General features: G+C 43.8%; 7 protein-coding genes across 9 annotated transcripts in view; 4 read left to right on the plus strand and 3 right to left on the minus strand.

Annotated features, from left to right (window-relative positions):
- The first annotated feature begins 6,578 nt into the window (after positions 1-6,578).
- Positions 6,579-18,190, plus strand: chodl (chondrolectin). Its single transcript, XM_065007729.1, has 8 exons — positions 6,579-6,989; positions 13,096-13,271; positions 13,442-13,635; positions 13,738-13,913; positions 14,427-14,477; positions 14,609-14,695; positions 14,883-14,979; positions 17,481-18,190. The coding sequence occupies exons 1-8, from the start codon at positions 6,890-6,892 to the stop codon at positions 17,563-17,565; spliced, it is 966 nt and encodes a 321-aa protein (XP_064863801.1). The 5' UTR covers positions 6,579-6,889; the 3' UTR covers positions 17,566-18,190.
- Positions 18,191-21,349: 3,159 nt separating this feature from the next.
- On the minus strand, positions 21,350-39,918 carry abcc13 (ATP-binding cassette, sub-family C (CFTR/MRP), member 13). Its single transcript, XM_065006802.1, has 20 exons — positions 39,771-39,918; positions 38,403-38,418; positions 37,476-37,790; positions 37,078-37,255; positions 36,666-36,920; positions 36,515-36,580; positions 36,226-36,363; positions 35,331-35,477; positions 35,158-35,218; positions 34,713-34,773; positions 33,808-33,868; positions 33,437-33,656; positions 33,168-33,322; positions 32,905-33,065; positions 31,160-31,261; positions 30,838-31,060; positions 24,196-24,327; positions 23,763-24,088; positions 21,896-22,090; positions 21,350-21,748 (listed from the first exon to the last, which is right to left on the minus strand). Exons 1-20 carry the CDS (start codon positions 39,916-39,918, stop codon positions 21,622-21,624), a joined length of 3,087 nt encoding a protein of 1,028 aa, XP_064862874.1. The 3' UTR covers positions 21,350-21,621.
- Positions 39,919-55,934: 16,016 nt separating this feature from the next.
- Positions 55,935-66,268, plus strand: plcxd2 (phosphatidylinositol-specific phospholipase C, X domain containing 2). The gene is made up of 7 exons (XM_029625942.2): positions 55,935-56,268; positions 58,141-58,277; positions 58,369-58,488; positions 58,602-58,811; positions 63,594-63,704; positions 63,932-64,062; positions 64,831-66,268. The coding sequence occupies exons 1-7, from the start codon at positions 56,166-56,168 to the stop codon at positions 64,967-64,969; spliced, it is 951 nt and encodes a 316-aa protein (XP_029481802.1). The 5' UTR covers positions 55,935-56,165; the 3' UTR covers positions 64,970-66,268.
- A 5,064-nt stretch (positions 66,269-71,332) lies between these two features.
- LOC115105021 (pleckstrin homology-like domain family B member 2) lies at positions 71,333-127,846 on the plus strand. The gene is given in 24 exon segments (XM_029626540.2): positions 71,333-71,761; positions 85,384-85,440; positions 85,711-85,831; positions 86,656-86,838; positions 104,003-104,122; positions 106,869-107,053; positions 107,153-107,939; positions 107,942-108,453; positions 114,177-114,548; positions 115,669-115,806; positions 115,947-116,084; positions 117,200-117,328; positions 117,758-117,913; positions 117,998-118,108; positions 118,209-118,298; positions 119,482-119,634; positions 121,033-121,176; positions 121,258-121,360; positions 122,326-122,479; positions 123,970-124,060; positions 124,158-124,304; positions 124,390-124,609; positions 124,719-124,804; positions 124,916-127,846. Coding segments are annotated over 24 exon segments (4,371 nt in total). The 5' UTR covers positions 71,333-71,728; the 3' UTR covers positions 125,057-127,846.
- Positions 127,847-131,826: 3,980 nt separating this feature from the next.
- Positions 131,827-136,839, minus strand: cct5 (chaperonin containing TCP1, subunit 5 (epsilon)). Its single transcript, XM_029626545.2, has 11 exons — positions 136,607-136,839; positions 135,898-135,958; positions 135,362-135,526; positions 134,827-135,025; positions 134,364-134,556; positions 133,787-133,936; positions 133,417-133,536; positions 133,105-133,290; positions 132,779-132,916; positions 132,438-132,618; positions 131,827-132,254 (listed from the first exon to the last, which is right to left on the minus strand). The coding sequence occupies exons 1-11, from the start codon at positions 136,709-136,711 to the stop codon at positions 132,127-132,129; spliced, it is 1,626 nt and encodes a 541-aa protein (XP_029482405.1). The 5' UTR covers positions 136,712-136,839; the 3' UTR covers positions 131,827-132,126.
- Positions 136,840-139,594: 2,755 nt separating this feature from the next.
- On the plus strand, positions 139,595-176,469 carry mtrr (5-methyltetrahydrofolate-homocysteine methyltransferase reductase). Of its 2 annotated transcripts, XM_029626546.2 has the most exons (14): positions 139,595-140,148; positions 140,398-140,551; positions 141,054-141,171; positions 141,536-142,073; positions 142,182-142,295; positions 142,960-143,113; positions 148,610-148,698; positions 149,150-149,330; positions 155,719-155,761; positions 157,422-157,602; positions 157,675-157,793; positions 169,550-169,642; positions 175,222-175,407; positions 175,525-176,469. In XM_029626546.2, the coding sequence occupies exons 1-14, from the start codon at positions 140,005-140,007 to the stop codon at positions 175,667-175,669; spliced, it is 2,259 nt and encodes a 752-aa protein (XP_029482406.1). In that variant the 5' UTR covers positions 139,595-140,004; the 3' UTR covers positions 175,670-176,469. The 2 variants fall into 2 exon arrangements, with proteins under 2 accessions (XP_029482406.1, XP_064863149.1); XM_065007077.1 differs by lacking the exon at positions 175,525-176,469 and having other exon boundaries at positions 175,151-175,353.
- A 75,986-nt stretch (positions 176,470-252,455) lies between these two features.
- The window catches only part of sema5a (sema domain, seven thrombospondin repeats (type 1 and type 1-like), transmembrane domain (TM) and short cytoplasmic domain, (semaphorin) 5A), a 209,006-nt gene continuing 190,729 nt past the window's right edge, over positions 252,456-270,732 (minus strand). For both annotated transcript variants that reach the window (XM_029626548.2, XM_029626547.2), the window contains 6 exons: positions 270,572-270,732; positions 261,380-261,550; positions 261,088-261,243; positions 259,967-260,011; positions 259,265-259,476; positions 252,456-256,248 (listed from right to left, as the gene is read on the minus strand). The exon at positions 270,572-270,732 is cut by the window's right edge and continues 49 nt beyond it. In XM_029626548.2, the coding sequence (XP_029482408.1) occupies positions 256,129-256,248; positions 259,265-259,476; positions 259,967-260,011; positions 261,088-261,243; positions 261,380-261,550; positions 270,572-270,732 (865 nt within the window). In that variant the 3' untranslated portion in view covers positions 252,456-256,128. The remainder of the gene's footprint in view (positions 256,249-259,264; positions 259,477-259,966; positions 260,012-261,087; positions 261,244-261,379; positions 261,551-270,571) is intronic.

Consider the following 270,732-nt stretch of genomic DNA (forward strand, 5'->3'; position numbering starts at 1 on the left):
CATTAACTAAAGACTCTCTCTCTCTGTTTCTCTCTCGCTCTCTCTGTTTCTCGCTCTCTCTGTCTCTCTCTATCTGTTTCTCTCTCTCTGTTTCTCTCTCTGTTTGTCTCTCTCTTCTATTTGTCTATTTAGTGGTTATTTATACTCTAACTGTTCATGTTCTCTGTCCTGTTAGCTCACTGGACTCTTTCTGACTGGCGCCTTCACTTATTTATACAAAAGCTTGCAATGTGCGATATATCCTAATTCACTCCTTTTAACCCAGTGTCAGGTTTAATCTAACTCTTTGTGTGTCTTTGTGTGTGTGTGTATTGTAAACACCCAGTCATCCCTCACTGCTACCGCCCTGTTCACTCCTACAGTCCATCCATCCTTACTACCATGTGTGAAACTTTGATTATGGAACACTTAAAGCTGTTATCACATTCTCTTATGAAACACTATATGAACTTGCAGTAACAACACCTCAGTAAGTAGGTTATGACGTGAACACGATACGGGTCACAACCATCACAGGAGTACCGATAATGAGAGAGAGAGAGAGAATAGAGTGTTGATGTAACCCATTGATCAGAGGGGGTGAGCTGTAGTCTGATGTCTGTCTAATGGGATGTCTGTTACTTCCTCCTAATGCTCCTTCCATCTTGTATCACCACGACGACCAGTCTCTAATCCAATCAGCAGAGAGGCAGCGCTCACTCACCCACCCCAAGGTGGGCAACATTTATCTTTAGAGGGAGTGAGGGGGTGAGGTGGGGGGTTATGCAGTGGAAGAGGTTGGAGAGAAGAGAACAAGGGGAGGAGGAGTAGGGGTCAAGGGAGTGAGAGGAGGGTCCAGTTAAGGTTTGAGAAGCATGGGGGTGGAGAAGGAGGAGGTTTTGAGGAGGAGGTGTAGGGGTCAAGGGTGGGAGAGAAGGGTTCAGTTAAGGGTTGTGGAGAATGGGAGAAGGTTTTGAGGAGGAGATGTATGGGTCAAGGGAGGTAGAGGAGGGTTCAGTCAAGGATTAAGGAAGAAATACAAAAACGTATGAAAGATTTGATCTTTTATCTCTCGGTGTTTCATCATTTTCCTTCAATTCGCAAAAGGATGAATGTGTCTCAATGGCGAAAGCATCCGAGCTAGCGAAAACAGCGGCCCTCGGTTTCTGTATGTGTAGGCCATCGATCTGATGCTGTCTGGTCAAAATAGTATGACATTTTTGCTGCCAGTAGCTTTGAATGCGAATGAAGCCAGCAAGGCATTTGACCTTCCTTAATAATTATACATTTAAAAAAAAAATATCCAATCAGCATTGAGCTGAGTTAGGTCAATTGTGAATGGTCCTGGCGCAGCAAAAAAAATAGTGTCAAGGGAAGCCAGTTTGGATTTGGCTTCGCTCCAATCACATCTCATTGAAAGCAATACGTCACTGACAGAAACAACTTGAATTGTTTCATCTCTTTGTGTTGTTGTCCTCCGGTAGGTAGCTAGCTAGCTAAAATTGTCAATTTCCTAAATTACCCATGGATGGAGATAAGGATTTGGACATGTGGTTTTACTTAATTATCCGTACTGGCCAATGACTATAACGACTATTCTGATCCAACCATAAATGCATACACATTTTGCAGACAGATGTATAAGGCTAATGTTAACTAGCTAACGTTGCCCATGAATGGAAGTTAGGCTAGCGAGGATGGCATTGGTGTTTCTCAACAAGTACGGTGAGTCAACATGTTTTTTATACTTGCACGAACGCACGCGTACACACAGACACACACACACCCATACACAAAATTAGAACCATAGACAGCCAAATCAAATTTAGCTTATGTTGATTGGACTAAATTGTTTTTGCTATATTTTAGTTGTCACTGTATTAGATGAAGCAGATGTGATTTGATGATGTTGAAATGTTGAAGTTGAAATGGTGCTGGAATAGCGGCGGCAGCTCCTGTTTTCTTTGCAACTTGTGGTAACTCTCCGTGGTTCTAAATCATTCGATGTTAAGTAGTCATGAACTTGCTTGACGATGCTGTAGGTCATGTAACTGTTTGTTCCATGCAATATGCTCTGTGGACTTCACCGGACAGATGTTGCTCTCCGGTTTTGTGAGGAAACAAAGGTGTGATTGAATTTATTCTGACACTTTGTATTCTTATTGTCTCGGCCTTAGGCCTATACAGTGCATTCGGAAAGTATTCAGACCCCTTGACTTTTTGCACATTTTGTTAGGTTACAGCCTTATTCTAAAATGGATTAAATATAAAAATGTCCTAAACAATCTACACACAATACCCCATAATGACAAAGCAAAACAGGTTTTAGAAATGTTTGCAAATGTATTAAAACAGAAATACCTTATTTACATAAGTATTCAGAACCTTTGCTATGAAACTAGAAATTTAGCTCAGGTGCATCTTGTTTCCATTGATCATCCTGGAGATATTTCTACAACTTGATTGGAGTCCATCTGTGGTGAATTCAATTGATTGGACATGATTTGGAAAGGCACACACCTGTCGATATAAGGTCCCACAGTTGACAATGCATGTCAGAGCAAAAACCAAGCCATGACGTCGAAGGAATTGTCTGTAGAGAGCCAAGACAGGATTGTGTCAAGGCACAGATCTAGGGAATGGTACCAAAAAATGTCTGCAGCATTGAAGGTCCCCAAGAACACAATGGCCTCCATCATTCTGAAATGGAAGAAGTTTGGTACCACCAAGACTCTTCCTAGAGCTGGCCGCCTTCCAACAGGATAAAGACCCTAAGCACACAGCTAAGACAACGCAGGAGTGGCTTTGGGACATGTCCTTGAGTGGCCCAGCCAGAGCCCGGACTTGAACCCGATCGAACATCTCTGGAGAGACCTGAAAATATCTGTGCAGCGACTCTCCTCATCCAACCTGACAGAGCTTGAGAAGATCTGCAGAGAAGAATGGGATAAACTCCCCAAATACAGGTGTGCCAAGTTTGTAGCGTCATACCCAAGAAGACATGAGGCTGTAATCGCTGCCAAAGGTGCTTCAAAAAAGTACTGAGTAAAGGGTCTGAATACTTATCTGAATGTGATGTTATATGCAAAAAAAATATATAATGTTTTGCTTTGTCATTATGTGGTAATGATAAGAGAGAAAAACGATTTAATCCATTTTAGAATAAGGCTGTAACGTAACAAGATGTGGAAAAAGTGAAGGGTTCTGACTACTTTCCAAATGCACTGTAGTTTTTTTTGCTTGGGTTCCCCAGTGACTTTACCCACGTTGCTCTCTTCTTTCTCCCACCCTGTTACTTTTCTCAGACAGAATTGCAGGCCATTCTGGATGATTCCCTCGTGAGTGCTTAGAGGCTTCCTTTGCTTCCGTTCTCGGGGGAAAAAAGAGATGGATGGATGGATGGAGGGAGTGGGTAAATAGAGGAGGTAACACCTATTCATCTTGAGAAGCCACTTGTCAATAAAGACAAAGTAGTGTAGAGCAGACACATTTACAGTAGGGCCCTGTTCAATCAAATAGGTGTTTCGTGATAAGTCAAACTATAAGAGGTGAAGGCTCACCCTTTTTTTTTACAATCTAAAGTGCTTTGTAAATGCAACAATTATATGGAGTCTTGGCCACTGCCTGAAATACAATAGTAAGGCAAGAATGGAATATTTTTCCTTTTCTACCCTCAACATGACAGCCATGGAAATCAATACATTTCACTCAATAGAATTCCAGTCAAAAAGAACTGAGCTGGAGTACATTTTTGTATTGATTTCCAATTTCATACATTGATTCTTGTGCAATTCTTTGATTGCTCGTCACCGAGACACAGTGTATAGGCATCAACTATTGCTAAATGGACCCCCATACCAGTTGAACAATACCATATATAATCTTCGAAGATATTGTATCCTATTCATCCCAAGTGCCTTATAGAAGCGCTAGTTTTCTTTCTATACAGTAATATCCCATTTAGTAAATCTGTCTCAAATTGATCTCCTCCAGGTCGTGGTGTGTGTGTGTGTGTACATTCTGTTTTCAAGAGGTCAATACCAACGGTTATTAGTTCAGACCGCCCTCAGGTGGTCGAGGCCTCTGTGTACCCCAAAGGGGGCTCTTTAGAAGGGGTGCAGCCTACCCCCAGATGTTACCCCTCTTACCTAACGAGATTTGGTGGATCCGTCACAGTCTCTGAGTGGAGTTTAGGGGCAATAAAACTGTCCTAACAGAGAGTGACACTTTTTAAACACAATTACTTAAAAAGTCTTGAAATGGTACATTTAAATACTATCTCTTTATGGCCTGGTGAAGGGGGCCTTGAAACACAATATTTTTAAGGCTAAATGAGAGAGAGAGAGAGAGAGAGAGAGAGAGAGAGAGAGAGAGAGAGAGAGAGCGAGAGAGAGAGAAAGAGAGAGAGAGAGACAGAAAGATGGGTGAAAATGGAGAGAGAGAAAGCAGCCAAGACAAACGCCTTTTCTGACCCATGTACTGTGTGTCCACACATGCTTTCACAGCAGAATGACTACTATGATGAAGAGGAAGATGACGAAGCGCAGCTGGACAGTGATGACATTAGTGATGATGATGTTCTGGGATTGGCCCCTGCCCGTGTCCATTCAGACTGCCGCCTCAGCAGGACCCGATTCAGCTGCCCCAGTTACTGCCCTACTCACTTTTCTGCAAGCTGGCCTTTTCCTCTGCCCGATGGCACTCAAACTCAGCTCCATCCTCCGTCTTTTTTTATGATTACCCCACATTTCCTTTCTTCTCTATCCCTCACTCTTTTTCTCGCTCTGTCCTTTTCTCTTTCTCTCTCTCTCTGTTTCCCTCTCTCGCTTTCTTTCTTTTTTTCTTATCTATTCTCATTTCCTGACAGTTCATGTTTAATCTGGCCTCTTGATGATGATGATGGCAGCAGCAGCTGTAATAATGCTCTGGCCACTTTATTGATAATGTGTCAGAGAATATCTTAGTGTCGTTATTGAACACCTCCCGTCCGACCAGAAAACCCCAATTGCATTTACACATTTACCGAAGAGGAGGGTGGAGAGGAAGGAGGGATGAATAGAGAGAGGAGGAGAGTAGGGAGGGGGGCATAAGCGATCAATATCTAACAGTGAATTAAGTAATAGCATATTTTGTGTCAATGCATATTACAGCGTGTTTAACAGCAGAGGACCATAACAGCCTGGCTCCATATCGCTATAGCGACCAGATCAATACAACACAGAGAGAGAGGGCCTGTCTGCCAGACAATGTCATTGGCTATCATCATAACTATATGAAATTGTGGGAGAACAATATGAAAATCATTTCGATATTTGGGTCGTTCTACCAATTTGATGCCTTTTAAGAAGTGTGACTTGGTCCCAACATTTTTTAGATTTCACCCAATTTGAACATTGTCATAAAGAGCACGTTTAACATAATAAAAACATGTTTCCCATCTCAAGGTTATCAATAAAAAATGAAAGTATAGTAAGTTCCTATTAAGAGCCAAATAAAGTAACAGAGTTGACTGTAACAGGGTTGATGATTTCTTGTTAAATCAGCCATAAATCACCTTGTGACAGAGGGAATGGAAGCTTGTTGTGCGCAACAGGGAGTGGCAGTTGAATGCAAGCGTCACCAAAAATGTTTTATTGCTAAAACATTTCTAATCAGTCTATCTATGGGTAACAGGGTTGGTGTGTTATGCTTGACCCCTCAGTTCTCCACCACAAAACACCAGAAAATGGTCAAGAAGAGTAGAACCAGCTCACCTGCTTTTACACCATGACTTGACTATTAGATGTTCAATGTTTCTTTAAAAATATATATTTTACATGCAATAGTTTCACTATATTAAATCCCTTAACAGAGTTCACCTTAAAATGATGGATACATGTAAATAAATCACTAATCACATGAAATGAATAGTAATCTTCAGAAATGACTTTGTCAAAGCAACAAAATAACTAGGGCTTTACAATGATGGTGTAAACCTGGAGACAGTTGGGTTGAAATCTTCCTAGAAGTGACAGGAATGACTGAGGGACATGTCAAAATGCTGAATTTATTCATATAAAAACAAAATCTGATTTATATAATTACCCATGTGGTCTATATTAAAGCATCATTCATTTAATATGCAGGTGCACAATTTTCATGCAATATTGGTGCACAATTTCTAATTAAAGGGACAGAAAAGGCACTAATTTAACAGAACAACCCATTACCTCTGGTCTCAGGCCTGGCATGCTCTGGTCTCTGGCCTGGCATATTAGTATGCGTTTTTATTTTATTACTCTCCCAAGGCTCTGGTGTTCAGAGATAGTTTCCATCTATTTTGATTGGATTTAATATTTCAAAGGGGGGGGGCTTAATCCTAATATTAGTTTATAGTTTGACGCATTTGCTTAAAGTGTTCATGCAATTATATTCCATCTAATCTCAAGCATGCTATCAATGGATTTCGCACATATAGATTGGGGAGGGGTGCGAGGCACGTGTCACGAGGCTAATTAAAAAGTCGGTGGGGCGCGAGGTGACAGCTGTGTGTGGTCGATCAGTTGCAGAGGGACTCAGAAACGAGAGAAGGAGAGGGAGGGGGATCAATAAACACGCCTGTGGGAGCCACTTTCGCTGTTTCACTGTCTCTGGTGGGCTGTCTGCACGAGGCGAGCCCCCGTTCTTAGAACATTTTCCGGTCCTCGAGCGCGTGAGGGTGCCGGTACGAATCCCATTAGAGCATCTTGCTCACTGAAAAGTAAAAACCGGAAATTTGGGTGGAAACCATGACAACAGCAGAGACCGGAGACTGAGAGCAGAGTCGCAGTCAACAAACTGGCAGTAGACCGGTGAACTCTGATGTGAGAGAAGGAGCTTTTTTATTTTTACAATACCATTTTTATTTCAAAGCTCTTTTTCTCTGTCAAGTATGAAACCATCGAAGAAGAGCGCGGAGCAGAATATCCTGAGAGTTCTATGCGGAGTGATGGTCATGGCCTCCAGCGGTCACGGCGCAAGAGTTGTCAGTGGTAAGTTGATGATGTGATAACTTTTACGGTCAGTTTTTCACATATTGGTCTACTTTCAATGATCGTATAAAACAAATAAGCGTTATATAATAATAACATTTGAATATTGGTTGTATTTCTGTTATCTTCAAGATAAGAATAATCAAATAATAATTCCTTAACCATTCTCATCAAACAATAATCTCAACCATAAACTACCAGTAAAATGTTACCTTTTGTGACTAAGTTATAGGCCTATGGCTCATCATCATCATCATAACCACCACCACCATCATCATCATTAAAATTAGATGGCCATTTGTGAATTTGGTTAGGATTGGGAAATATAAATCAATCTATACGATTAGGTTATCTGAGACAAAAAACATTTTCTCCACATGGAATCATGTTTTCTATTCCTTCATGTCAAAAATGTAATTACATGTTAACTGCTTCAGTTTAGCTTTTATTGCATTGCTACAGTTACAGATGATGAGGTGTGTCACATGTGTGCATGTGCTTGCTTTCATACATGTGTATGAATGTGTGTGAGCCTGTTAGTTTGTTTACCCTGGAAACTGGATTTATTGGTTTTATTGACTGTAAAGATTGAGTCTATTTACTGTTCCTTCCCTCTGTGACTAAATGTAGGAATATCTGTGATTTACATCAGACTGCTATTCTACATGTGTCAGGGCCGTCGGTGTCATAGGGCAGGCAGCTGACTTAATATGTTTGCATTAAAATCTGTTACATACTGTAGAGAGAGAGCGAAGAGAGAGAGAGTCTTATAGTCAGACAGATGACAGATGGAGAGAGTGAGGGGAGAGTGGACAACTTTTATTTCATTAGTGGTGAGATATGCCCCTCTTTAACCTAAAATGTCCTTACTATGTGATTTAGTCTAAATAAACTGAAAAAGTGGCACAGAGGAGGGAGAAGACAAAGTGACAGAGGGAGAATCAGTGAGAGAGAGGGGTCGATGTTTCAAGATAGGGAAAGTGCAGAGGATGAAAAGGGGATGGGGAATGAAGGAGAGAAACAGAGGAAGAGGTGAAGGCAGGTGAAGGAAGAGGTGAAGGAGGAGGTGAAGGAAGAGGTGAAGTAAGAGGTGAAGGAGGAGGTGAAGGACGAGGTGAAGGAAGAGGTGAAGGAGGAGGTGAAGGAAGAGGTGAAGGAAGGGGTGAAGGAGGAGGTGAAGGAAGAGGTGAAGGAGGAGGTGAAGGATGAGGTGAAGGAAGAGGTGAAGGAGGAGGTGAAGGAAGAGGTGAAGGAGGAGGTGAAGGGAGGGGTGAAGGAGGAGGTGAAGAAGGAGGTGAAGGAAAATGTGAAAGAGGAGGTGAAGGAAGAGGTGAAGGAGGAGGTGAAGGAAGAGGTGAAGGAGGATGTGAAGAAGGAGGTGAAGGAAGAGGAGGCTGTTAGAGGAAAAGAAAGGGAAGAACTGATGAAAATGTGGATCTGAGGAATCAGAGCAGAGGAGGCCGGATAGAGGGAACAAATGCATAAAGGAGAGAGAGCGAGAGAGGAAGAAAGAAAGGGAGAAAGGAAAATGATGACGCTTTGGGTTGAGAAGAAGAATTTTGAGGTATCAGAACAGGAAGATGAGGCAGGATGGATGGAGGGAATGAACGAAGAGAGGAAGAAAGAGAGAAAGGAGGTGAAAATGCTGAGTCTGTTGGTCGTCTGTGCGCCCCGGTACCATTACTGGGTTCCAAAGTGATGATAGTGCAGATCTGATCTAGACCAGGCAGCCAATCATTTAAAGTACCTCCTGGCCACACTGCTAATGTTATTATTAGGCCTTTTTAACTGCCTGTGTATTAATCACTGGTATTATTCACTGATGCACGCATGCATGCATGCATCACACACACACACACACACACACACACACACACACACACACACACACACACACACACACACACACACACACACACACACACACACACACATGGTTTTTATGAGTCAGTCCAGAATCTTGGCCAGATCCTCCACTTTTCACCTACTTAACTGCCATCTTAGAGCACAGCTTTATAATGCTGGATATTGTGTGCTGCATGTGTGAGATTATATTTGTGTGTATGTGTGTACCTGTGTGCGTGCATACTTGTGAAAGTACACGTGTCTACTCTGTGTTTGTGGGTGTGTCTACTCTGTGTTTGTGTATGAGTACAGCATGACTGCTGCTTACTGTACATGTCAGTGTGTGAACACATCCAGTAAAAGTCTGTTTGTGAGCGGTAACAAGGCTGTTCTAGAAGTGGGCCTCCAGCCTACAGTGTGATCAGCAGCCCTGTTACTACAGTCAGTTAGCTAGAGTCACTTCCTGATTGACAGAGGATATTGACCACACTAGGAAAGTTTGACGGTAAATTCTAAGGGACTGAGAGGATGCGAATGCGATGACCACATCCTTTTGGCGGGAAGCCAAGAGTCGTTAAGGGTGTGTGTGTGGGAGGGGGTCGAGGGATTGTGTACAACTGATAAGTTCAATGGAGATGTTTGCATTCACTGAAGACCTTCAAACCACTTCTTAAGATCAACAGAGAGTCACTGAGGTGTAGTTATCACTAATATGAACTGATTTATAGATTGATAAATCAGTTGTTTGGTGAGGTGGTTGATTGACAGGTGGGTTGGTTAATTTGTGGACTGGATTAGATGATGGATGGTTTGTCAGATAGATGGAGGGAGGAAAAGACAAACACAGCCACGGCCACAGGAATGAGAAGAGAGTTCAAGGAAGTAACTTGATTTTGAAACGGTGGTGGAACCATTACTTGATGGCGTTGGCTGTATTACTGGCATACTGAACTGAAAATCTCATGTAAATTACTACCATATATGTTACGTAGTCTGTCCACATTAGATTACCGGCATACAGTAGATGCCTAAATTGACTCCTATTGCATACAACTGACATAGATAGATTTGACATAATTGTTCATTGTTTAATTAATCATCCTTATGTAAATTGTCTACTTACAATTAGGGCTGTGACGGTGATGGAATTTAGTATGATGGTAATTGGCCAGCCAAGTGACCGCAGTCACTGAAATAATCGTTTGAATATACTTCTTTTTTGAAGACGCACATTTTCGGCTCTCCTCCAACTCCTGACTGCATGTGCTGCCATAGGAATAGAAGGAACGGAACGGGCGTCCCCATTCGAGTCAGTGATAGCATAGTGAGTGGACTGGTGGCCATTGCGTTGAGCAGAGTAGGAAGTCAAAGCAGGAAGTCAAAGCAGGAAGTGTACCCATCAATATGTGCTGTGATTTGTTGATTCCACTCAAGTAGCATTACAAAAAATACATTCCGTGGCCTGTGCCACATACGTTAACATCATCTGAATAAACATTCTAGGGCTGTTGCGGTGACAGTATTACCACCACACCGGCGGTCATGAGTCATGACGGCAGTCAAATTCCATGTGACCGTTTAGTCACGGTAATTTGGCTTCTCCAAGCTCTGATGCTGCTGAAGGTCTTTTATAGCCTATCAAACTTGCTAACTGCCTGGTACTCAGCACTCTATTATCCTTCTAATCACTCTGGCATATACCTGGCTGAAATGAAAATAAACCACGGAAAAAGCATCCTCCATTCACTATTTAAATGCCTAGATGCCATGTATTTTTCCCCCTTCCCGTTTTGAGACAGGTGCATGATAATGGTCCATTCTAAATCAAAACTAATTTCACACATATATTATTTAATATATGTGTATATAGTATATTATATTGTTTAGTATATATTAAAACAAGAATAGTCTGATGGATGACAATATTAGCCTATCACTTGTGAATGATGCCCAGTTTGTGTGCAGTAAGGCAAAAAACAGTGCATCACTCCCCCCGACTTTTTCAAATCATAGTCGCACACCTCAGTCCATAGGCCTATATGTTTTGTTTGTGAATTTAAAATGTTTTACCCCCTTTTTCTCCCCAATTTCGTGGCATCCAATTGTTAGTAGTTACTGTCTTGTCTCATCGCTACAACTCCCGTACGGGCTCGGGAGAGACGAAGGTTGAGAGTCATGCGTCCTCCAAAACACAACCCAACCAAGCCGCACTGCTTCTTAACACCGTGTGCATCCAACCCGGAAGCCAGCCGCACCAATGTGTCGGAGGAAACACCGTACACCTGGCGAACTGGTCAGCGTGCACTGCCCCCGGCCTGCCACAGGAGTCGCTAGTGCGCAATGAGACAAGGATATCCCTACCGGCCAAACCCTCCCTAACCCTTGACGACGCTAGGCCAATTTTGCGTCGCCCCATGGAACTCCCGGTTGCGGCCGGCTGCGACAGAGCCTGGGCTCGAATCCAGAGTCTCTGGTGGCTCAGCTAGCACTGAGATGCATTGCCTTAGAACGGGCGTCACCCAGGAGGCCAGGCCTATATGTTTTGAAAAGGTTTGTAATCACAACTAAAGTGGCCAAACAACTTCTTAAAATTAAGCACATTAATCCGCGTTACAAGGGGCGTGAGTTTCAAGTTTGGGGAAGATCATTTTCACCATAAAAATACACCTTTATAATAAAAGCCTTACATGCATAATCGCATTTGCGGTCACTTTTGAGATTTGTGTTTTCCCGCTAATTGATTGCATTTTGGAACATTTGAGCTTTCCTGTATGCGCATTGCTGCACTTATAATGTGAAGAAATAGCCTCATAGTTTATGAACATTTTAAGCTAATAGTTCTGATCCGTTGCATCAGCCTCATTGCTTTTAAAATGTTTTTTTGATGCTAGTGATTGTATTAATTTGGGATCTATCCCATCCCACAACTGTCCCAGACTATGCTTGGAATATTTATTTCTCGCACAGAATAGAATAGGTCAACTCTTTGTACTACGGTGGATAGTAGATTGACATAGGCTAGTGCTTTTGCTGTCTGTTAGGCCTACTCATCTTGTTGGCTGACAAAGGAAATGTGGACAATATCCTCAATATGCGCCTCGGAATTGGCCAAAAACGCACACATGTGCGTCTTCACTTGTAGCCCGTGAGAAGGACCCTATCATGGGATGGGCATTGGCTAATAAGAATTGAGATATCTCAGACAGCCATGTGAGTGAGAGCTGCTTCAGAGCACACAGCCGGGAGAAGGGAATTATAATTATTAGATTTGGCCCAAGGGCACAATGGCCACTGGCCGCAAAAGGCATATATATTTTTAGGGGGCATTACGGCCAAGCAAAGGGGATGCCGCCGGGAAATTCAAGGCATTATCAAGTGTTTGTCTAAATGTGAATGAGAGACTGATGAAGTGTGTACAGGCTGCACAAAAAAAACAAAGCAAAACTCATGCCTTTCATGCAACTTTTTTCAAATCATCATTAGAATGTATTAAAATCGAAACATATAGCCCAGCGTACCTCTAAATTAAGCAGATAGGAGTACCTGTTTCTTTTTTAACTGCTCCACAAAGAATAGCCGCATGTGTGCACTCCCTCAAATCCTTTGGAGAAAATATTATTTTTATTTTATTCAGCTATTGTATTCTTCGTACTATAAAATAATATAAAATAATGCCACGGAATTCTAAGCAAATCTTGTTTACTAAATGAACTAGTGTAGCACACAGCCATATGGCATAGCCAGATCAGGGCCTCACATAAGGACAACTCACAGTATGCTATTCTGTTAATCTGAAATAGACTAAAATAAGTCATGGATTTATTGTGATGGTGTAGGCTATTTTAAATTGATTTATTATACTTTTAAAAAATGTAGATGTTCCAAAGGTCTGCATCAGTGGCTTGTAGGCTTGTAGGCATGGAAGTAAGGAGATGCTAAATGTATTTATGTCAATTACCTTGAGACCGGCAGTTATTTGCTTGACAATCACCGGATAACAAAGTTCCATGACCGTCACAGCCCTATAACATTCCCATGAACATTTTTGCATCACAATACCAGGCAGCAATTTCGAGTGTACCCATGATTTTACCAGTCAATTAGCCAGAGGTTCCAAGACCCTTCTATTCATTCTATTTCTATATGTGCTGCTGATGCGGGGGTGGGGGCATTCCGATCTTCATCCATAACCGTCGGTTACATGGTTAGAAGGTAATTGTGCGAGCCCTACATGCAATCAATGGATAGATTTTGCCTCCAGGTCAGACGGTGTGTCAGGGAGGGGAGGAGCATCCATGCTATAAGATCGCCTACTTCCGGGAAATGACCAGCCGGATTGCATTCAGCGAGGCCAGAAAGGCATGTGAGATGGACGGAGGGTCATTGCTGAGTGTAGAGAGCGCTGCGGAGCAGAGACACATAGAACACCTGCTACAGGTCAGTGTGTGTGTGTGTGTGTGTGTGCGCGTTTGCGTTTGCACTAGTGTGTGTGACAGTACAAACAACAACACCAAAAACATCTCCTTAAAGTGCTCCAATCATGAACTTGTTAATATATTTCTTATTTACTTATAATATAGTTACAATATATATATTATTTCTTACAGGAGCTTCGGACCTCCTCAACAGGAGCAGGGACAGAAACGGGGGAAGGAGCAGGTACCGGTAATGGAGGAATAGCAGACGGTGATTTCTGGATCGGGCTGATGAGGACAGAAGGAGAACACACACAGGAAAACGGCGGCTTCGCCTCCTGTCCTGACCTCTACCTCTGGACCGATGGGAGTGTGTCCCAATTCAGGTGTGTATGTTTCACACAGCAACTGTTACTTTGGGAGGCTTTTGTGTATGTCTGTGTTTTAATTTGAATATGTGTATTATTGTGTGTGATTGTGTGTGTTAGGAACTGGTATTTTGACGAGCCGTCGTGCGGAGGGGAGGCGTGTGTAGTGATGTACCACCAGCCTACAGCGCTCCACGGGCTGGGCGGGGCCTACATGTACCAGTGGAATGATGACAGGTGCAACATGAAGCACAACTTCATCTGCAAGTACGAACCAGGTACGCAGCATCACACAGGTACACAGCATCACACAGGTACGCAGCATCACACAGGTAGGCAGCATCACACAGGTACGCAGCATCACACAGGTACGCAGAATCACACAGGTACTCAGCATCACACAGGTACTCAGCATCACACAGGTACGCAGCATCACACAGGTAGGCAGCATCACACAGGTACGCAGCATCACACAGGTAGGCAGCATCACACAGGTAGGCAGCATCACACAGGTATGCAGCATCACACAGGTACGCAGCATCACAGTACGCAGCATCACACAGGTACGCAAATGTCACGGCAGATGAGATGAGTTCTGTGTGTTTTGTGGAGTGTTCTATACGTTTCCCTTTTAAAAGGTTGTTATATATATATTTTTAAATTATTATTATTATGTATTTATTTATTTCTCCCAATTTTGTGATATCCAATTGCGATCCAATTGTTTTAGCCTGGTAAAACATTACACTAACAGAAATGCATATCAGTTTTCTTTAATCAATTTTTTTCTGATTCTGATGTTGATCCAGAGAGCCGTCTGGGGAAGGAGCAGGGGGACAGGCCTGGAGCTCGTGACCCAGGTGAGGAGGCACACACTGGGGCATAGCCTGGCCACATCAGCCCCACTCCTGGAGGTCAGCATGGTTGACTGCATAAGGGTATCAGTTAGTATATCTCTTTTTGATTTAGTATCTTTGTGTGTCCGTCCCAGATGTGGCGGTGGTGCAGGCAGATGAGGTCAAACAATCCGGACCAAGTGAGGACGACGCCCCACACGTAGTCATAGCAGGATCCTCAGGTGAGAGGTGGAGGTGAGACAGGTGGAGGTGAGGCAGGGAGTTGAGACAATTAAATGGTATGGCAGGACACCAGAAAGTGAGACGTGGTGTAGCGATGATATGGAATGTAAGACAGTGTTTAAATAGAGTGTAATTACTGAAATAGCCTCTCTGGAGCTCCATCTCTGCTCTTTCCTCCTTCTGCAGGTATGCTGCTGGTTTATGTAATCATCCCCACCATCCCTCTGCTGCTGCTCATCCTGGTGGCTTCTGGGACTTGCTGTTTCCAGATGTTTAGTAAGAGGTGAGACACGACATACCACTGCAACACCAAAAACTACAACTCCCTATGGTACAACACAACTGAACACACTAAGTCCCCGGAGTCCCCAGTATTGCCTTACAAACCAATCGTATAATATTCTCTTATACTGTATACTCCTCTTTCTCTCATTTTCAATCACACTTACACTCCCATCAACTCTCTTTTTTAAATTCCTTGAATTGGCATACTCAAAATTAATCAGAGAAACAGCTCAATCTCTGAACCCTACCCCCCCTGTTCATCCACTAATGGATGGGTCCAGTCCCCCCGTCCCTGTGCTGTGATGGATGGGTCTGGGCTGTAATTGTTTGGTAAGAACAGTGCTTACTCAGTCATAATCACTGGCATAACACAAGGACACCTTGTTAGCAAAGAGTCATTTAGCATAACAGCCCTGGCCACTGGCTCAGCCCTCTGTCATTAATTATTATTGTGATTGTGTGTAGGCGATATCTGTGTGTGTGTGTGTGTGTGTGTGTGTTACCCTACTCTGGCAACAGATAGGGTAACAAAGTCTATGATTTCTGGGTCGATAGCTGGGCCCGTCGATGGTGTTCCTACAATAACCAAAGTGCAACTCCAGCACATTGTATAATGCCAACCAACCTCCCTACCCCGCTACTGTGACTTTACATCCCCTATATAGACACTCCCAGCTCTCCTCTGCCTTGATTGGGCAGCAACTTAGTTTTTTATTATTTATCCAGTTTAGTATCGCTGTCCGTCTGATTTGATGTGTATTTAAAAGTGGTGTAAAGTACTTGAAGTAAAAGTACTTGAAAGAACTACTTCAGTCATTTTTGGGGGTATCTGTACTTTACTATTTATATTTTTGCCAACTTTATTTTTTACTTCACTACATCCAAATGTTTAATTTTTTTTACACCCAAAAGTACTTGTTACATTTTGAATGCTTAGAAGGACAGGACAATTGTCTAATTCGCACACTTATCAAGAGAACTTCCTTGGTCATCCCTACTGCCACTGATCTGGCGGACTCATTAAACACAAACGCTCATTAAACACAATTCTTCATTTGTAAATTAATGTCTCAGTGTTGGAGTGTGCCTCTGGCTATCCGTAAATTAATGTCTCAGTGTTGGAGCCTCTGGCTATCCGTAAATTAATGTCTCAGTGTTGGAGCCTCTGGCTATCCGTAAATTAATGTCTCAGTGTTGGAGCCTCTGGCTATCCATAAATTAATGTCTCAGTGTTGGAGTGTGCCTCTGGCTATCCGTAAATTAATGTCTCAGTGTTGGAGTGTGCCTCTGGCTATCCGTAAATTAATGTCTCAGTGTTGGAGCCTCTGGCTATCCGTAAATTAATGTCTCAGTGTTGGAGTGTGCCTCTGGCTATCCGTAAATTAATGTCTCAGTGTTGGAGTGTGCCTCTGGCTATCCGTAAATTAAAACAAGAATTGTGCTGTCTGGTTTGCTTAATATAAGGAATTTGAATTGATTTATACTTTTACTTTTGATACTTATGTATATTTTAGCAATAACATTTACATTTGATACTTAAGTATATTTAAACCAAATATTTTTAGAATTTTATTCAAGTAGTATTTTACTGGGTGTCTTTCACTTTTACTTGAGTCATTTTCTTTTAAGGTATCTTTACTCTTACTCAAATATGACAATTGGGTACTTTTTCCACCACTGGTTTTTAACATATTTCCGATAGCTGGGGAACTGAGAGGGAATCTACAGACAGAGACCAGTTAATCACGCCTCTGACTCCTGCCCGCCGCCGTAAAATTATTCCTGAAACGCTCCCAAAGCCCCAACGCGGCTAGAAGAGATCAAGTCAAAAGTTGAAATGTTTTGCATTTAACCTAATTCTCCTAACCTGCTACGTTAATTCTCCTAACCTGCTACGTTAATTCTCCTAACCTGCTACGTTAATTCTCCTAACCTGCTACATTAATTCTCCTAACCTGCTACGTTAATTCTCCTAACCTGCTACGTTAATTCTCCTAACCTGCTACGTTAATTCTCCTAACCTGCTACGTTAATTCTCCTAACCTGCTACATTAATTCTCCTAACCTGCTATGTTAATTATTCTAACCTGCTTCATTAGTTATTCTAACCTGCTCCGTAAATGTTTCTAACCTGCTACAAAAAGTCAAATCTGATGTTAATCTGATTTGACGCTAGGGTCATGGCCCTTCTTGCCATGACCCTAGCACGTGCGAGGTCTCTCCTTTACAACAGGCGGCACACTTGAACTTACACGACAAACGCGATCTGAGGAAATCTGAGTTATGAGGAGTTATGAGTAGGCAAGGATCCAGAGTTTTATCGCTGGGTATGGCTGGCACAGAAGTGTTTGTGTGAGCAACAGCTCTCATGTTTAACACACACAATCACACACACATACACACAGTTTTGTTTTCCGATTCATCTGTGGTTCTACTGTTCTAATTTAGTTTTGTTCTACTAATTGTTCATTCTGTTTCCATTGTTTTTATTTCATAAAGCAAACCACGGACCAAAACCAGTGTTAACCACCAATCAACGCTCTGGATCTCCAAGACACCCAAGACAGACAGCATGGAAGTATGAATGGCAGGTTACATCACAAACAAGATAAACAGATTAGGCAGAAGTAACTGAATGTTACCTCTCTTTCCCTCATACTATCCTTGTTCCAAATACATCTTACTATCCACCTCAACCAATGACCTGCTCTCCTCTTCTGCATTTCCTTTGTTCAATTTGTTCATGTCTCCACCGCTCTGTTGAGTTTTTCCTTATTTCCTTCCTCCTCCCCTCCACCCCTCCTGTCCTGTCCTCCTGTTAATGTGTTCCTGCAAACAAAAATGAAACGACTTAATGGATAATTTGGCAATCCTCGTACCTATCTGATATCAAGGTAAACCTACTGCTGCTGATATCAAGGTATACCTGCTGCTGTTGCCAGGGAGTTTCTGCTGGAATCCCAGTGTCTGTACGCATGTGTGAGTGTGAGCATGCTACCTTGTGTGTACACTAATGTGTGTGTGTGTGTGTTACACTAATTGGTTCCAAACAGAGGAAGTAATTAACTATCAGTAATTAAGGGTGGTGCCAGGGGAGCCCTGATAAAACAAGGAATTGAACCATCCCCTGTGACCAGGAATAGGGTCAGAGCCACTTAACACATCACACAGATTGACTCCTGAAGAGCAGCACACAGCGAGGTGTAAGAGAGGAGGGAGAGCGGGGAGAGGAGGGAGTGGAGGGAGAGGAGGTAGTGGGGGAGAGGAGGGAGAGGGGGAGAGGAGGGAGACTGGGGAGAGGAGGGAGTGGAGGGAGAGGGGGGAGAGGAGGGAGAGGGGGAGAGCGGGGGAGAGGAGGGAGAGCGGGGAGAGGAGGGAGTGGAGGGAGAGCGGGGAGAGGAGGGAGTGGAGGGAGAGCGGGGAGAGGAGGGAGTGGGGGGAGGGAGGGAGTGGGGGAGAGGAGGGAGTGGGGGAGAGGAGGGAGAGGGGGAGAGGAGGGAGTGGGGGGAGAGGAGGGAGAGGAGGGAGTGGAGGGAGAGGAGGGAGAGGAGGGAGAGGAGGGAGTGGAGGGAGAGGGGGAGAGGAGGGAGAGCGGGGAGAGGAGGGAGAGGAGGGAGAGCGGGGAGAGGAGGGAGAGGGGGAGAGGAGGGAGAGGAGGGAGTGGGGGAGAGGAGGGGAGCGGGGAGAGGAGGGAGAGCGGGGAGAGGAGGGAGTGGAGGGAGAGGAGGGAGAGGGGGAGAGGAGGGAGTGGGGGAGAGGAGGGAGTGGAGGGAGAGCGGGGAGAGGAGGGAGTGGAGGGAGAGGAGGGAGAGGAGGGAGAGCGGGGAGAGGAGGGAGTGGAGGGAGAGGAGGGAGAGGAGGGAGAGCGGGGAGAGGAGGGAGTGGGGAGAGGAGGGAGGGAGGGAGAGCGGGGGAGAGGAGGGAGAGGGGGAGAGGAGGGAGTGGAGGGAGAGCGGGGAGAGGAGGGAGAGCGGGGAGAGGAGGGAGTGGGGGGGGAGAGGAGGGAGTGGGGGAGAGGAGGGAGAGGGGGAGAGGAGGGAGAGGGGGGAGGAGGGAGGGAGGGAGAGGAAGAGCGGGGAGAGGAGGGAGAGCGGGGAGAGGAGGGAGAGCGGGGAGAGGAGGGAGTGGAGGGAGAGGAGGGAGAGCGGGGGGAGAGGAGGGAGAGGGGGGAGAGGAGGGAGAGCGGGAGAGGAGGGAGAGGGGGAGAGGAGGGAGAGGGGGAGAGGAGGGAGAGGAGGGAGAGTGGGGGAGAGGAGGGAGAGCGGGGAGAGGAGGAAGTGGGGGAGAGGAGGGAGAGCGGGGAGAGGAGGGAGTGGGGGGAGAGGAGGGAGTGGGGAGAGAGAGTGGGGGAAAAGAAGAACATTTAAGGGAAAGTGAATAAAAGATAAAAAGAGAGAGGGAAAGAGGCAGGGAGGGGAAAATAGGGAAATAGGACTTTAAAATGGAAATTGAAGTGTGTTGTTTGATCTGCTTGCCGTTGTTCAGGGTTTAGTACTAGCTTAACTCTCTGTTCCCTCACCGGGGAGCTATGTCTCAGACAGATCAGTCAGCTAAATGACTTTCCTAAATGTCCTGAAAAAAAAAAAAAGATTTTCATGATCCAATCTAATTGAATGCATAATGCCAGTAAATATCTCATGGATGAAACAGTCAGTATTTATCCAATATTTATCACCGCCTGATATGAATACTGTAAGTGCAGTTTTGTGCATGTTACATGGTCTACAATGTTATATTTTATATTCCGTATAAGCATTGTCTCATGTGAGAGATTATCCACCTGGCTAAATATTGATACATGCCGTACATCTCAACTTATCCTCCGATGTCCTATGTTATTGCTTTTATATGATGGAATATATGAGAGTACTACATGTGTTTTCTTTCAAAGGTAAACACACGTGTAGCACGCTCAACCATTGAACAAGGTTTTAATAAGGGATTTGTGTATATTTCAGTGTGTATGTGTTGGATGGAGTGTTGTACATACATTAGGTTCTATAGTTTCTAGAAACACATACAGTAGATCAGTGGTACATATATGAGACTAGGTTCTGGTGATGGTGTGGTACGTTTTGGAGCCTGTGTGTGAATGTGTTGTTAAGTGGCGTGTTTTGTACTCAGCGTTGTGATGCAGTCACTGTCCTGCTAGCATGTCTACCCACAGCCAGAGATGAAAACAGAGTTTATAAAGAGCCTTGTAGAAACTGAAAGATACCTTTTTCACCCATAACTTGTTTTGTGACGAGATAACTCAATAAAAAGCTTTATGTGATTCATTGACGTCGTGTTTAATTGTGCATTTTCGATGATGAGACATGACACGCACGCACACACTGAAGAGTGTGTGTGGGTTACCCCAGTCAGCTATTAGTCGTACTTTGTTAAAGTGATTAGCCTGCCAATTAAACTTATCAGTCCTGTGCTTCAACAAGAGCACACACACTCGGAGGTTCTGGTAATTATAGATATGAGTAATCACTGCATTTTAAAGCTCAGGGTAGAATTAAGAAAATAGAACCTTCAAACATTTGATGTTCACTAGAAACACACACAACACACACACACACACACACACACAGCGATGATCAGTTACAATTGATCATGCATCGTCAGAATGAGTTCAAAAGGACACAATGCATTTTTGTATACATTGTACAGATTTTGTATAAACAGTACTGGCCAAGCCTGAATGTACCCGTAACAGTAGATACAGAGCTGGACGGATAATCCTGGTCAATAAAAGCCCTCTTCAATCAGAACAGATTTATGCCTAACCGGGAGCGAGAGAGCGAGAGATCAAACAAATTAAGAGAAGAGAGAGAGAGAGAGAGAGAGAGAGAGAGAGAGAGAGAGAGAGAGAGAGAGAGAGAGAGAGAGAGAGAAATGAAAGATAAATTAAGAGAAGGGCAGTTGGGAGGGAGAGAGAGAGAGAGAGAAATAAAAGATAAATTAAGAGAAGGGGGATGGGAGAGAGACACAGAGAGAGAGTCTGTAGTCCAGGCAGTAGTTTGTTGTGCTGGTGTCAGTCATTAAGATAAACTTGCTGTATGTATTGAGTGCTGTGCTTACTGTGCTGTATTTGTTGTACTTTTAGTATTGATCCTGTATCACCACATAGTCTGAGTACACTGGCCACAGTCCATGCGGTTCCTCTATAACTCAGTTTCACATTGACCATATTGCAAAAGCATCACAGTCACGGCAACCAGATAGCCCCATTGAGCCAAGATGGACGCTGCTGGTAGAGGATGAGTAACCTCATCACAATGTATAGCCCTTTAGGATCCTCTTACGAGGGGCACTTAACACATGGTAATATAATAATATGGTCATTTAGCAGATGCTTTTATCCAAAGTGTCCCACAACTCTGGTGTTATTATTCTGGTGTTGAAACCCACAACTCTGGTGTTATTATTCTGGTGTTATTACTCTGGTGTTGAAACCCACAACTCTGGTGTTATTACTCTGGTGTTGAAACCCACAACTCTGGTGTTATTACTCTGGTGTTATTACTCTGGTGTTGAAACCCCATGCTTCAAACAACTGAGCAAACTCAAACAGCTAGTCCAGCATCATTATGATCATGGGTAAAATTATCCTAGTTCTGTTCCTAATACCAACTTCCACCCTCATTCTTCACTCTTCTTCTGTGTCTTGGTTTCTATGTGTCTCAGAGAGCAGCTGGGAGAACAGTGCCCCCCTCTGGAGGAGAGCAGAGGCGCAGTCAAATTCAGCCACACGTCCCCCATCTAACACCAACACCCTGGAGAGGCAGGGAGAGAAGGAGGGGGAAAGAGAGATACAACTGGTCAAGCATATGGAAAAAAGTGAGCAACATTAATCTCTTCTTATAAGATGAAATGACAGAACACAAATCCCACAGAGGAACACAGATCTCAGTAACCCTCACCTGTCAGTGTGTGTGACGTTCCCAGGGTTCTGTGTTAGATACAGCCCGGTGCAGTGGGAGAAGTGTGTGTGTATGATGCTCTGGAGCAGCCTCTCAGTGTGGACGTCTACAGGGGGAACAGGGTCCTCCACTACCAGGACAACACAGCCCTTCAACAGGGCACGACACACACACAGCAGCCTCCTCTCACTGGAGCTGGAGAGGGAGTTGCAGACTGAGGTTTACGGTTGAGGTTGATTTTAGTCAGAGGAGGCTGGTGGGAGGAGCTATAGGAGGACAGGCACATTGTAATGGCTGGAATGGATTAAATGGAACTTATCAAACACATCAGACATATGGAAACCACATTTGATTCCATTCCAGCCATCACAATGAGCCTGTCCTCCTATAACTCATCCCACCAGCCTCCTCTGATTTTAGTCTACACACTTGTCAATCTGCCACATACGTTTCACATGCACACCTGTCTCTCTCTCCCACCTGTACCTATCTCTCTCTCACACCTGTACCTGTCTCTCTCTCTCTCACACCTGCACCTGTCTCTCTCTCTCACACCTGCACCTGTCTCTCTCTCACACACCTGCACCTGTCTCTCTCTCACACACCTGTACCTGTCTCTCTCTCTCTCACACCTGCATCTGTCTCTCTCTCTCCCACCTGTACCTATCTCTCTCTCACACCTGTACCTGTCTCTCTCTCTCACACACCTGTACCTGTCTCTCTCTCTCACACCTGTACCTGTCTCTCTCTCTCACACCTGTACCTGTCTCTCTCTCTCACACCTGCACCTGTCTCTCTCTCACACACCTGTACCTGTCTCTTTCTCTTTCTCTCACACCTGCACCTGTCTCTCTCTCTCACACCTGCACCGGTCTCTCTCTCACACCTGTACCTGTCTCTCTCTCTCTCTCACACACCTGTACCTGTCTCTTTCTCTTTCTCTCACACCTGTACCTGTCTCTCTCTCTCACACCTGCACCTGTCTCTCTCTCACACACCTGTACCTGTCTCTTTCTCTTTCTCTCACACCTGCACCTGTCTCTCTCTCTCACACCTGCACCGGTCTCTCTCTCACACCTGTACCTGTCTCTCTCTCTCTCTCACACACCTGCACCTGTCTCTCACACACCTGCACCTGCCTCTCTCTCTCACACCTGCACCTGTCTCTCTCTCTCACACCTGCACCTGTCTCTCACTCTCACACCTGCACCAGTCTCTCACTCTCACACCTGCACCAGTCTCTCACACACCTGCACCTGTCTCTCACTCTCACACCTGCACCTGTCTCTCTCTCACACACCTGCACCTGTCTCTCACACACCTGCACCTGCCTCTCACACACCTGCACCTGCCTCTCTCTCTCACACCTGCACCTGTCTCTCACTCTCACACCTGCACCTGTCTCTCACTCTCACACCTGCACCAGTCTCTCACTCTCACACCTGCACCAGTCTCTCTCTCATACACCTGCACCTGCCTCTCTCTCACACCTGTACCTGTCTCTCTCACACACCTGCCTCTCTCTCTCACACCTGCACCTGTCTCTCTCTCACACCTGCCTCTCTCTCACACCTGTACCTGTCTCTCTCTCACACACCTGCCTCTCTCTCACACACCTGTACCTGTCTCTCTCACACACCTGTACCTGTCTCTCTCACACACCTGCACCTCTCTCTCTCACACCTGCACCTCTCTCTCTCACACCTGCACCTCTCTCTCTCACACCTGCACCTCTCTCACTCTCACACCTGCACCTGTATCTCTCTCACACCTGCACCTGTCTCTCTCACACACCTGTACCTGTCTCTCTCACACCTGTACCTGTCTCTCTCACACCTGTACCCGTATACAGCTGTCTGATACCTACCTGAGCCCGGCCCCTCCGTGTTGTAGTGGGTAGAGGAGCTGTCCTGGCAGCAAGCTGACCCTTTCCTTCAGGTGGCATCTCTCCAGTGCCTGCCACACCTGGGCATCCCCATGGCAACCCCAGGGGTCCAGGTTGGAGCGCAGTGAACAGGAGAACAGAGTTGGAACCCGAGCTATGACCGCCAACCGGCTGCGAAGGTCATGGAGTCCCACACTAGAGATGTCCACCCCGTCAATCATCAACACGCCCCTTCGGCCCTCCACCAATCGGAAGAGAGAACTGGTTATGGCGTCCAGCTCTGCTCCCGATCTGCTCACCACACCAACCTGTAGAGTAACATAAACCTAGTAGTATATACATGTACACATTCACACACCTACAGCAAAGTACACACAAACACACACAGAGAATCAAGGCTCGCTCACACACAAACCTTCTCTCTGGTCCTGGTGCAAAAAGACAGTTCAGCGGGTGATGGGTTAAGCTCCGTCTCATAGCTCCTGAACTCCACCACTCCCTCCTTTGGCCAGCTAGGGGGTGCTCTACAGGGCACAGACCAGGGGGGCTGAGAGAAGAAGAGAAGAGAGGGAGTGATATACAGTACTTGTCAAAAGTTTGGACACACCTACTCATTCAAGGGTTTTTCTTTGTTTGTACTATTTTCTACATTGTAGAATAACAGTTAAGACATCAACTATGAAATAACACATGGAATCATGTATAACCACAAAAAGTGTTAATCAAAATATATTTTATATTTGAGATTCTTCAAAGCAGCCACCCTTTGCCTTGATGACAGCTTTGCACACTCTTGGCATTCTCTCAACCAGCTTCATGAGGTATTCACCTGGAATGCATTTCAATTCAAAGTTAATTTGTGGAATTTCTTTCCTTCGTAATGCATTTGAGCCAATCAGTTGTGTTGTGACAAGGTAGGGGTGGTATACAGAAGATAGCCCTGTTTGGTAAAAGACCAATTCCATATTATGCCAAGAACAGCTCAAATAAGCAAAGAGGAATGACAGTTCATCATTACTTTAAGACATGTAGGTCAGTAAATGCGAAAAATGTCAAGAACTTTGAACATTTCTTCAAGTGCAGTCGCAAAAACCATCAAGCGTTTATGATGAAACTGTCTCTCACGAGGACCAACACAGGAAAGGAAGACCCAGAGTTACCTCTGCTGCAGGTAGAGGATATGTCCATTAGAGCATTATGCAGCGATACACCATCCCATCTGGTTTGCGCTTAGTGGTACTATCATTTGTTTTTCAAGACGACAATGACCCAACACACTTCCAGGCTGTGTAAGGGCTATTTGACCAATACATAGAGTGATGGAGTGCTGCATCAGATGACCTGGCCTCCACAATCACCAGACCTCAACCCAGTTGAGATGGTTTGGGATGAGTTGGACCGCAGAGTGAAGGAAAAAGCAGCCAACAAGTGCTCAGCATATGTGGGAACTCCTTCAAGACTGTTGCATTTCAGGTGAAGCTGTTTGAGAGAATGCCAAGAGTATGCAAAGCTGCCATCAAGGCAAAGGGTGGCTACTTTGAAGAATCTCAAATATATTTTGATTTGTTTAACACTTTTTTGGTTACTACATGATTCCAATGTAGAAAATAGTAAAAATAAAGAAAAACCTTTGAATGAGTAGGTGTGTCCAAACTCTTGACTGGTATTGTATATCTGTATCTGTATCCTCTCTCTACTCCGTTTAATACCATAACAGTGCTGTATCTGTGTCCTCTCTACTCCGTTTAATACCATAACAGTGCTGTATCTGTGTCCTCTCTCTACTCCGTTTAATACCATAACAGTGCTGTATCTGTGTCCTCTCTCTACTCCGTTTAATACCATAACAGTGCTGTATCTGTGTCCTCTCTCTACTCCGTTTAATACCATAACAGTGCTGTATCTGTGTCCTCTCTCTACTCCGTTTAATACCATAACAGTGCTGTATCTGTGTCCTCTCTCTACTCCGTTTAATACCATAACAGTGCTGTATCTGTGTCCTCTCTCTACTCCGTTTAATACCATAACAGTGCTGTATCTGTGTCCTCTCTCTACTCCGTTTAATACCATAACAGTGCTGTATCTGTGTCCTCTCTCTACTCCGTTTAATACCATAACAGTGCTGTATCTGTGTCCTCTCTCTACTCCGTTTAATACCATAACAGTGCTGTATCTGTGTCCTCTCTCTACTCCGTTTAATACCATAACAGTGCTGTATCTGTGTCCTCTCTACTCCGTTTAATACCATAACAGTGCTGTATATGTGTCCTCTCTCTACTCCGTTTAATACCATAACAGTGATGTATCTGTGTCCTCTCTCTACTCCGTTTAATACCATAACAGTGCTGTATCTGTGTCCTCTCTCTACTCCGTTTAATACCATAACAGTGCTGTATATGTGTCCTCTCTACTCCGTTTAATACCATAACAGTGCTGTATCTGTGTCCTCTCTCTACTCCGTTTAATACCATAACAGTGCTGTATCTGTGTCCTCTCTACTCCGTTTAATACCATAACAGTGCTGTATCTGTGTCCTCTCTCTACTCCGTTTAATACCATAACAGTGCTGTATCTGTGTCCTCTCTCTACTCTGTTTAATACCACAACAGTGCTGTATCTGTGTCCTCTCTCTACTCCGTTTAATACCATAACAGTGCTGTATCTGTGTCCTCTCTCTACTCCGTTTAATACCATAACAGTGCTGTATCTGTGTCCTCTCTCTACTCCGTTTAATACCATAACAGTGCTGTATCTGTGTCCTCTCTCTACTCTGTTTAATACCATAACAGTGCTGTATCTGTGTCCTCTCTCTACTCCGTTTAATACCATAACAGTGCTGTATCTGTGTCCTCTCTACTCCGTTTAATACCATAACAGTGCTGTATCTGTGTCCCTCTCTCTACTCCGTTTAATACCATAACAGTGCTGTATCTGTGTCCTCTCTACTCCGTTTAATACCATAACAGTGCTGTATCTGTGTCCTCTCTCTACTCCGTTTAATACCATAACAGTGCTGTATCTGTGTCCTCTCTCTACTCCGTTTAATACCATAACAGTGCTGTATCTGTGTCCTCTCTCTACTCTGTTTAATACCATAACAGTGCTGTATCTGTGTCCTCTCTCTACTCCGTTTAATACCATAACAGTGCTGTATCTGTGTCTCTCTCTACTCCGTTTAATACCATAACAGTGCTGTATCTGTGTCCTCTCTACTCCGTTTAATACCATAACAGTGCTGTATCTGTGTCCTCTCTCTACTCCGTTTAATACCATAACAGTGCTGTATCTGTGTCCTCTCTCTACTCCGTTTAATACCATAACAGTGCTGTATCTGTGTCCTCTCTCTACTCCGTTTAATACCATAACAGTGCTGTATCTGTGTCCTCTCTACTCCGTTTAATACCATAACAGTGCTGTATCTGTGTCCTCTCTCTACTCCGTTTAATACCATAACAGTGCTGTATCTGTGTCCTCTCTACTCCGTTTAATACCATAACAGTGCTGTATCTGTGTCCTCTCTACTCCGTTTAATACCATAACAGTGCTGTATCTGTGTCCTCTCTCTACTCCGTTTAATACCATAACAGTGCTGTATCTGTGTCCTCTCTCTACTCCGTTTAATACCATAACAGTGCTGTATCTGTGTCCTCTCTCTACTCCGTTTAATACCATAACAGTGCTGTATCTGTGTCCTCTCTCTACTCCGTTTAATACCATAACAGTGCTGTATCTGTGTCCTCTCTCTACTCCGTTTAATACCATAACAGTGCTGTATCTGTGTCCTCTCTCTACTCCGTTTAATACCATAACAGTGCTGTATCTGTGTCCTCTCTCTACTCCGTTTAATACCATAACAGTGCTGTATCTGTGTCCTCTCTCTACTCCGTTTAATACCATAACAGTGCTGTATCTGTGTCCTCTCTACTCCGTTTAATACCATAACAGTGCTGTATCTGTGTCCTCTCTCTACTCCGTTTAATACCATAACAGTGCTGTATCTGTGTCCTCTCTCTACTCCGTTTAATACCATAACAGTGCTGTATCTGTGTCCTCTCTCTACTCCGTTTAATACCATAACAGTGCTGTATCTGTGTCCTCTCTCTACTCCGTTTAATACCATAACAGTGCTGTATCTGTGTCCTCTCTCTACTCCGTTTAATACCATAACAGTGCTGTATCTGTGTCCTCTCTCTACTCCGTTTAATACCATAACAGTGCTGTATCTGTGTCCTCTCTACTCCGTTTAATACCATAACAGTGCTGTATATGTGTCCTCTCTCTACTCCGTTTAATACCATAACAGTGATGTATCTGTGTCCTCTCTCTACTCCGTTTAATACCATAACAGTGCTGTATCTGTGTCCTCTCTCTACTCCGTTTAATACCATAACAGTGCTGTATATGTGTCCTCTCTACTCCGTTTAATACCATAACAGTGCTGTATCTGTGTCCTCTCTCTACTCCGTTTAATACCATAACAGTGCTGTATCTGTGTCCTCTCTACTCCGTTTAATACCATAACAGTGCTGTATCTGTGTCCTCTCTCTACTCCGTTTAATACCATAACAGTGCTGTATCTGTGTCCTCTCTCTACTCTGTTTAATACCACAACAGTGCTGTATCTGTGTCCTCTCTCTACTCCGTTTAATACCATAACAGTGCTGTATCTGTGTCCTCTCTCTACTCCGTTTAATACCATAACAGTGCTGTATCTGTGTCCTCTCTCTACTCCGTTTAATACCATAACAGTGCTGTATCTGTGTCCTCTCTCTACTCTGTTTAATACCATAACAGTGCTGTATCTGTGTCCTCTCTCTACTCCGTTTAATACCATAACAGTGCTGTATCTGTGTCCTCTCTACTCCGTTTAATACCATAACAGTGCTGTATCTGTGTCCTCTCTCTACTCCGTTTAATACCATAACAGTGCTGTATCTGTGTCCTCTCTACTCCGTTTAATACCATAACAGTGCTGTATCTGTGTCCTCTCTCTACTCCGTTTAATACCATAACAGTGCTGTATCTGTGTCCTCTCTACTCTGTTTAATACCATAACAGTGCTGTATCTGTGACAGTAACTGCAGCCTACCTCTTTCTCTCTCTCTACCCTGTAGCCTACCTCTTTCTCTCTCTCTACTCGGTAGCCTACCTCTTTCTCTCTCTCTACTCTGTAGCCTACCTCTCTCTCTACTCTGTAGCCTACCTCTCTCTCTACTCTGTAGCCTACCTCTCTCTCTACTCTGTAGCCTACCTCTCTCTCTACTCTGTAGCCTACCTCTCTCTCTACACTCTGTAGCCTACCTCTCTCTACACTCTGTAGCCTACCTCTCTCTCTACTCTGTAGCCTACCTCTCTCTCTACTCTGTAGCCTACCTCTCTCTCTACTCTGTAGCCTACCTCTCTCTCTACTCTGTAGCCTACCTCTCTCTCTACTCTGTAGCCTACCTCTCTCTCTCTACTCTGTAGCCTACCTCTCTCTACTCTGTAGCCTACCTCTCTCTCTACTCTGTAGCCTACTCTGTAGCCTCTCTCTACTCTGTAGCCTACCTCTCTCTCTACTCTGTAGCCTACCTCTCTCTCTACTCTGTAGCCTACCTCTCTCTCTACTCTGTAGCCTACCCTCTCTCTACTCTGTAGCCTACTCTCTCTCTACTCTGTAGCCTACCTCTCTCTCTACTCTGTAGCCTACCTCTCTCTCTACTCTGTAGCCTACCTCTCTCTCTCTACTCTGTAGCCTACCTCTCTCTCTCTACTCTGTAGCCTACCTCTCTCTACTCTGTAGCCTACCTCTCTCTCTACTCTGTAGCCTACCTCTCTCTACTCTGTAGCCTACCTCTCTCTCTACTCTGTAGCCTACCTCTCTCTACTCTGTAGCCTACCTCTCTCTCTACTCTGTAGCCTACCTCTCTCTCTACTCTGTAGCCTACCTCTCTCTCTACTCTGTAGCCTACCTCTCTCTCTACTCTGTAGCCTACCTCTCTCTCTCTACTCTGTAGCCTACCTCTCTCTCTACTCTGTAGCCTACCTCTCTCTCTACTCTGTAGCCTACCTCTCTCTCTACTCTGTAGCCTACCTCTCTCTCTACTCTGTAGCCTACCTCTCTCTCTACTCTGTAGCCTACCTCTCTCTCTACTCTGTAGCCTACCTCTCTCTCTCTACTCTGTAGCCTACCTCTCTCTCTACTCTGTAGCCTACCTCTCTCTCTCTACTCTGTAGCCTACCTCTCTCTACACTCTGCAGCCTACCTCTTTCTCTCTCTCTACCCTGTAGCCTACCTCTTTCTCTCTCTCTACTCGGTAGCCTACCTCTTTCTCTCTCTCTACTCTGTAGCCTACCTCTCTCTCTACTCTGTAGCCTACCTCTCTCTCTACTCTGTAGCCTACCTCTCTCTCTACTCTGTAGCCTACCTCTCTCTCTCTACTCTGTAGCCTACCTCTCTATCTCTACTCTGTAGCCTACCTCTCTCTACTCTGTAGCCTACCTCTCTCTCTACTCTGTAGCCTACCTCTCTCTCTACTCTGTAGCCTACCTCTCTCTCTACTCTGTAGCCTACCTCTCTCTCTCTACTCTGTAGCCTACCTCTCTCTCTACTCTGTAGCCTACCTCTCTCTACTCTGTAGCCTACCTCTCTCTCTACTCTGTAGCCTACCTCTCTCTCTACTCTGTAGCCTACCTCTCTCTCTACTCTGTAGCCTACCTCTCTCTCTACTCTGTAGCCTACCTCTCTCTCTCTACTCTGTAGCCTACCTCTCTCTCTACTCTGTAGCCTACCTCTCTCTCTACTCTGTAGCCTACCTCTCTCTCTACTCTGTAGCCTACCTCTCTCTCTACTCTGTAGCCTACCTCTCTCTCTACTCTGTAGCCTACCTCTCTCTCTACTCTGTAGCCTACCTCTCTCTCTACTCTGTAGCTTACCTCTCTCTCTACTCTGTAGCCTACCTCTCTCTCTACTCTGTAGCCTACCTCTCTCTACTCTGTAGGCTACCTCTCTCTCTACTCTGTAGCCTACCTCTCTCTCTACTCTGTAGCCTACCTCTCTCTCTACTCTGTAGCCTACCTCTCTCTCCATGTGTGCATGTTGGTCCATCTTCTGGATGGCACCAGCACTGCTCTCTACGCCACAGCTTGCTTGGACCAGGAGATGAAGAACCTCTCTCAGGCTGAGGGTGTAAGTCAGGACCAGTCCTACAGCACTGGGGTCTACCTCAGAGTCCAGTAGAGTCACAGAGACCAGGAACAGAACCAGTCCTGCAAAGGCATCCAACCACACTGATACCCACCTAGAGAGAGAGATATAACATTTTATTAACACACACTATTTCTGTGTTTGTAATATGTATGAGTTATGTGTTTGTGTGTAAAGGGTCCTGTCCTCTAACCTGTCCAATAAAATGCAGTTGTAGCGACACACCAGGTGCTCGTTGAGGGCACCATAGCAACGGGTCAAGGGGTCGTCATGACTACCACTGGTGACCTCATCCCTGTGTGACTCAGAAAGGAGGGATGAGAGAGAGGAGGCAGAGTCTGAAACCATCCTCCTCACCTGACCCGAGACTGACCTGTAGTATGACTGAGAGAGAGAGAGAGAGGATAGATAGATGGAGGAGAGAAATGGAAGAACAGAAGGTGAGTATAAGAGAAAAATGCAGTTTGCCGAGTAACATAACTCTGTCTCCATGTGTTTCTTACAGAAACTAAAGCAGATCAGTGAGTCAGTGATGTGATTCCTCCATCTAGTGGACAGGAATGTACTTACAGCATATAGACAGACGAAAGGCATCAAAAACATGTTATACCATTACATGTTATACCATACAATTACATGTAATACCATACAATTACATGTAATACCATACAATTACATGTTATACCATACAATTACATGTTATACCATTACATGTTATATCATACCATTACATTTTATATCATACCATTACATTTTATATCATACCGTTACATTTTATATCATACCGTTACATGTAATACCATACCATTACTGTAACGGCGTTCTTCGTTTGTAGAAAGAGAGTCGGACCGAAATGCAGCGTGGTGGTTACTCATGTTCTTTAATGAAGAAAACGTGATACATGAAATAACTATACAATACAACAAAACGTGAAACTTATTACAGCCTATCTGGTGAATACACAAAGACAGGAATAATCACCCACGAATTACAAAGTGAACTCAGGCTACCTAAATACGGTTCCCAATCCGAGACAACGAGAATCACCTGACTCCAATTGAGAACGGCCTCAGGCAGCCAAGCCTAACTAGACACACCCCTAATCATACACAATCCCAATGCTAAACAAACCCCAATACGAACCCAACACATAAACCCATGTCACACCCTGGCCTGACCAAAATATATAACGAAAACACAAAACATATTGACCAAGGTGTGACAATTACATGTTATACCATTACATGTTATTTTTATTTTTTATTTCACCTTTATTTAACCAGGTAGGCTAGTTGAGAACAAGTTCTCATTTGCAACTGCGACCTGGCCAAGATAAAGCGTAGCAAATCGACACATAACAACAACACGGAGTTACACATGGAATAAACAAAACATACAGTCAATAATACAGTAGAACAAATTCTACCATTACATGTTATAAATTATACCATTACATACCATTACAAATGATACCATTACATGTTATATCATACCATTACATGTTATATCATACCATTACATGTAATACCATTACATGTTATATCATACCATTACATGTTATATCATACCATTACATGTAATACCATTACATGTTATATCATACCATTACATGTTATATCATACCATTACATGTTATGTAATACCATTACATGTAATACCATTACATGTTATATCATACCATTACTTTTTATATCATACCATTACTTTTTATATCATACCATTACATTTTATACCATACCATTACATGTTATACCATACCATTACTTTTTATATCATACCATTACATGTTATACCATTACATGTTATACCATTACATGTTATACCATACCATTACATGGTATATCATTACATGTTATACCATACCATTACTTTTTACATCATACCATTACATTTTATATCATACCATTACATTTTATATCATACCATTACATGCTATACTGTACCTGTATTGTGAGGAAGAGGTAAGTCAGCACCGGAACTATCAGGATGAAGAGAGGGGAGATGTAGACAATCAGCAGCACTGTCACAAACACCTGCAGCCAACAGGAGAGCCAGGAGAGGAGGTTGGCGGGGACTAGCTCGTCAATCACGTACATCTCCTACAGAGAGAGAGACAGACAGAGATACATTTTAACCTACTTTCTATACATTTTTATTAAAAATTAGGGCAATAATGTCATTGCTTACAGATCCTCTCTCACCTGTGATAGGCTGCGCAGGACCAGAGAAGAGGGCGTGATCTGGTAGAATCTGAGAGGAAGGCGGAGCCGAGCAAAGAGCAGCTCAGAGTGGAGACTGGCAGACGCCTTCAGAGAACCACCAGTTACTGCTAATGCTACACAGCACACGGACAGAGCTGAAATACACACGCTCACGAATTAGACAGTAGGCACGCAAAACACACACACACACACACACACACACACACACACACACACACACACACACACACACACACACACACACACACCTTGCAGCAGCCCCAGTACAGCGTAGACAGATAGTCGTGAGTCTCGTAGTTCTCTCCACTCCTCCAGCCCCTGTAGTTCTTTAGCCTGTCTGGTCCACACGGCTAACAGACCGGTCTGACACACACCCACCACACAAACACACACCTGGGATAATACAGTCAACAACACCCAGCCCAAGCCACACACATGCAGATACAGCCGAATACACACACTGCTCACCTGCAGGGAGAATACACACACGATTATTCTGTCACTTTGTAAACTGCAAGGTTGGGATTAGAAGAGGAAAATACTGTGTTATAACAGCTGACCTCGGGACAGATTATATTTGTAGTCTATGTGTAGATTGATCCTAGATCTGTGTACTCACACCATGTTTGGGCAGATGTACAGTGTTTGCTTCTGTCTCTCTCAAGGTCTCATTACTGCACCTGTTAATGAGAGGGGACATTTTATGTATTTGTGTGTGTGTGTGTGTGTGTGTGTGTGTGTGTGTGTGTGTGTGTGTGTGTGTGTGTGTGTGTGTGTGTGTGTGTGTGTGTGTGTGTATGTGTGTGTGTGTGTGAGAGAGAGAGAGAGATGGATTGGGGGAAGGGTTAGTGAAGGAAAAGATGTATGTGTGTATGTCTATGTCTCAGCATGCATGACCACAGATCAGATATGATGAGAGGGAAGTAATACAGGGAGGACCAAGTCAGGGCTCTGCTCTGTGTGTCTAATGCTCTTATCTCTGTGAGGGGGTTAATGTTGTGGATTAGAAAGCTTTGTAATTTAGCCTTTCTAACCCCCTCAAACACGCCATGACTCGCGTGCACACACGCACACGCACACACACACACACACACACACACACACGCCTCTCATCTATCTTAGCCTCTGCACAAACCTCCACTCCCTTTCCACTCTCTCACACACACCAACCTCAACCCATCTCACCCTCATCTTTGTACTCACCTCAACCCGACCTTGCTGGCATAATCTAACATTTTCCCCTGCATAAACCCACCCCTACCCCTATCTGACCAATCAGACCAGCACAGATGAGAGACCCTTGTCCAATCAGAGGGCAGAGATTAGTTTGGGGATGAGCCTCGGTCAGTCCCTTGATGTCGCATGGCCAGAGAAACAGAGTCATCTGTGTGTGTGTGTGTGTGTGTGTAATCCAAGCCTTCTCATTATTGTGTAAGCAGGTTAGGTAATAACATAACACACAATAGCTTAGGGATGACAGGGGACATGCTTTCTAGTTAATAAACAGAAAAAACACACACACACCGATCTGAGTGCTCCTCGAGACAGCTTTTCTTGACCCCATTTTCTGAAAGAGTGCCATTCTCTGAAAAAGAGATTCATAAAGATTTAGAAAAAGGATTCCGGTACACACACAGAGGGTAGAGGGTTGGATCAGGTCAGATTTGTACAGTATCATGCTAATGCTAGGTAAGTGTGTGTGTGTGTGTGTTACACACTACACAGGTATGCTCCCGAGTGGCGCGGGAACTGCATCTCAGTGCTAGAGGCGTCACTACAGAACCTGGTTCGATTCCGGGCTGTATCACAATCGGCCGTGATTGAGAGTCCTATAGAGCAGCCACAATTTGCCCAGCGTCATCCGGGTATGGGTTTGGCTGGGGTAGGCCGTCATTGTAAATAAGAATTTATTCTTAACTGACTTGCCTAGTTAAATAAATGTTCAAAATAAATACCTGTAGTTAGTTACCTGTGTGAGAGACTTCCTGTGAGAAGAGGAAGTGGTCCAGATGACAGAGGGAGTGCCAGGTCTGTCAATCAAAAAGAAAGAGAGCGGGGTTAGGCAGAAGCCTTTACTGTGTGTGTGTGTGTGTGTGTGTGTGTGTGTGTGTGTGTGTGTGTGTGTGTGTGTGTGTGTGCTACCTGTGTGAGGTGCAGTGCCAGGGAGGGCAGTAGGTTAAAAGGTGAGCGTAGCAGTGTGAACAGACACACACATGTGAACACCTGAGACGCTGTCAGAACGTTACCATCATCCACCAGCACATACACACCCAAACTGGACACACACACCTGTAGAGACACAGAAAGGGGAGTGTGTGTGTGTTAGTACATGTTAATCATCCATCACCATCTATCAGTCCTCATATACAGTATCCATCAGTCCACAATAACAATCACAGACCAAACTATCCGATCCCAGATCCATTCATCGATAATCACTGATCCTCATCTGTGATCCGGTCAGATTAGGGTTGATCTCTGCACATTATTGAAACATCTAATATCCTTTCCAGTGCTGTATGTGCGTGTTAGGTTTGTCTCTCCAGGGCTCAGGTAGGCGGACACCAGTCTGGACAGAAAGCTGTGATTGGATGCTGATTGGATCCCTCAGATTGCATATCAGCTTCTGGGTCAGAGAGGTGGTAGGAAGATTACGACCGAAAAATGAAACGCACGCAATGTCCCAGACTGTCCACAACGCTGAGTCTGTATTAGTGATCAGCTTAGGACAGGGCTAAGCAACTACCCTCTCTATCTGGCCAGAGGGACCATGGGACTCACTAAAGTAGGGGGCTTTTTAAACACAAATCCCAATTCATTAACAAGGCTTATGTAGGTCTACTTTCTCATCAGTGTTGATGATATTGACACTTTTGTACTGTTTAGTGACTGAACTAGGCAGCCTTGGTCCTGGAGAGCTACAGAGTCTCAGCTGGTGTCCCAGTCCAACACTGACCTTCAAACTCTACTGCACCTGTCTGTTAGGGTATTTCTGAGGGAGAGAGATGTCAAGAGAGGTCAGCGGTCAAAGACGGACCAGGAAAGGCACGCAGACGCGGTCCAATAGGGAGAAGGCCGTCAGGAATCCCAGAATCCTCAGCGTCTCCAGCTCCTTCTCTCTGGCAATGCCCACTCTGCACTGGAACCACGCCTCCAAGACCAACAACTTCACCGTCTAGAAGGATAGAGGGAGGAAGATAGAGAGGAAGTAGGAATAGAGAGAGTTGAGTACAACAGGTATTAGATCACTTAGAAAAAGAGAAAGAGACAGGAGCCAAGGAGTCTTGAGGTTACTAAGAAATTGAAAAAGAGTGTGAGAAACAGACTTTGATTCCGTTCAGCATCTCCTGCACGAGCTGCTGTCTTTCTCCCCTCACGCTCTCCTGGCTTCTCTGAGGGGGAAAAGACATTGTTATACACATACACAGGTCTGCGCCACGCAGCCACACACACCCACAAACACACTCTCTCTGTTACCTGTAATAGTCTTGCCCTGCGTTGTACAGCAGAGGTGAGCGGTACCAGCAGTAACAATACAGCCAGTCCCGCCAGAGAAGAGGGACCCAGCTCTCTCCACAGCAGACACACACACACTGTCCCCTGCACCCAGGAAGACCACAGGGCAGACAGGGAGACTGGGAGCTCTGCTAACCGTCCAACGTCAGCCCGGAGTGGGGTTAACGATGGGGCAGGGGAGGGTAGACACCCAGGAATACTGCACCGGGACAGGGCCTACAGTAGAAAAGGGAGAGGAAAGAGAGAGGAAGGGTGGAGAGGTGAAGGGAAGGAGGGGGGGGGGTGTAAGGACAAGGAAGGCAAGCATTTAACAGTGTTCTTTTATTTTCTTGAATGTATGTTCACTGAGAGAGAGAGGGGGATGTCTCTGTACCTGTTTATACAAGGCTCCAGTCAGTGCTGTCTGAACTCTGACCTCAGTCATCCTGCTGTGACGCTCACACACCTGCTGGACCAGGGCGTGGCACACTACAGTAGCCAATAGTGCCAGGGCATGGGTAAGCCCAGACCAATCAAAGACAGGCTGGTTCTCACAGTAGAGAATACCACACCTGGGGGACAGGTGAGGCAGTGCAGTGTAAGGAAGAGGGTATCTATCACCTGTGTATATTCTTGCTGAATCTAGACGTTCTGTGCTCTTACACTTTTATAAATGCTTTATTACATTTTTGACAGATTCCTTCAGCAATATGGGAACAATATGCATTTGAAGATAATGCCACAGGAAAAGCGTACTTGGGTGTGTCAATGAGTGTGTTTATGTGTGTGTACCTGAGGGCCTGAGGGGGCAGGAGGGCCAGTAGGTCAGAGGTCATCCTCAGCAGGGTCACCTGGAGCAGGGAGGGGCGGAGCCACCCATACAGATGACACAGCAGGGCGGGGCCAGACAGGTGAACACCTGGGTGGGAGGTGTTTCCACCCAGTGACTCCTCCTCTCCTGACTCTTGGCTATGACTCCGTCCCTCTGTCGTCCGGTGCTGCTGCTGCTGCTGGAGGGCTGAGCATAAACTCTGGGCTGAGTCCTCATCGCCAAGGCAACACAGGTCCGACAGCTGTAGCCCCCTCCTATGGCCCGCTGACACGACTCTGACAGCAACCACAGCACAAAGGACATCATCAATCAAAAAATCTGCCAGTTATGTAACATACATCAGATACATTATGTTCAATGATAATGATGCATCTAATGTGAAAATGTTAATATTGTTACCTGTAAATCCACCAGTAGGACAAACGGCTGAGAAAGGAAACATCCCTCTCCAGAGGCTTCTGTCCCATGCAGAGAGGGAGGAGAGGAAAAAAGAGAGTGGCAAACTCATTCAACTTTAACATGACCTACTCTTCTTTTGTTTTCTTTCATTTTGGGTAAAGGGAATAAACAATGAGTCTTTAATACATTGTATTATTATAGGCTATAGCTTCTGCTTTTATTGATTGCTGTATACATCAAATGTATCATAATTAACACATTGTTTCATTTCTGCGGAGATCAGCTGTGGACAGTCTGTCAGTCTTTAAAAAAAAAATGTTTATGAACCATCCTTTTAAAAGCTGTGACCTCTTAATTAAAGCTTAGGCTACTTGTATATGGCCTCCCTCGTCGGTAGCGAAAACTCCGAACAGACACTATAAACTCCACAGAAACAAGAAAAGAACAAGAAAAGAAAGAACATAAAAATAGAAAAAAATGGAACTCACCTGTTTTCCGCCCCATCTGGCGGAGAGACGGAGAGACATACCCGGGGAGGGACGCACACGCCAGTTTGGCCCCGAGAGAGGGAATGGAGTGGAAGAGGATGGAGGGGACAATAGCTCGCGGGGTGAATGGCCTAATGTACTAGTATGTCCACATCTGCACGCGGCCACAGCAGCAGACTGACAGCAGCACGCGACATTAGGCTATGATCTGGTCCATTTCATAACAGAAAACAACCTGAAAGCACGATATAAGCCCCAATTTGTCAATTTACGCCTGGTGACCTCTTTTCTTTGTTGTTTGCCTTTGCAGTTTTTAAATATCCGTTCCCATTGTCGTTGCATGGCTATGACTGAGTGAATGAATTGATGGATGTTGAAGGAGCGTAAAGCGTGTTGTAGAATCCCGCTGATGGCCTGCGGGAGAGGTGCGCGGCTAGGGGCGTGTTTTATGGCTGTCAAAATTCTGACGGAGTTCATGGGCTGCGTTTACTTAGGCAACCCAATTCTGATATTTTTACCAATTACATCAGAAATGTTTCAGTGCTGATCTGATTGGTCAAAATACTAATTAGTGGGAAAAAATATCAGAATTGTGCTGCCTATTAAGACCGAGCTCATAAAAACGGTTTCCATTAGACAACACAGCCACAAAGACAGATTCCACAGCCACAAAGTAAAAATTGGCACACACAAAAAGGGCTTAATTTAATGCAGGGCTGCCAACCTTTGAAGGATGGTGGGAGTGAGATTTTGCCCAGATGGGGTCTGGGGGTCCTCCCCCAAGAACATTTTACTGTTTTAAACCAAATGTCCTGTAATTCAATGTATTTTGGCATGGCTTCTGACCAGGGTGAAAAACACACAGGTCAGGTGTATTCAGAAGGCTTTGAACATTAAATGAACACTCAAATTTGACGACATTGTTGTTTTGAGATTTTTGGTGGGTAAACATTTTTGTAACATATTTTCTCAGTGATGACATCACAGCTATCACAAGCTGACAGAGTGTTTAGTTCATTACCATGTGCAGCTCGCCACATCTATCTTGTAAAGATAAATTGACAGTTAATTGGATAATCACGGCTGAATGAGATGGCACAGAATCGCAAACATTGTTAATCTCCAATCAACATTAAAGAACCCTAAACTGAAGAAGTGTCTCTCTCACCGTCTCTCTAATAAGAGTACAAACTCCATAACTTCACCTACTTAATCAGTGTATAAATTCCAGAGTCATCAACCTCTAATTCATGGTCTTTCAGAGTCGGATTGAGTAAAACATCCGAAGATATTGATCCAACACATACGGACGCACCTGGCCCATCCGTGCGGCCCCGTTTACAGAGAGAAAGATATCCCCAAGCTCACCTGGGTGATTATGCTGTTGAATATCTCCCTCACCAGGAACAACGCCTATCCACAACTCAGGCACCTCCATCATTAGGATGAAGGCGTAGTCGAGCGGACATTCGATCAGAGAGGAGTGATACCAGCTCCAGATATAGTGCCCACTCATCGGTGAGCTGCTTCCCAGATCTATCCCACTTCCAAGCAGCTATGTGGAGGAAGGAATGAAGCTCATAGAGTTTAATGACCTACAATGTCAGCTAGAGCAAGATCACAACGCCGACGTAGAGTGTTGATGCATAGCAGCCCGAAGCCAGTGAAGCTCAGCGACAACAGGAAGAAGCTCAGCATCGACAGCAGGAAGCTCCCCGGGCCCGAGGAGCATCTACAGAAGGTATCTAATGAGCTAGATCTAGCCAAGCTTGTCACGTCTTTTCTTAAAGAAAGAGATGAAGGTGTTGATGCAGCCAGAACCCAGGTGACTCAGTCAGAGGAGAGGAGCCCCTCGCCAGCGCCGTCTGATGAATTATGTGACAGCTTTGAGTCTATCCCACTGACACAACCACACCACGCCAACCTAGGAGAAAGAGGCGGAGCCTCACATCATCTCAATCTCTGCGTTGCGCCAAAGAAGCAGCTGTCGATGCCACGCTTGGAGCTGTGTACTGCACTCACTGGGGCTGAGCTGGCCAGTGTCCCTCAAGGAGAAACTCATCCTGCCTATCGGACAAGTCATCCTCTGGGCCGATTCCACCACAGTTCTTCATTGGCTCAAGTCAGAATCTTGTTTTTGTAGGAACTCATGTTACATAGATTCAGTACCTTACAGATGTAGTCAACTGGAGGTATGTGGATACCGTGAACAAGCCGGCAGATGACATCACTCTGGGCATGACCTTGAAAGAGCTGGCCCAACCACATCGATGGCACCAAGTCCATGAGGTCTTCCAACACTCAGAAGATTAGTGGCCTTCAATGCCTTCTGCTGACCCGGAGCATGATGACAGCGAACTAGAGAAATTAGCCTTCTGCGGACATGTGTCTGTCAGTTCCAGTCCTCAGTTCCCAGATATCAGCAGTTCTGATCATGAAGGCAGCAACTAGATCCTTACACAGGGCGGCCGATCCACGCTCCAGTTCACCCAGCGATGCAGTTGACTACATAGCCGCAGCGAACCAAGCAGGCTCAGATGGAATCATTTCCTGAAGAGGTCAACGCTATCATGTCAAACCAGTCTATACCTTCTAACAGTCATCTGGGTCCCTTGTCTCCTGAGTATGATAAGGATTCAGGACTCCCTAGAGTTGGCGGTAGACTGCGAAGAGCACAGCACCTGGAGATGAATGCTATGCACCCCATCGTATTGCAGTTGCATCTACTGCTGACCAAGCTACTCATTCAAGATTTTGATGAGACTCTCCTCCATCCCGGCCCAGAGAGGGTTCTGGTGGAACTGCGCTGTAGATATTGGATTCTGTGGGAAAGTGAAGCCATCCGAAAGTTTCAGCACACCTGTTTGCAATGCCAAAGATGGTGCGCCAAACCTGAAGTTCCAAAGATGACCTACCTCCTGCTCTTCTGTGACTGTACAAGCCACCTTTGTCGCAGACCCAGATCCCGGCACACCGAGCCGCCTACTTATGGGATGCTATGACTCTTCTCTTCCTCAGGTTTTCTATGACTCCAGTAACATGAAAGAGAAACACCGCTGGAGGCATAGCCAAGTCCTTGCCGATCACTTTTGGTCGGAGTTCATTACTTGCCAAGTCTACAGGAAAGACAGAAGTGGAGGAAGGATGGAAGAGAAATTACTATGGATCAAGTGTTTCTCATCATGGACCCTCAGCTCCCTTGAGCTCTCTGGTCTGTTGGGATAACGACTCATGCTTACCCCGGAGCTGATGGACATATTAGGACTGCTGCTATCCTGAGTAAGTGTCTCTCTCACCATCTCTCTAATAGGAGTACAATATCCATAACTGTACGGAATGATGCTTGAGAAGAGAAGCAGGTACGGGGAGTTGACATTTAATTTGGAACGGACATGCAACAGGACAGGAACAGCGTCAGAACTGGGAAACACAAAGAGAGACGACAATCAATCCCGAAGCAGGGAACAGAGCTAGGAAACAGACAGATATAGGGAAGGAAATTACACAAGTAATTGAGTCCACGTGAGTCCAATGAGCGCTGATGCGCGTGACAGGGAAAGGCAGGTGTGCGTACTGAAGGTGGCTTGAGTGTGTAATGTTGGGGAGTCTGGCGCCCTCGAGTGCCAGAGGGAGGAAGAGCGAGAGCAGGTGTGACAATAACTTCACCTACTCAATCACTGTATACATTCCAGAGGCATCATCCTCTAATTCAGTTTGACACTTTATTCAGACAGCAATGGAATTGGATGGGCAGACAGGCAAATGGGAGAAACAGTGGGAAGGTCAGTGGGAATGCTCTGCACAGGAAATACTAATATTAATGGCTGATGGCAGTGGGTCTCATTGTCCATAGACAGCTTTCAAGGTAAGGACTCAAATGTGTTGTATTTTGTCATTTTTGTCAACTATCTCTTTCAAACAGGTCTGGAAGAAAATTCTGCTAGCTCTCCAGGAGGGTTGGCCAAACCTGATCTGTGTTTCCCAAGTGCTGGGTGTTTGAAAATGTTCTTGTTATAACAATTAATTTCTCAAAATCATTCAACGTTCAAGGGCGGCAGGGTAGCCTAGTGGTTAGAGCGTTGGACCAACCCTCCTGCAACTGGAAGGTTGCAGGAGGGTTGGCCAAACCTGATCTGTGTTTCCCAAGTGCTGGGTGTTTGAAAATGTTCTTGTTATAACAATTAATTTATCAAAATCACTCAACGTTCAAGGGCGGCAGGGTAGCCTAGTGGTTAGAGCGTTGGACTAGTAACTGGAAGGTTGCAAGTTCAAACCCCCGAGCTGACAAGGTACAGGTCTGGAAGAAAATTCTGCTAGCTCTCCAGGAGGGTTGGCCAAACCTGATCTGTGTTTCCCAAGTGCTGGGTGTTTGAAAATGTTCTTGTTATAACAATTAATTTCTCAAAATCAATCAACGTTCAATGGGAAGCAGGGTAGCCTAGTGGTTAGAGCGTTGGACTAGTAACTGGAAGGTTGCTAGTTCAAACCCCCGAGCTGTCGTTCTGCCCCTGTTCCTAGGCTGTCATTGAAAATAAGAATTTGTTCTTAACTGACTTGCCTAGTTAAATGAAGGTCAAATAAAAAAAAAACACTCCTGTGGTTTATGCCTACTAGTGGCCACATAGAAAAAATATGATGTGTTTATGAGTTGTGAGTCCCTCTACCATCATGTGCACAGTACTTAAATCTCAAAAATTACATTCTAGCCCTGGAGCATTTAATAGCCATTGCTCATTTGTAGGACTTATTTAAAACCGTCCACGAATGGCTGCAAAACTACATAGCCTTATATAATTCATTTTCAAAGACACAAGTAGGCATATCAGACACTGGGTAAATTGGAGAGAAGTGGAATAATAAAATACTGTAAATGTGGGGAATAACGGTAGGGTTCTTGCTGGCAAGCACGAAAATTTCCCTTTATTTGAACCCTTTGTTAATAATGAGAATTGTACAACTGATCAGACTTAATAAAGTAAATTGATAATACAATCTCCTGAAGACAAGATTACATAAATCTTCCCCTACACCTAACCAAATGATTTGTATATTTATTGTCCCACTTCTAGAATGAAATTTAGACTTTTGGGTTCACAATATGTTTGACAAATTATTTCCATAGTCACAAATAAGGTCATCCTACCAAACTTCGCTGCTGTCTGCTGCCTTTTCATTGTCACAGCCTAAAAACCAATCTCGAAACGAGGGGACTAATGCGAGCGTGGATTAAATCGACTTTTGTACATGCTGTCAAAAGGCTGCATTCTGCAATAGGGACGGGAGTAACAGCAACCTAATTTTGTTGACAACATTGTACATAAAACAACGCTACCGTGCTGCTCTTTTTACGGTCTTATAAACTCTCTCTCCATTCAGTTCCACTCTAATCTTGAGGGGCCTTTCTTTAAAATGTGCATCCAATTTCCTTGATCCCTTACATAACTACACCAATCACAGTGTTGTGGCAAGACAGGACAATAATAGAGGTTTCGTGCGTGATGTTAAATTGCTGTTGCAGATGCTCCGAATTGAAAACGATTTGGAGCACAGTTCAAAGGTTACCGCACTATATGCAATGGACTAATTAGAAAAATAAAAGCAGTAATTTCCAACGCGTCAGATATAAGAGGTGTGGCGTGTGAGCGTGAGAAGAGGGTCAAATGCGTGTGCTTCATGGACAATGCGTGAGAGTTGGCAGCTCTGTTAAGGTTTAGGCATCAGGTTAGCAGTGTGGTTAAGGTTAGGTTTAGTTTTCAAATCAGATTTTATGAAGATAAATTGTATAAATGGGTAGGTTTAGCCATAATTATGACGTTGTGGCTGTGTTAACAAGTGACAACCCATTGAGACCGTGGCTAGCCAGCTGTGCATACTGGTGGGATGGGGGTGGGGGAGAGAGATAAACTGAATAAAGTAGGTTAGTAATCAAAATTTACATTGAAAGTCCGTTTTCTTTTTGGTCAGTTGGATAAAAAAAAACATGGTATCTCTTTTGAAGTCAAGAGACATTTTTATGGGGCAGTGTCTCTGCTTCTTTGTGAATTTCCCAAATGACCATATGGACAAAATGCAGTCAGTGCCCAATGAAAATAACTGTCAATTTAATTAATCCTACGCATGGGTGATTTTCAACAATCAAGTAAGAATAGCCTAAATGGGACTTTATGTAAACAGTTTCTCAGAATTGAGATGAGGTTAATCAATGTTGTTAAAAAGCTGCAGGAAAAACAACAACTTGTATCTAAAGCATGCAAAACTTTTGATATGCCAAGAGGTCTGGACCATTATGGCACAGGCTGTTGAGCACTTGGCCTGTAGGTTCATTATCTGCAGGCTCCTTATGAAATAGATCTACCTGCAGATTCACTTTTCTCTCTATGGCAGTGGTTCCCAAACTAGGGGTCGTGACACCTTGTGGGTCACCTGATATGAAAATGGGGTCGCTTGAGAATTTCCAAAATACTGAGAAAAAAATATGTATATACAAAAAAATATAATATCGTTTCTGTATTCCAAATAGATTGTAATGTGGTTAACCTTAAAAATCTAAAAGAAAATTATTGAAATTGAAAAGAAAAAAAGTCAACCAGAGAGCGCCCTTAGATCATGTTAAAAGGTAGCACTTGACCATTGCAATTGAATAATTCCCATGGTGAATGGCTAGGCCTGCTATCCTATGGAACCACACACTATTGCAGAGACTTTGATATAGCCTACCGGCCGCAATTGATATGGTGAAAACAATGTGTTGGGAGGCAGAGGCACAGAAACTCGCATTAATACCTTTGTCAGATAACACTGTTAACTGAAGAATTCATGCTAGCAATCAAGAGTAAATTCTGACTGAATGACTCAAAAACTCCCCAGCTTATGCTCTCCCAATGGACGTTAGCTGTGAGGGCCGAGATGCCCATGCATTGACTTTTGTTCACTATACATGTCGGTGGGATGCTATTCACGAGGACATATTGTTCTGTCTCACGATCCCCGAGCATCAAACGGCACAGGGGATGTTCATTGTGCTGCATGACTATATTGACGAAAAACTGATGTGTCACTGCGGAGGAGTTTTGGTTCCTGACTCAAAGGGAATAATACCCTTCTGCATTCAAAACAACTAGGAACTCGAACTGGGAACTCAGAAATCTCTGACTTCCGACTTCAGTTTATTCAAGACAACTGGGAACTCTGAACAAAACGAGCTATGATAGGGCAAAAATAGTTTTGAACGGTCATCCAACAAGGAATTCCAATTCCCAGAACTCTGACCTCTTTCCAGCGCTCTGACTTTCTGACCTGATGTCATGATTTGACCTAGTATTTTTCAGAGTTCCCAGTTGTCTTAGGAAGAGCACCATCAGTTCTCTCGTCTGCATTAAAACAAAATATCGATCCAGGTTGAATGTTGGTGGAGTGGAAGGGTGTGAAAGATGGCGGAAGTGTATGCTGAGTTCTAATGAAGCAGCGCTTCAAGTAAATTCAATTGTGTAATTCATTCAATTGTGTGATTGCCAATATACCATAGAAGAAGAAGAAGAAAATTGTATGTGACAGCAGAGATGAGGCGCGCTCTGTCCACCACTCCTCCCATCTCATTAGTGTTAGTGAGATAAGACACATTATGTCAAACTAATTTGCAATTGACTGTCATAGACGAGGGATGCAATGTCGGAAGCATTGTGCGATTCTCTTGGCGCGGGTACAGTTGGTGAGAATGAGTGGACGATGGTGAAGAAGAGTGGAGTAAAGTTGAAAATGAAGAGCAGTTTATGGTTGGAGTGAGATTCACGATTCACGTTTTTTGGGGGTGACCCGTTTGCGGTCTCGAAGATGGTGAAAGACGAATTGGGTAAAGTGGAATCGGTCAGAGTGACCAGGATCGGTATGATATTGATTTTGTGTGTGCCAAAAGAGCAAAAGGAGAAAGATCTGTGTCTTTACAAGTGGCGACGTATGATGATCTTTTCTGTGGCGACGTATGATGTGGAAAGCTATGATTTTCAGAGTAGAGCACTGGTCAAAGATGTCATCTCTGGTGCCTCGTTGGACAAAGAGTGTGTGGTTTAGGGATGACATTCCAGGAGTGGTAGACGCACGTCACTTGAATCAAATGATAGATCGGAAAGAAGGAGCTAAGCCTATCGGTTTTACTGTCGTTTGATGAAGTGGTTCTCCCAACTTATGTAAAACTTGGGTATGTGAGATATGTGTTGAGACCGTTTGTACAGTGTTACAATTGTAAAAAGTTTGGACATGTGGCAAGGGTTTTTCGAATGAATAAATATGTCGTAGTTGAAGAGTCAGATGAAACACGTTGTTGTAATTGTGATGGGAATCACAAATCCAAATTCCCTGATTTCCCTGTAAGGATGAAGGAGGTCGCAGTTGTTAGGGTTAGGGCCATCCAGCAAGTCTGCTATGTGGAGGCAGTGAAAATAGCTGAAGGAGTGAGTAGAGAGGAGATGGTAGTGGATGTCCCACAGTCTGCAGTGAATGCCAAGCAGGAGAAGGATCCCGACACACTAACAGTGAAGAAGGTGGACTTTATCAATTGCACGAGTCAAACTAATACAAAATCAAAGAAGCTAGATGTCATTGTGAAGGCAATAGATTTCTGGATCTCCAGGACTTTACAGCCGAAACGTTACAGGGAGTACTGAGTGGAGAGGTTCCCCCCTCCCACGTTCCCAAGCCTGTGTAGGGATCTGATTTCAATCCTGCTGAAGGAGTACAGCTTTTTTTTATTCAGGGTATTAGTGTGAATTTTGTGAATTTGGTTAGTGTTTTTGGTAATTAGTATGAATTTGTTCATCCAAAACATATTTCGTTTTTGGGGTATTTTTTACTACCCCGTACAGTAGGTGGCGGCAATACACCTTATGAGTGTAGTCTGCCAATAAGACTCAAAGAAGAAAAAGACAGTCATAGCCCCACATTAAAAGTATGTGATGGTGAGTTGAGAAATCAATCAGAAATACTGTTAGAATGTTTTTCAATCGACTGCTACAGCCCCAAATAAAAACGTTAACATTGGCCTTTAATTATATATATTTTTTCACAAGGTTGGAGTCAAGAGAATTTTCAGATATCAAAATTGGGTTGTGGGCCAAAAAAGTTAGGGAACCCCTGCTCTGATATTGTGATTTGATAGTAGAGGCGAGCTGAGTCATCGTGTCTAGAATTAGGATCCAAAAGAAATATACATTGATAATAAACAAGAGGTTATTCAAGAGTTTGAAAGCAGTTTCATCATAGAAGAGAGACAATGACAGTCACACACAGTATTTTCCGCCAGTCCACCTATTATGCCATCATTCATTGACTTGGATGATGCCTGTTCTATTCATTCTATTTCTATGGCAGCACATGCAGAGGAGAGGAGAAAAGGTGAGTCTTCATTTTTTGATTATACATTTTTTGGGCTATTCAAATGGTTATTACGGTGACCGCGGTCATTTGGCTGGTCTCTAACTGTCATTCAAAATTCCATGACCATCACAACCCTACGAGGCAGCATGGTTGTTTTTCTTTCAACAGTCTTTTAATATTCTCATAGAAGTAATACTCACCGCACGCTCCGGATAAATGGATGGGACAGCGTCTGTCTTCAGCTTCAGCCATCGGTGATGACCCAGCGTAACTTGTAATGCATTTGAAAAGCTGTCGCTGTCAAAGTGAGCAGTGCAAATTCTGGGATTTGACGGTTATCCGGGGCTGTGAAGCTACACTCTTACTGTCCACAGAAAGGGGCTGAGGGGCAGTTTGTTGTAGTTGCACACCTTTCTTGGTGCCCACTGATAACTCTGCCATGGTTTAATTTTCCTCAAGTCTCTCCTCAGCGAGCACACTGTATGGCTGCCTTTAGCAGCTTTTCATCAGGGGGAGGTAGTCTGGTGTTTGTCCAGGTCCTTGAACTGCCTCTGTGGAGGACAAGGTGCTGGGAGGACAGCGGTCACCAAGAAGACACACCAGCGTATGTACTACTTGCGGCAGCTTAAAAAACTCAATCTCCCAGTCAACCCTGATCCCGTTTTATGCATCAATCGTTGAGTCCATCCTCACCTCCTCCATCACCGTTTGGGTCTGTGTCTGCTAACTGCAAGGGCAAACTGCAGTGCATTTTCCATCAGCTGCCTCATGGCCTCCATCGAGGTCCTGCACGACTCTAGGGCAAGGAACCGTGTAAGAAAGATCATCGCTGACCCCTCCCCTCCCAGTCACCCTCAGTGGTGTAAAGTACTAAAGTAAAAATACTTTAAAGTACTACTTAAGTCATTTTTGGGGGGTATCTGTACTTTACTTTACTATTTATATTTTTGACTACTTTTACATTTACTTCACTACATTCCTAAAGAAAATAATGTACTTTTTTACTTCATACATTTTCCCAGACAGCCAAAAGTACATGTTGACAGGAAAATAGTAAAATTCACGCACTTATCAAGAGAACATCCCTGGTCATCCCTACTGCCTCTGATCTTTGCGGACTACCTAAACACAAATTCTTCATTTGTAAATGAATGTCTGAGTGTGTCCCTGGCTATCCGTAAATAAAAAAATATATACAAATTGTGCCGTCTGGTTTGCATAATATAAGGAATTTGAAATTATTAATACTTTTACTTTTGATACTTAAGTATATTTTAGCAATTCAATTTACTTTTGATACTTAAGTATATTTAAAACCAAATACTTTTAGACTTTTACTCAAGTAGTATTTTACTGTGTGACTTTCACTTTTACTTGAGTCATTTTCTATTAAGGTATCTTTACTTTTACTCAAGTATAAAAATTGGGTACTTTTTCCACCACTGGTCACCTCCTCCTCCAAAAATTCACTTCTTGCAGGTGGTTCATGTCACTCATGACCAAAACGTCCCACCACCTGAAAAGTTTATTTCCCCGGGCTGTGGCCCTCACCAACCGGCCATCTGGCACATAGAGCTATTAGCCTTCACAACAACAACAAATTAAGAAAAACCTCCACCCCTTTCCACAATTGAACCTTATCTAATCCTACTCCAGGCCAACAGAACACTACCACTCAACACCCCGTGCAAATCTTCTGCAGTAAAGCCTTGCAAGCCCAAGAACTTCACTGCAGCTGCCACCATAACCTCTATTTCCTATGACTTATGTTCTATTGTTGCAGTACAGTTGACAACCATGTCTATGAATGCTAAGACGGCCACCTTACTGAAGCACATATAATTCCCATTCCTCTTTATTGGTCTCTGCCTAGTTACAGGAATCCTCTCAGGATCCGTCACCTGTACCCATCTTCCTCATCTGTACCCATCTTCCAACCACTCTGTCGTCCGCCTTCAAAGTCAAACCACACTCGGGAAATCAATCAGTGTTTTCTCCTATCACAGCCATTAAACACGGTAACTGTTTTAAAGTCACCATTGGCCTCATGATGAAATGCCTGAGTGGTTTCCTTTCTTTCTGGCAAATGAGTTAGGAAGGACGCCTGTGTCTTTGTAGTGACTAGGTGTACTGATACACCATCCTAAGTGTCATTAAGAACTTCACCATGCTCAAAAGTACAGTACCAGTCAAAAGTTTGGGCACACCGACTCATTCAAGGGTTTTTCTTTATTTTTACTAGTTTCTACATTGTAGAATAATAGTGAAGACATGAAAACTATGAAATAACACATATGGAATCATGTATAACCAAAAAGGTGTTAAACAAATCAAAATATATTTTATATTTGACATTCTTCAAAGTAGCCACCCTTTGCCTTGATGACAGCTTTGCACACTCTTGGTTTTCTCAAAAGGACCCACCTGCCCTGAATGACTGGTTGCCACTGATCACTAGCAGCACCATATAACCATGTCAAATTCGGAGTATGTGTAAATGTACTTGGCGAATAGGTCATTATCAAAAACGTCATGAAGACAATATTATATATTTTTTGCTGGTGGGCAGCTTCAAACTACATTTCAATGGAAGCTAATGTTGCTAGATATGGTAGAGATGGCGGTGTCAGAATACTTAAAAAGGGCTCAATACGAGGAAAGAGACAGGTACTTGTACAAAATCCAGCTGTGCGATGAGTGTGATCCTTTTACGATAAATCCGGGGGTGTTATCAAACAACAGATTTGCCCAGCCTCCAGTTTCCAGCAATTATTTAACTAACTATTTAGCTAATCCCCTGGATTGATTGAAAAATGATCATGCCCCTCCCACAGTTTGACTTGATCTATGTATATATTTCTCACGTCGTTATCCTTTTTGTTTTGGTCAGGTGAACCAATAGCAGCAAATGTCAGGCCCTGCTTTGAGGACCTGGGTGATGGTGAAGGGAGATGGAGAGGTGATATGGCAGGGTAAGAGCAGTGAATCGGATGAAAGCCTCACAGGCTGATTGTAACAAACTCATGCTTTCAATTTAAGAAATATAAACAATTTATAGATTTAAGTGATGCAGGTTGGCAGAGTCATGTTCCCATGTTGGAGCCCTGTTATAGGCAGTGGAGGAAGGTGACCCCATGCGAGAATCGGTCACATGCACGATGGAACGGAGCAGCTGGCTGATACTTGCACATGTAAAAAAATGTAGAAATATTAATAATAATTTTCCCTCAACATTCAGCCACAGTGTATCACAATTACAATTCCCACCAAGTGAGTTAACCCTATTGGAACAATGCATAGGGTGTCTAACTTTCACACCAGCGACCTGGGCTCGCTCCCTACCTTGCCGTTTACTATATTGAACTTCTATCCTATCCACAGATACGAGCAGCCCCTGTAGCCAACATCGATTTCTTATCTGCAAGGGCTAAGAAGAGGAGGATGGACCAGGCAGGTTGTACAATGGAGCAGGCAACATCATCCCTGACTTGGCCTCCCATTGTGAGTGGATCGACAATACCAGGAATACAAAAAAGAAACGAAACCAAAATGCTCCAAAAAGCGTTGCTCTGATGTTATGCAGGTGTATTATTCTTTTTGATTCTTTCTATTATTTTGAATTTAACTTTGTCGGCAGGGGACATATTTTCCCATTCTAATTGTCAAAAACGCCATATACCAGGCATTTGATATCTTTTTCTTTGAGGCCAGAATTTACGGATTATATAACAAAATGTACATTACACAGGCTTTGTGCTCAAGTCAACAACAAAAGCACTGCCACCCTCCATCATGGGCTGTGCAGTTGACTCCACGACTGTGGACGACCTATGCACAATGACTGAAAGCCAAATAGAGGCAGTGGAGGAGGAGACAAGAAGCCAGTCTAAATCCAAGATCTGGTTCAGACAGCGAGCCGGACAAATCATTACCTCCTGCACACTGATCCTAACAACCCATCCAATAGTCTTTCAAAGAGCATCTGCTACCCACAGAAAATTAGGTGGGAAGTATCAATTGATAGATTTATCTCCTGAATGTACTGATTTGAAATTAAATAAATCCCCATATCAATTGCATTCGTTACAATATGTCCCTGGAAGTCCCTTTATAAAAGTGAATGAATTAGAAAAGATAGCTTTTTATGTTGTGGAGACCTTTATAATATCTGTGTTGTGTTTGTTGTAGTCATGGTTACAGGTTACAGACATGAAGCTGATGCCAGACAGTATGCAGAGTTCATGTCTCTTGAACATGAGAACTTTGTGGTCCATGGCAGTGGCCTTCAGCTGATGGCAATTAGTCATACATAGGTTCCACACCTGATGGGCTCCCTCATTGTTACTCCTGGTGCAGGAGTCTGTGAGATTAAGGTAAGGACGTATACCATACTCAAGGTATGGTAGTGAACCACACTTAAATGGGCAATCAGAAGATGAAACTATAACAAATAGTTATCCAACCCACAAAAGTTTAACTATGCTCATGAGGCGTTTATAAGTTGCAGTATATTCTTCAATGAGCAATGGTTACTAGGGTTGAGTATTTCCCAGGCATTTTACAAATGTTCCACCCCGAGAATAAATCACTTTTAAAAACCAGAAGTGTCATTCAAAAGCATTATAAAGCATACAAATATATCTGGATTTGATTAGAGATTTGATCAGCATGAACATTCAAATCTGATGCTATCAGAGCCTGATGAGACCTGTATTAAATACATTTTATGAGCCCTATATTAATGATATTTAATGAGTCCAAGACCAAAAAAGCCCAAATGATTGTACCGTTATCCATTGCATAGGCTACATGATATACTGTAGGCTACTGCACATTACGCATGACAGAAAAACATAAAAGCCCATAGATGTGGCTAGCTAAATGCTCTCTTGGGTAACTAAATGAAACTAGCTCAAGTAGGCTAATCTTTTGGAGTGTGAACTGTATTACTGTACTGTATTGTGTTATATAGACTGGAATTATACACATCTTTCAAAACATGATAAATCAGAAGAGAACATGCGATTTTGGTGCATCACATGCTGCCTACAAAGTTACAAGTATAGGCTAACAAATTTGATTTTAATTTTGAAATATAACAAGGCCTATTTGTATAATTAGTAGGCATATATATATATATATATATATATATATATATAGTGCATTTAGAAAGTATTCAAACCCCTTGACTTTTCCCACATTTTGTTCCATTACAGCTTTGTTCTAAAATGTATTAAATCAAGTTACCATGATGTGATGATACTATAGGTCTACATGCATTGTGAACTGCGCTCCATGCTGAGATGGGCTGTATGTCCCCACTCTGAGCGTTGATTCATCATGCAGAGGCTGTAGAGAAGACAGATTTAGACATCACATATCATTTAACAGTTCTATTTCGTGGCATGCTGTTCATATAAATAATGTATTATAATTTACCGGTTTGTCGCAATTATTTATCCCGGGGAAAAGGGAGTGATTTTTGGCGGTAAATCCCGGTAAATGTCGGTAACTGGTTTCCTGCAATTCAACCCTAAGGGGTACATAATATGAATTTATATTTGTCAAAAAATGTATGTAGCAACTGTAGATTGGCATTTTAAGAGAATAGCTTAAATCAGTCAATCAACCAACAAATCAACTGTTCAATCAATAAAACAATCATTCAATCGATAGATCAATACTGTTTAATCATTGTTGGTTCAATCAGTCATTGTAATGTACAGGGTCTATTTTGTATACAGTAGTAATGTGTCTAAGATTTTTTGTTCTCCCTCTGGGACTTTTAAAGTCCATCCTATCCTAACTTCTAGTCATCCATCGAATGCACCATATTGTATTTAATAATCAATTACCCAATTATATTCAATCAATCATTCCACCAACCAAACAATCAATAACTCAACCAACAATAAAGCAATCAATTCATCTAATTATCTCAAAATCGACATCTTATTCCAGTGTCCTTACTGCCACCAGGAGGACATCTTTGTTCAGAGAGTTGGAAAGAAAGAGTTCTGTCTCATAGAATCGGAGAGCTCCAGCTGCGTAGAGACCATGCCTACTACTATCAAGTTCAGGAGCAGCTTAATATTACAGACATTACACACATTACTGCAATTTTGTTGTTTGGAATAAAAAATACATTTTGAGAGAGGCAGTTGCAAAAGCCAAGATTTTTTTAAGCAATACATTCTGACAAAAATGTTGACCGGGAACAATTAAATTGAGCTCTGGTCAATCTATGGAGCCCGGTATGCTATGCTGACAGATTCACCTACTGACAACAATGAACCACAACTTAATACATACAATTTGTCATTGAATCACAAACATGAAATTGATTCATCAAATTATGAATGAATTAACTACGTTCTCAAGTTTCAATGTGTGATTTAGTGTGTGTGTGTGTGTGGGGGGATCAATGTGTTGCTCCTGTATGAGCTACAATAAACCATTGTATTTGAGAACTATAACAGTGTTCTGGACATTGTCATTTCTTGAATAGCTGTCTTTTTCTGGGGGAAGGGGGTGGGGGGGCAAAGGGACAATGGAGTCTGAGAGATTATTGAGCGCACAACACATGACCCCAGTTTTTTCAATCACTACAACTGATTCTCCAGGTTTCTTGGTTAGGTACTCATGGCTTCATGGTGAGGTACATTGCTCCGTAGCACCTGATATTTTAACATTTGACTAACTCTTTCTAGCGTTTTCTAAAGCAGACAAGTGTTTCTTGCCCAGTGTAAATGAAGTGCACAGAGCTTTATGGCGGCACAGTAGAACCCTACACTGTCCTCTATATTAAACCTGCAGTCTGCCATAACAACGTCCCCTGACTCGAGATTGTCAAGTAAGCCACTCAGTCTGTTCTGTCAGCTGTTTGTCACTTACTCTGCCACCTCATGCTACAGAAATAAGTTGTTCCTCCATTTCAGTAATGGCAGTGTTGGTCAGGTCCGTCTGGCATGCGGTGCTGACAGATGTACCTATGGACAACAATATGATATATACCAATGTCTTAATATAACCTTCCAATATCTTTCAAGTTTATTACATTAGGCCTAATGTGCAGTAGAACTCTGGCTGCCTGTTCCTCATGCACATCCACATCTAAATGTACCTAAATTTACCAAGTTCACAACTGAGCCCAAAATGAGATTGTTATTTTCAAATACACAATCATTTCATACCTTGATTACATTGAGACACAATCACATCCCACCGGGCAAAAACTGGGTGAATTAACGTTGTTTCCGATTCATTGATGACATTGAATCAACATGGAACACTGATTCAATTTGAAAAAAGTCATCAATGTAAGGGAATCTTTTTTCACCCAACTTTGAACCTAAATCCAATGACATGGTGACAGTGGTTGTTGATTTCAAATTGAATTCACATTAGTTGACAACATACCCAAATGTAAATAAAAACTAGACTTTGAACTGACGTCTGTTCCCAGTGGGATATGTCTCTTGTTTTGTTGTTGGTGGGAATACTTGGGAACAGATTTCCAAAATTATTTTGTTTAGCTGTTTCCTGGTTATTTTTTTATTTAATACTTTTTTTTCTCCAAAAACGAACATCCCTTTTCTAAAAATTTTTTTAACTTGGGGGACAAAGAAAATATAACTCGCGGGCTGTTCAGTAGTCCGCCTGTTGCTGACCCCTGTTCTATGCTCAAATATTTAGCAGTGATACATGAAACTTCATAGTAGACTATGTGCACTATGCTGTGGACCATTTGTACAGGCAGGCCTTTGTGCTTGCCATGGAACCACAAGGTCACTTGTGTAGGTGATTAGGCCCACTCCTAGTGCCACCTCTCTCCTACTCTCTCCAGTCACATACAGTATATTCTGCAGTGACATTTTGTCACTTTAATGATGGATGGTCACTCAAGCATTTTTATGGCCATTTAAGATTTTGCCCCCGGGATGGATAGAGACCCCCGAACAAGCCGTTGTCCATCTGTCACTGTTTCCGGTGGTGAGTAGGGTGAGCCTGAGTAGGCTAATGCACAGCACGCATCGAGGGAAACCCTGCTGGTTTAAACCTGCACGCAGGGAGTGAGGGAAGAAGGGAGGGGGGATAACGAGTGTAATTTCAGTCTAAGAAGATTAGTCAACGTCATTAGCCCGTTGGAGGCACTTCGGCTGCCCTGGTGGGCTCCGCACCACTGGTAAAGAGCAGGGAGACAGGTAGATACACAGGTGGCTCGAGGAGGCATGAAAGGCGCTCTTGCTCCTCACCTCAGGATGATTTATTTTACTGTGAGTCTCATGTGGGTGGCGAGGATACTGGCATTACACCGGCAGCAGGTATACCAGATTTGACGGTTAACGTTTTTAAGGGGGGGAGGGGGGGGGGGGGTGAGATCAGAGAGGAGCCATGAAGACGCGGCCCACGGGTATCGGTGCCTCGAATGCCAACTGGATGAGCTCACTCTCCCCCGAGCTCACAGCTATGCCCCTGAAGCACCTTGCAGTGCCCGGTAAGCGCGTGTTAACCACATCTGTTATTTACAGGGCCTTCAGAAAGTATTCACCCCTTGACTTGTTCCACAATTTGTTGTGTTACATAGTGGAATTAAAATGGATGTAATTGTCATTTTTTGTCGATGATCTACACAAAATACTGGAAGAAAATTCTAACATTTGTAAAAATAAAAAAATAAAAAAAATATCTTGATTGGGTTTATTCAACCTCCTGAGTCAATACATGTTAGAATCACCTTTGGCAGTGATTACAGCTGTGAGTCTTTCTGGGTAAATCTCTAAGAGCTTTGCACACCTGGATTGTACAGTATTTTATTATTTTTAAAAATCTTCAAGCTCTGTCAAGTTGGTTGTTAATCAGTGCTAGATAGTCTTGCCATAGATTTTCTAAACTGTAACTAGGCCGTTCAGGAACATTCAATGTCGTCTTGGTAAGCAACTCCAGTGTAACATAACCTTATGTTTTAGGTTATTGTCCTGCTGAAAGGTGAATTTGTCTCCCAGTGTCTGTTGGAAAGTAGACTGAACCAGGTTTTCCTCGAGGATTTTGGCTGGTCTTTGTGGTATAATCTATGTTTAAAATTCACTACTTGACTGAGGGACCTTGAAAATCATGTTAAACACTATTATTGCACACAGAGTGAGTGAGTTCATGCAATTTTATTATGCATATTGTTCAGCACCTTTTTACTCCTGAACCTATTTAGGCTTGCCAATAACAAAGGTGTTGAATACTTATTGACTCAAAACATTAAAGTTTTTCATTTTTTATTAATTTGTAAAAATAAAAAAACATAATTCCACTTTGACATTATGGGGTATTGTGCGTAGGCCAGAGACACACACCTCTCAATTTTATCAATTTTATTTCAGGATGTAACACATAAAAATGTAGAAAAAGTAATGGGGTGTGAATCATTTCTGACGGCACTTTACATGTGTGTGTGTGTGTGTGTTGTAGGGGTGTCTAATGTCGGTCGACATGAGGCGTATAATGATGACTGTTGGCTCTGACTTGGTTTATGACCTCTCACTGGTAAAGTCTATCTGGGGTTATATGGTTTTAACAGCAAAGCCACACTTTAGCTAAATTAAGTTTAGCACCTTCTCTGTCTGAGAACAGCGTAGGCTACTGTTGGGCTAGAGAGAAAAACAGTGACCTGTGGGTCTGGGGAACTGGGGTGTGACTGATTTTCTGTGTGACGTGTATGTGAGACGGATGTGGCATGCATGTATTTGTTTTGTTTACAATGTAGTGAGGCTAGCCTAATGGATTCAGAGAGGGTTCTTGGTGTTAATCTGTACTACCTGCATGAGACCTGAGTTTGTGTGTTTGATGGAGAGAGAAACAGAGAGAGAGAGAGGGAGAGAGAATGCACAAAAGTAGATGGTTAGCCCACTCATAATATCGGCAGAAGGACCTTCACTTCCTTTTCCAGACTGAAAAGGCATATCTTTCTCTATATCACGTGATCTGTCTCTTCCCCTCTTCCTCCCTCTCTCCCCTCCTCCTCCATCTCTCCCCTCCTCATCCTTCTCTCCCATCTTCCTCCCTCTCTCCCTCCCTCCCCCTCCTCCCTCTCCTCCCTCTCTCCACTCCTCTTCCCTCTCTCCCATCTTCCTCCCTCTCTCCCCTCCTCCTCCCTCTCTCCCCTCCTCATCCATCTTCCTCCCTCTCCCCCTCCTCCCTCTCCTCCCTCTCTCCACTCCTTCTCCCATCTTCCTCCCTCTCTCCCCTCCTCGTCCCTCTCTCCCATCTTCCTCCCTCTCTCCCCTCCTCGTCCCTCTCTCCCCTCCTCATCCCTCTCAACCCTCCTCATTCCTCTCTCCCCTCCTTCTCCCAATCTCCCCTCATCCCTCTCTCTCAGGGTCCCATGACTCGTTTAGTTTCTGGGTAGATGTGAAGGCCCCAGTGGGCCCTGACCAGAAGGCCATAGTCAAATACCTGGCCACAGCCTTCCGTTTCGTTTCCAAGAAAGTCATGAAGAAGTGGTCCATGACACAGGTGAGGGTTCAACTGGTTCAGATGATTAACCAATACTCTATTGAAAAGATGGGATCCTCAGTCTTTGTCAGCATATGACTTTTATCACCAGAACCTGACGTTTAAGGAGCAGCTGGATGCAGGGATTCGTTACTTTGACCTGCGTGTGTCATCCAAACCTGGAGAGTCTGGTACTGAGATCTACTTCATCCATGGCCTGTTTGGACACAAGGTGGATGTACTGACCCCATAGCCAGACACCTAGAAGATCAATAAACATGTTATTATACGAAAACCTAGAGTAAACGTCTCCTCCTACTATTGACTTCTCTCACTCTCTCTCAGGTGCGTGACGGTCTGTCGGACATTAACTCTTTCCTGGACGCCCATGGTAAGGAGATGGTGTTCCTGGACTTTAACCATCACTACGCCATGGGGATGGAGCATCACACCTACCTCATCAACATGCTCCAGGAAGTGTTCGGACCTAAACTCTGCAAGATCGGCGTTGTTGAGGAGATCACTCTGGACTATCTCTGGGAGAACAAGTACCAGGTGAGACAGACAGGGTGAGGTCAGAAAGTGTGAACACTCCTCCACGTCCTCCACTTACAGATATAGTTGAACCTCTGATAGTAAGACCCAGTCATCTATAAGTTGAGTGTGTGTGACACCTTAGAGTAATAGTGGAGTCAGGATTTCAGTGGAAGCTAAAGTGGATTGCTTACTAAATGCTGCTGCAGCTATTTCAACCTGTCAATCAGGGATATCATCTCACAGACATTGATTCTCTCTTTGTCTCTCTCGCTCTCTTTCTCACACACACACACAGCTATTTCGGTCTGTAAGCGGCCAGTAAGTCTTAATGGATGACAGAAGATTAAGTCAGGAGGCAGTTGGTGTGTGTGTTTGCACTTGTGTTTGAGAGTGCTTGGGAAAGAATAGTGTTGGTATTTGTATCGTGTGTGTGCGTGGGGGGGTAGGAGCAGTGGTGGCTATTCAGCATGATAAATGTGACTTGTTTCAGGAAACTAGGTGTATGTCACACGTCACTACTTCTTCTGGAACACGTGAACTTCATGTGCTTTAATAACAAAATTGTATGCCATCTGTAAATTACAATACAATTGTTAAATATTGAGCCGAGTTGGTTTAGCCACAGAAAAAGACAGGAACCTTCCCGCTAGCCATGATTGGCTGAGATAATGGATGGGGTGGACATGCCGAGAGAGGAGTTCGGATTAGTCTGCCATGTAGCACACTTTTGTCTACAACAATAGCTGCAGTATGTGGAGGTAATCTTTTCTAACTTGGCATTTTTGAACGATATCACGAAGAACTGCAAAAGTGTTGCTAAGGCTCTCCACTTTCTTGAGGATCGAGTTTTGAAGTTAGTGGAATGCCCAGTGGAAGCCGAGTATGATAGCTAAGGAGACTGAGAAAATTCAGGCGTGATTGCAAGTGAGAATTGAGAACAAATAAGGCTAATATACAAAACACCTGTCTCCAGATTCCATCTTCAAACTATGGGCAACCATGGCATCTGTGACAGAGGGAGAAGCATTCATCCTTGTATACGGGTAAGAGAGTGTAGCTAGCTACATTTGCAGATATTAACCATTTCATATTTTGTCAGAAAGTTGTTTTTATTGCAAGTTAAAGTGTACTTTTAGCTAGCTAGCTAACATTGAGCCTATTCTGAACAAAATATAAATGCAACAATTTCAAAGATTTTGCGGAGTTAGTTCATATAAGGAAATCTGTCAATTGAAATAAATTAGGCCCTAATTCATGGATTTCACATGACTGGGAGGGGTGCAGCCATGGTTTACCCACTGTAGAGCCAGGCCCAGCCTGTCACGTTCGCTGTATGGAGGAGACCAAGGCGCAGCGTTGTACACGTACATACTTCTTTTAATGAAGAAAGAACACTGAACAAACTAACAAAATAACAAAATGAATGTGAAGCTATATACACGAGTGCTGATAGGCAACTACACATAGACAAGAACCCACAAAATACCCAAGGGAATATGGCTACCTAAATATGGTCCCCAATCAGAGACAACGATAAACAGCTGCCTCTGATTGGGAACCAATTCAGGCCACCATAGACATACAAATACCTAGACTTACAAAAAACCTAGATATACAAAAACCCCTAGACAATACAAAAACTAACATACCCACCCTAGTCACACCCTGACCTAACCAAAATAATAAAGAAAACAAAGATAACTAAGGTCAGGGCGTGACACCAGCCAATCAGAATTAGTTTTCCCCACAAAAGGGAAAACAGTGAAGAAACCAGATGTGGAGGTCCTGAGCTGACGCGGTCTGCGGTTGGACGTACTGCCAAATTCTCTAAAACGACGTTGGAGGCAGCTTATGGTCGAGAAATTAACATACAATTATCTGGCAACAGCTCTGGTGGACATTCCTGCAGTCAGCATGCCAATTGCACGCTCCCTCAAAACTTGAGACATCTGTGGCATTGTGTTGCGTGACAAAACAACACATTTTAAAGTGGCCTTTTACTGTCCCCATCACAAGGTGCACCTGTATAATAATCATGCTGTTTAATAAGCTTCTTGATATGCCACACCTATCAGGTGGATGGATTATCTTGACAAAGGATAAAATGTTCACTAACGGTGATGTAAACAAATTTGTGCACAAAAATTGAGAGAAATACGCTTTTTATGAGTATGGAACATTTCTGAGATCTTTTAATGCAGCTCTTTACATTTTGTGTTTATATTTTTGTTCAGTGTAGTTGGTTAGCTTTAGCTACCTGTAGATTCATGCAGTGTAGTTACGTTATGAGTTGGGATTATGGTTAGTTGTTTAGCTAGCTAGCTACATGTCTAAACAAAGGACTCCACTATTCAGGTAACCATTTCACTGTACTGTTTACATCTTCTGTATCCTGTGCATGTGACAAATAAACATAGACTTTGTTTGATATAGTGTGTGTTTACCAGAGATGATAATGTGAAGAACAACATGACCTGCACCAAAGTCAAATTAGGATATAAAGTTAGGCCAATGAGACAGTGTCCAAGTTCAAAAATTCTCTGGTAGAATGCCTGCTTTTATTTCATCACACTCACAACCGTAAGCTATTTTCTGTAATTAGCTTTCCATTAACTTGTAAATAATGATCTTGTTGTAAGTTTATTTTCCTGTAATAATGAATACAAATGAGCTAAAGTTAAGGAGTTGTCAGCTATATGATATGGTCATTATTTGAACTGGCTGGCCAGCTAACTTAACGTTATCTAGCTAGCTAGCAAACTAGAAACTAACCAAAACATTGTTTAGAAAGTTGCTTTTAGTTGCCTGGTTCGCGAGATTGACATATTTGTAAATGGGTGGGTTTATTGCTGTTAAAATACACCAGTTATGCTATTTTGGACCACCAGGCTGCTGTCGTTTTTGGGTTTATAATTGTTCATAACGACAACCACAAGTTTGATGTTGGATGACAATAGAATGTTCATGATGTCACTGCGACAACTGTATACAGACATGTCGATAGACGTAATATAAACCAGCCTTTAGTCTTGGGTTGTTTAAAACACTACCGTACTCACTGTTTAGCACATGGCTGCACATGTGAATCCTTAAAGAGATGGGTGGGGCTAAGCTTAAGGGGGTGTGAACGATGCTGAATGGATGTAGACAAAGAAGAGCTCTTCAGTAGGTGTACCAAAACATTCAAGGGACATTTTCTCAAAATAATTACTATCCCATTGTTCCTCAACTGTAGTGTATGATATGCAATGATAGTGTATGATAACATGATATCCAATGTTAAAAACACAACGTTTTCTACATAAGACCGAATTGAGCCAATCGGTCACAAATTTCCATTGGGGTGGGGCCAGGGTAGATGTCTGTTGAGGGGGTGGGGAGGATATCACATAATTTTATGAATCCGGTGACTGGGTCTGCTTATTCATTGATGTTATCGCCAGAAATAACCCAGAACATATTCCAGTCCACGTGATCAAAACAGTTGGAACCTGGATTCTGATGGGTCAGACCAGCATGTACAGACCTGACCACTGGAACTTTCCTTGAGTCTTTGTTTATAGGCGGGAAGGAGCAAAATGGAGTCATGGTCAGATTTGCCGAAAGGAGGACGGGAGATGGCCTTATACCCGTGTCGAAAAGGTGTGTAGCAGTGGTCCAGCGTTGAATCTCTATGAGTTGGAAAGTCAATGTGTTTATGTTAATTTGGGAGCACGGTTCTCAAATTACTTTTGCTAAAGTCCCCTGCAACAATGAACGCTGCAGATACTCGGTCTCCAGCTTGTCCAGGGTCCAATAAAGATCTTTGAGTGCATTTTTGGTGTCGGCTTGGGGCTGGATGTACACGGCCGTGTGTCGGCTTGGGGCGGGATGTACACAGCCTTGTGTCGGCTTGGGGGCGGGATGTACACAGCCTTGTGTCGGCTTGGGGGCGGGATGTACACAGCCTACACAGCCGTGTGTCGGCTTGGGGTGGGATGTACACAGCCGTGTGTCGGCTTTGGAGCGGGATGTACACAGCCTTGTGTCGGCTTGGGGCGGGATGTACACAGCCTTGTGTCGGCTTGGGGAAGGATGTACACAGCCGTGTGTCGGCTTGGGGGCGGGATGTACACAGCCGTGTGTCGGCTTGGGGGCGGGATGTACACAGCCGTGTGTCGGCTTGGGGAAGGATGTACACAGCCGTGTGTCGGCTTGGGGGCGGGATGTACACAGCCGTGTGTCGGCTTGGGGAAGGATGTACACAGCCGTGTGTCGGCTTGGGGGCGGGATGTACACAGCCGTGTGTCGGCTTGGGGAAGGATGTACACAGCCGTGTGTCGGCTTGGGGAAGGATGTACACAGCCGTGTGTCGGCTTGGGGAAGGATGTACACAGCCATGGTGATAATCCCTAAGAACTCTCTCGGAAGGTAAAAAGGGCAACATTTGATGACCAAGTATTCCAAGTTGGGTGAGCAAAAGCTTGTAAATTCCTGTACGTTTCCCCATCGCACCACTTGTTATTGGTCATCAACCAGAACTCTCCGCCTTTGTTTTTGTGTGTGTGTGTGTGTGTGTGTGTGTGTTTATCAGAAACATCTCATTTAGAGATGTGGTCAGGTGAGTTTCTATGTTCTGTGACCCTAATCTCGATTCTAGAGCCAGATTACCTGGCAGGTGACAGGTGTGTAGTAATCAGACAGGCGACGAGACCGGTACAATAGGTGAGTCATAATTATGAATGAACAGATAGACAGATTAAGGGTTAAGGTGTGAAAACGAAATGTACTGAGAGTGAGTCTGAGTCTTGTGTGTCCCAGGTCATAGTATTCTACCACCACCCGTCAGCTGAGAGCTGTCCATTGATATGGCCGGGCAACAAGTGTCCAGCTCCTTGGGCTAACACTACAGACACCACCAAACTCTTTCAGGTCAGTGTGTGTGCGTGTGTGTGTGTGTGTGTGTGTGTGTGTGTGTGTGTGTGTGTGTGTGTGTGTGTGTGTGTGTGTGTGTGTGTGTGTGTGTGTGTGTGTGTGTGTGTGTGTGTGTGTGTGTGTGTGTGTGTATTTCATAGTGGATGAGATAAGGGGATAAATCTCATATAAAAATTCTATATAAATCCAACTGATGTTGATAATGATTACGATTATGATTCTAGTTCCTGGAGACAACACTAGGTGAGAGGGCTAAGATGGGGTCCTTCCACGTGACTCAGGCCATCCTCACCCCCAGAGTCAAGACCATTGTCAAGGGCCTGGTCAAGGGGCTACGCAACTACCTAGTTGAGAGGTGTGTGTTATTAGTGTTTCTGTGTGTACTGAGCGTATAGTATGTATTCTGATAGCAGCCAGCAGAGAGCGGTATACACAGTCAGTTTTGTCAGTTTATCAGTCGGTCAGACTCCCAGTAGGGTGAAGACCCTAAACACGGACTAATCTAAGGTCAGTTTGGCGTCTCCCCCTAATGCTTAAAGGTAGGACTTGGGGAAGGTAAACTGTAAGGGTAATTGTTAGTTAGACTCTCCAGGTAGTTGCCCTTAGGTACAGATCTAGGCTCGGGTTGCTCTCCATAAATTCTCACATTAACCATTAAGAGTTGACAACAGAAATCTGACCATAGATGAGTGTCTAGAAGCGACTCTGAAGCGGATATTTAGTGGAGACGGCAGGCTGGGAGGAAATGGCCTAATTTTGCGTATCCACGGAAACAAGATGGCTTATTATCACAGGATAAACATTCCCACTTCCTGGTTTTGTCCTGACGGCTGCAGGGGCTTAGTGGAAGGTTAAGGGCTCTATCACTGATACGACCCTGGCCGTTGTGTGTGTGTGTGTGTGTGTGTGTGTGTGTGTGTGTGTGTGTGTGTGTGTGTGTGTGTTTGCTGAAATGCACCCATAACTAAAACAGCAAGAGCTCCAAACTTAAAAAATGCTTTGGATACAATAACTATAGTCTGACTCAGACACAACAGCTCTTACACTCCTTATTTTCTCTCTTCCACTCCCCCTTCCTCCCCTTATCATCTCCCCCCTCTTCCCGTCCTTCTCCCCTTCTCAGGAACCTTCCCATCATATTAACGTGGGTCGAGACCCAGAAACCCGGTGTTGACGGGATTAACATCATCACCTCTGACTTTGTGGAACTGACTGACTTCGCCAACACAGTCATCAACCTCAACAACCTCCTGCTCAACTAACAGGACCGCAAGAAAACCTGACTAACGCCACCATAGAGTCAGAATGAGTAGACTGGATATGAGTCGAAAAGAAACCCACTTGGATCTTTTCACGGTCCCGTTCTACCCATCATGGCAGCTGCATCACTGATCACATGACCAGACACCCGGGGACACGTGATAATGGGACACTCAGACATACATCACGTGACTATCTCATGCACTTACAGCTCACATGACCGGTATTGACTGATCATGGTCAAGAAAATGACCACAGAGATTCACATATTGCGCTTAGAAGTATAGCAATGTACAAGGGCTGAGACTGCTTAAACACACACACACACACACAGATTTAACACTATTTCAATGGTAGCAGTTGACAGCTGTGTGTGACATGTAGTTATTAACACATTCAAGATAGATCATAGCAAAGTTATCTTGATTTATAACTAGCAATGAAAGTCTGGCTACAGCCACTCACACACAGCTGTCTGGATGTGCGTGTGCGTGTGCGTGTGTGTGTGTGTGGCTTGTGGCAGTCCACTGATTATCACACTGACACAGAGAAAAACTCCCAGACTAACTGTACATTTCTGTGGTCCTCCTGGAGGGGAATGATGGGAAGGAGAGAGGAGGAGAAGAGAGGTGGAGACCCAGACAAGGGCAGACAGAATGGGGAAGAGCGATAGAGAGGCACTAAAAGAAAGAATAAGAATCAAGGAGGAAAGAAAATGTGTGTATGAGAGAAAAAGAGAGAGAGAGAGAAATAGAGAGAGAGATTGTATCAGCACAGCTGCTGTCTGCAGGCAGTGAGGATCTCGTTTTATTCTCCCTTATTGGGAAAGATGTTTTCATTTTAGCTCCCTCCCTTTTTCAAATCAAATCAAATTGTATTAGTCACATGCGCCGAATACAACAATACACCTTACAGTGAAATGCTTACTTACAAGCCTCTAACCAGCAGTGCAGTTTAAAAAATTACAGATAAGAATAAGAGATAAAAGTAACAAATAATTGAAGAGCAGCAGTAAAAATAACAATGTATACAGGGGGGTGCCGGTAAGAGTCAATGTGCGGGGGCACCGGTTAGTTGAGGTAGTATGTACATGTAGGTAGAGTTAATTAAAGTGACTATGCATAGATGACAACAGAAAGTGGCAGTGGTGTGGAGGGGGAGAGGGGGGGGGGGCAATGCAAATAGTCTGGGTAGCCATTTGACTAGATGTTCCTTCCCTTTTTCTCAACTGGTATGTGTGTGTGTGTGTGTGTGTGTGTGTGTGTGTGTGTGTGTGTGTGTGTGTGTGTGTGTGTGTGTGTGTGTGGTGTGTGTGTGTGTGTGTGTCTCTCAGTCCAAACCGCATTGTTGACGCTCTTGCTCTCAGTATCACACACACACACACACACACACACACACACACACACACACACACACACACACACACACACACACACACACACACACACACACACACACTAATTGTAGAGTCATTACACATACCACAGAGGCTTGTGGGAGTGGAGCGTCTCAAATGGACGAAGAAAGAGACGCGTTCCTCTGTTATTTGTTTGTTCTGGTTTCTCTCTCTCTCTCTCTCTCTCTCTCTCTCTCTCTCTCTCTCTCTCTTCCTCTCTCTCTCTCTCTTCTTCTCTCTCTCTCTCTCTCTGGTCCCGATGATCCCAGTCAGTTCCCCAGGTCTCCAGGGAGAGTCAGGGTTTCTCGACCCCAAAGGGACCCTCGCTTCAGTGGGTACAAGAGCATTCTGACATAGGGCCTTGGTAGTAGGTTATGGATGTCAGGGCAGGCGATGATAATCACATCCCGATCAGGGGACTCCGGGCCTAACTCTGTGTGTCAGTATTTATTTAAATCATTATGAGAGGTGTCAAATGTAATGGCCTAGTATGATGCTGTGACTGTGTGTAGAGAAGAGATAATGGAGGGAGGGAGAGATATTGAGATGGAACTGGTTAAATGCAGCTTGGAATCACACCAAACCACACAGAACCTACCCAAACCACTCTGGATTGTACACACTCTAACCCTCTGGAGCAGTATGCAGTTGTCCCAGACACTGATCTGTGGTGAGTTGAACTGTTTCCCCTCTAATAGATCAAGTTGGAGTTAGGAGAGGATAAGCTGATTCTAGGTCTTTGCCTAAGGGTAACTACTGCAGAGCCCTCTCATTGGGCTTCTCTCTGACTGACAGTTTGTTACAGACTTCACTCAACAATCTTTAGCCGAAATGTGTTTCCTAACCTAAACACTGAGATTTGTCTGAATAACGTGTTTTTCTGGAATTACAAGGCAACGAGCGGCATCCCCTGTCATAACAGCTATGTTGTGGAGTGCCCACCCTCCCTGCCCCTCCACGGAATCACTTGGGAATTGTGAAATTCACTGTAGAATGCTGTCCAACATTCCATGGCCATCTCTCTGCCGCCAGGGTCTGTGTTTCCCTACGATGATGTCATTGTGAAAGTTCAGTTCCTCCAGATGGGAGGAGGCCCCCATGGAGAACTCAAACACTGGCCAATCTTTGCTATACCTACCAAAGAATGGACAATAATTATTAAGCAACATATTTTATAGAGCTATTTGTTTTTTTACTTTACGCAGCAGTTATCAAAAAGCCACCTGGACTACAGGAACTCAATTGTATGTTTATCGTTCAATGACAAGTAGGATGACTTGGTAGTTAAGGCTGGACAACTAGGTTATGCAAAGTCTGTTGATTTCTGGTAGAGTATACCTAAATCAGGGCTGGCTCTAGGCATATGCGGTCGCTTAGGGCTCCTGGTTGATAGGGTGCACCCGGCCCCCCTTAATATATATATATATGTACAAAAGTATGTGGACACCCCTTCAAATCAGTGGATTTGTTGCTGACAGGTGTATAAAATCGAGCACACAGACATTAAATCTCCATAGACAAGCACTGGCAGTAGAATGGCCTTACTGAAGAGCTCAGTGACTTTCAATGTGGCACCGTCATAGGATGCCACCTTTCAAACAAGTCAGTTCGTCAAATTTCTGCCCTGTTAGAGCTGCCCCGGTCAACTGTAAGTGTGCTATTATGAAGTGGAAATGTCTAAGAGCAACAATGGCTCAGCCGCGAAGTGATAGGCAACATAAGCTCACAGAACAGGACCACTGAGTGTTGAAGCGCGTAGCGCATAAAAATCGTCTGTCCTCGGTTGCAACACTCACCACGAGTTCCAAACTGCCTCTGGAAGCAACGTCAACACAATAACTGTTAGTCGGGGTGCTTCATGAAATGGGTTTCCATGGCCGAGCAGCCGCACACAAGCCTAAGATCACCATGCGCAAAGCCAGCTGTCGGCTGGAGTGGTGTAAAGCTCGCCACCATTGGACTCTGGAGCAGCATTCTCTGGAGGGAGGAATCACGCTTCACCATCTGGCAGTCCACGGACAAATCTGGGTTTGGCGGATGCCAGGGGAATGTTACCTGCCCCAATGCATAGTGACAACTGTAACGTTTGGTGGAGGAGGAATAATGGTCTGGGGCTGTTTTTCATGGTCCGGTCTAGGCCTCTTAGTTCCAATGAAGGGAAATCTTAACGCTACACCATACAATGACATTCTAGACGATTCTGTGCTTCTAACTTTGTGGCAACATTTTCTGCAAGGCCCTTTCCTGTTTTAGCATAACAATGCCCCTGTGAACAAAGCGAGGTCCATACAGAAATAGGATGTCGAGATCGGTGTGGAAAAACTTGACTGGCCTGCACAGAGCCCTGACCTCAACCCATCAAACACCTTTGGGATGAATTGGAACGCCGACTGTGAGCCAGGCCTAATAGCCCAACATCAGTGCCCAACCTCACTACTGCTCTTGTGGCTGAATGGAAGCAAGTCCCCGCAGCAATGTTCCAACATCTAGTGGAAAGCCTTCTCAGAAGAGTGGAGGCTGTTATAGCAGCAAAGGGGGAACCAACTCCATATTAATGACCATGATTTTGGAATGAGATGTTCGACGATCAGGTGTCCACATACTTTAGTTATGTACAGTATATACACATACACTGAGTATACAAAACATTAAGAACACCTTGCTCTTTCAATGACAGACTGACTAGGGGAATCCAGGTGAAAGATATGATCCCTTATTGATGTCACTTGTTAAATCCACTTAAATCAGTGTAGATGAAGAGGAGGAGACAGGTTAAAAATATATATTTTTAGGCCTTGAGACATGGATTGTGTATGTGAGCCATTCAGAGGGTGAATGGGCAAGACAAAACATGTAAGTGCCTTTGAACAGGGTATGGTAGTAGGTGCGAGGCGCACCGGTTTGTGTCAAGAACAGCAACGTTGCTGGGCTTTTCATGCTCAACAGTTTCCCGTGTGTATCAAGAATGGTTCACCACCGAAAGGACATCTAGCCAACTTGACACAACTGTGGGAAGCATTGGAGTTAACTCAATATTAGGAAGGTGTTCCTAATGTTTGGTATACTCAGTGTAATATATTAGGAACAGAGTTGGGGTCTCAACTTACTGTTAAGAGTTAGAATAGTAGAATACACAAGGTCCAATTTCGACAATTGGTTGTGCATCAGGAATGTTTATCTTATGTCAGTCACTGACACTCACTCGATTAGCATATGTCAGCTAACATTTTATAGGTTGGTAAGTTAGTCTAGCCAGCTATCTAAACTTGTAGTAATCAAGGGGAGACCCATTCATTTCGTTAGTCGTTCTCACTCAGATATCATATTAACATGGCATAAGTCATGCCAGAATGTGTAGAATTGCAGGAAATAACCTGTAAAACTGGACCTTTTTCATGGCAAAAATGTTTGAATTGCATGAATTTAGCTTTTTTTTTGCAATATCTTCTCTGCGCCCCTTGGCAAAATGTGTTGAATTGCAGGAAATTAACTCTAAAAGGCTTCTTGACCTACATTGAGAATCACTTCACATTGAGAATATTTTGTAGGAGTAGGATACATGGTGACCTGTGACATTGCCAAAATAAAACCATTTGTCCATTACAAACAAGACGGGACCTTTCATTCAATGACCTTTAAATATATTGGGTGATTGGTTACAAATGTACATTCATGCCATTGTGTGGGACAGTTGGATTTTCCTGTTTATGCTGAGTCCTCTCTGTGTCAGATAGCCCCCTCTGATCCTGGGTAGCCTCTCCTGCCACACAGAGAGGAAGAGGTGAAGCAAGAGGTTTTACCCCGCCCAAAATCAGTCCACGAAAATAAGCCCACGAAGTGAGGAGTTTTTGTATGGAGATCAATGACAGTGTCAAATCTGGTTAAAAAAAAATGGAATTGCTAATTTGATACATTAGTTTATTTGATTGAATTAGACGTTTCCTAATGGTTATGTTGCTGCAAATGCACTGATATAATTGGATGCACATGGCATTTCAGCAACTTTGGAGAAGAAAAAAAACGTTATATCAGAGTTGTGCCTGTTGTCATAGAAATAGATAGAGGACTCATCATGGATAGCCTATAGCCCATTTTAGCATGGACATTGCCATCGAGGGCTTGCACCATTTTAAAGTAGTCAACTGGGTGTGGATTCCTATGAGTTCTGTCAATGCAGAATAAGAAAATGTACTACTTTAAAATGGAGATAGCCTCAATGGCTCTGTCCCATGCTGTCACATAGCTATAATGGCACAGATACAAAGATGAGTTCTCTATCCCTATGGCATGTTGGTCACACTCGTATCTGCCCACTCATATGCTAGAATTGTCCCAACTGATCTCTCCTCCTCCCGCCTGCCTTCCATCTCTGAGAACATGTATTTCCATTGTTAGAGCGGTCACTCAAATATCTTGTCAATATAATAGACAATCTTTGCGCCACACCACCGCGAGCCACCTGGGAAACTGGATGCGCGTGCGTAAATTGAGCGGGTCTTGTACAGACTATTGACAAAAAAACACCAGAGATTCGCGTGCTGTCGGCGTACTCCAGTGCATAGCAGGGCAAATTCCGTTTCGCACCTGCGGACGGCAGGTATGCGATGAAACGATTAGCCTTTACCAACCGCTCTCTTGAGGCTTCCGTTACATAGAAGATGGATTTTTTTTATGGGAATGAAAATCATTTAGCTGTATAGGCTAAGGGATTTCAACGTTCTAACCATAGCTCTAACTGAGTTAGGATACATTAGGAACTATATTGTCATTATATTTTATTTCCCCCTGAAATAGACTAGTCACCGTGCAATGAAATACATAACTGAAGTAATTAGGTTTGCTAAACGTTGTTGCAGTCAGGGCAGCTCTAAGGGAATTGATTTAAATTAATTAAAGCTACATGCGTAAAGGGGACTTTGTCTCAATCCGAAGAGGAGGTCACAATGTAGATATCTTTCTCAGAGGAGGAGATGAGGAGTTGGAAGAGGTCAAGCAGAGGTGTCTGTTAACACCTACCCATTATGACTGTACATTTGAGCACGCGCACACACACGCGCGCCCCCTGTCCAGTCCCTGTTCTTCCCAGGTCCCGTTCCAGCTGTTGTGCATTCCTGTGCGCTACACGGCCAGCCTCTCAGTGTGTATGTGTATGTATGTATATTTTGTTTGTGGGTGAGGACGGCGCATCAAGTCTCTCCTGAAGAACCGCGAGTGCCGTTGAACTTCTCCGTCCAGCGGTGGAATGCGCCGGTGATGCGTCCTGGACAAGGTTTCAGAGGAAAGTGACAGCAGCAGAACCGCTTGGATTTTTTATTAAAGAGAAAGTTTGGGGACTTTTGTGTTTGTGTTGGAATCTTCTCTCGTCATGACCGAGCTTCTCAGCACCGTTTCAACAACGGTAACCTTGATATTCTATTCGTTATACGTTTATTTCGGTGTATTATTTACACGTGACAAGGTCTATATGTTATTTATAGCCTACCTCGTTTTCATAACATGTTATTCTGTTATATTAGCCTAAATGTTTTTTTTTTACCGGTAGGCTAGTCCTATACTACCGGTTCCGTTGTTCTTTTAGAGGTTAATTTCCTGAGTGAGACATTTAGCAGCACAATGACAGATTATAGCTCAGTAATCCGTATTTAATTGCAGATTTTGTTATTTTTGAACACACAAAGAACACGGTTGTTGATTTTATATTGCTGTGCACCCTGCATGCCAATATTGGCTATGGCTTTGAATACAAGTCTTGCGCAGGCAAGCCTGTACCTGACGCATGAATGTTGTGTACAGTATACAGAATATGATCACGTGAATTATCCAAGATCTGTATACTGTATGGTACACCACGCCCTCTCGGTTCACAGGTATTCTGATAGTGTTGGTGACATGTGCAGAAGATAAAGCTCCCTCTCTCAACAGGTAACTGGGTCAGTCTATATGGGAAGGTGGAGTTTAATGTAACATGAACCTGGTACACAACATACAGCATTACCATATAACCCCAGTGTGTATCAGACCATACCCCCTGACCCTATAACCTTTGACCCAGCCTTATCTTTTCAAGCCAGAGTGAATGTAGAATTTGACCTGAGCTTCACGAGCTACACACCCTAGCCATGTTCTCATAGTAGCACGAAGGTGAGACGGGCAGACAGGCCAGCGGCACATTGTCCGTGTGATGAGACGATCAATCACAACAGTGGAAGGAAGAGAAACCTAATTTAGCGGTTTGTCTCTACACAGACTGTGGAGAAAGTGTTGCAATGTTTCCTGAAATAGTTCGTGTTTCCATATTTTTCTCAGATTGAAGGTAAAGACGGGGTTCTTCTAGTTTGAGACAAACATTTGTTTACTTGGTGGTGCAGAAGATAGTGTTAGGTGGGTCTAAGCAGAGTACCATTTAGGAACCACAGGCATAGCCAAGTGGGGAGATACTATTGTAGAGTGGTATCTCACTCTAGTCTGTTTCTACTTAGAACCAGAGGGGAGTTTCAGAGTCTGGTCAGATATGAGGGAATAGATCCTCGTGAGAAACAGATACAGACTACCTCTTACTACCCTATTTTTCATCCAAACAACCACCATCCCTTTTCATGCTTTATATATTTTCTTGCTTTCTCTCTGTTTGAGGGACTGTCGTTTTTTTTTCTCTCCCCTGATGACTCTCCCTTTTGTGCTCCTCCTCTCCCCTCTCCCTAATCTCCACCCTGCAATCTCACTCCATTCCTCCTCACATTTCCCTCTCCTTTCATCTCTCACTCTTTCCCTCCTCTAATGTCTGATCTATCCCAGAGTGATTTGGCATCTAAACCGTATAGGTCAGCTGACTATCTTTCTGATATCCATCCTTCTACAAGTCAAAGCACTAGCTGATCCACCGCATAGAGTATATACTGTAGGTAATCTTGGGTTTCCTAATGCATACCTTCATATTAAATATCAGATTAGCTTCAGTGACTTTCAGCTGTACCAATATTAGTCATCCTGTCATATGTTGATTTGGATTCATTATTCATTTTTTATTTGCTTAAGGGTGATGCCTGCATTATCACAATGAAAACAAGAGCTTCCTGGTCTACATGTATGTGTTTGAGGAGGGGTTCAGGCTAGGATTTATTAAGCAACTCTTCAGCTCTGCTCCTACACTTATTAAAACACACACACACACACACACACACACACACACACACACACACACACACACACACACAGGTTAGAAAGGCCATGCGGAGGATGAATCCAGAGACAGAGTGGGGTTTCTTTCTAAAGGTCACTCTCGCCCAAGTGTGTGTGTGTGTGACTCTCTAAAGTGTGTGTGTGTGTGTGACTCTCTAAAGTGTGTGTAGGTTTCTCTCTCCAGTGTTGGAGACAGCTTTCTCCTCTCCCGGGTACTTAACTGATCAATTTAAGCCATTGATTAGCCAGAGAGTGATTGGAGTAAGACAGGGAGGGAGGGAAGGGTGGCCACACTCGACCCTCATGTATAAGTGTTTCTGTGTGTGTGTGTGTGTGTGTCACCCAGAGGGGATTAGGCAGAAGCAGGGACACAATAAGAGCTTTGTCAGCGTAAGGAGACCTCACATGGAATGTAGGGAGGGACCGGCCAGAGAAAGAAAGACAGAAGAGAGAGTGGAAGAGAGAGATATTAAATTAGTGAGCTTGCGTACAGTTTCCTCTTTTTTTACACCCCCACCCCTAAGGCCCACACCACAGACCGTACGGGAGTGAATGTTATTTATAATAAGGGTTACATGGAGAAAATCGGACCTCTCTGAAAAGAAAATGGATGGCCCTCCCTTCAGCAAAATATATTTGACCTAAACCCTCACTGAACACATGACAAAAAACAAGTGACCCTCCCCTGTACCCCAAATGATCATTAAAACATGAGGTGTCTACCCTTTATCCCCACTTCTTGGACAGACCAGAGCCTTAGATATGCAGTTTTATAAACTATGCTTTGTCCTGAAAGCATTACATGTCAACGCAGGAATTTTGATCATGCACAGGGCTTTGGGCCAGAAGGTTGTGGGTTCACAGACCACCGTGGACAAGAGTAGGAATGGAAAGATCTCCTTTATAGTAAAAGCAAAAGCATTGCATGAATCTATCATTGTATTTGCAGGTCATAAAAAAAGTCATTTTATAACCATTTCATGAAATTCAACGTAATTTTACATATTATCAAAATATGTTTTAATACCACACAAATTACCAAAATTACAGGCTAAGAATAGACAGAGAGATAGGCCTATGTGTTCCTTTTATCATATTTCTTCAATGTCAAATCAGTGTGTCTTGTTTGCAACTAAACTGTCCCTGTTTGCAAATAATTAAATCTGAGACGTCATTGTACTTTCAAAACGTAGGCCTACCTTTCCACCCCACACAGAGTAGGCCTACCTTTCCACCCCACACAGAGTAGGCCTACCTTTCCACCCCACACAGAGTAGGCCTACCTTTCCACCCCACACAGAGTAGGCCTACCTTTCCACCCCACACAGAGTAGGCCTACCTTTCCACCCCACACAGAGTAGGCCTACTGACGCATAAAAACTGCTGGCTACTCTTCTTCCGTGGCTTAACCCAACGAGAGAAGGTCACTTCTATTGCACAGAAAGTGAATAGCTTAATCAATTGATAGTGACAGAATTTGATTACTTCCCAAGTAAGTCCATGTTTGGTCTCCTTGGTAATAGAAGGTTGTAGCTCAGCCTCTGAATGTCATAGAAACAGCTGTTTCTAGCATAAAGCATCGCAGACCCAAGCGCTGTTATAGATCACTATATAATCGGATCCGTTTTATTTTCCCAAAAAATCTTAAGCTAACATGGGGTAAGCCTGTGTTTTTTCTATAATAAAAAGTAGGCCCCTTATACCCCCTCAATTTGAGTCTTGGTTTTAACTTAGCAGCTCTTCACTGACATCGAGAAGGCTATTTAAAGAGTACATGGAAGGTCGAGGAAATTACCTAAAAATCTATGGATATAGCAGCCTATAGAATAATTTAGTCTGTCAAACAGGTAGGCCTACTTCTTATTTCTTAAATAGGAAGCAATAGGCTCCAACACAAAGCCCTCGTTAGTAAATTCAAATGAAAACGGTTTAAATGAATTATGCTGCTTACTCAAATTTGCCTATTTTCAGTACCATGTCCATTGCCGATTAATTGTGCCGCAGCTGCTGCTTGAAGTTTCAGCTCCACAATGTCATTTTCTCAAATCTGGCTTATTGTGAAGTGAATAATTCTGCTAAAGAAGCCTACATCATGGGAAAGAAACATTATTTTTTAATAAAATTAATTATAGTAGTAGCAAGCTGTCAAAGTTTACCTCTAGTCCTCCTTCACATCTTCGTGCTCTCCTTCTCAAACTGAGCAAAGCATATCCTATAGGTTAGTCCAAGCGCAAGATAGTGCATTTTTTTGGATTAGGCCTAATCAACAACTAAAATCGGAAGAAGCCTTTGACTCCTGAACTGCCACTGTAGGCCTACAAAGCACAGCCATTGGTTAGGCAGCACACAAACAAGTTTTTGATCAGCAAGAGCAGAGCAGATCTACTGCCATTTCGACCTAAGCAGTAGACCTCTGTTATGAAAACGCATTAATCTCTGGGTTAGAACTCCTTAAGGAGCGACATGGACCGGGATCCGATCCCCATCACCAGAGCCTATAGACGTATAGGAATGTGACACACATGCACGGACGGACGCACACACACACACACACACACACACACACACACACACACAAACAACCCAAGAATGTGGTTGCTGAGGGTAGTTCAGAATTCTGTATCCCGGGGCGACACACCTGAGTGCTCCGCTAAAGCTTAACGAGGCCAAACACCTGCCCTGACTTGCCTGCTCACCTGGGTGCGTGTTGTTTTGGGATGGGGGCTGTGTAGAAGTGGGAGGCGTGAAGATGGATAAGGGTGATCGTAAAGCAGCTCCTGTCATTATGAAGAGCACTTCTACTTCAACTGCTGTTGACCTCCATCTACATCTGCTCATCTCAAACACATACCCCATTTATCAGTTGTCGATTATCCGTTGTGTGTGTGTAAGAGTGTGTGTGAGTGATTGCTGGGAATAGACCTGCATGAAGGTAACACCCCTTTCTCTGAAGCGTGGAGTAGGATGTGTGTGTTAACATGATTGTGTTTGAGTGTTTGTGTGTGTTCTCTCGTGATGTGACGTCGGGAAGCAAATGTGATAAAGACAAGAGCTGATTTGAGACGTTGGCTGTGTGTGTGTGTGTGCGTGCGTGTGTGTGTGTGTGGGCATGTGTGTGAGAGAGAATGTGTCTGTAGATGGGCAATGGTGCTTTTGCACCGTAAAGGAAGTGAGCTCAGACAGGAAGAGAGTTCTGAATTAGAGGAAGTGCTCTGGAGCGGCTGGTGATTTGTGTTTCCTCTGCAGAGGAAAGGAGGAGAGGAGGAGAGAGATGATAATAAAGGAATGAAGAGGAGGAGAGGAGAAGGGAGGACCATGGAGAGGAGAAAGGAGTAGAGGAACATGGAGGAGGGGAGAGGAGATGAGAGGAGAGAATAGAAGAAAGAGGAGTAAAGAAGATGAGAGGAGAAACAAATGAGGGGACAGAGGACGGCTGAGAAGAGACAAATGAAAGGAGAGAAAGAGGATGGAGGGGAATGATAGGAGGATAAGGAGCAGGAGGACGATAGAGAGGGAGAGAAAGGAAGGAAGGAGGGGTGATTGAAGGGAAGGAGGTGCGGTTGATGGGGTTTTAACAAGGCTCTAATCATCTCAGCTGTGCTGATTCACTCGTCTCTGTGTGTGTGTGTGCATGTGGTAGGGGTAAACATACTTCCATCACTCGCCAAGGCCAACCCACCCAGAACCTCAACAAACATAGACACACCTCCCCATCATGTCATTCTGGTGCTCTTACTGTTTGTATACATATCTATATGAATATTTTCTCTGTGTGTAATCCCTCCCCTTGCTGCTATTGGCCTTCACTTTAATTCTTACACAGAGCTCTGAAATAAACCCCACTCCAATCAACAGTTGACAATTCACAATCTCTGTCCCATCTCATTCCATGGCCTTTAGGGTGGAATTGTCATTACCACTGCCAAAAACTAAGGTCGTGGTCTTCTGTGGTGAACTTGGTCCCTCAGGGCAGTTTGACCAGAGACAACCACTCATGGTCACAGTCATGGTTGTAGAGTGCCACTGTGGTGTGTGTGCGTGTCTGTGTGTGTATGTGTGTCCCCCAATGTGGGCATGGGCATGCCAAACACTCCCATACACTCGTGGGAAAACGGCATGGAACATTCCAACCCATTCCTCCCACTGGAGTGTGTGTGTGAGTGTGTGTGTCCTTCCAGCCTGTGCCCTGCTGAAGTGATTTTTCCCTTCTGGAACACTTTCACACAGGCATTCTCTCACATGTGGCAGCTGTGCTTGGAGAGAGGTTTCTGTGAGTGTGTGTGTGTGTGTGTGTGTGTGTGTGTGTGTGTGTGTGTGTGGGGGGGGGGGTATTTTTTTGTAATATATATATTTATAAAAAACAATTGTTTAGGGGGTAGTTCAGCTTTAATAGTGCAGGTAGATTGTAGATTCCATCAATGTAATTTTCTGCATCATTTCCAACCCCCCATATACGTATGTATATATATATGTATATATAAACTCAGCAAAAAAAGAAACATCCCTTCTTCAGGTCCCTGTCTTTCAAAGATAATTTGTAAAAATCCAAATAACTTCACAGATCTTCATTGTTAAGGGTTTAAAACACTGTTTCCTATGCTTGTTCAATTAAGCATAAACAATTAATGAACATGCACCTGTGGAACGGTCGTTAAGACACTAACAGCTTACAGACGGTAGGCAATTAAAAAGTCACAGTTATGAAAACTACTGACTCTGAAAAACACCAAAAGAAAGATGCCCAGGGTCCCTGCTCATCTGCGTGAATGTGCCTTAGGCATGCTGCAAGGAGGCATGAGGACTGCAGATGTGGCCAGGGCAATAAATTGCAATGTCTGTACTGTGAGACACCAAAGACAGCGTTACAGGGAGACAGGACGGACAGCTGAACGTCCTCGCAGTGGCAGACCACGTGTAACAACACCTGCACAGGATCGGTACATCCGAACATCACACCTGCGGGACAGGTACAGGATAGCAACAACAATAGCCCGATTTACACCTGGAATGCACAATCCCTCCATTAGTGCGCAGACTGTCCGCAATAGGCTGAGAGAGGCTGGACTGGGGGCTTGTAGGCCTGTTGTCAGGCAGGTCCTCAACAACATCACCTATGGGCACAAACCCACCGTCGCTGGACCAGACAGGACTGGCAAAAAGTGCTTTTCACTGACGAGTTGCGGTTTTGTCTCACCAGGGGTGATGGTCAGATTCGCGTTTATCATTGAAGGAATGAGCGTTACACCGAGGCCTGTACTCTGGAGCGGTATCGATTTGGAGGTAGAGGGTCTGTCATGGTCTGGGGCGGTGTGTCACTGCATCATCGGACTGAGCTTGTTGTCATTGCAGGTAGTCTCAATGCTGTGCGTTACAGGGAAGACACCCCCCTTCCTCATGCAGTGCCCTTCCTGCAGGCTCATTCTGACATGACCCTCCAGCATGACAATGCCACCACCCATACTGCTCATTCTGTGTGTGATTTCCTGCAAGACAGGAATGTCAGTGTTCTGCCATGGCCAGCGAAGAGCTCGGATCTCAATCCCATTGAGCACATCTGGAACCTGTTGGATCGGAGGGTGAGGGCTAGGGCCATTCCCCACAGAAATGTCCGGAACTTGCAGGTGCCTTGAGGGATGAGTGGGGTAACATCTCACAGCAAGAACTGGCAAATCTGGTGCAGTCCATGAGGAGGAGATGCACTTCAGTACTTAATGCAGCTGGTGGCCACACCAGACACTGACTGTTACTTTTGATTTTGACCCCCACCCCTTTTTTCAGGGACACGTTATTCCATTTCTGTTAGTCACATGTCTGTGGACCTTGTACAGTTTATGTCTCAGTTGTTGAATCTTGTTATGTTCATACAAATATTTGCACATGTTAAGTTTGCTGAAAATAAACGCAGTTGACAGTGAGAGGACGTTTCTTTTTTAAAGTCAAAAGTTTGGACAAATCTACTCATTCAAGGGTTTTTCTTTATTTTTACTATTTTCTACATTGCAGAATAATAGTGAAGACATCAAAACTATGAAATTACAGACATGGAACCATGTAGTAACCAAATAAGTGTTCAACAATTTTCGATTTTCGATTCCTCAAAGTAGCCACCCTTTGCCTTGATGACAGCTTTGCACACATTTATCAGGTTTCAGGTATGACCCAGATGCAGACAGTGTCGAAGAAACAAAAGCTTATTTCTAGTACGGGGCAGGCGAACGACAGTTCAAAGGCAGGCAGAGGTCAGTAATCCAGAGAGGGTGCAAAAGGTCCAGAACGGCAGGCAGTCTCAAGGTCAGGGCAGGCAGAACGGTTAAAACTGGGAAGGACTAGAAAACAGGAGCAAGAACAGACAGGAGCAGGGAAAGAAACTCTTGTAGGTTTCACGAAACAAAACGAACTGGCAACAGACAAACAGAGAACACAGGTGTAAATACACAGGGGATAATGGGTGAAATGGGTGACACCTGGAGGGGGGTAGAGACAAGCACAAAGACAGGTGAAACAGATCAGGGTGTGACACTCTTGGCATTCTCTCAACCAGCTTGTTGGAATGCCAACAATCTTGAAGGAGTTTCCACATATGCTGAGCACTTGTTGGCTGCTTTTCCTTCACTCTGCGGTCCAACTCATCCCAAACCATTTCAATTGGGTTGAGGTTGGGTGACTGTGGAGGCCAGGTCATCTGATGCAGCACTCCATCACTCTCCTTCTTTGTCAAAAAGCCTTTACACAGCCTGGAGGTGTATTGTGTCATTTTACTGTTGAAAAACAAATGATAGTCCCACTAAGCGCAAACCACATGGGATGGCGTATCGGTGCAGAATGCTGTAGTAACCATGCTGGTTAAAACTTCATTGGGATACGGGGCAGTTTTTTCACATCCGGATGAAAAGCATGCCCAAAGTAAACTGCCTGTTTCTCAGGCCCAGAAGCTAGGATATGCATATAATTGGTAGATTTTTTTTCTTCTAAAGTTTCTAAAACTGTTAAAATGATGTCTGTGAGTATAACAGAACTGATATGGCAGGCGAAACCCAGAGGACAAACCATACCCCCCCCCAAAAGAAAAATTATTATATATATTATCATTATAAGCCCAAGTCCTCCCAAATTACAGTTCCTAGGGCTTCCACTAGATTTCAACAGTCTTTAGAAAGAGTTTCAGGCTGGTTTTTGGAAAAATGACCCAGAAATTGTAGTTTTTCTAGGTGGCTCCCATTTTGGCTGTAGTGTTTCCAGGCGCGTGGAGGAAAGCGCTTTCTTTCTTAAATATCTCCGGTAATGAACATACTATTCTCCGTCTTAAATTTGATAATTTATTTGCATGTTAGGATACCTAAGGTTTGATTATAAACATTGTTTGACTTGTTTGGAAAAATGTATTAGTAACGTTTGGGATTCATTTTGTATGCAAGGCATTTTTAATATGGCTATTTCGGACTTTCTGGTTGAAATATGTTTTTCATGTGTTGGTATGTGGGGCGCTGTCCTCAGATAATCGCATGATTTGCTTTCGCCGTGAAGCCTTTTTGAAATCTGACATGGCGGCTAGATTAACAACAAGTTAAGCTTTATTTTGATGTGTTGCACTTGTGATTTTATGAAAGTTAAATATTTATATTATCAATTTCACTGGATGTTGTCGCGGAGTCCCGCTAGCGGCACGCCTATCCCAATGAACGCTTTAAGTGTGCCTTGAATTCTAAATAAATCACTGACAGTGTCAACAGCAAAGCACCCTCACACCATTACTCCTCCACGCTTCACGGTGGGAACCACACATGCTGAGATCACCTACTCTGCGTCTCACAAAAACACAGCGGTTGGAACCAAAAATCTTAAATTTGGACTCATCAGACAAAAGGACAGATTTCCACAGGTCTAATGTCCATTGCTCATGTTTCTTGGTCCAAGCAAGTCTCTTCTTATTATTGGTGTCCTTTAGTAGTGGTTTCTTTGCAGTAATTTGACCATGAAGGCCTGATTCACGCAGTCTCCTCTGAACAGTTGAAATGTGTCTGTTACATGCGAAGCATTTATTTGGCTGCAATTTCTGAGACTGGTAACTCTAATGAATTTATCCTCTGCGGCAGAGGTAACTCTGGGTCTTCCTTTCCTATGGCTATCCTCATGAGAGCCAGTTTCATCATAGAGCTTGATGGTTTTTGCGACTGCACTTGAAGAAACTTTCTAAGTTCTTGAAATGTTCCGGATTGACTGACCTTCAGATCAAATCAAATCAAAGTTTATTTGTCACTTGCGCCAAATACAACAGGTGAAATACACCTTAGAGTGAAATGCTTACTTACAGGCTCTAACCAATAGTGCAAAAAAAAGTATTAGGTGAACAATAGGTAAGTAAAGAGATAAAAACAACAGTAAAAAGACAGTGAAAACAGTAGTGAGGGTATATACAGTAGCGAGGCTATATACAGTAGCGAGGGTATAAGAGTAGCGAGGCTATAAAAGTAGTGAGGCTACATACAGACACCGGTTAGTACGCACTACCCTCTGTAGTTGCGGTCGGAGGCCGAGCAATTGCCGTACCATGCAGTGATGCAACCAGGATGCTCTCGATGTTGCAGCTGTAGAACCTTTTGAGGATCTCAGGACCCATGCCAAATCTTTTTAGTCTCCTGAGGGGGAATAGTTTTTGTCGTGCCCTCTTCATGACTGTCTTGGTGTGTTTGAACCATTCTAGTTTGTTGTTGATGTGGACACCAAGGAACTTGAAGCTCTCAACCTGCTCCACTACAGCCCCGTCGATGAGAATGGGGGCGTGCTCGGGCCTGCTTTTCATGTAGTCCACAATCATCTCCTTAGTCTTGGTTACGTTGAGGGATAGGTTGTTATTCTGGCACCACCCGGCCAGGTCTCTGACCTCCTCCCTATAGGCTGTCTTGTCGTTGTCGGTGATGAGGCCTACCACTGTTGTGTCGTCTGCAAACTTAATGATGGTGTTGGAGTCATGCCTGGCCATGCAGTCGTGGGGGAACAGGGAGATCAGGAGAGGACTGAGCACGCACCACTGGGGGGCTCCAGTGTTGAGGATCAGTGTGGCAGATGTGTTGCTACCTACCCTCACCACCTGGGGGCGGCCCGTCAGGAAGTCCAGGATCCAGTTGCAGAGGGAGGTGTTTAGTCCCAGGATCCTTAGCTTAGTGATGAGCTTTGAGGGGACTATGGTGTTGAACGCCATATAGCATTCTCACGTAAGTGTTCCTTTTGTCCAGGTGTGAAAGGGCAGTGTGGAGTGCAATAGAGATTGCATCATCTGTGGATCTGTTTGGGCGGTATACAAATTGGAGTGGGTCTAGAGTTTATGGGATAATGGTGTTGATGTGAGCCATTACCAGCCTTTCAAAGCACTTCATGGCTACGGACGTGAGTGCTACGGGTCTGTAGTCATTTAGGCAGGTTGCCTTTGTGTTCTTGGGCACAGGGACTATGGGGGTCTGCTTGAAACATGTTGGTATTACAGACTCAACCAGGGACATGTTGAAAATGTCGGTGAAGACACCTGCCAGTTGGTCAGCACATGCCCAGAGCACACGTCCTGGTAATCCGTCTGGCCCCGCAGCCTTGTGACTGTTGACCTGTTTAAAGGTCTTACTCAAGTCGGCTACGGAGAGCTTGATCACACAGTCGTCCGGAACAGCTGATGCTCTCATGCATGCCTCAGTGTTGCTTGCCTCGAAGCGAGCATAGAAGTGATTTAGCTCGTCTGGTAGGCTCATGTCACTGGACAGCTCACGTCTGTGCTTCCCTTTGTAGTCTGTAATAGTTTGCTAGCCCTGCCACATAAGACGAGCGTCGGAGCCGGTGTAGTATGATTCAATCTTAGCCCTGTATTGACGCCTTGCCTGTTTGATGGTTCCTTGCAGGTCATAGCAGGATTTCTTGTAAGCTTCCAGGTTAGTACCGCACCTTGAAAGCGGCAGCTCTGCCCTTTAGCTCAGTGCGAATGTTGCCTGTAATCCATGGCTTCTGGTTGGGGTATGTACGTACAGTCACTGTGGGGATGACGTCTTCGATGCACTTATTGCAGGGGTGGCAGGGTAGCCTAGTGGATAAAGCGTTGGACTAGTACCAAAAGGTTTCAAGTTCAAATCCCCCAGCTGACAAGGTACAAATCTGTCGATCTACACCTGAACAAGGCAGTTAACCCACTGTTCCTAGGCCATCATTGAAAATAAGAATTTGTTCTTAACTGACTTGCCTAGTTAAATTTAAAAATGTATTGATAAAGCCAGGGACTGATGTTCCAGTCTGTAATAGCAAAACTGTCCTGTAGTTTAGCATCTGACCACTTTTTTATAGACCGAGTCACTGGTGCTTCCTGCTTTAATTTTTGCTTGTAAGTAAGAATCAGGACGATAGAGTTGTGGTCAGATTTACCAAATGGAGGGCGAGGGAGAGCTTTGTGCGCGTCTCTGTGTGTGGAGTACAGGTAGGTGATCTAGAATTTTGTCCCGTCTGGTTGCACATTTAACATGTTGATAGAAATTTGGTCGTGCCAATGGCATGCGTACTGGGAGCGGAGTCAAGTGCAGGAGAGCAGAGAGTTGTGAACAGGTGCACACTTTATTTAGGCAGGAGAAACCAACAGACGAATGCCACTGCATCGAAACCTCCAGCCAATGCAAAAGTGCAAACGAGCAAACAGTCACAGTGTATAAACACAATAACATACCTCGTGAAATAAAACACCAAATAAACGCATACCAGTAAAGCGTGTCAACATAGACACGTAACACAAAACAATCTCACAAAAATACATGAGGGGGAACAGAGGACTAAATACATGTAGTGTGATTGGGGAATGAAAACCAGATGGAGCGGCGATGGCTAGAAAGCCGGTGACTTCGACTGCCGAACTCCGAACGAACAAGGAGAGGGGCTGACTTCGGCGGAAGTCGTGACAGGTCGAACTGATTTAAGTTTCCCTGCATTAAAGTCTCCGGCCACTAGAAGCGCCACCTCTGGGTGAGTGGCTTCCTGTTTGCTTATTTCCTTATACAGCTGACTAAGTGCGGTCTTAGTGCCAGCATCTGTCTGTGGTGGTAAATAAACAGCCATGTCTTAAGGTAATGATGAACTGTCATTTCTCTTTGCTTATTTGAGCTGTTCTTGCCATAATATGGACCAAATAGGGCTATCTTCTGTATACCACCCCTACCTTGTCACAACACAACTGATTGGCTCAAACGCATTAAGAATGAAAGAAATTGCACAAATGAACTTTTAACAAGGCACACCTGTTAATTGAAATGCATTCCAGGTGACTACCTCATGAGGCTGGTTGAGTGAATGCCAAGATTGTGCAAAGCTGTCATCAAGACAAAGGGTGGCTAATTTGAAGATTCTCAAATATGAAATATATTTTGATTTGTTTTATACTTTTTTAGTTACTACATGATTCCATATGTGTTATTTCAGAGTTTTGATGTCTTCACTATGTCGTAAAAAGTCCTTTATAAATTTGTCTGTCCTAGTTAAAAACAAGTTATCATCCAATAGGCTTTGATTACATTTCCAATATCCTCGGCCCACATGGAAATTCTATAAGAGTAATATAATTGCCAATTATTTGATGGTCTGACCTCGTTCTGTCCCCTATCAACACTTTTTTTTGTGCCTGCATGTGTTTACGTTTCTGTGTTTGTTCTAAATATGCAATCAGCCGGCTGTGGGCATCCCCGCTTCTCACACGGGTTCCCGGGTTTTACAGCTGTTGGGGTGTGTGTGTGTGTGTGTGTTTAGCTTTCTGGGCCTCTCTGTGTCTTTACAGTATATGTGTGTTTGACCGAGTCTAACCTCACTCTCCTTTCTCTCCTGTAGGACCCAGAGACACTCTGTCAGCCAGAGTCAGACCAGATGAGTCCAGACGAGCCACAGGTGACAATAGATATCTCACTCAGCTACATCACAATGTACTGGTACTAGAATAGGTGCTAGAGTAATATCTTTATAGTTTGGACCAGCAGCACTATGGAAAGCTGCTTTCAGTTTATTTTCAAAATAAGTTGTTAGAGTTTACATGCTCAATTTTTCCTTACTTTAAAATAAAAATGGGTTGTTCATGAAAAGAAAGAACACAAGCATACTTTTAAGATGTAATATTAATAACTATTTGACTATATGAAATGTGTGGATGTTTCTTCCCAGTCTCCCTTGGACCTGATAGACACAGGGAAATGCCTGAAGGTCCAAACAGCCACACCACATCTGGTCAGCCTGGGTAGTGGGAGACTGAGTGTGGCTATCACCCTACTGCCCCTTAAAGAAGGTAACACACACACACACACATACTTGATTGGGCCATACATGCCATGTCCCTTTTATCTGTTTCCCTAGAACCCCCTGTAACCATGGTGACTGCTACTGGGGAGAGGGAGTGTGAGGGAGAGAGGGGGAGAGAGAGAAAGGGAGAGAGGGGAAGAGAGAGAAAGGGAGAAGGGGAGAGAGATGAGGGAGAGGGAGAGAGAGGGGGGTGATAGAGAGATATGGGCACACAGAGAGATGGGGAGAGGGAAGAGAGAGGGAGAGAGAGAAAGAGAGTTTGGGTGAGAGAGAGGGAGAAATGGGGAGAGAGAGAAAGGGAGATGGGGGGATGTGATACTCTGGGAGGAAATCAGGTCACAATAGAGCCAGGACAGGGAGCCAAGCTGACTTCCTCCCTCAGGGAACACTAAAGACACACACACACGCATGCACGCAAATGCAATCGCACACACACTGTAACAAGTGCACACACATACATGCAAGCACACATGCACACAGTCACGGTATTTTTACTGTATAATGACATAATTACAGTGTATTTATAGCCCTTTCAGCCATTGACACCACAGGTGTCTCTGGTTCATCAGTATTCCAAACAGATATCTTGTTAACAAGCCAACAGGGTGTAGATGGTAGCAGAGATAACAGAGATCTACACACAGAATCAGACTGACTGGTAGGGAGACTTAAACACTCTCTTAAAAAGATGTGCTAAGCTTAGCTGACTATATAACTCTCTAGCCTAACAATGCAACACTCACCCCCCAAAAATCGGATCTAAAGTCAACTCAACTTTCACCCACAACGACATAACATACATTTTTCCAGGAGTGACCCGTATCGGGCGTGAGGACGCAGCGGTACCCCAAGACATCACCATCCAGGGTGTAGGTATCGAGGCGGAACACTGCATCATCATCAACACATCAGGGGTCATCATCCTCGACCCTTGTGGGAACCTCTGCTCCTTGGACGGCGTCCCTGTGACATCACCTGTCCCGCTCACACAAGGTGAGATATACAGAGGAATGCACACACAGGACCGCAAACAAACACACTTTGTCGCCACCTACTGGTAGTACTTGTTTAAGTGCAGTGTTGTTTGCCTTGCCTGTGTGCCTTGACTGCATTGGTTACAAATCAAATCAAATGTTATTCGTCACATGCTTCGTAAACAACAGGTGTGGACTAACAGTAAAATGCTTACTTACAGGCCCTTCTCAACAATGTAGAGAGAAAGAAAGTAGAGAAATGATACATTTACATTTACATTTAAGTCATTTAGCAGACGCTCTTATCCAGAGCGACTTACAAATTGGTGCATTCACCTTATGACATCCAGTGGAACAGCCACTTTACAATAGTGCATCTAAATCTTTTAAGGGGGTGAGAAGGATTACTTTATCCTATCCTAGGTATTCCTTAAAGAGGTGGGGTTTCAGGTGTCTCCGGAAGGTGGTGATTGACTCCGCTGTCCTGGCGTCGTGTGATCAGACAGTGTGGATCAGAAGGCGCAACAGCGCCTCTTCTACCTCAAGAGGCACCTAAAACCCTCAAACTTTCAAACGAACGCACAATTGAGAGCATTATCACCTTCTGGTATGGCAACTGCACAGCCCACAACCACTGGGCTCTCCAGAGGGTGGTGCGGTCTACCCAACGCATCATCGGGGGCAAACTACCTGCCCTCCAGGACACCTAAAGCACACAATGTCACAGGAAGGCCAAAAAGAAAATCAAAGACAACAACCACCCGACCCACTGTCTGTTCACCTGGCAAGGTCAGTATAGGTGCATCAAAGCTGAGACTGAGCGACTGAAAAACAGCTTCTATGTCAAGGCCATCAGACTGTTAAATAGCCATCACTAGGCGGCTTCCAACCAGTTACGTAACCCTGCACCTTAGAGGCTACTTCCCCATATAAACTCAGCGAACAAAAGAAATGTCCTCTCACTGTCAACTGCGTTTATTTTCAGCAAACTTAACATGTGTACAAATTTGTATGAACGTAAGATTCAACAACTGAGACATTCCACAGACATGTGACTAACATAAATTGAATTATGTGTCCCTGAACAAAGGGGGGTTAAAATAAAAAGTAACAGTCAGTATCTGTGTGAGTACTATAGTGCGTCACCTCCTCATGGACTGCACCAGATTTGCCAGTTCTTGCTGTGAGATGTTACCCCACTCTTCCACCAAGGCACCTTCAAGTTCCCAGACATTTCTGGGGTAATGGCCCTAATCCTCACCCTCCGATCCAACAGGTCCCAGACGTGCTCAATGGGATTGAGATCCGGGCTCTTCGCTGGCCATGGCAGAACACTGGCATTCCTGTCTTGCAGGAAATCACGCACAGAACGAGCAGTATGGCTGGTGGCATTGTCATGCTGGAGGGTCATGTCAGGACGAGCCTGCAGGAAGGGTACCACATGAGGGAGAATGTCTTCCCTGTAACGCACAGCATTGAGATTGCCTGCAATGACAGCAAGCTCAGTCCGATGATGCTGTGACACACCACCCCAGACCATGATGGACCCTCCACGTCCAAATCGATCACGCTCCAGAGTACAGGCCTTGGTGTAACGCTCATTCCTTCGACAATAAACACAAATCCGACCATCACCCCTGGTGAGACAAAACCGCGACTCGTCTGTGAAGAGCACTTTTTGCCAGTCCTGCCTGTTCCAGTGACGGTGGGTTTGTGCCCACAGGCAATGTTTTTGCCGGGGATGTCTGGTGAGAACCTGCCTTACAACAGGCCTACAAGCCCTCAATCCAGCCTCTCAGCCTATTGCGGACAGTCTGAGCACTGATGGAGGGATTGTGCGTTCCTGGTGTAACTCGGGCAGTTGTTGTTGCCATCCTGTACCTGTCCCACAGGTGTGATGTTCAGATGTACCGATCCTGTGCAGGTGTTGTTACACGTGGTCTGCCACTGCAAGGACAATCAGTTGTCTGTCCTGTCTCCCTGTATTGCTGTCTTAGGCATCTCACAGTATGGACATTGCAATTTATTGCCCTCACCACATCTGCAGTCCTCATGTCTCCTTGCAGCATGCCTAAGGCACATTCACACAGATGAGTAGGGACCCTGGGCATCTTTCTTTTGGTGTTTTTCCAAAGTTAGTAGAAAGGCCTCTTTAGTGTCCTACATTTTCGTAACTGTAACCTTAATTACCTACCGTCTATAAACTGTTAGTGTCTTAACGACCGTTCCACAGGTGCATGTTCATTAATTGTTTATGGTTCATTGAACAAGCATGGGAAACAGTGTTTAAACCCATTACAATAAGCATGGGAAACAGTGTTTAAACCCATTACAATAAGCATGGGAAATAGTGTTTAAACCCATTACAATGAAGATCTGTGAAGTTATTTGGATGTTTACGTATTATCTTTGAAAGACAGGGTCCTGAAAAAGGGACGTTTCTTTTTTTGCTGAGTTTACATAGACTTAAAATCACTGGCCACGTTCATATTGGAACACTAGTCACTTAATAATGATAACATATTTTTGCTTTACTCATCTCATATGTATATATTGAATTCTACTGTATTTAGTATTTTAATACCACTCCGACATTGGTCGTCTTAATATTTATATATTTCTTAATTACATTATTTTACTTTTAGCTTGTGTGTATTGATGTCAATTATTAGATATTACTGCACTGTTGGAGCTAGAAACACAAGCATTTCGCGACACCCGCAATAACATTTGCTAAATGTGTGTGTTACAACTTAAATTTGATTTGAGATAGGCTTTGCAACAGCTCTACTAAGGGGTTAATGTGTGGCAGTATTATCCCTTGAATTGGGGGTGGCCATTTTTATATACATATACAGTTGAAGTTGGATGTTTACATACACCTTAACCAAATACATTTAAACTCAGTTTTTCACAATTCCTGACATTTAATCCTAATAAAAATTTCCTGTCTTTGGTCAGTTAGGATCACCACTTTATTTTAAGAATGTGAAATGTCAAAATAATAGTATAGAGAACGATTTATTTAGGCTTTTATTTCTTTCATCACATTCCCAGTGGGTCAGAAGTTTACATACACTCAATTAGTATTTGGAAGCATTGCCTTTAAATTGTTTAACTTGGGTCAAACGTTTCAGGTAGCCTTCCACAAGCTTCCCACAATAAATTAGGTGAATTTTGGCCCATTCCTCCTGACAAAGCTGGTGTAACCGAGTCAGGTTTGTAGGCCTCCATGCTCACACACGCTTTCTCAGTTCTGCCCACAAATTTTCTATAGGATTGAGGTCAGGGCTTTATGATGGCCAGTCCAATACCTGTACTTTGTTGTCCTTAAGCCATAACTTTGGAAGTATGCTTGGGGCCATTGTCCCTTTGGAAGACCCATTTGCGACCAAGCTTTAACTTCCTGACTGATGTCTTGAGATGTTGCTTCAATATATCCACATCATTTTCCTGCCTCATGATGTCATCTATTTTGTGAAGTGCACCAGTCCCACCTGCAGCAAAGTACCCTCACAACATGATGCTGCCATCACCCATGCTTCATGGTTGGGATGGGGTTTTTCGGCTTGCAAGCCTCCCCCTTTTACCTCCAAACATAACGATGGTCATTATGGCCAAACAGTTATCAGACCAGAGAACATTTCTCCAAAAAGTACGATCTTTGTCCCCATGTCTAGTCGCAAAACGTTGTCTGGCTTTTTTATGGTGGTTGTGGAGCAGTGGATTCTTCCTTGCTGAGCGGCCTTTCAGGTTACGTCAATATAGGATTAGTTTTACTGTGGATATAGATACTTTTGTACCTGTTTCCTCCAACATCTTCACAAGGTCCTTTGCAGCTGTTCTGGGATTGATTTGCACTTTCGCACCAAAGTACGTTCATCTCTAGGAGACAGAACGCGTCTCCTTCCTGAGCGGTATGCGTACTATTGTTTGTACAGATGAACGTGGTACCATCAGGTCGTTTGGAAATTGCTCCCAAGGATGAACCAGACTAGTGGAGGTCTACACTATATTTTTTCTGAGGTCTTGGCTGATTTCTTTTGATTTTCCCATGATGTCAAGCAAAGTGGCACTCAGTGTGAAGGTAGACCTTGAAATAGATCCACAGGTACAACTCCAATTGACTCAAATTATGTCAATTAGCCTATCAGAAGCTTCTAAAGCCATGACATAATTTTCTGGAATTTTCCAAGCTGTTTAAAGGCACAGTCAACTTAGTGTAAGTAAACTTCTGACCCACTGGAATTGTGATACAGTGAATTATAAGTTAAATATTCTGTCTGTAAACAATTGTTGGAAAAAGAACTTTTGTCATGCACAAAGTAGATGTCCTAACCGACTTGCCAAAACTATATTTTGTTAACAAGAAATATGTGGAGTGGTTGAAAAATGAGTTTTAATGACTCCAACCTAAGTGTATGTAAACTTCCGACTTCAACTGCACACACACACACGATGGGGAAACCCTGTTGTGTGGGATCCACTACACAGTTGTCCTGTGTGGCCCAGTTGGTAGAGCATGGAGCTTGCAACAAACAGGAGTGTGGGTTCGTTCCCACAGTAGACAAGTACAAAAATGCATGCACTCACTACTGTAAGTCGCTCTGGATAAGAGTATCTGCTAAACAACAAACATTTAAATGACTCTCCTAGTGAGGGAAGTCAGCTAGTTATTGCTTTTCCATGGGCTTTGACTTATTCTAATCAAGCCTTTCACTGGAACAGGCCCAGTCCACACCTTTTGCGTGAAGACGACGCCGGAAAAGGGGACGCAGATCGGGGATCCTTCTGGTGCGCAATATTATAATATTAAAGAAGTCTCGAGGTACCTTACGAAAAGCGGAGGTCAAGTACCTTATGAAAGTCTGATCAACAGCTTATCTATATTATTCGTAGCTGTCTATTTACCGCCACAGAATGAAGCTGGCACTAAGACCGCTCTCAACCAACTCTAAGGCCATAAGCAAAGAAGAAAATGCTCACCCAGAAGCGGCGCTCCTAGTGGCCGGGAACTTAAATGCAGGCAAACAAATCAGTTTTACCAAATTTTTACCTGCATGTCACATGTGCAAACAAGGGGGGAAAAAAAATCCTAGACCACCTTTACTCCACACACAGAGATGCATGCAAAGCTGACCACAATTATATCCTCCTGATTCCTGCTTACAACCAAAAACTAAAGCAGGAAGTACCAGTGACGCGCTCAATACAGAAGTGGGTAGATGACGCGGATGCTACACTTTAGGACTGTTTTGCTAGCACAGATTGGAATATGTTCCGGGATTCTTCCAATGGCATTGAGAAATACACCACCTCAGTCATCAGCTTCATCAATAAGTGCATCGAGGACATCGTCCCCACAGTGACTGTACGTACATATCCCAACCAGAAGCCATAGATTACAGGCAACATCCGCATCGAGCTAAGGGCTAGAGCTGCCGCTTTCAAAGAGTGGGAGACTAATCCGGACACATATAAGAAATCCCGCTATGCCCTCAGACGAACCATCAAAAAAGCAAACTTAAACCTGTATTGACGCTTTGAATCGTACTACACCGACTCTGATGCTCGTCGGATGTGGCAGGGATTGAAAAATATTAGGACACCCAGACGCGAGCTGCCCAGTGACGCGAGCCTACCAGACAAGCTAAATGCCTTTTATGCTCGCTTCGAGGCAAGCAACACTGAAGCATGCGCGAGAGCACCAGCTGTTCTGGATGACTGTGTGATAACGCTCTCGGTAGCTCATGTGAACAAAACCTTTAAAACAGGTCAACATTCACAAAGCCGCTGGACCAGACGGATTACCAGGACGTGTACTCAAAGCATGCGCAGACCAACTGGCAAGTGTCTTCACCGACATTTTCAACCTCTGCCTGACTGAGTCTGAAATACCTACATGTTTCAAGCAGCCCACCATAGTCTCTGTGCCCAAGGAAGCGAAGGTAACCTGCCTAAATAATTACAGACCGTGGAACTCATGTCGGTAGCCATGAAGTGCTTTGACCCTAGACCCACTCAAATTCACATACCCACTCAAATTCACATCCTCAAAAAGGTTCTACAGCTACACCATGGAGAGCATCGTGACCGGTTGCATCACCGCCTGGTATGACAACTGCTCGGCATGGCGCTACAGAGGGTAATGCGAATGGCCCTCACTGGGGCCAAGCTTACTGCCATCCAGGACCTATAGAATAGGTGGTGTCAGAGGAAAGCCCATAAAAGAGACTCCAGTCATCCAAGTTATAGACTTTTCTCTGCTACCGCACGGCAAGCGGTACCGGAGCGCCAAGTCTAGGACCAAAAGGCTCCTCAACAGCTTCTACCCCCAAGCCATTAGACTACAGAACAACTCATAAAAATCACCACAGGACAATTTACATTGACACCCCCCCCTCTTGTACACTGCTGCTACTCACTGTTTGTTACCTATGCATAGTCACTTCGCCCCAACCTACATGTACAGATTACCTCAACTAGCCTGTACACCTGCACACTGATATTGCCTCATTATTCGTTTTGCTTATTTTGTTACTTTTTACTTTAGTCTACTTGGTAAATATTTTCTTCTTCTTGAACTGCACTGTTGGTTAAGGGCTTGTAAGTAAGCATTTCACGGTGAAGTCTACACTTGTTGTATTCGGTGCATGTGGCAAATACAGTTTGATTTGACTAGATAACCATTCTGGTAATACTAATGTGTAATCTCTGGTCTAGTGAGGACTTCGTTCCTTTCCAGCTGTTTCAGGGGGGGAAATATTTCAGAGAGGAAGGATTAAAGATATTGGAGAAATAGAATAGGTTAGGCCAAAAGGATCCAAACCAGAGGAGTAACCTAGGCTGTATGTATCTGACCGAGGGTAGAGGGTAGTGCGTACGGCCCAGTACATCACTGGGGCCAAGCTTCCTGCCATCCAGGACCTATATACTAGGCGGTGTCAGAGGAAGTCCAAAACCTGGTCAAAGACTCCAGTCACCCAAGTCATAGACTGTTCTCTCTGCTACCGCACGGCAAGCGGTACCGGAGCGCCAAGTCTAGGTCCAAAAGACTTCTGAACCGCTTCTACCCCCCAAGCAATAAGACTGCTGAACCGCTTCTACCCCCCAAGCAATAAGACTGCTGAACCGCTTCTACCCCCCAAGCAATAAGACTGCTGAACCGCTTCTACCCCCCAAGCAATAAGACTGCTGAACCGCTTCTACCCCCCAAGCAATAAGACTGCTGAACCGCTTCTACCCCCAAGCAATAAGACTGCTGAACCGCTTCTACCCCCAAGCAATAAGACTTCTGAACCGCTTCTACCCCCAAGCAATAAGACTGCTGAACCGCTTCTACCCCCAAGCAATAAGACTGCTGAACCGCTTCTACCCCCAAGCAATAAGACTTCTGATCCGCTTCTACCCCCAAGCAATAAGACTGCTGAACCGCTTCTACCCCCAAGCAATAAGACTGCTGAACCGCTTCTACCCCCAAGCAATAAGACTTCTGAACCGCTTCTACCCCCAAGCAATAAGACTGCTGAACCGCTTCTACCCCCAAGCAATAAGACTGCTGAACCGCTTCTACCCCCAAGCAATAAGACTGCTGAACCGCTTCTACCCCCAAGCAATAAGACTGCTGAACCGCTTCTACCCCCAAGCAATAAGACTTCTGAACCGCTTCTACCCCCAAGCAATAAGACTTCTGAACCGCTTCTACCCCCAAGCAATAAGACTGCTGAACCGCTTCTACCCCCAAGCAATAAGACTGCTGAACCGCTTCTACCCCCAAGCAATAAGACTTCTGAACCGCTTCTACCCCCAAGCAATAAGACTGCTGAACCGCTTCTACCCCCAAGCAATAAGACTGCTGAACCGCTTATACCCCCAAGTAATAAGACTGCTGAACCGCTTCTACCCCCAAGCAATAAGACTTCTGAACCGCTTCTACCCCCAAGCAATAAGACTGCTGAACAACTAATCAAATGGCACAGGGACTATTTACATTGACCCCCCCCTTCGTTTTTACACTGCTGCTACTCGCTGTATATTATCTATGCATAGTCACTTTACAAATTACCCCAACTAACCTGTAGCCCCGCACATTGACTCGGTACTGGTACCCCCTGTATATAATCTCGCTATTGTGTAATTTTCTTCAATTTCTTCAATTTCAATTTTCTTTCAATTTTCTGATAGAAAAGTAAAACACGTAATAATACTGTAGATACACAATGAGTAATGATAACATAGTTATATACAAGGGGTACCAGTACCGAGTCGATGTGCAGGGGTATGAGGTAATTGAGGTAGATATGTACATATAGGAAGGGAAAAAGTTACTAGGCAACAGGATCGATTATAAACAGTAACAGCAGCGTATGTGATGAGTCAAAAACGTTAGTGCCAAAAGGGTCAATGCAAATAGTTAAATAGTTACCTAGCTACCCAGACTAACTATTTAGGAGTCTTGTGGATTGGTGGTAGAAGCTCTTCAGGGTCCTGTTGGTTCCAGACTTGGTGCATCAGTGCCGCTTGGTGTGCGATAGCAGAGAGAACAGTCTATAACTTGGGTGGCTGGAGTCTGCCAATTTTTAGGTCCTTCCTCTGACACCACCTGGTATAGAGGTCATGGATGGCAGGGAGCTCGGCCCCAGTGATGTACTGGGCCATACGCACTACCTCTGTAGCACCTTGCGGTCGGATGCCAAGCAGGTGCCGTACCAGGCAGTGATGCAACCAGTCAGAATGCTCTCAATGGTGCAGCTGTAGAACTTTTTGAGGTTCGGAGAGCCCATGCTAAATATATTCAGCCTATGAGTGTGTGTGTGTGTGTGTGTGCGCGCGCATGTGTGGTTAGCTTTTTCCTTCCTGTATACAATGAGTATACAAACATTAGGAACACCTTCCTAAAATGAGTTACTCCCACTTTTGCCCTCAGAACAGCCTCAATTCGTCGGGGCATGGACTCTACAAGGTGTCGAAAACGTTCCACAGGGATGCTGGCGCATGTTGACTCCAATGCTTCCCATAGTTGTGTCAAGTTGGCTGGATGTCCTTTGTGTGGTGGACCATTCTTGATACACACTGGAAAACCATGAAGGCATGAAAAACAACAGCGTTGCAGTCTTGACACACTCAAACTGGTGCGCCTGGCACTTACTACAATACCATGTTCAAAGGCACTTAAATATTTTGTCTTGTCCATTCACCCTCTGAATGGCACACATACACAATCTATGTCTCAATTGTCTCAAGGCTACACTGATTGAAGTGGATTTAACAACTGACCTCAATAAGGGATCATAGATTTCAATTGGTTAGTATATGTGACGGAAAGAGTAGGTGTTCCTAATGTTTTGTACACTCAGTGTATATGTGTATGAATCATGTGGGTAAAGTTTACGACCTGGGTTCTTCATGGTGTTGTGAAGCTGTGTGTGTGGTGTTTGTGTGTGGTTGAGCCATTAGCCTTTTAGCTTAATTATCCTTGGTTTGGAATGGATAGCTCCTGTTGTTTACAATGCCATGACTCACAACTTCCAACTGCAGAGAACACACTCGTATTTTTCCATTCCTCTCTTTCTCTCTCTCTCTCTCTCTCTCTCTCTCTCTCTTTCTCCTTTTCAGTCTTTCTTTTATCCTATTTCTCATCTTTAAATCCTTGATCCATTCTCCTTTTCATTCGTTTTCTTCCCCTTCATTACCCAACATTCCTTTCTCTTTTTCCTTCTTTGGGTTTTTGGAAGGTGTAAACAAGAACGCAAACACATTCCTCTATTTTCACATTCTCTCACCTTTTTCCCTCCCTCTCTCCCCATTAATCTCCCTCTCTCTTTCCACACCTCTTCCCCAGCTCTCTGTCGTGGTCTGGTCTGACCACTGTCAGTTAAATATTGACTGACCTGTTTGTTTTCTCACTGTGGCTAGCTGACTCAAATATTGACAACATCTTGGTGTGTATACGTACTGGAGACCAATGTGTTGTCTCTATACTGCGCTCACATTAGAATTACGGTATTTTGCCTGTAAAAAAAGAAGTAAATGTTTACATGACCCCCTTTCAAACAGGCCCATTTTTACCACATTCTTGCCTGCATATAAAGGTTCAATAAAAAAGTATGCCTTTTATACCTCCAGTGCCCATGCTGGCATGCCATTGACAAGTGGTAGTAGTGGTGTGCAAATGTGGGTGGGCGTCTATTTGAATAAATCCATTGACTATACAGCATCAAAAAGGAATTCATTGTGAATTTGTTTAGGCAGGTCCAAAACAACAGAATGGCATATTTTGAGTTGAATCATTTTACGTCTAAATGAATGAGATCAATAGTTCATTATTTTGTTCATTAAACAGACAAGCCACACTTACCAAGATCACAGTCAACACACATACATTTTGTAGTAATAATATACTGGAATATAACAGAATAAAATACAAATGGACTCTAGACACAAAATAGGGGGGTTCGGAAGGCAAGAAAATGGCCTTGCCAAAGTCCCCCCCTTCTAATTCCCTTAATTGTGTCACTAGAGTCAAATACTTTCTGTGGCACACATCGGAGTCAAATACTTTCTATAGAACACACTTCACGTCAAGATAGGCAACCAACGTGAATATGTATGGATGTTATATTAAACATAGAGGAGGGAGTAAAATGTAGGCACGCAATAAACATTTCAGAACAACTACTAGTCGAATAAGAAATGGGAGAGATGACAAGTTTTGGCAAAGAGATGTATTTATAGACCAATACACTTGAAACAAATAGCCAAACCGAAAACTGCAGACATTACTAACTTGATCATTGACAGCTGCCTTGAAGGACACAAATAAAAAATGCTGCTACTAAGATCAGTGAAATGTAGGCTAAACTGACATTGGAGTGAAGAAATCTCAACTAGCAAGCAAGTCTTAGCAATGAAGAATTGAGTGTGTGCGCGTTTACGCAAAGGGGCGGGGGGCTCTGGCAGGGGGGAGATTTTTGGCACAACACCTGCAATACCTTTCAGATACAAAGAAAAGGCGGAAAAACGTCTTAGTGTGAAAAGAGAGAGATGATAAGAAGACAAAAAGGCCAGGGCAGAGGGCAAGAGGTCGAGAGAATGGGAGAGTTCATGGTAAGGACAGAGAAGAAGGAACAGAGAGCGAGAGAATGGGAGAGTTCATGGTAAGGACAGAGAAGAAGGAACAGAGAGCGAGAGAACCTTGTGGGATTTAGAGAAAGAGAGCGTGAAATGGAAACATCCTCTAGGATAATCTCTCAGGCTACAGACGTTAGCACACACACACACACACACACACACACACACAAAGTGATGTAACTGGACTGTTTTGTTGGAAAGGCATATTGTGTTTGCTCAGTATTGCCAATAACAGAGATTATAAACCATACTGCTGACTTATATCAATATGATGATGTGGAGGCACCAGACAGACACACACACACACACACACACACACACACACATAAACACTATCCCTGAACATGTGTCTGCCAGGAGCAGAGTGATTCCTCACGAAACCAGGACAAAAAAATCCCATGATTTGAGTGAATTTTACTCAGTTTAACCCATAGAATGTCCCTTTGGAGGAAGGATTGTTTACATATATTTGACATTTGTTTCTAAAAGCATCATTGAGAAATAATTGATCAAATATGGGATATTTATGGAATTCTGGCCTTACCCATGCCACCTTTTTTTTGTTTAAAAAAAATGTAAGCCGTATTTTACCAGGTAAGTTGAGTGAGAACACATTCTCATTTACAGCAACGACCCAGGTAATAGTTACAGGGGAGAGGAGGGTGGATGAATGAGCCAATTGTAAGCCAGGGATGATTAGGTGACCATGATGGGATGAGGGACAAATTGGGAATTTAGCCAGGACACCAGAGTTAGCACCCCTACTCTTACGATAAGTGCCATGGGATTTTTAGTGACCACAGAGAGTCAGGTCACCCGTTTAACATCCCATCCAGAAGACAGCACCCGACACAGGGCAATGTCCCCAATCACTGCCCTGGGATATATTTTTTGGGACCTGAGAAAAGTGTGCCTCCTACTGGCCCTCCAACACCACTTCCAGCAGCACCTGGTCTCCCATCCAGGACCAACCCTGCTTAGCTTCAGAAGCAAGCCAGCAGTGGGATGCAAGGTGGTATTTCAAGACACTATACAATTTGATCTTTAGGTGCTACTAAGCAGAAATGGTCATTTGAAGTGTCACCACTTGTTTTATAATATGGGTAGTATTTTGATTTCAATAAAAAATGTCTTACATTAATTTATGAATAAAAAAACACATGAATTAGCAAATATACACATTTTGATTAGTCAAATGTCTATATATTATTGAACATAATAGCCTATATACTCTACGTGGGAATATCAATGTTCCAGAGTTACATTTCGTGAAAATCCCCAAAATCATGGTCTTTTTTTGTCCTGGTTTTGTGAGGAATCACTCTCTGAAAATATCAGAGTGGATGTTTTTCTCCTTTTCTCTCCACCCTATACCATGCAGTCTCTCTCTCTCATCACAGTTCTCTACCTCATTCCATTCTGTCCAAGGCTTTCACTTATTTTCTAGTCCACTGTCTCTCTTTCCTTCCCCTTCTCTATTGAGTAGTTTTCCGAAGCTGTTCTCCTGTGCTTCAGATCAAAGTTGTTATCTAATTAAACATTTAGGCTGAATTTGGAAAAATATGGCTTTGATAAAAAATCACATCTATTTAAGTTTGAGTTGTTCTTTTCTCCCTCTAAGCTGTTGAGCTCTATAGATGTGAGGTTGGTAACATTCCTCTCAAGGTGTTTCCACAGAGAAGGGAAAAGTAGGCTAGGTAGACAAAGAAATAGAGTAAGGGGGCGGGGACCAAATACCTCTGGCTTTTAAACCACTGTGTTCCAACCAACAGAGAACGGGGTCCGAGACTGTTTTAGCTGAACTGAAATGCATTTTTAATCAAATACATTAGTTTTGGGTTTTACAAGCGGCTGCTTTTGATCTCATTCAGAACTCGTAAACTGTCTTAGGGGAGGGTTTTTCTTTTTACCCCAGTCTATTCGCGTCAAGCAGGCGTCACCACCCCTTTTTTTGGAGAGTTGGTGCGCTCCTTACCTCAATCCCATCTGGATGGAAATCTGTTGAACCCCGAAGTCCCAAGTCATTTCTGGAGCTTTGGACTGGGTTGAAGGAGGATAGGAACGCGATGGTAATTGTTCAGACATAGAGAAATAACCGAAAATACCGCAGTTGTATTCGCTGAATGGGACTCTGTAAAAAGGTTAGTAAAGAGCCTCATTTCAGAAATTCCCTGAATTGGAAGACCCCTGTGAGTGCGCGTGCATGTGTACATCAATTTGGTTTTGTAGCCTTTTGTGACTAGAAAACGACAATAAGGTCTGACCATCCATGATATAAAAAGTATAGTTTTAACCATGTTGAGGCTATATAGTGTTTGTTTACAAACATTGGAGTGAAACAATCTTATATTTTGGGTTCTGATGCGGTACGACCGTTGAACTAAACTAAGAATAAGTTATATTTTTCAAGAATCAATGGGTTCGTTTAATTCAGAACTCCCAAAATAGATGAAGCAACTGCAGATTGCTCCTTGAAGGAAACGTTTAATTTTTATGATACAGCTGTTTTCATTGTTTGGCGAATTGTTGTTTGTCAGCTGCTATTGATTAGGCTAAATGTTTTAGGAATATGGCAAGGGTAGGCAACAGCAAACCATTTGCGTCACGCTTGCTCTGTTGCAACCATAAATTGTATAATTGAGATAAGAACCTCCTGCTTAAATGCTTTCCAGATAGTCTTTTATATTGTCTACGTTTGCAGGGGGAAATTAACTGCATGACCTACGATCACATTTGAAAAGGCTACCTTGACGTCAACAAGGTAAGCAGCACCGTACGCGTCCCCTTTGTGAAGAATGGTATTATCGCTCGCACCTCGGGGGTTGTAGTTCACAGACAACCAATCACGTCGTTGTCTTTCACTTGACAAGAAAAAACAGCCTGCAGTCATAGAAAGTAGAACTGAAGTGACGCCAAAGGAAATCTTTATCTGCCTTCCTGGGACTCGGTTATTGAGGGACTCGGTTATTGAGTGCCTTTGATTTAAGATGTCAAGATTAGTCTCGTTACTTTATTTGTTTTATAAAGGAGAGAGGACATGTAATTGAAAGCGGCAGCATCTGTCAGGTGACATGACAACGCTACACATGTACACCAGCTGCGTCCCCTGTTCAAATGCATCCTCCCTCCCTTACTTTCTTTCTTCCTCCCATCCTACTTTAGGCTATAGTAGGCCTATTTTTAAAAGGGACAGTAATCGTGTCAGTTATCACACTGAGGAAGGAATGATGCATTGACTTTTGCAGTGTTTTTTTAGGGCCCTGCAAAACCGCTGTGATCCACTCAACACATCCAAGCAGCAGACCAGAAGATTGAGCCGCCCCCCCAAATCCAATTACCTAGATTGGAAGATCATATTTGGTAGTTATAGGGGCCATTACCTACCCTCCTCTTCCCCTCCAGCAGCCAGGGTGACATATAGTCTGTGGGATTAAGGTCTAATTGTTTAATATTATAACCTAATGGTCCACATTTGGCAATTAATAGACACATATTCTACTCTTATTCCTAAATATAGACCGGTTTCCCTCCCATAACATTGTGGTTCCGTGTTAGGTTAATTTAGATTAACCAGAAGAAATTGGTACCAGATGTCTTCTTCACTGGCATCTGTGAGATCAAAGTGTGTGAGGTTATCTTTGTAGCTGGGGATATCTGTAAAAAAACAAGATTGTGTGTTTGTTGTTTGGAGTGGTTGTTGTTTTTGGGAGAAAGGAAATTAGAATGTAGTGTAATGAACAAATAAGGGCAACAGTCCTATAAAACTGGCAGACAGTTGAGTCAAGGAATTTGAGTTTATGAAGAAAGACTGCTGTTACACACACACACAGATGTTCTCTCTCTCTCCTTTCCTCTGTTTGCTGTCATGCTAAACACCATATGGTACTGTGAGTGATTAAACAGAGACTGTAAACAGTCTTTATACACACCCATGGTCACACATGGCATATACAGCTTCGTTATCCTATGATTCTACACTACCTGACTAAAAGTATGTGGACACGTGCTCGCCGAACATCTCCTTCCAACATCATGGTCATTAATATGGAGTTGGTTCCCATCCTTTGCTGCTACAACAGCCTCCACTCTTCTGGGAAGGCGTTCCACTAGGTCATTGAAAATAAGAATTTGTTTTTAACTGACTTTCCTAGTTAAATAAAGGAAGAGAAAAAAAGATGTTGGAACATTGCTGCGGGGACTTGCTTCCATTCAGAGCATTAGTGAGGTCGGGCTCTGATGTTGGGCGATTAGGCCTGACTCGCATTCGGCGTTCCAATTCATCCCAAAGGTGTTCGATGGGATTGAGGTCAGGGCTCTGTGCAGGCCAGTCAACTTCTTCCACACCTATCCGGTGTATGTGACAATACAACATATTTGTTTATTTTTGATTAAGTCGCATGCATGGACACCTTTGGGATGCATGTCTGTGATCTTTGATGTGTGTGAAGATACGGGCCAAATCAACACAATGTGTCTCATCCTACTTTGTTTACTGTGTAGTGCCTAGTCCAGCTGCATAGACTAAACAGTCCTGCGTGAAAACATTCTCAATTAAATGGAAAAGGTCAAAACCAGAATTTCACATTTATGTCTTGAGTATTATTTCCTGTGGTAAGTGTGTGTGGGTAATAAGTCACACTCAGCAGTGTGGTATGAGAAGTTTTGGTCTTAGTCCTGTCCTTGGCTTATTCTCTAGAAATACTACAGCGAGCCCAGAAAAGTACCCTCAGCTAAAAACACACACTCACACACTTGCAGTTTTTCAGGAAGGGGGAAGCATGTCAGACATATTTCTTTACATGACCAGACACACACACACACTATTCACACACACACACACATTACTCACACATTAGTTACACTCACACATTACTCACACATTAGTTACACTCACACATTACTCACACATTAGTTACACTCACACATTACTCACACATTAGTTACACACACACATTACTCACACATTAGTTACACACACACATTACTCACAAATTAGTTACACACACACATTACTCACACACTAGTTACACACACACATTACTCACACATTAGTTGCATACATCAGCTACATGTTAAAACCACACACACACACCAGATCAGACTCTGAGCCCTGTAAGGGAGTCACGTCATCCCTATTACCATTACCCCCTCTCCTAACATTGGGGTTTTGGGACAGAGAGGAGAGTGAGAGAGAGAATTAGCCCAGACATTTTTTCCATGCTGTATTTTTCCATTCTTTCTTTCGCTCGCTCTCTCTCTTTCCTCTCCCCGGTTTGGTTTACTCTCTGGTATCTGTCTGGGTGTAGGTATCTCTGGTATCTGTCTGAGTGTAGGTATCTCTGGTATCTGTCTGGGTGTAGGTATCTCTGGTATCTGTCTGGGTGTAGGTATCTCTGGTATCTGTCTGGGTGTAGGTATCTCTGGTATCTGTCTGGGTGTAGGTATCTCTGGTATCAGACAGATAGATGGAACAGTTCTGTCATTTTGACATTGTTTTTCTCCATATTTAAGCTGCTTGGGAGGGATCCCTGAAACATCAATCCTACAAGCATCAGCATTGTTTAATACAGAGATAAGCGGCCGAATTGTTTATCTGGATCATGTGGAAGGGTCAGTTTGAGGCTGGCAGAGAGATGGCCAAGATGGTGTTCTTTTTCTGTCCTTCACTCAGGGATCTTCTTACCACTGCATTCAAGAGAGAAATAGAGTGATAAGGGGTTCCCCCCCTCGTTCTTTATCTCCCTCTTTCTGTGAGGTATTTGGACAGCTGTGGATGACTGCTGTGTGTGTGTGTGTGTGGGTGTGAGAGGGAGAGAGTTATCAGGTTGTGACCCCGATGTCTTGTTTAATACCTGACTCTGTGATCCTAATTGATGGCCAAACACTGTGGTCTGGAATGACCCAGACTGTGTGTGTGAGTGTGGTGCAGATGGATTGTCTGTTATACAGAGAACCTGGAGGTCTAACACATGTACTGTGTTGAATTATTTCTTCTGTCTTCTGTTATTTCTTCTGTCATTTAGTGTGTGTTTATCTGACTGTTTTCTCTCCAGGTTACTCTCTGTGTCTGGGTCAATCCTACTTCTTCCGTTTCAACCATCCAGAAGAGGCCAGCCGTATGAAGAGCATGCTGCCCCAGAAGAGCCCTGTCTCTCCTCTGGCCTACAGCACAGGTAGCACACACATGTGGCCCTACCCTCTTTCACCTCTCTTCTCCTTTGTCCCCCCCTCTATAGATCCCATATCAGCCCCTAGTCCCACAGTTCTCATATCACTTCCTCTCTCCCAGTGTTAGGGTATAGTTACAGGTGGAGCCCGCCACGACAGGTGTACGTGATTGAGACGCGGTCATGTGTAACTGCTTTATTGAGGAAAAATGTACTTGCTTTGACTCTGTGGTTGTCTCACCCAGCTATCTTAAGATGTCTGAACTAACTGTAAGTCCTTCTGTATAGAGGAGACTTAGCATCTGCCAAATGACTAAAATGTAAACTAAAGCATTCTTAGGTCCTTAATATGTATGTGGATATCTTCATACATATGTTTTTGCTGAGGCAGAGGGTCTTTGACAAGTCACAGGGTTAGAAACACACACACACACACACACACCTAAAACACACTTCTCAAGACGGGTGGAATGTTTTTCACATCTGGCAATAGCTGTCGTCGTGGTGATGCAGCTGTGTTCTGCTGTAACCGTGGTGATTGATCTCTGCATTTGAACATGGTGTGTGTCTGCGTATATCATCGCTGCTCGCTCACTGTCTCGGCAGCTAGACAGCAGGAATGTACACACACAAATATACATCTGTATAGGGGTCACACACACTGAACTCAATTGTATAGCGAGGAGCCATGGATCATTTTTAGTGTTAATAGTTTTAAAAAGATTAGAGTGAGCTGATATTAACCAGACCTTAAAGGAAAATCTGTCTATTAATGGAGTCTACTGTGATTGTGTGTGTGTGTTTGTGTTTCTGACAGCGTCTCGAGACCAGATGTCTTCTGCTTTCTGCCCCATTTATCCCCCTCTTTATAAGGCTGAGGTTAAACCTTTACACACTAGGACCCCTCGCTCACACAATCTTACCTACACACACTCATGTGTGCACACACAGGACATGCACAATGAAAGATTAGTGGAATCTGTGTGGGTAGCTGGACAGGTAGGATGACTGACAGTGAAGGTGAACAGGTGGTCAGGTGACAGAGGAATGGATGAGACTGATGCAGGATATCCTTTAACCATAAAGTGGTATATTTACTGAGTAGTCTGTGCTGCATCACAAAGGAAACAAATAACATGTATCCGATCAAATTCCTCATCCCAAAGATCAAGTCATAACAATCATTCATGATTAACATAATTAGGGAAGTCAACAAGCCAGTTCATTAATAAGTCAATAGTAATCATCCGTGAGTCATTTTGGCTCGTAACTATTTATCATAAATCATGAAAGAATACCAACAGTGAATGGTAATTCAATTTATAATCCCCATTAGTTTGGTATCAAAGTCGATCAGTTAGCAAACAATGACGTTTCTCATTTCACCCTTTCAATTGTCTTCATGTGTACATGTAACTAATTTCATTACATATTAACCATATCGATTGCATAATTGGCCTATGAGGATCCGTAGGGCCGTGATCATTGACAATTCACATTACATAATAGATTTGAAGTGTGCGCTCCAAGCCGCGCTCCACGGTAATAACTATTAACAATAACTGATGGCCCACTCCCCTGATCACAACAGATAGTTCAGATGAAAAGGTAACAGAGTCGGTGGATTCATGGACGCACAGAACTTCTGGATCAGACAGAGTTAAGGAAGAGAGAGCAGCGAGATCAGGCGATGGCAATTTCCTCCTTTTATGGAGTTGAGATCTGTCGGACATTTCCACCTGACCTAATTAAAGCGCCCCTGGCCCAGCTGAGTAAGTGGCAATGAATTAAAGGATTATTCCAACAACTTCATGGGCCTTTTCTGCACACAGTATACATACGGTCATGCACACATTTAGTACATGTATACACACACTTCTAGGTAAACACACTTCGGACATGTGTACACACAAGGCACACGTCCGTCTATATTTAGTGATTCTATGTGTGTTTTGGAGGTCATGTGTGCGTTACTGTCTTGACGGTATGTAAAGAGTAGTCCCATTACTCAGGGTGAAATGGCTAACCTTCTTGTCTCCTTTTTGGTTAGCTCTTTGATGAGTAAAATGACTAGGTTTCCTCTCCTTTGGATTTTCAAGGGGTGATTGAAGAAATTCCTGACCACTGAGAGGTTTTCTATTTCCCCAGGAAGTCGGTTGCCCTGCTACTTTTAGAGACCTGAACTACCGTGCGTGTTAGTTTTAAATCTGAGAATAGGTGGGAGCGTGTGAGTTCTTCTGTGTGTGTGTTGTCTGTATGTGTTGGCTCTTGGGCCCTCAGTGTTATAGGCCATTTACTGGCAGCTCTCTGCTGTTTGGGTTATGAGTATCCTGCCAAGTCCAGCTATGAATAGACTTAGCTGCAGGTACAACCACCATATAACTTTCTCCTTTACTCTCAGACCAAAACCACACAGAAGGAGGCACACATTGACGCACCTATAATAATAAGAACACCCTCAGACCTATAGGCTTCAACAGACGAAACAGATGATGGACAGAGAGCTCGTGTAGAGGATGGTTTTTAACTGTTCACTTAGTGGTGAAGATAAGGCACTTTCAAATAACATGTCTTTATGTGTATTATTTTCTGCTTTCTCCTCCTGTATCTACTGTTGCATTGTCAAGAAGGAACCTGCAAGGAGGCATTTTGTTGGATGGTGCATACCATGTGTATCCTGTACATGCAACTTCTACAACTTAAAGTTGAACTCTTCTCCCTCCCCATCTCCTCTCTCTCCCTCCCTCCCCAGACTATCTGAAGTTCAGTAGTGACTACAGCCATGGGGTGGTGGGAGGGGCCGGCAGTGCAAGGGGGATGCGTTCTGCCTCAGAGCTCCGTGATTTGATGGACACCTTACAACGAAAGAAGATCGCCCTGGAGACCAGCCTGAGAGCCAATGGGGACTCTAGCCCCTCCTACTTCAGTATGACACAGGTATGACAGCTGTAGCTCTCAACGAACCCCAGCAGAACTGAGGCATGCACTAGATTGACATGGTTTTACACTTCTAATGTCTTTTCCCCTCTCTCCCAGTCTCCACCCACCACGCCTGTGACCTCACCCACCTCGATGTCGTCAGCCTATCAAGAGCAGGCTAGGCGTTTCTATGGCTCTGATCGCCCGCCCCTCTCAGTCAAAGCTGCGGTCCCTCCCTCCCCCTCTCGGCGCTCTGACCCCCCTTCCTCCCGATCCTCCATGACCCGGAACCAATCCTACCAATCACAAGACAGCCTGCTGGCCTCCCCTGGCGACGGGCGACGACAACTAAACCCAAACTCCTCCCCCCTGTTGTCGATGTGGAACGGTGGAGGTTCCTCTAACTCAGTGGCCGGTGGTGAGAGCCTCTCCTCTCCTCCTCCACGTTCATCCCTCTCTCCAACCAGTGGAGCAGCCAGCGTGCCCTCCAGCCCCCGCCTGGGACGCCGAAGTCACGGCAACCATGAGCCGACACCTAGCAACCGAACCAGGAAGTACTCTGCAGGGTCGATAGGCGGCATGATAGGAAGTCACAGCCTCTCTCTGCCCCGCCTCTGCCTGTCATCGTCGCCACGTTCCCATGATAATGGAGCCTTGGTGCTCTCTACCCTCCCCCCGACCTCGCGGCGCTCTGAACCTCTACGTAACTCTTCTCACAACAATAGCCAAAACCACACCACAAACAGTAACTACAACCATAACCAAACCACTAACTTTAACTACAGCCAGGCCCAAAACATGAACCACAAGGGAAACCAAGATGAGGGGGTGGTATCCATCTCCCTCTCCTCCCCAAAGTCTCCCACCCAGGCCCCTCCAGACGTGACTGTCCCGTTCCGATCAGGGGCTCCTCCAGTCCCCGCGTGGCCAAGAAACTCAGCCTCACCTCCACCAGCTCCACATCCAGCCTCCAGGAACCAGAGTGGCCAGCCAGCTGCGGTGTCCCCCCTGGACCAGAGCTTTTTTTCGGGGAGAGGGAGCACAGAGGTGGCAGCCTGGAGCCTGGTCTAGGGTTAGGGGAACGGAGACAGTCTTTTGGGAAGGGTGGGCTTGAACCAGGGTTCGGTCTTGGGGAGAGAAGACAGTCCTTTGGAAAGGGAGGGGTAGAACCTAGTTTGGGATTAGGGGAACGGAGACAGTCTTTTGGGAAGGGAGGTTTAGAGCCAGGTTTAGGGTTAGGGGAACGAAGGCAGTCATTTGGGAAGGGAGGAGTGGGGCTGGGGGCAGGGGTGACCCCACCGGGGGGGTTCAGGGCGAGGAGTGGCAGTATCAGCTCCCTGAGTGGGAAGGAAGAACTGACTGACTACCACCATCGCCAGAGAGATGAGAGACTACGAGAACAGGAGGTGGAGAGACTGGTGAGTAGTGTGTGTGTGTGTGTGTATTTAAAAAAAAAAAGATCTGAATGAAATGGCAAGGCTATGAGGTGGAATCAGATATCTTCCCTCTGACCTCTCGACCTCCTAACACACTCTTCGGGAGCTACACTGTTGGGGCATATACACACAGATGAATATGCACGCACACAAACATATGTTCCCTCAGGGAAGTACTGCCTCTGGCTGCTAGCTTATGTTAACATGCTCAGCTATTCTTACTCCTCCGCTGGGTTGGGTCCGGTTTAGAGGAAAACACTGGCTTTTTTGGGCCCTCTGTGGTTTTGTGTGTGTGTGTGTGTGTGTGGTTCCGTAAGTGGGGCCATCTGCAGTTCAGCACAGTTAGGTTGGTTTGGATCGTTAGGAACCCATAAAAGAACTGTCAGATGTGGGCAAGAACCAGATTGTATTAGGAGAACAGAAATATAGGGCAGGTGGATACACGCACTCTTTTTCTGACACACACACAAAGTAAACAGGGCTAACTCCAAAATAAAGACGTGCAGCCACAACTGAGGTGTGCTGAATATTCCCAAAGGATCATTCCTCAAAGTATTTTCCCTGGCGATGTAAAGGCTGCCTTCATGGGAGAACAGACAAACATGTTGGAAACACACATCTATGCACCAATCACTCAACAGAATTAGGATTTATCTCAATAGTCTAAAATAGCTTCCTCTCCTAGTCTCCTCCTTCATCTTCACTATTGTAGACTATTGAGATGCGTCTCCTCTGAATGCTAACTCTGGATCTACGCTGCCCTCTAGAGGCGAGACAGGAGAACTTTCACTACTACTCTGTCCCTGATTTCACTATTGGGAATTTTTCTCCACCAGCTGCTCCTATGCTGGGTGAGGGAGAGAGGGAGATCTCAGTAAAACAAAAATAATGCTGTTCCAAAAAAGGCCCAGTTGCCAGGACCACAAATACAAATTCCATCTAGACACCGTTGCACTAGAGCAGTGGTTCCCAAACCTTTATAGTCCCGTACCCCTTCAAACATTCAACCTCCAGCTGTACCCCCTCTAGCACCAGGGTCAGCGCACTCTCAAATGTTGTTTTTTGTCATCATTGTAAGTCTGCCACACACACTATATGATACATTTATTAAACAAGAATGAGTGGGAGTGTTTGTCACAACCTGGCTCTTGGGAAGTGACAAAGAGCTCTTTTTGGACCAGGGCATAAATAATAATAATCAATCATTTTGCTCTTTATTAAGCCATCTTCCCAATAAAACCTTATTTGTTCATCAACAATTGTGAATGACTCAACACAGGTTAATGTGAAGGATGTGCTTCAAAGGATTCACATAACTCTGTAATGTTGGGTTGTATTGGAGAGTCCGTCTTAAATAATTTTCCACACACAGTCTGTACCTGTATGTAGTTTTCATGCTAGTGAGGGCTAGATGTTGACTGATTATGATCTTTCAACGCCGATACAGATTATTGGAGGACCAAAAAAAGCCAATACTGATTAATCGGCCGATTTAAATAAAATATATATATTTTATTTATTTGTAATAATGACAATTACAACAATACTGAATGACATTTTAACTTAATATAATACATCAATAAAATCAATTTAGCCTCAAATAAATAATGAAACATGTTCAATTTGGTTTAAATAATGCAGTGTGTTGGAGAAGAAAGTAAAAGTGCAATATGTGCCATGTAAGATAGCTTACGTTTAAGTTCCCCTTGCCTCAGAACATGAGAACATATGAAAGCTGGTGGTTCGTTTTAACATGAGTCTACAATATTCCCAGGTAAGAAGTTTTAGGTTGTAGTTATTATAGGAATTATAGGACTATTTCTCTCTATACGATTTGTATTTCATATACCTTTGACTATTGGATGTTCTTATAGGCACTTTAGTTACAGTGTAACAGTATAGCTTCCGTCCCTCTCCTCGCTCCTACCTGGGCTCGAACCAGCAACACATCGACAACAGCCACCCTCGAAGCAGCATTACCCATGCAGAGCAAGGGGAACAACTACTCCAAGTCTCAGAGCGAGTGACGTTTGAAAAGCTATTAGCGCGCACCCCGCTAACTAGCTAGCCATTTCACATCGGTTACACCAGCCTAATCTTGGGAGTTGATAGACTTGAAGTCATAAACAGCACAATGCTTGAAGCACAGCAAAGAGCTGCTGGCAAAACGCACAAAAGTGCTGTTTGAATGCTTACGAGCCTGCTGCTGCCTACCATCTCTCAGTCAGACTGCTCTATCTAATCATAACTTAATTATAATATAATAAAACACAGAAATACGAGCCTTAGGTCATTATTATGGTCGAATTCGGAAACTATCATTTCGAAAACGAAACGTTTATTCTTCAGTGAAATACGGAACCGCTCCGTATTTTATCTAACGGGTGGCATCCCTAAGTCTAAATATTGCTGTTACATTGTACAACCTTCAATGTTATGTCATAATTACGTAAAATTCTGGCAAATTAGTTCGCAATGAGCCAGGCGGCCCAAACTGCGCAAGAGAAGTGACACAATTTCACCTGGTTAATATTGCCTGTTAACCTGGATTTATTTTAGCTAAATATGCAGGTTTAAAAATATATACTTCTGTGTATTGATTTTAAAAAAGGCATTGATGTTTATGGTTGGGTACAGTCGTGCAACGATTGTGATTGTTTTCGCAAATGGCTTTTGTTAAATCATCCCCCGTTTGGCGAAGTTGGCTGTCTTTTTTTAGGAAGAAATAGTCTTCACACAGTTCACAACGAGCCAGGCGGCTCAAACTGCTGCATATACCCCGATTCCGCTTGCACAGAACGCAAGAGAAGTGACACAATTTCCCTAGTTAAAAGAAATTCATGTTAGCAGGCAATATTAACTAAATATGCAGTTTTAAAAATATATACTTGTGTATTGATTTTAAGAAAGGCATTGATGTTTATGGTTAGGTACACGTTGGAGCAACGATGGTCCTTTTTTCACGAATGCACACCACATCGATTATATGCAACGCAGGACACGCTAGATAAACTAGTAATATCATCAACCATGTGTAGTTCACTAGTGATTATGATTGATTGATTGTTTTTTATAAGATAAGTTTAATGCTACCTAGCAACTTACCTTGGCTTCTTTACTGCATTCGCGTAACAGGCAGGCTCCTCGTGGAGTGCAATGTAATCAGGTGGTTAGAGCGTTGGACTAGTTAACCTTAAGATTGAATCCCCGAGCTGACAAGGTAAAAATCTGTTAACCCACCGTTCCTAGGCCGTCATTGAAAATAAGAATGTGTTCTTAACTGACTTGCCTAGTTAAATAAAATTGTTTAAACTTTTTTTTTAAATGGCCAAATCCGTGTCCAAAAATAGCGATTTCCGATTGTTATGAAAACTTGAAATCGGCCCTAATTAATCGGTCGACCTCTAGTGAGGGCCAAGAATCCACTCTCACAAGTGCGTGGTTGCAAAGGGCATCCGTGTCTTAACAGCGCGATTTGCCAAGGCAAGAAACTCCTGAGCGTAGCCCTGTCCAGAAATCTGACAGTGGCTTCTGATTCAATTACATTTTCACAGAACCGCTTGTTGCAATTTTGATGAGGCTCTCTTGTTCTCACGTGTGTTACCACTCCACTATGTCTCCCTGTCATGGCTTTTGTGCCATCAGTACAGATACCAACACATCTTGACCCCAACACATCTTGACCACCAAAGTCCATTTGATGTCACAAAGCTGTCCAGTACTTTAAAAATATTCTCTCATGTTGTCCTTGTTTCCAGTGGTTTGCAGAAGAGGATATGTTCCTTAATATACCCCCCATAAATGTAACGGATATATACCAGGAGCTGTGCGAGGCCTGCCATGTCTTTTGACTCATCCAGCTGTAAACGCATAGAATTCACTGGCTTGTATGCGAAGCAGTAATTGTTTCCAAACATCTCCTGCCATGTCACTGATGTGTCGTGAAACAGTGTTGTTTGATGAAGGCAATTGTCTGTATAGTTTTTTGGGCCTTTTCCCCCAGCATTGTCTCAGCCATATCTGCGGCAGCAGGAAGAATTAAGTCCTCCACAATAGTATGTGGCTTGCCTGTCCTAGCCACTCGGTAGCTCAGCCTATAAGACGCTTCTAGCCCCTTCTTATTAATGGTATCTGTTGCTTTGATACATGTCTTACTACTCTAAAGTCATCTTTATTCTCGCTCCAAAAACTCTGGTGGCTTATTTTTCAAATGGTCATGTTTCTAAAAGTCCTCGCAAGAGTGAAGGTTTCCCGCGAGAGAGTATCGGTTAATGTGATTGGATGTTAATTATTTGACTAGGCTACCTGTATTTGATATTGTGTGGTTATTTCACTGAACACTGGATGGTTTAATTGTTTTTTTGGCAGTGAAATGAGGCTACTCAGGCGAGAGAGAAAAAAACTCACCCAAATGTATAGCCCCGTTGGAAAATATAAATGTCGTGTTTGAAAATGTGAAGAAAAAAAGTTACAAAAACCCTCGACGGCATTGTGTGTACCCCTAACTATTTGATGACATTTGAAATGTCTTTACACTCTCAAAAGTTTCAAAAGAATGTTTCCTGTAAACATTTGTTATTGTTTATTTCACTTTTGTTGATCTATTTCCCAATAAAGCCCTTAAATGGAATTGAAATTGAATTGAGTGGTGGGTAGAGACAGGAAAGGAGAGAGAGAAAATGGAGGTGGGCAGAGGGCGAGATTGTGAATAGGGATGGATGGAGGGCGGGAGGGAGAGCAAGACTGAGAGAGTGTAGATCAGGAGAGAGAGCTGGTGAGAGAAGAGGAAGGATTGCATTTCTATATCAGTATATCCTCTCCTGTGGGAGCCAGGGCTGTTTGTGATCAGATCAGGTTACACCCAGAGCCAGTTGCTGTTATTAACTGTACTGCTTCACCTCCTTTTGTGTAGTAGGTCTACAGCGGTTTGTCTCCATTAGTACTGAATCAGGAGTCAAATTGACAGAGTATTGCTTTACTCTGCTACTTGTTGACTGACCGTTGTTATTAGTGGCCTCTGTTTGTGTGTGTAGATGTGTATGCATGTGGGATGTATTTCTAGTCCCTCTCCTGTCTGTTTGGGATATATTTCCAATGTTGTATGTAGTACGTTGGGCTTTTCCGGTTGGAGAGTCTGACTCCGAGCCAATAACATTCGCAAGAAAGCCCCCTGCTGCCTCTTCTCTCTCACACATACAGACACACACATACATGAATTCTCTCTCTCACTCTCACTCTCACTCTCACTCACTGTATCTGCTAGCAGCCACTCAGTTCTCAGGGCGATGTGGTTTCTAATTTCTCTCACCTGCAGCAGTGCATTGCAGATAGCAGCCCACTGTCTTTGTGAATTTCTATATCTAGTTCAGTAGCACAGCGCTAGTAGTTAGTTAGTTAGCTATAGGTTTAGTTTTTGTTATTGTGGGCTTTCGTTATTCTCTGAGAGAAATATAAGGGCTATGAGAAAATTCTGTTTGCCCTGTGGAGTGTCTGTGAGGAGAAATGCTCCTAATGGCAGCCATGCTTCCACAGGTAATATCTGTGTATTTGGCTTTCAGTTGGATACAGATAAGAATCCATGTGTTTGCTGTGTGTGTGTGTGTCTCTCTCTCTCTCTCTCTCTGTACATGTATATCTAAGTATGTCTGTGTGTGTAACTCTGTATGTATTTGTGTGGGCTTCTAACTGTGTGTGCTGTGTTGTAGGAACGCCAGCGGCTGGAAACCATTCTGTCTCTGTGTTCAGAGCTGGGTCGATCGGAGCAGGACAGGGAGAGGAGTGTTGGTTCTAGTGTCGATACCGGTGCTGGTCTAGCCGACCTTCAGATGATCAACCGGGAACTAGAGAAACTCCAGGTCTCTGACGACGATGAGTCAGAATCCGTCTTCTCTGACTCAACTGTGAACGGAAATGGGGCCGGTAGCGGCTCGGAGAATGGTTACTACGGTAACGACGAGGAGCGTCCAGTCCGACAGCGACGGAGCAGCGGCCACCGGGACCACATGGCAGAATCGCCAGCCATCATCCTACGAAGCTCCGCCACCTCGCTCACCGCGCACCTGCCTAGGACTAATCGGGTGAGAGTTTTTCACTTTCTCGCTCGCTTTTGCTTTCTCTCTCTCTCTTCCATTTATATTTGATCTCTTGTTTCCTTTCTCCTGTACTTCTTTCAGCCAACCTCCCTGCCTCTCACTCACACACACACACACACACACACACACACACACACACACACACACACACACACAGATACATAAGGTGCTACTGCTGTCCTTCCTCTGAGTAAAGCTTAATTAAGCCTTGTTAAATGATTGACAGGAGGCAGAGTGTTTATCACCTGGCAACCTGTTAATGAGACCTCTGGTCAGGCTATCCTTACACAGGCCTAATCAAGCTTAATAACAGCCTATGAAGCTATATGCAGCTTAATGTAGCTTCTCATGACTAAATGAGAGTTAAAGGAGTGAGAGGAGAGTGGTAGAGAGAAAGAGAGCTCCCCTCTCACTGTAAACAGAAGAGAACACACACTAGCCATGGTCACGGCTCAACCCCTCCTTGTACATTCCTTAGTTCTGATGTGGAAACTCCTCTGGAATCTGACTTTCCTTACCATTTAAGGTCCACATACTGTATTTATATTTTCCCTACTCTCAAACATGTATTTTCTTCTTAGACCTCCACAGCAACCTATTGTTTTCGAGGTCAGAGTTGTTTGTTGTTGTGAATTAGTCTTCTATTTAACTGTGAGAACCCGGAGGTGCTGGACACTGTAAAAGTGGTTGCTGTAAGAGGTCACACACACATGAGATATTTACAGTCTGGTTATTAGATTAGAGAGTGCTAAGGATAGCAACCTAAGGTGGGCAGTGTGTGTGTGTGTGTTCCGTATGAACAGCTGCATAGTTTCTGGTGAGTAATTGAATAACAGAAATGTACTCTACAGAGTATCATGTTAATACCTATAACTTTTCTATGAACCATAGTGTTATTCACCCCTCATTCAGGACAACCTGTAGCTTTTGTTCCAGCCCTGCACTAACACACACGATTCAACTAATCATCAAGAGCTAGATAAACGGAATCAGGTTTGTTAGTTCTTGGCTGGAAACAAATGTATTCACTCCCTGTAGCTCTCCAGGACCAGTGAATAAAGAACATAGCATAGATTCCATTGTGAGAGTGTGACGTCATCTTTAGGCGCTGGTGGAGGAGGGCCAGCGGAGGCAGGAAGTGACTCGTGTGGAGGAGGAGAGGATCCAGGTGCTGAACAACATGGAGGAGCTGGAACAGAAGATCAAAGAACTGGACAACCAGATGGACGAGTCTCTCAGAGAGGTAGAAGGATGGAGGGAGAGGGATGTGCTAGAGAGGGGGATGGAGGGAAGTAGAAATGGTGGAGAGAGATGTAGGGAGGAAGAAGGAGGTAATAGAGGTAGAGCTGGATAGAGACTCACTCCCTCTTTCTCTCCATCCAGGTGGAGGTGGAGCGTGCCCTGGTGGAGGCAGAGCAGCAGGCGGAGCTAGCGGCCTTGCAGCAGGAGAGAGATGCTCTGGAGACACTCAACACCAAGATGTCTGACACGGAACAACAGGCACAGAACCAGAAGACTCCGGTAATACCACTGTGTGATAACACTGGGGCAACTGGGATCAATGCAACATGAGGGAGGGAGAGAGAAAGAGTGTGTGTCTGTGTGTGTACTGCTATATGGAGTTTCTAAGAGTTTGTGGTGTCATAAGCACTGTGTGCATATGTAATGAGCATGCTGCAGTATGTATTCTCTAGCCACACCCAATGATACATTGATTGACATGTGACTAGCTGACTTGGTATGTGTAAATCCCTGTCATGCAGTCTCCGGTCCAAATATACAGCTGTTAATACACAACAGGGTATAGTGGTCACTACCCTAGTGTGTGTATGTGTGTGTGTGTGTGTTGACACCCTCTTCTCCTCTGGGTCGTGTTCAGGCCTGCTTCCGGAGAGTTCCATTAACCCTACAGCTGGCAGATACATGAGAGAGGAACCACATACCATATGGGGGGGGCAGAGACAGACAGAGTCTTCCCCTTACACATTTTGGTGATTACAGATCTGATGAGAGGAAGATGGATAACGAGCAGTTGAGAGAAAGACAAAAATAAAGTTGACTTGTTTGACACATACTGTGTCTGGTCAGTTAGCCTGTTTCTCCTGTGTCTGGTCAGTTAGTCTGGTTTCTCCTGTGTCTGGCCAGTTAGTCTGGTTTCTCCTGTGTCTGGCCAGTTAGTCTGGTTTCTCCTGTGTCTGGCCAGTTAGTCTGGTTTCTCCTGTGTCTGGCCAGTTAGCCTGGTTTCTCCTGTGTCTGGCCAGTTAGCCTGGTTTCTCCTGTGTCTGGTCAGTTAGCCTGGTTTCTCCTGTGTCTGGTCAGCCTGAACGTCTTGGACTGTTGGGGGTCTGTGTTGAAGACCCCTTTCCCTCTCATAATAACCCTCATCATCCCCAACCCACAGCTGTATCAGTCCTTCTCTCTCTCTCTCCTCTAGTCCATTCTGCTTTCCTGACCACTGTAACACTGTAGTAACTAACTCTGCCTCCCGACTCCCACTAATGCTACCATCCTCTCTCCCTCTGTCCTGTGTCTGCTTGTCATTCCTGTGTGTGTGTGTGTGTGTACTGTACCTCTGCGTACATATGCACATTTGAGCGTGCTTGTATGCTTGTCGTGTGTGTGTGTGTGTGTGTCAGGCGTGTGTGTCGCTGCAGGCTGAGAGGGCTAGGGTAGAGCAGCTGTCTCAGAGTGTGTGTGAGCTGCGCTCCCAGCTCCACTGCTGTCCTGAGGCCATGAAGGAGCCCCTACAGGAGCAGCTCACCAGGGTCAGTACACACACACACACACTTCCTGCTAAAAACGTCCTGTGACACACCTTCCCCACCTGTTCACCCATCCTTATCCTCTTGTTCCTTCCCCCTATCATTTATCTACAGGAGGGTCTCTCTTCCTGTCTCGCTCTTCCTCTTCACCTCTCCTCCTGTTTGCCAGTTTTAATGTCATATTATGTCCGTCAGGAAAGCTCCACACAGTCAGCCTGCTCATGGGGGATAGTAGCACTTTTTTGATAGGATGAGGAAGCATGATTGTGCAGCAGGTTTGGCGAGAGCATGCCTTGGTGTGGTTGTGTGAGTGTGTTTGTGCTTGTGTGACTGAATGCTCTCTCCCTCATGCAGAAACTAGTAATTGAACACTTGCGGACAGCCAAAATGTTATAACACAATCTGAGAAAAACGTGTGTGTGCGTGTGTCAGAACTCTGAGGTGCTGGAAGCTGAGACGAAGCGTTTTGAGGACCTGGAGTTTCAGCAGCTGGAGAGAGAGAGTCGTCATGATGAGGAGAAGGAGGAAAGCACACAACAACTCCTCAGAGAGATAGCTGACTACCAACGGAGCACCGTCACACGCAAGGTACGGTGTGTGTGTGTGTGTGTGTGTGTGTGTGTGTGTGTGTGTGTGTGCGCGTGTTAAACTACTGTATGTGTGTGTTCCAAGGTGAGGCTGGTGGCGCTAAATAAGCAGGCGGGACAGATTACCCAGCAGGCTCAGCGAGAGAAGGACAGCTTCCTGAAGGAGCGGACCAACCTGCAGCTGATGGTGCAGAGGGTATGTACGCTCAGTGTGTGTGTGTCTGTTTGTGTGTTTTGCAACAGACTATTGATTTCAGTCCTAATTGCATGTTAGTCTCTCTCTCTCTCTCTCTCAGGAGAAAGATAACCTTGCTTCTGTGGAAAAGAAGTATGCTGACCTCACAGGTGGGCGGGGCTTCCCTCTCAGCCCTATCAGTCTCAAGGAGGTATGTTTGACTATTGCCTAGCAACCTTCTCCATTCCCACCCATGGTCCCCCTCGTCTCACTGTCTTCCTCCTCCTTTCCTCCTTTCCTGTTTCCTAGGATACGGCATCGTTGGCTGACGTGTGTCAATCTCCTAGTGGCCAGTCCCGTGACCACGCCTCTTCCTCTCTTTCTTCTCTTATCCTTCCTGCTGACCTGCTGGTCCTATCCTCCCTCCTTTCTTCTCTTTCCATAAAGAGCGCTGAGGTACTATGTCCTCCCTCTATCTATCTTTCCAGATTTCTATGAAATATGACCTATAATTAATGACAAATAATGGAGTCAAATAGTTTTTCTTCCAAAAATGGTAATTAAGTATGTTAAAAAGCAGCTTTTCTGTTTTGGAATTATGTGGGCGTAGCCCAACAACATGACCGGCGTATACTGGTCATAAAAAATATTAATGTGAGTAGACTGCTGATTGGCCAGCTCATCCTCCTCAGAAGGATGACATCATCCTCTATGATGAAATGGCAAGCGTTTTTTAAACGGTCTGTTTGAGATACAAGTTTGAGGCGGGGTTTTTGAAGTGTTTTTTTTTCTTTCCAATTTATACACTTGGCCACAAATACGAGTATAGGACAACAACAACATTATTTGTGTACGCGTTAACAGAATTTAAAAAGTGAGAGTTTCACTGGACAGTTACTTTAAGCTAGTGTTTCTTAGAATCTTGGTCCCTTGTATCAAAAAGGTTATGGTCAAAACGATAACATGAGAACTATGGAATGAGTTGTGTGATGGATAGTTTCTTGTAGATCCAGGAATCTTGAGGTTGAGAAGCACTTTTTACAGCCCGTTTTAGAAACACCTCGTCTTCCATTTCTATAATGATAATAACACATTGCACTGGTAACAAACTGGCCTTTAAAGATATTCATATTGTTTATGTTTAACCTTCTCTCTTCATTCATTGTCTATGTGAAAGTAATGGAACAGTACAGCTCTGTCTCTGTTGCTGCAGTTTAACTGACCAAGCTAACAATGTTTTAACATGGCTGAATCTCTATCTCTCAACCCCCCTCTTTATTTAATCTCTCTCACTTTTAATCTCCCTCTCTTTCACCATTGTTTATCCCTCTCTCTGTCCACTTCATCTCTAGCCACTTCTTCTCTCCCCCCTTTTCCCTCATGGTATGTTCCAGGGCTATGTAACAGTCAGTGAGATCAATGAAATTTACTCCCAGCTGGGGGGGAACCCTAGTCCCGCCCCTGCCCCTGTTCTGGCCAATCCCTCCCCTGATTCTGAGCCTAGTCCCCCCACTGACGACAGCGCCCCAAAACCAGCGGAGGACGAGGTGTGTGTGTGTAAGGGCGTGTTTGTTGGTCAGTAGGTGTGTTTGTGTGGAGGAGGATAACATTATTTACAGTGCATTCAGAATGTATTCAGATCCTTTGACTTTCCAGTCTTATTCTAAATGACAAAGCGAAATCTGATTTGTAGGAATGTTTGCACATTTATTAAAAATAAAAAACAGAAATACCTTATTGACATAAGTATTCAGACCCGTTGCTATGTGACTCGAAATTGAGCTCAGGTGCATCATGTTTCCATTGATCATTCTTGAGATGTTTCTACAACTTGATTGGAGTCCACCTGTGGTAAGTTCAATTGATTGAACATGATTTGGAAAGGCACACACATGTCTTTATAAGGTCCCACAGTTGACAGTGTATGTTTTACCCAATAATTTACTGGGAGGTTATACATATGGAGTGTTCTTTGTTTTTATAGCTTAGAGCAAAAACCAAGCCACAAGGTCGAAGGAAGACAGGATTGTGTCGAGCCACAGATCTGGGAAAGGGTACCAAAACATTTCTGCAGCATCGAAGGTCCCCAAGAATACAGTGGCCTCCATCGTTCTTAAATAGAAGAAGTTTAGATCCACCAAGACTCTTCCTAGACCTGGCTGCCTGGCCAAACTGAGCAATCGGGGGAGAAGGGCCTTGGTCAAGGAGGTGACCAAGAACCCAATGGTCACTCTGACAGAGCTCCAGAATTCCTCTGTGGAGATGGGAGAATCTTTCAGAAGAACAACCATCTCTGCAGCACTCCACCAATCAGGTCTTTATAGTAGAGTGGCCACTCCTCAGTAAAAGGCACATGACAGCCCACTTGGAGTTTGCCAAAGTATTCTCAGACCATGAGAAACAAGATTCTCTGGTTTGATGAAACCAAGATTGGATTATTTGGCCTGATTGCCAAGCATCTCACCTGGAGGAAACCTGGCACCATCCCTATGGTGGTGTCTGAAAACTTTCCGAATGCACTGTATGCCTTCCTCAGTTCTCCATGCATTTGCCTTTCAATTTTTCTAGATTTTATATTTTGTCTGCTGTACTCTCTCTTTCTTTGATGGTGTTCTTCTCTTCCTCTTTAAGCTCTGTCGCTCCTCCTCTCCTGTCGATTGTCCTTCCTCCTTTTCCTCCCATCCTCTATTGCCCCGCCGCCCCCCTCTCACCAAAACCCCCTCGGTTCATTGGCCGGAGGACATGGTGACCTATCGTGACCCCTCTCCCCTCCCTGACTCTCCTCCTCCTCCTCTGCCTGTCAAAAAACACAGCCACAACAGGCAGGTAAAGGCTGTGTGTTTGTGTCCTGTGCTGTTGTGTGTTTGTGTCCTGTGCTGTTGTGTGTTTGTGTCCTGTGCTGTTGTGTGTGTGTGTGTGATTCTGACTATTGTGTGTGTGTTCAGCACTTCCGTTCACTGGAGGAGAGAAAGAGGTTAGTGAAAGAAGGTGGGGCCCACCTGAGTGACACATTACCCAGGAAGAAGACCACGTCCATCGTCACCCCTCAGTTCAACTGTGCTACACTAGGACGCAGCATGCCTAACAAGGTACACACACACACACACATTCACTCTCTCACACACACACACAATCACCTTTAATCTCTCTCTCTTTCTGGTCCTCCACAGTCCCATCAGCCCCTGGTCCAGAGTTCTAGCTGTGGCAGTATTTTACCCCGGGCCATGTCTGTCTCCTCCAATAGAGACACAGATAAACGGCGCCTGCACAAGGGTGAGGACACACCTCACGCATGTGTAAACTGAACGCGAAACTGAAGTAGTGAGAGGGGAGGGAAGAGGAGTTTGTCTAGGAGAGTTGTCTGTCACACCACCAGTGACCCTCGGGACAAGTTAGTCACACAGCTTACCTTATAAGGCAAGGGTTTCAACCGATAAAAAAAATGGATCATCCGATGTGTGTGATGGGTGGACAGAAGCATGGTTTGTTTATTTGTTTGTAGAGAGATTTGAGGAGAGGCAGGAAATACTCTGCTGTTGTGAAGCATCCGTTAATAGGTCCTAGTAACCCATGGATAACGTGTGTGTGTGTGTGTGTGTGTGTGTGTGTGTGTGTGTGTGTGTGTGTGTGTGTGTGTGTGTGTGTGTGTGTGTTGTGGTGAGATTGAAGCCTGTCCCTTGGGGCGGGTCATCAGAGGGGTGTGGTGTGTCTTTGACCCTCTCAGGCTTCCTGTGTGTGTGTCTTTGTTGTACCCTACTGTAGTGTTACATTACTCCCTTCGTAGTGACAGTCAGGTTGGAGGTCCACTGCTTGTGGTTGTTCATTTTGTTCTGGGATCTATTTTTTGGACTATACGGGTTTGGACATTGTTATTTGGACCTTTTGGTTGTGGTAACTTTTTGCACCTTTAGTTTGCTGTATGTGTTTTAACCGTGGCTGGTCAGTGTGATCAGAGGGAGGGCCAACAGTCTGTACCGTACGGTCAGACTGTGGTCCCTGAGGTGGTGGGTGGTCAGGGAGAACAGGGCTCAGTGCAGGGAGGGGTACAGACAGGTAACTCGATGGTATACACACATCAAATATGCACAGCTTTTCTCTCGCGCTGTTTTAAAGTATACGCCGGTTTCTGGTCTTTGTTCTCTCTCTCTCGGACCCTGTGTGCTTTGGTAGTAGTCTCTCTCTTTCTGACTGTGTGATTTGTTGTTGTTTCTGTGTGTCTGTGTGTGGTCTTGGTCTAGGTCAGCCGAGCTCTCGCGCCGCCTCCCAGTCCAACGTGTACCTGGACACCTACGGTCACTGTGATAACGGCCAGGCATACGACACCATGAGCGTGGACAGCTCTGACTCAATGGAGACCAGCATCTCTGCCTGCTCCCCGGACAACGTCTCCTGGTAGGTGGGGGTGTGTGTGTTGGGGAGAGTGAGAGAGGAGAGGTCAAGGAAAAGGGGGATATGTGTGCTACGTGTGTTCAGAGGCTGAATGATCATATGAAGTCAGTTTCTCATTTTCTATAATGTGAAACATGGAGGGAGAAGGGTGAATGTTCATGCATGTTGAAACATTTGTGTGTGTTTGTGTAGAGCTAATGTAAAAAGTATGTTTGCAAATGGATCTGTAGCTCTCCCGCCATTTAGGCTCCCTCATCGTGGGGGTTGAAGGTTAGGGGAGTCAGGTTACAAGCGGGGATGGCTATTGAGCGGTGGTAGATTTGGGCTTCAGCCTCACTGGGGTGAAATCATGTGTTCTGCATGCAGAGTGCTCTCTCTCTCTCTCGCTGACTCTGTATCTCTCTCTCTCTGTACCTCTCTCTCTCTGTCTGTCTGTCTGTCTGTCTGTCTGTCGGTCTGTCGGTCTGTCGGTCTGTCGGTCGGTCGAGGGTTCAGGCCAGCTCTACACCCCTGGGTTTTAGATGGGTTAGTCTGTTTCTGTGGTCCAGAGATTGGAGCTGTTTGCTTGTTTCTGTGCACCGTGGAGCTTTCAGTGACACAGCAAAGCACAATTAGGGTTTGTGGTTTCATTTCGGATTGGACTGAAGGTAAAATGGGATTTGTTCTGTGAACTCACTGCACAGATTCTGTATTCTGTGGGTCTTGACTCTGGTTGGTTATTTTTGGGTTAAATTGGACTGGACTAGCTTGGAGCATCTGAATGGGCCACAGGTTCCATTCCCTCTCGTTTATGCAGGTAAGCAGGAGGGAGTGAGTCTGAGCTTCAGGTTGCTTATATTTCTTGGCTAGTGTTCCTGTTGGATTACCTCTCTGATCCGCATGGTGCTGTAATCACACATACAAACACACACACAGTGCTCCAATCAGGATAATTCCAAAAGGAGTATCCACGTAGCCTCGGGAATGGAACACCAAAAGGAATACTGCATCTCTGTAACGCCGTGTGTGTGTGTACTAGTTATGTAAGAGAGAGGCCTCTTTCTGACAGGAACAGGAAAGAGAAGCCCCGTGTGGCTCCGTTGGTAGAGCATGGTGCTTGCAACGCCGTAGTACAAAAAAACGATGAGAATGCATGCACTCACTACTGTCGCCCTAAATAAAAACGTCTGCTAAATGATTCAAATGTAAGCGAAGAGATGTCGAGAGGACAGAGAGGGAAGAGGGTTGAGAGAAGGAAGGAAGGATTATGGTAGAGATGAAGCAGAAATGGATAGAGGAGGAGTTAGTGGGAGGGGGGTCAGACTTATTCCAGGTGTTTCTTTTGAAGTGGAAATGAAAAGCAGCAGACTTTGCTGTGACACACACACACACACCTCCAGGCTGGTTCTAATGTGTTCCAGCAGGGCCCATTCTTAATGACTGTGTGTTCCATGGGAAGAATAAGTCCTGTGCTGCGTCATTCCCAGCCTGTAGAATGTCTGTGTGTGTTGCAGTGCCAGTACGTCTAACGTGACCAAACTGGAGGAAATGGAGCGTCTGCTGAGACAGGCTCAGGCAGAGAAGAATCGCCTCATAGAACACAAGGTAACATACACACGTGCACAGATAAACAAACAAACAAACACACACACACACACACACACTGAAATCTAAAGTAAAGCATGTGTTGTGTCTGGTGCAGGAGCAAGAGATGGAGTCACGCAAACAGGCTCTGGAGGAGGAGAGGAGGAGGAGGGAGGATCTGGAGAAACGACTGCAGGAGGAGACCAACAGACGACAGAAACTCATCGAAAGGGAGGTGAAACTACGGGAGAAACAGAGAGCACAGGTGAAACAATAGGCATACGAAACAGTATCTCTCCAGGACTAAGATTGCTGACCACTAGAGTAACCTTTAACCCCTGTCCCCACAGTCCCGTCCTCTGACGCGCTACCTGCCAGTTCGAAAGGATGACTTTGACCTAAAAGCCCATATAGAGTCAGCGGGCCACAGTGCTGACACCTGTTTCCACCTGTCTCTCACGGAGAAGACATGCCGAGGATTCCTGGTCAAGATGGGGGGAAAGATCAAGACCTGGAAGAAACGCTGGTTCGTCTTTGACCGCAACCGACGAACGCTCTCCTACTTCTCAGGTAAAGAACGGACAGGTACCATGGAGTGTGAGTAACACACACCTCTAAGTCCTAATCTTGTGGTCTGATTGTGTGTTTCTAACTGTTGTGTGTTTTGTCTCTGCTGCAGACAAGCATGAGGCCAAGCTGAAAGGGGTCATCTACTTCCAAGCAATAGAGGAAGTTTACTACGACCACTTAAAGAACGCACACAAGGTACCTACTCCTTTGTTGTGTGTGTGTGAGACACGGTCTTTCTCTTATTAAATGCTGAATCCTTGTAGCCTTGCTGTATCTGATCCCTATTCTTCTCCCCCCTTCCCCCAGAGTCCTAACCCGTGTCTGACGTTCAGTGTGAAGACTCATGACAGGGTCTATTACATGGTGGCCCCCTCTCCTGAGGCCATGAGGATCTGGATGGATGTCATTGTCACTGGGGCCGAGGGATACACTCAGTTCATGGTGTAGAAGGAGCGATATGGTCATGGCGGAGGGATACACCCACTTTATGGTGTAGGAGACTTGATCTGTACACGTCGGAGGGATACACTCAGTTCATGGTGTAAAGAGGGGTGCTTCGGAGTGGAAGGATACAGCCAGCGTGTGGTTACGACGACAGGACTAGCTCCTCTCTTTTCTCTGACACAGATGGACTGTTGTTTTTATTTCTGTGTTTTATTATTATAGAAATGTCCAAGGACGTGTTCTCCAACAGTGTGCCTTAACTCTCACAGTAGCTCCGCTGGGATTGGCCAGTGTTTTTATGCATCATTAGTAAACAAGCAAACAGAACGGTCATTTCAATTCCAGGTTGTGTAGGGTCAAATGATCAGGCGGCACATTACTGATATTTACTCATCCCCAAAGACCTCAGGTCTGTGTGTGTGTGTGTGTGTGTGTGTGTGTGTGTGTGTGTTTTTGCTACGTTGTGATCACATAACCCAGAGGTGCTAATCTTTTTGTATGATGTCTTTTCTCATGAGGCCAATGTCCTCCATTGCATCTTCTAGTGTAGCCAAAGGTCAAGTCATCTGTGGTAAAATACAATACCCAAGGTTGCTACTTGGGGAATAGGTTGTCATTGAGATACAGCCTTATACATGTCAGTGGTAGAATAAATACAGGATCATATAGGTTAACCCTCACAGATTATAATCATGCTGGTCGAGCTTTCGCTGCGTATTTTATCGTTGACTAACCAGATAGCTATATGGTAGCTGTGAGTTGTATTTATCAAATGCCTTGTTTCATGTTTAATGGTGAGCAGCCTTGGCATATAGGCTTACTGTATGTTAGTGCTCAGTCACGATGCTTTTCCTTCCCACCATCGTATACATCTAGTTATTCCCTCTCATCAGTAGAGGATGACAGCTGAACAGTCTGAGGGACAGAGGATGACCCCTAAACCATCCCAACTCAACCCTACCACCTTCTGCAGTGAGTGTAGAACTGAAAGGACAGATGGAAGCAAATCCAATCCATTTTTGTCACTTGCTTCATAAACAACAGGTGGAGACTAACAGTGAAATGCTTACTTAAATGACTCAATTCCACCCTGCCCATTATTTCTGCTGTATCCTTTCAGATATGAAGCACCCGGGGTCGGGCTAGCCAGGCGTTTGATTCATTATCGGGCATTAATGTGCTTTTTAACCATTATACAGTGGGGCAAAAAAGTATTTAGTCAGCCACCAATTGTGCAAGTTCTCCCACTTAAAAAGATGAGGCCTGTAATTTTCATCATAGGTACACTTCAACTATGACTATCAACTTAAAAAAAATCCAGAAAATCACATTGTAGGATTTTTTAATGAATTTATTTGCAAGTTATGGTGGAAAATAAGTATTTGGTCAATAACAAAAGTTTATCTCAATACTTTGTTATATACCCTTTGTTGGCAATGACAGAGGTCAAACGTGTTCTGTAAGTCTTCACAAGGTTTTCACACACTTGCTGATATTTTGGCCCATTCCTCCATGCAGATCTCCTCTAGAGCAGTGATGTTTTGGGGCTGTTGCTGGGCAACACAGACTTTCAACTCCCTCCAAAGAGTTTCTATGGGATTGAGATCTGGAGACTGGCTAGGCCACTCCAGGACCTTGAAATGCTTCTTATGAAGCCACTCCTTCGTTGCCCGGGCGGTGTGTTTGGGATCATTGTCATGCTGAAAGACCCAGCCACGTTTCATCTTCAATGCCCTTGCTGATGGAAGGAGGTTTTCACCCAAAATCTCACGATACATGGCCCCATTAATTCTTTCCTTTACACTGATCAGTCGTCCTGGTCCCTTTGCAGAAAAAGGTATGGTGTTCTTTGGATGCAACTCAGCATTATTTGTCCTCCAAACATGACGAGTTGAGTTTTTACCAAAAAGTTCTATTATGGTTTCATCTGACCATATGACATTCTCCCAATCTTCAAGATCTTAAGCCATTCTTGTGATTATTGTGACTTTGCCATTGTAATTGTTTGTAAACTTGTGTAGTCAAATTAATCTATGATCGTATGCTATCCATTTGTTTGTATGCTGTTCTTTGTATGACATTTTAATATTTAATTATTAACCAATGATATTAGGCCACTCTTGGCCATGATTACAGACACCTGTGTCTTTTGACACTATATAAACAAGTCATCCCGCAGTGTTTGTGATTATACCCTGATGAAGACAGCTTGGCTGTCGAAACGTTGGTATTACATTTTTGCATCTGAGCTCCTAGAATGTGCGGCTCTCTTTTATTTTCAAGTTTCTATTCCGCTAGCCAACACCTCGTCTTAATAGGTGTGCGTTTCTTTTTCTTCTAGATCGTCTTTTATACTGATAACAAGTTCAAACAGGTGCTATTAATACAGGTAACGAGTGGAGGACAGAGGAGCCTCTTAAAGAAGTTACAGGTCTGTGAGAGCCAGAAGTCTTGTTTGTAGGTGACCAAATACTTGTTTTCCACCATAATTTGCAAATAAATGCATAAAAAATCCTACAATGTGATTTTCTGGATTTTTTTCTCCCTAATTTTGTCTGTCATAGTTTAAGTGTACCTATGATGAAAATTACAGGCCTCATCTTTTTAAGTGGGAGAACTTGCACAATTGGTGGCTGACAATACTTTTTTGCCCCACTGTATATATTTTTTAAATGGCAGTTTTATTTTTATCATGCTGTATTTATGCTATTGATTATCAATGCATGTATCTTTATTTCTGCATACAGAAAAAACAAGAACATATATTAAAGTAAGAACATATTGTCACTTAAATGTGTTTGGTCATTTTTCTTGAAAATATAACATGTTTTCATGAGACATTGATTTGATGGAAGGGTCTATGATCCATGTAAAGATTCTGTTTATGCTTTACGTCACTGGGAAACTGTGATCAGAAGCAGCAGTGTTGTATCAGAACCGCTAGAGGGGTGATTTGGTCCTGTATTCAGACTGGCTCTCAGTCCTCTTGGCACATAGTATACACACAGGGGTTACATGAGGAGAGACCTTCAACCAAAGAACAGGGTCACTTCTCCCACGGTCTTAAATAGTTTTCTGTTCAATCAGCGAGTTCTTCATGTTCTTGTTTTTCTGTCAGAAACACATGTTAAATTCTCATGTGGTGGCTCCCTCACTTGTGCATGTATATAAGGAAGGGGATTGTGCCTATAGAATACATCATGTCTAAAAGATGTATCATTTCAGAATAAGTGGTGCTGTTGTAGGTCTGCTGATGTTGCTGGTCTGTCTGTCTGGAGCATGGAGTCAGGGAGAGAGTGGAGGGGTCAGAGAGAATGACATCACTCAACAGGGTCACAGGGAAGGGCAAGAGACCACCACCACCCCTGACATCTGGACCGAACTGAGGTGCACTGAGTGATGTGGTGTAACAGAGAGTGGATGTTAGATCAACATATTCATATTGTTTCCCTTTCATTCCAGTCAAAGTAGCTGAATTGTTATCCATGGGGGGCAGAGTGACAGTCAGTGAGAAGGAGGTGAAGGAGCTGGAGAGAGAGAATGCAGGTACTACACAAGTATAGACATGAACTGGCACGTTTATTTATCTTACTACAAATGCATCTTTCTAAATATAAAATGCAATGTAAATCATCCTAAACATGTATACAGCACCTTCAAAAAGTATTCAGACCCCTTTACTTTTTTCCATATTTTATTATGTTACAGCCTTATTTTAAAATGGATTAAATAAAACAAAATCCTCAGAAATCTACACACAATACCCCATAATGACCAAGCGAAAACATGGTTTTCAAAGTTTTTGCAAATTTTATAATAACATTTAAAAAGGGATACCTTATTTACATAAGTATTCAGACCCATTAATGTGAGAGTCTAAATTGAGCTCCGGTGCATCCTGTTTCCCTTGATCATCCTTGAGATGTTTCTACAACTTGTTTTGAATCCACATGTGGTAAATTAAATTAATTGGACATGATTTGAAAAGGCACATACCTGTCTATATTAGGTCCCACAGTTGACAGTGCATGTCTGAGCAAAAACCAAGCCATGAGGTTGAAGGAATTGTCTGTAGAGCTCCGAGACAGGATTATGTCAAGGCACAGTTCTGGGGAAGGGTACCAAAACATGTCTGCAGCATTGAAGGTTCCCTAGAGACACAGTGGCCTCCATCATTCTTAAATGGAAGAAGTTTGGAACCACCAAGACTCTTCCTAGAGCTAGCCGCCCAGCCAAACTGAGGAATCGGGGGTTAAGGGCCTTGGTCAGGGAGGTGACCAAGAACCTAATGGTCAATATGACAGAGCTCTAGAGTTCCTCTGTGGAGATGAGAGAACCTTGGATAAGGACAACTATCTCTGCAGCACTGCACCAATCAGGCCTTTATGGTAGAATGGCCAGATGGAAGCCACTCCTCAGTGGAATTTGCCAAAAGGCACCTAAAGGACTCTCAGACCATGAGAAACCAGATTCTCTGGTCTGATGAAACCAAGATTGAACTATTTGGCCTTGATACATTTACTGTATTTGAGTAATGTTTGATATTATGGTTTAACTTTGTTCAGTAATCATATTTTCTTTCATGTTATGTCAGCCCTGGTGGCCAGTGACAGCCAGTGAGTGTGAAAACACAAGTACTAGGAGGACTTTGACATAATGAAACCATCACCTTAAAAATGGTCAGGATAACTAAATGCAAGTTCGCTTTTTCATGTTTTCTGTTAAACAACAGCCTTGGAGGCCAGAGTACCAGTGAGAGGGAGGTGGAAGAGCTTAAGAGACAGAATGCAGGTAACAGATGCAGACAAACCTTTCCTTGGGTTTATTCATCCACATTTGGATTTTAAAGTTATAGTTTGCTTTTAGGATTTGGATAAAATGCATAAAAGACAGCCAGATAAAAACAGGATCTTATTTGACGTTGATTACACATAAGTAAATGATAATGTAACTGTATTTTTTTCACTCTCCCGTGTTTACAGACAGACCAAAGCTGGCCTTCTCTGTTGATTTAGGTGATGGACTGTTGGGACCCTTCTTCAGTACTGAAATCCCGCTCATCTACAGTAAAGTCATCACCAACACCGGCACAGCCTAGAACTCAGTTACTGGTATAGTAGTGCATACTACTACTACTTCAAAAATTATTAGTTGTGCCATTACAGTGCCATCAGATTGTAAAGAATAAGTATAGGTATACACACAGAAAACAAGAACAATGACTTGTGACCTAGGAGTCAGGAGTCGTGATTTTAGCATGTAAATCTTGGTGGGGCAAACTCAACAATAGCAAACATTATGCATGCCAGCAAAGCTACTACAAAACACAACACTAAAACAATACATTAATTGCACTATAACGGTGACAAACGGTGCCCACAAACTGTTAGGGCCTACATAAAGCTGTCCCAATAGCAGAGCTTTCTTTTCAGCACAATGGAGTGAATCCTTACCACCGCTACACCTGGCTATCAGCGGAGCCTTGTCTAGCAGTGAAACAGTTCATTCAGCCTCGTTTACTGCCTTTTAAAAAACATAGCTGATATGGCTGACTTGCTTAACAAGAAATTTGTGGAGTGGTTGAAAAACAAGTTTTAATGACTCCAACCTAAGTGTATGTACAATTCTGACTGTATATCTAATGCATTGTCTCTAGAGCTGGAAGTGGTCTACATGTGTCTCCCCAAAGAGCATGTGCTGGCTGGTTCTTCTTGGTTGCGCAACGCCTTCAGTGGCTTCCTGCTCTTCCCTGTGTGAGATGTTATATTGAGCTCAACTTAAAGAGTCAGGTTAGAGCTTCCTAGACCAGGGGTGGGGCAACTGGCTGCTCCCCTTTGTGTTTAGGAGATTAGCTTTAAAACTGCAACATTTTCTCTACGCTTAATGGCACAATGTTTAGAATTGCAGGAAATTTACTCTAAAACTTCTCTCCACTGTCAAGAGGGGGCTGACAAAATGTTTAGGTCGCAAGGTGGGGGGATCCCTCATCAGAATGTTGCTTAAGACCCCCAAAAGATTAGGGGCTCTGACTGCATATGTGGGTATGGATGTGAGCGTAAGCAGACCCACAGCAACCCTCATGGTGAGTTCAGAATGTTTGTGGCCCCCAACCCATCCAAGATCAATTGTTCTCATAACCATGAATAAGAGCATTAAAAGTATTTTTCCCTCTCACGGTTGAGAGTATTGTATCCTGATGCCATCATAAACATTTCAAAACTAGACCAACTGAATACCCATTATGGCATCAATGTTTACATATGTTTTTTTCTTAATTTGTTTACTGTGAAACAAAGCACTGGCCTTGCAGTAATTAATTAGGTGAACTGTGCCTGTGAAAAATTGTAGTTAGATTCTCTGGTAATTTCGTCAATTTTTTTGCCAGTAGTTCCGGCAAGCCAACTATGGTCCCAAAAATCACTGATATGTCCACTGAGCTGTTGGGCAGGCCCCTTGCTAGCTGTCACTTAAATGGGAGGGGCTGAAGATCATTGTCTCAACTTAATTTGCTAGTGGGCTGGTCCACCTGTGATGAAATGTAGGGAACATGGCACAGCTTTAAGGAAAATTGCTTTTAAATTAAATACTCAAATGTACAAGAGCATGTCTTTAAGAGCAAAGCTTCAATGTGCCTACCATCTCATATGAATTAAATGTTTGACAGTGCAGATAATTATTACCTGCAATAGTGACAAGTGTACTCAAATTAATCAATGAACAGTATTGCACAAGCATATTTGTATCATATTGGGTGAAAACCCACACAGAAGAGATTTCACAGACCAACATTTTATTGATGACTTCAGCTTGAAGGGGGGGCGGTTTCAGGATCAAATGATAAATAACAGTATGCAGGGTTGGACACTGTGCTGGACAAGTGCCTAAAGACCTAGGACACTTAACATTCTAGAACAGACAACTTCTAGAACTTTGCAGACTAGAGTTCTAGAACATTCTAAAAGAGTAATTCTAGAACACCTCATTCTAGAATATTCTAGATTAGAAGTCTGCTGAGTCCTAGAAAACTGGGACTGGCACGCGCTCAGTGGGGGTAGGTGGCTAGGTGGGGGTCCTTAATCTTCAGACTCTCCCGGGCTTCTGATGTCATCGATCTTCAAGATCATCTTAACCACCTGGGTGGCCAGAGAGATCTGCTGCTTTTTCCCATGCAGAGTCTCAATTACATGTTGCTGCTTCATGTCTAGGACAGAGAAAATAATCCACATCAATAACAATTACAGCTATATTAAAGATATAACGCTTCATATTAAGTGTTTACATGTAGCCGGTGAATGAAAACATTTAACATTGTGAATATTGGATATACAAAAGACTGGTATAAACACAAAAATGTACAGTTGACAAGTTGTGAGTCTGTCCTTACCATTGGTGTTGAGGTGCAGACAGTCGATGCCCAGGGCGGGGTTGTTCTCTGTGACCTGCCTGGCGCGGACCTCTGTCATGGTCTGGATGGAGTTGAGCCCGCTGTTCTCTGCCAGGGCCATGGGGATCACCTCCAGGGCATCAGCAAATGCACGCATGGCATACTGCTCCAGGGACGGGCACTGCAGAGAGAGATGGCGGTATGAGCACATTGCTTTGTTTCAGAATCATCATCAGGCTATTACTGTTACTCCGGGGCACACTCTTGATGCAAGTCAAATACAAAGTTTTAGTCTTTCACCTGATACTGTGTGTGTGTGTGTGTGTGTGTGTACACACTACCTTGTCAGCAGCCTGGTTGACAGCGAGGGCACAGGAAATCTCAGAGGCTCCGCCCCCATACACAACACGGTTGTCTCTGACCAGGTTACGGATGACACACAGTGCATCATGCAGTGCACGCTTAGCCTCCTCAATGATCTGACAGGGAAATTAAACAGTTAGTTCTGGGCTGCAATGAAAGCCTGTACACTTAGGTACAGGAAGTGTCCATCCGTGATCTAAAGATACAGCTGATGAGGAATCACAGCTGTCTACATTAACTGATTATCAGTTGCCTCAGCATAATCTCTTAACAGTCAACATTAGCAGACTACCAGTACACCCACCATCTTGTTTCCTCCACGGATGAAGATGGTGACTGCCCTGGAGTTCTTGCACTCCTCGATGACCAGCATGCGGTCCTTGGTTGTGCCAAAGCAAATCTCCTTTACGACGCCGGCTGAGCCCAGCTTCTCAGCGCTCAGCTCAGAGAACCGAGGCACGATGCGGCCCCCTGTCGCTATGGCAATCAGCTGAGGGAGGAGAAAACTGAGGTTAGCGATGCAGAAATACTTTAGTGAACACCCCTCCCCCGATAACTTTTTGTAGGTAGATTACAAGATGTCTGTATGTAGTTTGTGTGACGGTGCGCGTATCACCTCGATCTCAGGCCCTCCGACCCAGCGGATGGCAGGCAGTTCATTCTGCAGCAGCAGATGGTTGGCCTCGTCATCAAAGCCCCACTGGCAGATGGCCAGGTTAGCGCCGGTATCCTTGATCTGATAAAAAAAAAAGTAAATAGTTCAAATATTACATTTGACACATTCATGTTATTTCACCAAACTCCACTATCTGGTCTAAAAAAGAAAGAAAAAGTGTCTTTTAGTTTAGATCATATTCAATTAGATTCAAGGAGATGAGGGGAACTTTATATACACATATTTAAGTTGTCCAGACTGAGTGGCTGGAATGAACTGTATGCAGCTGTGCTATAGAGAAATATGAAGTCCTAAAGTTTCTGTGACTGACCTGTTTGATCATCTCCAGGAACTTGTCCTTCTCATACTTCTGCAGGGCCTTGTATTCCTCCACACAGGTCACGTCCAGCTTGTGCTTGGTCTTGGGCTTAGGGGGCTCAAACGGGCAGGTCAGGATGGCCATCTTTGTGTCTTTCAGGAGCTGAGGGGAAAAGAGCACAGGCAATTACTGTACAATATCATTTATCTGGCTAAATACAAAAAGTGCTTCAGACTTAGATGGACAAAAAAAATAATACCCCTAAATCTACAGAAACCGTCAGCTCTCTCACAAGCCTAATTTATGGTGAATGTCTTAAATGAGAGGCGAGACAGCCGTGGTGCTGTATCCAGTCAATGTCAGACCACTCTACTGGGGACAGAGTGACTGGAGTAAGGGAGGGGAAGAGTTACTGATCCAGTCGGTCCTAGTTTACACTGGGTTGGATCTGAGGTGTGCTAACATGACCCTTGTTTGTATCAACTGTATGACTGGGTTTGGAACTTGGATAAGGTACCACTACCTTCTGATGAAGGTCATCTAGCCTAAACGTCAATGCTATTACATTAAACTATCCTGAGCTGTGTACCTTGGGCATCTGAGGGTGGCTGAACTCCTTGTCTATGATGACTCCCTTGATGAGCTGGGTATCCTCCAGCTTGCCTCCCACCTTGCCCTCCATCTTGATCAGCTCAAAGTCCACGTCCTTACGGTTCATGTCCGCCACAGTCAGGACGGCGTTCACTGCAATCTCCGCCATCTGTCTGTGGCAGCGGTTGATCCTGAGAAAGGGAAGATGGGGGAGAGAAATCTGTATGAGACCTTATGAAACCAATGACCAGGTTCACAAATAATAACTTAATCCTACTTTCCATACAGACCAAATCAATTTGTGTATCATTCATCTTTGTGCAAAGACTGCATGGTTCCATTAAAATAAAAAATACAAGTAGACGTGCAAACAAAAAGGCATCTGCTAGCTGGACCATTAATGAAATTCTTGAAAGTTGCCATGACGACCACAAAACATAGTAACAGCCAGTGAGACTCACACTTTGGATCCCAGTGTGGTCATGGCAGTCTGGATGAGTGGCTCCGTGTTGCTGGGGTCGTATGGGTAGGTCTCGCTGATCTTGTCCAACTGCGCGATGGCGATCTTGGCGGCCTGGTCGTAACCGTCAGAGATACGGATGGGGTGGATGCCCCTGTCCAGCAGCTGTTCTGCCTCCTCTAGGAGAGCACCAGCCAGCACTGGAGGGGAGATAAGTTAGGATGAGTGTACCAATATGATTCTGCATTGATGAACACAATCTTATCATAGAAAGAATTGAGCATGGCTTTTAGAAATGATCAGATGTCTCATAAGCCCCATGTAAGATTAAGTTCCTAGATGGGAGAAGTGAGAAAGCCATGCTGCTTATCCCCTGTCAATGCAGCATTAATCCAGATTAGCACCAAAAAAAGGAACCAGAAGAAGAGTACAATCCAATTTTCATAATAGGATAGCGATGCAAGAGATGACATTTGTTTATTTAGTAAGCTAATGAGTCAGACCAATCACAGACTCAAATCTGTAGGGTCCCGTACCAACGACTCCGGTGGTCCCGTCTCCGATCTCGTCGTCCTGAGACTTGGAGAGCTCCACCATGAGCTTGGCGATCTGGTGGTCCACATCCATCATGCTGAGGATGGTAGCTCCGTCATTGGTGACGGTCACCTCTCCATCCCGGTCAACCATCATCTTGTCCAGACCTGTAGGAAGAGGAAGGGTGGAAAATCAAAGGTACTACACGATGAATGTGTAGCCGTTACTGTGTTGAGTAATGAATGATTGGGCACACACCAATACTAGAAGTTCCTTTATTGCTCTGTTTACAAATGTTGCTCCTGAGTGGCACAGCAGGCTAAGTCACTGCATCTCAGTGCTAGAGGCGTCACGACAGACCCTGGTTCGATTCCAGGCTGTATCACAACCGGCCGTGATTGGGAGTCCCATAGGGCAGCGGACAATTGGCCCAGTGTCGTTAAGGTTTGGCCATCATTGTAAATAAGGATATTAACTGACGTGCTTAAATATAATCTAATAAATAAGCTTCAGTGTGGCTGTGTTTGTTCGGGCTTACCGTTTGGTCCTAGAGAGGTCCTCAGCGTCGAGGCAACTGCCTTTGCTGCCATGATGTGAGACTGCACAACACAAAAGGACATTCGTGAATTTCTTCAGAGGCTGGGATTCTGCAGGAGTCAAACTATAACCAAATAAAATCAATATATCTCTGGGACCCACTAGCTAGATGGCCATGTCCGTGAAAATTACATTGACGATCAAGAGTCCTCGTTAATTGCCAAGAAGCAACTGCCAAATATTGTCAGCTGAGTTAGGCTATCCAACTAACTGTGTTGCTAAACTACTTTACCTAGCTACGTACCTAGCTGTGTAAAAAAAAAAAAAAAAAATAGGACTTTATTCATCATAAGTGATAAACACAGAACTGTTGGTGGTATGTTATCTAGCGAATTCCATTGTTTATTTGACAACCAGCCGCGCCTCACTGTGGCGTCCTCAGAAAATAAGCACATGGGCAGACTAGCATGCAGTTGCTAGCTAGCCATATAAATAACGTTACAACTTTCTAGCTAGCAAGCACACTTTTATAACATGAACTAAACATATGCATTGGCCCGTAATGTTATAATGCAGCTAGCTAGCCAACTGTCTAGCTAATCAAGTGGGTCTGAAGTTGTTGTGCATTTGAAGTGTTGTGCATGTGCCTTGACAAGATCCTGACGCATGAATGAAGTGGCATGCTAGCTGACTTGCTAAATCCATTGTACCTTCAGTGCGTCAAGGCCCGATAAGCGAGTCTTCTTATCCTGATCCTTGATGATGATGAACGGCCGTCCATACTCATCGAATGCGAGTTGCCCCATAGCGGACATATTGCCCGAAAGACGGCGACACTTTAGAAGTGTCCACGGATTAAATTCGGACTTTCACCAGTGAAAAAGTGGAGTGTTGGTAGGCACCTGGTCACACTGGTCTGCTGGCGACTTCTAGAAGGATCTCGGGGCGGGGAGGGCGAGACCAAGTAGGAAAAGGGGGAAGTTGATACATCATTCAATGATTCGATTTTTTTAAACTATATTGTTAAGATATATTTCGTTTGCCTTTTCTACAATTACATTTGAGACAGATGTTGTGCATAAACGGCTTGAATTCATGAAATGTTTTAGAAATCACCAAAATTCCTCTCATCACGTTGTTGCCAAATCAGTTCTTCTAGTCTCGCGATCTCACTCTTTTTACTCTTGTCTTGTTTTCTCGCGCTTTAGATACATCGTTTGGTGCTGATGTTAAGAAACCAGGGGTGATGAAAATACTCAGCTAAAGAGAGTTTAAAACTTCAATGTATTAGCTTGATAATGTGCGTTGGGGTGAATACGTTCACTTGAGTGACTCACAGGCAGCTACTTTTTCAGTATCACTGGTATTGTTTGGCTCATTGCATTGGCCATCCATCCCAAATCGTCCAGAAAAGTGTTAAACATTTGACTTGTGTCAGCTCCACCAAATGTTATGGATATACTGGCAAGACATGTCTCCCCGCCCTAACAATTGTCTACAAAGTGGAATGGCAAAGCCGGGTGTCTAGCTCCCGCTTATATTTTTGGGGGATTGGTGGATACATCTCATTATTGTAATTTATTTGAATATTCAATGGAGTTATTGACGTCAAACGCCTGTATTCAATGGGAGAGACGCTATCAGTGGAGGACCATCCTCAGTGAATTAAAACATTTTTAAATGAGAAGGAAAACATTTTAAAAGTGATCCTTTTTAGATTAAAAAAATATACTACATATATTCACGTCACCAAATAATTGATTAAAATACACTGTTTTGCAATGAAGGTCTAAAGTAGCCTAAACAGCAGGGTAGCATCATGGTGTAGCCAGTGGACAGCTAGCTTCCTGTCCTCTGGGTACATTGACTTCAATACAAAACCTAGGAGGCTTTCTCAGGGTTCTCATCCTGTTCCATAGATTTACACAGTAATTATGACAACTTCCGGAGGATGTCCTCCAACCTATCAGCATGAACTGACATGTTGTCCACCCAATCAAATGATCAGAGAATGAATCTAGTAATGAAAGCATAAACTACAGCTAGCTACACCGCAGTGCATAAAATTAGGTGAGTAGTTGTCTCAAAGCGAGAGAAAGACAATAGTTGAACAAATTAATTTCTTCCAAAAAGAAAAGCGAGATAGAGATTTTGTCATTTTTTTCTTCACTTTCAGTTTAATTGACTTAGCTAGCAAATGCAGCTAGCTAGTTTAGCCTACTCAAACAGAGGGATTCTATGTTAGCTAGAGTGCTATGACTATCCAACACAATACTGGAACTCTTCCAAGTCAAGGTAAACTTTTGGTTTTACAAATGTATTGCCACCGGGTCCCGCCGGTGTAAGTACTAAACGGCTTACTGGCTGTACACTGTGACGTTACTGCATGATTATGGCAGGTTTACTAACGGGTTAGTTCTATTAGCAATGTTGACTATAATGTTACTTTAGCCAATATGGTGACAATAATGTAGGCTATGTGTAGCAGCTATGATATGGGTTGGCTTGGAAAGGTTTTTTCACCTGGTCACATAGGGCTGATGTGTTGTTCATTGAAGTTCTTAAGCGAAGGGAAGAGGTGAACACATAGATGTGAGAAGGAATACAACGTGGCTGCTATGAAAATGAACTGTGTTTACGCGTGATCAGGGGTTTATTCATTCTGCTGATTCTGTTGTTTCTTAAACGGAAGCAAATGGAACTAAAAAGGGATAAACAAACCTGAATTTGTCCAATAGAAACTATCGTGTGCAACTGTTGGACTAATGATTCAATCATAGACCAGCTAGATCCAGGAAAGAGTGTGCAAGGCAGTATTGAATGTGTCTGTCCATGAGTCACTGTCTCTCATCTCACATTTTTATCTCGACCTGTGCGAGCACCTACGTTGTAAATTTTAATTCATAGGCTAGGTTGTAGAAACCCCATGATGGATATAGGTAAAATCAGAGTATCAAGTAGCCTAAACCTATTGTTATTACATTGAACTGAGTGAATGGAATATGGATGACAAAAAAAAATCGTCCTCCCTCATCTTAAACGGCACCGACCGCTACTGGACGCTATACTACTAGCCTCATCATGTCATGAATAGGCCTATCCATAGCCATCTCAACAACTCTGATATAAAGTGTTTTTTCTCAAAGTTGCCGGGATGTCACGTGTCCTATTTATATCAGTACACTCGTAACAACTTAAGCATTACGAAACTTATATTTGATCAAATAAACCTCACATACAAAAATGAATGGCTTATTTGCTAAGGTCAACACCTCACAAAAACTCATTGTTTGGCGGGCGGAACAACGAAAAAACGCCACCTGCTGGAGAGAGATAGATTTTCTGCAGAGTTGGGCCTCCTCTCTTCCTCTCTGGCTCCACTTAATAAACGATCTCTAGCTCCGTTACTGAGTTTAGTTTCTGGCCACTGTCTCGTGCTGGAAGACTAGCACTCGGGAGTTTTACTAGCAGACCAGTTGGATGATACGCGAATCTCATTGAGTTACAGAGAGCTGTTCTCCAAAAGCATTCTCACATCAGAGAGAATAAGTTCGTGTTATGTTATAAGTTTGATAAATACATGGGCACAATTTCAAGTACATACACATAGTTCTGTACACTCATACACACAGGTTGTTCCTTGCTGGGGCGACAACGTGCCGTGCGTCAAACGTGACGTAACTTCCGGGTAAGTTTTGTAAGGCGTTGAACGTGTTCAGTTATGTATTTTCTACAATGTTAGAAAAGGAGTTCCACGGGGATCTGCAACTAACTTTTCAATTTTCCGATTGTGTATGTACGATAATGACATGCAGTCAGTCGTGGACCTTTTGAGGATTTTGATATTTTCTGAATTCACAGTTTTATTTGGTTGGTGTGTAGTCTGTTGAGATGGAAGGATCAGTGTCATGGATGATGTTTCTCAGTTTTCAATCCAGCATGTCGATGTCTGCAGAATGTTTTGTTGTTGACAGCGGTGACAATGTTGCCACAACAGTTATATATATATATATATATATATATATATATATGATACACTCACTGTAACAACTTGCTGCAACATGAAGTTACACTGACTGACTTATTTAATTTCCACTTGTCCAGCAGAATGCCTTGTGAGGTGAAGCCCCGGTTCCTGGTTCTGTACGGGTCTCAGAAAGGCCAGGCACAGTCCATAGCCGAGGGGATAGCTGACGAGGCTGAGGAGAGGGGACTGGTTGCTGACATCTACTGCTTGAGTGAAGGAGGGAAGGTAAAGTTGACAAAATAGTGTTAACCTGCCCTGGCTTGTATTCCAATGCTGGCACAACACTAATGATTACAACACTGATGATTACAATGTTGATGATTACAACACTGATGATTACAACACTGGTACACTACTATCAAGCTGCTTAGGAACAAAACTAAGTCTGTATCATCGCATTTGTGGCAGAGTTGTTGTTACCACTGGTCTTTTTGGCTCTGGTATGAATACTGATCCTGTTTTGTCTCCCCTCAGTTTAACTTGGAGAAGGAGAGTGCACCTGTGGTGTTTGTTGTGTCTACCACTGGGGATGGGGACCCACCAGACACGGCCCTGAAGTTTGTGAAGAACATTAAAAAAAAGACCCTGCCCAGTGACCACTATTCACACCTCTGCTATGCTCTTATAGGTAAGGAAGGAGTGTGTGCCTAATCTTGGTTAACCCAGAACTACATTCTTGCGTAATTGGTCAGGTGCTCGATTAAGTTCCAGGTCCATACATGTTGAGAAAATAGATCAAGAGATACTAGAATGTGGAGCAGAACTGGAACGAGGAGCTCCACCCTCTCTCTTTGCAAGTTAGGGGCAAGTGTATGGGACAAATGTCCCCTCCCCTTTTGAAATTCGAAAGATGCTAACACCTGTGAAATTGGGATTTGTCCAAGTAACCAGTGATGAAAAACCCTGCTCGTTCTCAATTGGTGCGGCCATAGTATAAAGACAGTTCTACGGTACCATTTATGTTTAAATAGTCTGTCCACAGCAGATTAGGGTGTGCCTAAGACTAAAGGCCTAGTGCTGAGATTAATTGCTACTACTTTCGTCTTTATCTTATTTGATGGCTTTAAAATAACAGATTCATTGATACATTATGCGTGATGATCAATATCTTGTTTTTGTCTGTGCTCCAGCTCTGGGTGATACAAACTATGAAAATTTCTGCAACTGTGGGAAGACTATTGATGGCCGTCTACAGGAACTTGGTGCTAAACATTTCTACGCAACAGGACATGCAGATGATGGTGTAGGGTAAGGCCCAAGTTCTTTTAATAGGGAAAATACATTTTTTTACATGATGAGTGTTTCTCATACATCAACAAGTCCTGACACTCACCTAAGGAGCTTTAAAGCAGGGGCACAATGTCTTCTTGAATTAGTAGCAATAAAAGTGGTACCAATACAGACACACTTTGAATGTACTTTCCCCATTTACCTTGTGTCACCTCATTTGTGGTATGTGGCACATTACCTTTTGGATCCTTCACACTGCTTATCTCTGAGTCTGAGTGGACTTTGCTTTCTGTACAGGCTCCAGTTGGTGGTGGTCTCTTAGTGGGTTTCCCATGTTAATACTTTAACTCTTAATCCAAACTGTGTGTGTGTGTGTGTCTAGGCTTGAGTTGGTGTTGGACCCCTGGCTTGAAGGACTCTGGGAGGCCATCAGAGGAGCGTTATCCAAGATGACCACCCCTCAGCCTGAGAGGGATGGCCATGTAAGGGACCTGAGAGCATCGTTGAACGAAACACCCGAATTGTCAGTGACAGATGTCAAACTCCACCTTATGAGTCTTAAAGAATCAGAACCTCAGAGCTCTGGCTCACTCAGAACAGCAGCAGAGTCAGAGAGTACTAAGACTGAGCCCAAATCAGCTTCTCTGAATGTTACAGAAGCAGCCTCTGAGACAGGGAGTGCAGTTACTGATGTTAGACCAGTGTCATTGACCAGCAACAATAGGACTGCTCCTAAACTAGATGGCGTTGTCACTGATCCCGAGTCAGTGTTAGAGACACAGAGTGGAGCACCCTCTGCTGTTGTAGAGGCCTCTCTGACATGCTCCTTGCCTCCACTGTCTGAGTCTGTCCTCAATGTCCCTGCTCTGCCTCCAGCCTACCTGGATGTCACACTCCAGGAAGCCACCATAGAGGAAGAGGTGGGTTGTGGTAATACTGGGTTCTTTTGGCACTATGAAATTGTTTACATCTCATTCATTTTTGTTTGAGTTCTAACATCACCAGCCACACTTTCCATACCCCCCCAGACCAGTGCTCCGGTCAGTAAGGAAACCCTACACGAGGTTCCGATCTCCAGGGCAGTCCAGTTGACCAGAGATGACTCGGCTAAAACAGCCCTTCTGATAGAGCTGGACATCTCAGTGAGTGGCAGGCGTTTCTTACTATATACACTGAGTTTACAAAACATTAATGACCCCTTCCTAATATTGAGTTGCACCCTCCACTTTTTCCCCAAAGCAGCCTCAATTTGTCGGGCATGGACTCTACAGGGCGTTGAAAGCGTTCCACAGGGATGCTGGTCCATGTTGACTCCAATGCTTCCCACAGTTGTGTCAAGTTGGTTGGATGCCCTTTTTGGGTGTTGGACCATTCTTGATACACACGGAAAACTGTTGATAGTGAAAAACCCAGCAGCATTGCAGTTCTTGACACAAACCGGTGCACCTGTCACCTACTACCATACCCTGTTCAAAGCCACTTAAATCGTTTATCTTTCCCATTGACTCTCTGAATGGCACACATACACAATCCATATCTCAATTATCTCAAGGTTTAAAATCCTTCTCTAAGCTGTCTCCTCCCCTTCATCTATACAGATTGAAGTGGATTTAACAAGTGACATCAATAAGGGATCATAGCTTTTACCTGGATTCACCTGGTCAGTTTATGTCATGGAAAGAGCAGGTGTCCTTAATATTTTGTACACTTAGTGTAGTTTCATGCAGAGACCAAATATATTGGTCAGTAGTTCAAAATTATGGTTAAACTAGTTTCTTTACTCCGTCCTTTCCTCTGTGTACCTAGGCCCATCCGATGGCCTACCAGCCTGGGGACTCGCTTGACGTTCTCTGCCCAAACAGAGCCTCTGAGGTGGGGGAGCTTCTCCAGAGACTCTGCCTGCAGGACCAGAGGAGCCACCGTGTCCAGCTCTCACTGCGCAAAGACACCAGGAAGAAAGGTATGCTGTTCTCTCTTGTCATACACATGACAGGGACATTGTGTGTTTATAGTCTCACATTCAGTACCAATCAAAAGTTTGGACATCTACCTTTTTATTTATTTTTTACTATTTTCTACATTGTAGAATAATAGTGAAGACATCAAAACTACATATATAATCATGTAGTAACCAAAAAAGTGTTAAATGAAAATATATTTTAGATTTTAGGTTCTTCAAAGTAGCCACCCTTTGCCTTGATGACAGCTTTGCACACTCTTGGTATTCTCTCAACCAGCTTCACCTGGAATGCTTTTTCAACAGTCTTGAGGGAGTTCGCACATATGCTAAGCACTTGTTGGTTGCATCCCAAACCACCTCAATTGGGTTGAGGTCGGGTGATTGTGGAGGCAAGATCATCTGATGCAGCATTCCATCACTCTCCTTGGTCAAATAGCCCTTACAAAGCCTGGAGGTATGTTGGGTCATTGTCCCGTTGAAAAACAAATGATAGTCCCACTAAGCGCAAACCAGATGAAATGGCTTATTGCTGCAGAATGCTGTGGTAGCCATGCTGGTTAAGTGTGCCTTGAATTCTAAATACATCACAGACACTTTCACCAGCAAAGCACCCCAACGCCATTACACCACCACCTCCATGCTTCACGGTGGGAATCACACATGTGGAGATCATACTTTCACCTACTCTGCGCCTCACAAAGACTTGGCGGTGGAACCAAAAATCTCAAATTTGGACTCATCAGACCAAAGGACAGATTTCCACCGGTCTAATGTCCATTGCTCGTGTGTCTTGGCCCAAGCAAGTCTCTTCTCATTGGTGTCCTTTAGTAGTGGTTTCTTTGCAGCAATTTGACTGTGAAGGGCAGATTCTCACAGTCTCCTCTGAACAGTTGATGTTGAGATGTGTCTGTTACTTGAACTCTGTGAAGCATTTATTTGGGCTGTAATTTTTGAGGCTGGTAACTAATGAACTTATCTTCTGCATCAGAGGTACCACTGGGCCTTCCTTTCCTGTGTGGTCCTCATGAGAGCCAGTTTCATCATAGCGCTAGATGGTTTTTGCGACTGCACTTGAAGAAACGGTCTTGAAATTTTCCGCAGTGACTGAACTTTATGTCTTAAATTAATGCTGGACTGTCATTTCTCTTTGCTTATTTGAGCTGTTCTTGCCATAATATAGACTTGGTCTTTTACCAAATAGGGCTATCTTCTGTATACCACCCCTACCTTGTCACAACACAACTGATTGGCTCAAACGCATTAAGAAGGAAATAAATTACAAAATTAACTTTTTAACAAGGCACACCTGTTAATTGAAATGCATTCCAGGTGACTACCTCATGAAGCTGTTTGAGAGAATGCCATGTGTGCAAAGCTGTCAAGGTATAGGGTGGCTATTTGAAACATCTCAAATATAGTGGGGAGAACAAGTATTTGATACACTGCTGATTTTGCAGGTTTTCCTACTTATAAAGCATGTAGAGGTCTGTAATTTTTATCATAGGTACACTTCAACTGTGAGAGACGGAATCTAAAACAAAAATCCAGAAAATCACATTGTATGATTTTTAAGTAATTAATTTGCATTTTATGTCTCTCACAGTTGAAGTGTACCTATGATAAAAATGACAGACCTCTACATGCTTTGTAAGTAGGGAAACCTGCAAAATTGGCAGTGTATCAAATACTTGTTCTCCCCACTGTATATATTTGATTTGTTTAACACCGTATGTGTAATTTCATAGTTTTGTTGTTTTCACTATTATTCTACAATGTAGAAAATAGTCAAATAAAGGAAAAACCCTGGAATGAATAGGTGTGTCCAAACTTTTGACTGGTAATGTTTGTGTGTACAGTTGTGGCCAAAAGTTGAGAATGACACAAATATAAATTTTCACAAAGTCTGCTGCCTTAGTGTCTTTAGATATTTTTGTCAGATGTTACTATGGAATACTGAAGTATAATTACAAGCATTTCATAAGTGTCAAAGGCTTTTATTGACAATTACATGAAGTTGATGCAAAGAGTCAATATTTGCAGTGTTGACCCTTCTTTTTCAAGACTTCTGCAATCCACCCTGGCATGCTGTCAATTAACTTCTGGGCCACATCCTGACTGATGGCAGCCCATTCTTGCATAAACAATGCTTGGAGTTTGTCAGAATTTATGGGTTTTTGTTTGGCCACCCGCCTCTTGAGGGTTGACCACAAGTTCTCAATGGGATTAAGGTCTGGGAGGTTTCCTGGCCATGGACCCCAAAATATCAAAGTTTTGTTCCCCGAGCCACTTAGTTATCACTTTTGCCTTATGGCAAGGTGCTCCATCATGCTGGAAAAGGCATTGTTCGTCACCAAACTGTTCCTGGGTGGTTGGGAGAAGTTGCTCTCGGAGGATGTGTTGGTACCATTCTTTATTCATGGCTGTGTTCTTAGGCAAAATTGTGAGTGAGCCCACTCCCTTGGCTGAGAAGCAACCCCACACATGAATAGGCTAAGGATGCTTCACTGTTGGCATGACACAGGACTGATGGTAGCGCTCACCTTGTCTTCTCCGGACAAGCTTTTTTCCGGAGGCCCCAAACAATCTGAAAGGGGATTCATCAGAGAAAATGACTTTACCCCAGTCCTCAGCAGTCCAGTCCCTGTACCTTTTGCAGAATATCAGTCTGTCGCTGATGTTTTTCCTGAAGAGAAGTGGCTTCTTTGCTGCCCTTCTTAACACCAGGCCATCTTCCAAAAGTCTTTGCCTCACTGTGCGTGCAGATGCACTCACACCTGCCTGCTGCCATTCCTGAGCAAGCTCTGTACTGGTGGTGCCCCGATCCCGCAGCTGAATCAACATTAGGAGACCATCCTGGCGCTTGCTGGACTTTCTTGGGCGCTCTGAAGCCTTCTTCACAACAATTGAAGCGCTCTCCTTGAAGTTCATGATGATCTGATAAATGGTTGATTTAGGTGCAATCTTAATGGCAGCAATATCCTTGCCTGTGAAGCCCTTTTTGTGCAAAGCAATGATGACGGCACGTGTTTCCTTCCAGGTAACCATGGTTGACAGAGGAAGAACAATGATTCCAAGCACCACCCTCCTTTTGAAGCTTCCAGTCTGCTATTCGAACTCCATCAGTATGACAGAGTGATCTCCAGCCTTGTCCTCGTCAACACTCGCATCTGTGTTAACGAGAGAATCACTGACATGATGTCAGCTGGTCCTTTTGTGGCAGGGCTGAAATTCAGTGGAAATGTTTTTTGGGATTCAGTTAATTTGCATGGCAAAGAGAGACTTTGCAATTAATTGCAATTCATCTGATCACTCTTCATAACATTCTGGAGTATATGCAAATTGCCATCATACAAACTGAGGCAGCAGACTGTGAAAATTAATATTTGTGTAATTCTCAAAACTTTTGTCCATGACTGTATATGTATGTACATAGGCCACGACTGTATATGTATGCATGTATGTATGTAGGTAGGTACGTACGGTTGAAGTCGGAAGTTTACATACACCTTAGCCAAATACATTTCAACTCAGTTTTTCACAATTCCTGACCTTTAATCCTAGTAACAATTCCCTCTCTTTGGTCAGTTAGGATCTCCACTTTATTTTAAGAATGTGAAATGTCTGAATAATAGTAAAGAGAATTATTTCTTTCAGCTTTTATTTCTTTCATCACATTCCCAGTGGGTCAGACATTTACATACACTCAATTAGTATTTGGTAGCATTGCCTTTAATTTGTTTAATTTGGGTCAAACGTTTTGGGTAGCCTTCCACAAGCTTCCCACACGAAGTTGGGTGAATTTTGGCCCATTCCTCCTGACAGAGCTGGTGTAACTGAGTCAGGTTTGTAGGCCTTCTTGCTCGCACACACCTTTTCAGTTCTGCCCACACATTTTCTATAGGATTGAGGTCAGGGCTTTGTGATGGCCACTCCAATACCTTGACTTTGTTGTCCTTAAGCCATTTTGTCACAACTTTGGAAGTATGCTTGAGGTCATTGTCCATTTGTAAGACCCATTTGCGACCAAGCTTTAACTTCCTGACTGATGTCTTGAGATGTTGCTTCAATATATCCACATAATTTTCCTTTCTCATGACGCCATCTATTTTGTGAAGTGCACCAGTCCCTTCTGCAGTAAAGCACCCCCACAACGTGATGCTGCCACCTCTGTGCTTCACGATTGGGATGGTGTTCTTCGGCTTGCAAGCCTCTCCCTTTTTCCTCCCAACATAACGATAGTCATTATGGCCAAACAGTTCTCTTTTTTTGTTTCATCAGACCAGAGGACATTTGTCCAAAAGTACAATCTTTGTCCCCATGTGCAGTTGCAAACCGTAGTCTGGCTTTTTTTTATGGCGGTTTTGGAGCAGTGGCTTCTTCTTTGCTTAGAGGCCTTTCAGGTTATGTCAATATAGGATTCGTTTTACTGTGGATATAGATACTTTTGTACCTGTTTCCTCCAGCATCTTCACAAGGTCCTTTTCTGTTGTTCTGGGATAGATTTGCACTTTTCGCACCAAAGTACGTTCATCTCTAGGAGACAGAACGCGTCTCCTTCCTGAGCGGTATGACGGCTGCGTGGTCCCATGGTGTGTATACTTGCGTACTATTGTTTGTACAGATGAACATGGTACCTTCAGGCGTTTGGAAATTGCTCCCAAGAATGAACCGGACTTGTGGAGGTCTACAATTTTTTTTCTGAGGTCTTGGCCGATTTCTTTTGATTTTCCCATGATGTCAAGCAAAGTGGCACTGAGTTTGAAGGTAGGCCTTGAAATACATCCACAGGTACACCTCCATTTGACTCAAATGATGTCAATTAGCCTATCAGAAGCTTCTAAAACCATGACGTCCTTTTCTGACATTTCCCAAGCTGTTTAGAGGCACAGTCAACTTAGTGTATGTGAACTTCTAACCCACTGGAATTGTGATAGTGAAATAATCTGTCTGTAAACAATTGTTGGAAAAATTACTTGTGTCATGTGTAACTGATGTGAAATGGCTAGCTAGTTAGCGATGGTGCGCGCTAATAGCGTTTCAATCGGTGACGTCACTCGCTTTGAGACCTTGAAGTAGTGGTTCCCCTCTGCAAGGGCCGCGGCTTTTGTGGAGCGATGGGTAACGATGCTTCGTGGGTGTCAGTTGATGTGTGCAGAGGGTCCCTTGTTCGAGCCCGGGAATTGGCGAGGGGACGGACTAAAGTTAAACTGTTACACATGCACAAAGTAGATCTCCTAACTGACTTGCTAAAACTGTAGTTTGTTAACAAGTTATTTGTGGAGTGGTTGAAAAACAAGTTTTAATGACTCCCACCTAAGTGTATGTAAACCTCCGACTTCAAGTGTGTGTGTGTGTGCGCGCGCACACGTATTTAAATATATATATTTATGCGTGTGTCATTGCGATTTAGTCATGACATTTTAAACTATATAAAACTGCATGTAACTACTCACATCTGTAATGGATATAAAGTTGATTGTGTTTTTTCCCCTCCAGCTGCTCATCTCCCCTCCTACATCCCAGAGAACAGCACTCTAACCTACATGCTCACCTGGAGTCTGGAGCTCAGGACTGTCCTTAAGAAGGTCCCTTCTGCTTTCACGCTCTATACCTGAACTACCCAGTTCAGAACCCAAACCTGACTGTGAAAGGTTACTGCACTGCAGTAGGACAAAGACTCTCTTTAGTCTAGCTTCTATGGAGCATGTTTGGCAGACGCCTACGGTAGCAGGGTTGGCAGGTACAGTAGGCTGCAGGAATGTAGCCTGGGTGCCAGCCTGCCTCTGCCAACTTTTCATTGTCTTGTTTGACAAGGTGACAATGTAACATTGTTGAATGCAGAAACAACCTGACTAGTAGGCCAGATGTAACTGTGTGAAATCTATTTTGTATTGTGTGTATGGGGTGGTTTTCTGGACACAGATTAAGTGAAATCCTGGACTGAAAAACGATTTAAAAAATATATATATATATAATTTTTAGTCTAGAATTAGGCTTAATCTATCTTTCTCTCTCACTTTCTCCCCCCCCCTCCAGGCATTTCTTCGTTCCCTGGTAGAGTGTACAGAAGACAGTGGCGAGAGGAGGAGACTACAGGAGCTGTGTAGTAAACAGGGATCAGCCGACTACAACCTCTATGTCAGAGACCCCAGCCTCGGACTATTGGACCTGCTCAGGGCTTTTCCTGCCTGCCAACCCCCTCTCAGTCTTCTCATAGGTCAGAACTCACTCCCTCTCCTGTCAGTCATAATGTTTGAGCTAATCAGAGTGCGTTGATTTACATGTCACACAACATGGCTCTAGTTTCTAATGATCACCAATACAGGCAGGTACTGCTATTTCTCTATCCAGCAGAGGGCGGTATAGCCTCAGTAAATGCAGGTTCAGTCAAATTGTACATAGTGTTTTCCCCGTCTTCACTCTTCCTTTTTTAACATTTTTTTTTTACTCCACTTGGGTTTTTCATACATTTGACTGAATCCCAAATGACCAAACCAATGTTTCTGCATTGCTTCAATCAAGTTGTTATCTGTGATTTAAAAAAAAGGAGATTTTTACATGGCATATTCTTATTCTTGTGAACCACCAGTGCTTCCTGACTCACCATTTGGTCACCCCTGACATGGAGAACTGTTGGCTGCAGACAGTCTGGCATTATAGTCTCTCATGCCAGACTGTCTGCAGCCAACAGTTCTCCATGTCAGGGGTGACCAAATGGTGAGTCAGGAAGCACTGGTGGTTCACAAGAATAAGAATGCTCTGATGATGACTTGTGTAGATTTTGTTTTAGCCTATGGGAAAGGGCATTTATATCAGAAGAATACATGCAATCTAATATTCATAAAAAATGCTTTGCTTGGAACTGTTATTTGTCCTATTTGCACTTGTACTTTGCAGTGTCCTCCCTCTAAAGAGCTGTGTCACAGCTTAATATCCAATGTCAAAGTTATTTTGGGCCCTTTTGCTAACTGCAGCACCTTTCCAGTAGTGGAACCGAGCAATGCAGAAATCTGGCCATTTGTAAATGGGGACATTAGTACGGCTGGTGAAGAATGTGCTGGTGGAAGCGTTTTGGGGCCACCAGCTGTTGCTGGGGTCCTGTCATTGACTGTCCTACATTTTACAGGGACAGAGCTACAGAGCTGTGGAGGGCAGGGCAGGCCAGGGGTTAACGATCACTACTGCTCTGATAGTGTCTGTGTTAACACATTTACTGGCCACTCCCCATTTAGCTTCACTGAGTGAGTTGAAAAGCTTTGCGCCTAATCATTCGCTAGCTACAGATGCTGTGGAATGTAACGGTTGGATAAATAGTTGATTTGTAATAGTTATCCACTTTGGGGTTATGCCTTCTCATTGTGACTCCTGTGCAATGGCCAAAAACCTGAAGGAACAGATTTTGTTTCGATTTTTTTACAACAAAAAATGAGCTGTCACTCATGGCGTCAAAATTCTCACACTACTACAAAATATTAAAGGAATATCTTGTGATATGCATCAGATTCCTTCTCCCAGTGATGTATACATTGTCCCCCAGTTGTGACATGTTGTCATAGTCACTGATCGAAAGTCAGCTGTCAACTCCGAGGTATGGCCGAGCTGTAAACAAACGGAACGGGAATGACACTGTTAATGGGCATGTTAAACCTGTCACTGAGGAAATGGGGATGGCAGGGAGTGATATAATTCCAGCAGTTCCAGGGGGTGCTGGGTACCACATTTCTCAGTGATACACCCGGAGTTGTTTACTGTAGAAGAGAGAAGGGCTTAGTTAGTCCAGCTGATTTGATTCTTTCTCTCTCTGCGTCTCTCTGACACTGTCTCTCTCTCCTCTTTCTGTCCAGCTGTTTGGGTTACCTTAGGGTTGAAGGGAAAACCATTTCATTTTTGGCAGAACTCATAGAGCTGGTGCATATGGTGTAATGTAAATTACGCTCTCTACTTGAGTGGGTTTGAGGGTATTTTGGCAGATGAAAACTGAGAAATATTTTACCCTTCCCTAACCACTGATATTACTAATTTTAGTATACAATTTAACTCAAAACTATTTTCCTGCACCATATTCCTCAGAGGCCTCATGGCCAGACACCAAATGACCCAAAAAGAGGGCACCTTTACAGCTGACATTGAAATAAGGTGGACATTAACTAGCTCCATCCCACAGGCACCAGATCTGCACTCTAGGGATCTCACAAGTGTATAACTTTGAGATGTAATGAATACAGAAGTATGCCCTAAAATAAACCTGTGTGTGCACTGAGAAAATAGGACATAGCTTCCTCCTCCCATTCCTCCATTCTTAGTGAACTAGATGGAAACAGACAGGGATAGTGATATACACTACCGGTCAAAGGTTTTAGAACACCTACTCATTCAACGTTTTTGCTTTATCTGGACTATTTTCTACATTGTAGAATAATAGAAAATACATCACAACTATGAAATAACACATATCCAATCATGTAGTAACAAAGAAAGTGTTAAACAAATCAAAATATATTTTTTATTTGAGATTCTTCAAATAGTCACCCTTTGCCTTTGATAGCTTTGCACACTCTTGGCATTCTATCAACCAGCTTCATGAGGTAGTCACCTGGAATGCATTTAAATTAACAGGTGTGCCTTAAGTTAATTTGAGGAATTTCTTCCTTAATGCATTTGAGCCAATCAGTTGTGTTGTGACAAGGTAGGGGGGTTTACAGAAGATAGCCCTATTTGGTAAAATACCAAGTCCATATTATGGCAAGAACAGCTCAAATAAGCAAAGTGTAAGATGGCGCCGGAGAAGAAGGCAGACGTTTTACGTGCCCCAGCCCATTGTTTTTTTGTTAGTTTATTTGCATTGTTTGTTATTTTTGTACTTATTTTGTACATAATGTTGCCGCTACCGTCTCTTATGACTGAAAAGATCTTCTAGACATCAAGACTAAAATTAGTCACCACGGACTAGCAGAGTCCGACGCGAAGGATGTACTGCTTCCTCCGGAACCGGCCTCGATCCCTGTGATCTGCGTGAAGAGGAGTCGGAGAAAGAGGCGCCGAAGGGCGGGCTGCCTTCTGAGAATTCGTAGGCGATCGAATAAACCCCCACTTCCCTCCATTCTGCTAGCAAACGTGCAATCTTTGGAGAATAAAATCGCAGAGTTACGAGGAAGATTAAACTACCAACGGGATATTAAAACTGTAACATCTTTTGCTTCACGGAGTCGTGGCTGAACAATGACAATATCAACATACAGCTGGCTGGTTATACGATGTACCGGCAGGATAGAACAGCGGCGACTGGTAAGGCAAGGGGCGGCGGACTATGTATTTTTGTAAACAACAGCTGGTCTTCGAAATCTAAGGAAGTCTCGAACTATTGCTCACCTGAGGTAGTGTGGTCTACAGCTTATCATGAGTTTTCATCTATTTTTCGTAGCTGTTTACATATCACCACAGTCAGAGACTGGCACTAAGACAGCACTGAATGAGCTGTATTCTGCCATAATCAAACAGGAAAACTCTCACCCAGAGGCGACACTCCTAGTAGCCAGGGACTTTAATGCAGGGTAACTTAAATCCGTTTTACTAAATGAGACAGCCTATAGGGAGGAGATCAGAGACCTGGCCATGTGGTGCCAGGACAACAACCTCTCCCTCAACGTGATCAAGACAAAGGAGATGATTGTGGACTACAAGAAAAGGAGGACCGAGCATGCCCCCATTCTCATCGACGTTCCTGCAGTGAGAGCTTCAAGTTCCTTGGTGTCCACATCACAAACAAACTAACATGGTCCAAGCAAACCAAGACAGTTGTGAAGAGGGCACGACAAAACCTATTCCCCCTCAGGAGACTGAAAAGATTTGGCATGGGTCCTCAGATCCTCAAAAAGTTTTACAGCTGCACCATCGAGAGCATCCTGGTTGCATCACTGCCTGGTATGGCAACTGCTTGGCCTCCGACACACTACAGAGGGTAGTGTGTACAGCCCAGTACATCACTGGGGCCAAGCTTCCTGCCATCCAGCACCTCTATACCAGGCGGTGTCAGAGGAAGGCCCTAAAAATTGTCAAAGACCCCAGCTACCCTAGTCATAGACTGTTCTCTCTGCTACCGCACGGCAAGCGGTACCGGAGCGCCAAGTCCAGGTCCAAGAGGCTTCTAAACCCCAAGCCATAAGACTCCTGAACATCTAGTCAAATGGCTACCCATACTATTTGCATTGCCCCTCTCCCTCTCTTTACACCACTGCTACTCTCTGTTGTCATCTATGCATAGTCACTTTAATAACTCTACCTCTATGTACATACTACCTCAACTAACCGTTGCCCCTGTAACATTGATTCTGTCATTACACCCCTGTATATAGTCTCCCTATTGTTATTTTACTGCTGCTGTTTAATTACATGTTACTTTTGTCTCTTATTCTTTCCGTATTTTTTTGAAACTGCATTGTTGGTTAGGGTCTCGTAAGTAAGCATTTCACTATAATATTCACTGTTGTATTCGGCGCATGTGACTTATAAAATTTGATTTGAAATGACAGTCCATCATTACTTTAAGACATGAAGGTCAGTCAATATGGAACAATTCAAAAACGTTACGTTTCAAGTGCAGTCGCAAAACCCATCAAGCGCTATTATGAAACTGGCTCTCATAAGGACCCCCACAGGAAAGGAAGACCCAGAGTTACCTCTGCTGCAGAGGACAAGTTCATTAGAGTTACCAGCCTCAGAAATTGCAGCCCAAATAAATGCTTCACAGAGTTCAAGTAACAGACACATCTCAACATCATCTGTTCAGGGGAGACTGCAGCAATTCATGGTCGAATTACTGCAAAGAAGCCACTACTAAAGGACACCAATAAGAAGAAGAGACTTGCTTGGGCCAAGAAACACGAGCAATGGACATTAGACCGGTGTCTTTTGATCTGGAGTCCAAATTGGAAATGTTTGGTTCAACCGCTGTCTTTGTGAGATGCAGTGTGGGTGAACGGATGATCTCTGCATGTGTTTTTCCCATCGTAAAGTATGGAGGAGGTGTTATGGTGTGGGGGTGCTTTGCTGGTGACACTGTCTGTGATTTATTTCGAATTCAAGGCACACTTAACCAGCATGGCTACCGCAGCATTCTGCAGCAATACGCCATCCCATCTGGTTTGTGCTTAGTAGGACTGTCATTTGTTTTTCAACAGGACAATGACCCAACACACCTCCAAGCTGTGTAAGGGCTATTTTACCAAGAAGGAGAGTGATTGAATGCTGCATCAGATGACCTGGCCTCCACCAAATTGAGATGGTTCGGGATGAGTTGGACCGCAGAGTGAAGGAAAAGCAGCCAACAAGTGCTCAGCTTATGTGGGAACTACTTAAAGACTTTTGGAAAAACATTCCAGGTGAAGATGGTTGAGAGAATGCCATGAATGTGCAAAGCTGTCATCAAGGCAAAGGGTGGCTATTTGAAGAATCTCAAATATAAAATATATTATATAATAAAATAAAAAAATGGTTACTACATGATTCCATATGTGTTATTTCATCATTTTGATGTTTTTAATATTATTCTACAATGTAGAAAATAGTCAAAATAAAGAACAACCGTTGAATGAGTAGGTGTTCTAAAACTTTTGACCTTTAGTGTAGATATAAACATCCAACAGGGTTAATGATCTAGATGGAAACATCAGACAAGGGATATGGATCTAGATGGATACATCAGACAGGGATATGATGGTAACATCAGACAGGGATAGGGATATGACGGAAACATCAGACAGGGATAGGGATATGATATGATGGAAACATCAGACAGGGATATGGATATGACGGAAACATCAGACAGGGATAGGGATATGACGGAAACATCAGACAGGGATAGGGATATGATGGAAACATCAGACAGGGATAGGGATATGACGGAAACATCAGACAGGGATAGGGATATGATGGAAACATCAGATAGGGATATGATGGAAACATCAGACAGGGATAGGGATATGATGGAAACATCAGACAGGGATATGACGGAAACATCAGACAGGGATAGGGATATGATGGAAACATCAGACAGGGATAGGGATATGATGGAAACATCAGACAGGGATAGGGATATGATGGAAACATCAGACAGGGATAGGGATATGATGGAAACATCAGACAGGGATAGGGATATGATGGAAACATCAGACAGGGATATGACGGAAACATCAGACAGGGATAGGGATATGATGGAAACATCAGACAGGGATAGGGATATGAAGGAAACATCAGACAGGTATATGATGGAAACATCAGACAGGGATAGGGATATGACGGAAACATCAGACAGGGATAGGGATATGATGGAAACATCAGACAGGGATAGGGATATGAAGGAAACATCAGACAGGGATATGATGGAAACATCAGACAGGGATAGGGATATGATGGAAACATCAGACAGGGATATGACGGAAACATCAGACAGGGATAGGGATATGAAGGAAACATCAGACAGGGATAGGGATATGACGGAAACATCAGACAGGGATAGGGATATGATGGAAACATCAGACAGGGATAGGGATATGAAGGAAACATCAGAGGGAATATGCTTCCACCAGTTGTTTTCCTCTTTCTTTCAGAACATTTGCCAAAACTGCAACCAAGACCGTACTCAGCGGCAAGGTAAGCTGGTCTCGTAGTTCCTACAGTGTTTCATAGTTTTCCTAATGTTTAACCCAGGCGCATACTTTGCTTCTTCATTTTGTGACCCAAATCAAACAAACCTAAAATGGGTGAATTCACATTGAATGTAGTCATGTGGATGTTGGTCTGTTGTGAAGGCCAACTGCTGTTCACCATAGAGGTTCAGGTCAATAGCAGAATGTGTATCCTATAGCCGGGACGATGCCAGTATTGCAATATAAAAACACAACATCGACTCCTTGGTCCTTTACAAACCTGCTATATGTAAAATATGATGTGCTATCGTTTGGAAAATAAATAAATGTGACTCTGGATGACAACATAATGATGTTTTGTTTTCCAACATTAGGGCTGTTTTCCTAAAACAAGTTACATCGGCTTTGTGTTTTGTTTCCTTTCCACGAGACTAACAAGTATTCAGATACACACACACACGCACACACGCACGCACACACACACACACACAACAAATGAGAGTGGGAAACCATTACATTATCACTTACATTACTGTCCATTAGTACCATTTTAAACATGTCAACACTGGTTTCCTATGCTCATTAGTTGTTTGTCTGAAGCTGTGTTTCTTTTTTTACGGTGTGTGCGTGCTTTGGTGGGAGGACTGTAGTCGATCAGATGCAGCTGGAGCATTAGGAGGCTGCATCGTTGATGCTGTGGTCAATAGAGGTCCCCAGAGACCTGCAGAATGGGAAGACTGAAAATCAGAGAGGGGGAAGAAAGATTGAGGGAGAGGGAGGAAGAGAAATCAAAATGTGAGAGGGAGAGAGCAATCCACTAGATGGAGAGGAATCAGCGAAAGAGGGAGAAAGAGGTGAATATTAAAGAAAGAGGGTACAGTTAGTGTTTGTGGATGAGAACCAAAGGCTTGTTTACTCTCTTCAATGTAGAGTATAGCATCCCCTATTTCATCTACCTATTGTAGCACATCTACAGTATCTAATGAGGTATCACATTAACTTTCACACTTATTTCCATAGCCTAATGAGTGGTGCACCAACAGGACTCTTACTTCCTTGCTATGGTATACACTCAGCCACAGCATCTGCTAAATTACTCAAATCCACTTATAGTTGCTGTGAAAAAGTATTTGTACCCTTTCTAAATTTCTCAACTTTTGCGAAATATGCAAAAATAGAGTAAATCAGAAAGGGGGCAAATACTTTTTCCCTTTATTGTTACAACAAGATTGTACAGGAAAGTGAAAGACTCACCAAAAGGGGCGGGCGGAGCCAGGCGGGTGGTAAGGACAGGCAGAGCAGTGACTGTATGCTAGCAGCATATTTCCAATCATCTTTGCTGCTAGCGATGTTTCTGTAAGTGGATGAATTGGTCTAATTTAGCATGTATGGTAAAGCCTCAACCCGTAGCTACATCTTCCCATTTAAATGAGCTTGGAAAAAGGAATAATGACATTTTTATAGTTTTGTTTGCCAGCGATAAAATGCAAAAAATAGAGACACGTTATAATTGAGCGAGGCGTCAAAGCGGACAACCCGCCCGGCTTCGGTTGGGTCATTATAATTCAAAACAATGCATTCTAAAAATAAATCACACTCGCCTTGCTATAACCCCATTCACTTTGCCTTCCGCTCTCTCCCCTTTCCCTCCCTCTCTCCTTCAGCTCCAGTTTCAGACATCCAGGTCAGCTGCACTTTGTGTTCAACGTCATAGAGTTCCCAGCATGCACTTGGAGACCCACGGGGAGGCAGGGCCTGTGTACTGGTTGGCTCTCTGACCTCGTCAATCCCATTCTGTTGAACCCTAGGAAGGCTCAGCCCTCCAGCACCCCGACCCTCCCTAAGGTGAGTAGAGGAGTAACCTGTGTGTGCGTGCACGTGTGACACACCATAACACTTTTTTACGTTTGACCCCAGGTCTTTGTGAGTCTGCGTGAGAACTGCTCCTTCCGCCTGCCCTCTGACCTCTCAAAACCCCTCATCATGATTGGACCAGGCACTGGCGTCGCGCCCTTCATTGGTTTCCTACAACAAAGGTACTGTCCTCAAAGATGGAGGATTCATACTAACACTTCCAGGGTACTCTTCTGTTATAAGTGATGCTTGTTTGTCTGATTAGTGGAATTGGTGTGTTGTTTATGTTTTGATGACAAATTTCTTGTGAAGCTTACTCTCTGAGTGTGCACTGGTCAAGAACATAAATATGTTAATCACCAGGTTGCTATAACAACCATGATGCAATAGGAAGTGTTTCAGCGTTGACGAGTGTGTCATCAAATCAAGTGTTAACTGTGATGTCAAGAGGTAGTTAATCAAGTTTTTGCATTAATCTCCATAATCATTTACAATAGATCCCCTCAAAGATTCACAACACTCTCTTTCCAATATGTCTTGGATGGTGGTTTAATGGTGGTAGTAATATTGCAGACATTGCTGTGATTAACACTTCTACTTCACTTAAACTACCTGTAGGAGGAAATTGCCTGGCCTCTAAATGCTGATCGAAGGTCAGCTTTGCATTCTACCCCTAAAGGTTAAGGTCATGATTTTGAGAAGGTAAGCTGATCCTAGATCTGTGCCTAAGGGCAACATTCCACTGAGGTAATAAGTCAAGCCATTCCAGAGCTGCAGTCTGTCTGGTGTTTATGACTCTAATGAACAGTTCTGGGTCAGTTATGGGTCAAACTGGCCGAAGGAGACGTATTGATTTGAATGTAAAGGGACCAGTAGACCGTTCGTGTGCCATTAATGTAAATCATAGCTGGTGATTACTGTGGTGGTGTAAAAGCAATATTGACCTGTGTGTGTGTGTGTGTGTGTGTGTGTGTGTGTGTGTGTGTGTGTGTGTGTGTGTGCGTGCGTGCGCGTGTCTTGTAAAAGACCAGCTGTTAACAATGATGGAATACATAAATAATGGCTTGTAAAAGGTGCTGCTTGGTGTAATTTGACAAGATTAACTTTGTGAGTCATTTGGAGTAGCTAAGCTTACTAACATCACCAAAAGCCTACTAACATCATCTTAGACCCAGGGCTGTTGCCAGGGCTGTTGCCAGGGCTGTTGCCGTGACTGTATTACCGCCACACCTGCAGTCACTGCAGTAAAATTCCACATGATCGTTGAGTCACGGTAACCTCCTAGTATGTACTCTGGACATGTTGTTAGTACCCAACTCACTAATGACCATCAGGTTCTAATGGCCTGGTACTCAGGGCACTACTGTCCCTCCATCAGGTCCTAATGGCCTGGTACTCAGGGCACTACTGTCCCTCCATCAGGTCCTAATGCCCTGGTACTCAGGGCTCTACTGTCCCTCCATCAGGTCCTAATGCCCTGGTACTCAGGGCGCTACTGTCCCTCCATCAGGTCCTAATGCCCTGGTACTCAGGGCTCTACTGTCCCTCCATCAGGTCCTAATGCCCTGGTACTCAGGGCGCTACTGTCTCTCCATCAGGTCCTAATGCCCTGGTACTCAGGGCTCTACTGTCCCTCCATCAGGTCCTAATGGCCTGGTAGTCAGGGCACTACTGTCCCTCCATCAGGTCCTAATGCTCTGGTACTCAGGGCTCTACTGTCCCTCCATCAGGTCCTAATGCCCTGGTACTCAGGGCGCTACTGTCCCTCCATTAGGTCCTAATGCCCTGGTACTCAGGGCTCTACTGTCCTTCCATCAGGTCCTAATGGCCTGGTACTCAGGGCTCTACTGTCCCTCCATCAGGTCCTAATGCCCTGGTACTCAGGGCTCTACTGTCCTTCCATCAGGTCCTAATGCCCTGGTACTCAGGGCTCTACTGTCCCTCCATCAGGTCCTAATGCCCTGGTACTCAGGGCGCTACTGTCCCTCCATCAGGTCCTAATGCCCTGGTACTCAGGGCTCCACTGTCCCTCCATCAGGTCCTAATGCCCTGGTACTCAGGGCTCTGTTGTCCATCTAACGCCTCTGACAGCAATGCAAATGCAATGGAAAATCACATCAAACACTTATCATCAAACAGTATTGTCCTTTTTAAAACTCACTTCACTGCAATTGATCAATTTGAAAAGAAGAGGTTCAACAACAGGTTGAAACTGAGTGGAAAACATGGTCGTTATGGATGTTGTTTCAAAGCTTAAAACAATGAAATGGGCAGGGCTTTCTACGGTGATGATTCATTCAAAACACCTATATACATATGAAAGTTTATGCGTATGCATAGGCCTATGCTGGTTCATTGATTGTGCGGGATGGCTAGTGTATTAGATTTTGAATAGCCTAGTAATAGGGGATTTCATAATTAAAAGGCTGACACATGACCTTTTAGCGACATATCTTACCACCATGCGTTTCCATCTCCTCTCCTTTATGCAGAAAGAGGGGCTGTCAACAGTTTAATGATATAGGTTTAGTTGTGAATACATGTTACTATTTATGTTCCCAAACAGATTTCACTAGGTTTTTCCAAATGAAGCACTGGCTAAATGCCGCCACAGGGCTGGAGAGCCCCTGGCATACAGAGTACTGGCTAAATGCCGCCACAGGGCTGGAGAGCCCCTGGCATACAGAGTACTGGCTAAATGCCGCCACAGGGCTGGAGAGCCCCTGGCATACAGAGTACTGGCTAAATGCCGCCACAGGGCTGGAGAGCCCCTGGCATACAGAGTACTGGCTAAATGCCGCCACAGGGCTGGAGAGCCCCTGGCATACAGAGTACTGGCTAAATGCCACCACAGGGCTGGAGAGCCCCTGGCATACAGAGTACTGGCTAAATGCCGCCACAGGGCTGGAGAGCCCCTGGCATACAGAGTACTGGCTAAATGCCGCCACAGGGCTGGAGAGCCCCTGGCATGCCGCCACAGGGTACTGGCATAGAACTGCTAAATGCCGCCACAGGGCTGGAGAGCCCTGGCATACAGAGTACTGGCTAAATGCCGCCACAGGGCTGGAGAGCCCCTGGCATACAGAGTACTGGCTAAATGCCGCCACAGGGCTGAGAGCCCCTGGCATACAGAGTACTGGCTAAATGCCGCCACAGGGCTGGAGAGCCCCTGGCATACAGAGTACTGGCTAAATGCCGCCACAGGGCTGGAGAGCCCCTGGCATACAGAGTACTGGCTAAATGCCGCCACAGGGCTGGAGAGCCCCTGGCATACAGAGTACTGGCTAAATGCCGCCACAGGGCTGGAGAGCCCCTGGCATACAGAGTACTGGCTAAATGCCGCCACAGGGCTGGAGAGCCCCTGGCATACAGAGTACTGGCTAAATGCCGCCACAGGGCTGGAGAGCCCTGGCATACAGAGTACTGGCTAAATGCCGCCACAGGGCTGGAGAGCCCTGGCATACAGAGTACTGGCTAAATGCCGCCACAGGGCTGGAGAGCCCCTGGCATACAGAGTACTGGCTAAATGCCGCCACAGGGCTGGAGAGCCCCTGGCATACAGAGTACTGGCTAAATGCCGCCACAGGGCTGGTGAGCCCCTGGCATACAGAGTACTGGCTAAATGCCGCCACAGGGCTGGAGAGCCCCTGGCATACAGAGTACTGGCTAAATGCCGCCACAGGGCTGGAGAGCCCCTGGCATACAGAGTTTGGGGGCGAATATCACCTGTCGCCCAGCGAGAGGCTGCATGCTCTGTTAAGTGGTTGATGCGTGGAGTGAAATAACCGGAATAGCCTGAAAAACGAACCAGCGGGTATGTGGTCTCCATTCAATATTCGAGTACATATGGATGACGTGTCTTTTTCCCCCCTGCCCCTGTTCTTGTTTGTATGATAATGGGCAATTCTAAATCGAAACAAATTTGTCATATTAGTAAAGACAAGTATAAATTGAGAATAGTGAAAATATGATACCCTTCCTCGAGGAGAGAACAGGAACGCATTTTTTGGGGTTTTATCAAATCATCAATAGCCTATAGACGCATCATGCAGCCCATATATGTTTAGATTTCTAAGACATTTTAAGGTTTATTTTATTCACAACTAAAGTTGCCAAATAACTCTAAATCTAGCGTAGACCCGTTTCAAATGGTCACTTTTACGCTCAACATAGCCACTTCATAGTTGCACTCGCTCCGGAATGAGAAAAATATAATTGATATTTTATTCAGTTAAGTTCAATTGTCGTCGTCTTACTATAAAACCATATAATGGCACGGGACTTATAAGCGTATCTTGTCTGCCTAAAATAAATAGATTTATCGTGATGGTGTATATTAAATTGATTTATTCAACTTTTTGAAATGTCGATGTTCCAAAGGCACACCTCTGCAGCTTGTATGTGTTTATGGTAATTGGGGGTCAATTACAATGAGACCGGTAGTGTTTTGCATGACAATAACCTTACTTACACCAACATCCTACTAACATGTTATTATGACTGCCTAAATAAAGTTATATCCGGTTTGATTATTTTTTATCCACCTAGAATACCCAGTATCGCTTGTCATTGTGACAGTACAAATAAAGTTGTTTCCATATTGAAACACTTTGCTGGCCTGAATGTTTCATCCAGACTGTTCTTTTATACCTCAATGATTCAGACAGTGACTTGACAGTTCCTGACAACTCAGCTGTTTACCAGTCAGCTCCAGTTGTCTTGTTTCTGTGATGTCTTCCGAGTGACACTGTTTGGTATTCACTGGCGTGTGCGCGTGTGTGCAAGTATTCTGAGGTGATGCTGTTTGGTGGTTAATCGTGTGTGTGTGGGTGTATTAAGGTGACGCTGTGTTGGTGGTTAATGGCTGGTGTGTTTGTGTTGGGACTGCATTTTGATGAATGTTCTAGAAGGTGACTGATGTTTCTCAGTGGGGAGAGCTGTCTGTTGTCTGCACCTGCAGGACACCACCTCTACAGGACTGATGAATGTCTAACACCTACTATGACACGGTCACATGCCACCCACCAACTACGCCAACGTGTGTGTGTGGTTGATGAATGACTTATGTTGCTAGTCCGGCTACCGCAAATGTCAAGGTCGTGATGGGGAGTGTTCTCTCATACAACGTTCAGTGACATCACTTCCTGCTGTTCAGTGTATTAGTTCATGTTAAAGCTTTTCCATTTTCTTGCCACCAACTAAATAAATCAATGTTTCTTGGCACATCCCAGGCTTTAGCCTTGACCAAGAAGAAACTAGCAATGTCCCATCTGGAGAAAAGATGCTCTCCAGTGTGTGTTTCTCTATTTTTCTTAGTAGGCTTCTTTAGTGTAGTGTGGGACTGCAAATTCAATGTTGGTTTTGTGTGGAATGTCATTGTTTATTTATTGAACCCTTATTGTACCAGGTAAGTTGAGTGAGAACACATAATTTACAGCAACAACCTGGTTAATAGTTACGGGGGAAAGGTGGGAGGAGGAATGAGCCAATTTGGAATGATTAGGTGGCTATGATGGTATGAGGAACAGATAGGGAATTTAGCCAGGACACCAGGGTTAACACCCCTACTCTTACGATAAGTGCCATGGGATCTTTAGTGACCACAAAGAGTCAGGACATCCATTTCCGTTTAACTTTCCGTCTGAAAGACGGCACCCTACACAGGGCAATGTCCCCAATCACTGCCCTGGGGCATTGGGATCTTTTTTAGACCAGAGGAAAGAGTGCCTTCTACTGGCTCTCCAACACCATTTCCAGCAGCATTTTGTCTCTCATCCATGGACCAACCAGGACCAACCCTGCTTAGCTTCAGAGGCAAGCCATCAGTGGGATCTGCTCATATGCCCAAGGAATCTTACATTAAGCGTCCTCTTACATGTGAAAGGTTTTTCAGATTACATAGCTATCAAGTTACATGATGTACCTTCTTTCAAATCTGATTGATATAACTGGGATATTCCACTCTATAGCATTCTGAAAATGTTTAATGTCTACAATAACACCAATCAGTAACATACATGGTAGTGATGGTACATAGCAACTTTCAGTAAGCCCTGATGATTTGCTGTAGAAGGGTGGCTTCTCGCCTCTTAAGTGCAGTCTGACAGTGCTTTTCTCTCCTTTGTGCTCCTCCATAGACGGTCCTTTTCTCTATATAAAGCTTTTCACTGCTGGAAGGCGAGGAAGACGCTGGGGCAAACCGATCTTTCAGTGTACCTGTCTCTCTTCTCTCATATTTTCTCTCCCTCGTCTCTTCATGCCCCCCACCCCTCTCTGCCTGTCTTGCTCTCTTTCTCTAGTAGTCTGCTTGTCTTTCTCCGCTCTCTCTCCTTCACTCTTTCTCCTTCTTCACCTCTATGTCCCCTGCCATGGTTCTGGCAGATTGTAAAACGTGTCACGAGGAAAGCTTTGTACAGTACCCGAATTAAGATTCCAAACAAGGCGTTTACCCCAGATGCTGTGCTTTGATAAGAGATAACAATGTTCATTTTGACAGCAGGATGCTTTATCACCAACAAAACCTGAAGGTGCCTCCTTTAAGCAACAAAAACAGCATGGGGACACTTCAATTCTTCCTCTTTTCTCTGTCGCTCCCTCTCCCCTCCCCCTTCCCTCATTCTGTCTGCCTCTGTCAATCAATGGATGTTTTGAAAAGTACTTTGTGCCACTTTGTAACCACGGAAGCAAAAGAGAGAGGGAGCGGTTGAAGGGTCATAACTGTCTCAGTGGGATCTGGAGACCTCCGGCTGTCTGATATTGATTAGCCATGTCTGAGCTTAAGGATGAGTAATGGAGCAGGATGACCTTACCTGAGGATCAGGCTGGGTTGTTACAAATCTTAAACAGTTAGGGTAGCATGCTGTTTTCATTCATCAGTGCAACAAGTGGTCTGATTGACATTATTATTTGAGGTTGTTCATCAGATGACAGGTAGAGTTTTTGTTATTGTAAACTGCTCTCCATAGGTTTGCCATATTCAGCTGAATGCGTTCAAAATAGGGCATGTTAAACATCAGTAATCATAGCTTAGTGGCACTTCCTGGAATCATCGCGTACAGGTACATTTTATCACAGTCTCTTAAATCTCTCAACACCGTCTTACGCAGAGCATCAAACCCCATTGAACATGAAAAAGGGCAGAGGAGACCTCCTGCTGAATCACAGTTTCCCCTGCTTCCTGTTCATCTGAGAGGCAACTGCCTTATTTGGACCCAAAATGGAGTGTCTGGCTGTAATATTGTGATGCTGCTTCCCTCGGGGCCTGTGTTCTGGGCAGAGATGTGATAGAATTGGAAGCCATGTTTTTCCTATTGATTTTGCTCCTTGTGTGGAGAGGTGAGCGAGGCGAGGCCTAGAGGGAAGAGAAGACGAGCCCAGTTAAATTAGTTTACTGACTTTTACTCAGGAATTGCAGATTGACAATAGTGGATGATGTCACTTGTTTGGTCAGGAATTGCAGATTGACAATAGTGGATGATGTCACTTGTTTGGTCTGCTTACCCAAGGGAGGCTTCATGAGACTTATTGGAATGCTCAGAATCGGAGCATTCAGAAACCTTGTCCAGTCAAGGTTCTCCACATCTCCAAATCAAATTTTATTGGTTACATGCACATGGTTAGCAGATGTTAATGCGAGTGTAGCGAAATGCTTGTGCTTCTAGTTCTGACCGTGCTGTAATATCTAACAAGTAATCTAACAATCACAACAACTACCTTATACACACACAAGTGTAAAGGAATGAATAAGATTATCTATATATATGGATGAGTGATGGCCGTGCAGCATAGGCAAGATGCAGTAGATAGTATAGAGTACAGTATATAGTAATGAGATGAATAATGTAGGGTATGTAAACATTATATAAAGTGGCATTGTTTAAAGTGACATCCAATTTTTAATTATTAAAGTGGCTTGAGATTTGAGTCAGTATGTTGGCAGCAGCCACTCAATGTTATTGATGGCTGTTTAACAGTCTGATGGCCTTAAGAAGCTGTTTTTCAGTCTCTCTGTCCCAGCTTTGATGCACCTGTACTGACCTCGCCTTCTGGATGATAGCGGGGTGAACAGGCAGTGGCTCGGGTGGTTGTTGTTGTGCCTTGATGATCTTTTTGTTCTTCCTGTGTCCTGGAGGGCAGGTAGTTTGCCCCGGGTTGTGTTGTGCAGACCTCACTACCCTCTGGAAAGACTTACAGTTGTGGGCGGAGCAGTTGCTGTACCAGGTGGTGATACAGCCCGACAGGGTGCTCTCGATTGTGCATCTGTAAAAGTTTGAGTGTTTTTGGTGACAAGCAAAATTTCTTCAACCTCCTAAGGTGCTGTCTGTGTGGGTGGAACATTTCAGTTTGTCCGTGATGTGTAAGCCGAGGAACCTAACTTTCCACCTTCTCCACTACTGTCCCGTCGATGTGGATAGGGGGGTGCTCCCTCTTGCTGTTTCCTGAATCCACAATCATCTCCTTTGTTTTGTTGACATTGAGTGTGAGGTTATTTTTCTGACACCACACATTTTCCTGACACCGCCCTCACCTCCCCCTGTAGGCCGTCTTGTCGTTGTTGGTAATCAAGTCTACCACTGTAGAGTCCTCTGAAAACTTGAGGATTGTGTTGGAGGCTTGCATGGCCACGCAGTCGTGGGTGAACAGGGAGTACAGGAGAGGGCTGAGAACACACCCTTGTGGGACCCCAGTGTTGAGGATCAGCGGGGTGGAGATGTTGTTTCCTACCCTCACCACCTGGGGGCGGCCCGTCAGAAAGTCCAGGACCCAGTTGCACAGGGCGGGGTCGTGACCCAGGATCTCGAGCTTAATGACGAGTTTGAAAGGTACTATGGTGTTAAATGCTTAGCTGTAGTCAATGAACAGCATTTTTACATAGGTATTCCTCTTGTCCAGATGGGTTAGGGCAGTGTGATTGCGATTGCGTTGTCTGTGGACCTATTGAACCAGACTCAGGAGTCCGAATGCTAGGACAGAGAAAAGGCCTATGTCATATCAGGGGTCTTCTGAAAAGCTATCGACTGTACTTTGCTTGTGAATTACCAGTCCTTTTCCTACAAAACATTGTCATTGTCATCCAGAGCGAGTTTCAATTCACACCGCTTTAGGAAATGAGAAATGTGACGTCAGTCAGTCCCCTCACAATGACTCATTCTGTGGATGTGAATGGGTTAGGTATTAAACCCAGGAAGTAACATCTTATCCCTGAGGGCCTCTGACTACTGCAGCTCTCCACAAAGAGATGAGAACTCCATCCCATCCTTCTTCCAGCTTTTCTTCTCTAGTTCTTTCTGAATAGTTGTTCTCTTGTCACCGCTCTCTCTGCCCAGATGGGGCATGGTGATGGCGCTTGACCTTTTTAGATGGCCAGATGACTGATGCGTTAGTAAAGGTTTTGTGTGTGTGTGTGTGTGCCCAGCAGGTGTGCAGTGTAGATAGCATCACACCGCCTCAGTGTTTTGTGTCTTTGTGCCAACTCGGTGCAAAGGATTCTGGAAGCCCTGCCAGACTTGTTGGCCACAGGAGTAATCACTTTTATAGAAGCGGGGCTTACGTTCAGTGGGGAGATTTAGACACACACACACACACACACCAGTTTTTTCCATTCGCGCTGGCCGTCAGCTAATCAGACGGTTACAATCATTTTCAGACGGTTACTTTTTCCACCTCGTATTAACTAGGTTTCCTTTAATTTAAAAGGTTCAATTCGCTAGTCCATAGTGCCCTCTCCCACTAGAATGAACGATATGCATCTTTTAGCGATCTATTGATAGGATAGGCTGCCTGTCAGTCACAAAGCGAGCGGTGATAGGATAGGCTTCCTGTCAGTCACAAAGCGAGCGGTGATAGGATAGGCTTCCTGTCAGTCACAAAGCGAGCGGTGATAGGATAGGCTGCCTGTCAGTCACAAAGCGAGCGGTGATATGATAGGCTGCCTGTCAGTCACAAAGCGAGCGGTGATAGGATAGGCTGCCTGTCAGTCACAAACCGAGCGGTGATAGGGGGAAACCCAGTCTGCTGCAGTCCAAAAAATATCCACGGAAGAGGGAGAAAGCATGATGCTCGTGAATGTCCCATGTAATGTAAGTGGTAACGATGAGTCGTACTTAGCCTAATTATTGTTTTCTGGCACATTAATTTATTTTCTTTCGCGTGTTTCACGTAGCCAGCCACATGAAGTCATGGCGTATAGTAGGCTATTTTACAGTGCTTTGACACCTAAACAGTAAGTTGACTAGTTTATAAAAGGGTGTCGAACTGACTACACAAAGTCTATCTCCTATATCCCTTCCACGGCCGGACTACTGCATTTAGGTTCCTGAGACACCAACTTCCAGGGGACCCACAACTCAAAAAACAACAACAATTGGTTAGGGGCCCCCTGGAGGTTGAGAGCCCCAGGGTACGAGCCCTGGCTGCCCTGTCTGATCGCTTTGCCATTCATAAATCATGCAACTTGCTTATATGTCTATTATATCTTATTGGGACAAGTAAACCAAAGGATTTCCTCTTAAAAGAATAATGTGCAAATATTGTACAATCCAGGTGTACAAAGCTCTTAAGAGACTTAGTCAGAACAACTCACAGCTGAAATCACTGCCAAAGGTCATTTTAACATGTATTGACTTGGGTGAGAATACTTATGTAAATGAGTGTCTGTATTTCATTTTCAGTACATTTGCAAACATTTCTAAAAACATGTTTCCACTTTGTCATTATGGGGTACTGTGTGTAGATGGGTGAGAAAAATATCTCCGTAATCCATTTTGAATTCCGGTTGTAACAACGGTGTGGAATAAGTCCAGGGTTATGAAGACCTTCTGAAGGCACCGTATAATCAAGCTGTTTATCAGTCCCTCTGTGACCGCCGATAACTTGGGAACGAAGTTCACTACAAATACACAGTTACCAATGTCTTTGCATTTGAAGCGAAGGATCAAAAATGAAATAACAACCGAGATGACGGCATAAAAATGTGAATACGGTACGCCTGTAGGCTACATAGGCCGATATATTTCAAATATATTGTAATTACATGTAATGTTCTATTTGTAGGCTACACTCTGTCATTTTTGCCTCAGTATATTTCATGATGTGTAACAACGTGCGTGGTCATGTGCCAAATAAATCTGTGATTGAGTGCATTATTATAGGTTATAATTCTAATGTTAAGGTACGATTTGAATGGAGAAATTTGGTCGGAGAGCAGCGCTGTATCCATATCCGACACATGCTTTCTGCGTGGTGTTTAGGGAAACGCATGTTACATCTTCTACCGTTGTAGGGAATCGCTCACGTTAACCTTTCATCGCTATCAGGAAACCAGGCCCCGAGCATATAGGCCTTGACCTAGACGATATCCAAACCATCTAACAATAAACTGAATTCATACATTTTCAGTAATCTAAATTGTAAAGTCATGTCTTCCTACACAATACTGCCACACATTGTTTCAATTTGTGAGGTAAACTCAATAAAGGATTCAATAATTTCACTGTGTTTTGGATGGAATCAAGCCATTAAATGTACCAGGTGACACCAAAATGGAGCTCCTTAGGCAGAAAATGTAGTCAGACACCTGGCTGGCTATTTTTTAGTATTTGGCTGGATACTCTATTTATTTGTGGAAAACACTGACACATACGGGTGCCGGCCTACTCAAGTTCTTGTTTTCATTTTCATGCATTGTGGAGTGTGATCCATCTTTTTTTAGCGTGTACTTTTCGTGTCCCCTCTGTACTGTGTCATTCCCATCCATGCATTAGGTAATTGTGGCACTCTACTCTATTGGTGTTGTAGAGATATAGATACAGCAGTGTCACTGCTCCATTTAACCTCTGTTGTGAGCAAGGACTGTCCCGTCTTCTCTCTCTGTGTTTTTATTGATTGGGCTTTGAGCTCTCTTGTGTATTTATTTATTTTCTCCTTTTTTGTCTTTCAGGGAGAAGGAGAGGGAGGAAAACCCGGAGGCAGAGTTTGGTGAGACCTGGCTGTTCTTTGGTTGTCGCCATAGAGATCGAGACTTCCTGTTTAGGTGAGGGTCATTCTGACAAACTTGGGGTCTTTCCCAAATGGCACCCTATTCCTTATGGGCCCTGGTCAAAAGTAGTGCACTATATAAGGAGTGTGATCCCATTTCGGACGCACCCATGCATCCCCAATGTCTAGCACCCACCTTGGTGACCTTGGACTTTTCCTACAATCAGAGTGCAGATCATCATGTAAACAAACTGTCTGAGTGAGGCTGTACTGTGACAGCGTGGTTCCCTGGAACGCGTCACTTCCTCTGTGTCCTTGATGGCGGTGGCGTGATTGAGAAGGTGGTAAGATTGGACCTTGAAGGACAAGACTTTAAACTTCATATGACAGGATTATGGTCTGGCTGCCACATAGGACCACAGAGATACAGTATGTCTCACTAGAACTACACTGTATGGCAGGGATAGGCAACTAGATTCACCCTCGGAACGATTTTTGTCGGAGAGGATGGCCCGGACATAATTAGAATAATTTGTACATTGCGAATTAACCAACTAAGCCCAATAAGAGATTGTATTTGAAAATACAATAATTTCATCATACCTTGATTACATTGAGACACGATCGCTTATGTCTTATGTTATGTTGGTGGGCCAAAATATATCACTCACGGGCCAGTTGTGCCCCACGGGCCGCCAGTTGCAGACCCCTACTGTATGGGCTACTGAGCAACACTGGTACGTACACAGGGACATGGAGCTTTTAGCTGGGATGGGGCATATCGTTGGATGGAGGGTATATTGTACACTGTAGTGTTTCAATGCTCACAAACCCATAGAGAGATATACAGTAGATATGACTAGATCAAATCAAATGTTATTGGTCATATGCAGTTGAAGTCGAAAGTGTAGATGCACCTTAGTCAAATACATTTAAACTCAGTTTTTCACAATTCCTGACATTCACCACCTAGGGGTGGCCCATTAGGAAGTCCAGGACCTAGTTGCACAGTGCAAGGTTCAGATCCTGGGCCCCGAGCTTGGAGGGTACAATGGTGTTGAATGCTGAGCTATAGTCAGTGAGGTATTCCTCTTGTCCAGATGGGATAGGGCAGTGCGATGGCGATTGCATCGTCTGTGGATCTATGAGGGTGGTAAGCAAATTGAAGAGGGTCTAGGGTCTCCGGTATGGTAGAGGTGATATGCTCCTTGACTATTCTCTCAAAGCACTTCATGATGACAGAAGTGAGTGCTATGGGGCAATAGTCCATTTAGTTCAGTTACCTTTGCTTTCTTGGGTACAGGAACAATGGTGGACATATTGAAGCAAGTGGGGACAGCAGACTGGGATAGGGAAATAATGAATATGTCCGTAAACATTCTAGCCAGCTGGTTTGCGCGTGCTCTGAGGATCCGGCTAGCGATGCCGCCTGGGCCGGCAACCTTGTGAGGGTTAACACGTTTTAAATGTCTTACTCACGGCCACGGAGAAGGAGAGCCCACAGTCTTTGGTAGCGGGCCGCGTCGGTGGCACTGTGTTATCCTCAAAGCGGGCAAAGAAGTTGTTTAGCTTGTCTGGAAGCAAGACGTCGGTGTCCGGGACGTGGCAGGTTTTCCCTTTTTAGTCCGTGATTGTCTGTAGACCCTGCCACATACGTCTCATGACTGAACCATTGAATTGCAACTCCACTTTGTCTCTGTACTGTGACTATAACCAAAGATAATTATATTGGGAGGTAATACGGTCGGCATTTGATTGTGAGGTATTCTAGTTCCTTGTCTAGTTTTGAGTTTCTGTGTGTTAATACAATCACACCATGAGTATTTAATCATGAAACATACACTACCGCCTTTCTTCTTCCCGGAGAGTTCTTTATTCTTGTCTGCGCGATGTACTGAGAACCCAGATGGCTGTATAGATTGGGACAGTATATGAGTATGTTACAATCCCTGAAGGAGATCCTCGTCCTGAGCTCGTCTACTTTATTATCCAGAGACTGAACGTTAGCGAGTAATATACTCTGGAGCAGTGCATGGTGTGCACGCCTCCTGAGTCGGACTAGAAGTCCACTCAGAATACCTCTTCTCCGCCGGTGGTGTTTTGGAACAGCCTCTGGAATAAGTTAAATTGCCCTGGGGGGTACGAACAAGGATCCAATGCGGGAAAGTCGTATTACTGGTCGTAATGCTGGTGAGTCACCACTGCTCTGATATCCCAAAGTTCTTTCCGGCTGTATGTAATAACACAAAACAAATTCTGGGCTAATAATGTGAGAAATAACACACACAAAAAACTAAATATTACAAATGTGCTTAGGAGCTAGAAACAGACCTGCCGTATCTGTCAGCGACATCTTACTTTAAATCGATTCAGTTGCAGTTCCAGTTCAGAAGACTTGAAACCATTTTTGTTTCAAACCAAACTTACTTAACAGAGAATGCAAATCTACCAAGCTTTCCTAAAATGACTCATAACACTACCAACACAAGGCCATGTGAAGGTCAGTGCACCAATCAAAGCTGTCTTCTGACTAGATCACGAAACGGTGCATTGGTCGCAGAAATCATTAAAGAACAGATCAAAGAAAAATCTGCCTGTATTCGTATATTGCCCTCTATCTCTTTGTTAAATACGTCCTCACAGCCAGGTATCCTGGGCTGGTGGGTGTTTGTTCACAATGTGAGTCTCTCTATCTGGGGGAATTCAAAATGGAGCCCCCCGTGACTGAATCGATTTAACATGTGCTAATGAGCATGAAACAGCTGTATCAATCAAAACCAAATGCTGCAATTTCCGGAAGACGTAAACAAGTTTTTTCTTGCGCTGTAGGAAGGTAGGAAGGTACATTTGGATTCATGTTATGTATGAAACTGTATGTTTACTGTGTGAATGACCCATGTCAGCATTCAAACATGTTCTCTTGCAGCATGATAAAATCATTATATTAATCTTTACTCCAGAAAAAAAACAGCCTACAATGTTTCACATGTTCTTTATTATTATTATTATTGACCTAACCCTAGCCATCAGTGGGGGTCGGAAATGTGAACTGATAGAAAAAAATGAAGTGTTCCCTTTGATGCTAAATATATCCTGTGGTCCTAGGCTAAACCGTGACATCTTCGGTGTGACATTATAGAGTAAAGTTCATTCCAGAATGTTCTTTTTAAAAGCAAACAGGCTATGGGATCAGCCTAATCAACCCCAACATTTAACATCTGTGTTAGAGGTTGACACCAATCTGACCTCCAGTCTGTTACGTGCAACCAGACACTCGGACCCCCTGCAGTTTGCACTCATTTTCTCCCTTCCTCGCTTGTTCACTCCTCGTACCCTCCCTCCCTCTTCATGGATTGTGATTTCACTGCTGAGGGAAATGGGGTTACTGGGCTCTTGTTCAGGGCCATTAAGGGCCAGAGTCCCACAACCGGATCAGGGTTGTTTTCTCTGTCAACACACACCAGGGTTTGGCTGAGGCCAAAGAGAAGAGCATGGCACAGTGGGGTGGGTGGGACCCCTGGTACCAGGATGTTAACCTTTCATACAGAAATTAAAGTTGCATGATATTGCCTGACATTCAACAGAATAGAGGGGTAAGGAGAGAGAGGGAGGAAATGGCAACGCTGTATGTCTCTCATGACAGTCTTATACAGTCAGGTCCAAGAACTGTTTGCACCCTTGATAAAGATGAGCAAAAAAAGACTATAAAATGAATACAAATACTGAGCTATATTGTATGCTAAAAAAAGGAGGAAATTAGATTTTATACTAATACAATTGCTCAGAGAAAGAGATTTTGTAGTACTTTTTTTTTCTCAAAAAAGATAGTTGTCAAAATGATTGGCACCCCTAAAGATTCTTATAAATATAAACAAACAATTAAATCTCCATTAACATTCTACTTTTTTAAGTTGACCTCAGTATAATAAACTGTATTGTGACCTTCCATGGCTTCCTGTTTCACTGTGGTATAAAAATGAGGTCATCCGCATGTAAAATCTTTGTCATCAAAGATGGAACCGTGGTAAACTTTCCTGGTATTGGACCCATGTGTATCTTGTCCCCACGCACAATGAGGTAGATATTTTGTGAGGCAAAGTAAATTAGAATGGACAAAGTTGGATAATTACAGAACTTGGTCGTATCTTCAGATCTACAATTAGACGCAATCTACAATGCCTCACGTTAAAGGGTCAGTGTTCTTTGTTTTTATTTGAAAACCAGGAAGTGAACCCTCATCACTGCTCAGTTGATACCATAGGTGACATATAAATAAATAAAAATACTAATGGTTTGTAATGAGTTATCCAGATTAACATGGTAATGGTGTTGTTGCAGCAACAATACATAACATTTAACCCAATGAAGGTGAACAATAACAATACATCTCCTTTACTCTCCTCTCCTGCAGTATTTACTGCATTTTTTCTTATCCTAGTCATGGTCTCCTTATTTTATTAAAACAAGCTTTTAAAAGTCTCCCGGCTACTGCAAAACGATCTTCACCAGAGTTCCTTTAACCAGACCACATATGTCTGTCTGTCTCTGCATCTTCTCGTCTGTCTGTCTCTGCATCTTCTCGTCTGTCTGTCTCTGCATCTTTCTCGTCCGTCTGTCTCTGCATCTTTCTCGTCTGTCTCTGTCACTCTCTGCATCTTTCTCGTCTGTCTGTATGTCTCTGCATCTTCTCGTCTGTCAGTCTCTGCATCTTTCTTGTCTGTCTGTCTCCGCATCTTCTCGTCTGTCAGTCTCTGCATCTTTCTCGTCTGTCTGTCTCTCTGCATCTTTCTCGTCTGTCAGTCTCTGCATCTTTCTCGTCTGTCTGTCTGTCTGTCTGTCTGTCTCTGCATCTTCTCGTCTGTCTGTCTCTGCATCTTTCTCGTCTGTCAGTCTCTGCATCTTTCTCGTCTGTCTGTCTGTCAGTCTCTGCATCTTTCTCGTCTGTCTGTCTGTCTCTGCATCTTCTCGTCTGTCTGTCTCTGCATCTTCTCGTCTGTCAGTCTGTGTCTCTGCATCTTCTCGTCTGTTTGTCTGTCAGTCTGTCTCTGCATCTTCTCGTCTGTTTGTCTGTCTGTCAGTCTGTGTCTCTGTATCTTCTCGTCTGTCTGTCTGTGTCTCTGTATCTTCTCGTCTGTCTGTCTGTCTGTCTGTCTCTGCATCTTCTCGTTCTTCCTTCCAACCTTGGGTAAGGTTCTTCACCGGCTCAGAAAATGCAGTAGACCTTACTGTTGCTACCTACCCAAGGCCCTATTAAAAAACATATTGAGATGGAACACACACAGTGTTGTGGCAAGGATAGGTGGATTGATTGTAAAAAATATGCTTATAAGAGGGCCTCGACCTTGCTTATGAAATCCATATTTGACCATTTATCTTCCATTAAATAAGACGTATCGGTGGCCTGTGTTTTTATAGGTAGGCTTGTACACACGGCTGGGATGGAACTTTATTGAGCTTGACTGTTTTTTGACTATTTTGGAAATAAACTGTTTTCATGCCCTGAACTAACTCTCTCTCTTTCTTCTCCTCTCGCGCTTCTCTTATTCTTTGTTCTCTTGCTTAGTCCTCTCTCTCTTTTCTCCTCTTTCTTTTCTTCTTGCTCTCGCTCACACTTTTCTTCTTCTTTTTCTCCAGAGAGGAGCTGCAGGGGTTTGTGGGTAAAGGAACCCTGAACCATCTGAAAGTGTGTTTCTCGCGAGACACTCAGATGGGAACAGAGACCAAGACAGGTCCTAGATACGTCCAACATAACTTGCTCCTCCATGCCAAAGATCTCACCAACCTCCTCCTCAAGGAGAATGGATACCTCTACGTCTGCGGGTGAGCTTAGGTTTGATGGTGATGATGATGTCAATAGGAAAACCATGGAATAGTCTGGTTCATTATTTTAGTGGCTGTGGATCTGGATTTACTGACTTAATTACTTTGCTCCCACAGTGATGCTAAGAACATGGCTAAAGACGTGAACGAAACGCTGATAGAGATGGTATCAGCAGAGCTTCAGCTGGATAAACTAGATGCCATGAAGAGATTGGCTGGACTCAGGGAGGAGAAACACTATTTACAGGACATATGGTGCTGAGTGGATGAATCTTCAACATATCTTATGTCACAGACCGAAAATATCCATATAGAATTTTAGTGGGCCATTCATTTCCTTTATGCAACACAAGCTGACCATATGGATTGGGTTGCATGTTGTTCCTCTTGCCTCATAGCACCTGACCATAAACTTCATAAACTGACCATAGAAAATTGAGTTTCAAGTACTGTAGTTGTTTTATAGTGGAATTATGCAAGACTAACACACTTGCCTGTTTAGCTTACTCCTCATCCTACTTCACATTCTCGTCTTCCAATACTTTTTTTGCTGTGTGCAAAAATGTGTCCAAAATACAAAAGGTGTGTTTGCTTGAACAGGTTGAAAGGCCTCTGATGTATTTCTTATGCTCACTGTATGATGATAATGAGTGATATGGTGGGTGAAACCGATCTTGGCACGCGTACAAGACGAGATGAAACCCATTCAGAGATAACGATCAAAGGTGATGCATTTTGATTGATATGGCATGATTGTGTTTTTAATTAGAGAATAATTCAATTGTTCAAGGTGACTTTCCTCACTAGATGAAGTTGTAGTCGGCGGTTAGTTAATTGAAGGATTTTCGCTATGGGCCTTCCACCGTACGTTACTCTAGAGAGACTTCTCAGAATTAAATCTTCAGACACTGCTAGTCTTTTATATCAGCAGGCCTCTCGTCAGGATGGGAGAGGGAAAAGATGTTGACAGTCTCCACAGCTGGGCTAGACTGGGCTGGGGCTCTGTATGAGAATGGATGACAACATCACACTCAATAAAGCTTTGCCAAGTAAACAAATCAACTTCTTCTTGTCTGTCAGAGGAAAGTTTAGGCCTGTCCATGAGGTCGGACCGGGTTGGAGAATTGTGTTACGGACTGGACAAATTGGAGGAATTTCAAACACAGTTCAATGAATACCAGAGCGGATTGGACGTTATCAATAAGTCTCGGCCACTTTCTCCTGCTGCTCCACTTTGTCAGAGGATCATCATATCAGTAGTGGTGGTTTGAAACCGTCGTCCCTGCAGCCTGGATGCCTGTCTCACTGTCTGCTTTAGCCAACTCCTTTTGTTGCCATGACAACATGAGACCCGAGGGTCATATGGAATGATACAGGTTATGAGTCAACGAGGTCATCGTACTGTATAGACGTCACTAAACCGTGATGAGGTCATTTGTATTTTCATGCACAAAATGTCTTTGGCCAAAAGATTTGGTTGAAGCTGAGACGAGCTGGCATCCAGGCTGAGTGTCAGGGAGGAATTACAGGCTGCAAGTCACCAAGGCTGTTTTCTAAATGTCACTGAATAAGGTGGAAAGAAGATGGGTATTGAATGTGATGAATGGTATTTTCATTGATCCACAATCCACAAACGTTATCATGCAGCTATCATTCTTAACCCAAGGCTGAATTATATTTTATAATTTTTTTTTGGGGGGGGGGGGGCAAATATCAGTAGGCCTTGGTAGCTAGAGAACAATTTATCATCCCCTGCTAAAGGACAAAAGATAAGTTAAGCAATCGCTTAGATGTCTGCTAAAAGGTGAGAAAAGTTGTTGTTGTTTTAGTGAGAGAAGGAAGTAAGGTTCAGGCTCTTCTCCACACGCATGCTTGACGAACAGACACAACACATACACATGCTTAAGCTTGATTAATGGCACCAAGCTCACCCAGTGTGTAATAAACAAGAGGGGAAACTTTAATCAAGTTTGGCCTCGTCTTTGACAAAGCAACACCCCCTGAACATCGTCGCTGCTGACTGGGTTTTTGGGGAAGGCGCATCACTCTTCGCCTACTCCTTATTTACCTAGCCTATTCGCATCCCTTCACCCCCACCTGAAAAATGACCCTCTCATCTGAAGACGGAGAGCCTCGCGGATCCTCCGGCCCCGTCATGGCCACCGCGCAGTAAGGACTGATGAAGTTTTAAATTACAGTTTCTTAATTAAAAAGGTTCAAGGTGCCTTTTCCGTCTGCAGTGAGAGGCGAGACGCAAAGAGGTAATCGAAATAAATCAGACAAAGAGAGAGCTAGGCGTTAGTGAGGACTGGAGGATAATGCTATGATAGATATGTGTAGTTAAGAATGGCGTAAATGAAGCAGAAAGATGTAAATGGAAGGTAATGACTCATTAGGTGGAAGTGGAGAGTGAAGTAGCGTGGGGGATGTAGTTGGATTCTCAGGTTGTTCGGGGGTACAAGAAATGTGTTACCGTACAAACAAACTTCAACCCAATACAGTGGGTGCAGATGGGGGATATTGAATGTCCGAGTGCCAATCTTTCCCATTGATTTGATGATTGAAGCCTGCAGTTATCTTCTGATGCTCATCCCCTGGCCTTATGCCCGTAAAGCTCCAATGCAGCCGTTTTTATCTCAATATCAAATCATTTCTGGGTAACCATTAAACACTGTGATAGTTTTCAATAAACTGGTCAAAAAAAAGAAGGGCAATTTCTCGGGCAAGAATTTTGCTAGTACTGTATGGAAGTAGTCTAAGTGGAGAAAAATGACACAAATAAAACCTGTTATTGGAAGAGGTTTGGAACTCTTTTATTAACTAATTTACCGCATGGTGATGTCACCATGGAAAGCCAAAACTCAGGCAGTCTTTTCAAACAGCTCTTACACTAAAAGGGCATTATCATAATTTTCACAATTTCACAGTATTATTCCAACCTCATAGTGTGGAAATATATATAAAATAGGTAAATCATGTATTTGACTGCACTGGGCCTTTAAACTTCTAGGACCGAGGAGGACACACTCAGTTCTCAGACTGAAGTGCAATGGGAAATGTCTACTCTGTGGTCTGCTCCATCATTTAAAACAAACATACAAATCCTGCTAGATCCAGCTTGACTCTAGAGAGAGCGCCAACTGTACACACACTGATGTTCACTCCAGCATCTGTCAAGAAAGACCAGAGGCGACAAAAAAAAGGCTGTTGTGATATTGCGTTTCCTGCGCTGTTCTGATTTCGCTGTGGAAACTGGAAAATGTATGTTTTATATTCCAGGGCTTTCTGTTAATCAATGGCAGCTGCCTCCAGTCCACAAAGAATCGAGTAAACATTTGCTGTATTTGAGGCTGGTAGATTGAGGATGAATTCAATAACAAGTCCCATCTCCCAACCCTCCTAAGCTTTTAAAGATTGTTTTCATTTATGAAGATACCTTACTATGGTAATAGACAAATACAGTATGTGACAACCATCGTAATATGTGGTCTTAACATACTGCACTGAGGTATATACTACACACAACTCCTCACAACGAAGTAGGATTTATCTCTTGATATACAGTGCTATAGGCAGTCGTAAAACACCTGGTGTGAACATTCATCTTCTATATTCTAGTCGCACGCATGTATTTGTCCCAAATGATGGCGCAAGGAACTGAATATGGATGTATCTCTAAAACAAACACCTCTCATTGCTTCATAATTCGACACAATAGCAAAGTAAAAACACTAAACTCAGCAAACCCAAAAAACAACAACTCGCATTGCCCCAATTATATTTTCAGCTAGGAACACTCTCAATCATCATTAGTCAAAGACAAAACCCAAATTAAACATAAATCGTTTTAGCGTGTATAAACTTTGGGCAGCGAGTGGCGGTCGAATGTGTGTTTCCCAAGATTGACGACATCCTGCGTCCTGACAGACATAATGACTTATGCAAATGAGTGATTAATTGGATTTCAGAGAGATTAGTGTGTTGGGCAGTGAGGGACGTGCTAAGACTGAGGGATGGACAGTGTGTGTGTGTGTGTGTGTGTGTGTGTGTGTGTGTGTGTGTGTGTGTGTGTGTGTGTGTGTGTGTGTGTGTGTGTGTGTGTGTCTGCGCGAGAGAGAGAAAGTGTAATTATGTTCTATCTATTACCGGGTATATTTAAAAGAAAATCTGTTCACTCAATAAACTGCTTTCCCCTACTTCTAGTATGTTCAGATGAACTCTATTCTAAAATACTACCAGCAGGACTATGTTCTCTTTAGCCCTTTAGCTCATCATCACCACACATATTGACCCCTCCTGTCTCAGCCTCCAGTATTTCTGCTGCAGTAGTTTATGTGTCGGGGGGCTAGGGTCAGTTTGTTATATCTGGAGTACTTCTCCTGTCCTATCCGGTGTCCTGTGTGAATTTAAGTATGCTCTCTCTAATTCTCTCTTTTTCTCTCTCGGAGGGCCTGAGCCCTAAGACCATGCCTCAAGACTACCTGGCATGATGACTCCTTGCTGTCCCCAGTCCACCTGGCTGTGCTGCTGCTCCAGTTTCAACTGTTCTGCCTGTGATTATTATTATTTAACCATGCTGGTCATTTATGAACATTTGAACATCTTGGCCATGTTCTGTTATAATCTCCACCCGGCACAGCCAGAAAAGGACTGGCCACCCCACATAGCCTGGTTCCTCTCTCGGTTTCTTCCTAGGTGTTGGCCTTTCTAGGGAGTTTTTCCTAGCCACCGTGTTTCTACACCTGCATTGCTTGCTGTTTGGGGTTTTAGGCTGGGTTTCTGTACAGCACTTTGCGATATCAGCTGATGTACGAAGGGCTATATAAATACATTTGATTTGATTTGACATATTAGCATTTAAACAGAGAGCTTTAGAGCAGTCTCTCTCTCTGTTGCTCTCTCCCCTGCTCTCTTTCTCTCTGTTGCTCTCTCCCCTGCTCTTTCTCCCTGTTGCTCTCTCCCCTGCTCTCTTTCTCTTTGTTGCTCTCTCCCTGCTCTCTTTCTCTCTGTTGCTCTCTCCCCTGCTCTCTTTCTCTTTGTTGCTCTCTCCCTGCTCTCTTTCTCTCTGTTGCTCTCTCCCCTGCTCTCTTTCTCTTTGTTGCTCTCTCCCTTGCTCTCGTTCTCTCTGTTGCTCTCTCCCCTGCTCTCTTTCTCTTTGTTGCTCTCTCCCCTGCTCTCTTTATCTCTGTTGCTCTCTCCCCTGCTCTCTTTCTCTTTGTTGTTCTCTCCCTTGCTCTCTTTCTCTCTGTTGCTCTCTCCCCTGCTCTCTTTCTCTTTGTTGCTCTCTCCCCTGCTCTCTTTATCTCTGTTGCTCTCTCCCCTGCACTCTTTCTCTTTGTTGCTCTCTCCCTTGCTCTCTTTCTCTCTGTTGCTCTCTTTCTCTCTGTTGCTCTCTCCCCTGCTCTCTTTCTCTTTGTTGCTCTCTCCCTTGCTCTCTTTCTCTCTGTTGCTCTCTCCCCTGCTCTCTTTCTCTCTGTTGCTCTCTCCTCTACTCTTTTTCTCTCTTTCTCTGTTGCTCTCTCCTTCTCTACCTCTCCCCCCTTTCACGCTCCTCTCTCTCTCTCTCTCTCTCTCTCTCTCTCTCTCTCTCACTCTCAATTCAATTAGATTCAAAGGGGCTTTATTATATATGATTTTTTTGTCATTTAGCAGATGCTCTTATCCAGAGCGACTTACAGTAGTGAGGGCATACATTTTTGTACTTTTTCGTTCTTGGCATGGGAAGCATACAGTGTATTCAGAAAGTATTTAGACAGCCTTATTCTAAAATGGTTGGAATCCAAAAATGTCCTCAATCTACACACAGTACCCCATAATGACAAAACAAGAACAGGTTTTGAGAAATATTCAGACCCTTTGCTATGAGTCTTGAAATTGAGATCAGGTGCATCCTGTTTCCATTGATCATCTTTGAGATGTTTCTACAACTTGATTGGAGTCCACCTGTCGTAAATTAAATTGATTGGACATGATTTGGAAAGGCACACACCTGTCTATGTATGGTCCCACAGTTGACAGTACATGTCAGAGCAAAAACCAAGCCATGAGGTCGAAGAAATTTGTCTGTAGAGCTCCGAGACAGGATTGTGTCGAGGCACAGATCTGGGGGAAGGTTACCAAAAAATGTCTGCAGCCTCTCAATAGCAAGGCTATGGTCACCGAGTCTGTACATGGTCAAAGCTTTTCTTAATTTCTGGTCAGTCACAGTGGTCAGGTACTCTTTTTTTTATTAATTCTTTCCAATGTGTAAAGTAATTATCTTTCTGTTTTCTCATGATTTGGTTGGGTCTAATCGTGTTGCTCTGTGGGTACTGTTTGTGAATAGAGCCCCAGAACCAACTGGCTGAGAGGTCTCTTCTCTAGGTTCATCTCTCTGTAGGTGTTGGCTTTGTTATGGATGGTTTGGGAGTCACTTCCTTTTAGATGGTTGTAGAATCTCTTTTCTGGATGTTGATAATTAGTGGGTATCATACTAATTCTGCTCTGCATGCATTATTTGGGGTGTTAAGTTGTATATGGAATATGTTTTTGCAGTCTCAATTTGGTGTTGGACACATTATGGGACTTCTTGGTTGCTGAGTGGACCCCGGACCTCATAACCATGGAGGGCAATGGGTTCTATAACTGATTCAAGTATTTTTAGCCAGATCCTAATAGGGATGTCAAATATAATGTTATTTTGATGGCGTAGATGGCCCTCCTTGCCTTGTCTCTCAGATCGTTCACAGCTTTGTGGAAGTTACTTGTGGTGCTGATGTTTAGGCCAAGGTAGGTATAGGTCTTTGTGTGTTCTAACGCAACGGTGTCTAGATTAAATTTGTAGCCCTGGCAACTGGACCTTTTTTGGAACACCATTATTTTTGTTTTACTGAGAGATTCACTGTCAGGTCCCAAGTCTGACAGAATCTTTGGGGAAATGTAGGTGCTGCTGTAGGCCCTTGGTTGGGTACAGACGCACCAGATCATCCGCAAACAGTAGACATGACTTCAATGTCTAGTAGGGTGAGGCCGGGTGCTGCAGACCGTTCTAGTACCCTCGCCAATTCATTGATATATATGTTGAAGAGGGTGGGGCTTAAGCTGCATCCTTTTTCACCCCACAGCCCTGAAGAAAGAAACTTGTGTGTTGTTTTGCCAATTTTATGTGTTTGTGTACATTGATTTTATTATGTTATGTTTTTCCCACAACCCCACTTTCTATCAATTTATACAGCAGACCATCATCCCTTATTGAGTCAAAAGTTTTTTTGAAATAAACAAACCATGACAACATTTTGCCTTGGTTTTGGTTTATTTGCTTGTCAATTTTGATGTGCAGGGTGAATACGTGGTCTGTCGCATGGGAATTTGGTAAAAAGCCAATTTGACATGTTTGATAATGCAGAGTATTTTCCCTAGGTTGCCGGAAGTAGCCGGGGTCGAATTTGTCAACATTCTTGTGGATTGGGATGATCAGTCCTTGGTTCCAAATATTGGGGAAGATGCCATAGTTGAGCATGATAAAGAGTTTAGACATCAAAGCCAAACCAGTTGGAATCTGTTTGTATATTTTATTATTTCAATTAGGAGACCAACACCACAGGCTTTTTTTGGTTGTAGGGTTTGTATTTTGTCCTGTAGTTCATTCAATGTAATTGGATAATCCAGTAGGTTCTGGTAGTCTTTAATGGTGGTTTCTAAGATTTGTAATTCATCATGTACTGTATATGTTTTTGCTATTTGTTCTTTGTTATAGGGCAAAAAGGAGAAGTGGTTTCCATTTTGGATAGATATTGTAGCTCTTCGTGTTGTTGGTTTAATGTGTTCCAATTTTCCCAAAAGTGGTTAGATTCTTCAATTACATAGATGATTTCTGACATGCCGTTCCTTCTTTTTTCATAGTGTATTTCTGTACTTTTTAGTGTTTCACTATTGTGTAGGTGTATGTTTATGGGTCTGTTTTTGGTTGGATAGGTTTCTCAATTTCTTTCATAGGCTTTGCATTCTTCATCAAACCCTTTGTCATTGTTGTTCATTTTCTTACATTGTCTGCTTGAAATGTTATGATTTTATAGGGAAGCTGAAAGGTTAAATATGCGGTTTAGGCGTCCTACTGCCAGGTTAACACCTTCACAATTGCAGTGAAACATTTTGCCCAGGAAGTTGTCTAAATGGGATTGAATTTGTTGCCTAATAGTTTTTGGGTATGTTTCTACACTACTTTCCTTCATCTATAGCATCTCTTAATAGTATGCAGTTGGTTTTGCTTTGATGTCTCATGATTGATTATTGCTTTGTTCAAGTTGACTGTGATTTTGCTGTGGTCTGATAGTGGTGTCAGTTGACTGACTGTAAATGCCCTGAGAGACTCTGGGTTGAGGTCGGTGATAAAGTAGTCTACAGTACTACTCTAATCAAATGTTATTAGTCGCATACACATGTTTAGCAGATGTTATTGCAGGTGTAGCGAAATGCATGTGTTCCTAGCTTCAACAGTGCAGTAATATCGAACAATACACACATCTAAAAGAATGGCATTAAGAAATAGAAATATTATGATGAGCAATGTCAGAGTCCGGAGTATAAATAAATATGTCGGTGTGTATGTACGTGTGTGTGTGTGTATATATATACACTGTCGTGTCTTTGGCATCATTACATTTTATCAAATAAATTCTCTGTAATTATTATTACGCGATTAAACTAATCATAAATTTAATTTACTAGGAAGTTGGGGTACCATGAAAAATCTTCAGATTACAAAGTTATAATTTTCCGAATATAACTCTTCAGATACCTTAATCTCTGATCAATTAGTCTTCTATGAATGAATTATTCTTTACCTCATGTCAGTCTCATCTGAATGTCGAAAAAAAAAAAAAAAAAAAAAATTGAAAACCTTTATTTAACCATGTATGCCAGTTGAGAACAACTTCTCATTTACAATTGCGACCTGGCCAAGATAAAGCAAAGCAGTGCGACAAAAACAACATGGAGTTACACATGGGATAAACAAACGTACAGTCAATAACACAGTAGAAAAATCTGTATACAGTGTGTGCAAAGGAAGTAAGGAGGTAAGGCAATATATAGGCCATAGTGGTGAAGTAATTACAATTTAGCAGTTAACACTGGAGTGATAGAAGGAGCAGATAAGGATGTGCAAGTAGAACTGCTGGTGTGCAAAAGCAGAAAAACTAAAACAAATATGGGAATGAGGTAGGTAGTTGGATGGTCTATTTACAGATGGGCTGTGTACAGCTGCAGTAATCGGTAAGCTGTTCTGACAGCTAACGCTTAAAATTAGTGAGAGAGATGTAAGTCTCCAGTTTCAGTGATTGTTTGCAATTCGTTCCAGTCATTGGACGCAGAGAACTGGAAGGAAAGGTGGCCAAAGTGGGTGTTGGCTTTGGGGATGACCAGTGAAATATACCTGCTGGAGCGTGTGCTACGGGTGGGTGTTGCTATGGTGACCAGTGAGCTGAGATAAGGTGGAGTATTACCTAGCAAAGACTTATGACCTGGAGCCAGTGGGTTTGGCGACGAATATGTAGCGAGGACCAGCCAACGAGATCATACAGGTCGCAGTGGTGGGTAGTGTATGGGGCTTTGGTGACAAAACAGATGTCACTGTGATAGACTGCACCCAATTTCCTGAGTAGACTGTTGGAGGCTATTTTGTAAATGACATCGCCGAAGTCAAGGCTCGGCAGGATAGTCAATTTTACGAGGGTATGTTTGGCAGCATGAGTGAAGGAGGGTTTGTTGCGAAACAGGAAGTCGATTATAGATTTCATTTTGGATTGGAGATGCTTACTATGAGTCTGGAAGGAGAATTTACAGTCTAGCCAGACACCTAGGTATTTATAGTTGTCCACATATTCTAAGTCAGAACCGTCCAGAGTAGTGATGCTAGTCGGGCGGGTGCGGGCAGCGATCGGTTGAAGAGTATGCATTTAAGAGCAGTTGGTGGCCACAGAAGGAGTGTTGTATGGCACTGAAGCTCGTTTGGAGGTTTGTTAACACAATGTCCAAAGAAGGGCCAGATGTATACAGAAGGGTGTCGTCTGCGTAGAGGTGGATCAAATAATCACCCGCAGCAAGAGCGGGTATATATCATTGATATATACAGAGAAAAGAGTCGGCCCGAGAATTTAATCCTGTGGCACCCCCATAGAGACTGCCAGAGGTCCGGACAACATGCCCTTCGATTTGACACACTCAACTCTATCTGAGAAGTAGTTAGTGAACCAGGCGAGGCAGTCATTGGAGAAACCAAGGCTGTTGAGTCTGTCGATAAGAATACGGTGATTGACAGAGTCGAAAGCCTTGGCCAGGTCGATGAAGATGGCTGCACAGTACTGTCTTTTATCGATGGCGGTTATTATATCGTTTAGGACATTGAGCGTGGCTGAGGTGCACCCGTGACCAGCTCGGAAACCGGATTACATAGCGGAGAAGGTACGTTGGGATTCGAAATGGTCGGTGATCTGTTTGTTAACTTGGCTTTTGAAGACTTTAGAAAGGAAGGGCAGGATGGATATAGGTCTGTAACAGTTTGGGTCTAGAGTGTCTCCCACTTTAAAGAGGGGGATGACCACAGCCGCTTTCCAATCTTTAGGAATCTCAGACGATATGAGAGGTTGAACAGACTAGTAATAGGGGTTCAAATCAAATGTTATTTGTCACATACACATGGTTAGCAGATGTTAGTGCGAGTGTAGCGAAATGCTTGTGCTTCTAGTTCCGACAATGCAGTAATAACCAACAAGTAATCTAACTAACAATTCCAAAACTACTGTCTTATACACAGTGTAAGGGGATAAAGAATATGTACATAAGGATATATGAATGAGTGATGGTACAGGGCAGCATACAGTAGATGGTATCGAGTACAGTATATACATATGAGATGAGTATGTAGACAAAGTAAACAAAGTGGCATAGTTAAAGTGGCTAGTGATACATGTATTACATAAGGATGCAGTCGATGATATAGAGTACAGTATATACGTATGCATATGAGATGAATAATGTAGGGTAAGTAACATTATATAAGGTAGCATTGTTTAAAGTGGCTAGTGATATATTTACATCATTTCCCATCAATTCCCATTATTAAAGTGGCTGGAGTTGGGTCAGCGTCAATGTCAGTGTGTTGGCAGCAGCCACTCAATGTTAGTGGTGGCTGTTTAACAGTCTGATGGCCTTGAGATAGAAGCTGTTTTTCAGTCTCTCGGTCCCAGCTTTGATGCACCTGTACTGACCTCGCCTTCTGGATGATAGCGGGGTGAACAGGCAGTGGCTCGGGTGGTTGATGTCCTTGATCTTTATGGCCTTCCTGTAACATCGGGTGGTGTAGGTGTCCTGGAGGGCAGGTAGTTTGCCCCCGGTGATGCGTTGTGCAGACCTCACTACCCTCTGGAGAGCCTTACGGTTGAGGGCGGAGCAGTTGCCGTACCAGGCGGTGATACAGCCCGCCAGGATGCTCTCGATTGTGCATCTGTAGAAGTTTGTGAGTGCTTTTGGTGACAAGCCGAATTTCTTCAGCCTCCTGAGGTTGAAGAGGCGCTGCTGCGCCTTCTTCACGACGCTGTCAGTGTGAGTGGACCAATTCAGTTTGTCTGTGATGTGTATGCCGAGGAACTTAAAACTTGCTACCCTCTCCACTACTGTTCCATCGATGTGGATAGGGGGGTGTTCCCTCTGCTGTTTCCTGAAGTCCACAATCATCTCGTTAGTTTTGTTGACGTTGAGTGTGAGGTTATTTTCCTGACACCACACTCCGAGGGCCCTCACCTCCTCCCTGTAGGCCGTCTCGTCGTTGTTGGTAATCAAGCCTACCACTGTTGTGTCGTCCGCAAACTTGATGATTGAGTTGGAGGCGTGCGTGGCCACGCAGTCGTGAGTGAACAGGGAGTACAGGAGAGGGCTCAGAACGCACCCTTGTGGGGCCCCCGTGTTGAGGATCAGCGGGGAGGAGATGTTGTTGCCTACCCTCACCACCTGGGGGCGGCCCGTCAGGAAGTCCAGTACCCAGTTGCACAGGGCGGGGTCGAGACCCAGGGTCTCGAGCTTGATGACGAGCATCGAGGGTACTATGGTGTTGAATGCCGAGCTGTAGTCGATGAACAGCATTCTCACATAGGTATTCCTCTTGTCCAGATGGGTTAGGGCAGTGTGCAGTGTGGTTGAGATTGCATCGTCTGTGGACCTATTTGGGCGGTAAGCAAATTGGAGTGGGTCTAGGGTGTCAGGTAGGGTGGAGGTGATATGGTCCTTGACCAGTCTCTCAAAGCACTTCATGATGACGGAAGTGAGTGCTACAGGGCGGTAGTCGTTTAGCTCAGTTACCTTAGCTTTCTTGGGAACAGGAACAATGGTGGCCCTCTTGAAGCATGTGGGAACAGCAGACTGGTATAGGGATTGATTGAATATGTCCGTAAACACACCGGCCAGCTGGTCTGCGCATGCTCTGAGGGCGCGGCTGGGGATGCCGTCTGGGCCTGCAACCTTGCGAGGGTTAACACGTTTAAATGTCTTACTCACCTCGGCTGCAGTGAAGGAGAGACCGCATGTTTTCGTTGCAGGCCGTGTCAGTGGCACTGTATTGTCCTCAAAGCGGGCAAAAAAGTTATTTAGTCTGCCTGGGAGCAAGACATCCTGGTCCGTGACTGGGCTGGGTTTCTTCTTGTAGTCCGTGATTGATTGTGGACCCTGCCACATGCCTCTTGTGTCTGAGCCGTGGAATTGAGATTCTACTTTGTCTCTGTACTGACGCTTAGCTTGTTTGATAGCCTTGCGGAGGGAATAGCTGCACTGTTTGTATTCAGTCATGTTACCAGACACCTTGCCCTGATTAAAAGCAGTGGTTCGCGCTTTCAGTTTCACGCGAATGCTGCCATCAATCCACGGTTTCTGGTTAGGGAATGTTTTTATCGTTGCTATGGGAACGACATCTTCAACGCACGTTCTAATGAACTCGCACACCGAATCAACGTATTTGTCAATATTTCCATCTGACGCAATACGAAACATGTCCCAGTCCACGTGATGGAAGCAGTCTTGGAGTGTGGAGTCAGCTTGATCGGACCAGCGTTGGACAGACCTCAGCGTGGGAGCCTCTTGTTTAAGTTTCTGTCTGTAGGCAGGGATCAACAAAATGGAGTCGTGGTCAGCTTTTCCGAAAGGGGGGCGGGGCAGGGCCTTATATGCGTCGCGGAAGTTAGAGTAACAATGATCCAGGGTTTTACCACCCCTGGTTGCGCAATCGATATGCTGATAAAATTTAGGGAGTCTTGTTTTCAGATTAGCTTTGTTAAAATCCCCAGCTACAATGAATGCAGCCTCCGGATAAATGGTTTCCAGTTTGCAAAGAGTTAAATAAAGTTCGTTCAGAGCCATCGATGTGTCTGCTTGGGGGGGGATATATACGGCTGTGATTATAATCGAAGAGAATTCTCTTGGTAGATAATGCGGTCTACATTTGATTGTGAGGAATTCTAAATCAGGTGAACAGAAGGATTTGAGTTCCTGTATGTTTCCTTCATCACACCATGTCTCGTTAGTCATGAGGCATACGCCCCCGCCACTCTTCTTACCAGAAAGATGTTTGTTTCTGTCGGCGCGATGCATGGAGAAACCCGTTGGCTGCACCGCCCCGGATAGCGTCTCTCCAGTGAGCCATGTTTCCGTGAAGCAGAGAACGTTACAGTCTCTGATGTCCCTCTGGAATGCTACCCTTGCTCGGATTTCATCAACCTTGTTGTCAAGAGACTGGACATTGGCAAGAAGAATGCTAGGGAGTGGTGCACGATGTGCCTGTGTCTGGAGTCTGATCAGAAGACCGCTACGTTTCCCCCTTTTACGAAGTCGTTTTTTGGGGTCGCTGCCTGGAATCAATTCCTTTGGCCTGTTTGTAAGGCAGAACACAGGATCCGCGTCGCGGAAAACATATTCTTGGTCGTACTGATGGTGAGTTGACGCTGATCTTATATTCAGTAGTTCTTCTCGACTGAATAGCAGCACTGTCGAAACTATCACACCCAACGGAACGACTTGATTAGTGTAGTGTCAACAACGCAGCCACTGCCAGCTAGCCTACAAAGTCAACAACGCAGCCACTGCCAGCTAGCCTACTTCAGCAGTACTGTATCATTTTTAATCATTTTAGTCAATAAGAATAGCAGCACTGTAGAAACTATTACCCTCAACTGAACGACTTGATTAGTGTAGTGTTAGCTAGCTACATAGTTGTCTTTGCTGTCTTCGTATCCAAGATAATTGTGTAGTTTAGAGTGTGTAGTTTTAGAGTGATTATCTTAATTTACCGAGGTTAGCTAGCCAGCTATTTGTCGTCCTTAACGTAGGAGACACTGCTAGCTAGCCAACAGCTAGCCAACATCTACCGATTAGAACTCAACAACCCGGTCGCATTCCGCCTCGCTCCACAGGTAGTATCACATTTTCATTTCATTTCATTTCATTACAGTACAACGGTTTGATTTGTTTGATCGTAGCTAGCTACATAGCTAGCTACATAGCCGTCTCTGTATCAAAGATAATTGTGTAGTCTAGAGCGATTTTCTAGGTTACCTAGCCAGCTATTGTCATTCTTTTAACTCAACGTAACGTAATCAACACTGCTAGCTAGCCAGCTAGCCCCCGAATCAACAACGCAGCCACTGCCAGCTAGCCTACAAAGTCAACAACGCAGCCACTGCCAGCTAGCCTACTTCAGCAGTACTGTATCATTTTTAATCATTTTAGTCAATAAGATTCTTGCTACGTAAGCTCAACTTTCTGAACATTCGAGACGTGTAGTCCACTTGTCATTCCAATCTCCTTTGCATTAGCGTAGCCTCTTCTGTAGCCTGTCAACTATGTGTCTGTCTATCCCTGTTCTCTCCTCTCTGCACAGACCATACAAACGCTCCACACCGCGTGGCCGCGGCCACCCTAATCTGGTGGTCCCAGCGCGCACGACCCACGTGGAGTTCCAGGTCTCCGGTAGCCTCTGGAACTGCCGATCTGCGGCCAACAAGGCAGAGTTCATCTCAGCCTATGCCTCCCTCCAGTCCCTCGACTTCTTGGCACTGACGGAAACATGGATCACCACAGATAACACTGCTACTCCTACTGCTCTCTCTTCGTCCGCCCACGTGTTCTCGCACACCCCGAGAGCTTCTGGTCAGCGGGGTGGTGGCACCGGGATCCTCATCTCTCCCAAGTGGTCATTCTCTCTTTCTCCCCTTACCCACCTGTCTATCGCCTCCTTTGAATTCCATGCTGTCACAGTTACCAGCCCTTTCAAGCTTAACATCCTTATCATTTATCGCCCTCCAGGTTCCCTCGGAGAGTTCATCAATGAGCTTGATGCCTCGATAAGCTCCTTTCCTGAGGACGGCTCACCTCTCACAGTTCTGGGCGACTTTAACCTCCCCACATCTACCTTTGACTCATTCCTCTCTGCCTCCTTCTTTCCACTCCTCTCCTCTTTTGACCTCTCCCTCTCACCTTCCCCCCCCCTACTCACAAGGCAGGCAATACGCTCGACCTCATCTTTACTAGATGCTGTTCTTCCACTAACCTCATTGCAACTCCCCTCCAAGTCTCCGACCACTACCTTGTATCCTTTTCCCTCTCGCTCTCATCCAACACTTCCCACACTGCCCCTACTCGGATGGTATCGCGCCGTCCCAACCTTCGCTCTCTCTCCCCGCTACTCTCTCCTCTTCCATCCTATCATCTCTTCCCTCTGCTCAAACCTTCTCCAACCTATCTCCTGATTCTGCCTCCTCAACCCTCCTCTCCTCCTTTCTGCATCCTTTGACTCTCTATGTCCCCTATCCTCCAGGCCGGCTCGGTCCTCCCCTCCCGCTCCGTGGCTCGACGACTCATTGCGAGCTCACAGAACAGGGCTCCGGGCAGCCGAGCGGAAATGGAGGAAAACTCGCCTCCCTGCGGACCTGGCATCCTTTCACTCCCTCCTCTCTACATTTTCCTCTTCTGTCGCTGCTGCTAAAGCCACTTTCTACCACTCTAAATTCCAAGCATCTGCCTCTAACCCTAGGAAGCTCTTTGCCACCTTCTCCTCCCTCCTGAATCCTCCTCCCCCTCCTCCCTCTCTGCAGATGACTTCGTCAACCATTTTGAAAAGAAGGTCGACGACATCCGATCCTCGTTGCTAAGTCAAACGACACCGCTGGTTCTGCTCACACTGCCCTACCCTGTGCTCTGACCTCTTTCTCCCCTCTCTCTCCAGATGAAATCTCGCGTCTTGTGACGGCCGGCCGCCCAACAACCTGCCCGCTTGACCCTATCCCCTCCTCTCTTCTCCAGACCATTTCCGGAGACCTTCTCCCTTACCTCACCTCGCTCATCAACTCATCCCTGACCGCTGGCTACGTCCCTTCCGTCTTCAAGAGAGCGAGAGTTGCACCCCTTCTGAAAAAACCTACACTCGATCCCTCCGATGTCAACAACTACAGACCAGTATCCCTTCTTTCTTTTCTCTCCAAAACCCTTGAACGTGCCGTCCTTGGCCAGCTCTCCCGCTATCGCTCTCAGAATGACCTTCTTGATCCAAATCAGTCAGGTTTCAAGACTAGTCATTCAACTGAGACTGCTCTTCTCTGTATCACGGAGGCGCTCCGCACTGCTAAAGCTAACTCTCTCTCCTCTGCTCTCATCCTTCTAGACCTATCGGCTGCCTTCGATACTGTGAACCATCAGATCCTCCTCTCCACCCTCTCCGAGTTGGGCATCTCCGGCGCGGCCCACGCTTGATTGCGTCCTACCTGACAGGTCGCTCCTACCAGGTGGCGTGGCGAGAATCCGTCTCCTCACCACGTGCTCTCACCACTGGTGTCCCCCAGGGCTCTGTTCTAGGCCCTCTCCTATTCTCGCTATACACCAAGTCACTTGGCTCTGTCATAACCTCACATGGTCTCTCCTATCATTGCTATGCAGACGACACACAATTAATCTTCTCCTTTCCCCTTCTGATGACCAGGTGGCGAATCGCATCTCTGCATGTCTGGCAGACATATCAGTGTGGATGACGGATCACCACCTCAAGCTGAACCTCGGCAAGACGGAGCTGCTCTTCCTCCCGGGAAGGACTGCCCGTTCCATGATCTCGCCATCACGGTTGACAACTCCACTGTGTCCTCCTCCCAGAGCGCTAAGAACCTTGGCGTGACCCTGGACAACACCCTGTCGTTCTCAACTAACATCAAGGCGGTGGCCCGTTCCTGTAGGTTCATGCTCTACAACATCCGCAGAGTACGACCCTGCCTCACACAGAAAGCGGCGCAGGTCCTAATCCAGGCACTTGTCATCTCCCGTCTGGATTACTGCAACTCGCTGTTGGCTGGGCTCCCTGCCTGTGCCATTAAACCCTACAACTCATCCAGAACGCCGCAGCCCGTCTGGTGTTCAACCTTCCCAAGTTCTCTCACGTCACCCCGCTCCTCCGCTCTCTCCACTGGCTTCCAGTTGAAGCTCGCATCCGCTACAAGACCATGGTGCTTGCCTACGGAGCTGTGAGGGGAACAGCACCTCAGTACCTCCAGGCTCTGATCAGGCCCTACACCCAAACAAGGGCACTGCGTTCATCCACCTCTGGCCTGCTCGCCTCCCTACCACTGAGGAAGTACAGTTCCCGCTCAGCCCAGTCAAAACTGTTCGCTGCTCTGGCCCCCCCAATGGTGGAACAAACTCCCTCACGACGCCAGGACAGCGGAGTCAATCACCACCTTCCGGAGACACCTGAAACCCCACCTCTTTAAGGAATACCTAGGATAGGATAAAGTAATCCTTCTCACCCCCCCCCCCTTAAAAGATTTAGATGCACTATTGTAAAGTGGCTGCTCCACTGGATGTCATAAGGTGAACGCACCAATTTGTAAGTCGCTCTGGATAAGAGCGTCTGCTAAATGACTTAAATGTAAATGTTAAATGACTGCCGAATTGTATATGTGTATATGCACTCCATTTAGTTAGTCTGCCTTTTAATTAGTTACTTAGTTGGTCGTAGAGGCTGTCCAAGTCCAGGGTGGGATGGTGTGTCAGGTGGACATTTGGCAGGGTGAAAGTATTTTCAGAGTAGCAGGATAGAGATGACCACTCTTGAGTTGGGGAAAGTGGAGGAAGCTTTTTCAATCACTCCCTTGAGTGTTGTGGCCACCCTTTTCTGCTGGCCCTCCGGTCTTTGGTGCCAGTGTGATTTATTATGTGGCTGGGGGACCCTAGTTAGTCCTCTGACAGCAGCTCCAGGGCGAGTAAAATTTTTGGACGCAAGAGTTTATCCACTTTGTGTACGGGAAATCATTTTCGTTCTTTAATGTATTTCCCATTTCAGTCCGTGGGTGTGTGTGTGTCTTCCCTCCATCTGGGAAGAGTTTTTCACCACAGTCCAGAGTGCAGACACGTCTCTCTCTTCAGCTCTCCGGGACTGGTTGAAGGGATTTTGTAATGGTCTGTTAGGGTTTGTGCTGTCTGTGATGAATCGTTGTTCGAGCTCCACCAGCCTTATCTCCAGCTGGGTGAATTTTACCATCATATCAATGAAGCAGAGCTGTTTTGGGATCTGAGTTTGCTCAGTGCTGGGAGGGTGACTCTCCTCTTGGGGCTGCTCGTCTGTGGAACAGTTTGAGGAGGAGGTGTGATCCGATTCTCTCAGGGTGAGGTAGTCGTCAACAGAAGTGCTGTGCACTCTCTTTTATTCTGCAAATGTCCTGGCAAACTGTGTGTGGTTTCACTGCACCATTACTGTTACAATCTTGTACAGGTTGAGTCAGTGTCCTCGTTGTCCAGTATTCCTATTTTCCACCCTTTGCAAATACCATCTTTCTTGACAGAGGGGTAGTGTGCTATTTAATGCTGTGCCATGACAGGGTCTGTGTGGGAAATTAAGTTAAATAAAATTGTCTTTGTCACATGCGCCAAATACAACCAATGCAAATAGTTTGGATAGCCATTTGATTAGATGTTCAGGAGTCTTATGGCTTAGGGGTAGAAGCTGTTTCGAAGCCTCTTGGACCTAGACTTGGCACTCCGGTACCGCTTGCCGTGCGTGGACCCCGTGTTGAAGATCAGCGTGCAGATGTGTTGTTACCTACCTTTACCACCTGGGGGCAGCCCGTCAGGAAGTTCAGGATCCAGTTGCAGAGGGATGTGTTTTGTCCCAGGGTCCTTAGCTTAGTGATGAGCTTTGAGGGCACTATGGTGTTGAATACTGAGCTGTAGTCAATGAATAGCATTCTCACATAGGTGCTCCTTTCGTCCAGGTGTGAAAGGGCAGTGTGGAGTACGATTGCATCATCTGTGGATCTGTTTGTGCGGTATGCAAATTGGAGTGGGTCTAGGTATTCTGGGATAATGGTGTTGATTTGAGCCATGACCATCCTTTCAAAGCATTTCATGGCTACAGACACGAGTGCTACGGGTCGGTAGTCATTTAGGCAGGTTACCTTAGTGTTCTTGGGCACAGGGACTAATGTCAGTGAAAATGTCAATGAAGACACTTGCCAGTTGGTCAGCGCATGCTCAGAGTATACGTCCTGGTAATCTGTCTGAATGTTGACCTGTTTAAAGGTCTTACTCACGCCGGCTGCGGAGAGCGTGATCACACAGTCGTCCGGAACAGCTGATACTCTCATGCATGTTTCAATGTTGCTTGCCTCGAAGCGAGCATAGCAGTTATTTAGCTCATCTGGTAGGCTCGTGTCACTGGGCTGCTCTTTTCTGTGCTTCCCTTTGTGGTCTGTAATAGTTTGCAAGCCTTGCCACATCCAATGAGCGTTGGAGCCAGTGTAGTACGATTTGATCTTAGTCCTGTATTGGCGCTTTGCCTGTTTGATGGTTCGTCGGAGGGCATAGCGGGATTTCTTATGAGTTTACGGGTTAGAGTCCCGCTCCTTTAACGCGGCAGCTCTACCCTTTAGCTCAGTGCAAATGTTGCCTGTAATCCATGGCTTCTGGTTGGGGTATGTACATACAGTCACTGTGGGGACAACGTCCTCTGTGCACTTATTGATAAAGCCAGTGACGGATGTGGTGTACTCCTCAATGCCATCGGATGAATCCCGGGAACATATTCCAGTCTGTGCTAGCAAAACAGTCCTGTAGTTTAGCATCTGCTTCATCTGACCACTTTTTTATTGACCAAGTCACTGGTGCTTCCTGCTTTAATCTTTGTTTGTAGGAGGATAATATTATGGTCAGATTTGCCAAATGGAGGGCGAGGGAGAGCTTTGTACGCATCTCTGTGTGTGGAGTAAAGGTGGTCTAGAATGTTTTTCCCTCTGGTTACACATTTAACATGCTGATAGAAATTTGGTAAAACTGATTTAAATTCTCCTTTATTAAAGTCCCCGGTCACTAGGAGCGGCGCCTCCTGTTTGCTTATGACGGTATACAGCTCATTGAGTGGGGTTCTAGTGCCAGCATTGGTCTGTGGGTGGTATGTAGACAGCTTCGAAAATACAGATGAAAACTCTTTAGGTAGATAGTGTGGTCTACAGCTTACCATGAGATACTCTACCTCAGGTGAGCAAAACCCTGAAACTTCCTTAGATATCGTGCACCAGCTGTTGTTTAGAAATATGCATAGGCCCTCGCCCCTTGTCTTACCAGAGGCTGCTGTTCTGTCCTGCCGATAGAGTGTGTAACCTGCAAGCTGTATGTTCTTAATGTCGTTGTTCAGCTACAACTCTGTGAAACATAAGATATTACAGTTTTTAATGTCCCGTTGGTAGGATAAACGTGCTTTCATTTCGTCCCATTTATTTTCCAGCGATTGAACGTTAGCTAGCAGGACGAAAGTCTAAGGCAGATTAGCCACTCGTCGCTTGATCTTCACAAGGCACCCTGATCTTTTCTGTGAAATCTGTTTCCTTCTCCAACAAGTGATGGGGATTTGGGCCTGGTCGGGTGTCTGTAGTATATCCCTCCCGTCCAACTCATTGAAGAAAAACTCTTAGTCTAATCTGTGGTGAGTAATTGCAGTTCTGATGTCTAGAAGCTCTTTTCGGTCATAAGAGATGGTAGCAGCAACATTATGTACAAAACAAGTTAGGAACAACGCGAAAAATAAACAAAATAGCATGTTTGGTTAAGAGCCGATAAGACGGCAGTCATCCCCTCCGGCTCCACCATTGTAACTGTCTGCAAATAGTCTTTGAGGAGATTCTTTTTTTGACTCTTTCCGTGCTTTGTCACTTTTTATTTCTCAGTACTGTACTGTGATGACCACTGCACAGGGGGAAGCCATGGAGCAGGTTGCCAAAGAGGCCTTTGCATTTGGGTGGGGTAAGCTGAGATGCTCTACTGCCGTTATTGGGTTCAAGGGCTTTCACGCCTCTCACTTCACACCTCAATGCAAATTGAAATAGCAAGTTTGGTAGCCTTTCAACTTAGCATTCAGGCTTTATAGAGTAAAATATCTATAGATTATTGTAATGTATTTTACTTCATGGCTTTAGAAGTAGCTTCAGAATTAACATTACTCACTCCATTTCAGGTTGGATGGTATTTTCAGGTTTCTGTTGTGCTTCTCCTGCTGGTTTTTGGTTCGCTGGATTGTCCTTGGAAGTAAAACTCCTTGCTAAAAATCCATGTTTTAGGTTTGATTTGGAGTGAAGGTTATGTTGTAGAGGGTAGTATCTTTTATAAATCCTTGTGAAAAAATCCAAGCTTAACCAACTCTAAACCATTTTTTTTTACAGAGCAATTCTGGAGCACATGAGCTTGTGACCTGTCTCTTTCTGTCTCTCTCTCCTCTTTAAGACGTTTATGAGCAGCTAACAGGCCAGTCTAATCCTGCCCATGTCCACATAAGCAGCTAGGATAGGAGACTCATAGTGACTCACCATGAGATGGAGTCATCACGGACCAGCTTAATGTCCAGGGCAGAGAGAGAGAGAGAGGGTGGGTGGGTGATGACGTAGACTCATCAGTGCTGATTTCATGTCAAGGGCAGAAAAAAGGGGTAGACAGAGTGAGAGAGAGGCAGGCAGAGAGAGGCGATACATACAAGACATGGAGAGGGAGAGAGATGCGAAGGAGAGAGAACAAAGAATGTTTAGAGACAAGTGGTGAGAGTGGAAAAACTGCTTCAAACACTCCCTGTTATGTCATCTATCAATGTGTTTACCTGACCGCAGGAGGGGGTGGTAGTTTCACCTGAACCTCCCTTCATACACCTCTCCCCTGCAGAGACACTAGGTTGGACACATGCACACACACACATTTGGGTAAACAAGCACAGGGACAATGCATCAACACTTAAATATCATGCTGGAGAGAGTGTGTGTGTGTGTGTGTGTGTGAGTATGCATGCATATGTGTGTGTGTGTGTATATACATGTGTGGTACTGTATAACTATTCAGAGTAGGAAGCATTCCTTGATACCTTGCCCATTACACACTTGAAGACAGCAAGGCTTTGGAAGGAGGCTGTGAGAAAAGCAGAAATTACTTTCTAATATCTGAGTGATGCCTTTCATTTTGTCATGAGCAAATATAAGTAATTTCTCATTCACTGAGATACACACATGCATGCACACACACTCACAGAGGTCAGTAGATATCAAATCAAAATAAATCACATTTAATTTGTTAAATGTGCCGAATACAACAGGTGTAGACCTTACAGTGAAACGCTGACTTACAAGCCCTTGACCAACAATGCAGTTTTAAGAAAATCCCTAAAAAAGTAAGAGATAAGAATAACAAATAATTAAAGAGCAGCAGTAAATAAAAATAGCAGGGCTATATACAAGTGGAACCGGTACAGAGTCAATGCGTCAATGTGCGGGGGGGCACCAGTGTTGAGGTAATTCAGGTAATTATGTACATGTAGGTAGAGTTATTAAAGTGGCTATGCATAGATACTAACAGAGAGTAGCAGCAGCGTGGAAGAGGGTGGGGGGGGGGGGATGCAAGTAGTCCGGTAACACTTGCCGTGCGGTAGCAGAGAGAGCGGTCTATGACTAGGGTGGCTGGACTCTTTGACAATTTTTAGGGCATTCCTCTGACAATGCCTGGTATAGAGGTCCTGGATGGCAGGAAGCTTGGCCCCGGTGATGTACTGGGCCGTACATACTACCCTCTGTAATGCTTTGCAGTCAGAGGCCGAGCAGTTGCCATACCAGGCAGTGATGCAACCCTTCAGGATACCCTTCAGGATCTGAGGACCCATGCCAAAACCTTCGAGTCTCCTGAGGGGGAATAAATAGGTTTTGTCGTGCCCTCTTCACGACTGTCTTGGTGTGCTTGGACCATGTTAGTTTGTTGGTGAAGTGGACACCAAGGAACTTGAAGTTCTCAACCTGCTCCACTACAGCCCCGTGGATGAGAATGGGGGCGTGCTCGATCCTCTTTTTCCTGTTGTCCCCAATCATCTCCTTTGTCTTGATCATGTTGAGGGAGAGGTTTTTGTCCTTGCACCACACGGTCATGTCTCTGACCTCTTCCCTATAGACTGTCTCATCGTTGTCGGTGATCAGGCCTACCACTGTTGTGTCATCAGCAAACTTAATGATGGTGTTGGAGTCATGCCTGGTCGTGCAGTCATGAGTGAACAGGGAGTACAGGAGGGGACTGAGCACGCACCCCTGAGGGGCCCCGGGGTTGATCAGCTCATGCCAGTTGGTCAGCTCATGCTCGGAGTACACATCCTGGTAATCCGTCTGGCCCTGCGGCTTTGTGAATGTTGACCTGTTTAAAGGTCTTACTCACATCGGTTGCGGAGAGCGTGATCACACAGTGATCCGGAATATCTGATGCTCTCATGCATGCTTCAATGTTGCTTGCCTTGAAGCGAGCATAGCAGTTATTTAGCTCGTCTTGTAGGCTCATGTCACTAGGCAGCTCTTGGATGTGCTTCTCTTTGTAGTCTGTAATAGTTTACAAGCCCTGCCACATCCGATGCGCATCGGAGCCAGTGTAGTATGATTTGATCTTAGTCCTGTATTGACGCTTTGCCTGTTTGATGCTTCTTCGGAGGGCATAGCAGGATTTCTTATAAGCTCCTTGAAAGCGGCAAAACCCTGAGACTTCCTTAGATATTGATTACCAGCTGTTGTTTACAAAGGCACCCGTCCCGTGTCTTTCCAGAGGCTTTTGTTCTGTCCTACTGATAGCGTGTATAACCCTCCAGCTGTATGTTCTTAATGTCGTTGTTTAGCCAGACTTGGTGAAACATACAACATTACAGTTTTTAATGTCCCGTTGGTGGAATGTAGTAGGTGCTTTCAGGTTGTCCCATTTATTTTCCAGTGATTGAATGTTAGCTAGCAGAACGGAAGACAAGGGCAGATTAGCCACTCGTCGCCTGATCCTCACAAGGCATCCTGATCTCTTTCCGCTAAACCTACGTGTCCTTTTCCAGCGAATCATGGGGATCTGGGCCTGATCGGGTGTCCGCAGTATATCCCTCCCGTCCGACTCATCCAATTTGAGGTGAATAATCCCAGTTCTAATGTCCAGGAGCTCTTTTCGGTCATAAGAGACGGTAGCAGCAACATAATGTACAGTCGTGGCCAAAAGTTTTGAGGATGACTCAAATATTAATGTTCACAAAGGATGCTGCCTCAGTTTGTATGATGGCAATTTGCATATACTCCAGAATGTTATGAAGAGTGATTAGATGAATTGCAATTCATTGCAAAGTCCCTCTTTGCCATGCAAATGAACTGAATCCCCCAAAAACATTTCCACTGCATTTCAGCCCTGCCACAAAAGGACCAGCTGACATTATGTCAGTGATTCTCTCGATAATTAACACAGGTGTGAGTGTTGACAAGGATGGAGGAGATCACTCTGTCATGCTGATTGAGTTCGAATAACAGACTGGAAGCTTCAAAAGGAGGGTGGTGCTTGGAATCATTGTTCTTCCTCTGTCAACCATGCTTACCTGCAAGGAAACACGTGCCGTCATCATTGCTTTGCACAAAAAGGGCTTCACAGGCAAGGATATTGCTGCCATTAAGATTGCACCTAAGTCAACCATTTATCGGATCACCGAGAACTTCAAGAGGAGCGGTTAAATTGTTGTGAAGAAAGCTTCAGGGCGCCCAAGAAAGTCCAGTAAGCGCCAGGACCGTCTCCTAAAGTTGATTCAGCTGCGGGATCGGGGCACCACCAGTACAGAGCTTGCTCAGGAATGGCAGCAGGCAGGTGTGAGTGCATCTGCACGCACAGTGAGGCGAAGACTTTTGGAGGATGGCATGGTATCAAGAAGGGCAGCAAAGAAGCCACTTCCCTCCAGGAAAAACATCAGCGACAGACTGATATTCTGCAAAAGGTTCAGGGATTGGACTGCTGAGGACTGGGGTAAAGTCATTTTCTCTTATGAATCCCCTTTCTGATTGTTTGGGGCATCCGGAAAAAAGCGTGTCTGGAGAAGACAAGGTGAGCGCTACCATCAGTCCTGTGTCATGCCAACAGTAAAGCATTCTGAGCCCATTCATGTGTGGGGTTGCTTCTCAGCCAAGGGAGTGGGCTCACTCACAATTTTGCCTAAGAACACAGCCATGAATAAAGAATGGTACCAACATCCTCCGAGAGCAACTTCTCCCAACCACCCAGGAACAGTTTGGTGACGAACAATGCCTTTTCCAGCATGATGGAGCACCTTGCCATAAGGCAAAAGTGATAACTAAGTGACTCGGGGAACAAAACTTTGATATTTTGGGTCTATGGCCAGGAAACCCCCCAGACCTTAATCCCACTGAGAACTTGTGGTCAATCCTCAAGAGGCGGGTGGACAAACAAAAACCCACAAATTCTGACAAACTCCAAGCATTGTTTATGCAAGAATGGGCTTCCATCAGTCATGATGTGGCCCATAAGTTAATTGACAGCATGCCAGGGTGGATTGCAGAGGTCTTGAAAAAGAAGGGTCAACACCGCAAATATTGACTCTTTGCATCAACTTCATGTAATTGTCAATAAAAGCCTTTGACACTTATGAAATGCTTGTAATTATACTTCAGTATTCCATAGAAACATCTGACAAAAATATCTGAAGACACTGAAGTAGCAAACTTTGTGAAAATGTATATTTGTGTCTTTCTCAAAACTTTTGGCCACGACTGTACAAAGCAAGTTACTGTAACAGTTCTCTTGTGGTGAAGAAGAGTCGGACCAAAATGCAGCGTGTAGATTGCGATCCATGTTTAATAAACAAACATAAAACACGAATCAATTACAAACACTACAAAACAAAGAACGTAACGAAAACCGAAACAGCCTATACTTGTGTAAACTAACACAGAGACAGGAACAAGGACACTAAGGACAATCACTCACGAAACACACAAACAATATGGCTGCCTAAATATGGTTCCCAATCAGAGACAACGATAAACACCTGCCTCTGATTGAGAACCACTTCAGACAGCCATAGACTTAACTAGAACACCCCACTAAGCTACAATCCCAATACCAACACACCACATACAAAAACCCCATGCCACACCCTGGCCTGACCAAATAAATGAAGATAAACACAAAATACCTCGACCAGGGCGTGACAGTTACGAACGATGTAAAAAATAAAAATAAATAGCATGGTTGTTTAAGAGCCGATAAGACGGCAGCCATACCCTCCAGCGCCATCTTTCATAGTATCTGTTACTATGACAGCAGGAGTCAGGATGACCGTTGCTAAGTAATCTCTAAAGTAACTGGTCACAACAACCATCTCTTAATCACTCAAGGAAAGGATGAGAAAAGTATTTTGCACAGAAAGCATACCTGATATTATGGATGCAATATGGATGTATAGTTAATCAAATACAGCAGAACTTCTGTACTGTAGAATTTCTACATTAATATATACATATACAATATACAACAAAGAACATTAGTCAGATACATATAGTTTCTATGAGTTGTATCTGCGTCAAACATTAATAGTGGAATGTTTAGCACCCAGAGGCTAACACATACATAAAGGATGGATAGGGATTTTGTGTCTGTGTTATTAATCATAGCCTTAAAAAATGACAGAATGCACATGGAACAAGTCCACTGGGATTTCCCTCAGTGATTACAGTTTGATGGAAAAATCTATACATACGCAGAACAATTACACAATGTACAACATACAGCACCAGAGCTATGTACCAACACACAAGGCAATCTTAGATGAGGGATGAGTTTTATTCACCTGAGAGAGATTTGACTCTTATGTATCCACCATATATGATCACATCATACATTACTATGGTAACACTAGCACTGTAGGGAAAGGGGTAAGAGGATGTGACAATGACAATGACATGGTATTTACTTTGACCTCATCCTTTGGGATGAATTGGAACGCCGACTGAGAACCAGGTCGAATCGCACAACATCAACATCAGTGTCCAACCTCACTAACGCTCTTGTGACTGAATGGAACAAATCCCTGCAGCAATGTTCCAACATCTAATGGAAAGCCTTCCCAAAAGAGTGGAGGCTGTTATAGCAGCAAAGGGGGGACTAACTCCATATTAATGGCCATGATTTTGGAAGGAGATGTTCGACATGCAGGTGTCCAAATACTTTAGATCATATAGTTGTGGTACATGGCCAATATACCACAGCAAAGGGCTGTTCTTATGTATGACACAACATGGAGTGCTTGGATACAGCCCTTAAACAATGTTATATTGGGCATACAGTGGGGCAAAAAAGTATTTAGTCAGCCACCAATTGTGCAAGTTCTCCCACTTATAAGAGAGAGGCCTGTAAATTTTCATCATAGGTACACTTCAACTATGACAGACAAAATGAGAAAAAAAATCCAGAAAATCACATTGTAGGATTTTTTATGAATTTATTTGCAAATTATGGTGGAAAATAAGTATTTGGTCACCTACAAACAAGCAAGACTTCTGGCTCTCACAGACCTGTAACTTCTTCTTTAAGAGGCTCCTCTGTCCTCCACTCGTTACCTGTATTAATGGCACCTGTTTGAACTTGTTATCAGTATAAAAGACACCTGTCCACAACCTCAAACAGTCACCCTCCAAACTCCACTATGGCCAAGACCAAAGAGCTGTCAAAGGACACCAGAAACAAAATTGCAGACCTGCACCAGGCTGGGAAGACTGAATCTGCAATAGGTAAGCAGCTTGGTTTGAAGAAATCAACTGTGGGAGCAATTACTAGGAAATGGAAGACATACAAGACCACTGATAATCTCCCTCGATCTGGGGCTCCACGCAAGATCTTATGCATGGGAATACTTGAACAAATTTCCTGAATTAAAGTCACTTGGAGTTGACAGAGAACCGATATCAGAGCATCTGATGCAGGATCAAATACAATACATATCACCTCCTCTGATCAGATGCTCTGTAGGAGAGGAGGAGAGGAAAAGGTTTGTTTAGTGCAGGGGTGGGCAACTACAGTCCTTGAGGGTCTGATTGGTGTCACACTTTTTCTCCATCCCTAGCAAACACAGCTGATTAATCAAACTGCATTCTAAACTGAAGATCATGATTAGTTGATTATTAGAGTCAAGTGTGTTAGCTGGGGCTGGGGAAAAACTCTTACACCAATCAGGCCCTCGAGGACTGGAATGGCCTACCCCGACCTAGAGTCTGTATGTGCTTAGCATAACTCTGCCCTCAACAGATACACATCAATCATGGATTAAGAGCTACCCATCTAATAGAACACAGAGGGGTTTTCTTTAATGGAAGCCACACTAACGTAATTCAGGTAGTGTGGTATACCTCAAGGCTGTTGTCTTGGCCCTCTACTGTTCTCAATGTTTTACTAATGACCTACCCATAGCCTTGAATAAAACCTGTGTGTCTATGTATTCTCAACATTACACACATTAGCTACCACAGCATGTGAAATAGCTGCAACCCTTAACAAAGAACTGCAGTCAGGTTTAGAATGGGTGGCTAGTAATAAGCTAGTCCTAAATATATACAAATTCAAATCATTGTATTTGGAACTAATCATTCACTAAACCCTAAACCTCATCTAAATCTAGTAATGAATAATGTGGTGATTGAGCAATTTGAGAAGACTAAACTGCTTGGTGTAACCCTAGATTGTAAGCTGACATGGTCAAAACATATTGATTCAACGGTTGCTAAAATGGGGAGAGGTCTGTCCGTGATAAAGCACTGCTCTGCTTTCTTGACATCACAATCAAACAAACAAGTCCTACGTGCCCTAGTTTTATCATACCTGGACTACTGCCCTGTTATATGGTCAAGTGCTGCAAAGAACATAGGCAAATTACAGTTGACCCATAACAGAGCAGCACGTCTGGCCCTTAATTTGTTTTGTTTTTTGTTCACCTTTATTTAACCAGGTAGGCTAGTTGAGAACAAGTTCTCATTTGCAACTGCGACCTGGCCAAGATAAAGCATAGCAGTGTGAACAGACAACAGAGTTACACATGGAGTAAACAATTAACAAGTCAATAACACAGTAGGAAAAAAAGAGTCTATATACATTGTGTGCAAAAGGCATGAGGAGGTAGGCGAATAATTACAATTTTGCAGATTAACACTGGAGTGATAAATGATCAGATGGTCATGTACAGGTAGAGATATTGGTGTGCAAAAGAGCAGAAAAGTAAATAAATATAAACAGTATGGGGATGAGGTAGGTAAAATTGGGTGGGCTATTTACCGATAGACTGTACAGCTGCAGCGATCGGTTAGCTGCTCAGATAGCAGATGTTTAAAGTTGGTGAGGGAGATAAAAGTCTCCAATTTCAGCGATTTTTGCAATTCGTTCCAGTCACAGGCAGCAGAGAACTGGAACGAAAGGCGGCCAAATAAGGTGTTGGCTTTAGGGATGATCAGTGAGATACACCTGCTGGAGCGCGTGCTACGGGTGGGTGTTGCCATTGTGACCAGTGAACTGAGATAAGGCGGAGCTTTACCTAGCATGGACTTGTAGATGACCTGGAGCCAGTGGGTCTGGCGACGAATATATAGCGAGGGCCAGCCGACTAGAGTATACAGGTCGCAGTGGTGGGTGGTATAAGGTGCTTTAGTAACAAAACGGATGGCACTGTGATAAACTGCATCCAGTTTGCTGAGTAGAGTATTGAAAGCTATTTTGTAGATGACATCGCCGGAGGGATAATATCAACCGCATGCATATCAATCTCTCCTGGCTCAAAGTAGAGGAGAGATTGACTGCATCACAACTGGTCTTTGTGAGAGGTAATGACGTGTTAAAAGTACCGAAATGTCTGTTCAATAGGTTAACACGCAGCTCAGACACTTGTCCATACCCCACATAACCCTCCAACTCAAGTAAATCAAGCCAGCAGTAAAATCAGATTTAAAAAAGCACATCACAGCACATCAAGGAACGTGAAGACACATGCAAACACACATCAGCTACCTTTAATGAATTTTCTTTTTGTTACCTTTATTTAACTAGGGAAGTCAGTTAAGACCAAATTCTTATTTACAATGATGGCCTTCACCGGCCAAACCCAGACGACGCTGGGCCAATTGTGCACCACCCATGGGACTCCCAATCACAGCCAGTTGGGATACAGCCTGGATTCGAACCAGGTGTCTGTAGTTACACCTCTAGTGCTGAAATGTAGTGCCTTAGACCGCTGCGCCACTCAGGAGAACAGTGAGGCTGAGTCCCAGAGGGATAATTGCAGAGTCAGAGATGACACGACTAATGAAGCGATTCCCTAATTAACCATTGGTGTCACTGCTGCCTCTTAGCTGGCCCTCTGGCCCACTCCAGCCTCTGGAGTAACAACACATACTCAGGGTGTTGCGTTTAAGGTGTGTGCGTTTGTGTTGGGCGTGCATGCTTGTGCTCGTGCACATACCCTTTTCACACTATTGGGTGTGAATAGTAATCATAGTCTAGGCCTACATCAAAGGAGTGCTCTACAATGCCTATGCTTGGTGAGCCAGCCACACATATAGTGTACAGTACATAACAATAACTCATTTGTAAGGTTGTAATGTCCTCATTTTCACCTTAAGCATGCTCTTTGTAAGAATAGATATTCAGAGAAATGCTACAATAGCAATGCAGAAAACGTCTTTGTCTTCCACTTGCATGTAATATGCGTCACATTTACTTTCCCTGACTTTGTGACCTTTTTAGTGAAAGTCCGACCTGTGTTGGATTCACAGTCGTTTGATTTGTTCAAAGTGTGCCATTATGATGGGACATTAAATAATTGAGTCGGCCTTCTCTCTCCAGTCTCGCTCTCTGGCTCTCTCTCTCGGTGTACCAAAAATGTATGTTGAAACTATTCTTCATGTAAATTACCACGCTCTGCCTTTCCACTTCAACGAGGTGGAAATTGTTCTCCTATTACTTCTCATGAATATCACACACGCACGAACACACACAACTCATCTCACATCAATGCATCTTGTTACTGATGCTTTTCCCAAATACTAGAACTCTGATTGCTTACCTCAGTGCCCACACCTCAGGCAGACTAATGTGTGTGTGTGTGTGTGTGTATCCCTGTCTCTTTAGTAAACCTGACAGTGTGTCTGTAAAATGGGTGAGTGACAGAATACTACATATACTCAGAGAGAACGTCAGACTGAATAGCCCCTTTAATTCATATTTTAATATTTCATATCATTACCATAAAACTTCAAACAAACGCAGTCTCAAATAGCCAACTGTCCCTTTTAATAGCCACATTTCAGCAAATAATCGCCTTTTTCAAATAAATGGTTACCATGAAATACCATGACCTGTTAGTGAAGTTTGATTTGTTACATTAAATCATTCAGTCATGACTCTAAAAAAAATTATATATATATACACTACCGTTCAAAAGTTTGGGGTCACTTAGAAATGTCCTTGTTTTTTAAAGAAAATAACTTTTTTTTTGTCTATTAAAATAACTTCAAATTGATCAGAAATACAGTGTAGACATTGTTAATGTTGTAAATGACTATTGTAGCTGGAAACGGCAGATTTTTTAATGGAATATCTACATAGGTGTACAGAGGTTCATTATCAGCAACCAGCACACCTGAGTTCCAATGGAACGTTGTGTTAGCTAATTGTGACGTAGAAGTCCATCACTGGCCGCGGGCAGCATTTGGTTCTTTAACGCACGCACACATTCATCACTCCTCCCTGCTCCATTATCAGATAAGGTAACAATGTGGGTCGACACATAAGTTAACTTCTCTGTCTTAGTACATACATTTCACACTTATGTCAATGTTCATATTTAATACAAGCAATATGTATTTTACTTATCAATGTTATGGATGAGTGCGTTTGTTTGTTCTGTTCCTCTCTCTCTCTCCATCTCTGTAGCTTCCGGGTATGCTGGATAAGGACCCGAGCAGAGGGAATTGGGCTGACTTTGTAGTGCCTGTCCCAAATGGCTCATTAATGTAAATGTGCATATTGAAAGAGACTGTCAGTAGTGATGTAATTTTGTAAATGTTATGTGGTGATATTGTTTCATAAACGTGTTGCAATGTATATCCTTTAGTATGTTTAGTTAATGGAAAATGTAGGTTTGACTAGGTAATTGCTTCATTAATTAATGTTAATTGTTCTGAGAGGAGGGGCACTTTGGATTGAGATGTGAATGGGGCAGCATTTAAAAAAATATATTTTAATTAATTAAATTATGTTAGCACAGCTGAAAACTGTCATTCTGATTAAAGAAGCAATACAACTGGCCTTCTTTAGACTAGTTGTGTATCTGGAGCATCAGCACTTCTGGGTTTGATTACAGGCTCAAAATGTCCAGAAACAAAGAACTTTCTTCTGAAACTCGTCAGTCTATTCTTGTTCTGAGAAATGAAGGCTATTCCATGCGAGACATTGCCAAGAAACTGAAGATCTCATACAATGCTGTATACTACTCCTTCACAGAACAGCGCAAACTGTCTCTAACCAGAATAGAAAGAGGAGTGGGAGGCCCCAGTACACAATTGAGCATGAGGACAAGTACATAAGAGTGTCTAGTTTGACAAACAGACGCCTCACAAGTCCTCAACTGGCAGCTTCATTAAATTGTACCCGTAAAACACCAGTCTCAATGTCAACAGTGAAGAGGCGACTCCGGGATGCTGGCCTTCTAGGCAGAGTTCCTCTGTCCAGTGTCTGTGTCCCCCCCCCCCCCCCCAACTTAATATTTTATTTTTATTGGCCAGTCTGAGACATGGCTTTTTCTTTCCAACTCTGTTGAGTGTCTGTTACTTGAAATCTGTGAAGCATTTATTTGGGCTGCAATCTAAGGCTGGTAACTCTAATGAACGTATCCTCTGCAGCAGAGGTAACTGACCTCCTTTCCTGTGGCGGTCTTCATGAGAGCCAGTTTCATTATAGCGCTTGATGGTTTTTGCGACTGCACTTGAAGAAACTTTAAGTTCTTGAAATGTTCCGCATTGACTGACCATTTCTTAAAGTAATGATGGACTGATGTTTCTCTTTGCTTATTTGAGCTGTTCTTGCCATAATATGGACTTGGTCTTTTACCAAATAGGGCTATATTTTCTATACCACCCCTACCTTGTCACAACAGAACTGATTGTCTGAAACGCATTAAGAAGGAAATAAATTCCACAAATGAACTTTTAACAAGGCACAGCTGTTAATTGAAATGCATCCCAGGTGACTGACTACCTCATGAGGCTGGTTGAGTGAATGCCAAGAGCGTGCAAAGCTGTCATCAAGGCAAAGGGTGGCTACTTTGAAGAATCTCAAATATAAAATATGTTTAGATTTTTTTTAAAAATTAAGTAAAAAATTGGTTACTACATGATTCCATATGTGTTATTTCATGGTTTTGATGTCTTAAATATTATTCTATGACAGCCTGCTTGAAGTTTGCCAAAAGGCACCTAAAGGAAAGTACAGAGCGATCCTTAATGAAAACCTGCTCCAGAGTGCTCAGGACATCAGACTGGGGCGAAGGTTCACCTTCCAACAGGACAATGACCATAGCACACAGCTAAGACAATGCAGGAGTGGCTATTGGACACGTCTCTGAAAGTCCTTGAGTGGCCCAGCCTTAGCCCGGACTTGAACCCAATCGAACATCTCTGGAGAGACCTGAAAATAGCTGTGCAGCGACACTCCCCATCAAACTTGACAGGGTTTGAGAGGATTGCAGAGAAGAATGGGAGAAACTCCCCAAATTCATGTGTGCCAAGCTTGCAGACCTGCTGTTTTCAACTCTCTAGAGACAGCAGGAGCGGTAGAGATACTCTGAATGATCGGCTATGAAAACCCTACTGACATTTACTCCTGACGTACTGATGTGTTGCACCCTCGACAACCACTGTGATAATTATTAGTTGACCCTGCTGGTCATCTATGAACATTTGAACATCTTGGCCACGTTCTGTTATAATCTCCACCCGGCACAGCCAGAATAGGACTGGCCACCCCTCATAGCCTGGTTCCTCTCTAGGTTTCTTCCTAGGTTCTGGCCTTTCTAGGGAGTTTTTCCTAGCCACCTTGCTTCTACACCTGCATTGCTTTCTGTTTGGGGTTTTAGGCTGGGTTTCTGTACAGCACTTTGAGATATCAGCTGATGTAAGAAGGGCTTTATAAATACATTTGATTTGATTTGTAGTGTCATACTCAATAATGCTGTAATTGCTGCCAAAGTTGCTTCAACAAAGTGCTGAGTAAATGGTCTGAATACTTATGTAAATGTGATCAGTTATTTGTAAAAAATATTTTAAAAAGCTAAAATGTTGAAATACCTCTTTTCGCCTTTCATTACGAGGTATTGTGTGTAGATTGATGGGAAAAAAACAATTTCATACAATTTTATAATACGTCTGTAACGTAACAAAATGAGGAAAAAGTCAAGGGGTCTGAATACATTCCGAATGCACTGTATATACGTTTTATTTTATTTTATTCTTCTTATACCCAAAGCCATATCTGAAGTTTCTCTTGGGAAAAATGAAGTTATTCAGCTGAATTCCATTAGTTCAGAATCAGAACAGAGGACAGTAGTGGAACATGAAGGATGAAACTCTTATTCTTTGGGGGCTGTAAATCTGTCCCAAAACCACAGTTATTCAGAGCTTATTACGATAAAAAAAGACAAATAGTAATGGCCAATTCTAAGCAATCAAACTCTGTGGTGAACTGTATTATCTGTGGCAAAGCTAAGAAGACTTTATCATGGTGGATAAAAGAAAATGACATTGTGCTCTACCCAAATGTGTTTGACTAATTTCATCCAGTTAAATTTGATGTCAGGAAAGGTTCACCATCCCTCATCCAGACAATCAAATAGGATTACTGGTGTCAGCGAAAGTGAGGGTTAAGTGAAGAGCTTGAAAAGGTAAAGAAAAATGTAAGAAAATAGTCTGGAGAATGCCCTTCATCATGCAGTTCTCAATAGACAGATGGACAGACAGATAGAAACATGGCATGCTTGCTCCATCCCGGTGGCGCACTGGACTAATTCCATGGATAGTGAACAGAAGATTAGTGGTTTTAATCTCACTGATGCCTGTCACAATAAAAAATACATGTGTTTGCATGATGAATGCTTAAGTGCTTGGAGTTCAAAAAAGTTCACCCAAAATAAGCTAGCAGTGTTATTAAAAATCTTTTTGAAACATTATGTGAAAGTTCTTTTTTTTAAATCTCCAAATAACCTATCATTTCTATTCTCAGAGCGTTTATAAAACCGGGTCTGCAAGGGTCATTTCATCACCGGTAAGTCAAGTCTGACCGATTTTGAGTTTAGTTTAGCAGTTATGCTTACCAGGTGTTAACAACAACACTAAGTTATCCAAAATTAGCTAGCTAGATAGCTTGTAGTCTAGCAATTAGCATGTGTCGCGTGAGTTTAAAGTTTTAGAGAAGCTAATTTTCACCATAAAAACATACCTTTATAAAAAAGATTTGCATGCCTCTACCATTGCATTTGCAGACAAATGTAAGCCTACTAGCTATTACAAATGTTATGAGTAGATTGGATAATGATAATTTGGGCTATTAATAAGTGCATAGTGGTATATGTTTATAGCTATATTTCAGAGACGTTTCCTTTGCATTTTCATGCAAATCTACTACACACTTTGACTGGAGAAATGAGCAGAAACTTTGTTAATATGATGGTAGCCTAGGCCTACTCTACTGACACTGAAAACCTATCAATAAAAATGATCTTGTCTTGAATGTAACCATGAAATCTAGGCATATGAAAAGGGGGCCCTGGCTATTCACCATTTGTCATATTGTCAGAAGTAATGTTTTTGCATTTAACCCTTAACCTTTTTCCTAACCTTAACCTAATTCTCCTAACGTGCTGCCTAAATTCTCCTAATCTGCTTCGAAATGTCAAATCCTACGTTAATTTTACAAAATCCCTTCTAGCCATGACCATGAAAAGGGGAGACGTAAATTGTACAATATGACGTCCATATATCCTGGAGGACATTATTTTCCCCAAAAAACCCAGTGGTTATCATATATTCATATTTTCAAATCAAATCAAAGTGTATTTGTCACGTGCGCCAAATATAACAGAGACATGCTTACTTACAGGCTCTAACCAATAGTGCAAAAAAGGTATTAGGTGAACAATAAGTAAGTAAATAAATAAAAACAACAGTAAAAAGACAGTGAAAACAGTAGCGAGGCTATATACAGTAGCGAGGCTATAAAAGTAGTGAGGCTACATACAGACACCGGTTAGTCAGGCTGATTGAGGTCGTATGTACATGTAGATATGGTTAAAGTGAATATGCATATATGATGAACAGAGAGTAGCAGTAGCGTAAAGAGGGGTTGGCGGGTGGTGGGTGGCGGGACACAATACAGATAGCCCGGTTAGCCAATGTGCGGGAGCACTGGTTGGTCGGCCCAATTGAGGTAGTATGTACATATGTACATGAATGTATAGTTAAAGTGACTATGCATATACTGTATGATAAACAGAGAGTAGCAGCAGCGTAACAGAGGGGTTGGGGATACACACACAATGAAAATAGCACAGGTAGCCATTTGATTACCTGTTCAGGAGTCTTATGGCTTGGGGGTAAAAACTGTTGAGAAGCCTTTTTGTCCTAGACTTGGCACTCTGGTACCGCTTGCCATGCGGTAGTAAAGAGAACAGTCTATGACTGGGGTGGCTGGGGTCTTTGACAATTTTTAGGGCCTTTCTTTGAAGCCGCCTGGTGTAGAGGTCCTGGATGGCAGGCAGCTTAGCCCCAGTGATGTACTGGGCCGTACGCACTACCCTCTGTAGTGCCTTGCAGTCGGAGGCCAAGCAATTTCCGTACCAGGCAGTGATGCAACCATGCTCTCGATGTTGCAGCTGTAAAACCTTTTGAGGATCTCAGGACCCATGCCAAATCTTTTTAGTTTCCTGAGGGGGAATAGACTTTGTTTTGCCCTCTTCACGACTGTCTTGGTGTGTTTGGACCATTCTAGTTTGTTGGTGATGTGAACACAAAGGAACTTGAAGCTCTCAACCTGCTCCACTACAGCCCCGTCGATGAGAATGGGGGCGTGCTCGGTCCTCCTTTTCCTGTAGGCCACAATCATCTCCTTAGTCTTGGTTACGTTGAGGGATAGGTTGATATTCTGGCCCCACCCAGCCAGGTCTCTGACCTTCTCCCTATAGGCTGTCTTGTCGTTGTCGGTGATGACACTGTTGTGTCGTCTGCAAACTTAATGATGGTGTTGGAGTCGTGCCTGGCCATGCAGTTGTGAGTGAACAGGGAGTACAGGATGGGACTGAGCACACACCCAGTACAAATCAAATCAAATGTTATTTGTCACATACACATGGTTAGCAGATGTTAATGCGAGTGTAGCGAAATGCTTGTGCTTCTAGTTCCGACAATGCAGTGATAACCAACAAGTAATCTAACTAACAATTCCAAAAATACTGTCTTATACACAGTGTAAGGGGATAAAGAATATGTACATAAGGATATATGAATGAGTGATGGTACAGAGCAGCATACAGTAGATGGTATCGAGTACAGTATATACATATGAGATGAGTATGTAGACAAAGTAAACAAAGTGGCATAGTTAAAGTGGCTAGTGATACATGTATTACATAAGGATGCAGTCGATGATGTAGAGTACAGTATATACATATGCATATGAGATGAATAATGTAGGGTAAGTAACATTATATAAGGTAGCATTGTTTAAAGTGGCTAGTGATATATTTACATCATTTCCCATCAATTCCCATTATTAAAGTGGCTGGAGTTGGGTCAGTGTCAATGACAGTGTGTTGGCAGCAGCCACTCAATGTTAGTGGTGGCTGTTTAACAGTCTGATGGCCTTGAGATAGAAGCTGTTTTTCAGTCTCTCGGTCCCAGCTTTGATGCACCTGTACTGACCTCGCCTTCTGGATGATAGCGGGGTGAACAGGCAGTGGTTCGGGTGGTTGATGTCCTTGATGATCTTTATGGCCTTCCTGTAACATCGGGTGGTGTAGGTGTCCTGGAGGGCAGGTAGTTTGCCCCGGTGATGCGTTGTGCAGACCTCACTACCCTCTGGAGAGCCTTACGGTTGAGGGCGGAGCAGTTGCCGTACCAGGCGGTGATACAGCCCGCCAGGATGCTCTCGATTGTGCATCTGTAGAAGTTTGTGAGTGCTTTTGGTGACAAGCCGAATTTCTTCAGCCTCCTGAGGTTGAAGAGGCGCTGCTGCGCCTTCTTCACGATGCTGTCAGTGTGAGTGGACCAATTCAGTTTGTCTGTGATGTGTATGCCGAGGAACTTAAAACTTGCTACCCTCTCCACTACTGTTCCATCGATGTGGATAGGGGGGTGTTCCCTCTGCTGTTTCCTGAAGTCCACAATCATCTCCTTAGTTTTGTTGACGTTGAGTGTGAGGTTATTTTCCTGACACCACACTCCGAGGGCCCTCACCTCCTCCCTGTAGGCCGTCTCGTCGTTGTTGGTAATCAAGCCTACCACTGTTGTGTCGTCCGCAAACTTGATGATTGAGTTGGAGGCGTGCGTGGCCACGCAGTCGTGGGTGAACAGGGAGTACAGGAGAGGGCTCAGAACGCACCCTTGTGGGGCCCCCGTGTTGAGGATCAGCGGGGAGGAGATGTTGCTGCCTACCCTCACCACCTGGGGGCGGCCCGTCAGGAAGTCCAGGATCCAGTTTCAGAAGGAGGTGTTTAGTCCCAGGATCCTTAGCTTAGTGATGAGCTTTGTGGGTACTATGGTGTTGAACTCTGAGCTGTATTCAATGAACAGCATTCTCACATAAGTGTTCCTTTTGTCCAGGTGGACATATATGATATTCATATGATAACCCAATGATAATTTGTTGAGAACTTTTTTCATAAGAGGAGGGACAATGTATGGATATTACAGCATAGGACAAACACCTGAATGAATCAAACACAACCAAACAGTTAAGAGCCCTGATGGTATAGGTGACCTGAAGAAGTGATATTCTAACATCAGGTGTGCTTTTGTTTTATTTATGTACAACTGTAGGTTCACCAGCGGACCTCTATCAAGACATCCATGTCAACTGGATTCGCACTGTGAAGATGAGCAATGCTGCTGCAGCATCTTCTTGAACTGCACTGTTGGTTAAGGGCTTGTAAGTAAGCATTTCACAGTAAGGAAAATTACAAAGTGGTTGTATTTGTTGCATGTGACAAATAAAGTTTGATTTGATCTGTTTCTACATCTACCACTTTGTCATTTTCCAGATATGAAAGGAGACATCCCTCAATTATACAAGATGGTTGTTATCTGCTGTGCATTTTGAGTAGAGCACCTTCACCTTGTCATCATGACAAAAGTGCTCCCTTATTATACTTTACCAAGATGGCATAGCAGTCAGACGTCTTTTGTCCTCGTCTTGTCATGTCCCGTATATGTATATATATATATATATATATATATATATATATATATATATTTACAACTTTCTTCGCATACCTTTTTATATATATTTTTTTCTTTTCCATAAACTCATCTTCAAAACATTCTCCTGCAACCCGCCTCACCAATTTATATTTAAAAAAAAGAAAGTATAGCCAGAAGCTAACCAGAAGCTATCCAGAAGCTAGCCTGAAGCTAACCAGAAGCTAATCAGAAGCTAATCAGAAGCTAGCCAGAAGCTAGCCAGAAGCTAGTTAGCTTCTTTACTGGCTAATCGTTAGTATTCAGCTAACCACGGTTTGTGGTCATCAGATATCCTTTAGCTCGAAAATCTATCGCCAGTTTTGTATGGCGCGGCTCGGAACATACCGGACCTATTTTTCTCTCCATGTCCCCGGATTTCAACCGCAAGCTCTGGACATTTATACCTGGATCTCGCAGCTAGCTAACTGCTATCCGTGTGACTATCAGCTTACGTCGGTCCCGGAGCAAACATCAATTATTCCGGAGCTAGCCAGCTGAAGAGTTCCATCAGTCACTCCTGGGCTACAATCACCTATCCGGACCCGTTTTACATTTACATTTACATTTAAGTCATTTAGCAGACGCTCTTATCCAGAGCGACTTACAAATTGGTGCTTTCACCTTATGACATCCAGTGGAACAGCCACTTTACAATAGCCTTCACAACTGGACTACCGACGTTATCTGCCCGAGGGAGTTATCCAGCTGGCTCCTCCGTCGCGATGTTACCTGAACGCCCATCTTCTGTCCGCTAATCGCTAGCTGTCTTATCGGCTGCCATCTGAATAGATCTATCGGACATTTTTTCTTTTCTTGGGCCTCTATAACTATATCATTTTTTTGGCAAATTTGATTGATCCCCTCTACCACATGGAACCCCACTAATCCTACAGACGGAAACGCACGAGGTGGCTAAAAACAGACATCCTGTGCTAGCATGCTACCGATGGCCCGGCTAGCTGTCTGAATCGCCGTGACCCCAACCAACCTCACTACTCACTGGACCCTTTTGATCACTCGACTAAGCATGCCTCTCCTTAATGTCAATATGCCTTGTCCATTGCTGATCTGGTTAGTGTTTATTGGCTTATTTCACTGTAGAGCCTCTAGTCTTGCTCACTATACCTTATCCAACATATTAGTTCCACCACCCACACATGCGATGACATCTCCTGGTTTCAATGTAAATGTAAATGATATTGTATACATTATGTACTTTAATAATAGTCTATATTGTTGTATGGATGAAATTAAAAGTATTTTGTAATCTCTGCTTTGCCAAGCCCCATTGAATAAAACTTATTTCTTATAGCCCAATTATTTTCTTTCTTTACAATTTAAACACATTTACCATAGACAATGTAATTGTTCTAGTAGTCTTGGGCAAAACATCTTCATTATCACAGTGGCGTATCCAAGTGCCACTCAGACCTTGGAGAAAAGTATCTGACAGTGAACGTGGTAGTGGTAGTTGTGTGTATGTTTTAAGATCCCATCTCCTGCTTCCAGACATTTTCAGCACCTAGATGACAAGGGTTGTATTTGCACCAAAAAATGTAATGTAAAGGCATGTACAAAATCTAATATAATTATTAGCCTCATATACATTGGCCACCGCTATGGTTTTTAAATTGAGAACAAATAGCTGAACAATATGTAAACAGTGTGTGACTTAAGCTATTATCTGCTTCAGATGCACAATGTCAAGGGGTGCATTGCAAATGCCCATAAACCTGTATGGTCGCTGTATGGTCAATCCGACGTCTGCTTTGGTCGTGCAGCATTTACGGTGATATGGCCTCTGCAGAAGTCAGGGCATTCATACTTATAGCACTTCACAGAGCAGTGCAGAGCTGTTGTGAAGGAAGTTGTCAAGGAAGTGAGTTTGTGTTTATACAGGACCTCCCGCCCCCACCTACTGTCAACCAATCATGTCAATGCGGAGCTACAGTATACGGAGACCTCAGCATTGTTACAAAATTTGAGAGGCATACGGAGTTGCGGTACGGAGCTCCAAAAATGATTTGGCTTCTGCGTGCCTCTGGAGGCTCCGCAATCGCGTCACACCATCGATACGGTGCCTCCGACCACAATTCTGGATCAAGCATATATTGGCTCTAACGCCATCATACTGTAGGCCAGTGGTTCACAACTCCAATCCTCGAGTGCCTCCCAACAGTACAGTTTTATTGTAGCCGCAGACAAACACACCCGATTCAACTAACTAACTAATCATCAGTCCCACAATGAGTTGAATCAAGTATGTTTGTCCGGGGCTACAACAAAAGTGTGCTGTTGGGGGAACTGGAGGACTGGAGTTGGGAACCACTGGTGTAGGCCTATGGCTGCATTAGCATTGCATGCCATTATCTGCTGCAAAACTGGTTCACAAGGCTGATATCCTGAAAAAAAATAGTGACAATTATGACTGAACATAAAGCTAAGGTTCATTTGAGAATACAACTCAGAAACACAGACAAATTAGAGACACGTTCCCTTCTTTATTGCTGGATTGTGATCTGTGATGAATCAACACTAGTCAATCTTGAATAATAGTTAAGTGTTTAAACTGGTTTTAATTGTTAACTTCAAAGGACCAACACGCAGAGGTGGCCAACCATGCTCCACTGATCCCTAATCTACTGGGTGAGCAGACTTCTGTTCCTGCCCAGCAATAGCACATTGATTATTATCTAATTAGGTGTGATACATTGAATCAGGTGTGTTAGTGCTGGGATGGAAAAGATGCCTGCACACCCAGCAGGGTTGGCCTGCTCTAGTTGTAATAGGTTTATACATTGTGTGACTTTTAAAATGTATTTTTTTGTCACAGAATTTTCTAACATATAATCAATCCATCGTATACAAGGAGGTACCCTTATTCTCTTGGGACATTCATTGGGACCTCTTCATCTGCAGATAGGGTTTGACGGCTCTCTGTAGCTGAGGACAGAACATCACAAAGAAACAGGCTACATTATACTCAAGTTAGACAGCCCTGAATATTATGTTGCTACTATATATCTCTCTGTCCTCCAGTTTTTCTCACTAGGGACTGGAACTGGAGAATAGTTTCATAATGTCCTCCCACAAAGTTACCTGCCCTATCCAGAGTACAGCTGGAAGTGCTAGCTAATCCTTTCACCCTCTTCCATGGCTGTTAGCTACCTACCTAGCTACAAATGCATTTGGAGTTACAACGATAAATACATAAAGATAGCCAACTAGCTAATATGAAGTTAGCAAGTTGGTGATATTTAATTCACATAGTTATCTAGCTATACAGCATGTAAACTTAGTTAACTAGCAAACATTACGTTAACAGCTCATTTGAGTTAGCCTGCACACTAAGTGTCTGTAGCAAGATAGCTAATTAAACAGATTTTGTGTAGTTGCTAGGTGATTTGTAACACAACTGCCAGCCCACTATTTGTATCAGATATAAAGAAAAGGTGGCAAAAAGTTGGCCAATGGTAAATTTGACGGAAAAACATCTTGGTATTGTCACGTCCTGACCATAGAGAGCATTTATTTTCTATGGTAGAGTAGGTCAGGGCGTGACTAGGGGTTGTTCTACTTTATATTTTCTAGGTATATTTTCGATGTTGGTGATTTGTATGATTCCCAATTAGAGGCAGCTGGTAATCGCTGTCTCTAATTGGGGATCATACTTAAGTAGCACTCTGTCCTCCTGTGGGTTATGGGATATTGTTTATGTTTTGAGTTAGTGCACGTAACATCTCATTAGTCACGGTTCGTTGTTTGTTTCTTTATTTGTTTTGTTCTAGGTTTTTTCACTTTAATCAATTATGTGGAAATCATATCACGCTGCAGCTTGGTCCGACCATTATTTTTTATTTTTTTATTACGAGAAACGTGACAGGTATATACAGTTGTGGTCAAATATATTGGCACCCTTGCACTTTTCTTAAATAATTTATTTTTAAATAAATTGAAAATGATTTATTTTAAACACACACGCTATTGGATTTTCAACATTGCAGAACAAATTCTATTTTTTAATACAAAATTATTAACACCCTGTAGCTAGTACTTGGTTGCACAGCCTTTGGCCAAGATAACTGCCCACAAATGCTTCTTATAGCCATCAATGAGCTTGCTGTACATTTCTAGTTGCAATTTAGCCCACTCTTCAGCAGCAAACTGTTCTAATTCTTCAATGTTTGAGGGATAAACGCATTTAGCATCTCCAGGATTCCATGCATACAAGCTGCTGATGCGCGAATTTGGAACATCTACATTTTAAAAAGCCTAATAAATCAATTTAATATACACCATCACAATACATCCATTATTTGTTTCAGGCAGGACTAAAGAAACATGATGTGACAAATGTATTTCAAAATAACAGAATATGAGTCGCCCTAGTGTTTTATCAGGCTATGCGCCATGCCATAGGCTAGTTAATTTAACAGATAAGATCTGCTTATAAGGCCAGTGCCATTATTTTATAATATATGATTTTATAGATGAAGAATATAATTCAACTTTTTTTTAAAGTATATCTTTTTTTAAATCTTAGCTGAATAAAATAGAAAGGAAAACATTTTCCATTCCGAAGCGAGTGCGCATACGAAGTGGCTATGTTGAGTGTAAAAGTAATCATTTGAAACAGGTCCTATGTGCTAGATTTAGAGTTACATGCCAACTTTAGTTGTGAATGATATAAACCTTACAATGTCTTAGAAATCAGTGTGCCAATATATTTGTCCACAAGGCTGTCAATATATTCGGCCACAACTGTATCTGAAAGGTATCGCGGACAACAACACCTGTACTTTTATTTATAGTCATGACGATTACAGGAATGTACTGTATTTAAAAGTCCCACCAACCCCTCAGTATAAATGTCCCTTATGGTGCTGGACAAAATGGCGCCGGAAGAAATGGCAGCAGTTTTACGGGCGCCCAACTAATTGTGCTATTATGTGGGGTTTTTTCGCGTTATTTGTAACTTATTTTGTACATAACGTTTCTGCAACCATATCTTACCGCAAAAAAGCTTCTGGATATCAGGACAGGATCACTCACCTCGGATTAGACAAAGATTTTTTCTTCAACAAGCAAGACGCACAGGACATTCTCCAAACACCCGACTGGGCCAACAATCCCGTTATTTGTAAGAGGAAGCAACGCAGGTAAAGAGGACAAAGAGCCAGATGCCTGGTCAGGACCCGGAAAAGGCGAGTGTCAAAGCTGCTGTTACCATCAATACTACTCACCAACATGAAATCATTGGACAATAAACTAGACAGGGTACGATCACGAATATCCTACCAACGGGACATCAAAAACTGTAATATCCTATGTTTCACAGAATCGTGGCTGAATGACGACATGGATATTCAGCTAGCGGGATATAAGCTGCACCGGCAAGATAGAACAGCACAGTAAGATGAGGGTGGGGGGGTGGTCTGTGCATATTTGTAAACAACAGCTGGTGCACGAAATCTAAGGAAGTCTCTAGATTTTGCTCGCCTGAAGTAGAGTATATTGTGATAAATTGCAGGCCACACTACTAGCCTAGAGAGTTTTCAGCTATACTTTTTGTGGCTGTTTATTTACCACCACAGACGGATGCTGGCACTAAGATCGCACTCTATGTCAGCTGTATAAGGAAATAAGCAAACAGGAAACCACTCACCCAGAGGCGCTCCTAGTGGCTGGAGACTTCAATGCAGGGAAACTTAAATCAGTTCGACCAAATTTCCATCAACATGTTAAATGTGCAATCAGAGGGGAAAAAAATCCAGATCACCTGAACTCCACACACAGAGCCTCGTACAAATCTCTCCCTCACCCTCCATTTGGTGAATCTGACCACAACTCCGTCCCCTGATTCCTGCTTACAAGCCAAAATTAAAGCAGGAAGCACCAGTGACTCGGTTTATAAAAAAGTGGTTAGATGAAGCAGATGCTAAACTACAGGACTGTTATGCTATCACATACTGGAACATGTTCCGGGATTCTTCCGATGGCATTGAGAAGTACACCACATCAGTCACTGGCTTGATCAACAAGTGCATCGAGGACGTCATCCCCACAGTTACTATACGTACATACCCCAACCAGAAGCCATGGATTACAGGCAACATTCGCACTGAGCTAAAGGGCAAGGCTGCCGCTTTCAAGGTGCGGGACTCTAACCCGGAAGCTTACAAGAAATCCTGCTATGCCCTGCAACGAACCATCAAACAGGCAAAGCATCAATACAGGGCTAAGATTGAATCATACTTCACCGGATCCAACGCTCATCGGATGTGGCAGGGCTTGCGCAGGGCTTGTGACACGCAGTGACACGAGCCTATACCAGACGAGCCTACCATCACTTCTATGCTCGCTTCGAGTCAAGCAACACTGAGGCATGCACGAGAGCATCAGCTGTTCTGGACGACTGTGTGATCACGCTCTCCGTAGCCGACCTTTAAACAGGTCAACATTCACAAGGCCGCAGGGCCAAATGGATTACCAGGACGTGTGCTCCGGGCATGTGCCCTCCAACTGGCAGGTGTCTTCACTGACATTTTCAACATGTCCCTGATTGAGTCTGTAATACCAACATGTTTCAAGCAGACCACCCTAATCCATGTGCCCAAGCACTCACGTCTGTAGCCATGAAGTGCTTTGAAAGGTTGGTAATGGCTCACATCAACACCATTATCCCACTCCAATTTGCATACCGCCCAAACAGATCCACAGATGATGCAATCTCTATTGCATTTACATTACATTTCATTACATTTAAGTCATTTAGCAGACGCTCTTATCCAGAGCGACTTACAAATTGGTGCATTCACCTTATGACATCCAGTGGAGCAGCCACTTTACAATAGTGCATCTAAATCTTTTAAGGGGGGGGGTGAGAAGGATTACTTTATCCTATCCTAGGTATTCCTTAAAGAGGTGGGGTTTCAGGTGTCTCCGGAAGGTGGTGATTGACTCCGCTGTCCTGGCGTCGTGAGGGAGTTTGTTCCACCATTGGGGGGCCAGAGCAGCGAACAGTTTTGACTGGGCTGAGCGGGAACTGTACTTCCTCAGTGGTAGGGAGGCGAGCAGGCCAGAGGTGGATGAACGCAGTGCCCTTGTTTGGGTGTAGGGCCTGATCAGAGCCTGGAGGTACTGAGGTGCCGTTCCCCTCACAGCTCCGTAGGCAAGCACCATGGTCTTGTAGCGGATGCGAGCTTCAACTGGAAGCCAGTGGAGAGAGCGGAGGAGCGGGGTGACGTGAGAGAACTTGGGAAGGTTGAACACCAGACGGGCTGCGGCGTTCTGGATGAGTTGTAGGGGTTTAATGGCACAGGCAGGGAGCCCAGCCAACAGTGAGTTGCAGTAATCCAGACGGGAGATGACAAGTGCCTGGATTAGGACCTGCGCCGCTTCCTGTGTGAGGCAGGGTCGTACTCTGCGGATGTTGTAGAGCATGAACCTACAGGAACGGGCCACCGCCTTGATGTTAGTTGAGAACGACAGGGTGTTGTCCAGGATCACGCCAAGGTTCTTAGCGCTCTGGGAGGAGGACACAGTGGAGTTGTCAACCGTGATGGCGAGATCATGGAACGGGCAGTCCTTCCCCGGGAGGAAGAGCAGCTCCGTCTTGCCGAGGTTCAGCTTGAGGTGGTGACACTGATATGTCTGCCAGACATGCAGAGATGCGATTCGCCACCTGGTCATCAGAAGGGGGAAAGGAGAAGATTAATTGTGTGTCGTCTGCATAGCAATGATAGGAGAGACCATGTGAGGTTATGACAGAGCCAAGTGACTTGGTGTATAGCGAGAATAGGAGAGGGCCTAGAACAGAGCCCTGGGGGACACCAGTGGTGAGAGCACGTGGTGAGGAGACGGATTCTCGCCACGCCACCTGGTAGGAGCGACCTGTCAAGTAGGACGCAATCCAAGCGTGGGCCGCGCCGGAGATGCCCAACTCGGAGAGGGTGGAGAGGAGGATCTGATGGTTCACAGTATCGAAGGCAGCCGATAGGTCTAGAAGGATGAGAGCAGAGGAGAGAGAGTTAGCTTTAGCAGTGCGGAGCGCCTCCGTGATACAGAGAAGAGCAGTCTCAGTTGAATGACTAGTCTTGAAACCTGACTGATTTGGATCAAGAAGGTCATTCTGAGAGAGATAGCGGGAGAGCTGGCCAAGGACGGCACGTTCAAGGGTTTTGGAGAGAAAAGAAAGAAGGGATACTGGTCTGTAGTTGTTGACATCGGAGGGATCGAGTGTAGGTTTTTTCAGAAGGGGTGCAACTCTCGCTCTCTTGAAGACGGAAGGGACGTAGCCAGCGGTCAGGGATGAGTTGATGAGCGAGGTGAGGTAAGGGAGAAGGTCTCCGGAAATGGTCTGGAGAAGAGAGGAGGGGATAGGGTCAAGCGGGCAGGTTGTTGGGCGGCCGGCCGTCACAAGACGCGAGATTTCATCTGGAGAGAGAGGGGAGAAAGAGGTCAGAGCACAGGGTAGGGCAGTGTGAGCAGAACCAGCGGTGTCGTTTGACTTAGCAAACGAGGATCGGATGTCGTCGACCTTCTTTTCAAAATGGTTGACGAAGTCATCTGCAGAGAGGGAGGAGGGGGGGGAGGGGGGGATTCAGGAGGGAGGAGAAGGTGGCAAAGAGCTTCCTAGGGTTAGAGGCAGATGCTTGGAATTTAGAGTGGTAGAAAGTGGCTTTAGCAGCAGCGACAGCAGAGGAAAATGTAGAGAGGAGGGAGTGAAAGGATGCCAGGTCCGCAGGGAGGCGAGTTTTCCTCCATTTCCGCTCGGCTGCCCGGAGCCCTGTTCTGTGAGCTCGCAATGAGTCGTCGAGCCACGGAGCGGGAGGGGAGGACCGAGCCGGCCTGGAGGATAGGGGACATAGAGAGTCAAAGGATGCAGAAAGGGAGGAGGGTTGAGGAGGCAGAATCAGGAGATAGGTTGGAGAAGGTTTGAGCAGAGGGAAGAGATGATAGGATGGAAGAGGAGAGAGTAGCGGGGGAGAGAGAGCGAAGGTTGGGACGGCGCGATACCATCCGAGTAGGGGCAGTGTGGGAAGTGTTGGATGAGAGCGAGAGGGAAAAGGATACAAGGTAGTGGTCGGAGACTTGGAGGGGAGTTGCAATGAGGTTAGTGGAAGAACAGCATCTAGTAAAGATGAGGTCGAGCGTATTGCCTGCCTTGTGAGTAGGGGGGGAAGGTGAGAGGGAGAGGTCAAAAGAGGAGAGGAGTGGAAAGAAGGAGGCAGAGAGGAATGAGTCAAAGGTAGATGTGGTGAGGTTAAAGTCGCCCAGAACTGTGAGAGGTGAGCCGTCCTCAGGAAAGGAGCTTATCGAGGCATCAAGCTCATTGATGAACTCTCCGAGGGAACCTGGAGGGCGATAAATGATAAGGATGTTAAGCTTGAAAGGGCTGGTAACTGTGACAGCATGGAATTCAAAGGAGGCGATAGACAGATGGGTAAGGGGAGAAAGAGAGAATGACCACTTGGGAGAGATGAGGATCCCGGTGCCACCACCCCGCTGACCAGAAGCTCTCGGGGTGTGCGAGAACACGTGGGCGGACGAAGAGAGAGCAGTAGGAGTAGCAGTGTTATCTGTGGTGATCCATGTTTCCGTCAGTGCCAAGAAGTCGAGGGACTGGAGGGAGGCATAGGCTGAGATGAACTCTGCCTTGTTGGCCGCAGATCGGCAGTTCCAGAGGCTACCGGAGACCTGGAACTCCACGTGGGTCGTGCGCGCTGGGACCACCAGATTAGGGTGGCCGCGGCCACGCGGTGTGGAGCGTTTGTATGGTCTGTGCAGAGAGGAGAGAACAGGGATAGACAGACACATAGTTGACAGGCTACAGAAGAGGCTACGCTAATGCAAAGGAGATTGGAATGACAAGTGGACTACACGTCTCGAATGTTCAGAAAGTTGAGTTTACGTAGCAAGAATCTTATTGACTAAAATGATTAAAAATGATACAGTACTGCTGAAGTAGGCTAGCTGGCAGTGGCTGCGTTGTTGACTTTGTAGGCTAGCTGGCAGTGGCTGCGTTGTTGATTCGGGGGCTAGCTGGCTAGCTAGCAGTGTTGATTACGTTACGTTGCGTTAAAAGAACGACAATAGCTGGCTAGGTAACCTAGAAAATCGCTCTAGACTACACAATTATCTTTGATACAGAGACGGCTATGTAGCTAGCTATGTAGCTAGCTACGATCAAACAAATCAAACCGTTGTACTGTAATGAAATGAAATGAAAATGTGATACTACCTGTGGAGCGAGGCGGAATGCGACCGGGTTGTTGAGTTCTAATCGGTAGACGTTGGCTAGCTGTTGGCTAGCTAGCAGTGTCTCCTACGTTAAGGACGACAAATAGCTGGCTGCGTTGTTGATTCGGGGGCTAGCTGGCTAGCTAGCTAGCAGTGTTGATTACGTTACGTTGCGTTAAAAGAACGACAATAGCTGGCTAGGTAACCTAGAAAATCGCTCTAGACTACACAATTATCTACACAATTATCTTTGATACAGAGACGGCTATGTAGCTAGCTATGTAGACGGTGGGCGTTAGCTAGCTGGCTAGCTGCTGGGCAGATACGTTAGGACGACGAAATACGATAATTACGCAATTATCTTTGATACAAAGACGGCTATGTAGCTAGCTAAGAAGAAATTGCTAAGATTAGACAAATCAAACCGTTGTACTATAATGAAATGTAATGAAATGTAATGAAAAGTTATACTACCTGCAGACCGAAGTGCGGATGCGACTGCTCTCCAACCCGAGCAGTCGCATCCACACTGCCCTTTCCCAGCTGGACAAAAGGAACACTTATGTGAGAATGCTATTCATTGACTAAAGCTCAGCGTTCAACACCATAGTACCCTCAAAGCTCATCACTAAGCTAAGGATCCTGGGACTAAACACCTCCCTCTGCAACTGGATCCTGGACTCCCTATCAGAGGAAGGCCCTAAAAATGGTCAAACACTCCAGCCACCCTAGTCATAGACTGTTTCTCTTTGCTACCGCATGGCAAACGGTACTGGAGTGCCAAGTCTAGGTCCAATAGGCTTCTAGACAACTTCTACCCCTAAGCCGTAAGACTCCTGAACATCTAATCAAATGGCTCACCAGACCATTTAAGAGACAGTAGCGGCAACATTATGTACAAAATAAGTTAAAAAATAAGTTACAAACAAAACAAATAAACAAGAAAAAAAACACAATAGGTTGGGAACTTATTTTTAAATCAAGATAATAGTTTTTTACAAACCCAGGAGCTTATTGTGTTCCATTCGGTTATCGGTGAGGCAAACATACTCTAGGCTACCAGCCATGCACGAAGTGGATCAGGGAACTTTCCATTATTTATGTGGTTCTGAAACTGATGTATCATCCCCCCATGTGAGAATATGTTGCCAAATGTACTTTCCCTGGCTAGCCTAGCTCATGCAAAATGGCAAACCTAGGGCTGATGTAGGCCTAATAAATAAAAAGAACAGTAATGAAATATACCATCGTAGAAACAGATGCTGCGTGACTGAAAACCCTGGTTTGAATTGGAACGATTTTGGAGGACAACAATCCAGTAGATGGATACACAGCCAGCAAAAAATTGAAGCAGGTATTTGTTTGCGATACGCTAATTCAGTTTATTTTCAGCTAATTATTACATTAATCCAGGCTTTCGTTAATTTAGACCAGGGGTGTCAAAATCATTCCATGGAGGGCCGAGTGTCTGCCGGTTTTTGTTTTTTCCTTTCATTTAAAGCCTAGACAACCATGTGAGGGGAGTTCCTTACTAATTATGGACCTTAATTCATCAATCAGGTACAAGGTTGGAATGAAAACTTTTCAACGTGGATTTGTGTTGTCATTGTAGAAAATAAAATATTGTTCTTAATTCATGGCATGGTTTCCTTTTATCCAAATGTTGAATACACATGCAGACAAATCAATTATTGCAGGGAGGGGAATAATAGTGTACTACACTGGAATCATTAAAGCAATTACATAAATCTATGTTATTTGTCAGCTCTTAGAACAATTCTGTGCGAATGGGTCTGGTTCGGATATTGGGATATCCAGATATTGGGTGGGGCTCAGAATTGATATGGCCGGCGTGGGGTGGGTGAGGCTCCAAAAAACTGACCCATGCAGGACTCTAGTGCACATATCTGCACATAGGTGACCAAGTACGCAATTATTAGGGAAAGGTTGGTCGGGGAGGATGGGTGGGCGTTTTCCACAACCGACTAGCAATCCAAAGATTGCAGGTTTGGGTTGCGTTGGGGACAACTGTAACATTTTGGTTAACTCTTCACCTAACCCTTTCCTAACCTTAACCTAATTCACCTAACCTGCTACGTAAATTGTCCTAACCTTTGTCGTTAGTTCTCCTAAACAGCAACTTAAATTATTATGCCACCGGGTAAGATGTAAGATACTAAACATCCTCTAATTCACACAAGATATTGTGCGACCGCTATTCCATTCATAACATTACTTAATGTAGCGTAATATATCATACTACCAAATCCTACAAATTGCCCTGAGGCCAGGATGGTGTGTTCTGTTCTCTTTGCTAATGTAGGATGTTACCTACCTCCCCTCTCCTGTGCTGTTCTCTACTGCTCACCATGGGCTCATTGGACTCCATGGGTAATTGACTGGAGCCTGAATGACAGGGAGGCCCACCAGTGGATCAACTGGGGCTTGATAAATTGATGTTCATTTTACTTCTAATTTGTTTTAATATTGTTGTGGGAATTGGGCGGGATGGGGTTTCTATTGGAACAGTGGGTGTGCAAATATAAAAGCAAATTGAGTGCTTGTGTTCATTTAAGTGTGTGTGTGCATGTATGTGTATGTGCATCAATTCCATTCTACTGTACTTCATTCCTTCCAACTCTACATGTCTAAATGCAGCATTTTCATTTTTTATTTAACCTTTATTTACCTAGGCAAGTCAGTTAAGAACAAATTCTTATTTACAATGACGGCCTACCAAAAGACAAAAGGCCTCCTGTGGGGACAGGGACTGGGATTAAAAATACAAAAAATAAAATAAAATAAAAATATAGGACAAAACACACATCACGACAAGAGAGAAAACACAACACTACATAGAGAGACAACAACATAGCAAGGCAGCAACACATGACAACACAGCATGGTAGCAACACAACATGACAACACAGGAATGTCGCAACACAACATGACAACAACATGGTAAAAACACAACATGGTAGCAGCACAAAACAGTGTACAAACATTATTTGCCACAGACAACAGCACAAAAGACAAGAAGGTAGAGACAACAATACATCACACAAAGCAGCCACAACTGTCAGTAAGTGTCCATGAAAGAGTCTTTGAATGAAGAGATTGAGATAAAACTGTCCAGTTTGAGTGTTTGTTGCAGCTCGTTCCAGTCGCTAGCTGCAGTGAACTGAAAAGACGAGTGAGGGCTGCAGGATACTTCTCAAATAGTGGAGAGTGAGGCCTATGCGGGTTTTATAAATAAGCATCAGCCAGTGTGTCTTGCGACAGGTATACAGAGATGACCAGTTTACAGAGGAGTGCAGTGATGTGTCCTATAAGGATCATCATTGACAAATCTGATGGCTGAATGGTATCCCTTAGAATCATAATAAGAGAGTGAGAGTAATATGCTGTCTCTTGTTCTCAGTAATAGGAGTCCAGTAATTAGAGCAGTGTGGCAATTGGAAAAGTTAAGAGACGCTGTTGCAGGCTGGCGGATGAAGGAGCTGAAATATGACAGTGGCCTCTAGGTGGCCCCGCGACGCCACATTAACCCTGGTTCAACATATCTAATCACCATAGAAGAAGACATCAGAGACAGTTCAGGCCATAGAGATAGATAGATGACTCTAGTGCCCCAAATCCTGTATGAGCATGGACAGTGCCATTGAGGACTTTCACCATTTTGAAGCAGTCAATTGGGTGGGACTTCCTATGGGTTAAGAATGGATCACATAATTTACCCAGGTCAACAGGAGGGATCAGCCAATGAATTATACGTGAGCAAACATTCCATAACTGCAGGTGGCAGTAAATCACCAACGATGACTTTATACCTGTTCAATCAACCCACTTCATGTGGCAGTATGCACCCTTTCAGTTTGTTTATCAACTCCTAGAAGTACTAGAAAAAGTGAACTACTTGAAAATGTAGATGGCCTCAGTGGCACTGCCCATGCTCTCACAGACGCCATAATGGGACAGATACAGTGTTGTGTCCTCTATCTATCTCTATGCTTCAGGGCAACTGACGTCCTTCAACACACACTGTACAGGCCCTGTATGATTACATGGGGTATCAATGTGCACTGTCAGCTGGTCCTATACCAGCTGGATTCAAGGCCCTCAGTTGTGCTGCCTTGGGCTAATTAATATTTTTTGTCTTGTATGCGTCTGCAGCTAGTCCTGATGCGCGTGCTTAGCTGTGTGTGACAGTGACGCCCTTGATGCGTGGTTGGCTCTGCAGCAGTACTACAAACTCATTAGATAGCAGATGTGAGGTGTCCCAGCTATCACAGCATCAGACCAAGGTGAGTGTTAAACATCAGACTGGTGCTCACACCCTCAGGCATTATGCAGTCCACGCCTGTCGCATCGGCCCGCATATCTGACTGTAGGTAAACTGAGGCAGCATCAAGCAGTTTGGGGAAAGATAACTCTTGTAGTATGTTAAGAGTCATTCAGAGTCACCTCCACAGGAAGTTTGGTGTTTTAGGAAACTGTCCTCAGGACACAAATCCCCTGTAGGTCCCAATAAACTCACAAGGATTTAAGTGTGCTACAATGTAAATAAACTTTTCAGAAATACTACTGTAAGTCAATGAGGTGTCATACCTTAAAGGATGTCCCCTAGGATATAGTTTGTCCTCCAACTGTGGTCCAAATCATATTTGGGAGTAAAACCTGATTACATCTCCCTGTGTGAAGAGACCAAATCAGATCATGTTTGTTTCTCGGAGTCTGATTAGGTCTAATTGAACTACATCTATAGTATAAACATTGCAGGAGCCCAGTCCCACTGGGACCAATAGAGAGGTTATTAAGGGAAGGCTTTATCCTCTCTATCTCTCTCCATCTCACTCTTTCTCTTCCCATTTCTTTCTCTCTCTTTTTCAGCCACTCTCTCTCTCTCTCTCTCTCTCTCTCTAAAACTCTCTCTTCCCCTCTCTTTCTCCTTCAATCTCTCTCTTTTCCTCTCTCCATCTCATTGCATACCTGCACACACACATACGCACACACACTCATACACACACCACCCCACCCAACATGCCTGCATGCGAATCAAAGCTTGAATACCAAAATAACACCCTATCTTACATGTTATCCACACTAATTGATCATGCTAATGACCCTCTGAAATAGGTTGCCCTTATTTTCCTGCTTTAAAAGGGAAATAAAATATATCATTTATAAATAATTTATATCTGGTAGGAACCCAGCCAGTGATTTGTGATTCTGTCTCATATGGCTTAGTACTAAGACAGATGCAGTGTAATTATTGGTACTGTGAGAACTGTTTTAGTACTACAGATGTAGGATCTTAATTTGGTTTGGCTTTTGCTGCTGAGAATTTTCCTGCATTGCAGGAAATGCAAACTTGTAGTGTATTCAAGGTTTCAAATGACTTCTAAAGTGTGTAATTTCCACTTTAAAATGACAGAGTTGATTTGCCCTAACGAAAAATGTATCAACCTCTACAAAAAAATGTCCATTAATTATAAGCCACATAATAATTCACATTTCCTGTTGCCACAGGATTATTTTCCTACTGTAGCAAACAGGCCCAAATTAAGATCCCACATTTGTATGTATCAATGTGTATCTACATTTTAACTACGCTGTACCTACCAAATCAAATAATATTTTATTGGTGACATACACGTGTTTAGCAGATGTTATTGCGGGTGTAGTGAAATGCTTGTAATGTCATTTGTATGTGTAAACATGGTGTAAAGAACTGTAGAGAAAGAAACCTCTATTCTATCAGAAGTCATGCTAGCATGGATTACATAGAAACCCATTCAGTTGTGAATTATGGAAATACTGAATGAATTTGGTGAACTGTGACACTGCTCACTGTTCTTTAAGAATGATACTAGTATCTTAAAGAACAGTGATACTAGCAAGAGCAGTGTGCGGGTTTCTCTTTTCTTTCATGTTATTCAAATGTTGTCATGCACCTGCAACAAAGATAGCTCAGATGTACGAGTGCCTTTTGAATTTAGCTCAGTCATTGTAATAGTCAATAGTCAAAAATAGTCCATTTCTAGTGGTACCTCTGGACATAATCTATGTGACACTCTCAAATGACACCCTAGTCCCTATACAGTGCACTACTTTTGACCAGGACCCATACGGCTCTGGTCAAAAGTAGTGCACTATATAGGGAATAGGGTGTTATTTGCGACTCACCCATAGCCTGCCTCTGTTCTAATCTCCATACATTTCCTCTAACTGATCACGTCCTCCAGCTTGTTCTGTTATTGATGTCAGCCATTGACCAGAGACATTCATAAAAAGTGCTTTAGTTTCGCTCCATAAACTTCAGCTTTATTGCCATTAAGGGATGTAGGGAGAAAATGATTAGTCTGCTTTTAATAAAAAGGAACTGCTTGACGCCTTAGATGGACATAAAGAGGCTCATAGAGAACAGAATTGTAACTCTGTTACAGAAGGGAACACCTCTTGATTTATTTTGACATTAATGTTAATATTTTGAATATATGAACATATGGAAATATCCATATTGAATATAAAAAATTAATATATTCAAGAATAAAAAAAACTGGGTGTATTTGATCTGTGTGTGTGTGTGTGTGTGTGTGTGCGTGTGTGTGTGTGTGAGAGAAAGTGTCTTCAGCATAGTGCGTGTGTCTACAGTGTATTGTGTGTCAGGATATTGTGAATAACATAACAATGTCTGTGTGTATACGGCTCTATTGACACAGGCCTCCTGGGAAAGAGAGATTTTAATCTCAATGGGATCAACTGTATAAATATTAGATGAATAAAGTATTACTGTGTGTGTGTGTGTGACATTGTGTGTGTGTGTGTGTGTGTGACGTTTTGTGTGTATTCCTCTCTCAGGAGGAATAGTCCCATCCATCTTGTCCCCTCAATAATGGGGGCTCAGGGTAGCTTATACCCGGCTTCCCGATCCGTCCTCATTTAGTTGGCATTTTGTTCCGTGCCAGACACTCTTCCTCTGACGCTAGGAGAGAGAGACCCAGACTTTCTCCTCTCCTCCCCTGTCTCCTACTGTCTCTCTCATCGCCCGTCTGTCTAGCCCTCTACCTCCTGTTTTTCACCTCTCTCCTCTTCTTCTCCTGGCCTGTGCACCTGATCGCCCCCGTCTCGCCCTCTGCCTCCTGTCTTTTCCGGTCTCCTCTCTTCCCCTCTGCCTCCTCTCCATTCACTGTCTCCTCTTCCTCTCTGCACTCTGCCCCTCATCATGCCACTGCCTCTGGCTCTCTGTCTTCCCTCCTCTCTTTCCCCTAACTATACTCTCACCATTCATGTCTCCTTTCGGCTTTCTTCTCCTCCTCTCTTTCTCTCCGCTCTCTTCACCTCCTCTCTTCCTCTCCTCTCCATCCCTTGCTTCTCATCTTTCACTCCACAAGGTTAGTATACAAAATGATGACAAATTTATATGAAACCCAAAGGAGGAGAGGAAAAAAAAGAGTCTACACATCGCAAGTCGACCGTAAGCATAAATTATGTGACATACTGCTGTGCACATTCTATAATCATGATATCCTCTGCGTTACTCATATAACCAGTAAACACTGTAACAGCAGACAGTGCACCATTGTCCCCTTGGATGCTGATGTAAGGTCAGTTTTGCAATTTGCTCCCTAATGGTTAAGGTTAGGACCTGGGAAGGGTAGCTGATCCTAGATTTGTGTCTGAGCATTACGTCTACTCCCGCTCTCCTACTCCGGCCCTCGACGTCACCGGTCTACTAACCACCAGTCCTGGCAACCCATCTTTACGCACACCTGTGCCCTATCATCAGTCACACCTGGACTTAATTACTACCTTCACTACTTACCATTTATCTAGCACTGTTTAGTCAGTCATCGGGTTGTATTGTTTGTGTTTCCATTTCAGACGCTTCTCTTGTTTTGTATCGTTCCATGTTGCTTATCATTATCACTAACTGCATCTTCTTCCTGACCCTGCGTCTATGTTATTTTTTACATTTTTATTTCACCTTTATTTAACCAGGTAGTCCTTTGTTCACCCAACCTAGAATATCTCACAATCAAATGAGATACCTCCCAAGAATATTATCTTCGGTTATAGTCACATCCGTGTATATTTCCCCTCAAGCCAATACCAAGAAGGCCCTCAAGGAACTGCACTGGACTTTGTGGACCAAAGTTCTATCAACACATTGCCTGTAGTACTTTCACTACAAGAACTCTCAATCATTGTTACTCTCCCTTTCGGGATGGCTACAAGACCCTCCCCACCCTCCCTTCGGGCAAATCAGATCACGACTCCACTCCTCCCGTCCTATAGGCTGAAACTCAAACAGGAAGTATTCGACGCAAAGTATTAGGATTACTGTGAGCATAGTTATAAGTGTTATCTCTCTTTCTTCCTCCCTTTCTCCTTCCTCCCTCTTTTGATAAACAAGCAGTCATATTGTAGTTAGTCCACTAGGGAACTGATTTCATCGTATTAAGTTTCTAATCAATAACCTATACTGTGTGTGTGTACCCTGTGTTATCATTTAGTTAGTAAATAAACAATGAACCCAGCCCTGTGCAACTGGGTCGTGGACTTCCTGACGGGCCGACCCCAGGTGGTGAAGGTAGGAAACAACACCTCCACTACGCTGATCCTCAACACAGGGGCCCGACAAGGATGCATGCTCAGCCCCCTCCTGTACTCCCTGTTCACCCATGACTGTGTGGCCATGCACGCCTCCAACTCAATCATCAAGTTTGCAGACGACACAGTAGTAGGTCAGATTACCAACAATGACGAGACAGCCTACAGGGAGGAGGTGAGGGCCCTGACGGAGTGGTGCCAGGAAATTAACCTCTCCCTCAACGTCAATAAAAAGAAGGAGCTGATGGTAGACTTCAGAAGATAACAGAGAGAGCACGCCCCTATTCACATTGATGGAACTGCAAGTTCCTCTGCATACACATCACTGACCATCTGAAATGGTCCACCCACACACACAATTGGGTGAACAAGGCGCAACAGCGCCTCTTCACCCTCAGGAGACTGAAGAAATTTGGCTTGGCCCCTACAACTTTTACAGATGTACAATTGAGAGCATTCTATCAGGCTGTATCATTGCCTGGTACAGCAACTGCCCGCAACCGCAACCGCAGGGCTCTCCAGAGGGTGGTGCGGTCTGCCCAACGCATCACCAGGGGCAACACTGCCTGCCATCCAGGACATCAAATCAAATAAAATTTTATTTGTCACATACACATGGTTAGCAGATGTTAGTGCGAGTGTAGCGAAATGCTTGTGCTTCTAGTTCCGACAATGCAGTAATAACCAACAAGTAATCTAACTAACAATTCCAAAACTACTGTCTTATACACAGTGTAAGGGGATAAAGAATATGTACATAAGGATATATGAATGAGTGATGGTACAGGGCAGCATACAATAGATGGTATCGAGTACAGTATATACATATGAGATGAGTATGTAGACAAAGTAAACAAAGTGGCATAGTTAAAGTGGCTAGTGATACATGTATTACATAAGGATGCAGTCGATGATATAGAGTACAGTATATACGTATGCATATGAGATGAATAATGTAGGGTAAGTAACATTATATAAGGTAGCATTATTTAAAGTGGCTAGTGATATATTTACATCATTTCCCATCAATTCCCATTATTAAAGTGGCTGGAGTTGGGTCAGCGTCAATGTCAGTGTGTTGGCAGCAGCCACTCAATGTTAGTGGTGGCTGTTTAACAGTCTGATGGCCTTGAGATAGAAGCTGTTTTTCAGTCTCTCGGTCCCAGCTTTGATGCACCTGTACTGACCTCGCCTTCTGGATGATAGCGGGGTGAACAGGCAGTGGCTCGGGTGGTTGATGTCCTTGATGATCTTTATGGCCTTCCTGTAACATCGGGTGGTGTAGGTGTCCTGGAGGGCAGGTAGTTTGCCCCGGTGATGCGTTGTGCAGACCTCACTACCCTCTGGAGAGCCTTACGGTTGAGGGCGGAGCAGTTGCCGTACCAGGCGGTGATACAGCCCGCCAGGATGCTCTCGATTGTGCATCTGTAGAAGTTTGTGAGTGCTTTTGGTGACAAGCCGAATTTCTTCAGCCTCCTGAGGTTGAAGAGGCGCTGCTGCGCCTTCTTCACGACGCTGTCTGTGTGAGTGGACCAATTCAGTTTGTCTGTGATGTGTATGCCGAGGAACTTAAAACTTGCTACCCTCTCCACTACTGTTCCATCGATGTGGATAGGGGGGTGTTCCCTCTGCTGTTTCCTGAAGTCCACAATCATCTCCTTAGTTTTGTTGACGTTGAGTGTGAGGTTATTTTCCTGACACCACACTCCGAGGGCCCTCACCTCCTCCCTGTAGGCCGTTTCGTCGTTGTTGGTAATCAAGCCTACCACTGTTGTGTCGTCCGCAAACTTCATGATTGAGTTGGAGGCGTGCGTGGCCACGCAGTCGTGGGTGAACAGGGAGTACAGGAGAGGGCTCAGAACGCACCCTTGTGGGGCCCCCGTGTTGAGGATCAGCGGGGAGGAGATGTTGTTGCCTACCCTCACCACCTGGGGGCGGCCCGTCAGGAAGTCCAGTACCCAGTTGCACAGGGCGGGGTCGAGACCCAGGGTCTCGAGCTTGATGACGAGCTTGGAGGGTACTATGGTGTTGAATGCCGAGCTGTAGTCGATGAACAGCATACTCACATAGGTATTCCTCTTGTCCAGATGGGTTAGGGCAGTGTGCAGTGTGGTTGAGATTGCATCGTCTGTGGACCTATTTGGGCGGTAAGCAAATTGGAGTGGGTCTAGGGTGTCAGGTAGGGTGGAGGTGATATGGTCCTTGACTAGTCTCTCAAAGCACTTCATGATGACGGAAGTGAGTGCTACGGGGCGGTAGTCGTTTAGCTCAGTTACCTTAGCTTTCTTGGGAACAGGAACAATGGTGGCCCTCTTGAAGCATGTGGGAACAGCAGACTGGTATAGGGATTGATTGAAAATGTCCGTAAACACACCGGCCAGCTGGTCTGTGCATGCTCTGAGGGCGCGGCTGGGGATGCCGTCTGGGCCTGCAGCCTTGCGAGGGTTAACACGTTTAAATGTCTTACTCACCTCCGCTGCAGTGAAGGAGAGACCGCATGTTTTCGTTGCAGGCCGTGTCAGTGGCACTGTATTGTCCTCAAAGCGGGCAAAAAAGTTATTTAGTCTGCCTGGGAGCAAGACATCCTGGTCCGTGACTGGGCTGGGTTTCTTCTTGTAGTCCGTGATTGACTGTAGACCCTGCCACATGCCTCTTGTGTCTGAGCCGTTGAATTGAGATTCTACTTTGTCTCTGTACTGACGCTTAGCTTGTTTGATAGCCTTGCGGAGGGAATAGCTGCACTGTTTGTATTCGGTCATGTTACCAGACACCTTGCCCTGATTAAAAGCAGTGCTTCGCGCTTTCAGTTTCACGCGAATGCTGCCATCAATCCACGGTTTCTGGTTAGGGAATGTTTTTACCATTGCTATGGGAACGACATCTTCAACGCACGTTCTAATGAACTCGCACACCGAATCAGCGTATTCGTCAATATTGTTATCTGACGCAATACGAAACATGTCCCAGTCCACGTGATGGAAGCAGTCTTGGAGTGTGGAGTCAGCTTGATCGGACCAGCGTTGGACAGACCTCAGCGTGGGAGCCTCTTGTTTAAGTTTCTGTCTGTAGGCAGGGATCAACAAAATGGAGTCGTGGTCAGCTTTTCCGAAAGGGGGGCGGGGCAGGGCCTTATATGCGTCGCGGAAGTTAGAGTAACAATGATCCAGGGTTTTACCACCCCTGGTTGCGCAATCGATATGCTGATAAAATTTAGGGAGTCTACTGCACTCGATGTCACAGGAAGGCCAACAAGATCATCAAGGACATCAAACACCCGAGCCACAGCCTGTTCACCCCGCTATCATCCAGAAGGCAAGGTCAGTACGGGTGCATCAAACCCTAGAGGTCGCGGGGCCCTAAGTAGTCGCTTTTGTCGCTTATGCCTGGGGCCGGTCCTGGTGACGGCAAGCAGAGACAAACTTAATCTCATCTGAACCAGAATTATTTTCAACCCCCCTGGACCTGCCCGACCCCAAAACACAGTTAGTCAATGTAGGAGGACAGAGAGAGAGAAAAAGAGAGAAAATGAGAGCGAGAGAGGAAGGCTTCAGAGCATCAATCTAATGAACTCACAGGACCCCCGGCAGGTTTTCAGAGGTGTTTACTTGTCTAAAACCCCAGAATAATCTGTCTCCTTCCTCTTCTCTCCCCTCAGTCTGAACAAGATTTCACTTCCTGCTGTTGCTTTGCACACCTACGTTAGACCTCCCACCTCTGTCAGCACAGTGTACGGGCACCACAAACACACACATATACCCCCCACCTCTGTCAGCACAGTATACGGGCACCACAAACACACACATATACCCCCCACCTCTGTCAGCACAGTGTACGGGCACCACAAACACACACATATACCCCCCACCTCTGTCAGCACAGTGTACGGGCACCACAAACACACACATATACCCCCACCTCTGTCAGCACAGTGTACGGGCACCACAAACACACACATATACCCCCCACCTCTGTCAGCACAGTGTACGGGCACCACAAACACACACATATACCCCCCACCTCTGTCAGCACAGTGTACGGGCACCACAAACACACACATATACCCCCACCTCTGTCAGCACAGTGTACGGGCACCACAAACACACACATATACCCCCACCTCTGTCAGCACAGTGTACGGGCACCACAAACACACACATATACCCCCACCTCTGTCAGCACAGTGTACGGGCACCACAAAACACACACCCCCACTGTCAGCACAGTGTACGGGCACCACAAACACACACATATACCCCCCACCTCTGTCAGCACAGTGTACGGGCACCACAAACACACACATATACCCACATGAACATTTATTTTTTCCATATACAGTACATGTATAAATGCCCATCGTAGGTCTGTCAATAGACTAGTTGAGTCAGCACTAAATGGTTTCTTACATCTGTTTGAGGCCACCACTCTTGCTGAACATTGCAGGAGTGCTGTGTGTGTAATGTGCGTACCTTTATTTTATTTATTTATTTTACTAGGCAAGTCAGTTAAGAACAAATTCTTATTTTCAATGACGGCCTAGGAACAGTGGGTTAACTGCCTTGTTCAGGGGCAGAACGACAGATTTGTACCTTGTCATTCGATCTTGCAACCTTTCGGTTTCGATCTTGCAACCTTTCGGTTACTAGTCCAACGCTCTCACCACTAGGCTACGCTGCCGCCTGTGTGCGCGAGTGGGTGTGTGTACATACGCGCGTCATTGGTGCCTGTCTACCCTGTAGTTAGAGCTGTCTACCCTGTAGTTAGATCTAACCCTGGTTTGAGACACAGCAGGTAAAAATGTCATCTCGCTGAGGGTTTTCTGTCTCTGTTCAGTGAGGTATCAGATTCTACATCTCTGAGACCAGCAGGAAACACACACAGTGAACAACCCACACGTCTGATGGAGAAAGAACATAATCATTGAAGGATGTACAAACATTTGATTCAGTGAACAAGAAATGCCTGTTAACTTCAGACTATCAAGATGTATTTTTCCTGTGAGGAAGAACACATTACTCCTACCCAGAGCCGTGTATACAACTTGGCAACATATTCTCAGCAACATTTAAAAAAATATATGTTTGGTGTTTACATGGTGGGCAGTTTGCTGCTAATCAATTAACCCCAAATTATTAACATACAGTAGGAACTTCCTTCATCCTTTCTCTGCCATTTGTAAAACCCTGAATCCCCAAACCCATGAATAAAGCCATATTATGAGTAATCACAAAGGGCTGACTATTTAACATCTTTAAGCATTAATCTGTCTCAGTTTGCCCTCTGATGAAGAGTCCTTAAAGGTGTGGTGAAGGTTGAAGCGCAGGGTGAGATAGGACAACCCTTATCTTAATTACCCCCATCACTCACACCCTCCTCTATCTGAGCCCTCTCTCCACACCAGGACATTAACCACTAATAAAATAATAAAAGATAGCTCATTGAGGAGGAGTTTCCCCTTGCAAAGCAGGACAAACTGATTTCTATACGCCGTTGTGAGAAATTTAGCTTCATAGCTGATATTTGTTGAGTTTGGTTTAAGTTTTTGGAGGTGAAAGGCACCATTTGTAAATGGCTGTGTGGAGGGGCATGTTGACAAACTATCACCCGTTGTCGAGGGGTAATAACACTCATTTGGGAAGGTTAGCGATTCTGCATTTGACCTTTGTATTAATCTGGCAGTTTGAACGCAGCAGACGGTGGTTTTATGTTACACTTGCCTGCCAGTAGTTTTAATGCAGGCAGATTGGGATCATTTGTCACAGATGATGTTTGGATCATCACGGGGTTACAGGGGTTATCAGTGAGCGGGAAATAGAAGGGTAACACGCAGAATGTTGAAACAGAAACATTACGGATTTAACTTTAAAGACAACAATGACAGTCACATATCCCCTTCTTTGGCATTAGCCTGGATACCAGTGTGTTTCTGCTTTAGTTTTAGTTAACTCATTTGTTGTTGTCATACCAAACAACAAGTACAATCAATATCTGGTATAAATGCTCTGGAAAACAATAGGAACAGGCCTTGATAGACAAGAATGAGAGCTTACGGGAGAATGAATGGTGTGTTATTAAATCCAACTCTACTGTATATTTGACCAACATTACAGTAATTAATGGATCCCATACATAATTATAACAGGGTAATTCATAAGACTGCGTAATTCTGTAATTTTCTCATTACCAAATTGCACATGTTATCCAATCAGATACACCAGAGGTTGGGAGCGTTTTAGAAAATGAACAAAACCTGTACTTTACTTAGAACTTTTCACAATCACTTAAATGGGACATTAATATAGTGCTGCGTTCAGTCCTACCAAGTGCAATGATTACTTTTCTGTAGCGTAATGATTGCAGAGTTAAACAGATTCCCCATCGTTATGATAGTCTCTGTCTCCATCTTTCTCATCTTTAAGGTAATCCATTTTCTTATGGGCACCAATCCCTGTAGTGTTTAAGTGCCCACTTTGAGTGCTGCCATTAATCACCCAGACAAACCATGACTCAGAGAGGACTATTCTCTATGGCGCATACTGAAAATACTGCTTCTAAAACTACAAATACCTTTCTTCATATTTCTAAATGGAAGCTTTAATTCCTGCATAATAGACCGTTAAACAAGTATGTGTTCCGTGTCCAGTTGAAGTCGGAATTTTACATACACCTCAGCCAAATACATTTAAACTCAGTATTTCACAATTCCTGACATTTAATCCAAGTAAAAATTCTGTGTCTTAGGTCAGTTAGGATCACCACTTTATTTTAAGAATGTGAAATGTCAGAATAATAGTAGAGATAATGATTTATTCCAGCATTTCTTTATTTCATCACATTCCCAGTGGGTCTGTCACGTTCGTCGTAGCGAGGAGACCAAGGCGAAGCGTGTTATGAATACATCTTATTTTAATAAATGAAGAACACTTAACAAACTATACAAAACGACCGTGAAGCTAATACAATGAGTGCTGATATGCAACTACTCATAGACAATAACCCACAGATAAACCAAGGAATATGGCTACCTAAAAATGGTTCCCAATCAGAGACAACAATAAACAGCTGCCTCTGATTGAGAACCAATCCAGGTAACCATAGACATATAAACACCTAGACTGGAAACCCCATAAACATACAAAAACCCTAGACAGGGGAACACATACAGTGGGGCAAAAAAGTATTTAGTCAGCCACCAATTGTGCAAGTTCTCCCACTTAAAAAGATGAGAGAGGCCTGTCATTTTCATCATAGGTACACTTGGTACACTATGAAAAATCCAGAAAATCACATTGTAGGATTTTTAATGAATTTATTTGCAAATTATGGTGGAAAATAAGTATTTGGTCAATACCAAAAGTTTATCTCAATACTTTGTTATATACCCTTTGTTGGCAATGACAGAGGTCAGACGTTTTCTGTAAGTCTTCACAAGGTTTTCACACTGTTGCTGGTATTTTGGCCCATTTCTCCATGCAGATCTCCTCTAGAGCAGTGATGTTTTGGGGCTGTTGCTGGGCAACACTGAGTTTCAACTCCCTCCAAAGATTTTCTATGGGATTGAGATCTGGAAGACTGGCTAGGCCACTCCAGGACCTTGAAATGCTTCTTACGAAGCCACTCCTTCGTTGCCCGGGCGGTGTGTTTGGGATCATTGTCATGCTGAAAGACCCAGCCACGTTTCATCTTCAATGCCCTTGCTGATGGAAGGAGGTTTTCACTCAAAATCTCACGATACATGGCCCCATTCATTATTTCCTTTACACGGATCAGTCGTCCTGTTCCCTTTGCAGAAAAACAGCCCCAAAGCATGATGTTTCCACCCCCATGCTTCACAGTAGGTATGGTGTTCTTTGGATGCAGCTCAGCATTCTTTGTCCTCCAAACACGACGAGTTGAGTTTTTACCAAAAAGTTATATTTTGGTTTCATCTGACCATATGACATTCTCCCAATCTTCTTCTGGATCATCCAAATGCTCTCTAGCAAACTTCAGACGGGCCTGGACATGTACTGGCTTAAGCAGGGGGACACGTCTGGCACTGCAGGATTTGAGTCCCTGGCGGCGTAGTGTGTTACTGATGGTAGGCTTTGTTACTTTGGTCCCAGCTCTCTGCAGGTCATTCACTAGGTCCCCCCGTGTGGTTCTGGGATTTTTGCTCACCGCTCTTGTGATCATTTTGACCCCACGGGGTGAGATCTTGCATGGCGCCCCAGATCGAGGGAGATTATCAGTGGTCTTGTATGTCTTCCATTTCCTAATAATAGCTCCCACAGTTGATTTCTTCAAACCAAGCTGCTTACCTATTGCAGATTCAGTCTTCCCAGCCTGGTACAGGTCTACAATTTTGTTTCTGGTGTCATTTGACAGCTCTTTGGTCTTGGCCATAGTGGAGTTTGGAGTGTGACTGTTTGAGGTTGTGGACAGGTGTCTTTTATATGGATAACAAGTTCAAACAGGTGCCATTCATACAGGTAACGAGTGGAGGCTCTTAAAGAAGAAGTTACAGGTCTGTGAGAGCCTGAAATCTTGCTTGTTTGTAGGTGACCACATACATATTTTCCACCATCATTTGCAAATAAATTCATTCAAAATCCTACAATGTGATTTTCTGGATTTTTTAAATCATTTTGTCTGTCAAAGTTGAAGTGTAACTATGATGAAAATTACAGGCCTCTCTCATCTTTTTAAGTGGGAGAACTTGCACAATTGGTGGCTGACTAAATACTTTTTTGCCCCACTGTATATCACCCTCGTCACACGCTGACCTAACCAAAATAATAAAGAAAACAAAGATAACTAAGGTCAGTGCGTGACAGGGTCAGAAGTTTACATACACTCAATTAGTATTTGGACTCAGATGTTTCGGGTAGCCTTCCACAAGCTTCCCATAATAAGTTGGGTGAATTTTGGCCCATTACTCCTGACAGAGCTGATGTAACTGAGTCAGGTTTGTAGGCCTCCTTGCACACACACGCCTTTTCAGTACTGCACACAAATATTCTATGAGATTGAGATCAGGGCTTTGTGATGGCCACTCCAATACCTTGACTTTGGAAGTATGCTTGGGGTCATTGTCCATTTGGAAGACCCATTTGAGACCAAGCTTGTTAGAGAAGCGGTCCAGTTGTGGGGATCAAATCAGCGGAAATTTCAAGTGCGCCACGTATAGTTTTTGATAAAACTCAAACTTTCATTAAAATTGACATACAATATACTGAATTAAAGCTACACTCGTTGTGAATCTATCCACCAAGTCAGATTTGTAAAATGCTTTTCGGGGAAAGCATGAGAAGCTATTATCTGATACCATGCACCCTCAAAATACTGCAACGTTACCTAAAACGACAGATTTTGCGTTAGCCGTCGCAAACGAAAACGCTGAAATAAAATATAAAACATTCATTACCTTTGACGAGCTTCTTTCTTGGCACTCCTAGATGTCCCATAAACATCATTTAGGGTCTTTTGTCGATTAAATCGGTCCATATATAGCCTAGATATCGAGCTAGGAACACTGTGCGAGTATAGAAAAAAAATGAGCATTTCATAACGTAACGTCGTTTTTAAAAAATCAAAAAGTCGACGATAAACTTTCACAAAACACTTCGAAATACTTTTGTAATGCAACTTTAGGTATTAGTACACGTTAATAAGCGATAAAATTCCTCAGGAGGCGATGTGAAATGTTTAGCTTGTCCGTAGAGAAAAAGATTTCTGGAAATGGTCGGCCAAAAATCTGGGCGGAGACATTAGGGAAGGAGTTCCCTTGTTTGGGTTAGACCAAGAATCAATTGCGAATCAAATGACATGACTCTAGACAACCTGTGGAAGCTGTAGGCAGTGTAAACTCGGCTCTATTTAATTCGGTTCACTTTTAACAATTGCCTGGATATATTTTTCCATTTTCAGTGAACAGATTTTCATGCAATTTTCGATGAAACGCCCGTTCTGTAAATGCCACAGGCGTGATTTAAACAGTTTTGGAAACGTCTGAGTGTTTTCTATCCACACATACTAATCATATGCATGTACTATATTCCTGGCATGAATAGCAGGGCGCTGAAATGTTGCGCGATTTTTAACAAAAAGCTGCGAAAATTCGCAACATCCTTAAAAGGTTTTAACTTTCTGACTGATGTCTTGAGATGTTGCTTCACTAAATCCACGTCATTTTCCATTCTCATGATGCCATCTATGTTGTGAAGTACACCAGTCCCTCCTGCAGCAAAAAGCACCCCCACAACATGATGCTGCCATCCCCGTGCTTCAAGGTTGGGATGGTGTTCTTCACCTTGCAAGCTTCCCCCTTTTTCCTCAACATAACAATGGTTATTATGGCCCAACAGTTCTATTTGTGTTTCATCAGACCAGAGGACATTTCTCCAAAAAGTATGATCTTTGTCCCCATGTGCAGTTGCAAACCGTAATCTGGCTTTTTTAATGGCCTGTTTTGGAGCAGTGGCTTCTTCCTTGCTGAGCAGCCTTTCAGGTTATGTCGATAAAATACTTGTTTTACTGTGGATAAAGATACTTTTGTACCCGTTTCCTCCAGCATCTTCACAAGGTCCTTTGCTGTTGTTCTGTGATTGATTTGCACTTTTTGCACCAAAGTACGTTCATCTCTTGGAGACGCGTCTCCTTCCTGAGCGGTATGACGGCTGTGTGGTCCCATGGTGTTTATATTTGCGTACTGTTGTTTGTACAGATGAACGTGGTACCGTCAGACATTTGGAAATTTCTCCCAAGGATGAACCAGACTTGTGGAGGTCTAAGCTGGTCTTGGCTGATTTATTTTGATGTTTCCATGATGTCAAGCAAAGAGGCACTGAGTTTGAAGGTAGGCCTTGAAATACATCCACAGGCACACCTCCAATTGATTCAAATGATATCAATTAGCCTATCAGAAGCCTCTAAAGCCATGACATCATTTTCTGGAATTTTCCAAACTGTTTAAAGGCACAGTCAACTTAGTGTATGTAAACTTCTGACCCACTGGAATTGTGATACAGTGAATTATAAATAATCTGTCTGTAAACAATTGTTGGAAAAATGACTTGTGTCATGCACAAAGTAGATGTCCTAACCAACTTGCCAGAACTATAGTTTGTTAACAATACATTTGTGGAGTGGTTGAAAAATGAGTTTTAATGACTCCAGCCTAAGTGTATGTAAACTTCCGACTTCAACTGTATATGTTTCACTCATTCACACAGCAACACGCACACATGCATGCCTGCACGCACGCATATAGATACACACACACGCACACAGCTTCACAGTGTATTGCGACATTGTTTTGTATCCATTATGATGGTGTGTTCATGTAGACTGTAAGTGAGAAACAACCTTTCACCTTTAAATAAGACTGACTGAGCACGTGCCATGGGTGGTTCTGTGTTCAATTTAACATGACTTCACCTGTAGGGCTGAAACCAGAACTCACCTGGAATCACAGATGATGTCATCTCATTATAGAACTTTACAGAACCTCTCCCACACAGAGGAAAATAGGACCAAAGATAACTGCAAAAATTTTTAAATAGGTGTTCAGACCCTTTGCTATGAGACTCGAAATGGTCTGCAGAAGCATTGCTACCAAACACAGTCCTCTCTCGCTAGGGGGTTTATTCAGACCCAAGTTACACCTGCATAAATATAATTTAATTATCTTTTTATGCACTTTTCTCTCTATACATATTCTGACCTTGAACTTAGTCATGGGGACAAGCCAGTGTCAGCAAGGTACCCTGCAAGCCAGTGTATTCTGACCTTGACTTAATTCCCTAATAATTCTACAACCTTTATTTTGAATATCCTGTTCTCTCGATGTAGTCCAGTGAGTTTGCCAACAAAATTCAAATGATAGGTAAACCGTTTCTAAAAGGATGGCTAAAGATAAATGTACTGAAAATCCTATTGAATACAAACTCCACAAGAAAATCTGTTGGCCAGCAAGTGGGAGGGTTTTCAGCGGTTGAATTCAATTTATTCAGAGCACGCCCAGCAGCAAAGCCCAAGCAGCAAAGCCCGTTACACTACTGCATAAGGTGAGTCTGAGTGGTCCAAACACACCAAGAAAGTAGTGAAGAGGGAACAACAACGCCTTTCCCCCCTCAGGAGACTGAAAAGATGCCAGGACAAGGGTAAGGTGCAACAGATAATGTTACAGGGAGACTCTCAGTCTGCCAGGTTGGACGTTAGAAATATGGCAAACGCCCCCTTCAAAGGTAGGCAACATATCGATCCCTGCCTGGACGAGAGGGTGTGCCTCTCTACAGCCAATGAACTAAACAAGTTCTTCACCCTCTTTGAAACAGTCGTCTCCCCCGCTCCCCTGGCCTGTCTGGAGGAGGATGTCATGGCAACCAAGAGCGTGCTTGTCATCAATGAGGAAGTCGTATAAAGAGTATTCGAAAGCACTGGAGCACGAAAGAGACCGGGGCCTGATAACATGTGTCTTGAAAAGCTGTTCCACTCAGGTGTCTTTTGCTCTCTCTTTCAGTGGTCCCTGGATACATTGGAAATTCCATCTCTATGGAAAAAATCTACTGTTGTACCTGTCCCAAAAACCTCTCATCCATCTGTATCAAATGATTACAGACCTGTCGCTCTTACCTCTCTCTTGATGAAATCTCTTGAAAAGATCATCAAGGCATACATAATCAACACCACCAGACACCTTCCTGACCCCCTCCAATTTGCATACCGGTCAGAGAGAGGGACTGATGATGCCATCCTCTCGCTCTTACATCTGGTGTACATGCATTTGGAGGGCAGTGAAACCCATGTGCCTATCAGGTTCGCAGATTTCTCCTCGGCATTTAACACAATCAATCCGTTGGTCCTCGCGGACAGACTGAGAGGAGACTTCAGACTTGATGCCATGCTTATCACATGGATCACCAACTTCCTAACTGATAGGTCTCAGCAGGTACGAGTTGGCAACACACTCTCTGAGGTGCACACTACTTCAGTTGGAACGCCATAGGGCTGTGTTCTTTCACCAGTACTATACATACTGTATACTTTCCTATTTGTATTTATTATGGATCCCCATTCTCTTTTATAAATCATTCATTGAGAGCATTCTGTCCTACTGCTTGACCTGCTGGTCTCGGAATATCAAGGCTGCAGGAAAATAGGTTGGGCAAGATAGTCAGGTCTTGTGGAAAAGAATAATCTCTCTACCTGGGCAGAGACCTCCTTAAGGAGAATAAAATAGCGCTTGACTCTTCCCATCCACTCCACCATGAATTCCAGCTCCTTCCCTCTGGACGTAGGTACAGACAACCTAAGGTTGAAAAAATAGGGCCAAGTACTCTTTTATTCCAAATGTAATTCTGCAACTTAACAAAATGTTGGACTAATTGCACACTTAGCACTTGCACTATGAAACTGCACTTACCCTGCATATTTGCTTGTAAATATCCTTTGCTATTTATTTAACATTTTTAGATGTGATATGTTTTATGACTGCTGCTAGATGAATTGCCTCTTTGAGGACATTAAAGTTTTTCTGAATCTGAACTGTTGTGAGCCATATCTCCCTGCTCTGACACAGAGAGGGAAAGGGGAATATGAATGAGGGGAATAGGCCCAGTGCAGCTGGTGAAGATGAATAGAATCAGAACCTTTTTGTGGGGAATCTGGCACAGAGAGGAGAAAGGGAGAGGGAGAGGATGAGAGGGAGAGAGGGAGACTTGAAAGTAAGGTAGATGATAGAGGTCTTCCTATAAAGGTAAAAATTCTGGCAAGGGAGGAGAGAGGATAGAAGAGAGGATAGAAGAGAAAGAAAGGAGTGATAGTGAGGGTGAGTAAGTTAGATAGAGGACTCCCATTGAAGGTCACAGAAACCTGGACCCCAGTGGCATCAGCCATCTTGGCAAGTCACATCAGTAGCAGCTTTCAACGAGTTGAATGAGCTGGGTTTCTAAGGGGAGTGTTGTTGTACCTGATAAGGTTAATACATTTTTAACTGGGGGGGGGGTTACGGAGGAAATTGCACCCCCTCTGCATCCTGTGCCTTCCTGCAGCTGTACTCTGGAACTGTGGAGGCACCTGGAGGACCAGATGTCTTGGGTTGACATCTATGGTGGCATCTATCCTATCCTCCAACTGGCATGGATTTCTATGGTAATATCTGTCAATCCTATCCTCCAGTTGGCAATGTGTATCCTCCGATTGGCAAACATTTCCATGGTGCTGATCAATCCCCCAGCTGGCGTAGAACATCTATGGTGACATCTATTCCCAGTTGACAGAGAGAACCCGTTAAGATCCAGCCAGGGCCCTGTCTATCTCCCTACCCAGATCTCCCTTAGCTCTGCTGGCAGACCAGACCCTTTTTGTTGCTCCCCATTGGACAGAGAGGAAGTGGGAGGAGGGAGTTGTCGCTGGGGATAGAGGGCTTTCTATGAAGGTCACAGGAAACTGGACCACAGTCATATCCACCATCTTGGTAAGGGACATTGGTAACAGCTGTCGGTGGGGTGAAGTTGGAGTTGGACAAGCTCTCTCTCATCACCCCTCCTCTCCCTCTCTCTTTCACCCCCTTCTCTCTACCTTTTACCCTCTTTCCAGAGAGACTCAAACAGCTGTAGCTTGAGTGAACCCAGGAGATATTGTCCAGAGACTGGCATACAGCCTATCTTCGGGGGGATGGTAGACGGGCAGTGGTGGAAAAAGTACCCAATTATCCTACTTGAGTAAAAAAATCAAGATACCGTAATAGAATATTACTCAAGTAAAAGTGAAGGTCACCCAGTAAAATACTACATGAGTAAAATTCTAAAAGTATTTGGTTTTAAATATACTTAAGTATCAAAAGCAAAAGTATAATCATTTCAAATTCCTTATATAAAGAAAACCAGACGGCATCATTTTCTTGTTTTTTATTTATTTACGGAGTGCCAGGAGCACACTCCAACACTCAGGCATTATTACAAATAAAGCATGTGTGTTTAGTGAAACCGCCAGATCAGAGGCAGTAGGTATGACCAGGGATGTTATCTTGATAAGTGTGTGAATTGGACCATTTTCCTGTCCTGTTAAGCATTCAAAAAGTAACGAGTACTTTTGGGTATCAGGGAAAATGTATGGAGTAAAAAGTACCTTGTTTTCTTTAGGAATGTAGTGGGGTAAAAGTAAAAGTTTTCAAAAATTTAAATAGTAAAGTAAAGTCCAGATACCCCAAAAAACTACTTAAGTAGTACTTTCAAGTATTTTTACTTAAGTACTTTACACCACTGTAGACGGGCTGGTTGTTTAGTAACAAAACCAATGTCTGTGCAACTATGGGGCAAAACAGACAGGGTTGGCTTAGATTGTTGATAACATGTAAACTGTATTTCTTCTCCAATGTTTATTGAAAACATATATGAAGTGGCACAATTTACACTTTTCTCTCAAATACATTGTTACAGTTGTTGATTAGCTAACTAGCTAGCAACATTTAGCCATATTAGAATGATGTCCCAGTCAAAACAACTCAAAACCAAACATGGTATCAAGAACAAGATCAAATGAGCTGAAACGAGCCACTTACGAATAACCACGTGGTAGCTTCTTATCATTGTTGCTAGCCATCTGACCATCCAGAATCACAACAACACCCATTTGAAGAGCACACATCATTTTTTGTGACGTTGTCAGCTAACCCCTTTATGGAAACAGGCAACAGTATCCACACAGTAACAGAAGCAAAACAGTAGGACTATTTCATTGCATAACCTAGCCCTCCTGTATTCAGCACGATCACAGTTTGATAGAGTCCTAAAATCAAGTGTTTTGTCAACCCCCTCACCCTCTTACACTCACATGAATTTCTAGGTGAATTAGTAGGGTCTAACATTGGCACTGTGTCACAGTGATAGCAGCTATAGATAAAGCCGTGCAATTTAGGAAGAGTACCCACTTCACATGAATAAATATTCATGGATATCCTCAACGGGGTGAAGCACAGTCTAATGTTGCTATGCCCACTGTGTCTGTTTCAGATGCAAAAGCACATCCCTCGAATACGACTCTAATTCTGGCACGTATGACCCTTTGACTTCTCAGGCTGTCTGCATGCTGAACTGCTAATGTGGCTGTATGTATAATGAGATAACATGTTTAAAAATATAAGTAAGGTGTGTGTGTGTGTGTGTGTGTGTGTGTGTGTGTGTGTGTGTGTGTGTGTGTGTGTGTGTGTGTGTGTGTGTGTGTGTGTGTGTGTGGGTGGGGAGAGAGAGAGAAAGAGAAGAGGGCTCTTGTAGGGAGAAAAGAGGGCTCTTGCAGACTCTGGTGGACATGTGGCTGACATGTGGTCTGGATTTCTGGGATGCAGACAGTCTGGTGTGTGTGTGTGGTGTGTGGGTGTGGGTGTGTGTGTGTTTACTCTAGAGTGAGACTGTCCTGTTTTCTCTCCAGGTTGAATGATGTGGGCATCACCAGACTCAGACCCACATGGTTACACTTACTCTTACCCGGCTCTGAGACTCCATCTGATCTGCAACAAAATAACAGCCTGTCTTTTCCCCACTCAAATACAGCTTCAAAAGGCTCCTACATTTGCTCTCCAATTTGACAGGTCAACTATTGCAACAATAATTATTATTTATTTAACTAGGCAAGTCAGTTACAAACTAATTCTTAATTACAATGATAACCTCCTGGGGAACAGTGGGTTAACTGCCTTGTTCAGGGGTAGAACAACAGATTTTTACCTTGTCAGATCAGGGAATCAATCCAGCAACCTTTTGGTTACTGGCCCAACGCTCTAACCACTAGGCTACCTGCCGCCCCAATTAGAACCAACCCTTTTGTTGCTATGGAACTTTGAAGTGAAACATTCTTATTGGTCTTGTTAGAATGAATGGGCCGGTGGAAAGGAAAGAGTGTTTGAGGAGGTGTTCCGGACTGTTCTGATGTAAATATGAATGAGAGAGAAGAACTCCCAAGGGAGGAGTAGGGCTTAATGGAACATCCACGCTCTGTCAGTCTGTGACAGGAACAATGTCACTCACTTGCCCTGTTTGTCACTCACCGGCCTCTGTAGACACACTAATTGGCAGATTACAGAGTGTAACATGACACAGCGGCAGACATGTGTGCACACGCACACACACTTCTCTGTGGCAGACAATAATACATTCTAAAAGTGCTAAACTGGCTAAATGAGACGTAAGGGATACAGGCGAACGGTGGGTAACCCATCTAACAGAGTACCTACCGTCTCGTGTATTTAGTGTTGCTGAGAAAGTTGAGATAGAGACAGACATAGAAGAGTATGGTGTTTATTGGTATCCTCTTTTGCATGGTCTGATGTATGTAGTAAGGCACAATATGAGGCAGAGACTTGTGTGAACTTCTCTCTGAGTGAGACATAGCCAAATGTCAGTGTGGGTAAGTCATCCATTGTTCCAAGGGCTAATGTCAGTGGCTGAGAGGGGGAATGCCACATGTGTCTGAATGACTAAGTGCAACATAGATCATACCGTCCAAGAGCCAAGGGAGAAGGCAGGCTATTGTGAGAAATGGAATTGCTGAGGAAAGCTCAAACAGTGTTCTTGTACCTGTAGATCTGTGTGTGTGCGTGTTTGTATGTTTCTGCATCAAATAATAACACTGATCAAGGTTGATGTAGGGGGAAATAGCCATAGCTAATTACAACATGCACTCAGCAGCCCACCAGTGTATTTGAGAGAGTGGGTGTAGCTCTGCAGTTTCATGAGAAGCAAGGATGTCTATACAACACACACACACACACACACACACACACACACACACACACACACACACACACACACACACTTAGCAATCCTCCAGACACCCGAAAAGTGCAGCCAGAGTTCTGTAGGGCCCCCAGGTCCCCAGCTCCATCTCTCTCTGAGGTAAAGTGGAGTCAAGGTAAACTGAGATTGATTCTCCTGGGCCAGAATCCTTCCATTCTGGCTGGATCAGCACTCTCACCCTTTTGGGCCCACTGACGGTGATGATTAATAATACACTCACACACGGACCTGCACGCACACACACGCACATGCACACACACTCCATTACCCTTTGCACACAGATGGCCCGTCAGGTTGAAGGTTGATGGAGAATAACACTGCTGTGCTTCGCTACGTCATATAGATCCATTAGACCTAACCACCCCCTCTCTGCATCTGTATCCTTCATGTATCCTTCCATTGCTACTGATGCCATTCATCACTATGGACTTGTTAACAGACTCTTGTAAAGGCTAAAAGAGTCTGTTACCGTGGTCTTGAGTGATTCACGTAGCTCTCCCAACAGTAAGTATTTTTCTTTGATGTTAGAGTGTGTTTCTGTTAGTTAGTGTAGACTATGACAACCCTGAAGTGTACCAAGCGGTTTTTAATTTATGCACAATAAAACAAGCAAACATATAAAAAAATAGTTAGTTACAATTGAAAACATTGAAGAAACCAACATACTGAATATTTCACTCAGTTATAGATGTACATCATCTTTAAACAAAACAGAGATATTACACCTTGAAAAGTTCCACTTCAGGTTCTGGAGAAGGATGTTTGTAAAGCACTATCTCCATGTCCGTTACTATAACCCCAGACAGAATAAATTCATTAAGCCACACAGCCAAATCAACAATTGTGAACAAACAGTTTCAAAATTATGAATTCCAAAATTATAAAAACTATACAAAGTAGGGGAGACCAGTGGCAACTGTAACACCTTGAATTCCTCCACACAGAAATCAGCTAGAATGATTCAAAATCCCTCAGCACATGTCCATTTAGGTTCTCTCCCTGCCTGAAAAGCCAAATATCTCACTATTTTCACACTTTATTGGCAAATGTTTGTTTAGGGGTGAAAGTATTTGTTTTCCAGCAGCTGTATTTTTCTTATACTGTCCTGAGCATTAATGTCCAAGAATTCAAACTAGCATCATTTGCATTACTATATGTTGGCTCACCATTGACATGATTGACATGTGTCACTATTGTTGTCTTTTGTTAGGCACATGAGGTTTTGTCATGGCTGCTAGGGTTTGGGGTAATTGCAATACAATGTTAAAATTACCCTGAGCCAAGAAGACAACTTATGAAAACAAGTGATTTTAACTTGAATAAGGTAAGTCATGTCAAAGGTAGCGGATTCATTACTTACCAACAACAGCTGCAAATTCCAATGAAACTATATTACGTTTTGAAGTTCACCCTCCTTGCTTTGTCCAACATCACTATCTTGAATTTAGCAAATAAGTTTTGTATTTGTTTTGAGTGACGTATTTGTTTAGTTTCATTGCACAAATGCTGGTTAGCATGTTTCTCACACTGGCTTTAAGCATGGAGGGAGCAGGCCTGCCATGGCAAGTGCAGGGGGGTTGCCTATCAACACGTGCCTCGGAAGGAGTCGACATCATAGTGGGACAAATTCCCATGATTTGTAAATGTTTTCAGACCGAACAGCTAGGGTGATCGCTAAATGGCTTTGAAAAAAAGAAGAATGCAGCTAATAGGGAGAAGCATCTAACAAAGTAACTACATTATGGCATTCACTAATCATAAACTATTTACATACGGCATAATATAAATGTTGGGACATTTGTGGAGAAAAGTCTTACTTACTCAACCTTTAAAATAATTATTACAAATAGTAACTAACATTGGATCCTATGTAGAGTGCCATATAAGTTGTAAAAATATATAATCTGGGCACTATCAGACTATTCAAGAGGTTTGGAGATGAACTGAATGGCCATGCACAGGGTGTTACTGTAAATATTGATTACTTACATAGAATATGTATATTAATTGCAAAATCATTACATATGTCTGTGATAATACGATCATTTATCATGATATTTGGGTTATTTTTTAGGTGTTACATTTGACCCCTGCCACTGTTACAATTGCCCCTGACACAGGACTTTTCTGATTAAAATCTATATTGGGATCTGACCATCTTATGTACAGACATATAAATGGTATGAATGATTAGGAGACAAATGTTAGTTTCTGATATATAAAAATGACTGGCCTAGCTCAGGTTGTCTCTGAGCAATAGAGTAAAATATAAAAAGTGTTTCAATTGCCCCCGCTCTCCTCTATGACGACAGCTTAAGCATGATCTAGTTACATATTCCTGACCATTCTTCCCTTTCAAATTTATCCAATCTACTTGCATGAACTCATTATTTCTTCGCAAAAACAAAGAAAATTATTATTTTTAACACTGACATTGAGTAAATGGACCTATAAAAGCTACAGAGACATATATATATGCTTCTAAATGAGCTCACTGTACAATAACATCAACAAAAAGCAAAAAAGATTGTACACTGATATCTCAACCATTGCTAACTGCTAAACTGACGCCAGCCCTGTAAGAGAAAGAAATATGGTCACATCTCTAAAATATCTACATTCTGATCGATAGCTGTCACGGGTAGATGGTTAAAAGCACTAGATCGGTTTAACAAAAGTCTAAAACTGGGTAGCTATTGAGTGACAGCTACCCTGGGTACGCTAAGCACGTGACTATCTAACGTTGAGCATAGTAGTTGGGTCAAATTCATCAGGCATCACTAAGGCCACCCCATTTGGGGTACACTGTAGGACCCTAGCACAGCAGATGAAGGGGAGTGGCTATACAGACACATCTGGTGCCCAAATTGATGACATATATTGTGCAGCTGAGAGTCCAGTGGAGACTAATGATTTCGGTTCAGTCAGTCATCCTGATGAGCCCTTCCCCGTTAGATAGTTTATGCTGGCTAGCTAGCAGCAGCAGCAGCATGGCGCTAGTTACAACTTGTAAAAGAAAGTTGTGTTTATTTTGATGGGCGAGGGAGAAAGTAGTTGTAGGCTATTGGTCACCATCTGGATGTCATGCCAATGACGTGCCAATTAGGTAACATAACAACAAGCCGGTGCATATGACCCTAACCATGCCACTTGGTTTTTATTTTGAGTGGGATAGCGTCCTACTAATATTGGTAGTAACCATCTGGATGTCACAGTGATACAGTCCACTGCTCGTTTGGGAGTTTGCGCTACAAGCCGGCAACACAACACGGGGCAGTGTTCTTCGCTGCCGCTTGCCGCAGTTAGGAGAAGGAAGTAGCTAGATAGTGTAGCTAATATCAAGCCAGGATGACAGCTAAAGCACCATAAATCTACAGTTACGGCATTACGTCTCCATGATTTATTTATTATTATTATAAAAACTGAATGATTCTGAACACTCCCAAATCCCAACTTCGGCAGACAAGTTTTAAATTCTTGCTGAAGTTTCTAGCCACAAGCAAACTAGCTAGCTGGGAAGGGCTCATCAGGACAACTGACTGAACTGAATCCGTTTGTCTTCACTCGACTCTCAGCTGCGCGACATACGTCAACAATTTGGGCAACAGGTATGTCTCTCTAGACGAAGCAGTTATTGGACTACAGACCAGTGGAGTGGAATGTGACCAACCATGCAAAACTGAACAGAGCGACAGAAAAAACACGTCAGATGAATTCATGCAAAGCAGTTAGGTGGTTTTCTTCCCCCAGAACAGACACAGTTCTGGAATCAGATAATTCACAGGAAATCAAAGAGGGATCCATCCCATTCAGACAGCTCTTTAAGTTTTTATATATATATTTATATATATATTTTGTATATATATTTTTTTTAATTTTTAAAACTTTTTTCCATTCCTTCCATGAAAAAAACGAAATTCCAGTTGTCTCCATGTTTGAGAGTCAAGTCAGGATCTTGTTGTTTTTTGTTTTTCCGAAGTTGACCATTCCCAGTGAACCCCATCAGAGCACCTGAAGGAAAGTAAAGTGGGCATGTCCCTTTGATGACATCACTGTCTGGCTGTAATTTGATTGAATGGCAGCTGCCTAAGTGTCCCAGAGTAGGAGGGTCCCACATAAAATGTCACAAATTACATTAGAAACCACAAAGCAGAAAAAAATATGACATAGTCAAAGCGAGTGGAGTGGGGTTGTTGTCTGCACAAGGGTGTGTATCCCCGGCGCTGTAGCCCAACGAAGGGTTAATAGTCATCGTAAGTGTTAAGGTCCGTGAAGTATGCGTTGGTGTATGTTTTCCCAGCTAGCTGGGGGTTGAAGTACTTATTTCTTTCCTCCAGAATCAGGTTGTTCTTATTGAAAGCCTGTGAAGGACAGAGAGAGAATAGGAAGAGAGCGAGAGCAAGAGAGGGGAGATGGAGAGAGGAAGAGAGAGATGTGTCAGTGTCAACTGTATTGTAAGGATCAAATAATGATTCAGTCTAGATGGGAGAGTGCAAGGTAAAAGGAATACGTCAAACAGAAAAATAAACCTTGGTAGCGTTTATGAGACGACAATATACAAATCAACAGGAGGTCCCTACATGAATAAAGCATTTCAATGAGCAAGGCCAAAGCACTAACAACAACAGGCTGGCAAAATGATAACCACTGAGCTGGTGTATTATGATGAGAAACCATATGTCCATTGATCTCCTCTCTAATGTCTCTACATCAGCAGCTTTCATGGCTTTCACATCTCCAAATCCCTGAGGACGAGTTCAATTAAAAAAAATATTAATCAAAGAAAAAGAATGAAGAAGAAAAAGTGAGTCAGAAAATAAGGAAGGGCCACAGGGTATCTCTGTAGTACCCTTCTCTGTGGTTCTATGGAGATACCATACATTTCTATGAGTTAAGCACCCTGCGCTCAGTACAACCTCAGCAGTTTGCTAAATTGATGTGCGTGCGCCCCTCTGTCTTATTGTCTTGGCTAAGTGCATTCTGAAAGCCCCTGGAGGCGACATAATTCAGCACTTGATGATGCTGCGTTTGTTCTTGATTGATGGATCCGTATATCAACTGATAGGGTTGTGAGTGCTGAGCACAAACACACATAATATGATTCTGTCTCGATCACATTTAAATGGCTTGCACACAGAGGCGACAAACATAACTTAAAGATCGAATCATGTGTTATTGGTTGAGTCTAAAGTCAATTTCCATGTCTAAAATGGAACAAAATATACATTCTCAAAAGTCGAAATCTGTCTGAAACAGTATTTTCTTGTATCTCTGCCAGTGGCCCCATGGCTGCCCTCAACCATTAACCAGCTGTTCTCAGACTTCGTCTACTCTGCCTTTCTTCCTTAACTGTGCTTAATTGGCTAAAGAGTGATTAGGGAGTGTTTTTAGTGGAGTAAACAAAATCTGTTGAACAGTGGGGTGGCATTAGAGATAAAAAAAGAAAGAGGACAGCTACGGAGAAAACAGAAGGATTTACGAGTTCCCTTTTCTCCATGATAACCCATCATTAGAAAGCCAAACAGAGCTAATAAGACAGAGAAAGACAGAAAAGGGAAAAACAAACACATGCAAATGAGAAGAGTCAGAACATGGTGGACGTTTTAGAACGGAAAGAGATGAGTGGAAAATACACTGCCTTCTCACAAGTCTATAGGTAGTCCTATGGCAGGGTGGGGGGCAAATCTGGTCCTCAGGAGCCTCAATGTCTGCTTGTTTGCATCATTTCCTTCTGATCTAGACCTGAGAGACCAGGCGAGTGCACTCTCTGATCAATCAACCAATTGATCAATTAAGAACCTGACCAAAGTGAAGAGTGATAGAAGAGGGATGACCTATCCCTAAAAGCACCAAAGCTACTGACTAACTGATTAAGTGCCAAAGAGAGAAGAGAAAACCAGCAGACATTACGGCTCTTGAAGAACGCAGTTGCCTTCCTCTTGCCCTATGGGATGAATATGAAATAATGGGATTTCCAAGCAATGAGAGAGAAACTGAGTCTACCCCAACCTGCCGCACACAGAAGCACCACAGGAAGTGGGGGCGCGGTGGGGAGGAAGAGGAAGGAGGTTGCTGATAGGCTAGGAGGAGAGTTAAGAGGCGGGATGTTGTAGAGGTCAGAGGTCAGTAGAAAGTTAGTAGAAAATCTCCAGGCCACGCATGGACACGGCCATGTTAGCAGACAGAGGCTGACGCATGCCGGGTTCGTCCAGGGTCAAGAGTACGGACACATCGGGCTGCGGGAGCAGAGGAACGGGCAACAGTCATCCTCACTGGAGCCACAATGGACGACTAAGTTCTACTGTACCCATTGAGGAAGACAGGTGGTCTGTGCTACTGTAGGTGCAGGGAACTACATGGTCATTCTATGCCCTCCATAAGAAAGGACACACTACTGAATCATCAAAAATGGCATTCTTTCAGCTACACTCACTGCCTTTGTCTCAACGGCGCTCTAGAGCAAAATCTTTCCGAGCTCACCTGGATGATAAAGATATTATTTTAATCAAACAAAGCTTTAGGAATTATTGTGCCAGGTGTTCTTCTTTCTCCTACAATACAAAATGAAATGACAGAATCACTCTTCTCACTTTTAGAATATGTATATTCAGCTGGACAACCCAGCCATTAAAACAAGAGTAAAGACTGAGGAATAATACGCTTTGATTTTTTTTTAAATGACTCTTTTAGAGTTTTTCACTTAGCCAAACGAGCATTGTCCATATTCATATTATCCTCTATCCGTAACTGCAAACTAGATTATGCTCACACACCAGACACTAATTACATGATAGATGGATACTTTTAAAATCTTTATTCTGCTATGGAAACTGCATTCTAGATCTGCGTCAGAGACTCCATTCACTTTAGATGGCGTGTCTGTTCAGTCATTTATAGGAGATGAATACTCTTCTGAAAGCTAGTTCTCTGTCCACACGATATGCTAACTCACATAAAATAGTGTCTCAACTGCTTAACACCCTGACTTCATAGAATTCTAAACTAAGTCTTTCCAAAACCAAGCCTTGTGTCAAGAGTAATCTCAGAGATAATATAACTAATATTATTGATTTATTATTGAGTTAAACCAGGATGATCCACTGATATTAAACATCTCTTTTAGAATGAAGACCTGGCACCTATTCACTACTTATAAGTAACTTACAGTATGTATATTGTGATGTATGTTGTTAGTTACTTATGAGAAAGCAGTGTATGGCTATATATGGCTATAGACATAGAACAGTGCAGTCACACAGAGTAGACGCAGGACCACACACACACAAGTACAAAAAGCTACAGTACTATAGACCAGCCCAAAGGTATAGGTGAGCCGGGAATGTTCTAGAAGGCCACAGAGTGTGATAGTATACAAACCTTAATGGCCTCCACCGAGTCATATTTGTCCAGTTTGTTGATGTGGTTGGTGATGGAGGTGTTGAGTGGTGCTGCTGAGATGGGGTGGATGACCGTAGCATCGTGAGACTGCTGCTGGTAGCGCTGGCAGTAGGTGTACACTAGTAAAGTGACCAAACAACCCATGATAGAACTACTCAGGCCTACAGCAATCATATGGAACAGGTTGAAATCTGGAGAAAGGAAAAAGAGAGAGAAAAATGTTTTCAATGGTCAAAATAAGTTGACTACGCAATGATTGATGTCACGTTAATAAGTGTGGATGAATTCATTATTGATACCAACAAATAGCACACTATATTATCACACCTTCACACTACATCAAATATCAAACTACATTAACACACTAGCACACCACATTATCACACTACCACACTATCACACGACATTATTACACGATCACACTACATTATCACGCGGACACACTACATTATCACACTACATGATCATACTTTCACACTACATTAAATGTCACACTACATTACACTAGCACACTACATTATCACACTACATTATCGCATTACCAGGCTACATTATCACACTTTCATACTATAGGCTACATTATCACACTTTCATACTACATTAAATATCACTCTACATTATTACACTATCACACTACATTATCACACTATCACACTACATTAAACCCATACACACTCATACCTCCGCATCTTCTCTCCTCCTGACTTGAACGAGCAATGGAGACTTCTGTAAAAGAGAAAATTAAAAGAGATGCTGAATAGAAGAACACACTTGTTCCCTTGACAGAACGGTCTAGATAACGTTGAGGTCTTTGAACATTATATTGAGAATGAACCAGAGGATGATAAAGCCCATCACTAGACACCTGAAGAGTTTTATGATAAGTACTGTATGATAATTAGTGTATCTGGCCTCATTACGGGAAATGAAGTACACAACCCTACTAACGACCCTTAATCGAGTGGCATTCCCATTAAAACAGATGAGTGATAAGGAACTAAAGACAAACTGGTGTTTCAGAAAGATAAAGTGTACACTCTTAGAAAAAAAGATGCTATCTAGAACCTAAAAGGGTTCATCAGCTGTCCCCATATGAGAACCATTTGAAGAACCCTTTTTTTGTTCCAGGTAGAGTCCCTTTTGAGTTTGAGGTAGAACTATTTGGGGTTCCTCTGTGTAAAGGGTTCTACATGGAACCCAAAAGAGTTCTACCTGGAACCAAAAATGTTTCTATCTGGAACCAAAAAGGGTTCTTTGGCTGCCCCCATAAGAGAACCCTTTTTGGTTCCAGATAGAAACATTTTTGGTTCCAGGTAGAACTCTTTTGGAACACTTTTTTTCTAAGAGTGTACTCACACTTATCACCTAGCATAGGCTACTGTCATATCACTGGAGCAGTTTTGAAGAAATAATCATGTTTTATTGGTTGCTAAGTGTTAGTTAATCTAAAGCATTCTGTGGTATAAAATCTATCCGGCTCTGGTAGCTCGAGTAGCATTGTGTCCATTGATACTATGTAGAACACATCATTGTTGAGGACATCAATGGGTGTGTTTGACTGAGCCTCAGAACTCAAAGAGAGAGAAAGAGGTCTAATTATCCAGTGGTGTAGTAGAAATCAATGTTCTGGTGTGTCTCACATTACACACTGTCAATAAGGGAGACCCCTGTCTGGATACACATAAATACTATCTGGTCTATGCATGTGTGTGTGTGCGTGTATTTGTATGAATGTGTGTGTATGTGTGTGTGTGTGTGCATGCATAAATGTGTGTGTTTATCAGTACAAATGTGTGTATTACCTGGTATAAAGTTGGAGTCAGGTGGGCAGGCCCTGGTCTCGGTGTGGTTTCCTGAACACTGGTTTCCAGTAGGGAACAGGATGTCACAGTGACGGACACGCAGCTGGGAGCCAGCACTGTCACACTGGGACCATTCAGACCAGTTAGACCAACTCTCTGGAGACAAAACATAACCACATCAGATTACTGGGCTGCTGAATACACATGCCAAGAGTCAAAGAGAAAACTGATGGTCTGTGTGATTATGTGTGTGTGTGTGCATACCTACGTGTGTGTGTATGTGTGTGTGTACCTGGACATGATTGTGTGTTACAGAGAGCCTCTTCAGTGTGCAGTCCCAGACAGATATCTCCTCCGTAGGCTGGTGGGGGGTTGTTGCAGGTGCGCGTCCTCATATAGTGTCCCCCTCCACACGTCACTGAACACTTAGACCAGCCAGACCAGCATGACCAGCTACCGTCCACTACACAGGAGGAGATAGCGGGAGGGGGGTGTTGAGGCAAGTACTTGTTGTTAAGTTGTTGAGAATTAGAGTCCATGTGTGTACTGTACAGTGTATGAGTGTGTGTGTGTGTGCCCATGTGTGTAAGTGTGTTCCTGTGTGTGTGACGTCTAGTGCTTGGCATCACACGAAGGGAGGAAAAACAAGAAGGACTTGATGGTTAATTTCCCTTTGTTAATTAGTGGAGAGTATGAAGGGGGAGGAGGGGGAGAGGAGATGAGGGGTCAGGAGGGGGTTGGTTTGAGTAGTTGGATGAAACAAAACCTGCTAGCTGTCACATCTGAACTAGATCCAAACACGTTAACACGCACACACACACACACACACACACACACACACACACACACACACGGTGTGACAGACAGAGGAAGGAGGAGAGGTCCTTCTGCTAATTAAACCAGTGTAAACATGGTAACAGAAAACCTCACCAGGAATCAAACAAGAGACCAAACAGACAAACACAACTTTAAAGAATGTTCTTGCTTTGTCCTAGAACTGTCCTTCGTCCTCGACGACATGTCAGGGAAGGACAAAACGTCAAACGAAAAAAGGCCTCTCAGTAAAGACTGAGAACAAAATTCTTTCACTACATCGGAGGAGAAAAATCTCTTTTCAGGACCATTTCAGAATTGGTTTTAAACAGCTCAACCTGTAAGGCACTGGCTGTGTGGTAATTGAAGTTCCCTTGGTCTTTGTCATCTCTGTGTAATTTCTCTATGGTAAAATGACACATCAGTCGATTCTTGCCTGCACATGATGGATAGTCTCATCTCCATCAGTCGCTGCAGAAAACTAGGAAAGATTCATTTGTTTCAAAACCAGATGGACTTCAGACATCTCTCCCTCCCCCTCTCCCCCTCTTCCTCCCTCCCTCTCCCTCTCCCCCTCTCCCTCCCCTCTCTCTCCCTCTCCCCCCTCTCCCTCTCTCCCCCTCTCCCCCTCTTCCTCCCTCCCTCTCCCCTCTCCCTCCCTCCCCCCCTCCCTCTCTTCCTCCCTCTCCCCCTCTCCCTCCCCCTCTCCCCTCTCTCCCCCTCTTCCTCCCTCCCCCCCCCTCCCTCCCCTCTCCCTCTCCCTCTCTTCCTCCCTCCCTCTCCCCCTCTCCCTTTCCCCTCTCCCTCTCTCCCTTTCTCTCAAAGACCCTGGCTTAACCAGCGGATGGATTATGTCTTGAGGCGCGGCCTACGTCAAAAATATTATCACACTTCCAGACGAGGGCTAATTTAAGCTAAATTACTATTCATTATTATTCACACTATGCAAAGTTGCACCATTCCTATGAAATCTCTTCGATTCAGGTGACTTGATAAGTCTCCATTGTCTACATCAATAGAACTGGAGGGTGACTGCTGCTCCTGCAATTCCAGCCCACAGAATAGCTGTATGTTTAGTTAGCTAGCTTAGAGCTATAGTAAATTCGAATTTTAAATCTTTACAAACAGCATTCCATCCTTTGTTAAACATTTTAATTGGTTCTACTCAATGACATTCCTAAGGGCTGTCAACTTAATGTGAATCGAGCATTCCATTTTTTAAAACATTTTAGCAGACATTCTTAACCAGAAGAACTTACAGTAGTGAGTGCATAAATGGGAATCGAAGACTCAATCCTGGCACTGCAAGTGCCATGCTCTACCAAGTGAGCCACACGGAACACACAGGGCTTATCCTGAAGTAACCCGGCAGTTCACTCCAGGTGAGTAAGTGTCAGAGGGGAAAGCTAAGCGCTAGCTACAGTGCCTTCAGAAAGTATTCACACCCTGTGTTTTTTTCCCACATTTTGTTGTGTTACAGCCTGCATTTTAAATGTATTAAATGTAGATTTTTTTTGTCACTTCCATACACACAATACCCCATAATGTGACAGTGGAATGTTTTTCTAAATGTTTACAAATGAGTTAAGAAAGAAAAGCTCAATTGTCGTGAGTCAACCCCTTTGTTATGGCAAGCCTAAATAGGTTCAGTACTAAAAATGTGCTTAACAAGTCACATAAGTTGCATGGACTGAGTGTGCGATAATAGTTCAACATGATTTTTGAACGACTACCTCATATCTGTACCCCACACATACACTCTGTGAATTTTAAACACAGATTCAACCACAAAGACCAGGGAGGTTTTGGCATGCCTAGCAAAGAAGGGCACCTATTGGCAGATGGGAAGAAGAACAAAAGATGACATTGAATATCCCTTTGAGATTGTTGAAGTTATTAATTGCCCATTGGATGGTGTATCAATACACCCAGTCACTACAAAGATACAGGCAAATCCAATACAACACATTATTGAGTACCACTCTCCATATTTTCAAGTATAGTGGTGGCTGCATCATGTTATGGGTATGCTTGTAAACGTTAAGGCCTTGGGAGTTTTACAGGATAAAAATAAACGGAATGGAGCTAGGCACAGGCACAATCCTAGAGGAAAACCTGATTCAGTCTGCTTTCTGCCAGACAACCTAAAACACAAGGCCTAATCTACACTGGAGTTGCTTACCAAGAAGACAGTGAATGTTCTTGAGTTACAGTGTTGAATGAAATCTTCTTTAAAATATATTGGAAGACCTGAATGGTTGTCTAACAATGATCAACAACCAATTTGACAGAGCTTGAAGAATTGAGAAAATAATACATTGGAAAATGTAGTGTAATCCAGGTGTGAAAAGCTCTTAGAGACTTACCCAGAAAGACTCACAGTTACAATTGCTGCTAAAGGTGCTTCTACAACATATTGACTAAGGGGTGTGAATACTTATGTAAATGAGATATTTCTGTATTTCATTTGAGATACATTAGCAAAAGTCCTAAAAACATGTTTCCACTTTGTCATTATGGGGTATTGTGTGTAAATGGATGAGACATCTATTTAATACATTTTGAATTCTGGCTGTAACACATCAAATTGTGCAATAAGTCAAGTGGTATGAATACGTTCTGAAGGCACCGTAGCATTAGCAGCTAAACCCTCAAGGTAACTGGGATGATGGATCTTCGATCAACTCAAAGAGCATCAGTGAGAATGTGGTAGGTCAGCAACTCAATGCTCCACATTCATAGCCTCATTCATGATGAGACAGACAGGTTCTCTCCAGTGAATAAATTAACAGCTAAAATCCCAGCTTTGGTTCTGTGTCAGCACATACAGTATTATGATGGATAGTTGTTGTTGAAGGCGTTATCAGACACCGGTCAGGCTGTTAGCGAGATGCTAACTTTGCACTCCTTTCAAATAAGACTGATTAATAATGATTTGAAACAAACTCCTTGTTGTGTGTTTGTGTCTGGTGTGTGGTGTGTGTGTGTGTGTGTGTGTGTGTGTGTGATGCCATGTGTTCTCTTTAATTAAGAAGCTAAGCAGGAGGATTTCCATTTAGATAGCACATTTCCTTCTACAGTCACTATGAACACTAATTTAATTACAATTGCTTCCTTTCCGTTCCCCCCTCAGGTAGAAGACTGGAGAAACAGACGCATTGTCTTCTTTGGCTTTTCACAACAGAGATTGAGACTCGCACACAAACGAACAAGTTAGTGCATGCAAGAGTGCATGTGCACGCACACACGCACACGGCTCCCCGTAGCTAGCGGTATAATTGCCTTGAAATGTAATTACAGTCTTACACGCTGTGGGGATTGTGTCTCTGATTCCAGCTGTAAATTTGTGTCTTCGTCACACCTCCTGACTTAAACACATTCCTATTGTGTAGTTTTGTGCTTCATTATACTCATTATGAGGATATTTATTCTAATTTCTTTATATTTCTTTATTAATTTCTCATGGATGTCATATTACTGAAGCTTTCGTGTTTTCACTCTGTGTGTAAATGAAAAGCACTCTACAAATGCAATTTATTATTGTAATTATTCATATTATTATAGGGTTGTGTGTGTGGATGTAGAGTAAGTGTGTACTGTGTCTCACCTGGAAACAGAGTCGTGTGTGTGTGTGTGTATGTACAGGTAACTGACAAAAATAAAGGAAACACTTGATCAAATGAAGGATACTAAGTATATTGAAAGTAGTTGCTTCCACACAGGTGTGGTTCCTGAGTTAATTAAGCAATTAACATCCCATCATGTTTAGGGCCATGTGTAAAAATGCCCAGTTGCCCATCATTTGGGCTACCATGTCTAGAAGCAATAGTTTCTAACTATTTTGCTTTGCTCTGAGACAAGCATGGGGGACTGGTCTTGATAAATCAATGAGATTGTTTATTTTGACTGAATCTCCGTTTGGGTATTGGCTAGACTACAATTATACAATTAGGGTGTAGAAATGTTATGCTCTTAGTGTAACCTTTATTTAACTAGGCAAGTCAGTTAAGAACAAATGATTATTTACAAGGACAGCCTACTCCTTCCTCCCCATCAGGGAATTGAACCCCGGTCTCCCGCGTGCCCGCACAACATGGGGATTCTTTAGCTAAAGAGCTCAGTACTGTACTCCCAACTGTCACATTGGACAGCAACATATTTTCCATTCCAACCTAACGGAAACCCAGAGGGTTTTTCATTATTCTTGGAATAGAAACACCATAATATTAATCAAATTAATCCCGAACTCTAAAAGTAATTGGAAAGGTAGATACAAATAGTTTTTGACACTGTGGTTACAATAAAGAATGGAAACAAGATAGAAACAAGATGTTGTGTTTATATTTACAGTAGTGATGGACAGCTGGGGGCATTTTGAAAACAGGTTTTCAAACACTTGTAGCCTGATTAGCAGGACAATAGACACTTTATAGCCCAGCTACTGTAGGTGTGAACATCCCCCTACCTGCAAAAAATGACATTGCGACCAAAGAGTGAGACAAAAGGGACATTGTTTTCATCAAGCCAGCTTCTTTCTATGGTGCTACCCGTTCCAGGGTTAGGGCCGTAACCACGAGAGGACCACGAAAGGTATTTTGCTTTCAGTGCATTTTCTTTAATATATATACAGTATATATATTGCCTATCAATGTGTAGGCATACTATGTAATACATTCGATAATTAAATAAAGGTTAAATAAAAATAAAAAATCTAAAAATGATTGTGTACCAAAAACGTGAATGTGTTTTGTACACAGTATTTGTGTATTGGAGTCACTTTTAATTCTTAATTGATCTACAGTTTCTATCATAGGCCACTTGTAATCGATGAGGACTCAGGGCAGTACCATTCTGCTCATCTGATGAAGATGCACATGAATCAGATTCAAACTTTGAAGATGAGATCAAGTCATTGAAGGCAGACCAGCAGAAAGAGAAACATTATCTGAGGGCAGAGATACAGGCGACAGCTGATGCATTGGTCCAGAGCCAGGTGGTATTGGTCCAGAACCAGGTGGTATTGGTGGAGAGTCAGGTGGTATTGGTCCAGAGCCAGGTGGTATTGGTGGAGAGTCAGGTGGTATTGGTCCAGAGCCAGGTGGTATTGGTCCAGAGCCAGGTGGTATTGGTCCAGAGTCAGGTGGTATTGGTCCAGAGTCAGGTGGTATTGGTCCAGAGCCAGGTGGTATTGGTCCAGAGTCAGGTGGTATTGGTCCAGAGTCAGGTGGTATTGGTCCAGAGCCAGGTGGTATTGGTCCAGAGTCAGGTGGTATTGGTCCAGAGTCAGGTGGTATTGGTCCAGAGTCAGGTGGTATTGGTCCAGAGCCAGGTGGTATTGGTGGAGAGTCAGGCAGAGAATGACGCGTTGAAGAGGGCGTGGAACGAGATGGAGTCACAATCCATGCCAGGTACCCCTGTGAGCTCTGGAGCTCCACCTCCGACAGGCAGAGTCAACATACCTGGTGGGTTCATCAGGTCGTCGGTTCACCCTGACATTTCCATTCCTCTCTGACAACAGAACTTGACCAACTGCTCACCAGGCACAGCAAGGGGCGTCCGGACAATTATGCTGTTCTGCTATAGCCTAATAAACGTATAGCTTCAAAACGCTTTAAATGCTTTATTATCCAAATGTAAAAGCATATACTGTACAGTACTGAATTTCTTCATCAGTATCTTTATGACTTATTTAATAAAATAATGATACAAATACTCTTTCAAAATGCCGATGTTAAATTAGTTATGGATCCCTAACAAATTACTATGGGAATAAATATCACTGAATTACAGAAATATTGTAACAAAGTTGTCTAATGAAGGGAAACAAATTGTTGCTTACTGGAAAATACTCTTTCAAACACACATGGTTACATTGTATAGCACCATCATGGCTATTAGCAGGTAGCTGGACAATAGAGGGTAGGGGGAGAATTCTATTGTCAAATATATTTCTTAGGTTGGCCGTGATTAGTTGCAATTTCAGTTTAATCCACCAGAAAAGACAAAACAAATAACACAACAAAACGTATTATTATTAGGTCAGTTATGATCACCACTTTATTTTAAGAATGTGAAATGTCAGAATAATAGTAGAGAGAATGATTTATTTCCACTTTTATTTCTTTCATCAGAAGTTTACATACACTCAATTAGTATTTGGTAGCTTTGCCTTTAAATTGTTTAACTTGGGTTAAATGTTTTGAGTAGCCTTCCACAAGCTTCCCACAATAAGTTGGGTGAATTTTGGCCCATTCCTCCTGACAGAGCTGGTGTAACAGAGTCAGGTTTGTAGGTCTCCTTGCTCGCACACGCTTTTTCAGTTCTGCAAACAATTTTTCTATAGGATTGAGGTCAGGGCTTTGTGATGGCCACTCCAGTACCTTGACTTTGTTCTCCTTAAGCCATTTTACCACAACTTTGGAAGTATGCTTGGGGTAACCTGTTTTTGAGAAATGTCATCTAATACTATGAGGTTTCATTGTCTGCTTATATGCCCCATTTATCCTACGGTTCTGACTTGATGTACAGGGAAAATACTGTAAGAGCAGCCCGTGTTCTGTATTCTGTCGTTGTACATTCCTACGACTACGTCCATCGTCGCTCACTCATTAATCGAAATTACGGAATGCCTCTTATCCGCTCATCGTTCCCTTATGCCATAGTTTGTACATCTCAATTGTCAGTAGGAAACCACATTTGTTTAAGCAAGTCAGCCAAATCAGCTATGTTTTTAAAAGGCAGTAAACAAGGCTGAATGAACTGTTTGGCTGCTAGACAAGGCTCTGCTGATAGCCAGGTGTAGCGGTGGTAAGGATTCACTTTATGGTGCTGAAAAGAAAGCTCTGCTATTGGGACAACTTTATATCAGCCCTAACAGTGTGTGGGCACCGTTTGTCGCCGTTATAGTGCAAATAATGTATTGTTTAGTGTCTTTGCTGGCATTCATCTAGGAATGTTTTTTCGAGTTTGCCCCACCAAGATTTACATGCTAAAATCGCCACTGCTCATATTCATTATAATGCCATTATCGCTTATGTGCTGAGTTTCACTATTTATCAAGAAGTTGTTAATGTGTTCCAACACATATGCCTTTTGTTTCATAGTTGTAACAAAGGCACTCCACAAATTAAATGTATTGAACACTTGAATTGGTGTTTTGTGTTTATTTATTTTTTACATATAGCCTACAATAACAAGCTAATGAAAATGCTATGGTGTTATTTGAAATACAATTACCCAAGTCCATGAACACAACCTAATTATTAATTTTGTGATAGCATATATGAATGTATTAATTACAATGTTAGAATGTTGCAGTCAGAATTAGTGGTGGAAAAAGTACCCAATTGTCATACTTGAGTAAAAGTAAAGATACCTTAATAGAAAATGACTCAAGTAAAAGTGAAAATCACCCAGTAAAATACGACTCGAGAAAAAATCTAAAAGTATTTGGTTAATATATTTTAGTATCCCAAGTAAATGTAATTGCTAAACTTAACTTAAGTATTGGGGCAGCAGGTAGCCAAGTGGTTACAGCATTGGACTAGGAAACGAAAGCTTGCAAGATCGAATCCCCGAGCTGACAAGGTCAAATCTGTAGTTCTGCTCCTGCACAAGGCAGTTAACCCACCGTTCCTAGGCCGTCAATGAAAATAAGAATCTGTTCTTAACTGACTTGCCTAGTTAAATAAAAGTATAAATCATATCAAATTTCTTATAGTAAGCAAACCAGACAGCACCATTTTATTATTTTATTCGATTTTTAATGACTAGCCAGGAGCACACTCCAACACTCCAACACTCCAACACTCCAACACTACAACACTCCAACACTCCAACACTACAACACTCCAACACTACAACACTCCAACACTCCAACACTCCAACATCATTTACAAACGAAGCACGAGTGTTTAGTGAGTCCGCCAGATCAGAAGCAGTAGGGATGACCAGGGATGTTATCTTTAAGATCAGCTTTAATATGGCAGATAGACTGTAGCTTCCATCCATGTAATTGTCTGCATCCTTTCCAACCCCCATATACAGAGCATTCAGAAAGTATTTTAGTACGTTACACCCTTATTCTAACATGATTTCTGGTGGATTCAAATGAAATTGCAACCAACTTTCTATGGCTTCTTTAAAAAATATTTTTTAGATGATTTCATTTTCAAATAAGCAATGTTCTCTTGATAAGTGTGTGAATTGGACCATTTTACTGTCCTGCTAAGTATTACGAATGTACTTTTGGGTGACAGGGAAAATGTATGGAGTAAAAATTACATTATTTTCTTTAGGAATGTAATGAACTAATAGTAGCTTGAAGAGGGATCGTCTATGCCCGGCAGTTCTACTGTTAAAGGGTGTGTGTGTGTGTGCGTGTGTATCAGTCACCAGATCTCAACCCAGTTGAAGACTTATGGGAGATCCTGGAGCATTGCATGAGACAGCGTTTTCCACAACCATCAACAAAACACCAAATTATGGAATTTCTCGTGGAAGAATGGTGTTGCATCCCCCCAATAGAGTTCCAGGCACTTGTAGAATTGATGCCAAGGTGCATTGATGCTGTTCTGGCTCGTGGTGGCCCAATACTATTAAGACACTATGTTGGTGTTGCCTTTATTTTTGCAGTTACCTGTATGTTCGCGCGTGTATCTCTAGATCTCACCTGGGCAGGGTGTGACATTACACTCCTGGTACTCCTGAGCAGGTCCCAGGCAGGTCTGTCCTCCATGGCGTGGTTCAGGGGAGGTACAGGTCCGTTTACGGCTACGTATCCCTCGGCTGCAGTCTCTACTGCACTGAGACCAGGAGCTCCAGGATGTCCAG

This window comes from Oncorhynchus nerka, linkage group LG22 (assembly GCF_034236695.1).
Source record: "Oncorhynchus nerka isolate Pitt River linkage group LG22, Oner_Uvic_2.0, whole genome shotgun sequence".
Classification (NCBI taxonomy): Eukaryota; Metazoa; Chordata; class Actinopteri; order Salmoniformes; family Salmonidae; genus Oncorhynchus; species Oncorhynchus nerka.

Excerpts from the sequence above, each read along its gene's own strand:
- chodl (XM_065007729.1), top strand. The coding sequence starts at position 6,890 with ATGAAACCATCGAAGAAGAGCGCGGAGCAGAATATCCTGAGAGTTCTA. Across the intron at positions 6,990-13,095 it reads CGGCGCAAGAGTTGTCAGTG|GTCAGACGGTGTGTCAGGGA; the intron begins GTAAGTTGATGA and ends TTTTGCCTCCAG. Across the intron at positions 13,914-14,426 it reads AGGTACGCAGCATCACACAG|AGAGCCGTCTGGGGAAGGAG; the intron begins GTACACAGCATC and ends ATGTTGATCCAG.
- abcc13 (XM_065006802.1), bottom strand. The coding sequence starts at position 39,918 with ATGAGTGGGCACTATATCTGGAGCTGGTATCACTCCTCTCTGATCGAA. Across the intron at positions 36,921-37,077 it reads CTGGAGCCTTGTATAAACAG|GCCCTGTCCCGGTGCAGTAT; the intron begins GTACAGAGACAT and ends TTTCTACTGTAG. Across the intron at positions 31,061-31,159 it reads AACTGCATTTTATTGGACAG|GTGGGTATCAGTGTGGTTGG; the intron begins GTTAGAGGACAG and ends CTCTCTCTCTAG.
- plcxd2 (XM_029625942.2), top strand. The coding sequence starts at position 56,166 with ATGAAGACGCGGCCCACGGGTATCGGTGCCTCGAATGCCAACTGGATG. Across the intron at positions 56,269-58,140 it reads GAAGCACCTTGCAGTGCCCG|GGTCCCATGACTCGTTTAGT; the intron begins GTAAGCGCGTGT and ends CCTCTCTCTCAG. Across the intron at positions 58,812-63,593 it reads TCTGGGAGAACAAGTACCAG|GTCATAGTATTCTACCACCA; the intron begins GTGAGACAGACA and ends TGTGTGTCCCAG.
- cct5 (XM_029626545.2), bottom strand. The coding sequence starts at position 136,711 with ATGTCCGCTATGGGGCAACTCGCATTCGATGAGTATGGACGGCCGTTC. Across the intron at positions 135,527-135,897 it reads GACCTCTCTAGGACCAAACG|GTCTGGACAAGATGATGGTT; the intron begins GTAAGCCCGAAC and ends CTCTTCCTACAG. Across the intron at positions 132,619-132,778 it reads TCAACCAGGCTGCTGACAAG|TGCCCGTCCCTGGAGCAGTA; the intron begins GTAGTGTGTACA and ends CTCTCTCTGCAG.
- mtrr (XM_029626546.2), top strand. The coding sequence starts at position 140,005 with ATGCCTTGTGAGGTGAAGCCCCGGTTCCTGGTTCTGTACGGGTCTCAG. Across the intron at positions 142,296-142,959 it reads TGATAGAGCTGGACATCTCA|GCCCATCCGATGGCCTACCA; the intron begins GTGAGTGGCAGG and ends CTGTGTACCTAG. Across the intron at positions 175,408-175,524 it reads GGATACCTCTACGTCTGCGG|TGATGCTAAGAACATGGCTA; the intron begins GTGAGCTTAGGT and ends TTGCTCCCACAG.